The following is a 244,371-nucleotide window of genomic DNA, read 5'->3' on the forward strand; positions in this document are numbered from 1 at the left end:
TACCTAATATTGTCCTTAAGACATGCCAGCCTATTGCATACTGTGACAATTCAAAAACAAACACAAAGACAATGTGAAACTTAATTTAATGAACCAAATAACTTTCAGCAGTGTTTGATAAAATGGCAAGTGATTTTCTAGCACCAAATAAGCAATTTTGCAAGATTACTCAAGGATAAGGTGTTGGATTGATGGCTGCTGGAAATGGGGCCTGTCTAGATTTGATAAAAAATTACTTTTTCAAATAGTGATGATGCTGTTTTTTTTTTACATCAGTAATGTCCTGACTATACTTTATGATTAACTGAATGCCACTTTGGTGAATTAAAGTACCAATTTCCTTCTGAAACAGCAAAATCTGTACATTATTCCAAACTTTTGGCCACCAGCATATGTACATATATATACAGTATATATAGAGGCCTATATATAATAATAATTTTTTATACACAAAACACATTGAAGCACTAGTAGGTAAGAGTAATGCCTTTCTGTATGATTGGTTGATAAATATTTTTTCTACACGTTCTGGCAATTTAACGGTAATTATAATTTTGTGGATTAGTTTGAAGATGTTGCAATGCTTAACTGCTCATTGTGTTAAGAATACTTGTTTGTTTGATTGATGGATAAAGATTTTTTTCCTACATGTTCTGGCAGTTTAACAGCAATTATAATTTTGTGGATTAGTTTGAAGATGTTGCAATGCTTAACTGCTCATTGTGTTAAGAATACTTGTTTGATTGACGGATAAAGATTTTTTTCCTACATGTTCTGGCAGTTTAACGGCAATTATAATTTTGTGGCTAGGTTAGATGTTGCAATGCTTGACTACTCTTTGTGTTGTGTAAGGATTATTGTGCTTTATTGCATCTGGGTTATGAAATATCACATACTATAGCATTTACATACCTTTCACCAATACAGCTCAATGACTGGAGCTAACGGAACCTGTCCACAAATTATTACATTAAACAGACCCCTCAACACCCATTGGTGTTGCAATATCTGCTAACTGCAAGTTAAACTGTCCAAGACTGGTCTTTATAAAAATACAGTTTCTGAAAAGGCAATACGTTTTTCAAAACCCCATGTAGAGCGAAAGCTCCTGGGCGCCATAACAACTAATTTACCTGGAAAGTGTTGAGGAAATGTCCATTGTTTTGTGCCTAATATCTGTTCCGACACCTGCAAACCATTTCCATACAGTACTCGTTTAAACCTTAAACACATACCTTGGGTCTGTAGAGACCCAGGACCTCCTTCCACCCCCTGTATCTCATCCAGAGTTATGCCCAAAACTCTTTAGTATTCCTCTGTCTATCTCTTATAAATAGTGTGACACACAAAAAATGCCAAAATTGCAAAAAACTACAAAAATATTATAATGGTTTAAGTAGCAAAAGTGTATAGGGTCTCTGGACACCCAAGGTATGTAAGTGCATGTTTTTTTGTGTGCATGTGCGGTAGTGTGGTGGTTAGCGCGCTGTGCCACGAATCTGGCGACCTGAGTTCGATTCCCACTCATGGCCAACACCAGTGATGATTATCTGAACTGGTCCCGGGCCTCCCCTAGGTCGACTCAGCCTAAAATGAGTACCTGGTGCGGTGTGTAAAACATGGCCACTGGGGAGACATAGGCGGTCGGGCGTGGTGCTGGCCACCCACCCCCTCGTGTACCGTTCCGGCCTTCATAGGTGCTCGCTAACAGCACTTGCCCCTACAGTCTGTTAAGGCTAAATTGTGTGTGTGTGTGTGTGTGTGTGTGTGTGTGTGTGTGTGTGTGTGTGTGTGTGTGTGTGTGTGTGTGTGTGTGTGTGTGTGTTGCACTTCCATAAATTAATTTGTTTTTATAATAATTTCATATCTATTTAAGTTTACCATCAACATGATATCTATTTCTTTGTGTATTACAAGAGAAAGCAGTACTGTATTCATACAAAAAAAATGCTATATCACATTGGCTTTCTGTGTAACTATGAACTATCAACAATGGTGAATTGTCTGTATTTTATATGCATATACTCATACATATTATTTCTTACTCAAGGTGGCACTGATGTTTCAGTAATTGGCTTGATTTACATTGAACATTGGTATTTCACATAGAAACAACATTGAAGTAAACTTATAGCAAGAACAACACAAGCATGATATGATTACTGTAATTTGGGTGTACTACTGAAATAATATAAGCTGTGCATCTATTTAGACTCAACTAGTGCCTGAAAAAATACACTTAAGATAAACATAAGCTACTAGCATATACATGGTTGGGGAGTAACAGAATTCATGTAACGGGATTACATATTTAAAATAAAAAATATAAGTAACTCTATTCCACTACAGTTACAATATAAATCATTGGTATTTAGAATAGAGATCTTCAACTCACACCTCTGGCGGAGCTTTTCAGGCATCCCTGCGGAGGTTGGAGACATTGAACCAGAGTGGGCAATGTTCAAAGCTTCCATTTCCGAAGGTGGAGAGTTGCGGCCACAAGGTTTTAGGTGCCGCAAGGGGTGGTAACCCTCGAACACCGTGGTGGACACTGGTGGTCAGGGAAGCCGTCTGACTGAAGAAAGAGGCCTTCCGGGATTTGTTGTCCCGGAGGTCTCCGGAGGCAGTTGCAAGGTACCGACAGGCCCGAAGGGCTGCGGCCTCGGCCGTGAGGGAGGCAAAGCAGTGGGTGTGGGAAAAGTTCGGAGAAACCATGGAGAAGGACTTTCGGTCCGCACCAAAGTGCTTCTGGAAAACCGTCTGTATACAGCAAAGATGGGACGCTGTTGACCTCAACTGAGGAGGTTATTGGGCGGTGGAAGGAACACTTTGAAGAACTCCTAAATCCCAACATGCTAGAGGCAGAGCCGGAGGCTGATAGGGGATCAGATTCTATTTCCCTGGGGGAGGTCACTGAGGTAGTCAAACAACTCCGCAGTGGCAAAGCCCCAGGGATTGATGAGATCTGACCAGAAATGCTGATAGCTTTGGATGTGGAGGGGGTGTCATGGATGACATGCCTCTTCAACATTGCGTGGAAATCTGGGACAGTGCCTAAGGAGTGGCAGCACGGGGTGGTGGTTCCCCTCTTCAAAAAGGGGGATCAGAAAGTGTGTGCCAACTACAGGGGTATCACACTTCTCAGCCTCCCTGGTAAAGTTTACTCCAAGGTGCTGGAGAGGAGGGTTCGGCCGATTGTTGAACCTCGGATTGAAGAGGAACAATGTGGATTTCGTCCTGGCCGTGGAACGACGGACCAGATCTTTACTCTCGCAAGGATCCTGGAGGGGGCCTGGGAGTATGCCCATGTGTTTTGTGGATCTGGAGAAGGCATATGACCAGGTCCCCCGGGAGAGACTGTGGGAGGTGCTGCGGGAGTACGGGGTGGGGGGGGTCCCTTCTTAGGGCGATCCGATCCCTGTACGTCCAAAGCGAGAGCTGTGTCCGGGTCCTCGGCACGAAGTCGAGTTCATTCCATGTGGGGTTTTGTCTCCGCCAAGGCTGCGCTTTGTCACCAATCCTGTTTGTGATATTCATGGACAAGATATCGAGGCGTAGTCAGGGTGGGGAAGGTGTGCGGTTTGGTGGGCTGGGGATCTCATCGCTGCTTTTTGCAGATGATGTTGTCTTCATGTCATCATCGGTCCGTGACCTTCAGCTCTCACTGGATCGCTTGGCAGTCGAGTGTGAAGTGGCTGGGATGAGGATTAGCACCTCTAAATCTGAGGCCATGGTTCTCAGCAGGAAACCGATGGAGTGCGTACTCCAGGTAGGGAAGGAGGTATTGCCCCAAGTGAAGGAGTTCAAGTACCTCAGGGTCTTGTTCACGAGTGAGGGAACAATGGAGCGGGAGGTTGGCCGGAGAATTGGGGCAGTGGGGGCGGTATTGCACTCGCTCTATTGCACCGTTGTCTCTAAAGACCCAAATATGTAAGAGTGTTGGGGAAAATTACCATGCTTTTAAGAGTTAAAATTCCCAAGTTTTTTGGTAACATGAAATTACCTCATGACCCCAAATATCCTGCTCTATAGTAAGCAAACCACACCTGTATCACAGGTGCAGAGTAATCAGAGGCAAAAGTCTCAGCTCAAACTCTTGGGAAACCAATTCAGCTTTACTTAATAATGAGAAACATTAGTGCCTTCACTCCAAAGTTGCTTATAAGAAATAATCTCCTCTATAGATATTGATCAGAAAACCCACAATGGCCAATATTTCAGGAGGTCATCAAACGTGTCTGTTACTTTATCATCCATTTGTTTAAGCTTCAGTATGCACCTTTTTCTTTTCCTGTCTGATAAGTTTCCCTCAATTTGTAAAATAATATTAATGTCATAATCCTCCTGCTGTGTCTGGTTCTTGTCTTTCTCTTCCAGTGATAGTAGATGTTAGGGAAAGTTCAGCCAAAAAAATCATTTACCCAACCTCTTGTAGTTCCATACCCATTTGAAAAGGAAATGTTTGGCAGAACGACAGCCTCACCCTTGAAAAATTAAAACTCTTAATCTTTAAACTTGCTGCAAATTTGCCACTCGTTATTTTCACCTGCAAATGAGCTTTTGATTCACCGCAATTGTTTGCCAGACGTTTGCAGCTCGTCGCCGGTGGTGGTGAAACTCCGGCAAACCTTTTGCAACATTGGACAATCGATATCGATACTTCTGATACTGATGTGGTATCAAGAAAATCTAACTAGTGATCTTATTATTTAGATAACATGAATTTTAATGCATCTCATAATCGTCAAAGTGGAAAATAATAATAATATGAGCGAAATGCATGGCACCAGAACAATTTTTTCTTCCGCTCATCTTGACGTGCAGAAATACAGTTATCACCCTTTCAGTCATAGTGCTCGTTCAAAGATGGAGCAGTACTTTCAGAGTTATTCACGCCAAGTAATGACAAACCTATACATGACATGTATTATAATGAGCTTGTGTGACTGTGATTGTGTAAATATATATAAAAATGTAAGTAATAATTTAAGTTACTAATTTTATCCAAAGAATTCGTAAAAATGAAATGTATTAGAGGTATCAGTATCTTTATCGGCTGATATTGGCCTAAAAGTACTTGGTATTGGATCGAAAGAAAATAAGTGGTATCGGCCATCGTTTGGAACAACATAAGGGGGAGTAAATTCATTTTCATTGGTAAGCACTATCTCCAGTGGCCAAAGGGGTCAGTGGTTTTGGGCATATGGGCATGTGTGAGCTCCATTTTCCAAGTGAAATGGCCAAAGAGGGCAGCAAAATCGAGATGTGAAGCAGTTGTTTTCATCTCTACTGGATAAAACATTGCCAATAAATGCATATTTTGTAAACTGTACCCCCAAACCTAAACTGAACCATCAGTGGAATTAAAATGTAAAGTTAAGAGGAAAAATGCAACCTCCGAATCATGCTTGTCGGATTATGCGAACACAATTATAATGGTCACAATGGTCTCACACACTGCTCACACAACATGCTTTCGGTAATGCAACAAGGGAAGGTAAACACACTTGAGCTAATACAAAAATGCCTGATAAGAGATGTCTTTAGTCAGTGAGTTGGCATATAATGTGACAGATCCTATTGTACTGGAACTTTCAGAAACAACATGCCAACTTCCTGTTTGTTCATGTTGCCTCTAGTGAGACATACATTTCCAATAGAAAACCTAACAAAATATAAATAAACTTTTTTATTTTTTTTTAATTAGGCAAAGGAATGCCTTAGCAGTAATATAGTATTTATGTAGTAATAATGTAATAATGTAGTATAAAATGCAGTAGTAGTAATGGAATGCTTGCTCTTTTCAAGTTAGAGACTTACAGCATAAAATCATGCTCAGATGAGCTGCCTGTCATTACTGTCATTTGATGTGGATGAACTAAAGTTCAGTATTTCCCAAAATGTTTTGCTGTAAGTACCTCCACAGCACCATCAGTAAGGCTGAAGTACCCCTTCATTGACACAAAACCAAAGATATACCAAAGACTATAGAACATTACCATAAATATTGATTAATATGAATGATATTAATCAATTATGTTTCAGGTATATTTTAGTTATAATATCCATTTTTCTTGCTTCTGAAAGAAATGGTATTTTAGCTAATGCTGTTAATTATACAAACCTTCTAACTTGGTATTACAAAATATTAATTTTACAAATGTTATTATATCATTAGTTTTTCATAATTTTGCTCACATTTTATATTTAAAATTTTTTTTAAATTCCATGTATTCCATCAATAAATAGGATGTCTTGAAATTTCATTTATTATTGCATACATATGTTTTATTACATGTTTATAGTTTACATGCATAATTTGTACTCTTTATAAGTATTTTCATTAATATGTAGAACAAAAGCATATTAACGAGAGAGACTGTGTACAGTTTCTTTAGCACATGTCTGCTATGTTTGATTAGAATTTATATTCATGTTTTTTTGGTTGCCATAAAACTGTAAAGAACAGAAAGGTTATCAAAAGAGACATTATTATTAAATGACAAATGGATTGGTGGATCTCATCTATGTTTCGCTTTCCATTCAATGTTCGGGGCCTCACACAATTGCGTGGTGGTTAACACCTATAGCCTACTAGGCACAGCACACAAGGAAGTTAATTCCTCAGGGTCAAGCACTGGAATGCAGCCTGTGTCTGTGTTCCTGTTTCCTAGTGTAGTAAAGTCCAGTGAATAATGGTAGGAGCAATTGAGCATTTGTGTCCTGTTCAGTGATTTAATCCAAATACTTAGCCTAAGTTATTTCCTTTATCTTAATAATTACACAGTCTAAATTAAGATTTTGATTTCCCAATGATCCCTGTTCCAGCCTGTTAAGGGTGTTATATAAAAGGGACTAGACAACAGAAGTGGGCCTTGGGATATGAATGCCTTTTTGGTGTTTGTCCATTGCAGTGCTAGGCTGAGGTTTGTGTTTGTGTTTAAGGGAAGTTCAGCAAACTGCCTGCCATCTCCTTATCTTAACTGTTATCATCTGCAGTCATCTGCCAAGTTCCTGTTTTTTTTTTTTTTTTTTTTTTGCTGTTCATACAATGAGTAGGACTGATAAAATTATATAGATGTATTGCCATTTTTTTTTTCTCCTGCCAGCCCCAGCAATTCTGAGTTTTTTGGATAATAATAAAAGCTTGTGACACTTCTATAACTTTCTCAAAGGACATATTAGAGAAAAACATATGGGGGAATCCCCATAATTACACACCAATGGAATGCATAACTTTATAGCCTGTTCCAACAGCTGTGTCTTTTTTCCACTTTATTTTAAAGATAATGACAATTAGAGGATATACCTCATACTAAGTATGGGAATTTGTGCATGGTTTGGTTATATTTCTTAGCTTTCATAATTTGAATGTTTGGTCAATGTGTTGAACCAATGAGGTATGGATATTGTTTTTTGTTTTTCCAGTTAAGACATTTTTTTGCAATTGTTTTTTTTTTTTTTTTGCAGTTAAGATTTTTTTTGCAATTGTTAATAAGAAGTGACTGGCAATCTGTAACTCTGAAATGTCAACAAAGAGAAGAACAGAGGGGGCAACATTTGTACTGTATTTGCATCGTCACCTGTGTAAACATAATTTATGAGACTATTATGAACATGAATATTTAACATGTTAATGGCACTGTCTAATGATAACATAAAATGCAGTTGATATTTAAAAACGTGTCTGTCCTTTTGAATGTCGCTTTAAAATATTTAATCCGTCAGTAAAGCATTACTCTAGGATTGCACGAGACACTGATAAGATTTATTCTACCTCAGCGGAGGAGGAGGAGGCAACAATGTTATTCTGTTGTTTCGATTTTTCTATAATGGTTTCAAAACCATATCGTATTACGACAAAATAATGATTAATTTAACAAAAGCAACACTGTTATTTTTTTACGGGATGGCATATTGTCTGTTCTATAACACTATGTAACGCTTAAATACACAACCCCCTTCCTTAAAGAGATGGTATGAGCGGTTCCTATGCGCTCTTGTGTGTTGTTCTCTTCTACAATGAGTCGTTTGCTTGGAGACGAACAGCTATACAAATGTGACAGATCTCCAAACGCTCCTAAATACCAAATCATTTACATGGCTGCTTTGAGGAAAAAGGGAAGATCTCCTATAATGACCGCAGCCGTAAGGTAATCAATATTTTCCGTCGTGTTCCGGTTGTATTTTATTTTTAGTAAAAATGTCGGTTGCGGAGGCGCGCGGACCAACCGTCCGTTGGTCTTAATCTGATGATGTCGTGTTTCAGAAAGAGGCCTCGGTCTCGAAAGATGCTTCAGAATTGCTTGTTGTTGAATGCAAATGTAATTAGATATTAGATCATTGACGTTAAGTTTACTGTTTAACCCTCACGCCCACCCCTCAGTGTGAAGTCGTTATTCTCGGTTGATTTGTATTCCCCTGAGACACCGGTCCCGTTTCTAAGATGGTGACAGCTCCGAAAAGACTGTACACATTCGTTCGCCGTGGCTTTGGTTAAAACCGAACGATGTGGATATTGCTTTATTTGTATAGCTTTCATTTTATTGCTAATTTGGTCATTGCGTGGCCTTTTCATTCGTTGTGACCGTTGATATTTGAATTCAAATGTCGAGACACATCTTATTTTAATATGTGTGTGTCTGTTTGTAGACCATTGCTTGTCTCTAAATGTATATTTATTTACATAATTTTCATTATTGGCAAATACATATAAATCTGTTTTAATAGTGTTCTGATGAGAGGTAGACCGAACGGTTTAACCAGCGAACAAAACTGGTTTCTAGAGAGCTGGGTGCCCAAATAATGCCAAGAGGCCTACATAATTTAATCATGTAATGTTGGTTTTGGGTGAAAACAGACCAAATTATAACTTCTTTTTCACTGAACATCTTGCAATTGCAGTCTCTTAAGCACGATCGTGATTTCAAACTCGATTACACTTAATAGTGTTTTAACATGCTAGATGGCGCTATAGGAAGATATGAGTGTGATCAAGCTTGAAATCACCAAGGAGACTGCCGATGTCAACATGTACAGTGTAGCGATGGGAAGTCCAATTCTTTTCCGCAAACCGGTTCTTTTGGATGGTTCGTTTCAATGAAGTGGTTAAAAAAAATAAAATATTTACCAGTTAATTTACGTCATCACATAATGTCGTCACTGTAATTAATGCTAATACGCCGGCGTCATAGAATACACGCACAAACACATTCAATAAAGCCATATGTAAGGTCATATTGCTAATTATAACATTTTATTTAATTAAGTTATAATAATAAAGATGTTTATTTTCATCAGTGTTTCATTCAGTAATCTTACAATACATCCTACATTAAAGTTTTGCACCTAAAGCACCCAATACTGGCACTGATATTCAAATGTGGATGTTCTACACGTTTAAAGCATAAAAAGTGATTAAACTAGTCTTAATCAGCTAACCCATTTTTTACAGAAACCATGATCTAGCTCATCAGAACTTACATATAATACATATTATATAATCTACACAATAGTAAAAAAAAGTGTAATTTTACTTTTTAGCAGTTCTCATGTAATGCTGACGAAGAGCTACTGTCCTCGGATCAGTGTACTGTTGACTCGAGAACTGCTGTCCTTGGATCAGTGTACTGTTGACTCGAGAACTGCTGTCCTAGGATCAGTGTTCTGGTGACTCGCAAACTGCTGCGATCGACTCAATGTACTGTTGACTCAAGAGCTGCTGTCCTCGGATCAGTGTACTGTTGACTCGAGAGCTGTAGACTGGATCATCTTCATACATTGTTAAAGCAGTATTACAATCAAGTCATAAAAATATTTTCAGTATGTTTTATTTATTACACTCTGTTGTTCAGCAAAATACACCTGAAACATAAATTTCACCCCTTAATCACACACATGCACAATGTCAGCTCGACAAATCACATGCGCATTTTGTAGAGATCGAACCTTGATACAGATGGGCTACATCAGCAGAAGACCATGTCGGGCACTTACACTTAGGACTATAGTGTTACTAATAAATTACTCAGTGAGTGTATATGGCTTTTCTAGATTAAGTGAATTTAATGCAATGCTGTGTTTGCAGCTGCTCCCGCTTGAGAAAGGTCCAGGCACTGTTGAGGGATGATGTTAATACAGCTCCAGATGGCATCCTCTGTTCCCTGGGTGAGTTAATTAATCAATATCACCTGTTCCCTTTCAATCATATCATCTTTATTCCAAATGGACAGGTGGAGGTTGCCTATGCTATGTTGCTATGTTATTTGTGTTTGAAATTTCAGGTATTGACAGCCGCTACAATGATGGCTGCAGTGAGCTAGCCAACTACCTTTTCTGTGGCCTGTACAAACGGAACCATTTTGACATGGAGAAGGTCCCAGAGGACTTTCCAGAAGAGGATGTGCTAGATGGTACAACCCCCCAAAAGCTATTTCATTGCTATCTGTCATTCTTTGCATGAGTGAAAACATAAATATACATTGTACAAGTAGCCTGTATCTTGAATATGACAAATTTTATATTTGCTTATTCCTAGATGTGGTCTTCCTTATTAAGGCAGAGTGTGTGCATCTGTACTGCAACCCTGTGAATTATGGCTACCTGCTTCCATATGTATCTCACTGGAGGAATCTGCACCTCCACTGTCTGACTGAGACAGAGGTAATGATTAAATGATAACTGGTTTTCAGAATCCCTGCATCTCTTCTAATGGCACACACTCATATCCATCCACTTGCTGTTCCTTTATCCCAAATCTGTGGCATACAGTTATGTTCATTTAGATCAACTTATCTAAAAAGATAAATATACTTGAGAAGCAAAATTACATAGAAATTTTGTTTTGTTTCCAGGGAACTCAAACAAAATATAGCAATGTTTTTGCATGTAATACTTATACTAATAATTATATATATATATATATATATATATATATATATATATATATATTATTTTTTTTTTTTTTACCATAAACCCCACTAAAATTTGTTAGACTTCTCTTTAAACAAGCCCTAATAAATTATGTCATTCTACTTCTCAAGTATTTTTTTCTTGTTTTAAGAATGTTAAGATATTTTTCCAGAGAATAAGACTAAAATACTCAGTATGAAAAGGTCATGGGTTCAATTTCCAGGGAACACATGAACTGATCAAGTCACTTTGAAAGAGTCTGCCAAATGCTTAAATGTTAAATCTTTTGCCTGTTTTTTCTCCCTCTTTTCCACTTTCTCTCTTTTTCTCTCTCTCAGTATGAGGATGAAGAGGCAGCAGAGGAATTTAAGATCTCAAGCTTTGTGTCCATGGTTCAAGACTGCCGTTGTATTGGAATCCCCTACAGTTCCCATGGTAAGCGTCTGATACACTCATTGCCAAGTTAATTTATCGTAATTGTAATTTTGTCCATTTTGTTAATGTTTTATTCACATTGTCCATAGGCCATGTTCAGACCTTTGACATGTTTATGTTGGAGAAATGGCCTCTCATTCAGGCATTTGCACTAGAAGGAATAGGTGCTGGAGTGTTTTTCACCATGAAATACAAGGTCTTGTATTTATACTTTCTTCATGACTTATACGTAAAACGGGTTGTATATCAATCGTATGTTACATATTGTGCTTGTTACTTGATTAGATTGTCTCATCTCAATGTGCATAAACTAAAACAGCTGTTGTTAAAGTGTTTTCTTTGAACATAGTTTTGTTTCTTCTGTCTTATAGCTGAGAGATGTGAGTCAGAGACTCTGGCAAGTCTATAGCAAATTAGACCCAGTGTCCTTAGACAAGCTTCTCAATGAGGTAAAACACACATTAACCGAAGGATGTCTATTTAACATGTTCTTACACACATTCATTACTTATTATAGAAGAGTGGATGTGATATTCTTTTGTAGGACCTGCAGCTTTTTGAAAGACAGTGGAGCTGCCTTTTCTCCAGTATGGAAATAGAGAGTGCTCTGTCCATGCAGGAACTGTCAGAGGCCCAAGTTGCAGAGGTACAGATTAGGGCTGCAGATTTGGCAAATTCTTTTAACTAGGGATGTGCACGAGTAGTCGAATATTCATTCTGCAATAATTATTTGAATAGTAAAAATACTATTAGAATATCGCAAAGTTAAGGCCATATATACAGTGAGATGCGTGTTAAATCCAAACACACAAATTAAAACTGGCAGTTATAACATAATGCACTGGGTGGCGCTGTCGAGTGTGGTCACAAGTTGATCACATTTGTTGAGCAAACAGTTCTGTCACTCAGTACGTTTAGATGAACACCAGAAAAGCGGGTTATTGTGAGAATGTGGCTTAGTGTGAGAAAGCTGGGTTCCTGCTTATATGTACTGGATAAGCGCTGTACACTGTAACGGTGGTGGCCGCCCTAACATAAATAAATTATTTTAAAGAGCTCTTCGGGCCCCAGACAGGATTATTCCCATCAAAAATTTGATTAACCCAGGATAGCCAAAAAAAAAGAACCACCTGTTACACAATAAATCACAATAATAGTCTCAGAATATTTCAGTTCACAGGGGAAATTTATTCTATAATGTCCAAAACAATAGTAAAAATAACTAGGTCATCATCTAAGCAGAAAATGCGTCACGTTAATCCAAGCTTGCAGATTCGTGTCCACTTTCATTAATAAATTTGCTCAAAAACAAAAAAAGGGAAAAGAGAAACAAAATCAAACATTGGATGAACACTTCTTTGGGAAAAAATTGTAATAAGAAAAAACCATCCAACAACAATCTTAAAAAGCATCAAAAACCATGAAAATACACCAAGCGCACGGAATGTGCGAAAGTGGAAGTTAAGTGTGTGGGTGCGAGTGTAATGGCGGCGTAGAGGTACTGACCAATTTGCTGTCATGAAGGCAGCTAAAGAGAGTGTAGGGGGTCGTCATCAGACATCAAGATATGTGGATAAGCAGCCTTGACTTGTCTTGAGGACAGCTCTCCTAGAAAAACAGTCGATCTTGAAGTGCAATACTTGAGTCGAACCTGCACCAGACATCACACACGGGAAGCATCCGATTGACAAGCTGCCGTCTTTCCACAAACACCCAACCTCTCTCTACTGGCAAACCTTGCATCCAAATCAACCGATGACCCCCTCTTCCAGGTGCGTCACACTTCCTTATACATTTTCCCCTCCGCCGTTAATTGAATCACTCCACCCATTTCACGGCAAGTGAAAGTGAAACGGAACCGCTGTTTGTGGCACAGATTTTCTGTACTGCCACAACACTTTACTCTCGTATATGTGCAGCTCATCAAAAAGCAGTGTCCCCATAGCAACGTAAAAATATGGATGCCATATTTTGTAAATATGGCATCCGAGAAAGACTATGTATGGGGCATTCCATCATTTAAACTGGTGTGTATAAATTAGTATAATTTACTGAGGACATGGATGTGCTTGTTTTTCTTAACAAAAACATGACATGAGATACAGTATAAACATGATAACTATTACAGGTCCTTCTCAAAAAATTAGCATATTGTGATAAACGTCATTATTTTCCATAATGTAATGATACAAATTAAACTTTCATATATTTTAGATTCATTGCACACCAACTGAAATATTTCAGGTCTTTTATTGTTTTAATACTGATGATTTTGGCATACAGCTCATGAAAACCCAAAATTCTCAAAATCTATCTCAAAACATTAGCATATTTCATCCGACCAATAAAAGAAGTGTTTTTAATACAAAAAAGTCAACCTTCAAATAATTATGTTCAGTTATGCACTCAATACTTGGTCGGGAATCCTTTTGCAGAAATGACTGCTTCAATGCGGCGTGGCATGGAGGCAATCGGCCTGTGGCACTGCTGAGGTGTTATGGAGGCCCAGGATGCTTCGATAGCGGCCTTAAGCTCATCCAGAGTGTTGGGTCTTGCGTCTCTCAACTTTCTCTTCACAATATCCCACAGATTCTCTATGGGGTTCAGGTCAGGAGAGTTGGCAGGCCAATTGAGCACAGTAATACCATGGTCAGTAAACCATTTACCAGTGGTTTTGGCACTGTGAGCAGGTGCCAGGTCGTGCTGAAAAATGAAATCTTCATCTCCATAAAGCTTTTCAGCAGATGGAAGCATGAAGTGCTCCAAAATCTCCTGATAGCTAGCTGCATTGACCCTGCCCTTGATAAAACACAGTGGACCAACACCAGGTGCTGACATGGCACCCCAGACTATCACTGACTGTGGGTACTTGACACTGGACTTCAGGCATTTTGGCATTTCCTTCTCCCCAGTCTTCCTCCAGACTCTGGCACCTTGATTTCGAATGACATGCAAAATTTGCTTTCATCCGAAAAAGTACTTTGGACCACTGAGCAACAGTCCAGTGCTGCTTCTCTGTAGCCCAGGTCAGGCGCTTCTGCCGCTGTTTCTGGTGCCTGTGCACAGTGGCTCTGGATGTTTCTACTCCAGACTCAGTCCACTGCTTCCGCAGGTCCCCAAGGTCTGGAATCGGTCCTTCTCCACAATCTTCCTCAGGGTCCGGTCACCTCTTCTCGTTGTGCAGCGTTTTTTGCCACACTTTTTTCTTCCCACAGACTTCCCACTGAGGTGCCTTGATACAGCACTCTGGGAACAGCCTATTTGTTCAGAAATTTCTTTCTGTGTCTTACCCTCTTGCTTGAGGGTGTCAATGATGGCCTTCTGGACAGCAGTCAGGTCGGCAGTCTTACCCATGATTGCGGTTTTGAGTAATGAAACAGGCAGGGAGTTTTTAAAAGCCTCAGGAATCTTTTTGCAGGTGTTTAGAGTTAATTAGTTGATTCAGATGATTAGGTTAATAGCTCGTTTAGAGACCCTTTTCATGATATGCTAATTTTTTAGATAGGAATTTTGGGTTTTCATGAGCTGTATGCCAAAATCATCAGTATTAAAACAATAAAAGACCTGAAATATTTCAGTTGGTGTGCAATGAATCTAAAATATATGAAAGTTTAATTTTTATCATTACATTATGGAAAATAATGAACTTTATCACAATATGCTAATTTTTTGAGAAGGACCTGTATATGGCGCGTGTTTATACTCATCCTGTATGTTAACTGTGTCAGTATACTTCATTAGCGGATTATTCTATTCTTTATTTTGCTTTCACGCATTGCTTGTTTAAATATAAAATAAATGAACACAGGACATGGTATAAGCTTGTTTTGAATATAATTAGAAGCTTGTTTTTTTTTAATGGTGACACAACCTTTAAGACTAAAAAATTCTCATTAATTTCCTTCATTTAAATAATAGAATATTCAAATATAATTTTTTTATGATCTTAGATATTCGAATACCAAATTATTGATGAATGCCCATCCCTACTTTTAACCAAGTAAACACCAGCATTAACCAGTTACTAACTGATAATCCATGAATCAAACAATTGACCAAACAGGCATGACAAAGGTCTATACTTGCTAAAACAAAAGACAGATGTGCATATTTAGCAATAGTTATTACATCAACATGTGAATGATCAATGGTATATTTCCTTCTTATATTTCTTAGCAAACACATTTTAAATGGATTGACTGCATTCCCAATTAACCTACGTGGCGATAACTTTTGGCAGTTTAACAATGGAAGAATAAAAGCATAGCCTACCCACATATTGTGCTGCTGGCTGGGCAATCCTAATCATTTTTGATTAGAAAAATCAACATGTTTACATGGTTAGGGGTCATTATTGTACGCAACCAGATGACAGCAAGCCGGGAAACCCACTCCGAAGGCACTGGGGGACATTGCATCACCCCTCACAACTCCTGTGTAACATAAATGAAAAGCGGAGCTGTAAACATATGCTCTTTGATGTTGAGTCTGAGATTATGTTTTTTATAAGTTACTGCATTGTACTCATGCTACTACTAAACTTTAAAGTCCTATTTTACAATTTTCATTGGAACACATCGTCTTTACAGACAAAATGGTCCCCTGGGGCATGCTTCATTCCTAGGGTGCTTCTACTTTCTTAAATTGTGCATCCTTGTTTCCTCGATCCACCGTTCTTGCTTTCCCGTGGTGCATTTAGAGAAATTATATGTTTTTAATGATGATAATAATGATTTGATCAGTTTAAAGCAGAAGAATTTTTGGTCGAAGCAACTGATGCCTTCATTAATTCACCTCCCCTTTTACATGTGTTACAAAAGTTTCAATTTAAGTTTTACATTTTTAACTAAACCATAATTGTTACATACTTAAACAGTGCATCTTGAATTATTTGGATTTATTATGAATATATTAATAAATACATTTTCAATAACATAGCGGCAACCACAACAACGTACTGCAGCTGCGCAGAAAGGCACTTTGAAGTGACACAGGGAGCAGGACGTTATATTCGATTCCTCGTTTCCTTTTCTTCTATCCTTTCCTCATTTCCTATGAGGGTGGAGCTTGGAAACAAGGAAAGGAAATGAGGATGCACAATTTAAGAAATGAGAAGCACCACTTGTCATTCAGACTGAGAGGAAGACAGTGGTTTAAGGTAGGCGTACAGGATCTGATTTTCGGCTGTCGTGCGAGCTCCCGAACGATTCTTTCCAGGCGGGAGAGATCACGTGGAAATCGTGGCTCGCATCGTGTGAGAGGAATTACAAGCAGAGCCGAGCAGCTTGTTTAGAAAAATACGGGCCGATGTGGCAATCTACCTGAAGTTGACCAATCAAGAGAAGGGCTACAACTCCAACTCAGCAGTATTGCGGACTTAAGTAGTGCGTCTGGAAGGGGGGCACTGCAAGCTCTTTTAGGACCAGTTAGGTCCCAAGTTGGGACTGTAGCCGAGGTGGATTTAATTATCTTGTTTCTCTAAGGAACTTTATGATTAAATCATGCTTGCCTAGAGTGGCGCTGGCTTCAGGTGCGTTATCCCTCCTCAGCTGTATTTCCTATGTTGAGCTGTATAACATCTCTATCAGTTCCATTTTGGTGCAATTAACAGAACTATTTACACGTCCACTCGGCCTTTGCTGATGACAGAAAGGAGGCGCACTGGGGAAAAGTTTATACTTGTGTTTCAAGGGCCATAGGTTGGCCGCTACTTTTGTGTTGTCTGAATGAATCAGAATGTGGTGATTCACAATATCGTAATAAAAGCTCTCAAAGCTAGAATGACAGCCAGTAGTTCTATGTGGTTGACATGTCATGGTTTCCAGGTGTCGAAAGTCTGGCGTCTATTACACACCACACCCCAACCTGTGTTGGATGCATTTGCAGTCAGCACTTTGAAAACTTGACCCAGCATAACACCTTGTTGGTAGAAGGCTGGTGCTATCCATGGTGCTAGAGCAGCCAGTGGGGAGTTACCCCGATGAAAATGGGATGACTTCAGTGGTAATGTTTTTTCAGTTTGAACTGAAACAGACACGAAGAATGGTATGTATGTGCTCATTCATGGGAGTATGCACGCATTACTCCTAAAAAGGAGATTTACTGGCTGGGGAAATGTGTCTTTTTGCCAGTTGACATTAGACCAGATTTTGCATATAGCAAAGCAGCAAGTCTCTGTGTTTGCTCAGTAGTGCCTCTGATTGGCTAGTAATCACCAATCGCTCAGGTAATTCAAAAGCAAGCGCCGCATATATATATTTCGTAAACATTCAGGGAGCCAGAGACAGACTGAAATGATGGACTTTAAATTGATACACAGTTCCCTCGAACACAAATCTAAAAAGCTGCCTATAATACATGTCCTTCAGATCTATTGACGCAAATCAGTCCTGAGGACGGATCATGCAAGAAGATCTGTTTCTTAGTTTACATTTTGAATGGGCTTGTTGCAAGCACGCGATTCAAGCATCTCAGAAGTAGAATGGGCCGAAGCCCGCCGTCCTTCTACAGAACGAGCAATTAACTCTGTAAATCCTGCTGTGTGTGTCGCAGTCTGTGCTTTAAGTGCCAGAGCTCACCACGTGTCCGCGTAACAGGACAGAGGGCAATTTGGTATGTTTATAACATGATATAATGCGCCACTCACAATTGGGAAGCGGTGAGGCTTTGAATTGGGAAAGCCCGAGCACTGTAATCTTTTCACATTTTCCCATCAAGTTTCCCATTTGCGCAGTGCTTGCGCTGAGGCGGCTGCCATCATTTGTGCCAAGGCTTGCTTTACTGCTCTGTTTTGGCAAAAAGGCCGGCTGGAGACACTGGAGCATCCAAATAGAGTGGCTTTTCCAGAGTCACGCAATTCCGTGAGCGTCAGCCAGATGTGACGATCCAAAAACACCAGGTTCCTCATGGACTTGTTAATGTCCTGTGCAGTGACTTTCATAGCTCGCAGCATTAAGTCCATAGCGGTGCGGAGCTATTTGAATGTCTCTGGATCGTAGCCTTGCTCATCCCTTTGTTTTAGGAGCTTAGCTTGGAAAACTTGGAGCACCATCATCACGTGGAGTGCTGAGCCAGTTTGGCCTGCCATTGAGTATGCTCTTCCAGCCATTGTGGATGTTAGTCAACACGGCTTAGAAAGATGAACGGGCCGTGAGTTCCACACCCTGCTACTCGCCAGGCAGAAATGTGCCGCTACCGCCTCTTCAGGGGTGGTAATTGGGCACAACTGTTTTCGTCCTCTTGATCCACACTGGAGAGGATATAATCGCTGCATGGACGAGCTGAATAAGGCACGCCCAGGATTGTTCATTATGAACTTCAGGGAAAACCAAGGCTGATCTGTGAGACGCGGTCACTTGACGGCGTCCGGACTGCAGGAACCATTCATCAATCGATATCAAGCTCTTTGACCGCCGTTGACAGGACGCGAAGCATCTCCTTGTCAGTGGCACGTACACGCTCCTCTCCCTCACTGGGCATGAGATGACATCATCATCCCCAGCATCAGAACTGCCGAACGAGACGAGGCCATTCATAATTTATCACCATAGAGGTGTTGCATGGAGATTGAGGGTAGGGCTGAAATGATTAGTTGATGTTATCAACAACGTTGATAATAAAAAATAGTTTATTAATAAGAGAGAGTTTTTTTGGGGGGGGAGTTAAAGATGGATTGAAGTGAACAGAAAGGTGAGAGAAGGTAGTCTTCGCCCCATTATACACTGCAACAATAAACGTAAATTATTTGTTTTGGCTTGTTTTCCAATACAAATATCTAAAACTAATTTAAAACAATGTACATTTCTTTAGCAGAAGAAAAAATTGTTATCTGAGAATGTTGAATATAATATTAAAAATACAAATATTTAAAAATATCAAAAAATCCTTTAAAAAATATGCATTTACCTGAGAAGCAGCTTATAAGATATGTAGACATGCTTTAAGAGAATAGATATTGATTATAAGTATATTTTGTCTTTACTGCACTCGCAGAAGTATAATCAAGTGAAAATAATACATGTATATACAAAATATACTTATATTTAAGATACTGTAGCAAGGCGGAGGGCGGGTCCGGGTCGTGATTCCACACACCCTTATCAGGCTAATCAAGCCTCAGAGAGGGATAAAGGCTGACTGGAGACTGCAGTGGGACAGAAAGTGAGATTTACGGACAGCTGTCTGACCCCTCTGTCCCCCTGCAGATGGCCGCGGCTGCTCCGTTGGGATGGATGGTAGTGGCGAGGACCCTACTATGGCGCATCCCTCCTCCTTCCTGGAGTAAAGTAAGAGGCGAGAACCGGCTTTATAATATAAATAACATTTGAATGATAAACTTAACAAAAAGACAAACACACACACACACACACACACGTGTCGGACAGCTGTCCGTAAATCTCTTTCTCTGTCCCACTGCAGTCTCCAGTCGGCCTTTATCCCTCTTTGAGGCTTGATTAGGCTGATTAGGGGCCGGATGTGCGGAATCACAACCCGGCCCCGCCCTCTGCCCTGACACAGATACATTCTCTTAAAGCAAGTCTAAATATCTTATATGTTGCTTCTCAATTAAATTTATCTGGTTTTAAGAATCTTTTGACAATTTAAAATGGAAAACAAGACATGCAGTGAATTTCTTTACTGAATTAAACTTAATAAAAATAATTTTTTCCCTTTAATTCAGTTAATGTCATTTAGAGGTATTTTTAAAACATTATTTTGTCCTCTTTACTGTTAGTAAGCATGTTTAATACAACCTTTTAAGTCAGGGCACAAGCTGAATAATCGGTTAAGATCTAATGATTAATTGTTGCAATAATCGCAGAATAGTTGAATAATTCTTCTAATAATCATTAGATTAATCGATTATTAAAATAATAATTAGTTGCAGCCCTAATTGAGGGGCTCATGGGGCATGTGCCAGCACGAGGTCCACCCCAGATTCATCCTGCTCGAACTCGCGTCCCCGCCGTGCCTTCTCATGTGACCCCTTCTGTGGGTATGACAGAAGAGGCAGGAGGGCAATTCACGAGCACAACATCTTGAGACTCAGCATTCGCGAATCACCCTCGTTCTGAGGGATGTTTCCGCCTCACATGCCCTCGCCTCTTCTGTGATACTATGGGGTAAGGGCAGTTCGTTTCCATGAGAGCTGACTCTGTGTGGGCATGGCCCAGACAGAGAATACAGCTCTCATGTTGATCTGATGGCAGGACGTGCCTCTCTCACAAGGAACACTTATGGAACGACATCTTTAAAAAGACGCAAACACGTAAGCGATATATATTTATACACACAATATACATTATACAATTGCTTTATAAGGATACGCAACACCTGCCGAAGTGCTGCGTGGAATCAGGATGCTGAAGCGGCCCGTTCACCAGTGAAGCGTCAACAATGCAGGGGATCGGAGAGTCTTCTCATTGTCTTGAAGATTCTGCCAGCTGTCTTGTGTAGTTGACGGCGAAGCAGTTGAGGGCTTTTTGACAAGAAATGAATCGCTGTCTTGAAGGAAGAAAATTCTGAGGAATGGTGTTTGTGCACATGCTTTTACAGTGGCCTAAAAGGCAAACACCATAGCCAATATTAGAATACTGGCATTATTGAGAGGTTTCAACTAGGTTGTGTGGAAGGATAACTCCCCGTATGCGTTAGCACATAATGTCATGTGTACTGAGTCGTAAGGGAACATTTTTTATCTCTGTGATGGACAGAGTTTTCACATTTCTGTCTATCATATGTTGTACAGCATTTGTTTTTTATGGGTTTTTTTCTCCCCAATTTGGAATACCCAATTCCCAATGCGCTCTAAGTCCTCATGGTGGCATAGTGACCCTTCTCAATCCAGGTGGCAGAGGATGAATCTCAGTTGCCTCTGAGTCTGAGACCATTAATCCTTGCATCTTATCATGTGGCTTGTTGAGCACATTACCGCGGAGACATAGCGCTTGTGGAGGCTTCACTCCATCCACCACGGAATCCACGGCCAACTCACCACATGCCACATGAGACATAGCAACCACGAGGACTGAGGTTACCCCATGTGACTCTACCCTCCCTAGCAACCGGGCCAATTTGGTACCTTAGGAGACCTGGCTGGAGTCACTCAGACCCTGGGATTCAAACTTGTGAACTCCAGGGGTGGTAGTCAGCATCTTTACTCGCTGAGTTACCCAGGCACCTGTTGGACAGCATTTGTAATAAGTATCCTTTTTTTTATCGGCAGATGAGATTTCAACTAATCTAGCCCCTGTGCCAGTCTTCTTTTTTATTTCTAAATCGCAAGCTACGAGGAATCAAAGAAATGTCCTCATCTGGCTTAATGTCTTATAATGATAAATACCATGAAAACGTATGCAATATATATGGAATTCACCAGGTCATAAATTTGTGTTGTATACGATTGCACCTGTACGATTTTCAGATATACTGTAACGTGCAAGGGCTCACAACCTCCCAAGTGTCAGAACTCAACCGTGTACACACAGCCTTATGTGTTAACAGCTCCCTCATGTGCCCATAACATGCCCTACATGTTAAACCAGTCAAATTAGCTACCTGTTGTTGCTTTAATTGACCTCTTGGTTCATTTTTAACCGATAATATTAGTCAAACAAATTGTTAATGCTAGTTAACCGGTCAACCGTCTGCATCCCTAGTTCAGATCTGTCTGATTGTAATATACAACTTGCCCATTATTCAGTTCTAATTTAAGAGACATTTAAAAGGATGTTGTGTTGGAGAGCAGTTATAGCCATTTTCTTTGTCTTCCAGCCTTTCAGAACATATTATTCGCATGGTCTCATTTCCAGCAATATCACAGACACAAGGTACTTCGATAACTTACACTAGTTCTTATTTTTCAGACTTCCTTCAGGAATTGTATTTCTCTTTGTCAGGCAGATGATGAATTTTATATTGTTTTGCTGAATCCCAGTAAAAGTAGGCAGCCGTTTGTCTTGTTTGGGAGTCACTCAGCTAAGGAGGATCTGGAGAATTACTGTTTCACCTTCCCCTCTGAAGGCCACCAGGTCCGCAACACTGGGCACGGTGGGGGTGTCACCAAACACATGGTGAGAGTCGCCACACAGTGGCATTATGACAGTTTACAACACTCAATTACATTTTTTATTTATGTCTATATGTTTCCAAAGATTTTATCTACAATTGTCTATTTGTTATCTCTCTCACAGCTGCTACAGTGTGTGGCCCCTAAAGGGCCACTGGCCTGTGCTCGAACTTATTTCTTTGGAAGCTCTCACGTCCCATACCTGGGTAAGTGTACCTCTGGAAAATGTCTTAAAATGGAATCTTCCAGAATTTCCCTGTGTTTTATTGTAAATGTATTGGTTTATCTAATATGACAGGAAATGACAACACCCAGCAGAAGAGCACTGAGCTCCAGTAAGCACTCTAATAATCCTTGGAAGTGTGGTTTTGATGAGACTGTATTGATTGGTTTGATTTTAAAGTTAGATGTGGTGTGTTACAGGCTCCTTTCACAAATCTACTCAGCTGCAGTTCAGTCTGTACTGGCAGGAATCAAATGTTTTTCCATCAACTCCAGTGCTAATAAGGTAAATTTCTAGGCTAACAATTTAACATCAGAGAGCAATATTTAAATGTGGGTGAACAATTACCATTTAAGAAATACAGTACTTAAACTGGACCACAGTTAATGTGAATTGAGTAATTTCTGTAGCACCAGCAGCACCAAACAGAATCGACCCTTCACTACGCTCCGCCCGCCTTGGTTACCATTGCTTGCTCTGACAAGCTTTGCAGAACTTCCCATATGAAATTAATGGAAAATTGTAGTGAACAGCACAGTTTTGGGGAAAATGTTCTAATTAAATTTTTACAAAAAAATAGTTATATTACACTGTGGAGACTTTGAATTAGAATTGAGGCAAAGAAATATCAGTCACTTGAAAAGAGAAAATTGTCACTTAATAGTGATCACACACCTGATAACATTAGAACAGAACTACTCATAATGTCCCATAATACACTCACTATGATGCTATAAAATTATTATAATTGTTTTACTATTGCCTTTGTTGACATGAATCAATACATTAAAGAATTAACGTTAAGTTATTAGCTTCAATTTACCTTTGAGCAAATGTAGGTGTCCTTGCTGATGTTATACATGTTCATTTGGGAATGAGGGCTACAATGTATTTGAAAAAAGGGACAAAAAACACTGCATTTATCCTCTCTATGTACCTAATTTCAATATTACAAGTGACCCAGCAACAAGGTTTTTTTAATTTCTATAAAATCTCACTTGAAACTACTCAAACACACATTACTCCCATAGACACACATTGAAAAAAGCAAATGCTTGTCAGAGAAATGGCGGGATGGCAACAGTTGCAAAGATAGGATTGGTAAGAAACGCTTTTAAGTTGGCTCAAACAATGATGTGTTTGGGGTGAGACTGCCTGTTTGTATGAGCAATGGAAGATGGGGGAGTGTTTGAAACTAGTTTTAAAACAGTCATTATTTTTGCAATTTTGTTTGGCCCCATTGGTTTTGCAGGAATTACACACTTCTCATATTACATGACCTTTGAAAGAATATTGGACATGTTATCTGTTTTTGAAAATAATTTTCATATTTTTTTTTTAAGGCAAAGGATGTAGCAGAGCAAACATTTCAGCTGGCCTTGGACAAATTTGGGTTGATTCAGTACAGGGGAGCTCTCAGGTAGGCAACGCACAAGGAAATGACACTCAATGGCTTCAAGACATAATTTATTAAGTGAATATATGTAGGTCTCGCTTTTATAAATATTTTCATCTTGTGTTGCGAATCAAGTCTCTACATTCTTTTTAATTCAGGTCCAAAGCAGTGTTTAGCATACAGGCTGTGAACAATGTTGGAATGTGAGTTCCTATAAACATACAAACACAGCTATTACTTCACAGTTTACACTGTGTTATGCATTTTATTTGTTCTGCTCTTTTGATCGATTGATTAATTTATGACAATATTGTCCATAAATGATAAACAATATCCCTACACACAGAATTATTCCACTCAGTGATGAGGACAGTCGCTTTCTGGTTAAAACCGTGAGTATAGATGTTATTTTCCAGCCTAGCTGCAGGTTATGATTGTACTACAACTTGTATTAAACGATTGAATCCTTTTTCCTCCACAGGCTTCCATGGTGGTATATGATATCCCAGAACTTCAGTGTGGAAGAAACCTGGGATCAGTAGTTTTCTCTGAGTCCTTTCTAGACTCCAGTGTTTTCATTCAGCAGAGAGGTAAGAATTTAATTTGTGGGAGTATTCAATTGGATATTCAGTACTGTTAAATACTGGGCATGTAAGATTGATAGGCATCTCTTGTCCTGCAGATGGCGCTCTTTCCTCAGACAGCTGTTTTACTGTGCTCACCTCCTCAGTTCCTCGCCATGTCTGCTGGCTGGTATAGTGCTCTCGCTGTCTCTCTCTCTCTCTCTCTCTCTCTCTACAAGCACACACTTACTTTACATTTCTGGTCAGCTACATGGGAAATTGTACTTGTGGTGTCTGTGGACATTTCAGAAGATATGTTTGATTTAATACAGAATTTTGTGATTCATTGACTTCTGTATGTAACAGGTGGATGAGGCTGATGTGCGAATGTCTGAACAGGCTCAAACTATGCTGAAGGTTACTTTTTTTAAGTTTCATCACAATACAATTGCATGTGGACTAACTGTAAGGTACCTGGTATAATACCTGCAATAATGTGTGTGTGTGTGTGTGTGTGTGTGTGTGTGTGTGTGTGTGTGTGTGTGTGTGTGTGTGTGTGTGTGTGTGTGTGTAATTATAGGAAGTGAATGGTACATGTTTAGGCATTCCACTGACAGTGAGAGACTCTGCCTATATGTTCACCAACAGCCTGCTGTCTACACCTGAGGAAGGTCAGATTTTACCTCTACAGGAAGGTCAATTGTGTATAGGCATTGTTGTTTTTCTAATGTTTTGTTGTCCTGTAGGGAAGCTGGTATTTTTCTCTGAGGGTATTCTGTTTGTACATCCACATCATGGCTCCATCACACTCTCTATGAGTCATATCAACACCATTAAACTCCATGACGGGGTAAGCAATGCTCTCATTCACACACATATACAATATATACTGTGGCCCCAAAAGGTGTTTGGACACTTTAGCCAAAAGTTCTCAAAACCTGTTCACAAGTAACTTCACATTTCTGAGACATTTTTGCAAATTCTTTTTAAAGGGATAGTTTACCCCAAAATTAAAATTCTCTCATCATTTACTCACCCTCATGCCATTCCAGATGTGAATGAGTTTGTTTCTTCAGCAGAACACAAATAAAATATTTTTAGAGCAATATTTCAGCTCTGTAGGTCCATATTGTGCAAGTGAATGGTGGCCAGAGCTTTGAAGGTCCAAAATGCACATAAAGGCAGCAAAACAATTATCCACGAGACTCCAGTGTTTAAATCTACATCATCAGAAATGAAATGATAGGTGTGGCTGAGAAACTTTCTAAATGTAAGTCCTTTTGTTACTCTAACTCTAAACTTTTACATCTGAAAGTCACATGTGGTGCCTGTTTATTTTCACTTTCACATCTGAAAGTGAAAATGGAGATTTAGAGTTCAAAATTACTAAAATATTGTTCTGTTTCTCACCCACACCTATAAAATTGCTTCTGAAGATATGGTGTTAACCACTGAAGTCTTTTGGATTGCTCTTATGTTTCCTTTATGTGATTTTTGGAGCTTCAAATATCTGGTCATCATTTACTTGCATTGTATGGACCTACAGAGATGAAATAGTCTTCAAAAAAACTTAATTTGTGTTAAGCAGAAGAAAAAAGTCATACATATCTGGGATGGAATGAGAGTGAGTAAATTATGAAAGAATTTTCATTTTTGGGTGAACTATTCTTTTTAACCTTCTTGATCCAATTTTTATTGGATACTATGAAATCCATTCCTAAGTGCACACGGTTGTCCTAGCAGAGTGGCCACAGGGGTAGTTCATCACATTAACCATGGAAATTTTCCACAAAGTGTGACAACCTAAAAGCGTCTATATACTTGTCATAACTTTGAACAGTAGGCTTATATCTATTTTTTATATTATTATTGTAATTTATTGCATAACAAACTTATTTGTGTTAAGTTTTTGTCATCAGTGATGGGTTTTCATTAGCTAAATGAATGTAATTTTTTCACAGGGCTCTTTGTCCGATATGTCAATGCTGTTTATAGAGTATCAGACCTCTCTGCTACCACATCTTCCATTCCCTTTGCACAGCAATGAGCACTCTCTGGCTATTGCGCTACTGCCCAGAACCAAGAGCTACCAAAGCTTCTATTCACAAGTACCTCATACATACATACACATACAATTATAACATCTAGGTTTTTGTGGATAGTTGTTTTATTCTGTTTAGTGTTTATTTGCAACTGACTTGTGATGTGATTTGCAGGTCCTGCCAGCTTGGCGTAAGTCAGACTCTGGGCTGAGAGTGCAACATGTTCTACAAGATCAGCTGAGCCCTGAGCACAAGAGCATGTGAGTTAACACTTCATTCTGCATTAGCTCAGCCAGCAGCATGGGAACTGGTTAGTTGAGGTCTTGTTCTGTACTTGAGCCCAGAGGTACTTTGTAGAAATCATGATTTAGCACATGGTAGTACCTGATGATCCCTTTCCTCTCAGGTACTTCAGGATGTTGAAGCTTCACGAGACACATGCTTCAGCAACAATTAGCCACAGAGCTGTTCTGAAGACTGCTTATCCACAGCTACCAGAGCAGGAAAGGTAACAGACATGTACATTAGGGGTGCAATGATCCATCAATCTGGATCGATGCATCGATCAAAACACCAACGATACGATGTCTCGATTCAACGCGTAAACATCGATGTGTATTTTTTTTTTAAGATGCTCTTTATTTTGAAATTCTCATGCCAGCCAGGTCCGTTCTCATTTTCATCAGGTGATGCAACAACCTTATGATATTCATCTTGCTTTATAAGTGCTAAATATGCTTGTTATGTGGCCACACGGATTTGTACGGAAGTTGCGCTGTGCTCTCTCTGTGACTGCACGTCAACAGGGATGTGAGCTCCGGTGACAGAATATTGCAGAGCCGATAACATGTGCGATTGGATATAGCTTATGCAACATATTTGAATTCTACATGAGAATTTTCTATTTTAAAGTGCTATGGAGCAATTCAAACAGCCACGATATTCCTTATTTTGTTGTGGAAGTCCCAATGTGGAAACTGGATTTGCATGTTTCAGAGAGCTTAATAAAATGTAAAAATTATATTTTGGTTGCATTTGTGGGATACAATTTTTTTACTGATTGTGATTCAAATTTAATTAAAATCGTATCGTGGTAGACTTTGAGGAATTGGCAAACATCGGAAAGCTGGGTAAGAGAATCAATATAAGATTGTATCATGATTAAACTGGTGATTTACACCCCTAATGTACACACATGCATTGTCCAATGTGTTTGACCTAACCAGCCTTGACATGCAACAAGACATTTTGTCGATCGATTGACTTATATCTTGGTCCCATCTAGTTGTTAAATCTTATTGGTACAAAATCCCACTTCATATACATATAGCTGTATATTAAACATTAAAATAGGGTTGTCACAGTATCAAACTTTCAGTAGTCAATACTTTTTATTTAAATTCTCAGTACCACATCAAATACTAGTAGATATTGAACAAACTCTATTTCTAAAATTGAATATTAGAGGGTCATGAAACCACCTGTTTTAGCATAGCTCAACTTTCACCACTATTTTGAAAAATGCTGAATAATGTGGGCGTGTTATGCAGCATAGTGAGGGGAAGGGGGGAGAGGACACGTCAACTGTCGTATCTCTGACAGTGAGTTTTATTTAGCTTAAATTGAGTTAACAGTATCAAAGTTTTCCATGAATGCACAAGGTACTTCAAAACTACACACAACAACTTGCACATATATACATGTTGATGTCTTTAAATGGTGGTCCTATTTTCAGGTTCCAACTGCATTTTGCAATCAGCAGTAGTGTGGGTGAAGAGTCTATCTGTAGCGACCACCTGTCTACTGTCTTTTCAGATATAGTGTCTGACAGCACCAAACCTGAATCCAAAAAAAAGGTGAAGTGCATGTGTACACGTAGAACACAATCAAACTCTATATTGCCTACAGCTCATGCTGTAAGATAAACAAAGCATATAACTGTGTGTGTGTGTGTGTGTGTGTGTGTGTGTGTGTGTGTGTGTGTGTGTGTGTGTGTGTGTGTGTGTGTGTGTGTGTGTGTGTGTAGGTGGTCCTCACGATCATTGCAGGTTTGCCGGGCAGTCATAAGGAGAGTCTGTGTGATTTCTTAATGGAAGTGAATCAGAAAAGTGCCAGGTGAGAGAGTAATCAAGACTTCATGAACTTTCATAACTATAAGGCTTTCTAACATTTAAGGTCAGATGTGGGAGATTATTTTATATTACCTTCTGACCATAAAGTGTTTCATTATGATGCTCGGAAGATCAAATTACAGTTATTTTGCACGTGTACAAATATCAACAGAGAAAATCATTTGTACCAAGTTTTACACACCTGTCTCTGCAAATAACTATTTTTTATAACAGGTTATTTTACTGTGTACCACTCCCCCAGTGCCACTATTTTCATGTAGCATCATACAGCCATGTTTTGTCAAAGTTGGGGTTGTAGATTTCTGCTTGTGTTTACAAGTTGGAATTTCTTTTAGACTTTTCCAAACACAACAATAGGTTGGAAATTTTCAAGTTGAATGAATCTCAGCATGGATTATGGGTCTGTTCCAAAACCTAGTGAGCTTCCTCCAGAGGCAACATTTTGAGACATCATAGGTGTGCTCCTGACACGAAGGCTGTTTTATCGTAGGTATCTTAATTATGCTGCCTCATAGTATAATTCGTTTTAGAAAAATGTTAAGGTAGCATCATATGTATCCTTCCCCAGATCCAGTAGGTCTGCAACGATAAAACATTGTCGACCGAAATTGTAATTGTTGAATAGTCATTTGATCTCATTAAAAGTAACATGAGAAACTCTAATGATGCGGGAGAGCAGCACTGCAGTTCGTGCCTGACTGAGGTGAGGAAGAAAACACAGTTCACAGTCCAGATGCACTCTAAACATTCCAAACAGCTACAGGTGATGTAGATCAGAAAGTATGAGGGAATTATAATGCAAAAATATAAAATAAGTAGATATAGAAGCACTCTTGTTGTAGAATAAGTGGAGCTAAAGCTGCCGCTCCACTGAAGCAAAACTTGCATGTCAAGTGTCTTTAATGGAAACGTTACCGTTTAATGCGTTATAGCTTTATTAAAGTTCAAATAATATGGAAGCAGATCATGTAAATAAATACAAACTCCGAAACTGACATTTCTCTGTGCGATCAGTGCCTCTTGTATGAGTTGCTGGAAGTGTCACAATCTAAGGGGGAGAGATTGAAACTGCATCAGGCTGATGCACATTCTGGCACAGGGATGCTCATTCCTCGAGCATGCATGCTTAATGCAGCTAGATTATAATGTGATGGCTCGTGACGTATTGAATCATAATATATGTCACTGTGCATTTTTTATCGTGAAGAAAATTGCCAATTTGCAGCTTTATTAATAAGCAAGAGTTAGTTTTTTTGTGAGTTAAATATGGATTGAAGAGAACAGAAAGGTGAGAGAAGGTAGACTTCGCCCCATTATACACTGCAACAATATACATATATGATTTGTTTTGGCTTGTTTTACAATAAAAATATCTAAAACTAATTTAAAACAATGTATATTTCTTTAGCAGCTATACTGCAGAAGAAAAAATTGTTATCTGAGAATGTTGAATATAATATTAAAAATACAAATATTTAAAAATATCAAAAAATCCTTTAAAAAAGATGCATTTACCTGAGAAGCAGCTTATAAGATATTTAGACTTGCTTTTAGATAATAGATCTTGATAAGTATATTTTATCTTTACTGCACTCAGAAGTATAACCAAGTGAAAAGAATACACTTGTATTTAAGATACATCCTCTAAAAGCAAGTCTAAATATCTTATATGTTGCTTCTCAAATAAATGTATATTGTTTTAAGGATTTTAAATGTAAGGAACGTTAAATGGAATGTTCAGTGTCATTTAGAGGTATTTTTAAAAGATGATTTGTCCTCTTTATTGTTAGTAAGCACATATAATGCAACCCTTTAAGTCAGGACACAAGCTGAATAGTCGGTTAAGGGGTAATGATTAATCATTGCAATAATCGCCAAATAGTCAAATAATTGTTCTAATAATCATTAGATTAATCTATTATCAAAATTATCATTAGTTGCAGCCCTAGATCCCAGAATGCACTGTGATGAGCTCGGTGGAAAAATTAATCCAAGATGCCGGAAAGTGAAATTTGGATTATTAATATACTTCTTATACATGTTGTACTGAATATATTTTTTTGGTATCTTAGAAAACAGACTATTTTACCCAAAATGTGTGTGTATTATGTGTATTTATGCTCATTAGAGTATTGCGTAGTTTCTATCGAATCGCCTCTATTGAAATCAGTTGCGAATCGAGTCTCGCATGCGCTATGCGTGACGAGCGCTATTTGAATGACGTGCTGAGCTGCTACCTATTTAGAGCATTCCAAATCGCTCTCTTATTTATGGAGGACAAAACCTGCAAAAATAATAAATAAATACATAAATAAATAAATGTAATAATAAGAAAATAAATAAAGGAATAAATGTCTTGATAAAAAAAAATTTAATTCGTTTTTAATTAAAGTTATTCCTGAATTTATTTTTGTAGGCTTTTTTCCCTTTATTTATTATTTTCTCTTTTTATTTTTATTCTTTAAAACTTTTTTATTCTTTCATTTGTTTTTGTTTTTTATTATTATTTATTTATGCATTCATTTATTTTTATATTTATTTATTCCCACCTGTATTTATTTCAATATTTAAATATTCCCACATGTATTTATTTTTATATTTATTGTTACATTTCTGTCTCTTGTATGATAATTATGTGGGCTGGTCCTGCTTACCATTGGTTTATGGTAGATTGAAGCGTGTGCTCGATTACGCTTGACTTGTTTTGATGTGACGTTAGGTCATCGCCATATCGTGTAAACTTTAGCTATTTGTGGGGGTAAAAACATAAGAGCTTAAGCCAATCCAAGATTTATTGGTTATACTACAATCACAAAATAAATGGGGAGCTGTTTCTTCAACAAAACTACAAAATGAGCAAGTTTCATAAATTATATGATTTAACCTTATTCTTTTCTTTTTTTCCTGTGTATATATCTTCATATTTTGATGTCCGCAAATCCATAATATTGTTTTCTGTTGTTATGATACAACCATGCTTCATTTCACTGATCGTTTATGTATGTATATATAAGTTCCACTATAAATAAATAAATAAATCTATAGATGACGCTTCACATACATCTACAGAGTTGCGCAACTTAGCGAATTAAATCAATAACCATGCATCATATGACTGTTTCATTTAGAGTAGAGGTGCTTATTGATGGTTTAGGAGAGCTGTATGCCGGTATGAATGTCGATGCACATCCTGGATTGTTAGACTCTCTGCAAAACGTTTCCCTGCATATTCTAAATCTGCGAGTCAGAGCATGCTAAAGTGGGATGTCCATCTTATTTGCTTCCGATAAGTACTATTGAGCTCTCAACCAGTGATGCACTGGAGTTACGTAAGGACCGCCTCCCTCATTTCCATGTTGCACACAGAAAAGTACAAATAAATACATGTATAAATAAATAAATATATATTGGAATATATAAATATGGAAATAAATATATGTGGGAATAATTAAATATAAAAAATAAATTAACATAAAAAAAATGTAAAACAATGCAAAATAAATGAATAAATAAAATAAATGTTAAAAGTAAATATTGAAAATAATAAACGAATAAAGTCATACAATAATACATTCAGGAATAAATTTAATTAAAAACTAATTATATTTGTTTTATCAAGACATTTATTCCATTAGTTATTTTTTATTATTTTATTTATTTATTATTTTGCAGGTTTGGGCCTCCATACTAATAAGGTATAATTTCAGTAAAGATGCTGCCATAAAAGACAGCTGCCTATTTTGGCAGGAGACAGCAAGACAGCTCACTAAGTTTAGGAACAGACCCAATTTTTCATTATTCACTATTCTCATATACTTAAGCACGGTTTATAAATACTGAGAACTGTTTGATTGACAGATGGGAGGTGTTTTGCCCTACTTTGGAGTGCACAGAGGAGTTCAGTGCACCACATCTGCAGAGGTTCCTGAGCAGCCTTGTGGCCAAACAGAGAGAGTACTCCTCCAGAGTTCTGCTGCTTATACCAGGGTAAGACATACATGAACATTGTGGCTGTGTCTCAGAACCTAGTGAGCTCGGCAGCATTTTTTGGCATCATAATAGGTTTGCTGCATTTTGGGGCATGATGCTCAAAAATTCTGTCTAGGTAGGTTCTGAGAGCTTGTACACTAAATACATCAATCACTACTTTGACAAACGAATAAATGAAGTTTATTTCTATGACATGCATTGAGTTTGTGAATTTGTAGGTACACTGATGTGATGGATGTAATCCAAGCTATCACGGCTCATCCAGACCCCCTAGTTCACAGCCGAATAACCGTTGGTGCCATCTCAGCCTGTGTCAACCCACTCATGTCCTTCATTAAACACAGGCAAGAAAGTATTTCTACATGCCATTTTTCACACCTTTTTTCTAGAAGAACACTTGTAACTCAGATGGTAAATGCTGCAATTATAATTATATGTAATTATGTGGCTGCAATATAATTACATAGTTACTAAAGTCTGTTAACACCCTGTAATTTCCATCTGTTTTGATGTCACATCTGAACCTCTCTTAAACTGCTCTTCACAGGCTTCTCTTCCCAAAACTATTGGAGCAGTGCAGTCATGGTGAGTTTCTGCCAACATGGTGACTTGGCACATTGGTTCAAAATCTGGGCTGGTAACCAAAGGGTTATGGCTGCGAACCCCCGAACAGGGTGATACATAAGTGACAGTTAACCGTTGCTTACACTAGGGAAGTTGCCCATGTAATATGCTACCAGTCAAAAGTTTGGACACACATGACTGAATATATTTAACTAAAATTTAGTTTGAAATGGATATGTTGCACCAGATACTAAAGGAAAAGAATCCATCATGTGCCGAGCATACATAACACTGTCATTACAGTTTAAAAAGCATCTCAGGTGGCACCTAATGAGTTGGTTGAGAGAAAACCCAGTGTGCAGAGCTGTTATCTTAGCAAAGGGTGGCTACTTTGAAGAAGCTAAAATATAAGATTGGATTTGAAGTTAAGATTTGTTTATCATATTGTGTGGTAATTCCCATACTTTCCCCCAAACTTCACATTCTATTTTTGATGATCTTATTATTAGTTGAAAAAATGTAAAACAGTAATAATAATGAATTTGTAGTCCAAGAAGTAGTGTCCAAACATTTGACTGGTAGTATAGGTACACAGCTAGTGGCATTGGAGTAAAGCATCAGCTAAATAATAACTTGTTACTTGTTAAGTAATACCATGTTTCTCTTTTAGGAATTGTCAGCAATGTTGTCTTCACGGGTTTGGCTACCGAGCAGAAGCACCCACTTCTTAAACACATGCAGCAGCTGGTCCGGTCAGCCAATCCCAGCACAGCATTTATCTTAGCAGAGAAAGGGGCTGTCAGAAGGTTTGCACATTAATGGTTACTAAGAAATTGTACTACAATGTTCATGCACACTCATACACCCTCTTGCAGTGTTACTTAAAATTTCTTTGTATTAAAGGACTGAAGATATGAGGCTCATCCTGAATGACAGCAGTTTCTCACAGTCTCATATGATCAATGCACGATACCTACTGTATCCTGGCTGGTAATATTCTCTCTCTCTCTCTCTCTCTCTCTCTCTCTCCCTCTCTCTCTCTCCTTCTGCGAATATGTGCGTATAATTAGGACTTCATTGTGTACTTTCAGGTGGGAAGGCAGGTTTGTGTCTGGAAGTGGCTTTTTGTCTATGTCTCAGCACTGTATTGAGTTCAGTCGTCCTTTGGAAAGAACATTATTTCTGCAGAACTTTAAAGGTACATGTATGTGTAAATATCATAATTCATAATACATATTCAAGAGGGTTTAATTAGAAAAGAGAATGCTGGCAATGTGCTAAAAATGGACTGAAAAAACACTTCACTTTCTGTGCTCTTTCTGATTCCTTTCTCAGCTCTGAAATCCTCTCTCAGACCCAGCCCTTTCACAGGAAACATCTATCACATAAGTGGGAAAGTGCTGTTTTCTGGTAGGGCAATATGTCTCCACAATCTCATGCTAGATCTGCCTTCATATGTTCTTAAAACTTAGTGAGATGCCTACTGCCTACATTGGCAGCTGCCATGTAAGGCAGCATCCTAATCATCATGGAACCTCATAAGTAACAGATTTGGAGCACCCTACTTTGGCAGCAACTCTCACAAATAGTGCTGTACACAGGTTACTTGATTCAAAATTCATTCCAGTAGAGATAGATGTTAGCACACTACTCTAAACAAAAGACATTTGGTAAAATAAAGCATTTTTAAATAGAATAATCTATTTTTATCAATACCCTAATGGAATATGAATATGTTTATTTATAATCAACACCTTTTTTACTGATACATGCAATGTTGCCTTAGAATTTGACAGCATTATTAAGTTACCAATATTTTGGAATAGCCTTTGCGTCTGAAGCACACTTATGATGAATTAAAATGCTGCACTAGGTTTTGGAACAGAGAGATACAGTGACTTAAATAACCTTTAATTGTCCATGTATATGTGTGCTGTTTGATTCCAGGATGTCTCTTGCTCTGATTTTGTCTGTGTAGTAAATGTATGATTTTCCTATGAAAAGTAGTAGGCAGGGTGCCTGTGGGGTAACGCCACATGGTAGGTCTCTCAACTCTGAATCCTCAAAGTGATGTGGCCTGCACACATCTCTTCTTCTCACTCATTTTTTCTCAGTCGTTTCCTTCTGTGGTCACCTTTTTTGGAGGGTTTTTTTTTTTCACTGTCCTCTGTTTACTTTGAAACTGTGGTTTAGTTGCATGGTGAGAGTGGGCAGATTGAGAGAATGGATAGCTATGAGTGATTTAATAGTGCCTGAGTTACAGCACGCTAGGAAGTGTAGTTCATGTAGGACCCATACAGTCCAAACACCATCTGTGATGCCTAGTTGTAACCATTAAACATTTGTGTTTTGCTATCAAGATCTTTTGATTTTTGCAGGGTTCCCACAGCTATGAAAAACCTGAAAATATCAGAGAATTGTAAAATGGTGTTCTCCAGCCCTGGAAATGTCAAGGAAATTTCTATAGTGAATATAGATTTTTCTAGTTGTGTTCTGTTTTAAAATGTTTCATCAGCTATGCATTGCTCTTGGGTGCGGTAAAGCTTTCTCTCAAAACATAGTGAGCTAAATGTTTTTAGTTTTTTTTATAAGCTTTCTCTCAAACCATAGTGAGCTAAATGTTTTTTCTTTTTTTTTATGAGTCAGTTCTTTTTAATTAATCAGTTTATAAATTGGTCTGAATGATTCATTAGCAAACTGATGTGATTTTGAATATTTAAAAATCTTTATTCAGTACTCACCAACAGCTAGTAAAATCATGGAAATTAATTGGTCAAAAAGTGTGGGAACCCTGTTTTTGGTACCTACATTTCGATTTGGTGTGTTATTTGTTTTTAGATTCCTGTAAGATGCATTTTTGTAGCATTTCTGTCAAATTCAGTGCATTCTGTTGAGTTCTTTTAAAGTTGGACTCCTTGCTTGTGTGTAGAGTGCTGATGAGTGTTTGACGGGATGGATGGCTGTTGGCACGCTGTGCTAGACATAGTTCCCTGTCTGATGACATGATTGATAAATGAGTGTTCAGCATGTTGGACTCTGTGATCTGTGTGTGTGTGTGCACGCACGTGTGTGTGTCTTACTCTTACTGCAAGTGGTGTCTCTTTTCACTGTAGACAATGACAGACTGATGGTGGTTAACTGTAACTCTATCAGTGGGAATGTGACCATTGCTCCTGATCAAGGGACTCAACATGGCTCACGGACAACAGAGAACTGTTACCTAATGTTTCATGGAGTGGGGCTCACTCAGGAGGCCCTGAAAGACTGGCTCCGGCATTCTGCCAAACAGGTAAATGCAGCATATAGATAGGCCCAGATGGAATCTCCACACTTCACATAATTTTGGGAGGAAACTTGTTGAATTCTGTGGAATGAATTTAAACATGGTAAAATTTGTTAAATAGAGCTGAGAGTTCAGCACTCATATTGATAGCTGAAAGCATTATCAATTTAGCTAAAATAGTTAAAGCTTTAAAGTGTGCCGTTTCTGCGCAACCAAATGAAATTGAAAAATTATTTTCAATCATCTTTCCAAAATACTCGCCAGATAGTTTGAACAGATATTCCTGCCCAAACCCAGGCAACTGGTTGAGTCAATGTTGCCATGTCAGGTGTTTGGGATGCTCAAAAAAAACAGAGCTATTGAAAGTGCCACAACCTCAGTGTTTTAGTGTAAATCAACTTATGAATGGTCTGCTTCTAGTTGTCACTGCATAATACACTAGGATTGGGGGGGGGGTTGTATGTGTGAACCTGCATGTGAGTTTTGCATATGTGAGTCTGCATATAGACCTACGCGATTTTTGTGAAATTATGTGTTAATGACTGCGTTATGTTTAACAGAAAGTGCCAAAGAAGTTAAAGAAGAACCAGAGAATGCTGACCCCTCAGGAGATCAAATACATTCATGTGAGTGTATATAAACAGATGTATGCTCACATGGTCTACTCATCACTTTGGCATTCAACCAGATACTACTTTTTTTAGCTTAAATACTTTCTTTTTTTGTGTCTGTAGGTGAAAAGGCACCTGGATCCTCTCCCTCCTGGTTACTTCTACAACGGTCATCACTTTGTCAGTTTCTATGGAGAGAAACAGCATTTCCATCCTCGTATCTTTCAATTCCAATATAACTTGTTAAACACAATGTTGAACAGACAGTTGTGGAAAATTCTGGGTTACTATCAACCTAATGTCTGTTTACTGCATCTGTAGCACGTTGTTGAGTAAAATGGCTTTAATTTGTACTTGTAATTGTGTTTTAACAATCAGGAATGCTTTACAGTAAACGTACTTTGAATGGAAGCAGTCAAGTCACTCACACAAACAGAAAACACCATAACTGTAACACACATGATACTAAAAAAATGCAATACAAATTAACTAAACAACATAAAGTGTAACATAAAACACCCAAATGTACATACTGTAACTTGTATAAAGAAACAACCATTTCCATAAAATATAATGATATGTAGAAACATAATATACATTTTCACTGTTTTTAATTCAAAACCAAAAAATTATCTGTGGTAAACAACATCATTGAGAAAATATATATTTTTTTTAATATTGATGTGTATGTGATTGTGTGTTGTCTAATCTGTGTATTGTCTACCGCATGTGTTAATTCCTTACATGTGTGTGCCTTCAGTGATGGACCAGTTCATAGAGGAATATGTGCAGCAGGCCAATAATGAGATTGAGTGCTTCAACAAAGAGGTGGACCTTCAGCCACATGCTGACCTCTTTGACCCTTAATTCCCTCATCTGACAAATTCTCTTGCTGGGGGGAGAGAAGGGGGGTCACTACAATCACTTATGTCCACTTTCCAATTACCTACGCAAAACTATACATTTTCAGATCCGGGGATTCCCAATATGCCTTGACTGTAAATAGTACCAGTGAGAAAACTGAAATGTTATTCTGTAGCAAAAAACTGTAATGCAAGGCCTGTGCAAAGCTAAGAAAATGTAATCTAATGTCTCATCACAGATGGATCAGACATTCCACTAAAGATCAAATTAGTTTTCTGTTTTTATGACGAGGTCAGTGATCAAGGCCACACATTCCTTAGATACAATGGATCCCCCAGATTGGCAGTGTACATAATGGTGAAACTCCATTGTGATGAGTCCTCCCGGCAATGTTGCATATTGCCTTAAAATTAGTCTTGGTTGTCCCACTGTAATTCCAGTGCCTAGCAGACATATTGAGCTGAATTTTAATGAAGTTTGTCAGTGAGGCTGAATGTGATTAAACAGGCAGAGGGCTCATTTCCAGCCACGTGCATCTGGATAGGCAGGTGTACTGCACCTGCCCTCAGCTTCTTTAAATCTATCCACTCCCACTGGGAAGATCAAGGCTGAGGATCTCTCGTCTGCTGCAGATCTTACGTACACACTGTAGTTCTTTTTCCAGCCATTCTGAAATGATCAACTAACACTGCAATACTTAAAGCACACTACCCATTTTGGGAGAGAGGGGCAAGGGTATGGGTTTATCAGGGTATAATTCAAGAGTGTTGATGGAGGGTTATTAGGGGTACTAATTTGTTCTTAATCAGATAGAGTATTTGATGTTGGGTTGGTGTTTAGCACCAGAGATTGGTTTGGTGGGTTTGTGTTAAGCCAGTTGTTTGCCGAGTCGTCATTAAGGCATGGCTGTACTGAATCCTGTACTGGCACTTCTACAGAAGTAGAGTTTGTGTGTGTTTATCTCACCTCCATATAAGCTGATCTGTACCGTACTAGATCCGTACTGTTCAGTATTATAGTCATATTTTAGCTCTGTGCTGGGGTGTATGTCTTTCTATGCATGTTTACTAACTAATCATACACAGCAGGGGGGCAGCAGTGTCTGCACACACATATTTGACCTTTTGTCTTTTAAGACAAGCCTTAAAGAAGCTCAAAGATAAAAATGTTGCTTTTTAAACTATTATTATGCTACTAAAGTGTACTGAAGGTCATGAGGGATGCTTTTCCAAAGAACTTGGACACTGCTGGTCTCCTCTGTGCTGCAATATACAAGTGAATTTCTATACTAGTGTTAAAACACTACATGGTTTAGCAGTTCTCTCTCACCAAGCCATATTCACAAGTTTGTCTGAGATTTATGAGCTACATAGTGCTAATGTCACTATGGACACTTTTTTTTATTATTGTTTTACTTTTGCTGTGAAGATTTACAATATAGTAAACCTGTCTTTTTCTCTGACACTTCTGTATCTTATCAGTATGCAAGTACAGTTTTACTCAAGAATGCCCTGATATGAACAAACCGAAAGGATGTTGCTGAGAATGTAGATCTACTTAAACAAATAAGCAATGATAACTGCTCACTAACAGGTGATATTATTGAGTGCAGTTAGAGATTATATGGAAGTAGTCATTTTTCTCTAGCTTTCAGACTAAACGTGCTAAACAAAAACTTGATGCCGGGGCATTAAATTGAATAGAATGCAGGTGACTGTGTTTTTAAACATTGAAAACACTCAGACTCAAAACACATTTGGATTTAATTTTGTTTTCAGAGTTGGATTCTACACAGCAGCTGTCCTTAAAGGGTACAGGGCTACGTAACATTTACATAATATGTAGTTCAAAGTAGCAGCCATTTTTAGCACATACTATCTGCATGTGTTAAGATGTCTTGTCGAGTTCTATTTATGCTCACAGAAATGCCTTTCACCAAACTGGAACAACAAAGAAAGAAATCGCAAGAGTTAAATCTATTTTTCATATTGGAAAAAAACAATTTATCTTAAGAGAAGTGCAAATTTTATTTTTCTGATGCTATGACATCAATTCAATTTGAGACAGATGATAGTAATCCTGGGTGATGCTCTCCTGAGAGAGAGAGATTTTGGCTGCCGCTGCAGTCGTGGCTGAGAGCAGGGGCATCCCTACACAGAGCTAAGCGCCAGTGTTGGTGAAAGGTTATGAAGAGTTGTTAGTCTATGTAAGTGTAATGGACCAGTGGGATCTGCTGAGTAACTGAAAGGCACTGGAGGGCAACAGTAAAATTCAAAGACAAAGAAATAAATTCTTGTCTCAGACTTGGGTTGGTGGATTTAGAGGGTATGTTTGGGTGTTTGTTTATGAAGCTTTTTCTTCATAGTTGAATAGATGAACTCCATGAATCAGGCTGTTGATCCTTATTGTATAGGACTCTAGTGAGGCCCTCCAGAGGCAGTTCCTGGTATTACATGCTAAAACCCCCTCTGGTCCACACAGCTGTAACTGGAGCTGAAGTTAGAGGAATAAAACAGAGTTTGGTGGAAAGAATTCGACATTTATATGTCAAGAATCATAATAAATTAGAAGCTGCAAAGCTATTCAGATTAGAAGAATATGTTGTTGTTGTTGTTGAACAAAAACCAGCCTGTGCTCAAAAAGGTACAATTTTGAAATTGAGCACTTTGTTGAGACTGAAAACAGAATTCAGAGTCTCTTCCTTTATTTGGTGGCATGCTATTATTATTACATAAATGTCCTGATTTTCTGTGGTCATTGAAGTCTTGTTCCTGACCAAACCATTTTATCTTGTCCATTCTCCAGCCCCTAAAGCCTGCGGATCAGTCAATTTTTTTAACAACCATTTAGAGGCTGATTGTTCAGACAGTATGTGTCTTGTATTCTCAGGTAATTAGTAGAGTTGGCAACACCAGCATAGAACTTTTATTTCTAATGTCCATCACAACTGACCTAGATCGTGCATTGTGTTGTGGTTGTGACATGCAGTGTTTCTGGGGACTGCAGTAATATTAGGACAAGCTAAAGGGCTAAATGATTTAAAATGCAGCTGTCTGGCTGGGGACAATCCTGAAAATTCCTTGTAAAGCCTGAAAATTGAAATAGCTAAAAATATAGATGTTATTAGATATTTTTATTTGCACAAAGCTAAACATGTACACGAAAGTTCATGTATTGGCATTATGGCGAGCCATTGGACCTTATTTATTTTTATGTGGAATTCAAATGATAGATTCCTAAGACTTTACCTCAAAATCAGAATATCCAGTGCTAGGAATTCATGATGTCTTTGCTATCTTTATAACTGAAAAATACTTCAAATGGTTCTACTTGAAAAGTGCCAAAAGTTTTGAAATAACTTTTTTTTTTAAGGGATTCAACAAACATTTGTGAAATTCTAAATTTGAGCGTTGTTTGCACGGATCTACTGTAACTCCTGTTTTCTCCTGTGACTGATGCTTTTTTCTAATATATATGTTGTATTTATGACTAAACACATTAAAATATTTATAAGCTACCAACTACCATTGATGTTTTTGTAGTCTGTCCAGTAATTCACAGTGTTCTATGAACCATATTCAGAGCAGCACCATACTTAATTTTTGATGAGATTGAAAGCAAGAATGCGAGGGATAGAAGTATAGCCTCTTCAATGGGTTGTACTCCTGTTTATATTGGTATTCATCATTCAGTTGATGAAACATTGAAAAAAATCTTTCTTGCCATTCATTAGACTGAAAATGAATGGCAATGAATGACGTCTATCCATCACAGCCTCCTTTTCATTCATGTCAAAAGTTAAATATGGCAATACTCAGAATAAGGTAATTTTGGTGAAATATGATGCCAACACAGCTCTTAATACATAAACTGCATGGTAGTGAAGTGTGTTGGTGTACAAAATGTAAGTTTATCAACTCAGCAGTGGCCTTCTCACCTGGTGATAACATCTTTTAGGATGCCAAGCCCAGTTTTAACACTAATCTTATGGGCCTGCAACAACAGAAGCTATTTATAACTTTGTTACTCACGTAACCCTGGTTCTCTTATAACAGGAGTGAGGTATCTCACCATGGGAATTGCCTTGGCCGTGACAAATCCCAGAAGCACCAATAGCACCATGTCTGTCAGTTTACAGACCAATCACAGCAGTGGTAAGGGAGTCCCAACTCCCTCATGTAAGCGACTGCCATAGGTCCCTTCACTCTTCGCATATTTTTGCTCCATGCAACTGCAAGGAGGGAAGTGTTCTGAGATACCTCACTCCTGTATCAGAGAACCTGGGTTATGTGAGTAACATAAAGTTCTCTTTCTAACATTCGTTCAGTATCCCACTATGGGATATAGCCAATTCCCATATTGCATATATGCGTTTTGAAGCAGAGCTGTCAACTGACACATAGTGTCCAACATACCAGAAACCCAATAAAAAAATTTTAAAGAATAGATGGTGCGATGTCCAACTTGTTGCCACACAAATGTCTTCCTGGACTGAAACACTCATAAACAGCACCCCACGAGGTAGCCATGCTTCTGGTAGAATGGACTTTCAAGCTCTCCGGAGGTCGCAAGCTCAGTGTATTATAACTTAATTTTCTCCACAATGAGACAAGCGTTGTCATGATATGGGTCTGCCCTTACGAGAATCAGTTAATGAAAATAAAAGCTGATTACTTGTACTTAATGCCTTTGAGTATGAACTGAATAGATACAGTGAAGCTGTTCTCCAACGAGGCGGTAGGTGAAAAGTCAGCAACTGTGTTAAAAGTGCTTCAGGACAACGGACAGATCCCGTATGTGTTGATGCCCTAATGTTCTAAATTCTCAAGTTTAGCCTTTCACTGGCCAGGCTCAAAGAGCTACTTGGGGCAGGGTGAAATATTACCCCATGCTTGTGACAGAAGGTCTCTGCGTAGTGGGATGTGCCAGGGCTGGACGCACAAGAGTTGTATTATCTCCATCCATCAAGCACATTTTCCCCGGCCAGTTCGGGGCGATCAGTATGAAAGCATTCTCTTACTCTTAGAGTTGGAACAATTAGACTAGTCAGGGAAATGTACAAAGTAGCGTGTTTGGCAATGGTTATTCTCGTAAGTAGAGGCTCCATGAGCAGAATTGGTAGTATCAAATAAGGGAGACTTCCAAAATGTGCAGTGTTGGGGGTACTCTAGGACCAGGGTTGGGAACGCATCCACACCCGTAGGTGCACAGTCTCTCATCAGAGAGTAAACAGGGCAAAGAGTGTTTTCGTGCAATGCAAATAGATCTACTGAAGCCTGCCCGAATCTCTACCACAGCTGACTCACCATCTGAGGGTAATGTCCTTGCTGTTTATTTATGCCACTGTTGTCATGTTATGCAATCTGACTAGAACATGGTGGCCTTGAAATAACATTACAAAGTGCTTCAATGCCAGAAACACTGTCAGTAACTCCAGAAAGTTTATGTACACATTTTGTAGTGACGGTGGCCAAACCCCATTCACTAATATGCTTTCGCACAGCACGCCCCAGTCTGTGAGTGGCACGTCTGTCTTCACCATTTTCCACAGAGAGACTGCCCCAAAGGGATTCCCAGAGAAGGAAAGCAGAGATTCTCCAATGATAGAGAGCTCGCATCCCCAAGGAGACCTTTTTGATCTAGTATCGACCATTTTTCTCCTTAAGTTGTTTGCACATACGATTTAATAGCAACAAAATCAACAACACCAATGGATGGTGCCAGGATCAGAGCAACGCTTTTGTTAGGGCTGTTCTACTCAAAGTCTTCAGGTTTGTCTTTACACTGGGCATGTGAGCCACATGGTGCTGCGTCCCTGTTAAAAGAGAGATGAGGTGCTCAGCCTATTTTAGCTATGCAGCACATGCTGAACTCATGTTGAAAACATGTTTAAATTGCAATATAAACCTGTTTTTCAACACAATCTTTTACTATAAAGGCTCACCCATTGAATAAAAAAAAAGACATCTTGATCGAAGTTACCCACGCTGTAACAGACACACAACACTTTCCTCATGCTTTTTATTCTGCTTTTAAATTCAATTTCTTGATGGTTAGGTTTATGTAACACAGTTAAAGGATGGGCAAGGAGGAGGCGAGAACCGGCTTGTCAATATAAATAATATTTAATGAAACTCAAAACCAAAACACACAAACATAAACACTCACATGACGGACATGCCCGTAATTCTCTCTCTCTCTCGAACCATCGTCACTGGCCGCCTTTATCCCTCGCGCGCCTCATCAGGCCGATTGGGGACCGGCGCACGATATTCCGACCCGGCCCCGCCCCCCTCCGCTCCACACTTTATAATAGATTTCAATAACCCACTCTTGATAAACATCTTATTATTTATGTCCATTATCCCAGGAAAAATTTTATGTAATAATCCAGAAATCACATTATTTTCTGTATAGTCACACATGAAAATGTCTATGTTACTGTTGTAACCTCCGTTCCCTGATGGAGGGAATGAGACATTGCGTCTAATGAAGCGACACTAAGGGACTTTCTTGAAGGCCAGGGACAGGCCGAAGGGGAGGACTGATACGCCTGGCTGTCGAACGCGAACCGTAGGAAGGGTCAGTGTTGAGGCAAGATAGAAACGTGGAAGTACGCGTCCTTCAGGTACAAACATGGTGACCGGGGGTCGGCGGGGACTGTCCAAAGGAGACATGGGTCCGCCAGTAGGGGGACCTTACCACGGAAAATACACACAGGGGGATTAATCCACGAGGGGTCCACGTCCGGGTTGCCGGGACTGCCGGAACGTGGCACCGGGTTGCCGCGCGAACGGCATTTGCGGGCCAGAGAATGTAGGTACGGCAAAGGAAAAAAGGTTTATAAATAACGATTCTCCTCCCAGCCCTCCACCAGGGGACAGAGTGGTCTGTTTACCAGCTCTGGAGCAAACATCTCATTCCCTGGGTCGCCCGTCTCAGGAGCGCTTGGGAGCCTTCCGGGTCCTCGAAAACGTGAGAGAGACGGAGGGGCGTGCGCTTCCTGCGGGGCGCTCGACGCTGGTGCTGCGAGCTGGGCCTGAGAGCTGGGCCCAAATTGAGGCAGAGCTGCCTGGCGTTTGGAAGCTGCAGGGGGACACCCTCTGCGAGCAGACGGAGCACGGCCCACGCTGGAACGGCGGCGGGGCATGATGTGGGAAATGGCATCCGTCTGTTTCTTCACTGCCGAAAACTGCTGGGCCAAATCATCGACGAAGTCGCTGAATAGGCCGAGAAAGTCTTTGTCTACCTCATGCATCTCACCCAGATTCAGCCACAGATGATGTTCCTGGACCACGAGGGTGGCCATCGCAAGTGCCTTGGCCTGGTGAACTTGCAGGAGGGCCATGGCATGCAGGGTGGAGGCGGCCTGTCCGGTGGCGCTGTAGGCTTTGGCAGTCAGAGACGACATCATCCTACAGGCCTTGGAGGGGAGCACCAGGTGATCCGTTGAGGATAGTGAGAGCGGATGAGCAAGGACGTCAGTTGCGGGCAGTGAAAGGTGCCCTCCACGACTTCGTCAGCTCATCATGCACATCCGGGAAGAAAGGGACCGGGGGTTTGGGGGTGTAGCTGTGAGCGGCATCCGGACCCGAGGAACCAATCGTCTAGCCGTGAGGGCTGTGGATTTCCACAGTCCAACACCTTGCTCACAGTGGCCTGGGCAAGCATGTCGGCCATCTGGGCATCAGCCTCAGACTGGGTGTGCCGACCCGAAGGAAGGAAAGCCACGACCACAATGTTGCCATGGTTATGTTCTCGCAGTGAGAACAAGAACCATCCACATATGGCGCCTCAGTGTGATCGTGGCCCAGACATACGAGGTAGTGTCTATGACCGTCAGGAGTGGAGAGATATCGACCGCATCCAGGAACTACACAGGGGCGGAAGGGCATCTTTAAAAAGGCGCATCCTGAAAAGGACATTCATCGCCTGCTGGGTGTGATCTTTTAGATAAAATTAACTCTTTTAGAAAAATATTCTATTTTAGAAGCACTGTCGAAGTGCCCAGGGGCAAAGCTGCACTGGCGTGCAGAGAACGAGAAAGCCGCTGATACGTGCCATAGATCCAACAGCAATCGCTCTACAGAGGTGAGTGGAACATAAGTGATCTCAGCTTGTTTGATCGCACAACCGCTCCGCTCCGAAGAAAAAATCTGAATGAACAGTCAAGTCAAGTCAAGTCAATTTTATTTTTAATAGCGCCTTTCACAACACACATCATTTCAAAGCAGCTTTACAGAAGATCAGGCATTAACAGACGATAAAACTGTAATGTCTATAATGTTGATGAATCATCATTGTGTAATTAGACAAAATACGATTGTTAATCGTGTTTAAAAATAAGTAATTAAATAATAATTGTATTAATAATTCCAGTGAGCAAGCTGAAGGCAACTGTGGCAAGGAACACAAAACTCCATAAGATGTTTATTAATGAACAGATGCACGATTCCCATGTCCGGGGGAGGGACATGCAAATTCTGTTTGCCAAATTCTCATTGGCCTTTTCTCAAGTTCAGAGGTAACCGAGGCTTTCAAGAAAGTCCACTAGTGTCGCTTCATTCGACACAATGTCGAATTGTTTTATTTCTGTTAAAGGAATCGGGATCGCAATCGTCTGAGTAGCAAACTAGCATCAACAAGTTGCAGACTCTTTGCATTTCTTTGCGCATCAGACGTGTTTGACCAATCACAAGTTGCAGCACATCCTACCGTCTCTTTTTTCCAAAAAATACCTACCCCAGAGTAGGAGCTAAAAAAGTATTTCTAAACTTCTTAGAGGAACCTTAGTTCCTCATTTGTGAAAATTACAAAAAGTAGTAGTTTCAGGACTTCCGGCCATGTCGAGTACCTAAACAGACATGCATCTTGTGAGCGCCAACAATTTCCATTTTATTTTTACTTCGAATATAGCCATGAAACCACAAGACTCACTAGTAAACTCTTACATGATTAAGACCAGAAATGCCCACAACAAACAAGTGGCATGCAGAAACTCAGAAAGTAGCTTGAACCAGCTAGTCAGTGCATTGAGGAAAGATTTCTCATCACAATTTCGAGATGTTATCTTGTCGAATTAAGAAATAAAAGAGGCAATTGATTCAATCTCCGAAACACTAAGCACAGCCAAGTCCCGCATCAATACAGCCAAAGATCAAATCTCAATGCTAAACAGTAAGACATCGGAAATGCAAAAGAAACTAACTGGCCTTACCAAGTTAGTGGAAGATATTGAAAATCTCCAGCACAGATTAAACTGAGACTGCTGGTTTTGCCAGAAAATACTAAAAATGGAGACACAGTATTATTTCTTCAAAAGTGACTGCCTGAAGACCTTGGCCAAGAATATTTTCCAGACCCCATTGTCATTGATCAATCTTGTAGTCTTCCCCACGGTCATCCACAATGGCAGAACCAGTGTTCATCCCCACCGATACTTATTGTGAGATTTCTTAGACATCAGGATAGAGATTGGGTTGTGAAAGCAGCACGGCAAAGGACAAGTTACTGTCCCCGCTACTAGATATGTTTGAAGAATCCGTTGAAACTGGTCAACTACCTCCCTCACTGTGGGATGCTCTCATTATTCTGCTTTTAAAACCAGGGAAGCATCTACAAAGTGTGAATTATTCAGGCTGGTTTCCTTCATTCAGATGAAACAATTATTTACAAGAATGCCTGAAAAATATCTACCCTCTCTAGTTGCCTCTGATCAAACAGGCTTTGTGAAAGGATGCCAAGGTTTTCACAATATTCGTAGAGTCATGAATATCATTCATTTAAAAAAGTATTTACCTGATGCTGCAGTTATTTTCTCAATGCATAAAAATCTTTGATAGAATTGTTATCATTTTGAAGTCTTACAACGTTTCGGGTTTGGTAGCTATTTTTGTAATTGGATCAAAATATTATACAGAAATCCCATGGCTATGGTATTACTTAATATTTAGATCTCTCAACCTTTCAATCTCTCAAGAGGCACAAGACAAGTCTGCCCCTTGTCACTGTTACTGTTTGTTTTAGCTAGAGCATTTACAGACAGTGAAAGTAGCAGGCATTACTATCATTGACTTTGAGAATAAAATTTTATTTCATACTTTTTCTCTCCAAATTAAAAATCCCATTCCTAAATTAATGGACCTAATAAGAGCATACAGTACTTTTTCAGGCTATAAAATTAATGAGTCCAAATCTTTTACCCTCTTCCTTGAGCAGTCTGAAATGTTAAATCCACCTAGCATCATTAGGTTAAAAAAAGATTACTTTACATATCTTGGTATTACATTTACACCAGATATAGAAAACTTAGTTTTGTCATTTTATTTGGAATAATAGATGCTCAAGGCTTCGTTTAACCCTGCTATTTCTGCCCTATAGATATCTCCAATGGTATTATTGGGCAGCACAGCTCTGGACAGCCTGTTTTTAGTTCTCATCTGAACTGCCTTTCCCTTGGCTGAGAATTGAGAACTTTAAAAAAATCTCTATTACCATTGAAGTTATATTTATATTCCACAAAACATGACAGTCTTAAAAAATCCACAACTGATCCTTTTGTAAGACACACTCTGGTATTGTGGCATGAGGTACAAAAGATTCTACATGACTCTCCTAAATTATCCCAGTTTTCTCCCATATGGGGAAACTGCTTCTTTGGTCCAGGTGCTTAAGATAGGGGCTTTAAGAGCTGGGCTGATAAAGGGGTTAGCAAAATAGCAGATTTATATAGTAATGAGAACTTTTTGTCTTTTGAATACCTAAAGCAAAATTTGTATATACAATCAAAGCATTTCTTTAAATATTTACAGATTAGGAGCTTTATATTTAAAACACAAAAATCCATCCTCCAACCTGAACTTATCACTCTTGAAAAAACTGCTTTAAAATATAATAATGTAGGAGATCTGATTTCCCAATTATATCAAATTATTGTTGCAGGATCTCAGGAGACTTCACACGATAAAATACAAGATTGGTGTGAAGATATGAGGAAATCACAGAGGAATGGAAGATATTTGTCTAAAATCTCATATGCAAACAATTTAGATTACTCCAATATAAGTGGATAATGAGGATGTACATCACACCATCTTTATTACATAATTTCAATACCAATATACCTAATTTGTGTATTAAATGTGGGATACAGGAAGGCTCTCTTTTTCACTGTCTATGGGCTTGCCCTATTGTAAAAGATTTCTGGAGGGAAGTACTTGATGTTTTGTCCATTGCCTTCAATGTTAGGCTACAAATGTGTTCTAAGCTGTATATTGTGTAAACACGAAATCGAAATCGATCCAATTCGCATCTCTGACAGAAATGCACAATACGGAGTTGAACCTGAGACCCATGTATATTATTTTCCCTGAGGGCACCAGACAGCTATTCATCTCATCTAATTTGAAACCCAGGCTCTCTCAGTGCAACTCTAGTGCTCTTGTATCTATCTTCACTTGTTGCCGTGACAGAGCAGATCATCCAGATCCAGAGCCGGGTATAACATATCTGAATTAGATATTTTTTTTCATTCCGTTTTCATGTTTATTTTCACATATTGCATGCACTCAGACTACTGACTGGATGCACAAAGAAGAGCTTTATTTTTGTCACACATGTTTTTTTGTGCAAACCATCCTCTTTCTAGGAAGTCTGTCTTCACCTTCGTAGACAGGCCAGACAGACCCAGCCAAAGAACCCATTTCCCAACCACAGCGAGACCCATGCTGCGGCTGTAGCTCTAGACTGCCCCTCTCAAAGTGCACAGGTTGATATCCACAATGGTATAGGTCTCTTCCCATAATGCTGCATCTGTCACCACTGCATCAATTTGCCTCCCCATCTCCTTCATCAGGTCAGCTTGATATGCTGTGAGTGCCATTAAGTGGGGGGTTGAGGTTGGACATTGCCAGATCCTACATATTGTGCACATCCAGCCTGTAGAAACCGTTGCACTCTATGTGAAAATGGCTTGTCCCAGAAGCGGCATATCTCTACCATGCACGCTGGGACAACTGGAATGAGTTGCTTACTGTCATACAAATTTCTCTCTGTACCCTGGCCTGTCAGCTGTGACGGCCAGTCAAATGAGAGCTTGTCCATTGCCATTCTGCAAATTTCAAGAAGATCCAGTTCTCCCTGAATAGGAGAGGGGGATTCATCTAATGCGCTGTCTGGTCAGGAAGGAGGATTAGCTGGGAGAAGACGACCGTCGTCATCCTCCACCTCGTTTTCCCCAGCCGAAGGGGCTGATTCAAAGAGGACACGCAGATCACAAGAAACTTGATCAATCAGATCGCCCCAGCTGCGGCATTCCTGAGGTGGGGGAAAGGCGATACCGCTCGAAGAGCTCGCAGTTGCCATTTTATAGACTCCAGGCACGTGCTGTGGGGGATTTGAGACTGGGCAAGCATCAAATATATTTAATACACATTACTAAATGCTGTACCCAAAACACATTATATGGGTGAGTTAAATGTCGCGGATATGTTATAGACGTAAATTGTTGCCTTAGAACCCACCAGTCAATGGAAACAATTGTCACAGTGGCAAACATCATGAACAAATAGTTCCCCTTCTGTCGCTCTCTCCACGTTGTGTCGGAGAAGCGACACTAGGGTCTCTCTTGAGCACCGATATTCACCTCTGACCTATTGAAAAGGGCCAATGAGAGTTGGCAGTCAGTATTTGCATACCCGCCCCACGATACGGGTATTTAAGCGGGGCAAATACGGAAGTTTAGTCAGAAAATTTCTTCGGAGCCGATGGTCTGTTTGCAGTCTGCGGCAAGAATACACACCCTGAACATTCCTGTATCTCTGACAATCTGCTTGCTGTTGGATCTGACGGCGCACAACAGAGGCTTTCTCTGTACTTTGCACGGCGTGCATTGTTGCCCCTGAGCGCTTCGACAGCGCAGACACACACACACACACTGTGTATTAAAAGAGTGATTTCCTGTAAAACAGCAAATTTCTCTAAAAGAGCAAACACAGCGGCGTTGAACTTTTAAGGACGCGTCTTTTTCAAGATGCCTTTCCGCCCCTGTGTCGTTCCTGGATGCGGTAGAAGTCTCTCCGCTTCAGACGGCCACAGGCGCTGTCTCGTGTGTTTGGGCCGCGATCACAGCGAGGCGGCGTTTGTGGATGGTTCATGTTCTCACTGCAAGAACATGACCATGACCACATTGCGGTCGCGGCTTGCTTTCAATAGAAAGCAAGCCACCCCAGCCGCACCCCGCATTGCTCCTTCTTCCCAAGGGATTGAGGACAATGCGGTTGGCGCTGGGGGCGATTTGGGGGCGGCCCCCCGCGAACCTCCCGTTCCCCGACACGCTCGCTGGTCCCCGTCCAAGCTCGCGGCGATAGCGGCTCGCCTCATGGCCTGGCCATCTATCTTCCCGAGTCCGAAGCAGATGAGCTCGCCGCTGCATCGGAGAGTGTGGTGTCTGATGCCGAGGACTCCCCTGGACTGCCGCCTTCGGGCCAGCAGGCCCAGGCTGAGGCCGACGCTCAGATATCCGACATGCTTTCCCGGGCCGCCGTGAGCATGGGGTTGGATTGGAACCCTCCGTTCTCCCCACAGCCTTCACAGTTGGATGATTGGTTCCTGGGGGCAGCGCGCTGTTCGCGGCCTCGCATACCCCCGGCCCCGTTTTTCCCGGAGGTGCATGATGAGCTGACGTCTACGTGGAGAGCCCCGCTCTCCGCTCGTCTAGGTGCAACCCGCTCCACTCTCTCCACCCTCGACGGCGGAGAGCGCCACGGATACGAGGCGATTCCCCAGGTCGATAGGGCAGTTGCGCACCATCTATGCCCCGGTAGCCCTACCTCCTGGCGTGGTCGCCCCGTACTCCCATCCAAGCCCTGTAGGACAACATCCTCGCTCAACGCGAGAGCCTACAGTGCGGCTCAGCTCGACCTCGCCCAGAGAGCGACGAAGGCCACAGCGCAGGCACTCGGACAGACAATGGCCACCCTAGTGGTCCAGGAACGGCATCTTTGGCTCAATCTGGTCGAGATGCGTGAGGCCGACAAGAACCGCTTCCTGGAGGCACCTGTCTCCCAGATTGGCCTTTTCAGCGACACCGTCGAGGACTTCGCCCAACAGTTCTCCGCGGTGAAGAAGCAGACGGAGGCCATCTCCCATATCATGCCCCACTGCAGACCTGCCGCTACGGGCCCTGCCCCGTCTGCCCGCCGAGGGCGTCCCCCTGCGAGGAAACCAGCTCCTGCTCCGCCTCAACCCGGGCCCAGCTCTCAGCCCCAGCGTCGAGCAACCCGCAGGCGGCGCACGCCCCCTGTCTCACGAACCACCCCCTGACGGGTGTGGCAAATGAGTGTGCTAAGATAAGCCAGTCGTCGAGGTAGTTGAGAATGCGGATGCCGGCTACTCGTAGTGGGGCAAGAGCCGGCATCCGCATTCTCAACTACCTCGACGACTGGCTTATCTTAGCACACTCTCGAGAGTTACTATGCACACACAGAGACCAGGTGCTCCGGCACCTCAGCTGCTTGGGGCTTCAGGTCAACTGGGAAAAGAGCAAGCTCACTCCGGTTCAGAGCATCTCATTTCTCGGGCTGGAGTTAGACTCAGTCTCAATGACAGCACGTCTCACGAGCGAGCGTGCTCAGTCAGTGCTGGATTGCCTCGCTTCCTTCAAGCCAGGTACAGTGGTCCCTCTAAAACTTTTCCAGAGGCTCCTGTGGCATATGGCATCCTCCGCGGCGGTCGCGCCGCTGGGGTTGATGCATATGAGACCACTCCAGCACTGGCTCCAGACTCGAGTCCCGAGAAAAGCATGGCACCACGGCACACATCGGGTAAGGATCACCCCCACCTGCCTCAAAACACTCCGACCCTGGACAGACCTCTGCTTTTTATGGGCAGGAGTGCCCCTGCAGCAGGTGTCCCGACGCATTCTGGTCACAACCGACGCCTCCCGGTCCGGGTGGGGTGCCGTGTGCAGCGGGCACGCAGCAGCAGGCCGTTGGAAAGGGGCCCCGCTGCGTTGGCACATCAACTGCCTGGAGTTGCTGACCATCCTTCTTTCTCTCAGGAAGTTCCTCCCATTAGTTCGGGACAAACACGTCCTCGTGAGATCGGACAGCACCACGGTGGTGGCGTACATAAATCGCCAAGGCGGCGTACGCTCCCGCCACATGTCACAACTCGCCCGCCGTCTCCTCCTATGGAGCCAGCAGGCCATGCTTTCCTCCGCCATGTCGCTGAACCGAGCCACTGTTGTGGCCGGACCATTTCCGGCTCCTCAGAAAAATCCTGACTAAACTTCCGTATTTGCCCCGCTTAAATACCCGTATCGCGGGGCGGGTATGCAAATACTGACTGCCAACTCTCATTGGCCCTTTTCAATAGGTCAGAGGTGAATATCGGCACTCAAGAGAGACCCCTAGTGTCGCTTCTCCGACACAACGTGTCGTTCCCTCCCTCGGGGAACGGAGGTTACATACGTAACCAAACGTTTTAAATTAAGGACAGTAATATTGCTTATATCACACAAATTAAAGATTGTCACATCTTGAGCCGAGCATGTTATGTCCATTAAATCATATAATGAACCATAGTGCCAGAGGAGTTTGTTTTGACATACAGCAAAAATTAAAAGAAAAGATTACCAGTTACTAGTTTTCATAGGCCTCACACGTCACTCTTCTGACAGTTCTGAACCACTGGAATGGACAGCTGCAATTAACAAATCTGACCACCTAATACAACATTAACGTGAATGCACAAGGCAAATGTATCCTAGATGGCAGTCTACATTCGATAGAACTATAAAACAGATATAACACAACAAGGACATGATTGCCAGAGTACCAATTCATAGCCTCAGAATAACCAGAAACAATGACCTAGTATCTATAACCTAGAATCAGTAACACAGATTTGTATAAATCTATTAACTTACCTTAACTTGAACACAAAATTCATGTGTCTCTCCTTGCGAACGAACATCTCCGTCACTTTGTTGTAAAAGTCATCCGCTTGTTAAAGTTTTGATAGCCTCTTTTTTCAATTTTTAATTGAAATTAATTCAGCCAAATTCACATAGGTCTTCGATGCTTACACTGCAGATATCCATTTTGCCACTTAATAACGCATTAGTTATGAGAACTTGAACGTGTTGCCACAAAACTAAAATCACGCCTATCATGTGTGCTTCCATTTGAATGAACGTACTGTGTTGAATGAAAGGGCGGTAAACAATGCTTTGAATCAGAGAAAGCATAACATAAAGTGCTTATACCTGTGGGTGGCACCAATGCGAATAAATCAATAACTATCTGTGCTGCTAAACTGAGATGAAAAATTATGAATTTGAAAAAAAAAAAAGTAGTTTATATAAATTGTTTTTAAAATATTTCATAGTGTAATTTTTCTTTTCACCCTTCTGTTAGGTAAGCACGGCTTACTTTGCTTATATGGACGGCACGTCCCTGAGAGACTCGAATTTAATAAACTTATCAAGTTCACCATGTCGTGCCAATTGGTTAAGTGTTAATCTCCTAAAATGTGACTAGACAGGCCGATCCACAATGTGCTGGAGAGTATAAATCTATGATGGCTTTATGTAACAAAAGGAACAGCAGAAGGAATGTTCATATTTTTTTTATCAAGAAAATTCAAGTTGGATCATAATTTCTTTTTTCTAGTAAGTCTAGTAGTTTATTTGTTATCAGGTCAAAAATCATATTCTTGATAATATTTTTTGTTGTTTTCCTGTAAAAATATACAAAAGAATCTTTAAAACAATATACATTTGATTAATCTTGTTTTAGAAACAACACTTTCTAAGATATTTTGGTTTTTCAGAGAATGTATTTTTAACATGTGTATTTTGTCTTACTGTACTGGCAGAGTTTTTATAGTCAAAACAAGTCAAAAAATCTACCAGTGCTGAAGAAGTAATCCATAGTATTTAGAAAATGTTACTTACCTTGAATAATATAAAGTAATACATTACAAATTACATTTTACAGAATGAATTTTGTATCTGTAGTGGAATACATTTCAAAAGTAACCCTCCCAACCCTGGAAATTAATATTAGAAAAAGTATTTAGTATGCATTTCTCTAATATGTAATAAAATACTGTTTTGCATGTCAAATTCAGGCATACATATACTTCCTTTTCCTGGCCTTCACTTTAGGTCCCTGCCCAACCTACCTCAAAATTCATACCCACAATTCTCTAATATTGGCCACTAAGAGTCTATAAACTCACCACAGGCATCTTCTGTACACATGCATGCCAACACATCCTTGGCCATTAATACAACATGCATTTGGCTCCACCATGGGTCCAAAACACAATACAGATACAAATACAATACCCACATTTCTTTCAACTTACATAAGCTCACTTTATCTCTCCTTGGAGATGCTACCCACCCTTTGCACACATAGCAGCCACTGTTTCTCTCTGCCGAGTGGGACAAGTTTAAGGTTCCGTTTCTGATGCACTGGTTCTGACTGCATCATGTAAACATTACACAGGCCTGCTAGTCCCCCATGGCTCGCCATGGTAGAGATTTTAACACAGGTTGTGTGCAATTCCAGCCAATCCGTTGTTGAAATGTCAGCAGTATGTATATCAAACCGTCTCTCTAGGCTAGAGCGAAATCATTTGTCTTAAAAGCTATCATAGTATTTTGAAGTACTGTACATTTGTAGTACTGTACATGTGTAGTGCAACATTTTTGTATTTTAAAGTGGCAGTTGTTTTTTTTTCTCTCTGCCCGTTTGATCATGCAAGGGGACTGATTTATAAAATGAACAATAATTGCCCCTGCTGTCAGACACATACAGGTCAGAGTGCCCTTTAATCTGGTAGTCACTTTAATCATGTCTCTAACACTTTCAGTGTCTAAGAGCAGGCAATGATATAGGCTCTCTGTGCCACTACACAAATGTCAAATTCACACTTTACATACACTGAGATTAATGTAATTAAAAAATTTTCAAAAACATTTCAAAAACATGAGTCAACACTATTACATCTTGCTCTAGTTTACCCATTCTTTAGGTTACATTCATGGAGCAAGTTCCAAATTTCTACTCAAATAGATTTTATTTTCTGAGACTTTAAATGTAGATGAAAAGAGATACTGGATAATTAAATGGCTTGCAAACATTAAACACCCTTCTCTGGCATGTTCATTATATCATGTTTTGTTATTATATGAAACAAGACCTCAAGTCTTGATAATGGAGCACAACAGTCTGGTTCTGGATTAGAACTCTTTTATGAAGGATTTTACAAAATCCCTATGGAAACATTTATGGGGAAAAAAGAGGGCGGGCATAGTTGCACATTATAGAAAATATTTGCGACATAATGTACATCAATACATATTTGAAACAAACATAATATTGCCCCTATATACACAGCCTGGCCACAAAAAAAAAAAAATCACAGTTTGGATTTAAATAAACCTATAATTAAGAGCCTATGATTGGTTCATTATCACAGTGATTAATAGGTTTCAGCTGGCAAGACTTCTTTTAACCCTAAATGTTACAGCCTGTAGCTTCTCATTTCTTAAACAACCATGTCAGAAGACTTATTCCGTGGTCGTGGAAAACATGTTACTGTGTTTTAGAAGGGGCAATTATTGGCCTGCATCAATCAAAGAAAGCAACTAAGGAACTGGGTTAAGAACCGTCCATCACATTATTAAAACCTGGAAGGATAGTGGTGAACTGTCAGCTTCGCGAAAGAAATGTGGTCAGAAAAAAATCTTGAATGATCATGATAGGATATCACTAAAACGCTTGAAGTCACAACGTAAAAAATCAACAGCAGGAATCACGGCTATGCTTAATAGTGAAAGTAAGAGCATTTCAACATGCGCAATGTGACAATAACTTACAGGATTGGGACTAAACAGCTGTGTGGCCACAAGAAAGCCACTTGTTATTGAGGCTAATCGGAAAAAAATACTTCAATTTGCTAAGGGAAGCTTATGAATTGATGCACCCATCATGCATACTGTGCATTCTGGAGGCACTGTTATGATCTGGGGTTGCTTAAATAGGTCAGGTCTATGCTCAGCAACATTACACAACAATAAAATGAATTCAACTGACTACCTGAATGTACTGAATGACCAGGTTATCCCATCAAAGGATTTTTTCTTCCCTGACAATATGGGCATATTCCAGGATGACCAAGATTCATCTGGCTCAAATTGTGAAAGAGTGGTTTAGGGAGCATGAGGAATAATTTTCACACATGAACTGACCACCACAGAGTCCTGACCTTAAACCCATTGAAAGTCTTTGGGGTGTGCTGGAGAAGCCTTTACGGAGTGGTTTGACTCTCCCCTCATCAATACAAGATCTCTGGCAAAAATGAATGCAACTCTGGATGGAAAATAATGTTGTGGCGTAGCATAAGGTTTTTTAAACAATGCCACAACAAATGCATGTCATAGTCAAAGCTAAAAGCGGTCCAATTAAATATTAGAGTATGTGATGTTTTTTTTGTCCAGGCAGAGTAATACTAATGATACAGTTAGATTGTCAAAATAGTTGCATTAATTACAACCTGACTGCTCACACTGAATTCAAGTCAGATATGTATTTTACACATTTCCACTTACATTATGCAAGATCGAGATTGAAAAAATCAGATTAACTGTAATTTTTGAAGTTCACACTGCCATCCAAAAGATCTGTGTCACATGTCAACAAAAAAAAAGAAAAGAAAAAAGATTTGGGCAACATTCTGCAGTGTGAATGTAGACATTGTCCTCTTCACAGATGTCAATTCACAATTCACTCTTCAGGTTAAGGACATCAAATATCATGAGAACATGCATATCATTGGTTTCTTTGGTGACAGCAGCAAGCTTAAGTTGTGTGTCGTTTCCAGTGAGAGCTTCACCTTCCCAAACTCTGCTCTTATTCATTTTCAGATCCGTTCGTTTCTCCCCGACAACACACACTCTTTGGGCACCTGGTACCCGGACACGGAAACTCACCATGCTTTGCGGAGCCAGCACACCTGAACGTGGCTCTAACAACACACACCCTCTTCCCCATGCTGAATACACAAAAGGGAATGGATCTTCAGGCCTATCACACACATTCCTGATAATGTAATCACACAGCAGTCTATAGTCTTGTTGAGGTGATTTGCGTCCATAAAGACCAAGTCGATAGACTCCGCCACTAGGTGTGCACACACTCACGGTTACCTTAGTGTCTGTAAATGTCAGAAGTACATATCGGGATAGAGGAAAATGGCCTTTCCTGTGCTGCTCAGCACCTGGATTCTCTGCATAAAGAGCTGCATGTATTTGCAGGTCTGGTGAGTCACAGTGGAAGGTGATGTTGCAGCGACCCTGTGGTGCATTCACTATCGCCCCTGTATGGCTAAAGTGGGATAGTCCAGCTTCTTGAGTACGCATCCCAGGACCACACCACAGGCCAAGGTCAGCGGGATACAGTGCATTGGGATTTAACACTTGGGTCTGACAATGCAGCAAATAGTTCCCGACATTTTGAAAAGTTCCACCTTCACTGACGTAATCCCGAGCGAACATAGAAAGACGGTAAAATCCTTTGTATGGGCACATCACATTGCACACCAGCTGGTCTGCTGCTATTTGCAATGCAAGGCAGCGCCTGGCCACAGCAGTGCTAAGCTCATGATGAATGAGCTCACACACCATCATCAGAGGTTGTGATGTGTGTAGGATCACCTTGCACTCTCCACCATCACCCACTTCCAAAGCTTCTTCTCCTCGGACACTGCAGCTCTTGATGCCTAGTGCCGATGTCCCGGCTACTAAGCCCCAGCTAAGGTAGGGGTTATCAGGCAGGTGCTGCCTCTGCTGTATGCCCGTACACTCCAGCTCCAGTGAACAAACCCACCGCAGAGCACCAGGTTCACTCTCTTGCTGGGCAAATAGCTTAATCTCGTAGGCTCCAGGTTCCAGGGGGAGTAATCGCAGCTTCATCCCATGACGTGTCACTGACAGGACACCACAGGAGCTGTCGAGCTCCTCCTGCTTTGGAGCTCCTGTCTGAGGATCCCGCTGCCTCATTTCGTATGAAAAGGTCAATGGTCTGGAGGAGCTCATGGACACAAGTGCCTCCCCGTTATCTGCGAAGAACAAATTGTGATATATTTACAAAATGTTAGTGATATTGTACCATGCATACACATTGCAAAATTTTGGGAGTGACACACGCATTTAAAGATGCACTCAGTATTTTTTAATGCATGTCATCTTGGACTTACACTGACACCTTGTGGCATGGATGCAGAATCATTCAAACGCAATAGTTTGTGGTTACCGATACATTGTAGTTGTTTCATATTCCCAATGTAGGGTATCTAGGTTCAGGTTTGGGGAATGTACAATTAATTTTAATGATCGTAATCAATGATTAATCACACGGTTTGAACTAGATAACAATACATACCAAATTGCCCCAAAAAGGGCTTATATAGTCCGCTTCCAATATATATAGATAATTAAACACAACGAATTATAATCAATTAGGAAGATACATCATATGCAGACAGGCTTTATAAATTTTCAGAACACCTTAAGGGAATTGACCCGTATCGCAACTAACCAGTTCGTCCAGCGAACCGCTTTGCTAAATACTCTTGATCAATTCTCCAGAATGGTTTATTCTTAGTTATAAGCTTAATCATCAAAGCACGTTAACTTACTTTGATAATATCAGCTCGTAGCTTTAGATTGCACATTGAAGAGGCTTTGTTTTATGACCAACAAACACAGACAATCAAGCGTATAATTGGGTTTAATACAAGGAACTAGGATATATCACTACACTTAACAAACAAACATTTAACATAGAATAAACATAAAACAAAGTGAAAACAGTAAGGAAAAATAAAGAGATTACAGGGAGCAAACTTGTTACAACAGTTAAACCTTCAGAGCCATCAAGGAGTTACACACTTTAACGCATTGGACTTTAGATGAAATAATACTTGCACAATGGACCTTTGTGTCGCTGAACAAGACTGCGTGTTTATCGTGTCCTCGTGGCGTCCGTGAGATGGAGGATTTCTCTTGGTGTTTCCCCGAGCGTGGGTCGCTCGCAGGGAGTTCAAAGCATCTTAGGAGGAACGGTTGTTGTTGCTGAGAGAGAGTCCTTTCACCCGGAGGGTATCGGATTGCTCTAGAAACGTAAAGTGTTGAGCTTTGTCCGAAGACAAATAAAAGACTGAGATAAACGCCAAATAAAATAAAAGACATGTCTGACGAAAGTAACACAAAGAAAAAGCAAGAGAGCTTGGAGAGAGATCAGAGGACACAGGACAAGAGAGTAAGAGTGAGAGTAAGAGAGCGATTCAATGCCGGATGCTGACTTTTAAGGTAGGGAGGTCACACCTCCTTTGGGAGGAATGGCCCAATGGGACTCCTCCGTTTTGGGCGCGAGATGGTTCCCTTTGTCTTGTCACGGCTAGTCATTTGCATGATTTACGACCAGGTCAGGATTTTGGGTTGAATCACTCAAAAGATGGTAACACATAGCAGAATACAATTTTAATGTAACCTTATATTTATATTCAGCTAGGACAAGTCGTAAGGTTTAATTTGATACCAAGAAGCGTGTATTTGGTGCACTTAAAAGGTGAATATAGATACTTAGGCTCTTTATTTAAGCCATCAGAGTTTAACTAACACAACTTACAATTTTAACTAGTTTGATCTAACAACAAAAATACACAAGCATATGGGGATAAAACATATTTCCTTCAAAATAAGCCCTTCTGGGTTTTAAATGAAAGAAACGTGTGTGTCTCTCAACTTTTCACACTCCTTTATCATCTAAGGAGGGGGGTGTGGGGCGAGTCACATGAGTGGGGGTTTTATGACCCTTCGCAAGAATGTGTGCATTGCATTCAGAATCAATGAGTCCATGATTCTCCTTCATTCTCTACACCAATCAGCCATGATTAATTTCATACATGAGTGAAAAGAGGGCTGTTTATCTTACAATAAAATCGTAATACATTTGTCACAATTTAATATATATATATATATATATATATATATATATATATATATATATATATATATAATACATGACAGTATCATAATTTAATTGAGATTGAAACTGCGCCTAACGCATGAGAGAGAAACAGCATGTCCGTAAGAGAAAGCGTGATTAATGCAAGTTAAATTTCAGTCTCTCTGGTACTTTATAGAAGCATTTCTTACCGCACTGATAAATGCTGTTCCAGAGTTTGAATTTATTTAGATGACCTGCTTTGTGTATTATTGGACTGTTGGCATAATATGAATACAGAAATAGATTAATACAAATATTGATGAGGGATCTGAATTATCAATAAAATATTAAACATTGCAAGTATATACAGTATATACAGTATGATTATATCGTCACAGCCCTAAGTGAAAGTGTCCAATAACAGAGTAGTTACTGAGATTAAGCGACTGGTCATGTGGTTGGCTGGTCATGTGACACTAACATGGCAGCCCCCATGAGGGAACCCTTACCATGTAGAATACAGTAAAACAGCTTTTATAAAGTTACTATTATGACTGGAGTCTTCATCTCATGTGTTATGATCCCTGGTTGTCTGCCCCTTGTTTCTCGTGTCGCCGTCACGGACTCCAACTCCCATGATCCCCGGCTCTCATCACTGCCTGCCCCGTTTCATTGTGCTCACCTGATTGTCGTTTTGTCATCATCATGTCTGTGTATTTAAACCCCGCTGCTCCACCATTCCCTTGTCGATCGTTGTTTGCTCATGCTTGTTTGTAGATGTCTGCTAGTTGATGTTTTGCTTATGTTTGGAAGTAGTTGTCTTGCCAGCCTTGTCTTGTTCACCCAGCTCATGTACCCCTGATGTTTTCATGTTTTAGTTTCAGTTTTCCCATCGTGGATGTTTCCTTTGTTCCTGTTTGTCTTGTTTTCACTGTTGATTAATAAACCCGCGTTTAGATCCTCACTCCTCGTCTGCCTCCTCCTACTTGCGTTACAGAACGATCGACCAAGATATGGATCTAGCGGTGTCATGAGCCAACTGTCGTCTGCTCAGCTTAATGCAAGAGGACCGTCCTGTGGAGGACCACATCTGCGATTTCCTCGAGCTAGCGAGTGTCGTGGACTTCCCAGACTCCTCCCTGGTGGTTTTCTTCCGGGCCAACCTGAACAGTTCGCTCAAGGAGTGGTTGCCACCGGCGACGCGCAGCTGGACGCTCCGCGAATTTATGGAGGAGACTCTGCTGGCCTGCGACTCGCCGTTCACTGTGGGCATCGTCGAGGAGGACCCTGCCTCTCCTCCCACATTGGTGACCCTCCAGTCATCCATGGCTCGTCCCTTCACGCCTGCCCCGCCTGCCAGCGAGCCAACCCCCACGCCTGCCTTGATCAACGAGCCGGCGCTGCCAGCTTCGTCCGCCCGGAGGAGGAGGAGGAGAGGAAAAGCCTCCGCTCCCCAGTTCACGCCTGCGAACGTCAGTGGGCCAGTGCCTGTAGCCTCGAACGTCAGTAAGCCAGTGCCTGTAGCCTCGAACGTCAGTAAGCCAGTGCCTGTAGCCTTGAATGTCAGTGTGCCAGCGCCTGTAGCCTCGACCGTCCCAGAGCCAGCGCCTATAGCCTCGACCGTCCCAGAGCCAGCGCATCCCGAGCCTTCCAGGGCTCTGCCTTCCGAGCCTTCCAGGGCTCCGCCTCCCGAGCCTCCCAGGGCTCCGCCTCTCTAGCCTTCCTCGGCTCCGCCCCTTGAGCCTTCCACGACTTCGATCCCAGAGCCTTCCAGGGCTCCGCCTCCAGAGCCTTCCAGGGCTCTGCCTCCAGAGCCTCCCATGGCTCCGCCTCCTGAGCCTCCCTCAGCTCTGCCTCCTGAGCCTCCCACGGCTCCGCCTCCTGAGCCTCCCACGGCTCCGTCTCCAGAGCCCTCTACGGTTCCGCCTCCTGAGCCACCCATGGCTCCGCCACCACAAACCTCCATGGCTCCGCCTACCACGGCTCCGCCCTCGGAGTTCCCCATAGCTGTGGTCCTGAGGCCGACTCCCAGACCTCCCGAACCTGTCCTGTGGCCAGCCCCCAGGCCTCCTGAGCCTGTCCTTGCTCTGTTAGCCAGCTCCCAGGCCACCTGACACAGTCCCTGTCTTGTGGCTTCCTTGGAATGCCTGCCTGCCCTCTGTGCCTCCTTGGACTGCCTGTCTGCCCCTTGTGCCATCATGGACTACCTGTCTGCCCCTTGTGCCCCCGTGGACTGTCTGGTTGCCCCTCGTGCCCCCTTGGACTGTCTGGTTGCCCAGTGTGCTCTCCTTGGTCTGCCTGCCCCCCCTCACTCCTTGGACGATTGTGTTTTGTTCTTTGTTTTCACTGTTGATTAATAAACCCACGTTTAGATCCTCACTCCTCATCTGCCTCCTCCTACTTGCGTTACATCATGTGAGTGGTCATGATTTTATCCATGTGTTTCAAAATTATGATTAATTTCTTTAGGAGTAGAACTTTAAATATGGTAGTGAATCTCATAAATTATTGTGTCCGAGTCCCGAACAATGCTAGGAACACTATTGCAAAGTTTAGGTGTCAAATAGGAAAATAATCTTCTTCCTTTTGTGGATTTTCATATTCTATATACAGTTATATTAAAGTTCTCACAATATTAATGTTAATCTTTTCACAATATTCTCACAATATATTATATAATATACAGATTAAAGGAGTTTTTTCCAAGATTGCAATAGTTGACAGTTATAATCATGGCAACATTTTGGTGTCTTGGGGGTGTTAACAAGAAACATGGATGCTTAAACTGTGTGGTACTAGCTAGTTTTGATGAAAGAAAAGCTGTATTCGCATCCAGCAAGTTTCACTAAGCTGTTGACAGAGGTGCCGGTTTTGTTTATGCTTTTTTTTTGTTTGTTTATTGACCTGGTTTTTGGCCAAGCTTTGTTTAAGCTGCTACTTTTAAACCAGCTCTCCCTGGACCATAATATGGCCGCAGGGCTGGTGGGAGAAACTATGATGGAGAGACACATTATCAACAGTTGTGGATGAATCAAGACACATACCTCTTTTTCTGTGATTTGCTAGAGCTGTCAGTGTCCAAAAGTGGTGTCATTGTATTAACATAACTGTAATAACGTAACATAATATGAACTGTGTTCAGTTCAGTTCCGTAAGAACTATGCCGATTTACATAAATGTGATTGTTACTACCTGATTTTTCTGGAATTTGTGAATTCAGATGCAGTTGCTACTACTGTAAATTACCAAAATAACTCAATGTCTACAGAACATAATTAAGCACTCAAAAGACAAGTGCCATTTAGCTGCAGTGTTCACTTGGCCATTCACTACCTAAAGGGTACCAGCAGAAGCCATGTCAAGACATTTTCTTTCTTTCTGTTTTCACTTTATATGCGTGCTTGCATTTGCTGCAGTGCAGGCTATAGCGGTATTCAGGAAGTTTAAGTTACACTATGTCTCTCCTTTCTTCCCATGAGCCTGTCTAATCTCTGCAGCAAACTGTCTAATCTATATTTTCTCAGAGCTGCTCAACACGAGCTGATGCTAGCAGGCACATATTATCCCATTAAAGTGTGAAAAATATTGTGTGCACTTGCCTAATCTTCCATTTTGTGAAAGTGAATTTATTCTATTCTGTATGTCTGTAGTTCTGTTTATATCATATGCGATGTGTGTGAATATGTGTGTGCACCTGTGGTTGTATTGTACTGTGTGGGTTGTGTGAGGGTCAACCCAAACTGATAAAACGCTGAGGTCTTCAAGGGTCTCTTTTCAAATTCTTCCATGGAGATGGGTGTGGTAAGTAGTTGCCAGGTCTGATCATCCGGAAAATGTGAGTTTATAAACTCACTAGGCTCAGTCAGGAAATAAAAGTCATCATACCTGAAACAAACCGACATTTATAATAAATCTTTTTGTCTTTAGATTGAGATTCACTGTTGGGCTATTACACATTTAACTCTGGGTTAAGGCCACTTGTAACACTGGGTTAAGCAACGTTTCACACTTGTAATTTTAAAGCGAGTTAAGCAACATTTTACCCTGCATTTATAGCACTAGCCCTGAAATGCAGAGCCAAAGGAATATAGTGTGAAATAATGCAAGAATGCTACAACCAGTTGTTTAGCAACAGAAAATAAACCATAAACTAAACAGTGTTTGCATCATTAAATATTCATGGGCTTTTTATAGTCGATGAGTAATTCACACACTCTTTACTTTCAGAGTCTGAGGGACATATTTTATATTTAATATTATTATTATTTGTAGTATGTTTCAGAAGACTGAAGACAAAGTGGATTTACATTGAAACATTTACACAGATAGAAAAGTAGTTATTAAAACAGATACTGCGTTGTATTCATCAAATCAATCATCATAAATATATATTTTTTTAAATTTGAAATTTGAAAATGAAGTGTGAAATCTCAAAAACTGACGACTAGGATTCATTACAAGTAACAGCATGTACAAATACACAAATGTATGTAAATATTACTAACTGTGTATTTGTCTATGTATATAGTAGGTGTATTTGATACTGCGCAATAACTGACACTCTCAGAGGCCTGACCTCTTCATAAATGTTTGGGTTTCCATGTTGACAGTGCCAGCTCCCCAGCACGCATCAAGCAGCCACCACTGTCCCCCAATGAAGACGGCATTCCATGCATGATCGGAATGCTTCTTGGCTAAACTGAGCCCAGCCTGGTATCCAACACCTTTGCTGTACCCACTCACCTCCACACACTCAATGCCCACCTCCCTAGAGAAAGATAGAGTTCAGAGGTGCATACTACAGGCATGCTGTTTGTGTGTGTGTGTTATGTTTAAATTTGTGGCAACTTGTTACCTGCACATTTCCACACAGAGGCAAGAGTATGCACTACAAACACCCTTTCCCTTCCTGATAACCTCATCAGGAGAGCAAATCTTCTGAGAAAGACCAAGGTATCCCTCCAAATCATACTCTATATAGACACACACAAACACAAAGGCTATGTTCGAAATAGCATACTACATTTAATATTTTTGCAGTATATAGTATATATATATATTGTACAGAGTATCCATACATGATGAGGGCAAACGGGCTAATCAGCCGAGGAGAGGGATAAATGCAGTTATATTGTGTGTGTTTATGTTTGTGTCTTTTTGTTTGAATTCTAATTAAAATATTACTTTGAATGTTCAGCCAGTTCCCACATCCTTCTTTCCCATTTTAACCCTATTACGCCATACTGTATAGAATACTGTATATCACAATACAATGCGCTCCACTTGACCTTCTATTTCCAGTGTGATGAATGAACAGCAATGATTTTTAATGTCTGTAATTTGTGTCATTAATCAGACTGCCAAAAGTTAAAATATTTACACAAAATTTAAAATAAACTATCATTATTTTATCACACTGCCAATTTTTTATTCAAAATTTTATTAAAAATGTGAAATAAGTTGGAGAGCTGAAGCACCGAATGTCATCTGATGGCCTCAGAGAAATGACCCGATTGAAATACAGATATAATGCAATTTTGTCACAGAAGGTGCAGTTTTGGATATTCTGGGCAAGGCTTTTTTTAGTCGGGTGACAGGGAAGCTTTTGGCTAGATATATAAAGAGTCATTTTCTACCATTCTCTGAGTTAAATCTGCTGGTGGTGAAATTTTTGCCATTTGCCATTGATATTAATAATGCTTTTAAAGAATTCTATCTCGATCACTACAGTTTCATGTCTTAATCTACTGATGAAGATATTGGAAACTTTGTGGAACCATTCGATCTCCCTAAACTGATGACTAAGCAAAAAACATTTCTTGTTTCTGAGATAACCTTGGAGGACCTTGGTGAGGTAATTAAGGCCTTGCCTACAGGGAAGGCTCCGGGCCAGATGGCTTTGCCAGTTTTTTAGATCTTATGCTACTGAACTGACTCCACTTTTGCTAGAAGTTTATATGGAATCATTAAAGAATGGAAAGCTTCCACCAACCATGACACAAGCCCAGATCAGTCTGATTCTTAAAAAAGTTATCGTCCAATTTCCCTAATCCAGCTAGACATTAAAATATTTAAAGAAATGTGGGCTAACCAATTAAGTAAAGTTATGACATCTCATATACATACAGATCAGATGGTGTTTATTCGGGGCCGCAGCTCTTTTGATAACATTAGGTGTTTTATCAATATTATGTGGTCAGTGGCGAATGATCAGAATCCCATCTCACCTGACGCCAAAAAGGCATTTAATATGGTAGAATGGGATTATCTTTTTAAGATTTTGGAAATATATGGGTTCGGGAATACTTTATTGGATGGATTAAGTTACTTTATAGACACTCTGTAGCAATGGTACAAAACATTTTATTAATTTCAGGGTTGCCTTCTTTCCCCATTACTGTTTTGTCTTGCCCTGGAATCATTAGCAGCCATGATAAGAAGGGAAGATGATTTTTCAGGGGTGATGGCAGGAGGTGTGGTGCATAAGCTTTTGCTTTACGCTGATAATATTTTATTATTCGTCTCCGACCCTACTAGATCTCTGAATTGCCTCCATAGGATTATTAACTCCATTTCTAGGGTCAATTGGTCTAAATCCGAAGCTTTGGCTCTGACAGCGTACTGCCCAGTATCGGCTTTCCAGCCAGGCACCTTCCAGTGGCCCAAACAGGACATTAAGTATTTGGGCATTTTATTCCCAGCAAATATGCCTGATTTAGTTAGAGGTAATTTTGACCCCTTAATAAAAATGTTTTCGAGCGATGTGGGCAGGTTGGCTTCATTACATTTATCTTTGATTGGGAAGGTTAATGTTATTAAAATGAATTGTATTCCAAAATTCAACTACCTGCTACAATCTCTCCCTGTTGATGTCCGCCTCTATTTTGTTTTATTATTATGCTTTCAGTCTCATACATTTGGCTCATTGGTTGCTTCCTCCTGAAAGAGCCCCTCCCTGGTTTTGTATTGAACAGGTTCTTGCCCCTATTTTGTTGCAAAGCCTTTCTAATAAACTAATCGGAGAAGCTAAGTTACATCATGTTTTTCCACATTTGCACTCGATATTGACAAAAGTTTCCAGAGTGTTTAATTCAGACATTTATTTAAATTATATTATATTATTTAAGGGTAGGGTTAAATGTTAAATATTGATTTGATGTATATGTGTTGTGTTTTCAAACATGAAACTACATGGCACAAGCTGATCTTTCCCTTGAACATCTGTTAGTCTTTTAGCCAATCAGCTTGTGTTCTCTTTCTTTGTTTCACATTTAAATTGCCTCAGTTGTTTGCAAGTAAGACAGTTTCAATGCAGCGTCTTATGAGAGACTCTGTTCTCTCTGAAACTCTCTACTAGATCTGCTTCTCAAGAATTGTATGTAATCTATGTCTCATTGTGCAGCAGCAGCATGCCCTACATACTTGATGCCACATGTATTATGGATGTTTAATTGTGCAGCAACATGTCTTACATGATCAACTCATCATGTTGGTGTTCTAGCAGCAGCACGTTTTCGTATTTGCTCTACAGCAGCAGAGTAGCAGATCTACCAAACCTACCAACTCATCATATCCATTGAAACACCTTATTCCGAGAGTTTTCATTACTGAATTGTATTTATTTCTAAAATGATCACTTGATGGTACACACATGCAACATGATGAGGTCATGTGACAATGTAATATCCTGTTTGAAATGTTCATAGTTGCATGCTGTATACTGCCAATTTTTTGAAAAAAGTGAAAAAGTAATTTAATATCCCATTCCAAGCATAGCCACACAAGCATTGTATATGTTTTCTACCAGAGTGCATAATTAAAAGAACAAGTCATGCCACCAGCATATAAGCTATTCATAGTCACTCTTTTAGCAATGTGATTGTGAGTGAAGCTAGCCAAGTAACACCTCAGCAGTGATGATGTTAAGACAACTTATGTCAGGAGGTACAGTATATTCACAATTGTGATTTAAGTTCATGCATGAACGTCTAAATGTGCAAGTAAAATTACCAATATTATGGCATAGCCAGATCCATATGGCCCTGAGTTTCTCCAGATCATTTCTGGCCCCCTCAGTGACTGCACAAGCAATATTTTGAGCAGAGAATACTTCCAGTTCCCTCAACTGAAATACACATACTGTATTTATGCATAAATGTATGGTTAATAAGAAGAAAAAAAAAAGACATGTTTTTGTGTGGGTTTTGTGTTTTACCTCCTTTCCTTTCTTGATACAGTATTTGTCTACTTTGTTGAAAATCTCAGAGCTGGAGAACAGGAGTTTCCTGGGTTTCCTTTTAGAGGAGCAGACTCCAGGTAGATAAGGTCTCCCAGGCTGTGTGCCAGGGCTGGCAACTGAGCGGGGTTTCACCATCTCTTCTTGGCTCTTTATCACAGTACTCCTCTTCCTTACACTTACAGATTTTGCTGCACTCTCCACGGACAGTTGCCTCTTTGTGGTCGGCCGTTGCTCCTCGCAAAACTTCCCTTCATAATTCCCCAACAATAACTTATGTGAAACAACATCATCTTGTAATGGTACAGTGGTTAAGAGCTTTGTCTGATTTTGCTCCACTAACTGTGATCCTCCTTGGTCACTCTTGGCTGTGCTGGTGTTCTCAGCGCTCCCTCTGGTCTGCACTATTTGGCTTCCAGATGCATTTTGAATCTCGTATTTCTCCCCATTGTTTTTGACTTTGAAGTCAAAGTCGTGTTTCTTTGTGCCATTGTTTGAGTCTGTGGTTCCTGTGAGAATTGCAGATTCTTCTGCTTGGATGCCTTCGTTGTTGTTACCTGTTGTGATTGGTTGTTGATCAGTTTGAGGTTGATGCAAAGAAAACTTCTCAGCCACTATTTCCATCATCCCACTTGTTAAATTACTTTAAATCCAGAAACTAACATCTGATGAGATAGCAAACATCCTTGTGATACCTCTAACTGTCTCTTAAAGAACTTGCAGACTGCTTATCATTTTAGAACACACTAGAAACACTTACCTTTTTTTAATGTGAAATTCATACCTCTGGCCTGTATGTCACTGTCAGAAGGGTTTGTAGTGGAGATTCATCCAAGTTTTGTTTTCTGTTGTAGGGGTCTGTGCATATCTATTTTCGAACTCCCAGTGCCCACCCCTATGAAAGGATTTTGGGCTAAAAATACATTTGGACTTATTATGATGACCAATGGGCTCAAAGCTACAAGAGAGAGAGGTTGAGGGTGAGAGAGAAGGGCATCAGATGTAGGCATGGAGAATGTCAAGGGTTCTGGGTGGTACAGATAAAAGTATTAGGTAACAAACATGTGTATACAATGTCTATGTTGCCACCAAAAATGAAAATTCTGAAATAATTTACTCGCTATCAAGTCATTGCAAAACTCATTTGACTTTCTATAGTATAACTTTAGAAGACTTGAAGTATAGTGCATGAGTTGTATGGACTATTTTAAGGTACTTTTACTTTTAAGGTACTTCTATAGCATTACTTTTTACTTGTTTTTTGTCCTTGTTGGAGCTTGTCATCCCCTGGTCACGATTAATCATTGTTGTGGCAAGAGCTGCTTAATGTATATTCAAACATTTCTACTTTGCATTCCAAAGAAAAAGTAACAACATAATGGTTTGAGCAACATGAGGGTGAGTTAATAATGACAGAAATTTCATTTTGAGGTGACGTATCCCTTTCAAATCTTTATTAAAGCATTTGTATGTATGTTTAGTTTGCCAAAGGTAAAGAATAGAAGCAAATATACTGTAGCACAAAAGCACACACAATCATAAAAGTAATTCCTTCAGTGCCAGCCCTGGACTGGTTGAACCTTTTCTCCAGATGACTGTCCTTCTGTTAAAAAACTATAGATAAATCACTGATATGGAAATTGTAGCTGACCTTAATGGAGACTGTCACTATGTGCTGGGAAACAAAGCAGTTCTTATTGCCATACATAGAGACCCTTCCTCCCAAAACATCCTCATTGGCTCGGGCTCTGTGTCAGACAGCCTGTTGGGGCCCCTCAAGCGTTGTCTTACATACCCCCTCTAGCAGGCTGAATTACCCCTGACCAATTACCCATCGGCAGCCAGCCAGAGTAGCAACCGTTACAGTTGTGTATTTATTTAGTTCTCCTCTTCAGGTTCTGGAATAAAACTTATCTCTGCATAGCATTTTCCTGTTTCTGGCTGGTATTAAGTCTATGCTGCTTTAGTGATAGCTCCAAACACAAATGAAAAAAAAAAAAATGATGTGGACATGGTCTTTCTCTTGCTGGGGGGGGGGTACGCCCTCCCCTTCATACAAAAGTTTATGCTGCATGTGTTCTATCTTCTATATATTAACACCTGATTCATCAGTTAATTAGTGGAGAGCTCTATGAACTCAACTGGGTGTGTCACATAAAGGAGGCATCCTCAATGTCTGTGCTATGGTATGGACAAGGATTAAATAACCACTGCACATATCGACAATTCTATTCAAAATTTAGGCTAAACTACTCTAAACAAAACCTTAAAAATGTGCATCATGTGGTAACATGAAAAATATTATTTAACATCACTGAATCAACCAAAATAAACTAGGTTTTAGGGATTATAATTGTTAGAAATTGCTCCATTATTAACAACATTTTGCAAGCAACTACTTTTTACAGTGTTAAAGCACCATCCAACACATCAGATTCCTGAATAAAGAAATTCGTAAAGGAATCGTCTATGAATAAAAACTTAAAAGAGAGAGAAAATGTCTTGTAGCACATCTCTACCGCTGCTGTAGGGCAGTTGGGCACTTATGCTGCGTACCCCTCGCGCTCTCTAGTGGGGAAGTATTCCCGCGATTAGTTTTAACGGATGCTTGTCAGTTATCACTCCATTAATGTGATATATTCAAGAAGATAGTACCCAGGAAAAGCTATACTAATAATCAGTTTCCTTCCTATAATTTACTCAAGAATGTTACTGACTGACATCAATGTCCATACGCGTCGTCCAGTCTGTCGTTTCTGCAGCGTGATTGGTCCAGATTAGCGATTTTTTTTCTTTTCTTTCTTCCACGTGCGGCACTTTGAGCTCTCATGCTGTCATGCTCACCTGCTGAACACTCGCGCGCACCACTAAAATGCCTGTCTGTTTCACACTCCGGAGAAAAGATCAATTTGACTAGGTAGTTTGGATAGCAAGCTGAAGTAAATCTTTATATAAACCTTCCCCTGGATGTGATTTCTAACATTAAAGGTGTACCAAACGGCAGGACACAATGAAAACGGATGAAGACGGAAAAGACATGACGGGAGTGACTGTAAATCGATTTGCTGAAGGTAAGAACACTTCTTCATTAGGGAAAGAAGAAAATGTAATAATAATTAAAAAAAAAAACATCCGAGTATTTATGGAAATATACTTGGAAAATTGTTGTAGCGTTTATGATGTTGACGATATAAGATGAAATGTTTTTGTAAAAGCTAGTGAATGTATTCTCCGAAAGTCATACGTAAATATTACAATTAAATAAACAATTCTGTTTTCAAAAATGTTCAACGGTAACCATAATTTCCGAATAAATCCCATAGTTTAAATACTAAAGTTATTGCTACTGCTTTAAAACCATTATAAGGCTACTTTTAATTCTTGATTGATTTATTTATTAATTTATTTTTATGACAGTGATGGCTGTACAGTAAGTTACCATAGTGTTGTTGTAGTAAAAATTATTGTAGTAGCTACTGTATTGTATTACCATTAAGTCCATGGTTACTGTGGTAAATCAGTGTAAGGGCCTTGGCATTTTCCATTTAGCAATATCCCTTAACCTTTATTATCACTGTCTGTCATTGTCCCATTATCTAGAACATGTTATCCCAGACTAGCACAAGGCCAACTTTATAGTGTTTGAGTGATAACTACAGACAAACTTAGGCCTAATTTTTCATGATTTAGTTTTCTTTGTATATACACTGGTGGCCAAAGTTTGGAATAATGTACAGATTTTGCTGTTTCTGAAGGAAATTGGTACTTTAATTCACCAAAGTGGCATTCAGTTGATCATAAAGTATAGTCAGGATATTTCTGATGTAAAAAAAACAGCACCATCACTATTTGAAAAAAAGTCATTTTTGATCAGATCTAGACAGGCCCCATTTCCAGCAGTCATCACTCCAGCACCTTATTCAATTGCTTATCCAATTATATCAAACACAGTTGAAAGCTATTTGGTTCATTAAATTAAGGTTAATATTGTCTTTGTGTTTGTTTTTGAGTTGCCACAGTATGCAATAGACTGGCATGTCTTAAGGTCAATATTTGGTAAAAAATGGCAACATAGAAATAGCGTTCTCTAGAAACTCAGCAGTCAATCATTGTTTTGAGAAATGAAGGCTATACAATGCTTGAAATTGACAAAAAACTGAAGATTTCATACAAAGGTGTACACTACAGTCTTCAAAGACAACTGACTCTAACAAGGACAGAAAGAGATGTGGAAGGTCAGATGTTCATCTAAACAAGAGAGTAAGTACATCAGAGTCTCTAATTTAAGATGTCCTCAGCTGACAGCTTCATTGAATTCTACCTGCTCAACATCAGTTTCATGTACAACAGTAAAGAGAAGAATCAGGGGTGCAGGCCTTATGGGAAGAATTGCAAAGAAAAAGCCACATTTGAAACAGAAAATCAAAAAGAAAAGGTTAGAGTGGGCAAAGAAACACAGACATTGGACAACAGATTATTGGAAAAGAGTGTTATGGTTCTTAACCCCATTGAGCTTTTGTGGGATCAGCTAGACTGTAAGTTGAGTCAAGGAAGCATGGCGTGAAATGTCACCTGTGTATCTGGACAAACTGACAGCTATGGCAAGGATCTGCAAAGCTGTAAGTTCTGCACGTGGAGGATTTTTTGATGAGAACTCTTTGAAGTAGTTTAAGAAAACTACTTCAAAGAGTTTAAAAAAAGTTTTGAATTTAAAAAAAAAAATCGTAATACTAATTTTTACACGTTATTAATGTCCTGACTATATATTGTGATCAATTTAATGCCACTTTGGTGTAACTGATCACAAAAAGTACCAATTTTTTCCACAAGAGCAAAATCTGTACATTATTCCAAACTTTTGGCCACCAGTGTATATCCTGCTTTGATTTTGTGTTTTAGATTTGGACAAACACTGCAATAAGACTTTCCTAAAAAGTAATTTTGCAGTCAGAAACCTGTATCATGTCACCTGCTCATTTTTAGAACTTGACATTTAAAATTTGATGAACATTTAGTCATAAAAAGATCTCAATAGTCTAAATTAGCACATTTAAATGATAAAATAGGTCATATCAATGCTAATGAATGTCAGCATAATTACCTTCACCTGTGTTTCTCTAACGATTAAGCCATATTTTCTGTTCCCTATCAGGACTGACTAAACAAAGAATGGATAAGTGTCCCAATAGCTCACTATACAATAGATCTAAACATAAGCTGCCTGGGCTCATGCTCTTAGGGTAATGAGGAAAGGATGAACTGCTGGAGAAAGGCTTGTCTTTTTATTCTACTGTCTCTCAGCTGTTAGTCAAAAACGAAATGTCTGTCTGATTGATGAGGATATAATTTTTATACACAGCACATTTATTAAGCCTCTATTACCTCTTTTTAATGCATCATTGCACACTCAGAAAGAGCACCATTTACAATTCTCATCATCTTATAGAATGGAAAAGTCCCCTTAGTAAACGTGTAGACATAACAGAGTGTTGCTCTCTTCCACATAATCTCTTCTCTTAGCCTTGGAGCTCACACATTGAAAACCCTTATAAGTTGACGCTACTCATTTAATCGAGTAAACACGTTTCTTGAATTTAATTAAGTAATGGTGTCTCCAAATATGTAATTAAGTTAAACAACCTGGCAAGTTTGCTTAAACTCCGCCTTTGACATAGACCCTGCCTCACTCTCCAATTAGTCTTGTTTGGCCCATGGGCAATCGGTGGGCCAAAGGCCAGTGGCCCCGAGAAAGCCCTGAGGAGGCACGATAAAGCCCCGGAAGTGAAATTGGGAACGCAACTGACCCTGGCACGCACTAGCACACCCTCTGTTGGCCTGATAAACGCAGCTAATCAGAACTAAGATAAAGTCAACTAGGGGTGTAATGATCCATCGATCTGGATCAATGCATCGATCCAATGACCAACGATCCAATGTTATCGATACAACATGTAAATATCGATATAGACATTTTTTTTAAGATTTACCTTTATTTTAATACTCTCATGTCAGCCACGTCCATACGCATTTCCGAGCACCTTATTACATTCATTTGACTTTATGAGTGCTAAATATGCTTTTCATGTGGGCTTTGAAGCCAAATTGTGCTCTGCTATCCATGTGGCGTGCGCACGGGTCAACTGGGCTTCCCTCGAAATCCAAGCTCCAATGACAGGATCCATGTGAGCGTATCAACCGGGCACTCCTTAAAATGTGAACTTTCGGGCTTCCTTCAACATCATTGTGCATGCGACCCATTTGAATGATTTTTATATGAGAATTTTTCTGTTTTAAAGTACTATGGAGAAGTTCAAACATGTGAAACATCTTGACAATGCCAACATTCTGAACAGCACTAACAAGGGAAAGCGAAACTCCTGCTCAGCTCCAGCATCAGTTATAAGAATTTACTCATCTACACATCAACACCCTTACTGACATTTATCCCATTTATTTAAAAGCTCTATATATTCTTAATAACAACTATTTAAATGCCCCCATATCTTCCCTTTGAACAAGGAAACATAAATAATTTATGCGCAAGGCATTATGGGCATTCCCCATAGCTTCAAAGCACTCAAAAGTTATTAACACTTTTATTAACAATTCTCTACTTTTTTCCTGCCCTTTTCTCCTCAATTTGGAATGCTCAATTCCCAATGTGCTCTAAGTCCTCGTGGTGACGTAGTGATTCGCCTCAATCCGGGTGGCGGAGGACAAACCTCAGTTGCCTCTGCGTCTAAAACCATCAATCCGTACATCTTATCACATGGCTTGTTGAGCGCATTACCGTGGAGACATAGCGCGCGTGGAGGTTTCACGTTATTCTCCGCAGCATCCACGCACAACGCACCACGTGCCCCACAGAGAGCGAGAACCAGATTATAGTGACAACGAGGAGGTTACTCGAACTCACGACTCCAGGGGTGGTAGTCAGCATCTTTACTCAGAGCTACCCTGGCTCCTTTTAAGTCGATTTAGATAAAGATAAATACATTTTATGAACATAAATATTTGCATTATAAGCCCAAAACCGGACATTTCAATTAACACTTAAGACAGCTTCAAATTTCCAGTAAAGACAGCTTTCGGGTTTACAGTGTAAAAGCACTGCAAGTGTGATGTAACTCACAATTTTGTTTTACATTTTTGTATTGTAACATCTTAGGTTGTGAAATATTGAAATGATCTGAGGCGATTTAAGTGATTTGATAGAACTTAAATGATTTCATCATCCCACATCTCACTGTTAGTACATATGCACATGCACGCTCCCTCGCAAACATGTGCACGTGCACTCACTCGTATACTCTCAATTATATATTACTTGTAGGTGAGAGTCCCGAGGAAGGAAACTCCACCCTATGTTGTTTGCTGAGTTTGACTGTTGGCTCTTCCTCGAGAGACAGTATAACTCTGTGTGTGTGTGTGTGTGTGTGTGTGTGTGTGTGTGTGTGTGTGTGTGTGTCTATGTGACACAAACACAAACATACTTGGTGTTTGGGATCACTCATGAGTTATGCAAAAAGATGTTAAGCAACATTTTGGGGTCAGCTCATAACTTGCACTTCATGGTTTAAAGTGCTACTGTCAGCAGTCATTTCCCATTAATACCCAATATCCATTGTTTGTCCAGAAAGACTCCAAAACATTTCCTGTGAAGCTTATGATCTGACTATCACTATCTAACACAAACAGGAAGTGAGGTCCGGGGCACACAAGTAACATGTATTCATCAAAATGTATCCGTTTATGTGTGTGTGTGTGTGTGTGTGTGTTTACGAGACAGCTCCAAAGAGTCGTTGTGTAAGGTAGAAATTTGAAATCACAGACATTTGAAAAGTACATAGGGCACTAGGGGGCAGTGTGTCTCCCAGAACACTCTTTGCTTAGCTATAGGGATCTCTCTCAGTCGACCAATGCACATTGTGTCCCTAATCTAGCCCAAATGTTTTGTTGTGCAGTATGTGTGTTTGTCTGGCACCTCCGGACAACTCTGCTGAACTCAAGGACAATAGCAAGGTCAGAGATTAACCTCACTCTGTGTAGGGCACCCTGTGTACACATCAGGTTTTAACCCTTTACACTCCACATACTTTTAAAGAGAGGGCGAATCAAACATAGACTATTATATATAGGTGTTTTTTTCAACTTCGGACAATTTCATGTCCCATGGGTTGATTTTTGTTAAAATTAACATATTTAAACTTTTTCTTTTTTGCTATAACCAGATCACCTTAAAAAGGACTTTTAAGTTGTAACCCTTAAATGAATGATAATTTTCCCAAACACATTTACATTTACATTTATTTAAACACTCAACAAACAAAACATATTTGGGTCTTTAGAGACCCTGCACTTATATCTATCAAAAACGGATGTACAAAATGCCCAGATAGTGTCACATTTTCAAAATATTTTCAAGCTAATTTAAAAATAATTTAAGAAATTTGTCTCAGCCCTCTCAGGACAGCCCTCAGATGTTGCATATGCCGCCGCCAGTCATTACTGTAAATTATGAAGTCATCTAGATATGCAGCGGCATACGCTAGCAGTCTCGCAAAATCTGTCAGCTGCGACAGTGAGAGGTGGTCTTCGCAAGAGACCGGGGTGAATGAACTTGATTTGGGAGATACCTCCGGCCCGAGCTCCACCCTCTCCGGAACGGCTGTCGTCAAGGCTACAGGTACCGCCTCCCTCCATGGTTTGAGGAGGTTGAGGTGGTAGGTTTGACGTGACACTCTCCTATCCGTTTCGCTTAACCTCATAATCGAGATCTCCAACTCGTTGTGTGACCTCAAAGGGTCCTTACCACTTGGCAAGTAATTTGGAGCTCGAGGTGGGCAGCAATACAAGCACTTTATCTCCCTGTGCAAATTCCCGTAGTGCCCCTGTCATACAGTCGGCGTTGGCGTGTGTTGTGCTTGGAGCAAATTCTCCTGTGTTACCCGTCTCAAAGTGTGGAGTTTTGCTCGAAGGTCAAGAACGTATTGAATTCGATTTTTACTATCCGAAGGTCCTTCCTCCCAACCTTCCCGTATGACGTCAAGCACGCCCCGTGGCCGGCGCCCATACAGTAGCTCAAGCAGGGAAAAGCCGGTGGAGGCTTGCGGGACCTCTCGTACTGCAGACAGCAGGGGTTCGAGCCACTTATCCTAGTTTTTAGCATCTTCATGTATGAACTTACGAATCATGTTTTTTAATGTCTTATTAAATCGTTCGACCAGTCCGTCAGTTTGCGGGTGATAAACGCTGGTGTGAATGGACTTAATGCCTAATAATTTTGAAGAGTGCCTCCGCAACACTGCGTGCTGAGATGTTACGTAGAGGCACCGCTTCCGGATATCGTGTTGCATAGTCCACCAGAACTAACACAAAGCGATGCCTTCTAACATAAAGCAGTCTTCTCTAATGGCCCGATGAGATCCAATTCTGTCAAAGGGGATCTCGATCAACAGCAGGGTGCGCAATGGTGCTTTTGGGGTGGCCAGTGGGCTCACCAACTGACATTCCCGGCACGCCTTACATCACTTGCGAACGTCCCCGTGAATGCCCGGCCAAAAGAAATGGGCCATTATACATTTCAAAGACTTTTCGTGACCTAAGTGGCCAGCCATTGGATTATAGTGAGCCGCCTGGAAGAGTGTTTTCTGACGGCTCTTCGGTACTAACTGCTGAGTTGCAATCTCTTTGGTTTGAGTGTCCTGCATCACTCGATACAACCACTCTTTGATAATAGAAAAGTATGGGTATGTGAGCGGAACACCGGGTTGGAGCTGTTGACCATCAATTACTTTCACTTGGTCGAAGGCGTGCTTGAGGGTCTAGTCACGTGACTTCTCCAGAGGGAAGGCCCCCTCAGGAAAGCCCCTGAGAACGGTAATTCCCTCGTCTGCGTCATCCTGATGCGGAGCCGATGTTGACGGCCCTGGCACCTTCTCCCCAACCATAGTATTGCACGTCACACCCCGCACCACTACTTTGCAGGACCCATCCACACACATTACCCTCAGTAGATTTTTAAAACCGGGCCAATTGGTTCCCAGAATTAGTGGATGGGTGAGGTTAACCATGGCCTCGACTCTATGCCTTTTTCCCCTGAATCGTATCTCAATGGTAACCACTGGATACTTGTGATTGTAACCATGCACACACCTCACCCTCACCAGTTTATTTTTATCCAATGCCCAGCCTTGCACCAGGCATTAGTGGATCAAGGTTTGAGAACAACCTGTATCCACCAAAGCTTGATGTGTATACCCCTTAACCCTTACCGGTATACAATACATCCCTTCCTTAAGACACAGGGGGTGGAGAGAGAAGATACTGCTTTGCCACCTCCTGGGAACGCCGTCATGTAGTCCTCTGCCAGCTGGATGGCTCCATCCAACGACCCACTCGGACATGCCTCGGGGAAGTTGGGAGACGAACTGTTCCAGTACCACCATGTTGACCATTTCCACGACACCGTAGGTTCCCCCCACCAACAGCTATTTCCAGCAGGCGTCACAAAGCTGCTGCGCAAAAGCGAACGGGTGGCCGTCCTTTGGAATAGCTGCCGACTTTGCTCCGGGGTCCGACCGACCCGTTGCTGGATGGCGTTTTTTAGGTGGTTGTAATGCAGGAGGCTGGCAGTGGGGAGTTGTTGTGCCGCCAGCTGTGCCATCTCGGAAAGCAGGGGCAATAGACGGGCTCCGAGGAGGTCGCAGTACCAGCCCCCTCCCTGGTGATCAGCAAGCAAGGTCATGGTGTTGTGCCTGCTGGATGCTGGTGAGGGTATTGAAGACTTTGGCCAGCGGTGAAGACTCCATAGCAGCGTTCTCCTCCAAAGCCGGGTTCTCGGCACCAGTGTAAAAAGCTCTTTGTTTCGGGGCAATGGAGGAGTCAGGAGACAGCGAAGCACATTCAAGGTCAGTCTTTAATTTCTCCAGCCTAACACACAATCACACTCAACGGTCACCGTCAGAATCAAAACAAAGGAAAGCACTATCGGCTTCCAGGTCACGCTCTCTCCCCTCTTTGGACACTCGGCGTGCCTTTTATGTCTCCCTCCGCATCACTATAACAAGAGAAAGGTTTTAGGGTTAATTATGAACCAGGTGACAAGCCTTACCTCTCTCTCTCTCTCTCCCGCAGACCGACACATGACCACGTCCCCACGCCACAAACACATACTCTACACATAATATACACATTAGCTACACATATGTATTTTCTCAGGCACTTATTGAGTCTAAATAGATAAACAACTTACATTAATTCAGTAGTAACTCCAAATGACAATAGTCATATCATACTGTTCATGTGTTACACTTCCTATAGTTTACTTTAATGTTGTATCTGCGTCAGCTAGCAAATGTCAAATGTAAATCAAATTAATAACTGAAACATCAGTGCCACCTTGAGTAAGAAATAACAAGTATAATATGGTTGTGTACATGCATATGGAATACTGATAAATCACCAATGTTGATAATTCATTGTTGCACAGTAGCATGAATATAGTACTAATTTTTCTTGTAATAAACAAAGAAATAGATATCCTGTGATAATAAATTTAAATAGATATTTATGAAATTATTATAAAAAATATAATTTATGGAAGTGTGGGAACAAAAGACACTCTTACATACCTTGGGTCTCTAAAGATCCTACACTTTTGGTACTTTAATACTTTAACCATTATAAAAAAAAATAGTTACAATATTCCACCCCCTGCACCTCATCCATTTTTTGAGTTTTTAGTATTCCTCAATCTATCGCTTATACATAGTGTAACACAGAGAATTTCAATATTAAACAATAAAACAAAATCCATTATAAAAATACAAACTATTACATGTTTAAAACAATGATAACCTGAATAAATAATGAAACTAATGTAAACCATTTCAAAAATGTATTGTGTCACTTGTGAGCTGAATAGTTTTATTGGCCATCACTTCCAATCAAGCTTAAATTTTTCCCAATTATGCAAAAAATAAATACATAAATAATAAATCAAATATTTATACCTTAAAAATATTATTAATTATGTTTTATGATGTTAACTATTCAGTTAGCCTTAGCAAGACAAAGAGTCATTTCAAAAACTTTAAAAATGTAATTTCCATTTCATTTCCACCATGGAATTACAAAATTTAAGATGTGCTCCGAAATGACAATGTGGTGGGAATTTCCATGACTTTCAGAAAATTGACATAAATCTCCTATGGACATTGTTGGATATTGACATACACCACTGGACACTGTTGTTAGACAAATTAGATATACTATTGAAAGTGTGGATAATGTTTTAATGAGATTTTACATTCTAGAAATTCACAGGAATAAAAGTGCCCAAAGTTGGACGAACACCCATATATGTATAGACAAAAAGACAGGCAGATGTGTGTCGACTTTGTGTTGATTTTTTTAATGCTTTGGCATGTAGGTGGGTGAAACACAAGCTTTGCATGTGATACTGTGGATGGGACCATTGCGTTCCCAACTCATTCATGCTAGAGTAATAACCAAATACAGTCATCAAAATACAGTTTAAGGTTTACACAAGAGCCATGTTCCACATGCCTCTGTGAACATTCCAGACCTGCACACACACACACACACACACACATACAGTATTTACACACATGCATGCCTCTAAAAAATCTTTTACATGCTGCCAGCAGGTGTGTTTTGTGGAAAGAGCCTTTGAAGGCATCAAAATGGAGGGATTGGAGAGGGGATCTACACTTTTTATAAGACTTATTGTGAGGGCCAAAATAAAAAACAGATCTCCCATACCCCCACTCCACTCTACAGAGAAATAAAACAAACTGCCCTGGAATGATGAGTCATTACAGTGCTTACAAAGTGAACACTGTTTTGGAATTCCTCAAACATTCTATTCTTCTATTCGTCTCTTTGTTCTTCTTCTTCCTCTTCTTCTTTTTCTTCTTCTCTACTACTTCTGCAATTAATTTAGCCTGAACTGCCTAATGAAAGACTCTTTTCAAACGTATTTTTATAGATAATTTAGCCTAAGATGTGCTATCTGTTGTGCGGTTTTGTGAACTTTATAGATTTTAATACATGGAAGATTAAAGTTTGAAAATATTCTATTTATTTGCATTTATAAAATGTTTGCCATCCAAATTGTAACCTATAGCAATAACTCCATCATGATATTTGCATACTGAATTGTGATTGTCTCTATTTAAAGAGATGCTCACCCCAAAATTAAAATTCTGTCATAATTTACTCACCCTCATGTTGTTCCAAACCCATGTGCCTTTCATACATAGATAGAACAATAGCCCTCAGGGTGGGGGAGATGCTGACTACCACACCTGGGGTTGTGTTCGAATCCAGGGTGTGCTGAGTGACTCCAGCCAGGTCTCCAAATTGGCCCAGTTGCTAGAGAAGATAGAGTCACATTGGTAACAACTAGTGGTTCTCGCTCTGAATTGGGCACGTGAAAGGTTGTGCATGGATCGCTGCGAGTAGCATGAGCCTCCACATGCTGTGTCATGCACATCGAGCCATGTGATAAGATGCGTGGATTGATTTTCTCAGAAGCGGAGGCAACTGAGAATTTTCCTCCGCCACCCGGATTGAGGTGAGTAACCACGCCACCATGAGGACCTACTAAGTAGTGAGAATTGGGCATTCCAAATTGGGGAGAAAAGGGGATAAAATAAAAAAAACATTCAAAACTGGGTGTGTATCTTCAGAATAATTCATGAAACTAATGCTACAATGAGATTATTATTATTATCCCTGATTTTAGTGTGAATAAAATAAAGAACATTACAGTGATCTCTACAGAAACCTACTCTTTTTGAAGCACACCAAATGTCGCATCATTTTTACACATCTGTCAGAATATGGTGAGTCATTTTATTGGCCACTGTTATCACACACAAACATGCGCAATAGTAATGTGAAATGCCAGGAAGTGTTTGAAATTTGTCATGACTATTTATGACTGCAAGCATCAAGTGTGCAAAGTGAGACGGAGAAACGCAGGAAACCCAGGCTTTAGGACCCAGAATCTCAGCTCGGTGGAGGCAGGGGAAGGCTGACTCACTAAATATGTCTGAGGAATGAGAGAGAGAGAAAGAAAGATAGGTAGAGAGAGACAGAGAGAGAGAGAGGTAGAAGTGGAGAAAGGAGGGGAGAGGAGATTGGAGCAGAGGTGATCTTGCCCTCATTAGTGTCAGGACTACAGGATGACTATGGGTTGAGAAGGGGATGATGGAAGCAAACAAAGTTCTTCATTTCGTGCCATCCGGTAAGAACCACATGCACTCTCAAACATACACTTGCATACACATGCACACACATACACACATATGCACATGCTCCTGTCACGACTGAGTATCTGAGGGTTCCCTGAAATTTGAGACTGTGTGTGCTAAACATGCAGCAGATAGGATGTATGTGTGTTTGAGTGTTTTTGTAAGTTTTTTTTCTGTTCCATGTCTGTAGAATTTTTTTTCTCGCAAGCCACTGCTGCTGCTGTTTTTTGGGGTGCGTTTTGCTGGAATGCAGATGGCTTTTTAGAGCTGGTTTTCTGGAATGTGTTTTAAACATGTTTTATTTTGTTAATCTTTGTCGAATAAAAAGGAAAAAAAAAATAATTATATCACGCGTTCAGATAGCATGCACTCATGTAAATATGCGTGCACACACACATAAATACAGATAGGTGAGAGGATGACAGGAAAAAATACTGATGCAAAACAGATAAAAATCAAGTTCCTGTAGGGCAGCACTTGGAAGCAAACCCTAAATTCATGATCAGGCAATACCGAAGTGTGCATGTGTTAGAGAGACTGAGTATGTGTAGTAGGTAGTCTTCTGGGAGAATGGATCTTATTTGTATGCAATGCTGCTGTTCAATTTGTTCCATTGTGAGAAGTCAGTCTAATATTGTATGCAACACACATGCGCTGTCGTACAGCACAAGTGCATCTCTCACACTCTCCTTTTCATTTGCTGAGAGCTTGTGTATAAACACACTTGGTAACAGATGTGTAAAGGCACTCAATCTTTTGCTTGGTCTTCTCTCCGAAACACACACACACACTGTAATGAGATTGTGATTTGCATAGATCCGCCTGAGGGTTGAACTTCAAATCACTTGATGTCTCTATTTTCTCTCCATGCATGTGTGTTGTGACATAAAAGTGTGCATTTTTGTAATTAATTTTTTTAATAATATAACTTATCAAATGGTTTGTCTATTTAACTCTACTATAAATCTATTTTACATTTTTACAGAATATATTTGGCACCAAAAAAAAAATGACAATCTCAGTTATGGTGACATTACACAAATAGGGTGGCAACATAAAATTGACCATAGAAAAATCATTCTAAATAATATTAGCAAAATTGAACAAATTAAATTACACTTAATACAACTAATAAAACACTTTACTATTAACTAAGTTGGAAACACAGCAACAGCTGCAATTCCATAAATATTCAGCATCAAAAAAGACTCCAATGCATGGGCTCAAGTGAATCATTTATTGAGCTGATTCATTTACGTGAACATGACCAAACTGATTCACTTCCCAAAATTACATATAAGGGAGTTGGTGAATCATCTGTTGTAGGGCTGACAAAAATATATTGAAATAAAATTTTAATTGCGATATGATCTTGTGAGATTATTAAACCATAGAGGGCTGATTTAATTAAATAAATAGTCTGCTCACACTGCTCGCTTCAAAGTTTATGCCCACTGCTCTGTACTGTCTGTATTGTGTTAGTGTATTTTTAAAGTGTATTTAATGTTTCCAAACCGATTCTGTGCTCTACAACTTATAATGCTCAGAGTAACCGATTCAGTTCAGTTCCAGTTGCTTGCGTGCACTGAGCATGTCATATTTAAAGCCTTCAGATTAACTTAATGTCAGAAATTCCACTTTTGTCAATGACAAAAATATGTTTGGCCTCTACAAGTTAATAAACAAATAGTACACCCCATGGCATCGGTTATTTGTGGACAGAAGAGGATATATTAAAATGAGGAGCATGCAACCAGGTGACCCTAAGCAGCTGTTGTGAATGTGAACTCAGCTATACACAAACTCTTAATGCAGAGGTCACCAAAATAAAAGCTCTATGGTTTAGAACTCATTGGTTTAAGTGAACCACATAGCAATAACCTGGTCAAGTTAATCAATATAATATTATAATTTTATAATTGTATAATATTTAAGTTGACTGGGTTCCAAAAATAATGATAATGAATAGTAGGCTGAGACTCAAAGTGGACAGGAGTAATGTGAATATAAAGAATTTAATGTTTACCCCCCCTCTTTGTTTCACAGAGTGACTGAAGTGTAAGAACATGGGCAAAACATAAAAAAATTTGGTCAAAAAGAATCTCTTACTAGTTTTTTGTTTATCTTATTGCAGTATTTTTCAATATAATCACAATATGACTTTTTGTCTAAATCAAGCATCCCTAATCTGTTTTAAACTGTTCGCTTATATGAACCATCCAAACAAACTGATTTACTTAAAGAAAAAAATTACGGACGTGTAAACGACAAGCTCTGCGCACTTTGCTAGTTTTTAATTATTATAATCCGGTGAAATTTGATACACCCTGTTACATATTTGTTCTCTGAAGTCAATATGGCCCAATCCTTGGGCTCTGGAGATATTAAAAGACACGTGCTCGAGCTGAAACCTCTGCTGGGCCTGCGGACCAGGGACTCCTGTGGCAGAAGAAATCCAGTGTCAACTAGGGAGCATGTCTGTGATGCTGACTGTGGTATGTCGGAGGGTGGGGCCGGGTCGTGATTCCACACACTCGGCCCCTAATCAGGCTAATTAGCCATCAAGAGGGATAAGGGCTGACCGAAGACGGCAGTGCGAGAGAGATTTACGGACAGCTGTCCGACACATTTGTGTGTTTGTCTTTTTGGTTGCGTTTTATATTAAACTATTATTTATATTGTCAAGTTGGTTCTCGCCTCCTCCTTTCCCTTTAACCCCCTTTACACTGGTGCCGAAACTCGGGAAGGAGGAGGGATACGCCATAGTGGAGTTCTCGCTACTACCATCCACCCCAAAGGAGCAGCTGCAGCCATCCGCCGGAGGATGGAGGAGCCTGGCCGCCTGTAAGCGGAGGAACGGCCGCTGACCGCGAGGGGAGGAGGGGCTTCCAACCAAATTCCTGGAGTGGCTACCACCCTATCGTCCACCAAAAACGCGCCGGGGCGTTCTGTCTGCCAGGGGCAGGAGGACTGCCTCCGATCCATCTGGGGAGGCGCAGCTGTTGTCCATTACAGGGTGGAGGAGTGGCCGAGCACCAAGCTACGGCATATCGGAGAACCGGCGAGTAAGTGTTTTTTTTCTCTCTATCACTCCTCTCTCTCTCCCACTGCTGCTCCATGTTGGCCTTCCCTCTCTTTTTCAAAATATTTTGTTAATTTTTCAGGAACACCATAAATGTGTAGGTGCCACATTTTATTTTTTCCCCTCCCCTTGTCCCCTCCCTCCTACAGATTGATGGGAATGACCTGTAAGTCATGCCTGAGAGAACGAGTGGCAGTGGCGAGGACTCTACTACGGCACATCCCTCCTCCTTCCTGGGTTTCGGCACCAGTGTAAAGGGTTTAATGGAAAGGAGGAGTTGAGAACTGGCTTGACAATATAAATAATAGTTTAATATAAAACTCAACCTAAAAATCAAACACATACAAAACAGGTGTCGGACAGCTGTCCGTAAATTTCTCTCTCTCTCTCTCTCTCTGTCTCTCGCACTGCTGCCCTCGGTCGGCCCTTATCCCTTTTGAGGGCTAATTAGCCTGATTAGGGGCCGGGTGTGCAGAATCACGACCCGGCCCTGCCCTCCGCCTGCCCAGACTTGGAGGATTTTGCTGTAATATGTCGATCGATTACGGCGACGGAAACAAAATTCTCTTATTTTGGTTACAAGAGTGTAGGATGTCGAGAGACAGATCGATTATCTTGATTCATCGGAAAGGTAATTATCCGCTAATCCGCTAGTGACTATGATAAACTTGGAAACCATTTGGGAAAAGTTGGAAGATCTTGAGAATAGGAGCAGGCCGATAAACATCTGAATTGTTGAATTCCTGAGCATGAGGAGGGCAGAGATATGGTGAAATTCCTAGACGAGCTCTTTCCGAGTCTGTTGGACATAACAGGCGACAAGCTGGAAATCTAGCGAGCTGATAGAGTCCCGGGTCGTAGATCCACTGAGTGAGACAGACCCTGATAAATTCTGGCCAAATTCCTGAGATCATCTGATAAAGATCTTGTGTTGCACAAGGCCAGAAGTAAATAATTTTTTTGGAAGAATAACAGCATTTTCTTGTTCCCAGACCTTACGAATTCGACAAGAGAGAAACGTGATCGATTCAAGGAATGCTAGAAACTCTTACATCAACGAAAATTTGCTTTTGCACTGATGTTTCTAGCCAAACTGAGAATAGATACTAAGGATGGCCGCAAAGTATTTACATGCCCCAAGCAAGTATTGTCTTAAATAAAATCATTGGAATGAGTAAGCAATTTGGTATTTCTCATATGAGTGGTTTTTGTTTCTTTTTGTGTTGGTTCCACCTAGTGGCTGGAGTATGTTTTGGAGAATAATACTCCTTCAAGAAACTTTTGCATTGACGGAAGATCGCTTTTACACTGAAGTTCCCGGCCAGATTGAGAAAGGATACTTAGGATGGCCGCAAAATATATACATGCCCACAACAAGTGATGTCTTTTATAAAGTTGATGGACTGAGGAAATTATGGTGTGTTTCTTATGTGGCCTCTGAGTGAACTTGTTTCACTCAATACACTCTTGTCCAACCCAGGAACCAGGACGCCTGTTTTGTTTCTTTTTAAATTGGTTCCGCCTAGCGGCTGGAAAAACACTCCTTCGGGACAGTTCTGTGGATAAATCTGCTCATACTTTTCGCTGATGCCTCCTATTGGCTGGAGTTTGTTTTATGGAGTATTTTTGCAGAACATTGGGAGTATTAAGTCAGCTGCTGCATTTATGAAACAGCTGGCTCACTGATCAGTCCTTTGTCTGTCCGAGGAAACTGAACGGCTTTATATATATAATTTTTTAAAATATCTATTTTTATTTTTTTTATTATAATTATTATAATAAAAAAAATGATGTGCTAGTTCCGCTAGCGGCTGGAGTTTGTTTTGTGGAGGAACACACCTTTGGGACAGTTCTGTGAATGAATCTACACATTCTTTGTGTTTATTCTGCCTACTGGCTGGAGTTTGTTTTACAAAGTATTTTCTGTTATGTCATTTTGCCTGATAAATTTTGTTTAGAAGCAACGGTCTTGAGCAATCCGATGGCAAAGTTGTCTTAGTGGCTCTCGTAGGCGTAGATGGACTTTTTGAGTTTAGAGGAATGGACTCCAGTTGGCGCTGTCATGCATGGGGTTAATGTGCATGTTTTTCTTTTTTCCTGTTTGTTTTGTTCTTGGGAAAGTTTGGGATTTGATTGTTGCACTAGTGTTGGACCGTGGTCTTAATAATCTTATTTTTGACACACAATTTATTTTTTCTATTATATCAAAATGTCAAATGTTAAAATGAGTGGATTATCTCTCCACATGGAATGTTGGGGCACCCCATAAAAAGAAGGAAGGTTATTTCTTTTCAGAAATGTAATAAATATGATATAGTGTTTCTTCAAGAAACGCATCTTTCCCCGCAGGTATCTGAAACATTTGGGAAGGTATGGGGTGACACATTTTCTTTAGTGCAGGCTCAAGTAAGAGCAGGGGAGTCATTACATTGATATGTAAACATCTACAATTCAATGCCTCAAACAGCTAAAAGATCAATAATGAAGAGTCATTATTGTTTTAGTAGAAATTCAGGGGCAAAGATCTTTTTTATAGATCTTGAAGTGATGTTGCAAACCTTTGGCACCCCTCATGATATAATATTGGTTATTGGATAATACAAGGACTCAGTCCTTGATCATATTGAAGCAAAAGTGTCCAAGCCCCCAAGAGCAACATTGATGCTTCACAGGATGTGTAAAAATCTTGGTCTTACAGATATTTGGAGACTTTTGGACCCATCTGGTAGGGACTATAAATTTTTTTCACCATTCCTTAAGATTTATTCTAGAATAGATTTTCTTAAAATATAAGTCCCTCATTTTATCTGTTGTTGGTTGCTCAATTGGAAACATCTTAGTCTCAGATCACACCCTGGTGTGTTTCGAGGTGTTGACACATACAGAGAAAAGAAAATAATATAGTAGGTGCTTTAATGTATCACTTTTGCAAAATCCTGGTTTTCAACAAATGTTAAAGGCTGAAATCAATGTTTATATGGAGACCAGCTGTTCCTCAGTGTCCTCTGTGTGCATCAGAGTATTTGAGTTGAGTGGATCGGCAACAATTTCCCCTCCGCGCTCAAAGCATTCTTTAATTGATTAAAGTCAAACTAAGTCTTTAATCAATTAAAGTCAGACTATGCAATATTAACAGGTATGGACGTAATAGCCTACAGTTAAGATTGAGATGCATTAGATTAGAATGTTGATATGATTATTTAAAATATTAATAGATTTTCTCTCCAGATGTGAAAGGATTATCATCATGTTTTTTGGACATGCCTTTTAGGATTTCACAACAAACATTTGATCGTGGCAATCACCTCCCCACTCGTGTTCTCCTTCGCTACTCCATCATTAATTTTCACGATATGCCAGTTGACATAAGAATAAAGAGACTAGACATGTAGTCAAGTCAAGCTTTACCGCAAGCTTAACTCAATAATAGGGAGCGTGAAAACAGAAAGAGAAAGTAACCTTTGCGCTGGAGGTCGAACATAAGAGTATTTCTTTCTGTTATATCAAAAATTCCATCTTTCCTTCAAGCCAGTAGTGTTTATCACTGCTTAACATGTGGTGAATTATTGCATTAAGGTCTGTTAACAGGTGTTTTGCCCTAGATAGAGCATTTAATGAAGTGCTCATGGAGCGAGAGAAAACAATGACGTTCCGATTTTTTTAAAACCCGCTCCTCACTCCAGGCAAAATCATGTCGCTCCACTCCTCGCTCCTTTCCCACTCGGCTCCACTCACATACTCTGGTGGGCGTGGCTTGGGAGACACTTAAGGCGGTTCTTAGGGGTCGGCTCATACTGTATGTCTCATTCATCAAAAAAATCCAAAGCACGGGAACTCGTGGATTTGGAAGGAAATATTAAAAGTGCAGAGGCAGAGCTGAAGCACCGAATGTCTTCTGATGGCTTCAGAGAATTGACCCGATTGAAATACAGATATAATACTATTTTTGGCTGAGTTTTGGCTATTCGGGGCAAGACAGTCATACGTTGAGTCGGGGGATAAAGCAGGAAAACTTTTGGCTAGATATATAAAGCAGAGAGAGACTTTTTCTACCATTCCCTTATCCATTGATATTAATAATGCTTTCAAAGAGTTCTATCTTGCTCTTTATAGTTCCATGTCTTCGTCTACTGATGAGGATATTATAAACTTTTTGGAACCATTACAACTCCCACAATTGACGACTGAACTATAAAATTATCTTGATTCCGAGATAACCTTGGAGTTGCTTGGCAAGGTAATTATGGCATTGCCTAGAAGCAAGTCTCCTGGGCCAGATGGCTTTTCTGCTGAATTTATTTTGGATCTTATGCTACAGAACTGGCTTCACTTTTGTTAGAATTTATATGGACTCATTAAAGAATGGAAAGCTTCCGCCAACCATGACACAATCCCGGATCAGTCTGATTCTTAAAAAAAACAAAGATCCAAGCGAGTGTCCAATTACCCTGATCCAGCTAGACATTAAAATATTTTAAAAAATTCTGGGTAACCGATTAAGTAAAGTTATGACATCTCTTATACATATAGATCAGGTGGGTTTTATTTGGGGTTGTAGCTCTTCTGATAACATTAGGCGTTTCATCAATATCATGTGGTCAGGTGAATGAGCAAGCTCTGGTCGCTGCCATTTCAGGTGATGCCGAGAAGGCATTTGATACGGTGGAATGGGATTATCTTTTTAAGATTTTAGAAATATATGGTTTCGGGAATACTTTTATTGGATGGATTAAGTTACTTTATAGACACCTGGTAGTGGCATTACAAACTAATTGAATAATTTCAGATTATTTTACTCTGGACAGTGGCACCTGGCAGGGTTGTCCTCTTTCCCTATTATTGTTCTGTCTTGCCCTGGAACCATTAGCAACCGCAGTAAGAACGGAAGCTGATTTTCCAGGGGTGATGTCGGGAGGTCTGGCACATAAGCTTTTGCTTTATGCAGATTATATTTTATTATTTGTCTCCGACCCCACTAGAGCTATGCCTTGCCTCCACAAAATTGTCAGTTTATTTTTTTAATTCTCGGGATACAGAGTTAATTGGTCTAAATCCAAAGCTTTGGCTCTGACAGCATACTGACCCTGTAATGGCTTTTCAGCTGGGTGCCTTTCAGTGGCCCAAACAGGGCATTAAGTATTTGGGTATTTTATTCCCAGCAAATTTATGTGATTTAGTCAGAGTTAATTTTGACCCTTTAATACAAATATTCGAGTGATGTGGACAGGTGGGCTTCATTCCATTTATTTATGATTGGGAAGGTTAATGTTATAAAAATTAATTGTATTCCAAAATTTAACTACCTGTCTCTCCCCATTGAAGTTCCCCTCTTTTATTTAAAACAATTTGATAGTATAGCTAAATCCTTTATCTGGAATCGTGAACGTCCTTGAATGCGTTCTAAGATATTTTAGGTCTCCCAAGGCTTTTGTTTTACTATTATGCTTTTGGTCTCAGACACAGTACCGCCGCTCCCTATAAGTAGTGCATAGTCTACTTATATATAGTCTGCGTAGGGTACCAACTCCCTAGGGGATCGCTTCCACCTGAAAGAGCTCCTCCCTGGCTCTTTATTGAACAGGAGGTCCTTGCCCCTATCGTGCCATTGCAATGTCTCTCTACTAAGCTGCCCGGACAGGTAAATACACCTACTGTTATCTCACACATGCATTTAGTGTGGACAAAGGTTTCCTGTATGCTCAATTCGGACATTTACCTGAACATTGCCGCAAGTATTTAGTTAAACCCTAAATTGTGGATTAATAAGTCCCCTTTTTGCTGGACAGAATGGATTGAGAAGGGAGTTGCTATGCTGGGTGACCTGTATGAAAATGGAGCATTGAGATCCTTTGAAAATATTATACAGCGTTTTGGGATTCCCAGATCTCAATTCTTCAGGTACTTACAGCTACGCCTGCAGACAAAGCTGCAGACACTCTTGAGATGGTACTTGCTGCTTTTGGAAGGGGTCACAAGGCTTCAGCGTACTATTCCTGGCAAATTCAGTGTCTAGGGGTTGGGGTTTTGACTTCTCTTAAGAAGTTATGGGAGAGAGACTTGAATTTAGTACTGGAGGATTCAATTTAAGATTCTGCATAGTTTTTATTGAACTCCCTCTAGATTGCATAGGCTTGGTCTTAAAGACACACCCACCTGCTGGCGATGCCAATCAGAGGATGGGGAAATAGCCCATGGTACTGTTCTAAGATTCAAGAATTTTGGTCGAAGTTTCAGAGTTATGTCTTAGATCCTGAGCACTCAGATTTCACTCTGTATTTTGGGTGATGGGGTGGGTGTTAACGTAGGGAATAAACAAATAAAAAACTCGGTCCTTACCAGTGTGATTATCAGTAGGAAAGTGATCCTTGGGGGATGGAAGTCGGCTGGTATGCCCTCATTTCATGAGTGGTGCACGGAATTGGGAAGAGTTGCAGCCTTTGAAAAGATGACATATAGATGGCTGGGCAGCTTGGGTGCCTTTGACAAGAAGTGGGGCACTTATTTGGCCTTCTTATAGGGTTGCCAGGGAGTAACAGTGTAGAGGGACAGTTTAAATGGTGTATGTAATTGATTGATATGTAAAACCCTTTTTCTTTTTTGTAGGGCAATTTCTTTGTGTTTTTTTATGTCATTGAGTGCCTCTTCTATGAGTTGCGCGAAGTGTCACAATCTAATGGGGGAAGAGATTGAAACTGCATCCGGCTGATGCTTGTATCGCGAGTGCATGCACTTTCTGCAGCTCACGACTTATTTTATCATAATACAATATATGTGTCACTGTGCATTTCTTAACATAAAGACAATGTGTTTTTTTTTTTTTTTACTTCTGTTTGAAGTGAACAGAAAGATGAGAGAAGGTAGTCTTCACCCCATTATACACTGCAATAAAATACGTTTTTGTATTATATATTTGTTTTTGTTTTGGCTTGTTTTCCTATATAAATATCTAAAACTAATGTACATTTACTTTATCAGCTATACTGCTGAACATTTTTTTTATCTGAGAATGTTGAATATAATATTAAAAATACAAATATTTAAAAATGTCTAAAAATCCTTTTAAAAAGATGCATTCACCTGAGAAGCAGCATATAAGATATTTAGACTTGCTTTTAGAGAATAAATCTTGAATATAAGTATATTTAGTCTTTACTGCACTCGCAGAAGTGTAACCAAGTTAAAAAAATTCACATATACAAAATACACTTATATTTGTCTCTTAAAACAAGTCTAAATATCTTATATGCTGCTTCTCAAGTAAATGTATTTCTAGATAATTTTAAATGGAAAACAAGACAAAAATAATTATTAACAATATGATTTTTTGCTCTGAAGGTTTTACTGAATTAAACTTATTAAAATTATTTTATTCCTTTAATTGAGCGAATGTCATTTAGAGGTATTTTTTAAAGTTGATTTTAATATGTTTCATACAACTTTTTATGTCAGAGCACAAGCTGAATAGTTGGTTAAGAGCTAATGAGTAATCTTTGCAATAATCGCCCTAATAGTCGAATAATCATTATAATAATAGTTAGATTAGTCGATTATTAAAATAATCGTTAGTTGCAGCCCTAATCATCAGCCAAATTTCATAATCGTGACAGCCCTAGATAGATGGATGGATGGATTTTTGTTCCAGAGAGAAAGGATGAGATGAGGCTAATGTAATAAGCAATGTCCTCTGTCTTTTTACAGATGCCTCTCTCTCAATCGAGCAATGTGATTGCTTGTCCACCTTTCATTATACACACATAAAAGGTGGACATTTTGTCCATAGATTCCTTTATTTACGCCCCCCCAATATACTTATGTTGAGAACATCCCATTTGTGCTAACAGATGGTGGGATAGGAATAGATGTAATTTTCTAGAGGGCCGATTTACTTTGTGTGTCTTAGTGTCCCTTATTTGTCTGTGTTTGTGAGAGCACGTATGTGTGTGTGTTTGTAATCATCCTCTGGGTCCCAGCAAGGTTGATAATGCATTTAGGCATCTATGACTTTTCTATTCCCCGTTCCATCCACCCTCTGTACATTACAGTCTGGAATAGAAATACGAATCACACATTCCTCTGTTTATCTCCTCTGTTTACGGTACGCTGTAAATCGGCCATATGGGCATCTTTTCTCATACAAAGAGCAACCGTCTGTGAGCGCAGAAGGAGCAGCAGTCAAAGACATTCAGATGATGTAGAGCTTGATCTTCCCTACCCTCTTCTGATTTACAGACATGGTTGTGAGATGTGTGTGTGGAGGAGATTTTTTAGATAGAAAGGGGTTAATGGCTCAATAATTTTAACAACGAAAAGAAGAGAATATTATTGTTAAAATTATTGAGCCATTAACCCCTTTCTATCTAAAAAATCCCCTCCACACACACATCTCACAACCGTTGTCTTTGTTTTGTATTGTCTTCTATTCTATTCTATTCTATTCTATTCTATTCTATTCTGATGTTGGACATTAGAATGAATAAAGTGCTGTTTGTTGTTTGTAAGAGTGTAATTAATGGGGGTGGGAGGGATGTACTGGAATGTAGGGCTGAAATGATTAGTCGACGTTATCGACTATGTTGACCAAAAATATTTAGACAAAAATTTTCATTGTCGAATAGTTGTTTGTTGTCATTTAACGTAACATAAGATCAGACAAAGCTCTAACGATGATGTGTGTGAGAGCAGCACTGCAGCTCACGCCTGACTGAGGAGTGCAAGAAGACAGCTCACAGTCCAGACGCACTCTAAACTTTCCAAAGAGCTTCATGTGATGTAAATCACAAAGTACAGGGGAATTATACAAAAATACCAAATAATTAAATACAAAAGCACTCTCATTGTGCAGTAAGTTGAGCTGGATCTGCTTCTCCACTGAAGCAAAATTTGTATGTCAAGTGTCTTTAAAGGAAACACCCCAGCGTTACATCTTTAATGCAGTTATATTTCATGCATTATAGCTTTAATAAAGTTCAAATAATACAGAAGCAGATCATGTAAGTAAATACAAACTCTGAAACTGGCATTTCTATGTGCGGTCAGCACCTCTTCTATGAGTTGCGAGAAGTGTCATAATCTAAGGGGGAGAGATTGAAACTGCACCAGGCTGATGCACACTCTGGCGCGGGGATGCTCATTCCTTGAGTACACGCACTTGTGACTCGCCTCAATCCGGGTGGCGGAGGACGAATCTCAGTTGCCTCCACGTCTGTGACCGTCAATCCACGCATCTTATCACGTGGCTTGTTGAGCACGTTACTGCAGAGATGTAGCGTGTGTGAAGGCCCACGCTATTCTCCATGGCATCCACGCACAACTCACCACACACCCCACTGAGAGCAAGAACCACACATTATAGTGACCACGAGGAGGTTACCCCGCGCAGGAGACCTGGAATATACAGCTTTATTAATAAGAGAATATTCCATAGCATAGCTCCATAGCAGCTATACTGCAGAATATTTGTTGTTTTTTTTTATCCGAGAATGTTAAATATAATATTAAAAAATATATATTTTTTAAATATCTAAAAATATTTTAATAAAAAGATGCATTCAGCTGAGAAGCATCTTATAAGATATTTAGACTTGCTTTTAGAGAATAAATCTTGAATATAAGTATATTTTGTCTTTACTGCACTCGCAGAAATATAACCAAGTAACAAATGTCACATATACAAAATACACTTATATTTGTCTCTTAAAGCAATTCTAAATATCTTATATGCTGCCTCTCATGTAAATGTAGACAAAACAAGACAAAAACACTTGAATTGTGAATTGTTTACTGAATTGAACTTAATAAAAAGTTATTTTTATTAACCTCTTTATTGTTAGTAAGCACATTTAACTCAACCTTTTAAGTCAGAGCACAAGCTGAATAATCGGTTAAGAGCTAATGATTAATTGTTGCAATAATCGCCAGAATAGTCGAATAATTGTTCTAATATTCGCTAGATTAGTCGATTATCAAAATAATTGTTAGTTGCAGCCCTACTGGAATGTATGGGCACATATCAGATTGTGGATAGACATGCCTCTGCTTCTCCTATGGATTAAATATAGCTTGTGGGAAAATTAGCCCTCTGAAAGTTACAAACGTTCCATCCTCACTTTCTGTTACTGAATGCCAGGAACCCCCTCTCTCATTCACACACACAAACAAACATTCAGGCAAACATACGTACCCCCTGCCCACCCCTGGAGTAAACCGTAGATTGCTTCAAGATGTCAGAGGATGCCTGTTGATGAATTCCGACCTTTGATTGCCAGGCTTCCCATGTGCCTCGGGAGAAACCTCACATCGGGAATACACACACAAATACAAACACATGCCACCTTTCACTGGAACATTCATATGCCAAACAAACACATGCACATGCCACCATTCTGATACACAAGCATACACATATGCATGCAATTAAACGCATGTTGTGCCAGGCTGGATGACAAACCCAATCATGCAGATCAAAAGGCGAATTCACTAAACAGTTGTTTGTGGTATTTGAGTGCATAACAAAGCCAAGTCTAGTTTAAGTAGACGCAATAAGCACTGAAATAGCTTTCCATGTTTATTACTTAAATTAAGTCATTGTCATTCCTTTCCGCACAAACATGCCACATTTCTGTGCAAATTAGGCTCATTAAAGATTGCTCTTCATTCACAAAACTCTGCTATTTTTCTGGCACAATAAACATTGCACAATTACTGCCCTGTAACTGCCCTAGGAAAGAAGGCGGTAAACTGAATTTTATTAAAAAGAGGTGCTTGTGTACATATTCTATCGATCTTGGCAGCAGTAATTCTTTAAATAATGATCAATTGATGAGGAAGAGCATAATCTGTCATTCAGGTGTCTGGATCTCAGTAGTGGAGTGATGCTGTACAGTCCCAGCAGAGTGTGTCAGATCTTGGCAGTCTTCTGAATTCTCCACAATTTAGCGCTTCCCATATCTTGTTTGAACATTAAGTACTTGGCTGTCTCCTTTTTCATTCTCTCTCTCTCTCTCTCTCTCTCTCTCTCTCTCTCTCTCTCTCTTTCTTGCATGTGTTCTGTCTCTGGTTATTTCTTCTCCTGTGCTAGTACTGTACTGAAGATTGTAAGGGGATTGGTGGCCTGGCTTTAATAGAGGAAGAAGGGAATGTGCAAGCAATTAGCAGGAATCCCCCAGCAGAGCACTCATGAAAACAGAGCAGCCAACACCAGCTGAGAAATAGAGTAGTTAGAGATGAGGGAAGGAGAATCTGTATTCCCCTGGTGTACATGAAAATAGTGTCCTTACAAACACATTTAAGTTCTGAGTTCCACTGGTGCCGTATGATTAGACAACTGTCACTGTATCCTGACATCTACCTTTTGCTTTGTATCTCCCTGTCTGTCTGTCTGTCTGTCTGTCTGTCTGTCTGTCTGTCTGTCTAATTGTCTGTCTATCTCATTCTCCTATGCTCAAGAGGATGTTTTAGATCTGAAATAGAATTAATGGGCTGAAGAGAGCAAGATCTGATGTGACCTTGAAAATATTATTTAGAGATGCTGTTTTTTCTGTTACTATTTGGTGTGGTTGGCTTTTGCATGGCCGCTGCTCTGCGTATTTTCTTATAGAGAGAAAGAGAGGGGATACTGGCTCACGTCTGTCTGGATAACATCATACGATGTGTAGAGTATGCATAGATCACTATCAGGGTCACCCAGTGATTGCTCCCATCACACAGAGAGAATGATGTGAGACGGACATCTCAGCTGAGCTATGCGCTGCAGAAACATCCATGCCATATGAAATTCATCTAAAATCACCGGCACGAATGGCTGCAGCTTCAGGATTTCCCTACAAATTACCATGAAATGTTATTTAATCTAAACATGTAAATAACATTATACACTGATTTACACCTTGTACTGATTTCTGGATGTAATACACCTACTATATATTTAGAGCATTTTAACAAGTACATTTCTGATTGTTACAGTCTTCTGTTACAATCAGCCATGTCTCGTGGCCATGGACTGCACAATCTGTTCACTGACTGTCTGGATTGGATTTAACCATTTGTATTCTGATTCCTCTTAACGATTCCTGTTCCTTAATGATTCGATTAATAATTATTTTAGTACTTTTGAAGAGGAAACATTTTTAATGCAATTTTTATTGTATTTACAACCCTCAGCAGCTAATTAATAATATAATAAAGTGTATTTTTTAAAGTGCATGTCATATTAATTTGATAATAATAATAGCCTAATAATAATAATAATTATTATTATTATTTTATATATTAATGGTAAAACAAACCAAATATTGTCTTGACATCATAAAAGGCATCAGCTATTCCATCGTCAATCCCCGAGATCATTATCTGTTGGCACAACCCTAATGTGCATTTCTCTCTATAAATGAACTGTCACTGCGGCTCGCTTCATGCATGCGCTTGTAAAATGTATATTTTAAAGGCTTGTTATTTCGGTTTAGTATGTCTCTGTAATGTAGAACAGTGTCAGCAATGTTACTTATAACATTCTTTCTCAGCCCTGAAACTCAAACCATTTTCTGATGCCACCCCAAAAATAGAGATTTAAGTAATTAAATTAATATCATAAATGTGTGACAACAAGTGGACTAATGGCTTAAACTAACAACTACTAACTGACTAGCAAAATCTTTGGTCAGGGGGAGCCCTAGTTCATACAGACCTGTCCATGTGTGCGATTCTTAGCCAGATAAGCTGCACACTTAACCAGACTGTCTGAAATTCAAAAGTCTGCCTATGCTACACAATCAGAGAGGTCTCCAGCAGAGGAGAATTTCGGGTGCTGAGAATTCACTTACCTTCTCATTTGCATGCAAAATCTGTCCTTTTGCTCATTCAACAAAAATATTTTGTTTTCCCCTCTAATAATTCCACTACAACATGCATATTAATATTTCTTTGCATGGTTCATCTCTGAAGAGAATACATTGCCAACTGTTTGGATTCTCTCCAAGAATCCTCCGAGCATCCTCTATGTATACAGACACAACTCCGTCTCTCTATATACCGTTTTCTCCCTTCCTCATCACACTCTCACCTTTTTCCCAAAAGAATCTGCGATTGTGTCTGTGTGTATGTATGTGTGTCATTAGTGATCGTCAGAAGGAATTCCCTCTCTAAGCAGTTGGAAACTCAAGTGCCAAAAAGCCTGTTGGCATATTAAGTCTCTCTCTCTCTGGCTCTCTCGTAGATCAGGGCTCTAAGCAGAGGTGGGTAGAGTAGCCAAAAACGTTACTCAAGTAAAAGTACAATTACTTAATAAAAATATTTACTCAAGTAGAATTAAAAGTAATAATGTTAAGTAGTGAGTAACTAGTTACTTTAACATATAGCGTAATAGATGTTAACTTTCCTATATTCCAGAACATGAAACATTTTTCACATGCATTACAGAATGATTATTAATAACGTCTAGGTTACGTATGTAACCTCCATTCCCCGATGGAGGGAACGAGACGTTGTGTCAGAGAAGCGACACTAGGGGTCTCTCTTGAGCGCCGATATTCACCTCTGAACTATGAAAAAAGGCCAATGAGAGTTGGCAACCAGTATTTGCATGTCCCGCCCCCGGACATACAGGTATTTAAGCGGCGCAAATACGGGAGTTCATTCAGGATTTTTCTGAGGAGCCGGAAATGGTCCGGCCACAACAGTGGCTCAGCTCAGTGACGTGGCAGGGGAGACACAAAGTCTCGTTCCCTCCATTGGGGAACAGAGGTTACATATGTAACCTAGACGTTCCCCTTCTGTCGCTCTCTCCACGTTGTGTCAGAGAAGCGACACTAGGGGTCCACATATAAAAGTGCCATGCGCTGAGCCGTGTATGTGAACTGCTGATACAGGAGCGAGCAGGTATTCTTACGTGCAGGACGACCAGCTGTATCAGCTGCATGTACCCTTCCCCAATGCCCCATTTAAGCCATCAGGATTCCTTATCGTTACCCTGGGGGGGAACAAGGTGCTGGCCGCCAACCTGGGAACGGGCCAAGCCTGGCCGGGCCTCTTTTCTCTCTATGTTTCTCGCATAGAGCAACTAAGGCCGGGGCCCTTACACGCATTGAGGGCAGGGGGTCTTAGCCCTTATTCAGGGCGGAGAAGACCCTGCGGAGACCACGCCTACCCGAGAGGGGAGGCAAGTTTAAGTGACAAAACCATCAGAGGCCTGACTTAGGGTCTATGTGGAAAAGTTGGTGCGGTGGTGGATCCAGCCTCATAGAGGGGGGAACATACAGCACGGCAACCGAGGCAGCCGTGACTGCCTAAGGGAAACACGGGAGTCCGCTCGCCAGAGGGGACAGAACCGTGGTGTTACACACAGGGGGAGTCCGAAGGAGGCCTTACCTGTGGAGCACCTATACCAGTACAGGGTAGCTTGCGGTACCCGCAGTGGCTTGGGTCGGCGAGTTCCTCCGCTGAACTGCGACCCACGAGTGCTAGGGAGGCCACCTGTGCCACCTGATCCCTGAAGGGCGTGGTAGGAACCTTGGGCACATAGCCCGGTCGCGGTCTTAGGATCACGAAAGTATCTGCCGGACCGAACTCCAGGCAAGCGTCGCTAACAGAGAACGCATGCAGGTCCCCGACCCTCTTGATGGAAGCGAGCGCGATCAGCAGGGCAGTCTCGAGAGAGAGGGCCCTGAGTCCAACTGAGTCAAGCGGCTCGAAGGGGGGTCTCTGGAGTTCCGTAAGGATGACCAAGAGATCCCAGGAGGGGAACAGGTTAGGCCGGGAGGGAGTTATCCTCCGGGCACCTTTTAGGAACCTGACGATTAAGTCGTGCTTACCAAGAGACTTGCCATCTACCGTGTTGTGGTGGGCCGCGATAGCGGCGACATACACCTTAAGGGTTGAGGGGGACAGCCTCCTCTCCAGCCTCTCCTGAAGAAACACGAGCACTGACCTAACTGCGCACTTCTGCGGGTCTTCGGCTCGGGAAGAACACCAGTCCATGAACAGACCCCCCCTTTAGAGCGTAGAGATGCCTGGTAGAGGGGGCTCTGGCTTGATTGATTGTATCTATGACGGTCGGTGGTAGACTGGCTAGATCTTCCGCATCCCGTCCAAGGGCCAGACGTGGAGGTTCCAGAGGTCTGGGTGCGGGTGCCAGAGCGTGCCCCGTCCCTGAGAAAGAAGGTCCTTTCTCAGGGGAATTCGCCAGGGAGGGGCTGTCGTGAGGAGCGTGAGGTCCGAAAACCAAGTCCGGGTGGGCCAGTAAGGGGCTACCAGAATGACTTGCTCCTTGTCATCCCTGACCTTGCATAGCACCTGTGCAAGAAGGCTCACTGGGGGAAATGTGTACTTGCGCAGCCCCGCCGGCCAGCTGTGTGCCAACGCGTCTGCCCTGAGGGGAGCCTCTGTCCGGGCATACCAGAGCGGGCAGTGGGAGGTTTCTTGGGAGGCAAACAGGTCTACCTGAGCCTTGCCGAACCAGTCCCAAATCAGCTGGACCGACTGGGGGTGGAGCCTCCACTCTCCGCCAGGCAAGCTTTGTCTTGACAGCGCGTCCGCTATCACATTGAGCGAGTCTTGTCGGCTTCACGCATCTCGACCATGTTCAGCCACAGTAGGACATTCCTGAACCACTAGCGTGGCCACCGCCTGCCCGAGCGCTTGCGCTGTGACCTTCGTCACTCTCAGGGCAAGGTCGGTCGCTGAGCACAGTTCCTGCAGCATGTCCGGATCAGGGCCACCCCGTGCATGTCGCGTAGTGCCTTGGCATGATGGACCTGCAGGAGAGCCATGGCATGCAGGGTGGATGTGGCGCGTCCGGTGGCGCTGTAGGCCTTCGCTGTCAGCGAGGAGGTTGCTCTACAGGTCCGGGAAGGGAGTACGGGGCGATCTCGCCAGGTGGTAGGGGTTCCGGGCATAGATGGATCGCAACCGCCCTATCCACCTGGGGAATCGCCTCATACCCATGGCGCGCTCCGCCGTCGAGGGTGGCGAGGGCGGACGAGCCTGTGGCGGTGTGACGAGTGGAGAGGGGTGCTCTCCACGAAGACGTCAGTTCGTCATGCACTTCCGGGAAAAACGGAACCGGGGCGAGGCTGTGAGCGGCGCCCAGACCCCAGGAACCAGTCGTCCAGCCGTGATGGCTGTGGGGAGGATGGAGGGTTCCAATCCAAGCCCACGCTGTTGGCTGCCCGGGAAAGCATGTCGGTCATCTGTGCGTCGGCCTCAGCCTGGGCGTGCAGGCCCGAAAGCGGCAGCCCAGGGGAGTCGTCAGCATCAGATACCACGCCCTCCGATGCCGCGGCGAGCTCATCTGCTTCCATCGCAAGAGGGTCGGCAGACTGGCTGTGAGGCGAGTCGCCGCCGCCTCGAGCACGGATGGGAATCAACGAGCGTGCTGGGGTGCGGGTGGTCCGAGGTGGCGTACCCGGCGGAGCTGCACCCGCTGCTATCCCCAAATTGCCTCCATCGCCAGCCGCATCGTCCTCAATCCCGTGGGAAGAAGGAGCAACACGGGGGCGGCTGGAGTGGCTTGCTCACGGTTGTAAGCAAGCCGCGACCGCAATGTTGTCATGGTCATGTTCTCGCAGTGAGAACATGAACATCCACAAACGCAGCCTCGGTGTGATCGTTACCCAGACACACGAGACAACGCCTGTGGCCGTCGGAAGCGGAGAGCACTCTACCGCATCCAGAAACAACACGGGGGCGGAAAGGCATCTTTATAAAGACGCGTCCTTAAAAGGACGTTCAACAACGCTGTGTTTTGCTCTTTTAGAGGAAATTACTCTTTTAAATAAAATCACTCTTTTAGGAAAAAAACTTGTGAGAGTTTTTTAATCTGCGCTGTCGAAGCGCCCAGGGGCAGGAAGTGCACAGCCGTGCAACAGGAGAAAGCCGCTGTTGTGCGCCGTAGAATCCAACAGCATGCAGCAGAGGGATAGCAGAAACTTGGTGTGTATACGCAGCAGTTGAATACACGGCCATCGGCTCCGAAGAAATTTTCTGAATGAACTCCCATATTTGCGCCGCTTAAATACCCGTATGTCCGGGGGCGGGACATGCAAATACTGGTTGCCAACTCTCATTGGCCTTTTTTCATAGTTCAGAGGTGAATATCGGCGCTCAAGAGAGACCCCTAGTGTCGCTTCTCTGACACAACGTGGAGAGAGCGACAGAAGGGGAACAATAATATTATTACTAATATTATTTTTTTTTTTTTTGTTTTGTTTTTTTATTGCAAGTTAACAAAACATTGTAGTTTATACAAGAAAAAAAAAACAGTGAATTATATACACATACAAAAGAAAGAAAGACGTACATGGAGCACACACAAAGTAAACAAAACAAAAACCAGCAAAAAAAAAAAAAAACACGACAGAAAAAAAAAAGCTAAATATAAATATATCGATCTAGTGATGTATGCAGGTACATTTTTAAGTTTAAGCAATGGGATATTTTAGAGATTTAGATAGAAGCAATATTGAGATATTCATAGTAATTGTAATAGAATTGTAGTAGAAGTAGAGGCAGTATTCATACTAATAATAATAATTATAACAAAGATAAAAATAGTAGCGATAGTAACGGTAGCAGTGGCAACAAACAGCATTCATGATAATAACAGGTGTAGTAGGAGTAGTGGTAGCACTGTATTTATAATAATAATAATAGTAATTATAATAATACATATAGATCAGTAAATAAAATTATTGTGAATATACACTATTCTCTAGGGCTGGGAGCCATTCTACTGCTGCCGGTGAGCACAACCAACAGACCTCCCCGACATAGACCCCCCACCGTCAGCGACACCCAACCCCAACAGTTACGCCTCTATGTTTCAGCTGAGTCTTCCTCCACGAGAGTAAGATGGGGCACCATAACAGGCACCTCCAGACCAAGCTCACCTAGTCTGGTTGTGACCTGACAGGACATAAGTCAAGTTTGGTTGCCCCCCTTTTTCTTTCCCTTGTTTTTTCTGTTCTTTGTTTTTTTCTTTGGTAATCTGTGGCTTAGACCCTGGTGTGCACTGGTTAGCTCCCTAGCCAGATACACCACATCCAGCCCAGATATCTGTCCACCACATTTATTTTGCATGACGGAAGGGATTGGGGGCATGGGCATGTTACTAGTGTTACTAATGACCATGTCGACAAGATGTGCCAGTCGGACCCACCAACAGCACCTAGAACAGCTGCCTGGCCCAGGTCCTTTATATTTACTGGGAATAGAAATGGTTTTATAATATCAATACCACCATCCCTACTACCACAATCTCCAAAAAAAAAAAAAAAAAAACAATAATAATAATAATAATAATATTAATATGCGGTTTTTACATGAAAAATGAAGAGTATAACTTATCATAATATATACACACACATATATACACACATGAATGATGTATTTAATAACACTCTTATTTAGATTAATTACTTAACTTATTTATTATAGGGATAGTTTGTATTTATGCATACTGAATATCCTTATTATTAATTCATTCTATATACCAAAGACTGTAGATTTTAGTTGAGGCATCAACTCCCTAGCTAGTTTTAATCAATATTTAAGGATGAGAGCAATGGACTGAAAATATTATTAAATTTGTATAGTTGGTTTTTAATTGCTAACGTTTGTTTCTCTTTAATAATATGATCCCTTAGTAGATGTAGCCATTGTGTAATTGATATTTGGTATTTATTTAAAAAAAAAAAAAAAAAAAAAACTAATATTATTGTTAATAATGAAAATGGTCATCATTCACCACCATGTTGTTCCAAACCCATATGACTTTTGTGTGTGGGTGAGAAACAGATAAATCGATAGATCTAACAGATATAACAGATAAACAGAATAAACAGATATATCTGTTTCTCACCCGCACTTTTGAATACTAGCTGATTTTAATTTCTTTAATGCTTGACTTTAATTCTTCAGAATGGTTCACATTCTATGAACCAACAGAGCTGAGATATTCTTCTAAAAATCTTTGTTTTCAGTAGAAGAATAAAAAATCCATACACATCTGGGATGGTATGAGGGTCAGTAAATGATGTGAGAAAATTGGGGAAATTATTCTTATAAGGAGATGTTAGAGAGAAAGCTATCCTTAATCATCATTTAAAATTCTAACATCTTTTGGGTTCCACAGATTGCAGAAAGTTTCCCAGGGTTGGAAGAACATGAGGGTGGGGAAATTATGATATAATATTAAATAAAGGCTGAACTATCACTTTAAGGATGCTTCGTAAATTTAGACAAACCTGTGAATTAGAAGAGAAGTTTGAAAAACGTGAACAATGTCACACAGTCCCAAATTAAATATAATGTTTAATTATACACTGAAGCAAGATCATGCTTTGTTCATTCATTCTGTCGTTATTTCAAAGCTTTTTATGTCCTGTGTGCAGTACTGTTGCTTCCCATATAGGAAGCGACAATACTGCACACAGGACATAAAAAGCTTTGAAATGTGGCCATCATTTATTTGTCTCATACTCCCTAGGTGGGCACAATCTTACCTTAGGAGGGCACCAGAAACTCCTCTGCCTGCCCTTACTCACATGTTATATGTTATTCAAGGTCCCGGTAGCAGTCATGGAACACATTTGATCGCCTCGCGCTTGCACTTTCTCACCGTGCCTCATGCCAACCTTACACATGCAGAAGGCACTTAATGCAGACGTTTACAAGGATTTATGCAGTAGGCACTGATATGCTGCAGTGGTGAAATAAAAATGTAAACTTAGAAACTGAGTTCATAAGAGCCCACAATTACAGATTCACCATGAAAATAAATTAGTTTCACCATGACACAGACAAGCCCACATTATCACCATCTCTAAAATTTACCTCACTGTGTTTTCTTAAGTTGGAGCTGCAATTTTAATCTTGAAATATATGCTTGAAATGTTACTCAAGTAAATGTAGCGCATTACTACCCACCTCTGGCTCTAAGGGACATTAAAAGTAGCAGAGAGCACCATTTATTTGTCTCATATATCTGTCTCTCTGGCTGTCTGTGTATTAGAAGTGTCTCTGTGTGCTAAAGAACCATCACTACACACTGCTAGACAAGAGAAATACCAGAACAGCCTTTCATTCTCTCACATCTTCTCTCTCACATAGCCAAAGTCATATCTGAGTCAAAATGTGGCCTACCCTTACAGGTACGGATTAATTTCAAAAGCCTAAGGTCTTTGAAAGAACAGTGAATACATTCCCACATAGCTCTCTGTAGGGTGCACTGGTTGTTTAGATCAGTTTCACTATCAGATATAACTAATAATTAATGTTTATTTAAAACAAATGTCTCTGATTAATAATCAAAATAATCAAAAAGAGAAGCTAGTCAAATTATTGCCATACGAATCCAACAGTAATCTGGTTACAGTTGGCTTCTAACAACAACAATTTAACAATACTGAAGTAATAGGGGAGTTCTTGACATGGCAGAGGCTGGCTTCAACACAATATTCACACAAACAACCAGGAGTACTTATTATAATATAACAAGATTTATTGTAATCAAACCAAATACTATATGAATATAACACAAAAACATAAAATGGAAATCCTAACTAAATAGTGGAACTATATGCTAGTGTATGGATGTATGTGTGTGGATGTGTGTCTAGGTTCGGTAACAAAGGAAACAAAATGGCGGATTGAACTCCACATGGGGAACTGGTTTCAAAATGGAGGATCGGTTTCAACATTGAGAACTAGGTTCAAAATGGCGAACTGAATTCAAAATAGCAACTTATTTCAAAATGGAGGATTCGATTGTAAAGGGCGGAGCCAACGATTATTTGAATGTGGAGGGAAAGAAAGATGGCTGGATCAGATCCAGAGCAACGGAGCTAATATCACGTGCGGGTGGTCATGAGCAGACACACAAAGGAACTGAACGAAACAGGCAGGAGAATTTGAAAACACCAGCCTGAGTCGGACATAAACCGCAGTGCTACTCCCCAGATAGCAATAAGTCGGCGGTCCGCTGGCGGTGCGCTGGCGGCAGTAGAAGCGGCAGAATGGCGATATCGCAAACATGTTTGACGGCGGTCCGCCGGCGGCAGCCGCTTTTTAAAAGCGGCAGCCGCCTTCCTACCGCCTTCGATACGCGGACGGCCCGCTGGCCAGCCGCCGCTCCGCCGCCGTTATATCGAAGGCGGACCGTCGCAGGCAAACGCTTTTTTCGAGCGATCTGCCGCCGCTTATTGTGTATATATATATATATATATATATATATATATATATATATTTATAGCATGCAGTTTATCAAGAATAATGATTGATCAAACTAGACAAATTTCCATTTGGCGTTTTAATTCCACATTTCAAAGTACAGTAACTGTCATTGAAACAAGATGTCAGATCACTGAAATATAAATAACAGAAAAATACAAACATTATATATACACACACACACACTAAAGAACATGCAGGTTTCCAATTTCTTTTTTTTTTTTTTAAAAACACTATTGTAACACTTACAATAATTGTGAATAATATAAAGGGGTCAGCTCTGGGATGAAAAGAATTACCAGTAAACACAAGCAATGAGGATATTTGGTACCAAAGAAAGTGCAGGATAGCAAATAAATTGAGGTATAACATCATATTTACAAGTCATTTCTAACAATAGGTTAAGTGGTAATAATTTAGAGTAAAGCTCTGGAGTAGAATATACCATTATAACTGCAATGCTGACCTGTGGCACAAGGATTTACAAGCTATATGTAACAATAGAATAACAGTTAAGCACTGTGATGGAATGAAAGTATAATTTTTGGTACTAGTTAATGTGCAATATCAAGTATCAGAGGTATGAAATAGGATTTACAAACTATAATAGAATTGTTAAGCACTGACGGAATGAAATAAGCCAATACTAAAGTCACGGTAAGTAGAATATTTGATACCAGATAATGTGCAAATATCAAGTATTAGATGTATAATCTAGGATTTACAAGCTATATTTAAAAATAGAATAGTTAAGCACTGTAACAATGAAATAAGCAGCAAATTGTATATGAAATAATTGAGATCTTTGGTATCAAGGAATGTGCAGGATAACAGGTATAATATACATTTTAACATTCAACTTACACATGACAACAAGTGGGAATAAATATAATTAACAGCAGAAAATCTGGCTGTAGAGAACACAGCCAATCAGAATGTCTGGAGAGGTTGGGGACTGCTTGGCGTAGTGGGCTAAGAATCACCGGTTTTCCCGACCTCCAGAATGAGGCAGTGCAAATTAGCATATCTTCAGTGATTCCTCGTGCGCCTGTATAAAAGGACAAACCATCCCATATTCATCCAAGGAGCTGCCCTCAAAGCAGGGTCACGAGAAAAAAAAAAAAAAAAAAAGAGCAATTTCCACTGTGAACAGTGTGGATTGGGTGAGTGTAGTCTGACACTTTTAGCAGGCTTTTTAGGGGTCTTGATGTTACTGACTGCAGGATAAAGAAAGGGTTCCAGTTGTCAGTGATGCTGGGGTGTCAGTAGTCAGCCTAGGTTTAAGGGGTCGGCTGTGGGTCCCTCTCAGCTGTCGCGGTGCCTTTTTCCACCTTCATGTTCAGATGCTCCTTTCAGGTAACGTTAACCTGGATCGCCTCATCAGTGGCATCCTGTGTTGCCGGGTTCTTCCGGATGGCTCCTGTAGAAAATAAAGATCTGTCATTCCATTTGAATGGCATAAGGTCATACACATCTACTTAAATATAAAAAAAATATCCAACTTACTTTGAACAATGGTTTTCAGGAACATGTCTCTAAAACATGCTTTATCCCCTACACCAGTCCAGGTTGTATTGATGGAAAGGTGATTAGAGAAGATACTCTGAAGCATTCGCCACACGGTTGTCTTTAGGTCCCTCCCACATTTGATTGCCAAAAACCGAAGCTGAAAATACAAAAAAAAAAACATGTTACAAATTACATTTCTCTGAAGCTTCTCATAAATTTAAAATGTGGCAGGCTGTGGATTCAGACTGTAGAATATGCAGTGTATGATCTTAATTGTACTTTTTAGATTACCCTATACCGTTATAAATGAAATCGGCACACTTACAAATCATTGCTGGAGCTCTTTATCCTGCCTCAAACTGTTGTCAAGCGACGCCAAATCTTCCTGGGTGTCTAGGGGGGAGTAACAGATCCCCTGGCAAGGATAACTCTCCAACAGACACATTGGCACTGAAACGTTGCAGCATAGCATTTTGTCGTCCATGCTACGCACAACATCGCCAAATTCCAAGACGTCGCAGCATTAGGGTTTGATCTGCACCTACAGGGGTTCCCAGAATAAAAGAATAAAGTAGTCAGTCCTGGTCCTTCAACTACTAAACTATGACATTTATATCTAGGTCTACTACATGTACAGGTGGCCCCAGTGGGAATTAAACCAACAACCACAGGTGTTGTTTGCAAGTTGTACCCGATTGCCCAGTGCGAGCAAATGTCTTCAACATTGTCCCAACTTGCTTCACCTGCTCTTGAAGCGAGCCGCTGTCATCTGGGAAGTAACAATATATTGATTAACAATACACTAAATATAATAGTAATATAATATAACCACAATTATCATACCAGTAACTTTCCCTGTAATTTCTATCCACAGTATGTTATGCATGGCATACAAGTTCATAATGAAGAACCCTTATGATAACATCAATTTCATTTTTTTTTTTTTGAAGCAGAATATTTGTTTGTAAAAGGGGAGGAAAAAGAAAATGAAATATTGGTATACAGATTTTGGTTGATATATCATACTGTACAGTGAAATTTGCTATTGTTGTATCCCTACTCACCTGAAGGACGGATAGATCAGGCAAATCTCCAGTCAGGCCTTTGTAGAGTGTGTGCTCCTGCATATCCACAGGTATTTTAATTCAAACATGCAACATATTGTAATAAATCTACAATATTCAGCCTTTACCTTACACCCTCGGTTGTTGCTCTACACTTTTATTATATTAAATACTTATTTATATAGCTTGCTCACTGTATAATCATGATAGCCTAATACTTATAACACAAGATTGCATCTTAAACGAATGACTGAGTTGAAAACTTGAATAAGAACGCATTTTACACAGAGGGGACCAGCTAGGGAAACTTACCTGCCTACAATAACTGTTTTCATTTGATTTGAGTTACATTAAACATGAATAACCTTAGCCGAGTCCCCAGGAACGTCGGGCTATTAAAGTAACAAGCCTATAACTGCGGTCTTATTAATTCTAGCTTCACCATACACTCAAACTGTGAGGTTTATCTGCTTTTACTTACATTGCTCTGTACATAATATACTGTTTTTTGTTCTTTATATACAGATTGTATTAGATTTGCACTACGTGTGTGTATGTGGGTATGTATGAAGGTGAGTGTATGTACGTATATGTATAATTATTTATTTTGTGTTCTTTTTTGTTTTTAATTACCTATGTCTTGCTGCTGTTTTTTGGTATTGTTTGTATTGTTGTTGACTGGTAGCTCCTGTCACCTAGACAAATTCCTTGTATGTGTAAGCATACTTGGCAATAAAGCTGATTCTGATTCTGATTTTCTCATGGACCTGTAGCACAATGCCCTGACAGTGACTTCACCGGTGTCCTGATCTTTATTAGAAACTGAGAGGAGACCAAGTTAATATAATTGATATCACAATTATCACAAAAATTAACAAACAGTCTGCTTTAAAACTAAGAAAAAACAAGCTTCTATACTAACGTTACTTTAAAAATGAACACGTGGCGAACTAACTTAGCCGCTATCTGCCGGCACACCACATTAGATTAAAATACTTACCCTTGTAGTTGTGCAGATAACTCGATATGTAGAGTTTAAAGTCCTTGTCCCGCTTGCTTGTCGGAGCAGGGGACCAGGCATCAACAAGGCGATGAACATCGCTGACGCGTATTTTCAGAAGATTCTGGAGACATCGAGTAAAAAGACATTTTGGGCGACGCGCAAGTAAACCGGAAACAGATATGGCGACAGCGGAACTTCACAGTTCAGTCTTTGTCATGTGTTTTAGCAATACATTTTTAACATTTATAATGCGTTTAGATTTTTTTTTATTGCCTTTACAGGGACTTTAACACTTTCTTAAACATTTGTACAGGTCATAATTGCAAAACCTGTAAAAGGTAAAATAACAAAAAAAATCGAGGTTGGAAAAAATGTAGACATAAACGAAATTTCTGCGCAACTGTGAAACCAGAGGATAATTTCGCTTTTTCATTGAGTTTATCCTTCACATCAAAACAGGGATTTTCATGTTTATGATAGATATCACCATGGTTGCAAATTAATAAAAAATAATTAAAGTATACCCGATATTTTGGCCATGTTGCAGATGTCTTTCACTGTTCACTGATAGTCAGGCATTGGTGAAAAGTCTAACTTCATCAATTTATTCTGCTAAATTATTCATACCCTGTATTAAATATCTATTTTAAAACCTAATCAGAATCAGAAAGATATTTATTGCCAAGTAAGTTTTACAAAAGGAATTCTTTTTGGTTTATTGCATGTCTCAATGTGCATCAATCAAAGAAATGTAAACAATTTTCACCTGTGCATAAATAATTCAATATATTTTACATATATTACTGTATAATCGCTTCAGAGTTTCAAAGTAATTTAAATGTCATTTCCTAAACCTTACCTTATCATGGAATCAAGAGTCAAGAATCTGTTATAAACCCTAATGGCTTTGGAGCAAAAAATAATAATAGCCAACATGGCTGGTCGATTTTGAGAGTCTAAGCTGTCCTTTTAGGCTATTTCAAAGCGGCTTGCCGCCGGCCGGCCACGGTCGATTGCCGCGAGGCAACCGCCAGAGAAAATGAAGCGGGCGGCCCGCCGTCTGACCGCCGGCGGCATCTCGCAAGAAATGGGAGTGACGAATTCAGCGGCAAACGCTTCATCCCCGCCAGTGGGACGCACCTATAGCCGACAGCTTGGGGACGGCGACAAAAAGAAGCCGTGCGGACATTTTTTGCTATCTGGGTCGCTCTGTGAATTTCAGTGTGTGTGTGAGAGAGCGAACAAACAGGTGTGCATGCAATTTAACGGAGGATACATGCTGGGAACAGCGTGACTGAATCGTTAGTTCAGATCACTCAATAAAATAAAAATATCTCACAAATCAAAACAGCAATCAGCGATCGTATTTAAACATACAATTGTAATCAAAACATCAAACATTCAGCATCAAATATATGATTTAGTTTATAAGAAAAATCACAGTTTCGAACCTAAATCTGCCCAGATATCAAGCCTTACTTGGGAAATCCTGTGTGATTTCAGCAGGGTTGTCCGTTTCAAATTCCTGTTGCGTTGAGTGGTCAGGAGAAATGATCTGGATTGGGTCCTTTGTTTTACGCTCATCAGCGAAAAGACGCTGGATTATTTCTCGGGTCCGGTGACTCTGCGTTATTTCTCGGGTCCGGTGATGGAGAGAAATGCAGGAGGTAGTCAATGTTGATAGAAAACAATTGAGAAGGGTCGCCTTTTCCGTTTTCTAAATAAATTTACTGTTGATTGGTTCAGATCTTATCTAGATGGCCTAGTTCTTTTGTCACCATTGGTAATAATGAATCGGATAGGGTGGCTATGACATGTGGAGTTCCACAGGGATCAGTTCTCGGACCGCTTCTGTCAATCTCTATATGCTACCTCTAGGCCAAATTCTACAGAACACCAACATTAACTGCCACAGCTATGCCGATAATACTCAAATATATATGGCTCTCGAACCGTATGACAACAGCTCAATAGACTCTCTCAATAGACTGTATTTACATTTACACATTTGGCAGATGCTTTTAGCCAAAGCGACTTACAGAGCCCTTATTACAGGGACAATCCCCCCACAGCAACCTGGAGTTAAGTGCCTTGCTCAAGGGCACAATTGTGGTGGCTGTGGGGATTGAACCAGTGACCTTCTGATTACCAGATTACCAGTTATGTGCTTTAGACCACTACACCACCACCACCACTCCATATAGCCACCACTCAAAAATAAAAGAACAAGTATTAGTAAAGAGCTGGATTCGCAGGCCCTTAAAACCAGGGATCAAGTACGTAATCTTGGTGTTCTGATATACTCAGACCTCACATTTAACAGTCATATCAAATCGGTCACCAAAACAGCATTCTATCATCTAAAAAATATAGCCAGAATCAAAGGCCTGGTGTCCCAAAAAGACTAAGAGAAGCTCGTCCATGCTTTTATTTCTAGTAGGGTTGACTACTGTAATGGCCTCAACTGGACTCCCTAAAAAGACTATAAAACAGCTGCAGCTCATACAGAATGCAGCTGCTAGAATGTTAACCAGGACCAAGAGAACAGAGCACATCACTCCGGTTCTAAAATCTTTGCATTGGCTTCCAGTCATTTATAGAATAGATTTTAAAGTGGTGCTTTTTGTTTATAAATCTCTGAATTGTTTAGGACCTGAATATATTTATGATATATTTGAAGAATATAAGACGAGCAGGGCTCTTAGATCCATGAACACAGGTTAGCTATTAGAGCCCAGAGTCCAAACTAAACATGGAGAAGCTGCGTTTAGCAGTTATGCTGTACATTACTGGAATAAATTGCCAGAAGATCTTAGATGTGCACCAAACGTATACATTTTTAAATCCAGGTTAAAAACACTTCTGTTTTCACATGACTTAGCTCTTAAACTCACTTAAACTTAATCGCACTTTTTAATCTTACAGCTTTTAGAGCTTCCTATGTTTTTATCACATTTTATTTTATTTCGTTTTATTCTATTTCCATTTTCTTATTCTATATTTTATTATTATGCTGTATTTTATATTTATTTTCTTGATTTATTTGTTATTAAATTTATATTTTGCTATCTTTTACTAATCATAATGCAAGTTCTGGTTCTATCAGAAGAATAACCTCTATGTAAATGTAACAATTTGCAGATAATGGATTATGCAAGTTCTTGTGCTGCTTTTTAGACATTAATGTAGGGTATTTTCTCACAAAAGGACTGACGAGTTTATCCAAGTTGTATCCACGGTATAGCACAATGAATTGCTTCTATGTATGAATTGTGCTATATAAATAAACTTGCTTGCTTGCTTGCTTGTTGTCTCGCAGTGAAAATGAAATGAACCGGTTGTAATAAGTATACTACACGACTCGAACAAAGCTAAGTTAATCTTACTCTACCGTGGCTAAATGTTGAGGTTAGAAAAACATGGTCTCTTTGTCCAGAAGGAGAGAAATTCCTTTGTATGTGTAGATACGCGTCTCTTTAAAACGCAGACTTGCGCAGCTGTATGCAGAGAGAGCGAACTCACTGCTGTTTGCCGGTTTTGTTGACGAAATGATGTCATCGGTCATAGGCCGCTTTTGACCAATGACGTTTGAGGCTGGGTCCATGGGTGGGACTTCACATCCAGCTGTGGAACTGTGAATGTCTCTGGGAAACTGAGTACTCTGTCTAACCTTTGATCATAGAACAAAGGGCCATGCTGTCTCCGCTGCCATTTTGAGTGGGGCAAGGCCCTACATCTCTAAACCTGACCACATGCTTTCTGTATTCATGCATTCTCTTGTGAAATTACAGCAACACATTTTTTATGTAAAAGATATATTCACATGTTTGATGTGCTGTTATATTACAGGACATTTGCCCCATTTCTTACCACCAGCATTATAATGCACATTGTCCATTTGTCAGGGCAGGGATTAATGTTTTTGGGCCGCCAGAATGTGGTGCCATATGGCTAGACTAAACATAACAGCATAAAGAATTGAATTCACTAGATTTATTTTGTGACGTTATGCAAACATGTTGAGATGTGCCATGAGAATGTCATGACAAACTAATTCATCTCTTGATGAAGCAGTTAAGAATGTACAAAATTAAACAATAAGTTATGAGAGGCCGAGCAATTTTGCAGCAGTATTTTGGTTAAAAAATACTCACTGATCACTTTATTGTACACACAATTATTCATGCGATTGCAGCAGTGCAATGCATAAAATCATGTAGATATGGGTCAGGAGCTTCAGTTATTGTTCACATCAACCATCAGAATGGAGAAAATATGTGATCTCAGTGATTTTGACCATGACAAGATTGTTTGGGCTGGTATGAATATTTCTGTAAGTGAGCATCAGGTCTGTGGACGGAAACGCTTTGCTTTTTCAGATTAACAATTTTTATTGATTCACACACTTGAACAGAAAAGAAAAACATATTAATAGAATCAACTATAACCCCCATTCCCCTTCTGTCACTCACTTGACGTTGTGTCGAATTAAGTGACACAAGGGGTCTTCCTTGGGAGCCTCACGTACCTCTGAACTTGAGAAAAGGCCAATGAGATATTGGCAGACAGAATTCAGACAGAATGCCATACATACGGGTATAAAGGGAAGCGGGCATGCGTCTGTCATTTAGATTTTTTCTTCGGAGCCGAGCAGTTGTGCAACAGCAAGCTGAGTTCACCTCTGTTCTGTTCACACCTCTACTGGCAAGAAGCACTGCGTTTGGATCTTTCAACGCATTTTCAGCTGCCGTTATCTCTCTCTGCACGCTGTGCAGTCCACGCCCCTGGGTGCTTCGACACCGTCGACGACTTCACCTAGCAGTTTTTGGCGGTGAAAATGCAGACGGAGACAATCTCCGACAACATGCCGCGGCATCGCCAAACCAGCATGCCCCGTGCCCTGCCAAGGAGGTCTCTCTGCGGCTAAATAAAATAAATAAAATAAAAAAGGTGAGCTTTCAGCAGTCAAAATGCACTTTAAATAGGCCTATATTAGAATATCGGCATATTATAATGTTTCTGAAGGATCATGTGACACTGAAGACTGCAGTAATGATGCTGAGAATTTAGCTTTGATCACAAATTGCATTTTACAATATATTCAAATACAAAACTGTTCTTTTAAATTGTAAAAGAGTTCACAATATCAATGTTTTTACTGCATTTTGGATCAGATAACTTAAAAGATTACTTAGATTTAACTTAAAACTTGATTTTGATCATTAAGTCTCCTCACATTCATTCTCTTTCTGTCACATTCCTCATTGATAGGCCCAGGGGAGGGGTCTTTGTCTCAGGTGTGAATTACAATCAATATTAATGATAGTTCACGCCTCCTCGCATATGACCTTTCTAACACTGTCTTACAAAAGTTCAATTACTATATTGTTTTGTATGAATGAATGATCAGGATGGTTTTCACATCATTTTATAGCAAAAACTCTAGGCTACAAGATCCAGTTCTCAAAAGGCTTGTGGACAAATGCTAAGTATGTGTTATATGGCCTTATTTCAATGACTTAACATTTTTTATTTTTTTTTCAAAAACCATGCATAAATGTTATTTTCTCAAAAATACAAACATGTACACACACGTTGCTCACATATTATTGTAGCCCAGTTTGTGCTAAATACAGTTTTATCAGACTTTAGCCATTCATGTGTTTTTAAGCAACTGAAAAAAGCACAAATGTCAAGACATGTCAAAACTTCTCCAGGGCCCAAAACACCCTCAGACCCCAGAGGGTAAATGTCTCCAGAGCCCGAGGATTTTGAATTCTTTGACATATTGTCTTCCTAGAACAGCTATGGAACAGAGGGTATCGAATCTCACCGGTTTATGTCATTAAAAGTGTTAAAACTAGCAAAGTGCGCAGAGGTCGCCGTTAACACGTCCGATCCACGCATGGTGCATGACGTGACTCGGAAAGGCCTTGTTGAGGAGAGAGGTCAACGGAGAATGGTCAGTGGTTTGAGCTGACAGAAAGGCTACAGTAACTCAGAGAACCACTCTGTACAATTGTAGTGAGCAGAATAGCATCACAGAATGCACAACATGTTGAACCTTGAGGGGGATGGGCTACAACAGCAGAAGACCACTTTGGGCACTTTATTAGGACCATAGTGTTCCTAATAAAATTCTCAGTGAGTGTTAAATGGTTAAAGAGTGTTTTTAGGCATGCATGATGAGCAGTGGAGTGCCAGCAGCTTCTTAAGACATCTCTATTTTTTCAATATAGCACATCACCAAGTGCTTTACTGCTTTATTTATGTAACTACATAATAAAACTACTAAGTAGATACAGTTTCTTTAAAACATTATTAGGGATATGAATCCTTGGGTTGATAGTGAATCGATTTGATTCATGATTTACTGTTTTTTTAATCATTTTTTAAAGTGATTTTTGTAGATTCAGAGTGTTTCAGTTCGATTTGATACACTATTCAATTCAATTTTAATTCAGATTTTTTTTATACAAAGTTTTAGTTTTTAGTTTTTAAATTCTTCCCCTAATATAGCTTAGGCAGTAAAAAGAAGAAAAGCTACTTCAGAAAGTTTATTGCACCAAATGTAACTTGAATGAAAACACAATACCTGTGAACTACCATGAAACATTAACTTTGAATACAACAAATAGTGCAATAGATTACTTACAATGTGAGATGGTAGGGTTAGAAAAAAAAAAGAATGCATTAAAGTAACATAAACTCACTACTTTTTGTTACTTTTGTAGAACCTCAAGGTCACATATGCAAATAAAGAGAAGAGAAAATAAATATGAATAGCCACTTTCACAATATCCAAATTGTTGGATTGCAATTAATGGGTAAATTGACCACATCTGCTATTCACACATGCTAGGGTTGTGCCGACAAACGATTATCTTGGAGATCGACGATCAGTCTGATCACCAATAGCTGATGCCTTTGACGATGTCAATAAAATATTTGGCTCGTTTTCCCATTAATGCATTCAATTATTATTATTATTAGGCTATTATTATTATCAAATTAATATTACAAATAATTTGCCACATGGTGTATAGACACGCACTTGAAGAAACACACTTTATTATATTATTAAGAGCATATGACAGAACGTTATCTATGTCTATGTACGAACACCCATGTAAAAGGTTCTTACTCTTCTGAATTTTTTTTTTGCTGCAAGAACAGTATCGCATATGAGTCTTTGGTGGAAAGATGGAGACTGTGACTTGAGTTGAAGAGGCGTGGCATTAAAAGTTTAGCTTAACTTTGAGCACTGATTCTGCATCTCCATTATCTCCACTACGAGATTTCCTCTTTATTTGGCTCTAAAATATTAAATAATTTTTATATCCTGTCCAATTTAATTAAAAACATTTTTGCTCCAGAGTAACTGAATCATCTCTGTCTTATATCAGTTGGTCCTGACCTCATGCATGCTCAAACCTTTAATCTTATGACTCTTTTCACACATAGCATCTGGACATAGCAAATCTGGATTTTACAGGTAATGTTACAACTGCTGGCTATTTCAGGGAAATAGACAGAACTTAATTTAACCATATTTTCGAAGGAGTCGTGTTTACACATGACCTATTAACTGAAAATTTCAGTTAATTTTCTGGAAAATGCTGTATGTGTGAAAGCGACTAATGATGACTAGGTTGAAAAATAGTTCACCAAATAATGAAATTTCTGACATCATTTACTCACACTCATGTTGTTTCAAATCCATAGGACTTACTTTTTGGTGTCTTAATCACTTCACTTTCATTGTATGGAACAAAGATGCAATGAAATTAAATGGTGACCAAGACTAACTTATTAACATATTGCTTAACATCTCCTGTGAAAGAAAGTCATATGGTTTTGGAACAACATAAGGGTCATTTTGGTAACAGAAGTTTCATTTTGGGTGAACTATATTCTTTTAAACTGCTAATATCTATAACTGTAGTAATCTGTACTTCGTAATCTTTGCCAGAGCATGCAGTAATAATAATGCTAGGCTGGAAAATCATTCTTGGTAATGCGCTTATTAATGTATGAATAATCGTACGTGTCAGACATATTATGTGAACAGTTGTTTTGCATCATAGCTGTTACCATTGTGTATTTCTGCAAGGTTGGAACACTGTATTGACCAATCATCATACAGAAACTGTGTACATGTTGAAATGCTTTGCATAAAATGTAGTATTCAGTCATAAAGATCTGTTTGCACCATTGTTGCAAAACTGGTTGCAGAACTTAACATATCGTATTAAGGCTTGGTGTCGTGAAAGAAGCTGTGAGATCGAGTGCCTGTCTTGTGTGACCTAGCACCTCTGCGATGAGCTCATTTAACTGTGTTAGAGAGTGTACAGCTTTACTATACACTTTTACACCAGGCAAAACTACTTAAGATACATCAGCTGCACACAACAATACACTCACACTTGCTCTGTTGTTTCTTCTCCTAACTCTTTTATCTGCATATTTACATAACTTACCAGAGAGTTCAACCATCCCGTCTGTAATATTCTAGCATTTTCAGTCTTGTCTAAAAACAAAACGAATGAGAAAGACAGATACAAATAAAGGGAAAAGAGGGAGAGACAGACACTGATATATTTGATGTGTTATGCTCTTCATATTTAGTATGGAGCCGAATAGATGCAGAGGCTGCTTGTGGTTTTGCTGCACACTAACCACATACATGAGTATTTCTTAACAACCAGACCACCAGGCTCTAAAGAGACAACCCTCTCACTGCTCACTGGTGCAGAGAGCCTGAAATTGCCTCCGTGTGTGTATATGTGTGTGTGTGTGTGTGTGTGTGTGTGTGTGTGTGTGTGTGTGTGGTAAAGGGATGGACTCACTGGATACTAAGCCTCTGTATGTGACTCACACATTAGCTTATCTCTGTAGTTGAGCAGAATCTAGATATGCTATTAAATGCACATGCAAAACCTGATCCGAACACACACACATACAGACGTTTGTATGTATGGTTTATGATGACTCCACAGATCTAATGGTTTTTATACTGTACAAACTATATCCTTTTCCCTACCCCTAAACCTAACCATCACAGAAACCTTGAGGTATTTTTAAATAATAAAAAAAGAAATTTAGTTTAGGATGTTTTTTAAGCCATTTGAATTACGAAGACACTTGAGGTGTCCTCATAAACCATGTTTATAACATAATAATTAACAGCGTGTAACCTTAAAAAGTGTCCTCGTAAACCATATATACAAAAACAAACACACACACACAGAGTAAAGCAGTTATTCCAACAGGATTCTCCTCCCATACATACAAAATTAGATACAAAATTTATATTAATAATAATAATTGTTAAAATTGTTTTTGTTATTATTATAAATATTAGAACACAAAAGTGATATATTTCTGTGAAATCTTAGAAAAGTAATAAAATCCTAGAAAAGTCAAGGAAGTTTCTGGAGTTGACATCAGCTTTTTAATGTGCTCCTCTTCTCCTCTTTCCACAATTCGACACTAGGGGACTTCTTGAAGGCCTCGGTTACCTCTCAAAGGACAATGAGAAATTGGCTGACAGAATTTGCGTGTCCCTCCCCCGGACATACGGGTATAAAAGTAGTTAATCATGCATCTGTCCATTCAGGTTTTGCACTGAGGAGACAAGAATAAGGTTTGGCCAATGTAGTGGCTCGGTTCAGCATTGTGGCCAGGGGGACACAACGTCTCATTCCCTCCATCAGGGAACGGAGGTTACAACAGTAACCAAGACGTTCCCCGTCTGTCGCTCACTTCGACAATGTGTCAAGTGAAGCGACAGTAGGTCGGTCACAGAGCACAGTTCCTGCAACATGTCGGGTCAGGACTACCTTGCATAACTTTAAAAGCGCATCATGTGCGCAATAAGTAAATGTCATATTCACTATACACTCTATGTACAATTAGTTTGAAAATGTGATTGCTAATGTGGACATACTGTCCGTGGTTGTTGGACTACTGTGTGCACTGTTGTTATTTTCTATTTCCTTGTGCATTACTATGTCATATGTGCAAAAATTACTAAAATGGGAGACTAAACAGTAACCTGGAGAAACTGCTACCTACCATCTAAAACACACAAAATCAAATTCTGTTTACAAAGTTAAAGTATTTGTGAAAGTTTGAGTAAATATAATGCTATATTACAGGTTTATTTCCATTAATTTTGTAGCCAATTTATGTATATGTAATTTTCTATTATATTAAATTGTGTGATATATTGGCATTAAATCGGCATATCAGCCACACTGCTCTCTGGATATTGGCATCAGCCTTTAAAAAATCCATATTGGTCGACCTCTATTTAACCCATACAGGACATCCATCCATCCATCGTCAACCGCTTATCCTGTGTACAGGGTCGCAGGGGGCTGGAGCCTATCCCAGCTAACATTGGGCGAAAGGCGGGGGACACCCTGGACAGGTCGCCAGTCCATCGCAGGGCCCATACAGGACAACATAAGAGAAAGTTGTGTGCTTTATTTATTATCTCCCGGCTCACAGTTTTTTTCTAAAGTTGGATAGCAAGTGCACATCAGAAATTATATTTGCAGTGCCACTGCTTAACAGCCATGCAGGAAATACGCAGTAAAGACCTTTTCTGCCAGCTTTTGCTTCCTGTTTGCCAAGACAACACTTCCTGTGTTAGCAATGACGATTAGATATTAGAGAGTAGTGCCACAGCTCCCTAGCTGGTGCCAGGTATAATCTGTTTGCTCCAGATTTAGCTTATCACCACTGTGTTGTTCATGTTTCCTTGCATTAATTTGATTACCAGGAAAGGGTCAATCTTTTTCAACATCTATTCACCACTGAAGAAAATTGCTTTTGTTTAGTCTCTGTACTCCCTCTTATCTCTCTTTATCTCTCCAGTCTGGCTATGATCATGAATTGTCTCTAATGTCTCTAAGTAAAGAGTGTTACTTTTTTTTCCCCATGCAGAATGTTTGATTAAAGACAAGACAGAAAGGAAAAATCCAGAACAGAAATTAAGCTAAAACCTTTCTATTTGAGTCTGACTATGTTTTTAAAACATAAAAGAATAAAATAGCAATAGTGAATTAATTATGATATGTCTTCACCAACATGATCACACAGGAAGCCTAAAAAATAACTTTGAATGTACCCTGAAATCGTCCCCATATGGCCTAATTACTGACAAGCGGCATCCCCATCAATCAAGCGTTTTTCAAAAATCATTTTTTCATCAATTTGAACATGTTCATCTGTATCTCAACTGATAGCACATTGTGTGAACAATCTCTGAGACACAGGTTCTGATCCCTTGGAAACCAGGAAGTAATTGCATTCACAATAGTGAGTGCAGTCTGGAGGTTGCATTTTCCATTTATGATTATATTTTTAATTCACTGATGGGTAGGTTTGGGGAGTAGGTTAAAAATTATTCAGTCCTGTTGACTGTATAATGCTATTTACTAATAAAAATACAAATCGCTTTTTGCACCAGCCTGTGGACATTTCATCTCTGACCATCTTCAGCAGCAGAACTTTCGACCTTCTGTCACCGAATTCACTGTAGTTGGGTTTCAATCCAAGATTCAAATAAAATATCTAAAACTTATATGCTTGCTTGAGGTGAATAAATATTTTATTTGATAAGAAGACTTAAGACAAATAGAAAAATAGAAACACATTTAATGTATTTTTCTATATTACTGTAGTGCATTTACTGAATAATTACTATATATTCTTATAGATTTTATATAAGAATGAATATATAAATCTCAAATGTTGCAGACTTAGATTGCATTGGGAATTGGCCATTCCAAATTGGGGACAAAAAGGGGAGAATAAATAAATAAAAATAATAAAAGAGCCACAGTGGCTTCAAATTCCCAAATCTTCAGATTTTGCACATCAATTAATTTGGAACTTGGATCATGTTGTTTTTGTAAGTCGGGCTGTATTGCTTGTATTTGCTTTTAACACGTCATGTCTGGGTGAGGATTTAAATGTACCTTGCCTTTGTTTGATCTGTTGTGTAACAACAGCAGGTCTGTTCTGCAGGAAACCTTTACTACAGTAACCCCTAAAGAGGAAGTATAATGGCTGAAGTCATACCTGTCCCTAGCCCTGAGTGATTTAAGGCTGAAAGAACCACATCGCTACTTCCTCTATCCATTCTTCTCACTTCCTGTGCACATCTACAGTCAGCATGTGTGCTGCATCTGAGGTGAAAATAAGCATGCAGTAACATTGCATTAGAGAAATATCTTCAGATCAGACTTTATGCCAGGGGTTGTTAAAGGTTGGTAAAACCGACCCTTAGATGGAGGCAGCAGAACTGAAGTACCAAGTGAAATGTCAGAGCTGGGGTAAATAGCACGTAAAATAGGTACCCTCTGGAGAGCCTGATGGCATGGCTGGACTAAAGGTGTTTTGTGTCTGGGGATGGTCCTGACGAGAACACACATAGACTACCAAACAACAACTGTGTCATCACCGACTTCGAATGGCAGGGAGGGAGAGAGTTGTTTTTGTGCCTACCTCACCATCCTATGCTTCTTTCAGATTTTGCTAGGACAGCTATGGCAGGAACTACCTGTTTGTTGGATTAAAAAATTTCTACAATTGCTGGTTTGTGAAGATAAAAAGGTTGGGTTGTAAGCATCATATGAAATCATGCTTTAACTTGTCACTACACACAGGTTTCCTGTATGAGAATTCTCATTCTCCTGTGGGAGAGGGACATTATACTGTGACCTTGGAGCTTTTATTTTCATCACAGACACCATTTTATTTGTTTTCAATTGAAAACAAGACTCATATTTTGTGTGACTGTCATATTTTTGTGTACCTGTTGTGTGCCACTGAAAAATATAGAATACTTCTTTCCACAAATTTCCAGTGGACAAAAATTTGAAGTGATAACGACTGCACATATATTGCTTGCAGCCATGTTTTCGCCTCCTTTAAGAAGTAAGCCATAGAGGTTTAAAACAACATGAGGATGAGTAAATGTTGACAGAATTTTCCTTTTGGGTGAACTACCCCTTTAAGTGATCTGCCAAAAAACGTGATTAAAAATGGTGAAACATTTTTTACAGTACTATTTTTCTGTCTTGCAAATTATGTAAAAACAAACCTTGTTTGACTTACCATTCTCAGCTGATTGGAGTGTCATATTAGCTTTATATTCAGAGACAGACTGTTTCCTGCTCTGACGCATTTTGCTTTTATACATTTTACAGAATATTATACCACAGCAGCATGTGTTTTTGTACTGTCACTGAAGAGAAATTCAAGGCAAGCTTTCATGTCAGTACGTATGGCTGATGTAGCCTTTTCAGAATGACAGAACGAAGATATGTGCAAGTTGTGCATGTCTTTTCAGAAAATGTTATTGTGTGTTTATTATTTTCATGCCCTGAAATGAGTGCAGAGGTATACTTATGGATGCTCACTGTAGGAATAGTGTTTCTCATTTGAGGGGGTAAGTGAGTAAAGAGAAACCTCAGTCACGGCTGACTTCACCTCATAAATATCCCCTTAAATGGCACCAAATGAATTTAGGCTACAGGTGTGGGAGTGTGTGTGTGCTGGCTCCATGTGCATGTGTGTTTATATCTCTATGTTCTGGCTGTGCTAGAAATTAGTGCCCAGCTTAAGGGCATGACTTGTGTTTAAGGCAAATATGCAAATATGCATCATATTCACATTTGGATATGTAAATAAAAACCTGTTAGGTCATTTACGTCCCATTCTGTAATAATCAGAAACACATACTCATCGTGTGTTATTTAACAAGCACATGCACATTACTCACACACACTTTTTTTTATATCTCTTGTTAATTGTGGGTTAAATTTCTCTTCCAGAGGCTCTCTCCTCGGGGATGGCTAAGAATGGATACTTTTATCAAGAGATGGGTAAGTACATTTTTGTAGGAGTTGGTTTGTGTGTGTTTGTTTGTTTAGCACATAGCCAGGAGGAAAGGTGTGAAGGTCAAGCTGGGAGTTAAACAGAGGAAGTAGGAAACTCCTTCCTGTAATATTTAAAGCATGTCTTCATCGCAGACTTGCATGACAATTCAGATTGTATTATTGCTTAGGGCTGGGGAAAAATATAGATTTTCTGATTAATCACAGTCCTGATATAAATTCTTAAAATCACTAGATTGATCTTTTACTGTGCTCATTATGTCAACATCCAGTCTGACAACCACTGGTTGATCTCATTGACAGGCGAAAAGGAAAAGTAAGTAGATAGAAATACATTACAATAATGAGAATCTTAAAGACCACTTTTTATTTCCTCAATTCTGTACCTGCACGCTTTCTGAGTGATTGAGAAATGGTGTGGTAAAACGGTAAAAATACAAATAAACATTCTGTGAAAATTTCTGTTTTGGTGAGGTATTCATGTAAACACAGTCAGTCATGTTTTAAGATTTGTGTCTATAGTTTTGCATCAGTCTTGAAGGGTAAATGCAGCATAATAGACCCGCTGCTGTCTAGTATGTTGTTTTATATTAATCAAACAAGAAAGGAAAAAAAACCAAGAAAGAGAGAAAACCACTCACTGCTTTTGGATGCATAACATTAGTAGCATTAAAAAGTATTTATGTATTATAATTATTCAGTGAAGAGCAGTAATGTCAGTAGTTGTATGTTACTTTCCATGACTATTTTCAATTACTTAAAGCTTAATTAAATACTTGAAACTGCTGTAAAAAAAAAAAAAATCAAAACAACTTATTATTGTGTTCTTAATTTGTATCATTAGGGGCCAAGCACTGAACTTGTCGTAGCACCTACTGGATCTGTTTTTAGACAAAAAAAAAACTCTAGACAACAGGAGTTGTGGAAAATTACATGTGATCTAGGATAATTTGAATAGCTTAATACAGTGGATGTCATTGAAGAGATGGCAGTCTATCCCTCGCAGCCTTTTTTTTTATTCCTGTCTATAATTCAAAGAAGGTGCTACTGTTAATAAGGTCTATTTTTTTCTTCACAAACTCTATAGCGCCACCACCAGTTAAAAAATTATTTTCTTTTGCACATATCATTTGAACTGTTTGTCTTAGAGAATTTTTGTAATTACTCTACTCCTGATAAATCTAATAATGCCCCTTACATGAAAACTCTGCCCAAACAATGTTCAAAAATAGTCTCCAGGCCGAGCCGCAAAAAAACTTAGAATTATTATTGTTCTTCTTCCCCATTCTCCCCAATGGGAGTTTAAGGCACCGCTATTAACCATACATAGGGAAATTATGAAATTAGGCACACTGATACAGGAGGATATGAATAGCCCCCAGAGCAGGTTTGGGGTCTCCAGGCCAAACTTTATAGCTCCACCACCAGCTCAAAAATCACATTTCTAATTGTTTGGTCTAGAAACCAAATCCTTACTTTTTTTATTCTCTACATGGTGATTTTAATATACCACTTAAATTGGAACTCCACCTATTACAGTGGCAACCATGTTGGATTGTGAAATTGTTTTGCTATTCCTCTTGAAAAAAAAAGTCTCATATGATCTTCTGCCACACACAAATTCTGAACTGAATTAAAATTATTAAATTAATACAATTTTATTTTGACCTTTGTTAAAAATGTTACGCCAATGAAAAGCTGACTGGCAACCGCTCTGTATGGTTGTGTTGATTCTCTGCTTGCTATGTTTATTTGGCGTGGTGCAGTGACTTGTGGGCTGAACTGTGGAATGGAAAGGTATAAGTTCGATCCTGTCCTGGGGTGACATAAGTTGTGTGGGTTTGCTTTGTACATAATTTCCACTCTATCCTTTGTTTCATGCTTACAACGGTGCAGTTGGTGCCATTTCTTCTGCGCTTGAAGCAAAATGTTTTTGGTGGTTTTTGTTTGTTCTGTTGCTTGCAAATTGTTTCTCTGTTCTTACTTTATTAATGACTGTTTACATTTCTTGAATAATTACTTGAGAACATATAACAATGTTTAATCAAATTAATTATTTTTTAGTTGTGTTATAAAGAGAGATGTCATTTCTGCTTTTAATTTATCTGCACTAGGCTTCAATGCAGCAGAATTTGAGGTAAAAAATGTGTCTCACCTGTGCCTGTAAACAGTCTATAAAATAAAATTATTTGCCAGTGAAAGTAAAACTTGTGGCATGCAGAGAATTCTCAAGTGTTCTCTATCATGTCATCATGAAAATCACTGTTTATGCCATCTATGTTTCCTGGTTAATTTAAAGGGCCTTCTGTTTAAACATTCATAATTATAACAAAGAATGGGGGATTAGTTAATTTGTTAATTTGTTAATTAGTTAATTTGTTCATGAAAAGGCTCATAGAGAATCAAGCACTTATGAATATGATCAACTACGGTGCTTTGAGCTTGAAAGAGCGAGTGAGTAAAGGAAAAAAGGGGAGTATCATCGTCGGGAAGAAGAATATATTCTCACCTGCTCACCGTGGGTCCAGGGCTGGTGGAGTCAATGAGCACACACATGGATTAACAGCCCTCTCTCCTCTCCAGCTTTACATAGAGAATAATAGAGGAAAGGATTAGTGAATAACTGAATATATGAGGAGAAAGATATGGAACCGATAGCCACTCACTTGCCACATTCAGCTTGGGAATGGAGAACAATAATGAGTTGGCATGTGTGAATAAATTCAGCTACTCTGGCTACACAATCACATATATGGAGTATTAAGCCATTAGAACATTTCTTATTTAATAGATAAATTAATGAAGCCTTGTTGGATTTAAATTGAGTAAACTATATTTATGTGAAAAAAGCAAAAAACTGTTAATTTAAATGAATGGATTAGATGTTTATTAAATGTGTAAATTAGGCTTATTCTGGGTAGAGTAGACGACAGTGGTAGTTATGTAAGAGGGCATAAACAAATAGGCCTAAATATACAATACTGAACATACAAAATGTGACATTTTAAAATTTATATTTTTGTATCAGTGAAGGTGTATATTTTGTATATTCTAAATGCTGTGACTGGTTAGCAGCATTTTTAATCAACTATGGCTTTGTTTAGTTTGCTTAATATGTCTTGTGGTGTCATGTCGAGTTTTTATCCTGCATTTTAAATGGGACTGTGGCAAGGAAAATAATTGAGAACATAAAGTTGCAATATGTAAAAATATTCATTTAATTGAATATTGGCAATTTTGCCTTGTAATGCAACTTCCTAGGTTTAAAACCTGTAGGCTGATTTTCATGCGAAGGGAGCAGTTTGCTTTTGCCTGGAAAATTCAAAGGATGTGGAGTTTATGCGTGCTCCCTAGAGCCTTGCCTCATTGCTTCCACTATTCAACAGCGACGACAAACCATAACACTAGGTAGCGTTATCTTAGAGATGGAATCCAGCAAATGTCACAACGACTGGGGGGCAGCGTGTACTGCCCAAGGGAGACGCGGGTCCGCCAGTAGGGGGACTGTACCACAGAAAATACACACAGGGGGATTCATCCATGAAGGCTCATTCTGTGGAGCACCTATTCCAGTACAGGGTAATTAGTACTCGTAATGGGTCTAGTCGGGGAATTCCTCTGCAGATCTTTAAGTGCCTTGGCCTGGTGAACTTGCAGGAGGGCCATGGCATGTAGGGTGGAGGTGGCCTGTTCGGTGGCACTGTATGCTTTGGCGGTCAGTGATGACGTCATCCTACAGGCTTTGGAGGGGAGCATTGGGCGATCCAGCATTTTCCAGACATAGGTGGATTGCAACCGCTCTGTCCACCTGGTGGACCTCAGAGTACCCGTGGGCCACCCCACCATCGAGGGTAGTGAGAGCAGATGAGCGAGGATGTTGGTTGCGAGCAGTGAAAGGTGCCCTCAGTGACCTTGTCAGGTCATCATGCACCTCTGGGAAGAAAGGGAACGGGGGAGGGGGGGGCGTGGCTGTGTAAGGAACCAATCATTTAGCAATGAGGGCTGCGGGGAGGACGAAGGGTTCCAGTACAACCCCACACTCGCGGCTGCCCGGGCAAGCATGTTGGCCATCTGGCCATCAGCCTCAGACTGGGCGTGCCAACCCGAAGTCTGCTGTCCAGTCGAGTCTTCCGTGTCAGACGCTGGGAGGCAAGCCGCTCTCACCTCGAGCCTGGACGGAAGTCAACGAGTGTCCCAGGGACTGCAACGTTGCAATGGTTAACCCTCTGGGGTCTGAGGGTGTTTTGACATGCCTTTTTTCAGTTGCTTAAAAACATATGAATGGCTAAAATCTGATAACACTGTATTCAGCACAAACTGAGCTACAATAATATGTGAGCAACATGTGTGTACATGTTTGTATTTTTGAGAAAATAAAATTTATGCATGGTTTTTCAAAAAATACAAATTTTAAGTCATTTAAATAAGGCCATATAACACATACTAAACATTTGTCCACTAGCCGTTTGAGAACTGGATCTCGTAGCCTAGAGTTTTTGCTACAAAATGATGTGAAAACCATCCTGATCACTTATTCATACAAAACTATTTAGTCATTTAACCTTTGTAAGACACTTTTAGTGTTAGAAAGGTCATATGCGAGGAGAGGTGAACTATCATGAATATTGAGTGAATAATTCACACCTGAGACAAAGACCCCTCGCCTGGGCCTATCAATGAGGAATGTGACAGAAAGAGAATTAATGTAAGGAGACTTAATGATCAAAATCAAGTTTTAAGTTAAAAGAAGTAATCTGACTATACAGTTTCTTTACATAAAGACTTAATTTTAGACCTACACTACCATTTAAAGGGGTCATATAATGCCATTTTTGTACAAGTTAATATGAATCATTAGGGTCTAAATGAAAACTTTGTAATATACTTTTATTAAAAATTCTCATTAGTATTTTAAGAAAACACTAATTTTACCTGCTCAAAAACAGCTCTGTTTTCAGCATGCCGTTTCAGTGCATATGACTTTAAATGATAATGAGCTTTGGTCACCCCGCCCCTCCGTTAGGGTTAGCGATTTGCAAAGATTAATATAAAGGTTAATAAAACGTTACACTTACTTCTGGAGGTGCAGAGGGAATATAAATAGTTGGTACCGAATCTTTTTTCAGCAGCAGCTTCTTGCAAAACCAGCTTTATACTGACCCTCGTTTATAAAGCAGTCTGGTGAAAAATGATTCGCGCAAACATGAACGCATTGACGTTGCTCGTGGGGAATATTCCCATCGTAAACAAAACTAGGCCACTGCGTCTTCAGCGGTTCAGATTTAGGAACATCAAAATGACTGCTGTGTTCGTTATTACACCGAAGAACAGAAAACCACAATCACTTAGGCGCCATTCTGCTCCAGTGTATCAACAATGACGACGGACTATGATTGACAGCTCGCTCACGAGCGAGGGCGGGTCTGTGTTGAAACACTGCTGTCAATCAACAATCCTGGGAGGGGCGTCAGACCGTGTGACGTCACACGGTCGAACGGCTCGATTTGAGGCAGGGGAAAATATATAAGGAGATTAAAACAAAAACACTGGATGGATTTTTATCATAATAGGATGGTTGTGTACAGGCACAGCCAACACACATTTCAGTACAATCAACTTGAAAAAGTGCATGTACCATTATATGACCCCTTTAAAAGAAGTCTCTTCTGCTCACCAAGGCTGCATTTATTTGATCCAAAATATAGTAAAAACAGTGATATTGGGAACTCTTTTTACAATTTAAATGAACAATTTTCTATTTGAATGTATTGTAAAATGCAATTTGTGATCAAAGCAAAATTTTCAGCACCATTACTGCAGACTTCAATGTCACATGATCCTTTAGAAATCATTATAATATGCTGATTTTCTAATATGGGCATATTTACATCACATTTGACACATTTACACCTGAACACATATTTGCAAGCACAAGCTTTGTTGATGATAATCAGGCAGCATAAACATTAGTTAAAATAGAATCTAAACATTCATATTATTTTTATAACATATTACATATCATAGTTATACCATACAGCATACAATTTAAATGCCGGCTTTAGCTGAAACAACATTTACATGTAAATAAATCTTGCCTATTAGGACAATACTCATTTCAAAACTCTGAATCCTGGTTGGCAAGTCTGGAAACAGTCCCAGTTGTAAAATATGTACATGTTTATATAAAATAGCATATCAACTAATATCTAAGTAACACGAAATTGTATCCTCGGCTGGATCAAGTCACTCTTCATAATACAAACGTTCATCGTCCCGCACTTCGTCACTATTCAGGAGCTTCCTCACACTGTGTATCGTGCCATCTTCCAAACACGCAGAAAAGTGAATGAACTTGATGCTTTTTAAGGCACAGTCTGTGGCGTTTACCATTTGTACTGATCGCCTCAGCACATTACCGTATGTATTGTGTCTTCTGCCCGTGGGTGTGATCACATTAGGGATAATTAGCTGAGCCAGGAGAATTTGTACACAGCTTTGTTTCATACAGATTACATTGCAGGAGAATATTTGTTTTAAATTTGAATTGTTTTATTTAAAAGTAGTCATAGTTTCATGTTTGTGTGATAAGTATTCGCGGAGTTTCAGTTTCATTTTTGTGACTTGTTTCAGAAATATGCTTGCGAACACAGAGATAGCTGAAAGCGCACCCTTTTTATTTTCTTTATTTTACAAAAGCACAATGTGTAAGACATCTAATGATGTCTTACACTTATCTGTATGCCCCAAAATGATGGAGTATTTTATGTTGTTTCCGCTGCAATGACGGAAAAATCCAGCAGGACGCGCCGGCGCGTCCATTGACCCCAGAGTGTTAAGTTCTCCCTGTGAAAATATAAACCATTCATAAAGACGCCTCAGTGTGATCAGTGTGAGCCACACGAGGCAGCGTCTATGACCATCAGGAGCTATATATGAGAGATATCGACCGCATCCAGTAACTACACAGGGGCGGAAGGGCATCTTTAAAAAGAGGCGTCCTGAAAAGGACATTCATCGCCTGTTTGTGTGCTCTTTTAGAGAAAATAATCTCGACACAACGTCGAGTGAGCGACAGACGGTGAACATGGCGGTCCCATGGACATTCTATGGACTGTTACGCTCTCTTTCCTATGATAAAGCCGCAGAAGTTGTTATCTCAGTAAATAAAATAATCTCTTACAGTACTTCTCTGTCAGTTTTGACCTGTTGTCAAAAATTAAAAAAAAACAAGACAATGTAAGGTGCATTTTAATTACCACAGAAGCAAACCAAATCTTACCTATCACCAAAACATGGAATGAGAGTTTTTGTCTGCAAGCGCTCAAAGCGGTCCTCTACGCTGGTGTTGACGTTCTTATGCAAATCATGATTCACAAATCAACTTTTTAGTGCATGTCTATCTTTATAATGTGGAAGGCTTTTTTTTTAAAATGTTAATAAAATGTTTGAATAATTATGCGATTTATTGCAAGTACAATCTATTGCAATAAGTTTTAATCGACTGACAGAACAAATAATAGTTATATAACAGTTAGAAACATGTTTTAAATTAAGTGTAGCATGTCACACTGCAGAACACTTATGTCAATGACATATATTTGTTTATATTGAAAAGTATGTGTAGATTGAGACTGTTTGTGTGTTTGTGTCTCCTCTTAGAGCAGAGGGAGCAAGAGGAACAGGAGGAGGGGAGCGAGGAACGAGAGGAGGGACAGGACTCTCCCATCCCATTAGGAGATGACATTCATCTCTACGGCAACCAGACACACCAAGGAGGAACAGGTCAGTAAAAATGTGTGTTGTGTGAGCGAGTTCAGGGTGGGATGGCAGTTTGAGCCAGAGCTGTTGATTAGCTCTGGAGATGCTCAGGTTAGCAGGTCAGTTGTTGCCAAGGCAACAGTCTCAGGTATGCTGTGATTATGTCGTTACCCCCCCCCCACCAAACCCACACATGGTGACAGGTCACCTGTTGTCACTCAAAAACCCACAAATTCCTCCTCTTTGTGTCTTCAGTCTGTGCAAGAAAATGTAATCCAAGGTGACAATTGGAAAAAAGTGAAAACCTTCAACATCTCCATTTTAATTTACAAAATGCATTCAAAAGGGCAAATAAGCCTGAGTCGCTTTTGAAACCACTGAGAAACATTCTCTAAAGTCTTTATGGAGGTTAAGGTAGTGGTGTTAATGTCCTTTGATTGAGGCTAAATATCATGGAAAACTAGTTTTTCCTTGCTCATTTAAAGGTGCACTCAGTAACTTTTGCCTTTGTGTTGTCTTGGACTAACAATGACACCTAGCTGCTTGGATTCAGCATCATTTAAAATCAATACTTCGGGTTGGCATTGTAGAAATGCAATATTCACAATCAGCTATGAATATTGAATCAATGAGTGAAAGTGTCAAATAACAGGAAGGTTACTAAGATTAAGCAAGTAATATTCAGCTGGTCATATGATTCTAGCATGGCAGTCCCCATGAGGAGACCCTCACCAAGTAGAATAAGACAGCTTTTTAAGGTTACTGATATGACTGGAGTCTTCATTTTAATGGGAGTGGCCATGATTTCCTAAATGTATTGCAAAATTACAATTCACGTCTTTAGGACTTACTAAAATACTGAGTGCACATTTACAGTAGAGTTGTATGTATTAAGTTAAAAATATTTGTCACTACAGCTGCAAAAACTAGTCATTCACACATCTTTGTGGTTATGTGGCCACTACCATTAATAAGGAATTCAGTTAACAGTGATTCTGTTTAATTCTGGTTCTGCTAATGATTCTTATAATAATTTTGAGGAAGAATGAATAGACAATGTTTTTGCATGTAAATCAATTTTTCTGCATTCATTACCATTTTTAAGGAATGATGTTTTTTTAGATTTCAACAGAACACAGTAACAGTTTAGATAAAAGTGAGTACACCCCTCACATTTTTGTAAATATTTGATTATATCTTTTCATGTGACAACACTGAAGAAATGACACTTTGCTACAATGTAAAGTAGTGAGTGTACAGCTTGTATAACTGTAATGTAGGATGTGGGAAGCAGGAGAAGGCAGATGGGTGGTTAGGATCCAAAAGCGGCTTTATTATGAATAACAAACAATAAACACAAAGAAAAGTCCACGATGGGAAAAAACTAACTCTAACACAAAAAAGAACACACAGCTGAAGAACATAAACGAAGGGGCAGGAAACAAGGGCATAGGAACGACATGTAACCATACAATGAACGACATAGGAAAAGTAAAACAACAGGGTTTAAATACACAGACACAATGAAGACTAAACGAGACACAAGTGAGAACAATGATGAGTGCAGGCAGTGAGGGAGGCCGGGAATTGTGGGAATTGTAGTTCTTCAGACAAAGACAAGTGAAACACGGAGCGGACAACAAGGAAAACGTGACATGGAACGGGATAAGTGACATGTGAAACAGAAAACACGGGGCAGATAACACGGGAACGTAACAATAACAGTGTACATTTGCTGTCCCCTCAAAATAACTCAACACACAGCCATTAATGACTAAACCGCTGGCAACAAATTGGGCCCAATTAGTGTCATGTGACTCGATAGTGTTACAAGTTCTCAGGTGTGAATGTGGAGCAGGTGTGTTAAATTTGGTGTCATCACTCTCACACTTCCTCATACTGGTCACTGGAAGTTCAACATTGCACCTCATGGCAAAGAACTCTCTGAGGATCTGAAAAAATAATTGTTGCTCTACATAAAGATGGCCTAGGCTATAAGAAGATTGCCAAGACCCTGACACTGAGCTGCAGCATGGTGCCCAAGACCATACAGCAGTTTAACAGGACAGGTTCCACTCAGCACAGGCCTCGCCATGGTCGACCAAAGAAGTTGAGTGCACATGCTCAGCGTCATATCCAGAGGTTGTCTTTGTAAAATTTTGCCTAGGCTATAGGCTGACATTTATTAAATTATCAAATGCTTAGTAACCCTGCTCATCTGAAATTATTTTATTGTATTTTTGTGTTTTAGTGTATAAAATCTTGCTGTTTATTTTGTAAAGGTATACAACGACTGTTAGATAATCAAGTCTATCAGACCCGTGTTATCATTTGTAATCAGTCAAATATTTCTCAGTTAGCACAAATGCCATAACATTTTTTTTCAGTTCTAATTACCTTTATTTACTTTAATCAAGTCATCAAACATGCCTTTACAAGTGATAAAACATATGTGCGGTGGCATAGAAACTTGCATACGTGCATTTATGCTTTTCAGTTTCAACTGGATCTGAGTGACACTACCGACCCAGAAAAACACAATCTTTTCAACTTTAAAGTTTATTCAAGTAATTTATGGCAATAATGAAAACATGGAATGGTATCAGGAAATACAGGTAAAAGTTAAATTCATAATTGTTCTCCAGTTGTCGCCATGGAATGATTATTACTGTAGATTTCTTATATTAATAGGTTACTGATTTAATGCTATCAGACTTTAGGTCCGTAAATGAAAATGAGCAATATCTCATCCTGATTTTGTTTTAAGTTTTAAAGGGAGTATTAAGTTATCCAGAAAAGGGCATTGAATGTTTTTCTCTTTTTCAGTATTGTTGCTTGATTAATATTCCCTACAATTTTATATGTATGAATTTTATGCGATCTAAAGGACTATGGTTAATTATATAATAATTATTTTATTAGTAAATACCATGTGTCCCCTTTGTTTTTACTTGATATTTTTAAAGCAGCATAAAGTGAATCTGGACTTTATATGCATCAAAAGATCATGTGTGTCACGAACACCGGTGAAGGCGCCTCCTCCTCGAGCCTCCGGAGATCGCATTCACCCGAGTACTGATCTCGTAGACTACATTCCCCACTAGCCCACACACCTAGGTCTGATTACTTGCCCAGCTGTTTCTCGTTACCTCACCCTATTTAACCGTGTCTGTTTGTTCCTTCTTTGCAAAGTCTTGTTTAGCCCCGGCGACATTTCCAAGCAAGTTTTGAAACCACTCTAGTTTATCCGTGTACCGACCTAGCATTTCCCTGATAACGTTTGTTAGCTTCCTACCCAGTTACTCTAGCCTGATAATCTACCTCGACTGTTTGCTGCCTGCCCCGATCTCTAGCCTGTTCTCGTTTCGCCCCTGTCTCTCTACTACACTCTGTTTGTCTGCCCACGACCTTGCCTGTACGACCTGAGTTTTGCTGTTTCAATAAAGCCGCATATGGATCCCAACCAACCTGAGTCTTCATTACAATGTGTTGTGCATGCGCTATTTATGAGTACAGCAGGGTTAAAACGTGGATTTAACAAATAATAAATATTCATCTTGCATAAAGTGAGATTTTGTCCATTTATGCAATGTACATTTCACTTATCATTAAGGTGTGGATTTGCCTGTGGGAAACTGACCATCAGTTATGTGCACTTTATGTGGTCGATTAAGTGAGATAATTTTTCTATGAAATTCTCTATGCAAGACCGGAAATCTTTACCAATCAAATGCTCAATTTTACAAGCTAAGCTTCGCATTGGACCAATGGACTCTCTATCCTGAGAAATTAGAAAAGGAATTAATAATTCTATGGAGTCAAGGCATAGATCTAATGGGGTCAGAGACGAATAATAAAATATAATCTGTGTAAAGCAAAAGCATATGTGCCACACCTCCCACCACCACTCCTGGAAAATCATCTTCCCTACTTATCGCGGCTGCTAATGGTTCCAGGGCAAGACAGGACAGGGCCCTCCTGGGTGCCCCTATCAGAGAAAAATAATATTAAATTAATTAATTTGTTTGTACCGCTGCTACTGTGTGTCTATAAAGTAATTTCATCCATCCAATAAAAGTATTCCCGAACCCGTATATTTCCAAAATCTTTAAAAGATAATCCCATTCTACGATATCAAAAACCTTTTCGACCGGAGTCTGATCATTTGCCACTGACCACATAATATTGAAGAAATGCATAATGTTATCAGAACATTGTATCAAACAGTTCTGTAGCATAAGATCTAAAAAAATCTGGCCTTGGAGCCTTGCTTGTAAGCAAGGTATTATTTACCTTGCCAAGCTCCTCCAAGGTCATCAGTTTAGGGAGTTCTAATGGCTTCATCAGTAGATGAAGATGTGGAACTATAGAGATCAAGATAGAATTCTTTAAAAGCATTGTTAATATCAGTGGCTGAGGTAAATATTTCATCACCAGCAGATTTCACTGAGGGAATGGTAGAAAAGACTCTCTCTACTTTATATATCTAGCCAAAAGCTTCCCTGCTTTGACCCCTTCCCAAATTTTTCAGCTTCCTGCTGGGAAAGATGTGTTTCTTGAAAAAACACTATATCATATTTCTTAAGTTTCTGAAAAGAAATAACCTTTCTTCTTTTTATGGGGTGCCCCAACCCATCCACATTCCACGTGGAGAGAGACAATCCACTCATATTAACATTTGTCATTTTGACATATTAGAAAAAAATAGATTGTGTGTCAAAAATAACATTATAATGACCACATTCCAACATTAGTGCAACAATCAAACCCCAAACAAAAACACAGAAAAAAGAAAAACGTGTGCATTAACCCCGCGCATGACAGCGCCAACTGGCATCCATCCCTCTTTACTCAAACAGTCCATGTATGCCTACAAAGGCCCCTGCGACAACGTTGCCCTTGGATTGCTCAAGTATGGTGCTTCTATACACATTTTTTAAGAAAATAATTTATAAAACAATCTCTAGCTAATAAGAGGCATAAGCACATATAGCATGTAGATTCATCCACATAACTGTTCCAAAGGTGTGTTCCTCGACAAAACAAACTCCAGGCGCTAGGTGGAACCAGCACAAAAAGAAACAAAAAGGTGCTTAGTTTTCTCAGACAGTCAAGTGAATGTTCAGTGAGTCAGGTCCACTTGTCTGTTACATGAGTGCAACAGATTGATCGGGGCCTGACTCGCTCCACGGATCTCTGAGCCAGAATTCATTTCCAGCTTATGGCCTGTTATGTTGAGCAGACTCGGGAAGAGCCCGCTCAGGAATTTCACCATATCTCGGCCTTCTTTGTCCTCTGGAATTCCAACAATTCAGAAGTTGTTTTGCCGGTTACGATCCTCAAGGTCTCCCAACTTTTCCTAGACATGCTCCAATTCTATCTTGGTTGCTAGCAGATTAGCAGCTAATTCCCTCTCCAATGACTCCAGATATTCAATCTGTTTCTCAACATCTTATAACCATCTCAGTGAATTTCATCTCCATGGTGGTGATCGATCGACGTATTACAGCAAGATCCTCCAAGTAAGCAACGACCTTCACCAGCATTGATGACATGTCCAAAAGTTGACGCTCAATCTCTTTCACCGCACTGTCCAAATTGAGTCCATGCTTTCTGCTGTTGCTTGAGCACATAAGTGTTGTTTAATGTCTCCAGAGCCCAAGGATTTTTTATTATTTTATATATTGTCATCCTAGAACAGTCAGGAATCAGAGTGTATCGAATCTGACCGGTTTATGACAGAAAAAGTATTAAAACTAGCAAAGTGTGTAGAGCTCGCCGTTCACACATCGGGCCCTCGCATGGCGCCACACGACTCGATTTCCTCATTCTTAACTTTGATTTATACTTTGCATTTATTTAGGCAGAGAGAGAGTATGCAAGTTGATATGCTACCAGATTGCACGTCAAAGGACCTATGAGTTTACATCAAGTGGACAGATTGGCTTGACATATCACATGTGAGCTAGCTGACTGGCTAACAAATTCAAAGAACCTATCAGCTTGTACCATTCAGAGTTTCATGCCTGCCTTAGTAATTTCAGTAATGACAACACTCATTTTTATTTAGCATGTTAATGTGAGAATGACATATTAATAGGATATTGGTCTTTGTGGACTAGATCTGCTATGCTGCTGCTATAGAGCAAGTACAGAAGCTTGCTACTGCTAGAACATACACTGATATATTAAGTTAAGCATGTAGACATGCTGCTGCACAATTAGAAAAAACACAAGACATACTGCACAATAAACATAAAAACAATCCCCCAACCAAGCAAATCTACTGCATGTGCACCGAGTGTATGCTTTTTATGTGTTCTTTGGCCTGCTTGTCCGAATGGTATAACCATAAAAAACATAAATCTCTATGTGTGTCTTGGCCTGTTTGGCCAAAAGGCTTAAACGGCTAGTCACCTGACTCATAATGTGAATCTGGACCAGGAAAGCCCAGAGTTTAATTAAATCTTGATTTAACCTAGCTATGTGTGGATTTATTTAAACTACGATAGCAATGTGTGCCAGTGCCTGATTTGGCTATGGCATACCTTGATAAAGATGCAGTTCTATGTGTCATGGCAAAAAGCAGACCTTACTGTGCAAATTGATAGAAGAAAAGCTCCAGCAACCACATGAGCAAATTGTATTTTCAGAGAAAACTCTCGCAGTGTGCTACAGTGAAACTGGCTTACTTGAAAACTGAGCAAATTTAAATGTTAGGCAAAGAGAGAAAAACAGGTGATGTGACGGATCTGCTGTGAAAACAGCTTCAGTAATACCAGTTGACAGGTGGCCCACAAGCAGAAAAGGAAAGGTTCTCTTTCTGTTATTCACATACAGATAGTTCTCTTTTAAAATTCACTTTTCTGCACGAGTGACTCCTGCTGTGCATTTGGTGGGCTCATATTAGTATTAGTGGGGTTTGTTCACACGTTGTCTCATCCAGTCTGATGTTCTGTCATCCTCAGTGCACAAGCCGTCAGCACTTGTCTAGATTAAAACCAAATTCTACTCTTCTGACATACTGCTGGGAATCTGAACAGTGTTGGATATGTGTGTGTGTGTGAGTTTGTGAATATGTATAAACCAAAGCCTACAAACATTTCGTTTCATGTAATAATTCCCTTGATTTCTGCAGTTTGCCTGACCAAATACCCAGCCACATCATTTAGGAGGAGCATTTAAAGGAGTTGCAAACAAAGATTCTGGAGTAGCCTCCTAATTTGCTAAATTAAGCCAGAATATGTAAGCACAGTGTACTTCTGTGCCAGTGCTCTTTGCTTCTGGATTTTCTCTGTATGTTTTACCTTTACCCTGATATCAGTTCTGCTTCATTCAGTAGGATTAGATGAGAAGGTGAACTTGTGAAGTGCTGATTGATTGCTGGAGGTGAGACTGGGATGTGTTTTCTTCAAGAGGCAAGGGAGGCAGTATCTCTTCAAAACATTTATGATGAGAAAATAATCAACACTACATATAAAAAAACAAAGCAATTATGGGTAAAACAAACAAAAAAAAAAATTCTAAAGTAACACTGTCCAACAGTGACACCAGCAACTTTTTTGAATCCTCTGATGTTGTTGTGCTCGCATAGCAGGCCAACACCAGTGTTGGGTGTAACGCGTTACATTGTAATACTGTAATATCATTACATTTTGTGGTAAAGCAGTAATGTAAAATTTTAATTTTACAATTTGAGTAATCATGAATAAAATGACATTACTTGGATTACACATTTATTGCTAAGACAATAATATGAAGTAGAATGCATTTTAAAATGTATGACATTCCTATGTTGGTAATTTTATGTGTGTTGCTGTGTCAGCTAATGAACACGCAATCGAACAAACCACCATGGCATATAAGAGGGCACGTATGGCAGTGACGGCAGATGAGTTAATGCAGACGCAGCGGAGTGTAGTTGTTTATTTAAATTGAAAACAAAAGCGAAGTTTTCATGTGCTCATAATCAATCCCAGCGAGTGGTGTGTCAGTGTGCTCATAGCCCTGGCTGGAGGAGAGAAGCATGCAAGGATGGGCTGCTGACAAATCCTCCTCAAATCTCTATGCTCTACCCCATCCTCGCATTTCTCCCTCGGGTGTCGCTCCTCAGCAGCTGCCACAAGAGGAGAAGGGATCGGCTTCGGGCATATATGGAAAACAGTGCCCATTCCTGTCTGACAGAGGGATATATTGCTCAGAAGGTGGAAACATTTCCGGAACGGTGTTTTGAAAAAGACGTCTCTAAGCAAACGGCTCTTTTATGTTCTTTATGTATTGTACACAATAAAACACAAACACAGTGCTATAGCATTACAGATGTGCAAGTGATAAAGGATATTAAATTTGTCCGAGCAGGGAGGCAGAAATAATCCACTTGCTGTAAAGTTGTGTAAACACACACATGCTGCACATGTACCAGAGTATGTGAGTGGAGTGTAGCTGCAACAATTTCCCCTCCGCGCTCTAAGCATTCTTTAATCACTCTGCTCCAGCTCCACTCCATGTTGTCCATTTCCTGCTCCTCGCTCGCTCCGTGCTCCTGGATTAGAGAAACCCCGTTCCATGTTCTCTACATGGCAATATTAGCACCTAACTACCTCTCCACTGTATAGTTATTTCAGTATGATTTTAAATATCACAACCTTCCATGCAGATGGAAGTATGTATTACTGACATTTAGATTTTCTCTCCTTATGTGAACAAATTATCATCATGTATTCTGGACACGTCTTTAGGATTTCACAACAAATCTTTGATCGTGGAAATCTCCTCCCTACTTATGTTCTCCTTCGCCGTGCCATCATACATTTTTTTATATACGGCAGTTCATTTAGGAATAAAGAGATGAGACACAAGCATGTAGTGAAGTCAAGCTTTAACGCAAGCTTAACTCAATAACAGGGAGCGTGACCACAGAAAGCCAAAGTAACCTTCGTGCTGGAGGTTGAACGTAACCAAGTGCCGGTAGCTTTTACATTTTATTTATTTTTTATACCATTCTTTCTGGTTATAGCAGACATTCCATCTTTCCTTTATGCCAATAGTGTTTAACACTGCTTAACACATGGTGAATTACTGCATTAAGCACCGTTAACTGGTGCTGTGCCCGTGATGGAGCATTAGTGAGTTCTGTTGGAGCAGGAGTATACAATGACGCTCTGAGTTTTTAAAAACCCACTCCTTGCTCCAGGCAAAATCATGCCACTTCCACTCCGCTCACATACTCTGACATGTACACACACAAACAGACAGACATGCATGATGCAAGACACAGGCAAACCTGTATATTAACACTGAAAAGTAACAGCAAGCAATGGTTTTACTATCAAAGCTGTTTGCAGATGTGTTTTCAGAAATGTTTCTAGTGCATTAGCATTCTTTTTCTGTCTTCTACACCAACACAAACACAGGAAAACAAGCATACACATACATGCCACACACAGCTTAGAAGTTGTAGATAGCGGTCACAACTTTCACACCAACACAAACACAGGAAAACAAGCACACACACACACACACACATACCTGAAGATACTAAAGTAACTTCAAAGTAAATTCAGACAGAAGTAATTAGTAATTATTAGTGAATTACGTTTTGAAAGTAACTCACCCAACAATGGCCTACATATACCTAAAAGTGTAACTTTTAAACGTGCACCCTGTTGGACTGAATGTTCTATTGGATGTTGTTCTCTGAAGGACAACTCATGCTTATTTATAACGGTTTACTTTTCATATTTTACGCTTTTTTATATGTTGACATAAATTCAGAAATTATTCAGGCAGTAACATTTCTATTGTGTATATTGGCTAAATATAAAAGCAGAAGTATTAGACCTTTCTTATGATGTATATAGATTGTCACAATTAAATAAGAATTGTAAGATCGCTGGCGATCCCTGCCAGCAAAGGAGATAAATCAATTTTAGGTTCAGTGTGAATTTGTTTAGGTTGTATACACATGCATAGGCTATAAAGTGAACCTGCAGAGTTGCGTCCACAAAGCATGTTAAGTGCAAACTGCTACGTGGAAATAAAGTGAACTAAACTTCAAGCACTTGAAGTAATAGCAGCATTCTTAGACAACACTATTATTGCAAACAGTTTTCAGATGACTGAAACTGAAAAGAAAGGAGTGAGAACTATGGATGACTTTTGTTTTGTCCTTTCTTCAAGCGTGTCTAACAGCATTTCTTATCATGCGTCACTCTGAGATGACTTACAGTTAGCCCGCCACAGTGCTGGGTAGATGAGCAAAATTACCCACCATGCACAAGATATAGATATGTCTCGTCACTGTCATGACTGCTATGTTGCTCGGAACTGAACACAAGACTTTCACATACTGTTGCACTTGTGTACATGGTAATGTGACAATAAAGTGATTTGATTCGATTTTGATTTCATATAGGCTACCTGCATTTGGCGGATACAAATTTCATACCCGGTGCTACTATTTGTGAGGGAGGAGGCTCAGGCAAAGGGTTAGGGTCCATGAGCAGAGTTTTAATGAGGGGATAATCCAAACACAAGGTAAGTTGAACAGGCAGGGTCAAAACCGTGGAGGCAACAATGCAGTCAAACAAATCCAGTAAGCATGCGAGTAATCCTGAGAAACAGGCAAAAAGACAAACGAACCAGAGAGACTAGAAGATAGAGTACTCAGAATTGCAATACAGAGATTAACAAGACTTCACAAGCAGCACTTAGCATATTTGCTGAATATATACACAGCACAAATTAATTACAAATGGACTAATTCAGTCCATTTCACAATTCAGGTGATGGAGGCTGCTGTTGAGTGGTGGAATTGTTAGGGGAAGATGTGATCTGAGTGGTCATGACACTATTTCATATATTTGGTGACTTACCAACTCAAAACTTACAAAACTCAACTTTTGTAATTTCCCAATATTGTTGACCATCGTCTGTCAATGAGTGTCGCAATCGGCATCTGCATGAGTCCGATATCGGCAATATCTGATTACATCATCCTATCACCCAAACTTAACTTACATTGGCTATAAGTATTTAGGAGTTTTCTTAATTCATACTATTATTTCTGAATATTTGAGATATTTCAAATAAATTTAATTAAATTAATTGTACATTTACACTATGTTGACAACTTCTTGTGTGGTGCACTTAAATTTTTTTGTGTGCATTTTTCTTTCACACCTATGTTTTTTATAATGAATAGAACTTTGATTTCTATAACCAATTTGCCTTGCATTCTATTTGAATCACGTTGAAGTTACTTATTAGATGGGTACATTTAAAAGGTTTAATTTTTTTTGTCATATCGGCCTGAATGGCTCGAACTAGGATTGCTCCAATACCAACATTTTGGCTTTGGTATGATACCAGCCCTGGTACCTCTGTATTGATACTAAATTGTTACTATAATCAACAAATAAAAAGCCTCAGATTATTTATGAAATTACACGTAAAATTACTTAATAAAAAGAACTGCATAAAGTCTGGATTCCATGTTAAATGTTTTAATTAAATGTTATGATCAAATGGTGTTCAATGAAGTTGATAAACACAGTTTTAATCAAATATAAATATAATATTCTTTTTTTTTTTTTTTTTTGCTATTTTATTTTTGGTAAAATAAAATGCTGCACAACAGAGCTTCACAGTATTAACGATAAAATCTGATTACCTGTGGCACAAAGCTGCTTGCATTTGTGAAATTGCTTACAGATTATAATACTAATAATACAACCATTTAATACTACATAATTGTTATTATTTGAATATTGCATTAAATATTTTTCCGACTTCAATATTACGCATCCATTTGAATAGAGCTTTCATGTTAGTGGGACTTCTATTTTGACATATCTTTGAGTTCTTCCTGTTTTTACGGGTATATCATGCTTCCCATTAATGCTGGGATACTCCCGTCATGGCTCTCAAGCTGAAATCTCCGAGCTGCACCCGAGGATTTAATTTAAGTATTAACAGCTGTTTATACTCTAAACACACTGCAAAAAAAAATAAGCACCATCAGTGTGTGTTGAGTATGTGTGAGTGTGTGCGTGAGACTCATATGACAGAGTAGAGACAGATATGGATAGGCTAATTACAGATTAAAAAACTCGCCCACTTGGAGAAAAAAAATAATCCCAGATCGCAGGACTGATGGTCGTATAGTGTGCCCTCCTGCTATAATGGATATCAAACCTGTTTGAAATCTGGCCAATGAGTCATCTGGTGTGTGTACTGTCCTGACGAGTGAGAGACAGGCAATGAACAACAGGCAATTAAATATAGAGAGAGCGCACAAAGGAGAGCATTGAGAATCAAGAGGCAAAAAAATATTTCAAAAATAAAATATAACTTCACCCACATCTTCCGAACCAATGTGTCATCATCATTTTCAGCTGTTTTTTCTGTTCTGTGCAAATCAGTACATAATTGGTGCAAGCCCTTCTTTTATGTTGTTAGTTTGCATGTTATCACAAATTAACCATCCTGATGCTGTGTGTGTGAGTTTGTGAATACATTTAGGAACGGAGGTTACGTCAGTAACTGAGACGTTTTTTATTGCGTTTTGGATTACAATTCAGGGATTTCCCAAGGACCCCCTGGCTATTTGAAAAGGACCCCCGGGGGTCTATGGACCCCAGTTTGAGAAACGCTGTTGTAGATGGTATACCCAGTCTGTGATCAGTTGTGTAGTGTGCGCACCAACACGACAGACAACAAAAGACTGCAAATTGTTTGCGCTTGGCTTGAGAGGGGCACCTCCATGCCTGCCTCGTTCATTATACCTGTGCTAGGTGTGGGCAGTATATAAACAAATGTTGCTGGATATTTCACGATATACACATTTTAATGAAACGTGATTCTGATTCAAGCTGATAGAAGAGCAACTTTGCCTGAAATACCCACTCGTTACAACCGAGGTATGCAGCAAAGCATTTGTGAAGCCACAACACGCACAACCTTGAGGCGGATGGGCTACAACAGCAGAAGACCCCACCGGGTACCACTCATCTCCACTACAAATAGGAAAAAGAGGCTACAATTTGCAAGAGCTCACCAAAATTGGACAGTTGAAGACTGGAAAAATGTTGCCTGGTCTGATGAGTCTTGATTTCTGTTGAGACATTCAGATGGTAGAGTCAGAATTTGGCGTAAACAGAATGAGAACGTGGATCCATCATGCCTTGTTACCACTGTGCAGGCTGGTGGTGGTGGTGTAATGGTGTGGGGGATGTTTTCTTGGCACACTTTAGGCCCCTTAGTGCCAATTGGGCATCGTTTAAATGCCACGGCCTACCTGAGCATTGTTTCTGACCATGTCCATCCCTTTATGGCCACCATGTACCATCCTCTGAAGGCTACTTCCAGCAGGATAATGCACCATGTCACAAAGCTCGAATCATTTCAAATTGGTTTCTTGAACATGACCATGAGTTCACTGTACTAAAATGGCCCCCACAGTCACCAGATCTCAACCCAATAGAGCATCTTTGGGATGTGGTGGAACGGGAGCTTCGTGCCCTGGATGTGCATCCCACAAATCTCCATCAACTGCAAGATGCTATCCTATCAATATGAAAGAATAAAGAATGCTTTCAGCACCTTGTTGAATCAATGCCACGTAGAATTAAGGCAGTTCTGAAGGCAAAAGGGGGTCAAACACAGTATTAGTATGGTGTTCCTAATAATCCTTTAGGTGAGTGTAGATAGAAGAACTGTTGCAAATTCTCCAAGAAGCTTGGAACATCCTATCTGTCAACAACCAAGAAAAACGTCTTGGTTACTGTTGTAACCTCTGTTCGTTGATGGAGGGAACGAGACATTGTGTCGATGTAGTGATACTAGGAGCCCCAAACACTATATTTGAGAAAAGGCCAATGAGAATTGGTGATTGGAATTTGCATGCCACTCCCCTGGACATACGGGTGTAATTCAGTGTTGTGGCAGGAGGGACACAACATCTCCTTCCCTCCATCAGGGAACGGAGGTTACAACAGTAATCAAGACATTCCCTATCTGTCACTCACTCGACATTGTGTCGATGTAGTGACACTAGGGGTCCCTATACAAAACGGCACAATGATCCCTAAAAGGGGTAGTGGGAACCTTGGGCACATAGCCCGGCCGTGGTCCCACGATCGCGTGAGAGTATTCCGGACCGAACTCTAGGCATGTATCGCTAACAGAGAATACCTGCAGGTCCTCAACCCTCTTGATGGAAGTGAGCGCAGTCAGGATGGCCATCTTCAATGAGAGGGCCTTAAGCTTGACTGACTCCAGGGGCTGAAACAGGGTTTTCTGTAGAACCAGCACAAGATCCCACAAGGGAACAAGACGTAGCCTAGGAGGATTCAACCTCCTGGCACCTCTAGGAACCTGACGATCAGGTTGTGCTTCCCCAAGTACTTACCGTCCACCACATTGAGGTGTGCTGTTATAGCAGCTACATACACCTTTAAGGAGGATGGGGACAGTCAGCCCACCAACCTCTCCTGCAGGAAGGAAAGCACAGACCCGACTGCGCATCTCTGTGGGTCCTCACCTTGGGAAGAACATAAATTCATGAACAGATGCCACTTCAAGGCATACAGCTGCCTCGTAGAGGGAGCCCTGGCCTTAGTGATAGTGTCTACCACCGCCGGTGGTAGCCCAGTTAGGTCTTCCGCATCCCGTCAAGACGTAGAGGTTTCAGAGGTCCCGCCGCGGGTGCCAAATCGTGCCCTGTTCCTGAGAAAGGAGGTCCTTCCTCAGAGGAATTCACCAGGGAGGGGCTTTCGCGAGGAGTGTGAGCTCTGAAAACAGAGTCTGGGTGGGCCAGTACGGCGCTACCAACATGACCTGTTCTTCATCCTCCCTGACCTTACACTAATTCTGTGCAAGCAAGCTCACTGGGGGATGGAGTGGTCTTTGCACCACCTCCAGACTTACAGCGGGTCTCTTCACACCTGTGTCGCGCATTTCAGGGATACTTTGAAGCTGGGGTTCTGGGACCAGGGCCGAGTGGTTGGCTCCGTCTGAGGCGGAGCCGGTGTTGCTTCCACAGGAGGATGCCCTCGGCGATGAGCAGATGGGGTGCGGGATCTTGCCGGCTCATAGGAGGAATCACGCTGTGGCAAGATGTGCTGGATGGACTCTGTCTGCTTCTTCACCATCGAGAACTGCTGTGCAAAGTCCTCGACAGGGTCGCGAACAGGCCACCCTGGAAGATGGGGACGTTAAGAAAGCGAAACTTGTCAGCGTCCCTCATCTCCACAAGGTTAAGCCACAGGTGGCACTCCTGGACCACTATGGTGGACATTGCCAACCCGAGAGCCCATACTGTGACCTTCGTCGCCTGTTGGGCGAGGTCGGTTACCAAGCGCAGCTCCTGCTGTTTCGTGCCGACAGAAATACAGCTCTCTGCGGTAAGACTCGCGGTGGTGGCTTGTGTGTTTACATCAACACGGAATGGTGCAAGAACTCTATGCTAGTCTCTAGTTACTGTTCATCGCTGTTGGAGCTTGTGACTGTTAGATGCAGACCTTTTTATCTACCACGGGAATTCACCACTGTTTGCATAACCGAGTTTACATTCCCCAGCGTAACGCTAAGGAAGCGCTCTGTGAACTGTATAGGGCTATGAGCTGAACTGCAGAACGCTCACCCCAACGGACTGTTTATTGTCGCCGGAGATTTCAACCATGCAAATCTCAAGACAGTGCTCCCTAAATTCCATCAGTATGTGGACTTTGCAACGAGAGGGCTGAACGCGCTTGATCTTGTTTACACAAACATCCCAGGCGTGCACGGGCGGAGCCCCGCCCCCACCTCGCTACTCAGACCACATCTCTGTTATGTTAATTCCAGCATACAGACCGGCTCATCAGACGCACAAAACCGCTTCAGAAGCAGGTGAAAACCTGGCCAGCAGGAGCCATCTCTGCTCTTCAGGACTGTTTTGAGTGTACTGACTGGCACATGTTCAGGGAGGCTGCAACCTATGGCGATTCTACCAACTTGGAGGAATACACAGCATCAGTGACCAGCTACATCAGCAAGTGCATTGATGATGTCACTTTCTCCAAGACCATCACCACACGCCCAACCAGAAGCCGTGGATGACTGCGGAGGTGCGCACGCTGCTGAGGTCCCGAGACTCCGCCTTCAGAGCAGGCGATAAGGCAGCCCTAAGAACAGCTAGGGCCAAACTGTCACGGGCAATCAGAGAGGCAAAGCGTGCACACGCCCAGAGAATCCACAGTCACTTCCAGGACAGCGGTGACACGCGGCGCATGTGGCAGGGCATCCAGGCCATCACCAACTACAGGACAACATCAGTTGCCTGTGACAAAGATGCCTCCCTTCCAGATGCGCTGAACGACTTCTACGCCGGTTTGAAGTGCAGAACGACGTGATGGCGAGGAAGTCCACCCCTCCTCCCAACGACCAGGTGCTCTGTCTTAGCACGGCAGATGTGAGGAAAACTCTATGTAGAGTCAACCCACGGAAGGCTGCTGGACCAGACAACATTCCTGGCAGAGTGCTCAGAGGATGTGCAGACCAGCTAGCAGATGTTCTTACTGACATCTTCAACATCTCTCTGAGCAGCCCGTTGTTCCAACGTGCTTCAAGGCCACCACCATCATCCCCATGCCAAAGAAGTCTTCAGTGTCCTGCCTCAACGACTACCGTCCCGTCGCACTTACACCCATCATCATGAAGTGCTTCGAGAGGCTCGTCATGAGGCAGATTAAGACCCAGCTGCCCCCCTCACTAGACCCACTGCAGTTTGCGTATCGTTCAAACGTTCAACGGACGATGCCATCACCACAACCCTCCATCTGGCCCTCACCCACCTAGACAATAAGGACTCATACGTTCGAATGCTGTTCATAGATTTCAGCTCAGCATTCAACACAATCATTCCCCAGCACCTGATTGGAAAGCTGAACCTGCTGGGCCTGGACGCCTCCCTCTGCAACTGGATCCTGGACTTCCTGACTGGGAGACCTCAGTCAGTCTGGATCGGGAACAGCATCTCCACCACCACCACACTGAGCACTGGGGCCCCCAGGGCTGTGTGCTCAGTCCACTGCTGTTCACTCTGCTGACTCACGACTGTGCAGCAATGCACAGCTCGAATCACATCATCAAGTTCGCCGATGACACGACCGTGGTGGGTCTCATCAGCAAGAACAACGAGTCAGCATACAGAGAGGAGGTGCAGCGGCTGACGAACTGGTGTAGAGCCAACAACCTGTCCCTGAATGTCGACAAAACAAAAGAGATGGTTGTTGACTTTAGGAGAGCACAAGGTGAACACACTCCGCTGAACATCGACGGCTCCTCTGTGGAGATCGTCAAAAGCACCAAATTCCTTGGTGTTCACTTGGCGGAGAACCTCACCTGGTCCCTCAACACCAGCTCTATCACCAAGAAAGCCCAGCAGCGTCTCTACTTTCTTCGAAGGCTGAGGAAAGCACATCTCCCAACCCCCATCCTCACTACATTCTATAGAGGGACTATTGAGAGCATCCTGAGCAGCTGCATCACTGCCTGGTTTGGGACTTGCACCGTTTCGGACCACAAAGCCCTGCAGAGGATAGTGAGGACAGCTGAGAAGATCATTGGGGTCTCTCTTCCCTCCATCAAAGACATTTACAAAAAACACTGTATCCATAAAGCAACCAGCATTGTGGACTGACCCCACACACCCCTCACACAAACTCTTTACCCTCCTCCCATCTGGCAAGAGGTACCGAAGCATTCAGGCCCTCACGGCCAGACTGTGTAACAGCTTCTTCCCCAAGCCATCAGACTCCTCAATACTCAGAGACTGGTTTGACACACACATGTCCTGAGTTGCACTTTAATTACTGTCACTTTATAACTGTCTGCTACCTCAATAACTGCTATGTGCATAGAACACTATCTCATAGTATGTTATGTTTACATTTTAGAAACTGTCATCTTTTTGCACTACTGAGTACTGGTCGGCGCTGCACTGTCTATTGTCCTGTTCATTGTCAGTAATTTGTTGTACTGTCCTGTACTTTTTGCACATGTTTGCACGTGCACTTTATATAGGTATATATAGGTAGTTTATATAGGTATTTTATTTCGTTGTGTAGTCTCATGTGGTCCTATGTTGGTCCTTTGTTGTTTTTATGTAGCACCATGGTCCTGGAGGAACGTTGTCTCGTTTTGCTGTGTACTGTACTAACTGTATATGGTTGAAACGACAATAAAAACCACTTGACTTGACTTGACTTGCATCACTCCTAGTTCAAGACTACCCTCGTGCAGCTCTTTCAGTGCCTTAGACTGGTGGACTTGCAGGAGGGCCATGGCATGCAGGCCTGTCCAGCGGCACTGTAAGCCTTGGCCATCAGGGATGATGTGGACATACAAGCCTTGGATGGGAGCCTAGGAGTTTTGTGGGCACATGTGCACCGCAATCGCCTGCTCCATCTGAGAATCCTCCGTGTACCCCCTGGCAGCCGCACCATCGAGTGGAGTGCGAGTAGTGGAAATTGGAAGTTGGGTTTGTGCAGTAAAAGGTGCCAACCACGAATTTGTGAGTTCCTCATGCACCTCCGGGAAGAACGGAACTGTGGCATAGCATGGCTCTGAGCAGCTCTGAGCAGCTCTGAGCCCAGGAACCAGTCATCCATCCGTGAGGGCTCAGGGAAGGGTGGAGGTTTCCACTCAAGCCAGACGCTCGCGGCAGCCTGGGCAAGCATGGCCGCAAGCTCATGTGTCGTGGCTTTGTGCCCGAAGTGCGGGGAGCGGCTAGAGTGGCTTTTCCTCTAAAGAAAGCTGCAACCACAACGTTTGCCATGATCATGCTCTCGCAATGAGAACCTTAACCATTCACAAATGCTGTCTCAGCATGCCTACAGCCCATGCACGTGAGACAGAGATCGTGGCTGTCAGAGGCGGAGAGATACCGACCACATCCAGGAATTGAACACAAATGGAAAGGCATCTTTAAAAGACACTCTCCGTCAGTGCTACTCTTTTAGGGAAAACATACTCTCATAGTATTGCTCAAGTGTGGCTGCTGAATTGCCCAGGGGCGTTCTCTGCACTTACCTGTGCAAGAGGGGGAGAACCCGCTGCAATGCGCCATATATCCAACAGCCGTCTTAACACTCTCGCTTAACTCTCGTCAGAGGTGAATGGAATGGCAGTGGATTTCATCAACACCACTCAACTATCAGAGGTGTTTAGGGCTCCCCAGCACGACCCCTAGTGTCACTACATTGACACAACTTTGAGTGAGTGACAGATAGGGAACTGTGTCCAGGTGTACCTAGGAGAATTTGTGTTGTTTTGAAGGCAAAGTTGGTCACACCAAATATTATTTTAGCTTTTTTATGTTTACTGGACTTTGTATGACATTACAGAACCTTAATGCACAGTTAACAAAGTTATTATTTAATAATTCCTGAATTAATTTACTCTAAAAGTTGTAATATAATGATAACCTCTGATTGGAATGCACATTCCCTTCGTCGTGGTGGCATTTTGCATAACTATGATAGAAATGATACTCAAAAAATTATTCTGGTTGATGTATTTTTACTGGTAATTCGATTTAACCAGTATATAATGTCCACACTTAACCTGTTGTGTTTTCTAGGAATTTTTAACTATTGGTCCAAAAAGAAGGTGACTAATAATGATAATAGCCAAACAACAGCTAGTATTAAAAAAACAACAAAAGTCAAGTCAAGTCAAGTCAATTTTATTTGTATAGCGCCTTTCACAACACACATCGTTTCAAAGCAGCTTTACAGAATATCAGCATTAACAGACGATAAAACTGTAATGTCTATATGCATGCAGCCATCATGTGAGGGGTTAAAAAAAAACATATAAGACTAGATTCACAAAATATTTTTGTTATTGTATATCGTAGTTATTATTTTAAAAGCAATACTTAACGTGACTTGGTTTTAATAAATAGTATGGTAGGATAAACATATAAAAATGTATTTTTTACAAGTTGCTAGTTGATAATTCCAAGTGTAAGATGATTTGTTAAACTGTGTAAACATCAAATGAAACATTAATTTACATTATACTGATAACCCAGATACAGAGGAGGGGGTTTGCATCTTCATTTCAGAAGTCGACCACACACTGGGGTGAGAAAATGTCAGAGTATTACTAGCCTCTGGCAAATCGTTGATGCTCGTTTGATTGGATGTGGTTTTGATAACTGGCTAATTGATGAATTCCTTTTGGATTAGGGTTCGTGTTAGTGTAGTTAGAGTTCAATTAATGCTTTCTTTTACAATATCTTATGTTAATAAAGTGTTTTTGAGTTTCATACCAAGCAACACACAGAGCTTAAATTAGATGGTTAAATGTTTTCAACAACATTTGACCTCTCATAAAATATATTGTGTGTTAAAATAAATTGTAAACATTTGCAAATGTAAATAACAAAGGGAGATGTTATGTGACAGAAAGACTAAATAAAAGCATCAGTTTCAAATGGGGACTAAGCCATTAAAAGGTTTGAGAGGTTATGTAAACTTATTAATTGAACACATAGACTTACCTCTCATTAAAACCCAAAGTTGTGCTTTTAAAGTGCAGCTTTTATTCTCAGTTTTCCTCATTTAATCCCAAACGCATCCAAGGGGCTGTTTAATCTTGGAGCTAAGGCAGTGGAGGAGTCAGCCGCGGGTTGTGGTAATCCTGCCTGAATATCTCTTTCCAGGAGCAGGACTTCTTGCAGGGCACGTGCACAGGACTGAGGGATCTCTATTTGATAATGGCTGTCTGCTTTAGATAATCTCTATATGGATGAGGATTTAGCATGCAGCCATCATGTGAAGGGTTCAACCTGAGGACAATGCTAAACATAAATTACACAAATAAAGGACAAACAGCGACACAGCAACATATGTGCACACGGTCTGAGTTTGGACGCTGCTTGCGATCCATGAAGCATGTTGTGCTGTATTTGGTTAGTCATAAACACTTGTGTTGTGGGGTTGATACTTTGTTTTGTTTTCCGGGACTAAACTAATTTCATTGTAGATATTTAAGAGAACTTGTTATGTTGCTTAGAAGGTGACCGTAGGGGCTCTCTGATGTAGGTGGCTTTGATGTTCGTTGTTAAAGTCTTTTTTTTTTTTTTTCAAACACTTTGACAAAATCAGAGCTTTCTCACAGAAACTATGTGTTCTCTTCTTAAAAACTTTAAAAGCTGGTTTATGATGCTTTTAGTTTTGGCACACAGTTGTATTCACTCCCTCAGGCATTTCTCTGTCTCTCTCTTTCCTACAGAATCCGATGTCCATGGCTCTGTTCTGCTTAACACGTCTCGAAGGGTGAGACTTTTTATTACATCCACATGCCAAACAGTTATTGTAAAACCAGATATTAGAAAATGTATAGTTCTCTACAATCTGATTACATGAGCCAAGTAGGGAAATAGCCAACAAATGTACACCTGTGACTGCACCGCCGTTGAATTCTGTGTTGATTCATCAAGTCCTCATTTTTACAATATCACATAGACTACTAGTCAAAGGTTTGGACACACTTGAATGAATTTATGTTTGACATGACTTTAAAAGCCTTTTTATCTTAAAATGTATGTATAAATGATTAGGCCTAATTTGCCATTGTAATTCATTTTTTATATATATTTTTTAAATGGATGAGTTAGATCATATATTGAATGAAAAGTAGGCAAAACATTTCCAGCATACATGGGAACTTGTTCAATATTGATTAAAATGCATCCCGGGTAGCACCTCATGAAGTTTGTTGAGAGCCATTTTAAATAGTATTTATTCATTCATTTATATTTAGTTTTTTGCCACTACATAATTCCCATACCTTCATTTGTGTTATTTCACAGTTTTGAAAATTGTTTTATTATTTTAAAAGTATAAAATAGTAATAATAAAGAATTCATAGGTGTCCAAACTTTGACTAGTTGTGTACAGTAGCTGGGTTTCCATCCAACAATTTTTATGCGCATTTTCAAATTGTGCATAAGTAATCCTGAATGGAACCGCTTGATATGCGAGTAAACTCTCAACATTTGCATATAATTTAATGCGCTAGGTGATGCGCTCTGCTACCGAGAGCGAGAACCACCTTATAGCGACCATGAGGAAGGTAACCCACGTGGCCCTACCCACCCTAGGAACCGGGCCAATTGGTTGCTTTGGAAGCCTGGCTGGAGTCACTCAGCATACCTGGGTTGGAACTCGTGATTCCAGGGGTGGTAGTCAGCGTCTTTGCTTGCTGAGCTACCCAGGCCCCCCTAGTGTGCGAAAGCTTGATGTGAACAAAAGGTCCACAATTCTTTGTGCATAGCCCTTGGCATTCAGAAGTGTTTAACCCACAGCTGTTCTTTAAAGTGGGTCCTCACGTTCTGCAAGAACAGTTTTGAGCGCGGGCGCTCAGATGTATGCGGAGACTGCCGGTGTATAGGCATCGAATCCATTTCAGCCTTCATTATATCAGATATTACACTTATTCTGTGGCGTATCCTGGCAGCATTTAATAAAACAAGGTTCAATTGCTTGCAGGAGCAAATAAAATCTCTCCATGAAACAAGGAGGTCATTCATCTGTTCCATCAAGACAAGGCAGGCTCCTTCAAATTTTTGTGCATGACGTAGTGGATGGAAACGTGCAACGATTCGTAATTTCTTTAGTCACATTTTTAGAAATGTGCTTAAAATGCGAAGTATTTAAATGTAAACTCACCTAATAAGTCTTTACATAGAGCCTTAAAGGGATAGTTCACCCAAAAATGAAAATGATCTCATCGTTTACTCACCCTACTTTCTTTCTTCTGCTAAACACAATTTAAGATTTTTAGGTAAATGTCTCAGCTCTGTTGGCCATTTCAATGCAAGTGAATGGCGGCAAGAAATCAGAAGGCCCAAAAAGCATATAAAAGCAGCAGAAAAGTAATGCATTCGACTCCAGTGGTTTAATCCATGTCTTCAGAAGATATATGATAAGTGTGGGTGAGAAAATGAACAATATTTAAGTCCTTTTTTACTATAAATCTCCACTTTTACTTCTAAAAGTCACATGTGGTGCCTGTTTAGTTTCACTTTCACATCTGAAAGTGAAAGTGGAGATTTATACTAAAAAGGACTTATATTGATCAGTTTCTTAACCACACATATATCGCTTTAGAAGATATGGATTTAACCAATGGATTTGTATGAATTACTTTTGTGCTGCTTTTATCTACTCTTTGGACCTTCAGATTTCTGGCCACAGAGCTGAGATATTCTTATAGAAATCTTAATTTGTGTTCAACAAAAGAAAGAAAGTCATACACATGATGGCATAAGGGTGAGTAAATTATGAGATAATTTTCATTTTTGGCTGAACTAAAGGGATATTTTGCCAAAAAAAAATAAGCATTCTGGCATCAAGATATAAAGTCATACTGGTTTGGACAAACCTACGGTTGAGTAAATGAGAACAGAATTTTCATTTTTGGTGAACAATTTTTTTAATCTCTGTAAAATCACTGTAATGCTTATGTACCTGTGTTTTTTCTCTCAGTATGTGAAGCTGATGAACTTCGAGGAAGAGGTGCGAGCTCACAGGGATCTGGATGGGTTTCTGGAGAGGGCCAGTATTCTGCTACACGAGGACGAGGCATCACTGGACGATGTGTTGAAGACAATGCTCCGCCATGTCTCTCAGGACCCACACACCGCCGAGCCCGCCTGCAACTTTGAGGAAATCATGAGCTCGTTATTCACAGACGCCGGGTCACAAGAGGTCAATGGTGAGTGTGCATGTTACTCTTTGTGTGTCCATGGGGTTTTTCTTTAAGAATGCCTATGAAAGGTTGCTCAATACCTCAGAGAAATTGAGTGACTGACACATCAAAGGATTTGAGCCCAGTTTGATGCAAGTCTAATGTTATTTTAATTTATTACGCTTTAGAAATTATAATGCAAATTTTACATTAAAAAGGTAAGAAGTATGAATAGCAGAGGGAACTGGGTAGAGATGGAGAGAGAGAGAGAGAGAGAGAGAGAGAGAGAGAGAGAGAGAGAGAGAATTTGTATATAAAACGATTTAAGCAAAATAAAAGTTTTAGAGTCACTGGAATGGTTGGACTTTCCCAGTCTCATTTACTCATTTAATTTTCTAAATCTTAGTATTTACTGTCAATATTTAAATTTAGCACCTCATTTAACTATTCTACCAACTGAAAGCGACGGATCAGTTGAATATATATACTGGCCATATGTATTTCTCACCGTACATGAAACTGTATTGTGTATGATTTCTAAAAATATTTATTCACCTCTGATATTTCTCACCACTCTACACATAATTAATTTATGTCCTGATGATTCAATTTCCACTTGTTGCTCACACATTCCTGTGATACATAGTCCTTTTTAAGTATTGCATGCATTACAATTCATTCTAATAAATAACATTTTCATGAACACACAATGTATAAAATCACATAGCATGTAAATCAGGCTACATTAATGTCATGCAATGTCATTTCGCTTTGACCTTTTCACAAGCCGGGCAGCACAAGCCTTTTCTGGATCGTATTGATCGTTTCCAGCGCACCAGTAATCTTTATAGTTCTTACCATTGTTGCCAAATTTAAGCTTGAAACATCATTAGCTGGTATGCTTAGCATTAATTAAGCCTAGACTGGACTGAACTGTACCTTCAGTCTTTTTGGGCACCAGATCTGTGCCTGAATGTCTAGTTTTGTGAATTGATTATCGTTAGTTGATCACAAAGTGATTTGGGGTTTTTAAAGTCTGGGGATGAAACATCCTACCTCATCCCTGTTGCTAGGATACATAGCTCACATGTGAGAAAGAATCATATTAATGATATGAGCCTGGGAACATTCATTGGGTTATGAAATGTGAATGTCATGAATATGAATTTGTGAGACGTTTACACATACAGTACACACGACACACACACACACACACACACACACACACACATACGTACACACTTACAACCCAAAGTCCTATCAGTCTGAAGATCAAATTAGAATGAATTGGGAATGAAGATCTCGTTCTGCTAATATGCAGGCACAATGAAAGATGGAGAAAAATCATATTTCATCTGAGTAGAGACCTGAGCATCTGCCTGACAACCCAGCCCCAATTAGTGAGAGAGGGAGGTTTCGTGTGTCTGTGTGGGTGGGTGGGTTATCTGAATTTGTGTCTGAGAGAGATGTTTCACTGCCTGCCTTGCATTTGGGGTTCACAACATGGGTTTCTAGTCTCAGCCTAACTTTTAACTCTTTCCTTTCCAAGCTGAACTCAGTTTAAGTGTGTGTGTGTGTGTGTGTGTGTGTGTGTGTGTGTGTGTGTGTGTGTGTGTGTGTGTGTGTGTGTGTGTGTGTGTGTGTGTGTGTGTGTGTGTGTGTGTGTGTGTGTGTGTGTGTGTGTGTGTGTGCCTGTGTATGCGTCCGTGTGTCTTCAATTCTCTCACACAGACAGGTCGGCAAATTTCATTTTCTATGACAACGGTAAGGATGATATGATCAGATCTGGGATATTACCCACACTTCATCTGTGTTTCTCCCTGAGTGCCGCTGTTTCCACTGGATGTGATTGACATGTACCATTAGTCTAAAAGACACATGCATCTCTGTTTTTGTATTCAGATCCATAAATTTACTGCATTCTCCACTTGATGCAGTGACACAATCCAATTTTATATCAGTATCCACACATATGGAATGACAAAATTTGGGGTTGTTTTGAAAGAGTCAGTCTTGAATACTGAGCGATTCCATTCCTTGTTGTGTTGCGTTGGATTGGGCTGTATCATCTCCTCTCTCATTCCTGTCTCATTGCCATTTGGTGGATTGGCTATGCATGTGTTTTGCTGTTGTGATTGAAAAAGGCCTCTGTCATTTGGATGTCTTTTTCTAGTTAATACATTTATGCAGCACACACACATACAGTGCACTCACAAGGAGTGAGCAGACTTTTAATATCTTGAGGAAACGTCTTTAGTGTGTGTGTGTGAATAAAAGCATCTCATTCCATCCAGATGTCCAGGCCTCTGGCTGTTATCAGAGGAGGTGAGGTGGGGTTGGCCTAGTTGATTACCTGAATGTAAATGCGTGTGTATTGGGCTGGGCGATATTTCTAAATAACATTATACACTGATATTTTTCAGCATTTAGAGAATATTTTATACACATCTTGATATTTATGTATTTGTTCTGAAAGCTAATTTTTGTTGTGGTTGCAGCGTAGATTTAGAATGTTTAGCAAGCTGTAAAATACAGTACAAATCAAGTAAAAAGTCCAAATCAAGGCATAGTTTTCTCACTGTTACTCACTAAATTAACTCAAGAGAGAATGACATCATTTGAAAAATAATTTAATTATTTTTGTTTCTATATGAACCTATAAAGCAATACTTTGTAATAAGCAGTAATATTAACCTACAAAATCTATGTACCGGTATATATATCAGTATTTCCTGCTCCACCGCTACTGAATCTCCAGCACCACAGCAAAAGTATGATGTGATGAGATAGTAAAGAGCATGTGCCATGAAATAATGCAAAAACAACACATCTTTTTATTGCATTGTTTAGGGCTTAACGATTCAAATGATCAATATATGAACTTTTGTGAATATTAAACCACAAAGGGCTGTCAAACCTTCTGCATGCACTGCTCGTGCGCAGCTCTGTTCTGAGCACACATGTTGTGGTTCTTTGCTCACTCCACAAATTTCATCTAGTGCACAAAATAATAGATGTGTTGCATTTAATACGGTTTGCTATGGTGCGCTGAGTGTGTTAAATGTGCCCTTGAAGTGGAGTTGGAAATATTGTAATTACGAGTTCCGAGCACATGAATGACCAAGCCAAGTAGTATTAGTAGTTGGTTGGAAGGGGCATGGTGACATGAAAAGACAATGAAGAAATGATTTTGCAAAGTGATTTCAATTTCTGTGCTTTTTTCAATAATATTAATAAATATGACAGTGAACTAATGACTCACCCTTCACAGTTTGTTTTAAGCAAATTAATTAATGTTTTTTGTTAGATACCATGCAATAACAAGTCATATACTTCAGTTATGCTTATAGAAAATAGCTTTTGCCATCATTCATTGTGTATTTGTTTAAGTTTGGCTTCTTCCGTATTTTGTTTCCTACTTGAATGCTTGACATGTTGTAGTAATGAATGCCTGACTCAAAGGTAGGAGCTTCCCAGGTCCACATTAGTTAGCAAAATTTACAATGCTCCAAATTAACTTTAATTGGCCACCACAATTTACTATACAAAAAAAAAAAAACAATGTCATCAGGTGGACAGAAGAGGAGATCCCATAGCAATGCCACGTACAAGTTAAAAAAATATTACTTGTATAATAATAACAATACCTATTGTTATTATTATTATTATTCAGTATTAACTTACAATGATGATATAATATTCGAGTTAACTGGGTTCCAAAAAATTATGAGAGAAAAGTGGGCCCCATCACAAATGTCTTATAAATCCTTGACTGAATAAACTCATTAAGTCAGTGTTGATCAATGTTCATATAGTATGACAACATGCAGCTAGATACAGAAAACTTTTGCAATACATTTTTTGTTATTAAATAAATTTAAACATGAAAATGTGACTTGTATATAATATAAATATAATAAATAATAAACTAAATGAATGATATAAAATAGTTACCAATTTTCTATTAAAAAAATATATAATTATTAGTGTGTGTGGACCATAGACTGTAAAAAAAGATGGACGAAGCCCCTTCGCTCTTTTCCATTGGTTAGAACTGAAGCCGCCAGTGTCCCGATATGGTGCAGACATCTTGGGACTTGAGTCTGCGCGGTTGCGATTTCGGGACCAGACCTGCGCAGTAGTGAGCAGGAAGTAAAGCCGCGAAATCAAGGCCCCGCCCTCAGTCTCGCTGAATCAAACGCAAAAAATAATTGAAATAATTAATTATAGAAATTTAGATATTAAATTTAAAGCTCCAATCTCCTCAGTCCTCCGAAGATCCCGAAATAAAGTCAGTTGGTGCTTCAGTGACTACTTCGCTCAGAGAACCTGTCAATCACAGCTGTCAATCATGATGTCACAGCACCGTTTTTATAGCATCAAATAACTAACTAAAAACAAACTTATTTTGAAAACAAACACTTGAAATTACATCAACGTGATATAAACTACAGTAAATGACAGAAACTATCTTTGGAAAAAAGATATGTGAAGTGTAATTTAATTGTTTAGTTGGTCTCACGCCCCGTTGAATAACATGGGGAGGCGGGGTTTATGACCTATACTAGGACCAGTCACCGGGGGGCGATCGAGACGTTTTGGCTTCACTTTTGAGGGCTTGTGCGGCACACTTGGTGTGGACGTGGCCTTAGTGTGTATGTGAATGTGTGTCTTTATTCCCAAGTGAACATGCACATATGGCTTCAGACATATTGTGGGAAATGATGTTTGGTTATACACTGCTGTTTATCCACCTGCCATTTCAACATGATCTTTATGTTGCCATATATTGCTCCATTGATACATTCCCTCTCTTTTGCCCTCCTTCTCATTCTTTCTCTCTTCCTGTCCAAATCTCGATGGTACTGAGTGTGTTGTCATGGTGATACCCATCTGTTCAAAGTGTGAGTGTGTGATGTCTTATTGATGAGACAGTGTGACTGTGTGCCAGAGACATCCATCCTGCCTGCTAAACAACTCACACACACACACACACACACACCCAAACTTGTTATTATATAATTGTGGGGACTCTCCATATACATCCATGCATTTTATGGATTTTATACTGAATTAACGATAATTTCTATCCCCTAACCTTCCCCGAAACCTAACCCTCACAGAAACCTTTTTGCATGTTTACATTTTCAAAAAAACATTGTTTAGTATGTTTAATAAGACATTTCCCTTGTGTGGACCACTGGCTGGTCTCTGATTTTACTATCCTTGTGTGGACATTTGGTCGCCACAATGTACTATAAACATGTACACATACGAACGCACGCACACACACACACACACACGCTCACATACGCACACACACACACACACACACACGCACACACACACACACACACACACAATGATAATGTTTTTGCTGTTCATACTGAACAACTCTCACCTGTCACCTCTGCAGGACAGAGGACACACACACACACACACACACACACAAATGCCAACACACTGCTTGTTGTTAATATGCTAGACAGCTCACAACTACACAAGACAGAGTGCAGGGCACACTCGCACACATACACAAACAGACTGATTAATTTGAATTAAACATTTGGTGGTGTTCTTGTAAAGGTCTTTATTGTCACTCACGCTGGCTGCAGTGATGTGTATTGTCCTCTGCTGAGCTGCTGCTTCTGTTCTACCTTGATATGCATTAGCCTTTTCATAGAGATGAGATAACTTTGATTTAATTACCAGCCCCTTCATTTCACATCCTTTTTTTTGTCATGTTCAATGAAAGTCAGTTGACTTAATCTCGGTGTCAAACTCTTGAGCAGTCCCACTATTCTTATGTTCCGTTCACTCTTGATTTGTAGTTCTTTCAGAGTGACACCTAGATTGTTGTTAACTTAGATTGATTTTTCAATTCTTTCTTCATGCATGGTCACCCATTGTCCTTAGTGCACAGCCACTCATGATTAACCCCTGCCTTCTTTCCTCACAGTGCATCTATTGTCAGAGACACTGCAGTGTGTGACAGCCACAGCCACAGGTATACAGTACCAGCAGTCCTGGCTTTGCATACTGTGAGTACCTGGACTTATTTTACACCTGTAATACAGACCCTAGGATTGTTCTAGAGCAGGGGTGTCAACAATATGGTTCAGCCCATGGAGGTATATTAAGATACGGTTCAAAAGTTTAGAATTTTATTTCTTATGTTTTTGAAAGACTAGGTTAAAAAACCAAGGTTGGATTAAACTGCTAAAAAATTACAGTAAAACCATTTATGATGTTACAGTCCAAAATGAAAAGTGTGAAATTCAAGCCATTGTTCAGTAACATTTTGAAGAAGAGTGTACAAATTATAGTCTGTTATTGTTATTTTATCTGACGAAATAATCAGAGCTAATTAAATCAATGAGATCCAAATAATCTACTATGAAAAGCCACTGAAACAAAATATACATTTATTTGTATTTTATTTTTAGAGGTTTCATTAAGAGACTGTGAACTGTACGGTATTGTAAGGAATACAATGTACTGTATGTAACAGTACAGTTCACAAATTCACTAGTATTCAAGGGAAAAACAGCAAAAGTGCCCTGTTTCATGCCCTGTAAAAATATTTAAATCCAGTCTATTTTCTCAATTTTCCCATCATTGTTAGGTGTGCAATCCTCAAAGTATCCTCCAGACAAAGTCATGGCACCTTTGCAGATCTTAGGCATTCTAGCTTTTAGTTTAAGATGTGCAGGTGAAGTTTCATCTCTATAGCACTTCACATAGCAAGTGATAAAATGCAAGTGTAATAATTCAGAAAATACAAAATAGTGTTGTTTTGCCATTTCCACAAAGCATTGTGTTGCACAAATTATTTCTTGGGTTTCGGCACCAGTGTAAAGGGATCAATGGAAAGGAGGAGGCGAGAACCGGCTTATAATATTTTAATAATAAACTGAAGCACACAAACATAAACACACACATGTCCGTAAACTATCTCTCTCTCCCGCACTATCCTCTGCAGTCGACCTTTATCCCTCACGGAGGCTTGATTAGCCTAATACGGGACCGGGTGTTTAGGATCACGACCCGGCCCCGCCCTCCGCCCTGACACATTCCTCCATCATTCTCTCAGGCAGGGGAGCCCCCGGCATGACGTACACCCCCCCTCCCCCCCTCTTTCCCTGGGGAGGTGCGTGTCTCTTGCCCCGTCTGCCGGCAGGTAATCCCTGTCTACCTGGACGCGGGAGGGGACAAGGGGAGGGAAACTGATATAATTAAATGGGGGGTACTTCCTGTAACAGTGTAGTACCCCCCCCAAAAAACTGGAAAATTTAAATGAGAGGTTTTGATTACCATCCAAAAACGAGAGAGACTGTACAATTAAAAACTAGGACTAGGTTTTCAGTGCAATATTAAAATAGGTAGTCATTAAGGAATAATGTAAAGTTAATGTAAAATAGACATTGTTTTATTTTACAATAATGACCAGCTGACAGAACATCATCTCACTTATTACATGGTTGCATACCAAATAATTCTACTGTTTAGACATGAAATACTGATTTAAATTTAAACGATTTAATGTGATAAGAGATAGTGTAGTGATAGCACAGTTACAGTATGTAGGAAATAATTTGCCTAGGACAACTGTTGATCAATCAGAATATCCTGACTTCAGAACAATAAAAATGCAGCAGTAAAGGAAGGTCAATCAAGGGTTAACCGGCTCCAAATATGCATTTTGTAAAGCCAATATTACTTTGTCTCTGAATACTGTGCCAAGAAGGAATAGAATCCTTGAATAAGGAACTGCCAATTAAAAGATAAATTGAAGACATTTATCGCCTTCTGTAGTGTTGATGCATCTTTGTGCTGTTGATGCACTGTCAACTGTCAATGAGGAGTTTCTTGAGCAGACAATAATCACAACGTGTTCTCTAGCCTTGTCTTTAACCAACCCAAGAAGGCCCACCCCTCTAAGTCTCACTCTACTGGGCTGATATACATGGCTTACCCTGGCTGTTGGGCTGTAGCCCCAATTTTTTTTCCAAAGCCCCAGATCTTATTTTCTTCTTTTTTATCTTCTTTTTTAATATATTTTTTTAATCTTTTTATTTTATCCCCTTTCCTCCCAATTTTATATGCCCAATTCCCACTAATTAGTAGGTCTTCGTGGTGGCTGGTTACTCACCTCAATCTGGGTGGCGGAGGACAAGTCTCAGTTACCTCCGCTTCTAAGACAGTCAATCTGCACATCTGATCATGTGGCATGCTGTGCATGACACCGCGGAGACCCACAGCATGTGGAGACTCATGCTACACTCTGCAATCTATGCACAATTTACCATGCACCCCATTGAGAGGGAGAACCCCTAATCGTGACCACGAGGAGGTTACCCCATGTGACTCTACCCTTCCTAGCAACTGGGCCAATTTGTTTGCTTAGGAGACCTGGCTGGAGTAATTCAACATGCCTTGGATTCAAACTTGTGACTCCAGGGATGGTAGTCAGCGTCAATACTCACTGAGCTACCCAGGTCCCCATTTTTATTTTGTATTTTTTTTGCACTCCGGCATTTTAACCCTCTGGGGTCGACGGACGCGCTGGCGCGTCCTGCTGGATTTTTTCGGCATTACAGCGGAAAGAAAATGTACAGTCAGATTACATCTTTTAACTTAAAACTTGATTTTGATCATTAAGTCTCCTTACATTAATTCTCTTTCTGTCACATTCCTCATTGATAGGCCCAGGGGAGGGGTTTTTGTCTCCTCAGGTGTGAATTACAATTTTCATGATAATTCACGCCTCCTCGCATATGACCTTTCTAACAGTAAAAGTGTCTTACAAAAGTTAAATGACTATATTGTTTTGTATGAATGAGTGATCAGGATGGTTTTCACATCATTTTGTAGCAAAAACCCTAGGCTACAAGATCCAGTTCTCAAATGTGGACAAATGTTTAGTATGTGTTATATGGCCTTATTTCAATGACTTAAATATGTTTTTTCAAAAACCAAGCATAAACATTGAATGTACACACAGCCATTAATATGTTCTTAACCAACTGAAAAAAGCACAAATGTCAAGGCATGTCAAAACTTTTCCAGTGCCCAAAACACCCTCAGATCCCAGAGGGTTAAAATAAAGAAAATGAAATTAATGAGACTGTTAAATTTGTGTGTTATAATTACAATCACTTTAACTGCAGGAATGCAGTAGAATTTGCCTTGGTTGTAATCATAAGACAACACAACAGCAATACAGCAACCTACAAATAGCAACTGGGGCCCTAGTGATCAGCTTGCACAATATTCGCAGAGAGCTTGTGGCCAGCTCACATTGTGGCCAGCTCACATTGTATGCACCGAGAGCCCTCCTGGTGTTCAGCGTCTTGTGGCAGTCTTGGCCCATGTCGCCTGAGGCTTTGGAGGCCTAGAGCACTAGCCCCACCACCGGCCCTGTCCATAATCCAGCCCTGAGGATAGTAAAAGCAGCTCTCCCAGGCTATGGCTTACATGTTGTTTAAGATGAATGAGTCAGCTAACGATCAAGGCAGTTAAATAAAACAAAAAAGAAGAAATGGATATGTACTGTTCTATATGTTTCTATGTTAACAAGCATGCTGGTCTTTGTTGGTCTTTGCTGGTTATTGCTGGCTTGGTGCTGGTCTAGCTGGTGGACCAGCATAGCCATGCTTTTCACCAGCAAAACCTAGCTGGTGAAGCTGGTTGACAAGCATTGTCTTTCTAATGAAGCTAGTTAAAATAGATTAAAAGCCTGGTGGAGGTACCAGCACAACAGCATCCCATGCTGGGGGACCAGCACCTAAATCAACACAAGCTTGTGACCAGCATTGCTGGTCTTTTCAGCAGGGTGCTCAGTTCAGTTTTTTAGAGAGTCTAGAGAGCTCTGTGCAGCTCACAGAAGATGAGATTCAGCATGTTAGAAAAAAATAAAGACAACATCAGACATTTATTAATGGAGTCTAGCTTGAAGTAGTTGTGGCTGTAATGGCTGTATTTAATGCCCCATCTACACCCCAAATGACAGCTTCGTTGATTATAATGGGAAACTAAAAACTTTCTTTTTCCCAATGATATAAAATAAAAAAAAATCCCCCCATTTATTTATTTGGGAAACATTGGAAAATATTTTTTTCTTCTTCTTGTTTTAAGCATAAACCTACCTATATTTTAGTTAGATTTCTCTGAAATGATGACATCTTATGTAATTTTGCCTTTTTACTTATGTCAAGTATGTGTATCTAGTTTTACATATGTTTTTTTACTGAAAAACAAAAATTATTCTGATTAAGACTTAGCTTTAGTCAAGTTTTATCACAAAACACCTCAATGGACACCTCTGTTTTCTTTTATCACTCTCAAGGATTATATGAACAAAAATAATTGAAGACCCTGAGACCCCCTCTGACCTAAACTGACAGTAAATATCATTTTTTACAATGAAGTTCAACCATTTGCAATGTCCTACATAGTGAACAGAGAAACCTGTTATTGAATGTTTCTTTGAATTGTGTCAGTTTTATAAAGGACAGATGAGACTTGGATGACCCAAAATGGCTCCATGGTATTACATTTATAGCAAATATAACAGAGGACAAAAATGTTCTTACGACAAGGACACAAGGCTACCAAAGTAATTTCAGACTTTGGAAATATCTGAATAAATTTTGATTCAATTGCTTCTAAACAAATATTTGTGCCTGATATTGAGGATACGTGTGGTGTGAGAAAACAGTAAATAAAATAAGGTATTTTCTTTCATTCAGGTCCCTTTAATATTAGATGTTTTATAAATGAACCTACATTGCCTACGTTTTATGGCTGCAAGCAGGTGTGTTATGATTATTAGCTGGACTAATAAGATAGAGTCATTGCCTCTGTAGGCAGAGTTTGAGGAAAGAGCCTGTTATTAATGTGTATTTTAAGAAGATTAGATGTGAAACAGTGTACAGTTAAGTTTTTTGTTCCTTGGCCTACCTTTGTTTACTTATTGTTCAACTTCAGATGGTTTATTAATGCTTGTTATATATAAAATTAGTGCAATTAGTGTTATCCTCTTCCTTTTCAGTATAGTTAGGTATTTAGATATATAGATTTTGTTGATATAAACTGCATAATAGGTCATTGTAGGCCTTAAAAAGGTGGACTAAAAAGCCTGAAAGAGTAAAGAGAACCTTTTTTTACAATCGACCATATATTACTTTGACACCCCTGTTTAAGAGCTTTCTGTAATCCCATTAGACCTCAACCAATGGATTTGTTAATGTTTTTGCTTTACTCTTGTTACATATTAAAATAATCTGATATTGTGCCAGGTACATTAAGGCACTGTGTAAATCTTTAAGAGGATTTATGAAGATTTATAAACTCTTTGCGACAGCTGTAATGTGAAGAACCTGCAGAGGCGGCACGTGTGTATCTCTCGCCTGGATCGTCCACAGAACTGGGGGGAAAATTGTGCAGAAGTCCGCTATGTTATCCTTATTCTGGCACCTTCTAAAATGGTAATATAATCACACATAAATACATACACAGACATCCATGTGCTTCATGTGGTAACATCTAAACTTACTAGTCAAAAATATTATAACATTTACACCACCAAAACTACTTTTAAGGGTTAGATCAGGTAGAAAAAACTTCTTAAGGTAAAAATTGCAGGTTTTGGGGTTATCTGGGTTGCTGTTAGAAAACGGTGCAATTTGTGCCTGAAAATTTCAGGATTTATAAATTAAATATTTAAGTGTAAATCTAAAATCTGACAGATTTTTACCAATAACAGGGTTTAAATATTAAGCTTTATGAGGCCAATATAAGTGTAAACAAAGTGAAAATCCTTCTAAAGACTGTAAGAGAAACTTCCGTTTATCTATATGCTCAAAAATGTTTTATGATGTCATTCCCCAATTCCTGATGGATCAAGTCTTGACCTGCCTATTTTCTAGCTGAATATCCATATCACTTCCAATTAAAAGGGCTGTGAATGCCGTTACATCCATCCATCTATCTTCTAAAGCCGCTTATCCTATGTAGGGTTGCAGGTAATGCTGGAACCTATCCCAGCTTTCTCGGGCCGAAGGCAGGGAAACCCCCTGGAAAGATGGCCAGTCCATCACAGGACTAACACACACAGACATGCACACTCTTACTCTCACCTAGGGGCAATTTAGTGCATGAAAACAGAGCACCCGAAGGAAACCTTCGTGAACATGGGGTGAACATGCAAACTCCATGCATAAAGGATCAGAGTGAGCTGGAACTCAAACCAGGGAACTTCTTGCTGTGAGGCTCCCCACTGAGCCACCATGCCGTTACATGTTGACTTTAAAAATTATGTGAGAAAGATTATGAAAACTACAATGAATGCATTATATTTAGATTAGGTATGGGCATGAGCACTCAGGTACTCGGACGTGGCAGCAATAATTGATCATGACAACGATGATAGATAGTGATCATGCATGATGTGAATTTCACTTAATTCGAAATCCAGTGACAATTACCTGACAACTAAACACATACGTGTCAAAGTCTGAGTACTCGAGTAGACAAAAGGACCAAAATGCCCATCCCTAATTTAGATTAAAACAAATTGTTGGTGGAATTTGCTGTAATTTTATATAACCCTTTAAAATGTAATGGTGATGAATGGGGACATGCAAACTGGCTGATATTCTGAAAAAAGTGAACTTTTAAATATTTATTTTGTACTATACATTAAAAAGTCAAATCTATTAAAAATATGATTAAGTTCAGTATCCTGTTAATTCTATCAGTATTAAGTCATTGGGACATAAATTGAACACAAAACATTTACACGACACACAAGTCCTAAGTCTAAAAGACTTTGTGTTTCCCTCGAAGTCTCTCTTCAGGGGCTTTGGGGCCTCTCGCTCCCATAAAGACTCAACTTCTTTTTGTGTCTGCATCATTCATCTGTGTTTTGTTTATATATGTTTACATCTGTTACCATAATTACTCTCTGTCTTTCTCTCTCTTTGTTCCTGATTATGCATGCACCCATCTCTTTCTCTTCTGTGTATTTCACCAGGCGATAGAGCAAACTTTTTTGTTTCATAATCCTGTGCTTCTCTCACAAGCATTAAAAACATGTGCACACACAAACACACATCTTTTCATTACTTTAAAAGCAGGATTGTCATGCTGGCACGTGTAGAATACATCCATTTTCCATGTTGTGTGTTAAAACAATGGAGCAAAAAATGTTATGTAACTTAAATACCAAATGGTCTCAATCCATGAGATGATAAAGCAAGAATTATGTGTATAATGTGCACGGATGTCTGTATTACCATCGTAAGAGCATTTTGCTAAAATGTTAAAGTGTCACAAAATCTGATTTAGCCTTAACCACCAGATGTAAAGTACACATATTTGATTTCTGTATTTGCCATGTCCTGTCCTGACCTCTCACAGAAAAGCACTAAGACGGCAATGGAGCTGGGCAGGACGTTTGCCAGCATGTTCTCGGACATCTCCTTTAGACAGAAGCTGCTAGAGAGTAAGACTCAGGAGGAGTTTAAAGAGGCACTGGTCATCCAGAGGTACCACCTGACTGCTGCCAAACGTAAAACCACAGCAGTGGAGGGGGAAGAGACTGACCCACACAGCCAAAAACCACTGAAGGTGTGTGCCTCTGTATGTGTGCATTAATGTTTAAGGTTCAAAATTAAATTTACAACTTTAAAGGGATAGTTCACCCAGAGATGAAAATTCTGCCATCATTTACTCATCCTCATGTTGTTCCAAACCCATCTGACTTTCTTTCATCTATAGAAAAAAAACACAAAAGGAGATGTTAGGCAGAATGTTAGTCACCATTCACTTTCATTGTAAGGAAAAATCTCTCCTTTTCTATTTCAGGAGAGATTTTATGAGAGAATGTCATACAGGTTTAGAACAACATGAGGCTGACTAAATGATGACAGAAGTTTTATTTTTGGGTGAAATATCCCTTTAGTGCAGTTGTCTTTATCTGTTTTCTCTGCAGCTCACTCCTCTGTCTGTATCTTTATTTGTCTCTCTCTCTTCCGCCTTCTGCTGTTTGACTTACACTCCAGTGATTGAGTTCTACAGAGCATGTTGCAGCTAATGAGAATTTATCTTGTTTGTTACTCTGGTTTGAAGCACACACATGCTTACACACACACACATACACACAAACTCACATGTGCGCATTAGACCACCCTGTCTGAGGTTACCGACTGTAAAAATCCTCTTTTTTCTTCTCCGTAAAGACACCACTGGAGGCCCAAATAGTTGTTTTTGTTTTCTTAGTTTTTCACTCCATCACACATTTGAGGAATGGTAACCAGGTGGAGAGAATCATTACTTTGCATGTGTGTGCACGCGTATGCACACTAAAAACTATTCATCATTGGCAAATGACCAGGAAAGGTCTCTCTGTCGCACTCTAAACTCTCTATCTGTATTTCAATCTACTACAGACACACACACTGTCATGAGGAATGACTGTAGCTCAGTAATGAACAGTTAAACTGTACTGTTTGGCTTATTTAAACATATCCTGAGACAGGTTCCCTCTAACTGACAGGAAAGTAGTTCATCTGCGAAAAGAGGCTAATATACTGTATGTCATTTATATGAGGCAGTGAAACTGTTACGCTGCAAAATCCTGACCTGTAACGCCTTTAAAATTAGATTAATTCATCATCACTTTCTGTGTTTGCCATCTGGGCACACACATAAGTATACGCATCATAGTTTCCTACAAAATTATTTTTTGCAGCCCTCCAATTCCTCAATTGGTCCTAATTACATAATAAAAAAAACATATCTTTTGTGAATAAATGGGTGTTTCTACAACTTTAGGCACTTATAACTCTCTGGACTTCTATAAAGTATAGTCTTGTTAAAACCTTTTTTTATACTTTCACTAGTTTATTTAATTTGTCTACTAACAATAAACATCGGTGGATGTAAACAGGAGATTTGTATAATTGTAGTCTTTTTAAAAATATTCTGCTCACAATTGGTATTTACCTTGAATTTCTTTGTTTTCCTGGGCAATAATGGGTTATTATGGGCAAAATTTGGGGTGTGGTTGAAATGACACCACAACTGTGGGCCAGTCATCATTTTTGATTTCATTTAATTTTCGTATTTTGCTAATGAATTTTCATAGTTTAATATTGTAAGTCTGGACAAGGCTAGAAAAAATCTCTACACAGAAGACATTTGAAAAGTACCAAAAATAAAGGATGAAAGCCTGGTAAAAAGGTTTCTAAATTAGTTTCAAAATCAATCCCTGGGACATAAAACTCCCATATATATTTAACTATATATATGGGTGTTATTTGTATTTTTTTTTTAGAAATGTTTTATATTTTCTGCATTGTTTTAATCGTGGTATTTCTAAGCAGAAAGGAAAATAAACATCCAGTAAATGAGTCAAATGTTAAATCAATAATCATTTCGATGGATTTAGTTAGTAATCTGTTAGACCAATTCAAACTGGTAAGTTGTAAGGTTGTGAGTCTTTTTGACCAATTTAATAAAATAACTGGCTCTTAAGAATCATTTGTTCATGAACTGGACTACTTTGGTTGCATGGTATGTTAGTTTTTGCTTGCAGCCAGTAAAGATAATGAAAATAGATGTGTTTTCTTTTTATTACTTTACAGCACCCCAGTCTCTCTATCTTATCACATTACACTCAGACTGCAAACTGACAACTCTGACAGAATATAATTTTTTTGCCATGGCACTGAAGATTTGTTGTAGTGATGGAAAAACTGAAACACAAACTCATAAATTCACAATTACACAAAGTGTACACCTTCATGTCAGATATTTTACATTTTTACTGATGCTACTGTAATCAATATTTACAGTATTGAAAGGTGTCTTTACTATGCTTTGCGGATGTAGTTGTAAAGCTTTTGCATTTAGTAATGCTGTTCTAACACTGGGCTGTCTCTCTCTCTAGTCTACAGAATCTGTGTTCTCTCATCTTGTGTCTCTCTCTCTGCTGTGCAGGGGGCCCTGTGTGAGTGCGATTACACTAAGCTTCTCTCTCGTGTGTGTGTGTGTGTGTGTGTGTGTTTGTCTGCTTTAACACTCTTTCCTTGCAGTGTATTACATCGTGTGTATTTTCTTTTGTGTGTGTATTTACTGTGAGTCTGAAGGATTTGGTGTTTGTGTGTAATATGTTTGATTTATGTAAGTGTGTGTGTTTTAATCCTGTGCTTCTCCTTCTGCAGTATTTCAATAAATGTATTTCAGTGTTTTCACTTTTATATATGTAGATGTCAGTTCTTGTGAGTGAGTAATCATCAAACTTTCTCTCTGTATCTGTGTAGTGTAGAGATTTTTTCAGAGTGGGCAGAGGAATATATGAGGATCTGTGTCGTCGTCTGCCTCTCTACCCATCTGACTTCACTGATGGTGTGTGTCTCACATGTTTACAATCAAAAATGTATTAAAACTTCTACTTAAATTGCCATTGTTTTGCAAATTAAAGATTAAATTTTTTTTCAAAGTGAATATATGACCCTCCATTGGTCTTCTCATTAATGTTTGTAGCATCCAGTGTTGGGGAGTAACTAAAGTAGTGATGCTACTATTTTAAATAGTTTTTAACAAGTTTTTTTGTTTGAAAACACATTAAAGCTGCACTCAGTAATATTTTAAATACAGTATGTCATCTAGACTTACACTGACACCTACAGTAGGGGATTCACTGTGAAAAGTGAATTTTTACAACTGCAACAGTAACTATAAAAAATTATGTTTGAATAATGTTTGAATTTTTTATAGTTACTGTTGCAGTTGTAAAAATTCACTATTCACAGTCAGCCAGGAATCATTTAATTCCTGAGTGAAAGTGTCCAATTACAGGGTGGTTACTGAAATTAGTCAAGTACTATTTGACTGGTCATGTGATTGTAACATGGTAGCCCCCATGAGTGGACCCTCACCATGTAGATTAAAAGACAGAAAAATTATGACATAAGGAAACTGAATTAGTGAGGATGTGGCCTGAAACAATGATTCTCAACCTTTTTGATTATAAGACATCCCTGTTGTTCAAGACAATATCCAAATATATATATATATATATATTTAAGCAATATCACATGAGCAAGAGTGCGATATTGCCCTACATCAGCACTGCTGAGAGGCTGCAGGCCGAAGGTAATTACAGTAGTGCTGATTTAGGGCCATATAGCATCATTGCGAGTGTGATATTGCTTATATACAATAGTTCAATGAACAAGTACATTTAAAAATATTAGGAAAAACTGAGTACAGTCATAAAAATGCATTTGTGCATGGAACTACTTTCTTACGAGATGGATCAGAATCTGCCATTGCTGGTTCAAACCAAATGATGCGTCCAAGCCTTCTTTAGTCATTCAAAAATGTCACTTCAGAAATAGTATCACAGCTTGTGCTGTTTCTACCAAGTTATTGAATAAACAAGGATGGATGTGAATGTGTGTGTGTGTGTGTGTGTGTGTGTGTGTGTGTGTGTGTGTGTGTGTGTGTGTGTGTGTGTGTGTGTGTGTGTGTGTGAATGAATGAATGAATGAATGAATGAATGAATGAATGAATGAATAATTGAGTGTGAGAGAGAGAGAGAGAGTGAGAGACACGGAGCATGTGTGATCACCTGTTGCCACATCCAAGCAGAGATGCTGTCAGCTTTCTGGAGATCAGCTTTCTCAGAAATTGGTACTTTCATTCACCAAAGTGGCATTCAATTGATTGAATGTATAGTCAGGACACAGACTGTCTTGACGGGCACTTCTCACACATCTTACAGTCTAGCTGATCCCACAAAAGCTCAATGGCGTTAAAATCCATAACACTCTTTTCCAATTATTTGTTGTCCAATGTCTGTTTCTTCGCCCACTCTAACCTTTTCTTTTTTTCTGTTTCAAAAGCGGCTTTTGTTTTTGCGATTCTTCCCATAAGCCCTGTTCCAGTCTTCTCTTTACTGTTGTACATGAAACTGGTGTTCAGCGGGTAGAATTCAATGAAGCTGTCAGCTGAGAAATGTGACGTCTATTTCTCAAACTAGTGACTCTGATGTAATTATCCTCTTGTTTAGATGTACATCTGGCCTTACTCATCTCTTTCTGTCCTTGTTAGTGCCAGTTGTCTTTTGTCTTTGAAGACTTTAGTGTACACCTTTGTATGAAATCTTTTTGGCAATTTCAAGCCTTGTATAGCCTTCATTCCTCAAAACAATGATTGAATGACAGAAAGATGTTTCTTTTTTGCCATTTCTGAACTAATATTGACTTTAAGACATGCCAGTCTATTGTTTACTGTGGCAACTCAAAAACAAAGACAATGTTAAGGTTCATTTAATGAACCAAATAGCTTTCAACTGTGTTTGATATAATGACAAGTGATTTTCTAGTACCAAATTATCAATTTAGCATGATTACTCAAGGATAAGATGTTGGATTGATGGCTGCTGGAAATGGGGCCTGTCTAGATTTGATCAAACATTTTTTTTTTTCAAATAGTGATTGTACTGTTTTTTATATCAGTAATGTCCTGACTATATTTTGTGATCTGTTGAATGCAACTTTGGTGAAATAAAGTACCAATTTCCTTCCGAAATAGCAAAATATGTACATTATTCCAAACTTTTGGTCACCAATGTATATGTAAACACCTATGGTGATGATATTATTCCAAGCACTCTGTAGTAATCAGACAGACTAGAAAAATATATAAAATAAATAAAAATATATTTGTAATAACAGCGTATTAAGCAACGTAGCATAATTTAACATGTTAATTAACTTTGGCAGCCCTAATATTTATATAAATATACTTGTGTTGGAATAAATGTGTGTTTCAGGATTAGTGGGCAATAACAAAGCCCTGGTGAAGTTCATGACGACGTCCATCTTCCTCTACATTGCTGTGCTACTTCCTGCCATCGCTTTTGGCTCACTCAATGATGAGAGCACTCGGGGAGAGATTGGTGATCACTCACAAACAAACACACACTCTTCACAGAGTTACACAACGTTTAAGCACACACAGAGACACACACACACACACACACACACACACACTTACTGAGCTCTCCTCTGTCTCTTGATTAGATGTTCAGAAGACGATCATTGGGCAGAGTATTGGTGGAATCATATACTCGTTATGTGCTGGATCACCTCTGGTCATTCCATTGACCACAGCACCCATCGCTATTTTCATTAGTGGTATGTACAAGTACATCCAAATGCCTTCTTAAACATGCAGTAATTGCTCATAGATGCACATTCACATACACAATTGCCTTTTCTTTAATCCCCCTCATATGGGGTCTGGTCCTGAAGTATGTCTAGATGAGCATTCGTTGTTTGTTGAATACTGTGACTGGGTAATGATGTTAAGTGTTTAGAGAACTTGGCTAACCACTATAAGAGATGGAACCAGACTGTTAATCTCACAAAATGCAGGATGGGAGTCAGACAAGGCCACAATTTATTTGGGTGAAGTTGGGTGGTTTGTGACAAAATTTTTCCCTAAAACTCATTCCTCATCATCTGCAATCGCACACTGTCAACAGGGCAGAAGTTACCCTGAATAATGGTTTTGCTGCAGTTAAACTAAATTCTGTTTGGATAACATTCGCTGATCAAGACAGAACCACCATCAGAATGTAAATCCATCCGTAATAATGGTCCTTCCCAATCAAAGATCCTGCCTTGTGGTCACTTATGATCAAATCATGGGAATAACTGCAGTAATTCTTTACCTGTTTTTTTTTTTTTTTATGTTTGGGAGCAGTTCTTTAAAGATCAAATGAGCAAAATGTACTGTTTGTTTTAATCATATATAATTATGTGATTTAAGGGGATTCTGTTCTTTTGTATATTTGTGTTTCTGTTCATTTAGAGGACCGCTAATGACCTCAATCTTGTGTTTTTGCTTCTGTGTGTTTTGTCTATTTGTGGGAACAGTGATTAGGGGAGTCTGTGATGATTATGAGCTGGACTTTGCAGCATTTTATGCATGTATCGGTCTGTGGAACAGTCTCTTCCTCATCATGGGTGGAGTTTTCAACCTCAGCCTGCTTGTTAAGCTCTTCAAGAGGTCAGAAACACACGCACACTTCCAAATATACATACTCATGCAGACTCCACTGCTGGAAGACTGATATGTTTTTTTGTTGATAATGTTTTTGACCCACAGGTCGATTGAGGAGGTGATAGCTTTGTTCATATCCATTGCTTTTGTAGCAGACGCAGTAAAAGGCACTGTCAAAAGTGAGTGTAGATACACACATATATGCACAGTTGAACTGGATACAAAGTAAGGAACTAATAAACATTTTCAAAGCTATTGCCCAGGAAAAATAATACAGTTTATTTAACACAGATTGAACTTTTGTGACAACATGTTTACATGTTGTATACATGCATCCACTGTATGTATACCTTTTGTCACACTATATGTTATATAAGTTGTTACAATGGGGATATGCTGTTTATTGATACTGATTTGGAAAAAAATATACTTTTTAAAAAGTAAAAATTCATGCACAACATTTGTGTATTTAAAATGTGCTATAGGCTATTTAATGCCTTTTCAACATTATTTTAATAGTAAAATAATTATGAAACACAAAATAACAATCAAAATCATGAAAATGTAAAAGGACAAAAAATAAATAAATATTTGTATAAAATTGTATAAAAACACATGTGATAACTTGCCCTTACAGTATATAAATGTGACAACCTGCTCTGACCTGACATTTATGAAAAAATACCCCTGTCCTAGGAACACAGTTCAACCTTTTGGTGAAAATCTGTGTTTATTTTATAGTTTACCCTTGTCTTAATTTATTGCTGTGTGGTTTTATTGTGTTCACTTGCTTACCTGGAGCTATTACAAAAATATGATGATGTTCAAATTTTAGCTTGAAGGCAGCCCATTCACGATAATAAAATACTGATCATGGTTAATTGATCTAACCACGGTTATTTGAGATAACGATTATTGTGCTTTTCAAATTTCAATCACATTTGAATGTCCAAATAAGGGAATTTTAAGCAACTATCTACATTAAATGCAATTAATGGTGCATTTGGGTGTTTTATTGTTTTTTTTTAACTCCAAGCATCACTGAGTCAAACTGTGGACGTGAACCAGATCAGCTCCTGTCTGGAAAAGCACGTGAAGTGCTTCTCAAACGCGCAAAGTGCTTCTCGTGCGTGTGCCCTCAACAGCGGTTTCAAAATTCACGTTCCAAATTATTTTTCGGGTTTTTTGGACTACAAGCTGAACAACTCTATAAATAAACTAATATAAACTTTGTTATTGAACAAAAATAGCTCTGTTTTTTTAAGTTCCACAAACAACAGCGTAAATGAAAAAATTACCAAAACTAGTTGACCAAAAAGAGAGACTAATTTTTAGTAGTGAGTATTGAGTACTGAGTTGCGAAAGCAATGCCCCTTTAAAATAAAAAATGAATGCTACAATTTAAAAAAATTTAACACATACCATAATTTGCATTCCCTTATATAGGTATATTATAGGTCTTTGTGATTGACAACTTTTAAAATACATCACATATCTATGATATTGTAAACACTACAATAATCTGATTTTTAAAAATAAATAAAAGGGCGACATAAATACAGAAATGGAAAGATGAAAAGTTATTTTCAATATCATAATGTATGAATTACATTAAAATCAGTTTATGTGTAGAGTCTAAATTTCCCTTAATGCCGACTGAGAGAGTTACTTTTGGTCATAAAATATGTTCAAAACAATGACAGAAATGCAAAAAAAAGAATTTAAACCCACTAATTTAAACTCACTTGGTGTGTTATGTACCGCACAATAGAGGGGATAGAGCAGTGGTTTGGTACAGGGGCCACATCGGGCTTTAAAGGAATATTTCAAACAAAAATGAAAATTCTCTCATTATTTAGTCACCCTTATGCCATCCCAGATGTATTTTCTCTACATCAGGGGTTAGTATTATTAAAAAAACCAACAATATTATTAAAAAATATCACTGTTTTATTCTATTACATTAATGCTTTTAAAGCTACTCAAGTTATTCAGCCAAAAGCAGACATTGTTTTTCTCGTTTCCTTGTTGTTTGAATAATAGCTTTTATATGACATGGCCTACTAGACAGTGCTCAATTCGGTTACATGTACACTTCAAGTCCACCATTTTGATGCAAATATGCTTTTTGTTCTACTGTTTATGCTCACTTTAGACCAAACCAACTGCGTTTACTTTAATGCCTCATCAAAATTGTCAGGGTAGAGACCAGGAGATCGGAGGTAAGTGATTCAAATATAGTTTTATTCAAGTATAGAAGGTGAAAGGTAAGTATCAGGTGACTTTTCAGGTGCTGGTTTAGTGAAGATAGTTCGTTGCATGGAGAACAACTGGAAATCCAAATGACTTGGATCGTAGAACATTCACTCTGTATCAGTTCGTTAACTCCTCTTTTCTAGGAGCAATCGGGCCGGTTTGATCAGATCTCAGACAAGGGTTCAGGAATCGGATAAGTGATCTGGAGATGGCAGAACAACAGTGCATAGGGTTAGTATGAATCAGGTAAGAAAACGGAATACTCAGGTTTTCAGGATCGACGGAGATATCAGGACTCAGGGAGAAATGGTCTGTTCCTGTTGGAGGCTTGACAAAGACTGGATACAAGGTGAGTGTTTTTATGAGTTGGCTGATGAGGTGATAAGTGATGACCAGGTGTTTGTGATTTAGAATTCTGGGGAGAGTGATCTTTGAGTGGTGGACTGCAATGAACTTGACTGATCTCTGACATTACCCCCTCCAGAGTCCACGCCAGCTGACCTAGTACCTTGACGTCGTGGGGGTCTACCTCGGGGTCGTGGAGCAGGCCTTTCAGGATGAAGTTCGGTGGAATTCTGTGAGTAACATGGGGTCGAGGATGTCCCTTCGAGGTACCCAACACCTCTCTTCTGGGCCATAGTCTTCCCAGTCTACCAGATATTCAAGTAGACCCCTACGACGTCGGGAGTCCAGGATTTCTCTAACAGTATAGATGGGGTCGGCTTCAATGGGAGGTACTGGGGGGTTGCCATCGTGCACTAGGTCTGTGGAGGGAACAGGAACAAGTGGATGATGGGGTTTCAAGAGTGAGACGTGGAATGAGGGGTGGATGCGATATTGGGCTGGTAAACGGAGCTGGTAGGTGACTGGGTTAAGTTGTCTTACAACGGGAATGGACCAATGTATCTCGGACTTAGTTTACGACAAGGGAGTCTTAGACGGATGTCTCTGGTCGAAAGCCAGACCAGTTGCCCAGGCTGATATTCGGAGTGTTACTGCGGTGAATGTCTGCGAAGTGTTGTTGACGGTTCAAGGCTTGTTGGAGATGATGATGAGTTTGGTTCCATACCCTCTCACTGTTTTGGAACCAAGTGTTAACTGCGGGGACTTCAGATGACTCACCGGACCATGGAAACAATGGTGGTTGATAACCCAGTACACATTGAAATGGTGTTAGATTCGTGGAGGTTTGTCGAAGGGAGTTTTGAGCATACTCTGCCCATACGAGATATCGGCTCCAGAGATGTTGATTCGAATGGCAGAAAGTACTGAAGGAAACGACTGACATCTTGTATTTTTCGCTCCGCTTGACCATTTGCTTGTGGGTGGTACCCTGATGTTAAACTCACTGTAACATTCATTAGTGCAAAGAAGGCTCGCCACACCTTGGAGATAAATTGTGGCCCTCTGTCTGACACAATATCCTCCGGGATGCCAAAATTCGGAAGACGTGTTCCATCAATAGCTCTGCAGTCCTGAAGGCTGTGGGTAAGTTCTTGAGGGAATTAATTTGCAGGCTTTGGAAAAACGATCAATAGTTACCAGGATACATGTATTCTCGTCTGAGGGAGGAAGGTCAGTGACGAAGTCGACTCCAATGTGCTGACCAAGGTCGTTGTGGGACTGGCAGAGGCATGAGTTTTCCAGTGGGTAAGTGACGAGGGTTCTTGTTCATGGCACAGAGAATGCATCCTTGGATGAAAGTCTTGATATCCTGTAACATGTTGGACCACCAGTATCGAGTTTGAAGAGTGGAATAGGTCTTATTAACGCCAGGATGACCTGTGCCGACAGACGAGTGTGCGGAGGAGATTAGAGAGGTACGAAATTCTTCGGGTACGTATATCTTTCCGATAGGACATTCTGGAGGACTGGGTTGGTGTTGAGACATTTCAAGCAGTTGTTCATTTAGGTCCCACTGAATGGGATTGACAAACATTTTTTCGGGAAGTATACTCTCAGGTTCTTCGTGGGAAATTTCAGGGGCATGGAGACGGGACAAGGCGTCTGCTCGGACGTTCTTCGAACCCGGACGATAGGAGATCTGGAAATGGAAGCGAGTAAAGAAGAGTGCCCATCTGGCCTGGCGTGGGTTAAGTCTCCTTGCCTCTTTCAAGTACTGCAGATTCTTGTGGTCTGTGAGAACTAGGAATGGATGTTTGGCTCCTTCTAGCCAGTGTCTCCACTCTTCTAGCGCAAGTTTAACGGCCAGGAGTTCTCGATTACCAATATCATAGTTCACTTCTGCAGGAGATAGCTTGTGGGAGAAGAATGCACAGGGCATGGGTTTAGGTGAGGAAGCAGAGTCTTGTGACAACACCGCTCCTACTCCTGTTGTAGAAGCATCTACTTCCACAATGAACATCTTTTCAGGGTTCGGGTGTTGGAGTAAGGGGGCTGTGGTGAATGCGGTTTTGAGAGATTGAAAGGCATGTTCAGCCTCAGTAGTCCAGAGCAGTGTTTTCGGTTTTCCTTTGAGTAGAGAGGTCAGAGGAGCTGTAAGCAGGCTGTATTGATAAATAAATCTTCGATAGAAATTTGCAAATCCAAGAAATCGTTGTAACTCTTTGACAGACTGTGGAGTGGTCCAGGAAGTAATGGCTTTGGTTTTACGATCATCCATCTCTACTCCTCTTTCACTGAGGTGGTAACCAAGAAATTCGACTGAGGTTTGATGGAAGGAGCACTTCTCTGCTTTCAGGAACAGGGAGAATTCACGTAGCTGTTGGAGTACCTGAGAGACATGTTGCTGATGCTCCACCAAGTTTCTGGAGTAGATTAGGATATCGTCTATGTAGATAATGACAAATTGATTCAGGTAGTCTCGGAAAACTTCATCCATGAAACTTTGGAAAACTGAAGGGCGTTGACCAGACCATACGGCATGACGAGATATTCAGTAGTGTCCTGCTGGAGTGATGAATGCAGTCTTCCACTCGTCAGCCCTTTCGGATTCGAATGAGATTGTATGCACTTCTCAAATCCAGCTTGGTGAATATCTTGGCTTCTCGAAGTTGTTCAAGTGAAGAGGGAACCAATGGGAGTGGGTAACTGAACTTGACGGTTATCTTGTTTAAAGCTCTATAATCTATACACGGACGTAAACCTCCATCTTTCTTAGGGACAAAGAAGAAACTGGCGGCAGCAGGTGAAGTAGAGGCCCGAATATAGCCTTGTTTTAATGCTTCTTCAATATACTGTTTCATGGCTTCTTGCTCAGGAATAGCCAGAGAGTAGATTCGCCCCTTGGGGATGGATTCTCCGGGAATCAGATCGATGGCACAGTCCCATGCTCGATGGGGTGGTAACTTGGCAGCCTTGACGGGGTTGAATACATCTGAATATTGAGAGTAGCATGAAGGAATGGATACCGACAAGTTGTCTATGGGGCTTTCAATGGAGGTTGAATTCATCGGGATGGTGCCGGGCAAGTTGGCGATGGGCGATACGGGGTGTTCAAAACTCATGGACGAGCACAGGCAACCCCATTTCAAAATCTTACCCGATTTCCAGTCAATGTTAGGTTGATGTCGTATAAGCCATGGACGGCCAAGGATAATATCAGTCTGGCTATTCTCAAGTACAAAAGGTTCAAACAGTTCATGGTGGGTGTCTTCAATACAGAGTAGAATAGGTTTAATTCGAGACGTGACATACCCCTGATTAATGGTTTCACCCGTCACTGCATGGATGGCGTATGGCTTGGAGGTGCCGGATTGTTGAAGTTGGAGTTTCTGACAGAGCTGCCCGGAGATGAAGTCTCCTGCTGACCCGGAATCCACAATGGCTGTAGCAGAGACATGGAAACGTGTAGATTTCAGAATCACAGATATCGTTAACGGAGCTGATACAGAGGCGGACGTGCAGACAGAACTCACAAGCATTCTAGGAGGTCGTGTAGGGCATGAACGAAGAAAATGTCCTCCCATACCACAATATAGACACAGTTTTAACTCTCGACGGCGAGAACGTTCAGCTTGGGACAGTCGATAGTTATCCACCTGCATCTTCTCGACAGTGACCTTGGAGGGTCGTTTATCGGGGTACTGAGGTGGTGAAAAGGTGGGTTGCTGGGCTTCGCGATAGCAGCCTTGAGATCTTTGGTGCACATGGAGAGCTTGCTGTATGAATTTCTCGACCCCCAGGCTATCATCATAAATCGCAAGTTGAAGGCGGAGTGCAGGATTCAAACCACGTCGGTAGATGGAAATGAGCGCTTTTTCGTTCCACCCACTGGCGGCGGCTAGAGTGCGGAATTCCAGTGAATATTCAGCAACTGACTTCTTGCCTTGGTGTAATTGCAATAGCTTGTCACTGATGGATGAATCATCTACTGGACGCCCGAAAACTTCTTTGAAATGGTTTATAAATTCTTGTACAGAGGAAGTAACGGTAGATTCCTGCAGCCACAAAGTTTCAGCCCATCTTAATGCAGCTCCTGATAACTGTTGAATAATAAAAGCAACCCTCGAATTTTCAGTGGGGTATAACTGGATTTGTTGTTCTAGAGCGAGCGAACACTGTAACAGGAAACCGTTGCAATCCTCCGCCCGGCCGGAGAATGGCGCTGGACGGGAAGTTGGATTGGTGAAGCAAACCAGAGAAGGAGCGGGGTTTACGGAAGTGCTGGAAGCTGGCTGACTGGGATTAACAGCGGCGGCTGTCGGTTGTGCAGGGTTATCAATATTACAAACAGATTCTATCGCGCTGTTCTTCTTCCCCTTTTTTCGGCCAAGCCTTCTGTCAGGGTAGAGACCAGGAGATCGGAGGCAAGTGATTCAAATAGTTTTATTCAAGTATAGAAGGTGAAAGGTAAGTATCAGGTGACTTTTCAGGTGCTGGTTTAGTGAAGATAGTTCGTTGCACGGAGAACAACTGGAAATCCAAATGACTTGGATCGTAGAACATTCACTCTGTATCAGTTTGTTAACTCCTTCTCTTTTCTAGGAGCAATCGGGCCGGTTTGATCAGATCTCAGACAAGGGTTCAGGAATCGGATAAGTGATCTGGAGATGGCAGAACAACAGTGCATAGGGTTAGTATGAATCAGGTAAGAAAACGGAATACTCAGGTTTTCAGGATCGACGGAGATATCAGGACTCAGGGAGAAATGGTCTGTTCCTGTTGGAGGCTTGACAAAGACTGGATACAAGGTGAGTGTTTTTATGAGTTGGCTGATGAGGTGATAAGTGATGACCAGGTGTTTGTGATTTAGAATTCTGGGGAGAGTGATCTTTGAGTGGTGGACTGCAATGAACTTGACTGATCTCTGACAAAAATGGTCATTGGTAGAATTATAAAGTGTATTTGATTATTTAGACATGAACCCGAATAGCGCACAAACATTAGCCGCCTGTCAATCAAACAGCATGCAGCTACAGATGTCAGGAAATAAAAAGTCAATCTTTTATATTTTATCTAGATCAACCAACCAATGGCTGTCTTGCTATTGTGATCGATGTAACGAACACCACTGTTATAGATGTAAAACATAGGCAAAATATAGATAATTACTCAAAAGTTTATCATCGATATCGAGGACATCTCTTTTTTTTTTCAGAAAAAACATCAATATTGTTTTATCACCCAGCCCTATTGATAACATTGCCTTAATCTCTCTCATCAAACCCAATAATCTCACTGATAGATAGCTAATTTACAGGCTATATTATAGACACACAGAATCTAGTAAGCAGCAATATGAAATATACCTCGATATGTTTCTTCAAATTAGAGGCAGGATTAATGCTGATATCTGGCTTGTGCAAGTTAAACTCACATGACACATTCAAGCAAGTTTTTCCCTGCAAAAAGCCCTTTAAGGTGTTGAACTGTGCTTGAGGCATCCTCCACAGTTAGCCAATCATATTGATGGATAAAAATAAAATCAGGACAGGGAAGTACCGAACACAGACAGTGGGAAAATAGCGCAGTAAAAGTAAAGTTACAGCACTTAAAATATTCTCAAGTAAAAGTAAAAGTATACCATTTTTAAACTACTTAAAAAATGTACAATTCCTGGGGAAAACTACTTAATACAGTAATGTGAGTATTTGTAATTCATCACTTTACACCCCTGATTGTTACTGAGATATAGCCCATGTGTCAATTTCCTAGTGTGACAACTAGCCCAGATCATAAATGCTTCCTATTTATTAAGTCCTATTTAGAAATTCACACAAACTCACCCATGCAAACCATTTTACAATGCCATATCTTTATTGAACAAATGTGTTAATTAAGATAATAAGTAGCTGTTAAAAACCCAGCTGTGGGTTTGACCTGCTGTATAGAAAAACAGCATGGTTACATGTTCTTAACAAAACAATTCTGTTCAAGTGTAATCTAACCTGATCAAAAGTGACTTCAGAAAAACTTAGAGCTCATAAAAAATGTTTACAAGGGATTGTAAAAAGATTTGGTCCTGCCAAGCAGCACCATAAGTTCAGCACCATTGTTGCTCTTCCTAGATAAAGCCAGTCAGATTAGTTGGTGAAACAGCTTCAACAAATGGAAAACAAATATCAATTGTCTAGAAAATAATTCAATCCATAAGAGTTGCCATCCAGCAAAGATCAGTGGCAAGGTGACAGGATGGATTCTTCAAAGAAAAGACACAGAACCCAAAGATGGCCTAAGTGTTCATTAGTCTACCATAAGAAAAACACTGTCTAAAAGTGCCTTTGATTTGAGGAAATCATCATCGCTCATCAATAAGCAGTGCTGCAATAGACCATCTGGATGTTTCAAATCTTGTGGACAGGACAACATTCTGTGTATAGATAAGACAAAAGTTGATTTTTTGAGCAAGAACACGAAATTCTGCATAACACTGCCAAAACCTCATTGCGCTTGTGAAGGATTGTGGGGGGGAAGTATAATGATATGGGTTTTGCTGCCTCAGGGTCTGGACGGCTTGGAGTCATTTAAGGACCAACAAATTCCAAGTTATATCAGGAGCAGAATGTCAGGCTGTCTGTTTGTGATCTGGAACTCCAAAGAAGTTGGGTCATGAAACATGACAATGATCTAAAACACAGGAGAAAATCAACAACAGAGTGCTTCGAACAAAATAAATGCTGTATTTTTAAATGGCCAAACTATAGTTCTGACCCCACTTCCTTTGAAATATTCTGGCATGATGTGAAACAGGCTGTTGAAGAAAGACATTCCAAAAATGGCCATGAACCGAAACAATGTGCATGTGTTATCAGCAGAAGGCATTAGTTGATGTTATTGGCAATAAACGAGATTCCACTAAAATAAGTGCTCACATGCTTTTTCCATTAATAAACTTGATAGTTTAAACCAATTATTGAATAAAGATGTGGCACAGAAAAAAATGCTACGCTTTGGGAGCCATTTGTGGTAACAATTCCAAGACACAATGCACACAACAAAAAATTTAAATGTACATACATTTTGACCAGGCTCAGATGGAATCTGCAGGCTTTTATCACATTTTCTGCATTGTAATAGAGTGTAACATTCTGATTCCCGAAGTACAAATTCCATTTCATAGGTAAATGTTCAATGATGACTTAAAAAAACGCTGTTCATTATCGATGGTATATGCTTCTGGTAAGCCACCAGTCTACATTATTTCCACTTCATTTAAAAAAAACAATTGTGATTAATAGTGCAAATCTTAGTCAACAACTACACCATCCGTTACTGAAGAGCAAGAATTTACCAATCAGAGAATTGTGTCAAACAAACACAGCAAAAATGCAGTGTGAATGACACAATCTCCCTACACTCTCGAACTACTTATATATTTGTATATATATGAATATTTTAAAATAAAATATAAATATTTTTTCCTATACTTAATCTAGAGCAGTTCATTACCTCATGAAAACATCAAGTACAGTCTATTACCTTTTGTTTTTTTTTTTCCAGTTTTCAATTACTTCTCTACTTCAAATCAAAGTTTTTTATGTTACAATTCACTGTCGCACTTTATTGGTGGATAAATCTGCAGAATTCTACTGAATGGATTTAAACGGGGTCAAATGCATTTACGCGGCCAATGGTGAGAGTTTCGGGTGGGACCATGTGGTTATACAACCAATGAAAAAAGGGGGTAGTTTTCTAGAATCACTTTAAAAACATAAAAATAACATTCTTTAGCTTTAATAAACAAGTATGCAAGGGGCAGAGGATGTGTAGAATATTGTGAATGACTAGCATTTGCTCTCTGTGGAGTTATGTGTACATAGATTCCATGTGAGCCTGATTATTGCCTGTCCTTATATAAAAATTATGATTTAATGATAGCAGCACTTTTCAGTGCCTGTCCTGGTATCTCTTTTACAGTCTTTCATGAGTACTACCATGCTCCCACCCTGGCCAATGGGAGTGCAGCAGAGTTGAGTCGTATCAGCGGAAGTGTACATTTAGGAGAACTTAACCTGACAGAAACGGTGCCCGTTTCCATCCCAGAATCCTTCATTCTGTGCACACGGGAGCGTCCACTTCTCTTTCTCCTCCTCATGCTGGGTACTCTCTGGGTGGGATACACACTCTACCAGTTCAGGAGAAGGTGAGGATATCTCCCTGCCACACACAGGCACACACCTGCACACACTGCTGGATATTTTGAAAGTGATAGAAGACTATTTTGACCCCAATTTTTCCATTTTTCATGACAGTCCGTTTCTGCATGTGAAGATGAGAGAGATTCTGTCCGACTGTGCTCTGCCTATCTCAGTGCTTGTCTTCTCTTATGTGGGATCATACGTCTTCAACGACATTGCCTGTGAGTCATGTGACAGTATGTTTATGTTGCACACACATTGATATACAGTATATACATTTCGTTGGCAAACATTAAAGCTCCTCAATAAATTTTCACATCACACATTTCTAAACTGTGTTTTCTACTATATACTGTAGGTTAGTTTGCTAATATATATCCACAGCTTTTGATCAATACACTATATACCGATGAGGTTTGATGTTATCGACATTGCTGCCATATTGGATTATTTGCACCGCTCATATTTACTTTAGGAAATGTAAAAGTTGTTTTACACTTATCTTCACTTTTGAGCTCTTGTCGTGCCTTGGTATTTGCAAGCAGAAATTCTGTTTTTGCAATTGCTTGTCTGAAAATTTGCAGTGAAACTATATTTCTGTATTTGTGTCTTAATCTTGATGAAGACACAAATGTTAAAAGTTAAAAAGACATTAACAAAAGCTCATTTATGGTGTAATCTAAGCAAAGAAAATCTGAAAAATTCATAATTAAATAAATGATTTGTGTTCATTTTTATCAAATTGATGGATTAGCTTTAACATGGCAAATGTGACACAGAGCTAAAAGTTTAAAATGACACACACATGCAAATAGCTAGGAATATTCAATACTGAGAATCTGTTAAAATTTGGCTTAGTTTGTGTCCAGGAAAGAATGCCAAAACTTACGCCCTACCAACACTTTCAGATACATACACACACTGCCAGCATATTACAGCAAAGCCACTCACACCAGCATAACACTGCAGTATACCACCAACTCCGTCATCATTTTGGTGTGGGAGTATAACTTTGTTATCAGAGTAAACTGTACTTCTCATCTCAGGCTTTTTGAATGTTCACTCAGCACTTCAATGCTGCAGTGAGGAGGCTGATATTCAAAATAAGATAAAATCCCAATCTCTCAAAAGATTGATCTGGTTTTGCAGGGAAAGGGCAGAGACTATTATTGAGTGGTTGGATTAGCCTTGACTTTTGCTGAATCACACTTTTCTGGAGGATCTGTGCTCTATTGTGGTTTAAGAGCTGAGGCTGAACGTGTAATGTGCTCTTTTTCAGTGCCGGTGTTTAACTTCCATCAAGGTCCAGTGTTTCAAGTTGCTCCATTGGATAAGCTGTCTGGAGCGAGTGTTCTGAGCGCAATGGGTCTGGGCTTCCTCCTGTTTCTCCTCATCTTTATCGACCAGAACATTGTGGTGTCACTTACAAATGCACCTGAGAACAGGTTTATGTCATATGAAATCTGCATACAATGGCAATTGCATATTACATTGGCAGGACATCTGAGAAACTGTCAATTTCATCCCACAATTCCATATAATATTTATTTATTTCATCTGGACTTATGAAGTTTAAAGATATCTCACTACTCATACAAGTGGCTTCAGCTTGATATTATAAATATATAACTGAATATTTTCACGATGCATACACCTTCTAACCTTAGACCTCCTTGTGTCCTAAAATGGCATAATGAGAAAAAGCGACAAACATTCTCTGCTCAATCACGCTAACAGCAATGTGCAGCGACAAAGCGACCTGAAGCCATTCATTTTCAATGAGAGTTGGCGATTTTTGGCAACATAAAGAACAGCAGCCATTAAGACTATTGTCACATTTACCATTGCACACCAAAATACTATGGATAAAATACAGTCATCTCAATGGGCAACTGCACAATCAGGGATTTAGAGTGGTGAATAAATTTCCCCATGCAAATTTCATGTGGGGTTTAAGTTTGTGAACTTTGACATGCAAATTTGAAGTGCCGACCAATAGGAAGTTCCTTGGTTTGGCATTGACTGCTGTGTGGGTGGTGCTTCATACACTGCTAAACTGAATATTCACAAAGAACTAGGAAATCATTTTAGCTGTGAGTTTTTTATAACTTCACTCTCTTAATGTTATTGACATCAAATTTGTGAAGAATTTGCAAAACAAACTACCGATGGAAGGGCTATTCACACATGGAAGGTTCACAGATGGAAGCGTTACGCAGTAATGTATTGCATGAAAAGAGTGTTTTTGTGCCATATATTTAAAAGCTCATTCGTAACAAATATTTGCACCGGAAATGGCAAGTCGGCGGGTTTTACACTCACTGCACATCCGCCCACGGCATGCAAAGTTAAATTTAACCAAGCATTTAGCAATACTGTAAATTGAGCTTAGTTCAATGTTATGCAAATGAGCTGCACCACTATGTAGTGACTACCAATGGGAGCATGGACAGTGGTCCGTCGTCTGATACAGTAGGATACTGAAGTCGAATAGGAACCCCTACTAGCAGCCAACATCGAATAGTTTATTCGCTATCATTGTGAATCCCTCTTTAATCTGAGTTTTTGTCCCAACTTGCCATGACAAGTGACAAGACATTTTATTGGTCATTTGGTTGCTGTCTCTGTCGTGCCGGGTAGCCCCACCCACAGTTAAAACTCATTGTTCCCTGTCTACCTAGAAATTGATTGTCAAATATGTTCTGATTTGCTTTGCGCAGAATTTCACATTTAGCATGGATTGAAAAATTGCTTTTTGCTGTAAACCTGTCACTTCGCATCTGGAAAGGAGACTAGGTTAGATTGTGTGCAATGGTCTTGAAATGGGGCAACACAGTAAGTGATTCTTAGTCGTGGCTTTGTGTTTTTGTGCCATAGGTTACAGAAGGGCACAGCATATCACTGGGACCTGACTCTGTCTGGCTTGATTAATATTTTGATGTCTGTGCTGGGCATGCCGTGGATGCATGCTGCATTCCCTCACTCCACTCTGCACGTCAGACAGCTGGCCATCGTGGAAGAGCGGGTGGAGGGAGGACACCTTTATGAAACGTGAGAACACACCATATCACACATAAACAACCCAGATGCTCACAAACAATTACAATCACAATGAATCTGTGAAGTACAGATGTCCTTATAGAAGATATTGGCACAGTGCGTTTGGCTTTAAATTATGTCGCTGTGTGTGTGTCTTTGTAGTATAGTGAGTGTGAAGGAGACGCGGGTGACCTCGCTCGTGGCTAACATCCTCATAGGTGTGAGTGTGTTTCTGCTGCCAGTACCGCTGCAGTGGATTCCTAAGCCTGTGCTCTATGGGCTCTTCCTCTACATCGCTCTCACCTCCATTGACGGCAATCAAATGTGCGACCGCATGGCTCTGCTACTCAAAGAACAAGTGAGTGTGTGTGTGTGTGTGTGTGTGTGTGTGTGTGTGTGTGTGTGTGTGTGTGTGTGTGTGTGTGTGTGTGTGTGTGCTTTTAAACAAAGCAAAGGCAAATAAAAGTCATAGGTGTTTTACAAATGAAGATACAAAGGAGAGATCAGTGCACTGACTGCACAAACAATGCAACAGAGCACACTCTTCTGGTCATGGACAGAAATGTCTTAAAGTCCAGTGGTGCATTTTGGCTGGTACAAGGTTAATTTATAAGGGAGTTTTAAAATTGTGATTGGAAATTAATGAAATTTTAAAAAGCCATGGAAATTTTGATAGTGAGTATAATTTTTTTTAGCTATGCTCAGCTGTAAAATATTTAATCAGCTTGAAATTGCACTGTGTGAGTGCAATATTAACAGATCATATTCACATTTCTTGGTTTGGAATGTGAAAGTAAAATATATCAGGGTAAAATTCTGTAGCAGTGAATGCGAGACCATAGCAAATACTGTATTATTATTGTGTTCTCATTTGCTCCAACAGCAAAAGGAAGAAAAAACAAAAGTCTACTACATTTTCGTGACCTTCTAAAAGAACAAACAATTGAGAGAGGTGTATTACGGCAGTTGGAAAAAGAAAGATGGCAAATTTACTCCCTCAGCAGCTGTATTAGAAACCCCAGAGCAGAAGTGTTGATTGTTTTTTTTTTTATTAATTCTGGGGTAATATATCACAAAGAATAATTTTATACATTTATAATTAATAATTTAAAATATTGAGAAAAAAGAAAAACAACAACAACAAAAAACTTTTACTAGATCATAATCACAGTCATTGGCATGGGCCATTCATTTTTTATTTTTTTTAAATCCTTATCCAGTAATCACCAGAAAAGTAAAGAAAATGTAATTCATGGAAATGCATTGGTCAGAAGATGTGGGAATCCTGCTTGCAACTACATGTGCTCAGCTGCACTAACTTATACAGTTTTGTTTGTCTGCGTTATGATGGAAGTTCTGAAATTGAAAATCCCAAAAACAAAATTGCTTATTTTTAAGGCTACTTTTGATTTGCCACTCTTTTTGCTAAATCTCCCTCTCACTCTTTGTCAGACGTCCTACCCTCCCGCTCACTACATCCGTAAGGTACCGCAGAGAAAGATCCATTACTTCACTTTCCTTCAGATGGTGCAGCTGCTTTTCCTGTGCACGTTTGGGATGTACCCTCTCCCATATATGAAGATGATCTTTCCTCTGCTTATGTTTATACTCATACCCATCAGGTAAGTACTGAAATGCATCCAAAGTCATGAAGTACTTGGCGGTCATGTTATGTGCCCTGTATATTGCTGCACATGTGCATGTAATTAGCAATTTGAACAAACCCCCTAACCCTAAGTATCAAATTCTAGGGTGCAACTCATCCTGCACCTTTTTTGCTATGGACATCATGAGGCTTGTTGAGGAGAGCTGTGCTATTATTGTTTTAACCAATTGGTTGATTCTTGCCTGGTGGGTAATAATATGGCTGAAAAAATCCCATAGACTTATATTGGAGAAGGGAGAGCTTTCTGTACTTTAAACATTTTTCTACCATTCACATATCAACACTAAAAAGCTAATTTACCTTTAAAATGTCAAGCTGTTAAGCTGATAACCTCGCTTTTGGTCCGGTGTATAACTTGTTCCTGAAGGAGGCTAGTTATTTTATTATAAGTAACTAATTCACTTACTGTTCCTGTAAGCTGTCGACAAATTTCTTAATCTGCATAGATAAAAGAAGCGCTTTAGTTTCACTACCTGTCCAATTTGGCAACATTTTTTGACTCCAGAGTAACAGGCGTTAAACGGCATGGAGTAGTTGCATCATCTCCGTCGAGACTTTGTGATTGGCCCAAAGCAGACTTCTTACATCTGCGCATCCTGACCTTGGATGAACTCAAACCATTAATTTTACAGCTTTGTTCACACATGTCTTTAAAACAGAATGTTAAAACTTCTCATTCCAGGAAATCGCCAAAGCTGATTTACTGGTATTTCCCAATGTGTCCTGTTCACACATGACCTCTTAAAGGTAAAATGGTGTTAACTTTCTGGAAAAGACTTTGTGAAATTAACTTATGATTGAGACTTGGGGCTGGCCCACTTAGCAACCACCTAGCAACCACCCAGACCACCAAAGCAACTACCTAGGAAGGCCCTAGCAACCACCCAGAACACCTTAAAGCCTGTTTATACTCAACGCATCCTTTTTGCAAGGGTTAGCGTGCACAAAGTGACATCATAGTGGCTGTCGCCTAGGCTTTGTGAGGCTCCATTTGGGGCAGTCATGAACGTGCTGATTTTTTAACCTTTTGCGCACGCAGTGGGCCTGTGCTTTTGATGAAGAGTAAATCTAGTGAACATCATTTTAAAATGATACAAAAGTTTTCAGAGTGATTACCTGTTGCGGCTCCTCAGTTCTTGTTTAGACAGACACATAAACTTATTTATCCACTACTATTCTAAACTGAATTAGAAGTTCTAAACAATACACTAGAGTTTGATATTATTAATATATAATTGGACGGCTCTTGTTACTTTAGACTTTGTAAAATAAAAGCATTTTTATTAACGTGTTAAATGTAATTCGAGTTAATACAGTTATTTTACATTTAGAATTTATTATCTGGTTATGAAAAATTAATCACTAGTATCTTAACTGTCTCAACTGCACGACAGTCTGCGATGCCAGGTGAAACTATAAACAAAGCTTTAGCAACCCCACTGCAATGTCATGACCACTTCCCTCAACGTAAGCTTTGTCTTGTCAAGTTTTGCATGAGCAAGCACCTTACATTTTTTATCAGAAGATGTATATTTTTGTTTAATTTATCAATGCACAAGATTTCACTGTTTAATTATATAATTTTGATTGTGTCTTTTTCTCAGGAACTGTGTACTGCCCAGGATCATTGAGGCAAAGTACCTGGACATTATGGATGCACAGCGCATGTAACTGCATGCACATTGAGCCTCTGAGCAAAGGACTCTGGGAATTGTATTTCTGAAATGCAAAACTCTGGGAGGAAAAAAAAAAACTGATTCTAGTGTTTAACAGCAGGCATTCTGGTGAAGCACTGAACAAGTGAGAGAGAGAGAGAGAGAGAGAGAGAGAGAGAGAGAGAGAGAGAGAGAGAGAGAGATATTAGAAAAGAGGTATATTTTATAAAAAGAGCAAGAGAGAGAGAGAGAGATAAAGAGGGAAGAAAAAAAGTGATTCATGTTTACTGAGTAGAAAGACAGACTGCTGTGTAACTGTTGACGTTGGTCAGTCACTGCTTCTCTCATGATCCGAATCCTACACCAAAGCCCCCCCCTCTCTCTCTCTCTCTCTAGTCTATTCTGATGTATCCATTCACCGCAATATGGATAACACTTGATTTATGAGATGTAGGAAACCATCACATGCACTCTCAGAAATTGTGCCATTACAAAAGTATATCTTTGATCATAGTGTTCCTGACACAAATACTGCTATTTTTTGAAGACACAGTGAAGTGTACCTTTAGAGAATGAATCTATCTGTAGCAATACCTCTTAATGCTGAATATTAACACACATTCAGTGTGTCTCACAGTCAGAGCCTCTCATACATAGAGTATAAAAGCTGTTTATCATAGATTTTTTCCAGTGCGTTTTGGTACATATCAGTGACAATTATTAATAATGAAGTGAGCATGAACCAAAAGTACACACTCACCTTATTAAGATAACTGTCTCATAGCAATACAGCAGATTGATTATTAGAGGATATCAATATTTTAGAGTTTTCTAAAGAGAGTTTTCTTTTGAGCTAATAGACTTCTAGTTTGGATACCCACTGATGTGTTGAGAATGTAACATATAAGCGCTGGTGATTCAGGGATAAAGGAGAAATAGAAGCAGCATTTTTGTGGACATTGCTCACTGCTGAATGGATTCTGACATTGAAGCTTTGCACATCACAGGACAACACAACTGCATACTTCCCAATTGACGCACACATACACAGAGGCATGGCTATAAACAACGCACATGTGTTATCATGTCTGTCCATTATACAATATATTTAAAACAGAGAAAGCATGCCTTTTATAAGACATCTTTTTGATTTGCATAACTATTATGCCATTTGTTGTGTTTTTAAAAGCAACTAGACCATATCCCAACATCAGAGTTCAATCTCGTGGAATAAAACTCTCCCAGCAAACATGTTTAGCACTGAGATACCCCAAAATACTGGAATCTGAGATGATTCTGACCCATCAACTAAGTTACATTCCCAGAGAGAGTGTGAAAAGAGAGGAGTAAATGATGAATAGAGATTAATTTAGGTGCACAAATAAGAGAGAGACGTGGTTTGATTAATCGTGGGCAAAACGTTTGAGCACCTGTGCACTTAATCATAGGCAAAATGAGATTAGAGAAAGCTAAAATAAGGCTAGATTGATATTTGTCATGTAAGCTATAAGCTTGAGAGCGAGAGACTGTGATTTCATTTTCTCTTGAACATCTTGAACCACTTGCATAATCATCATTCCCCATTTCTCTCTCTGTATTCCCTGTAACAGTATCAAAGTTATTCTCCTTGAATCCTGACCTCTTGTGTAAAAACAACCTAACTTAAGTAACCCTGTTTGTCATTGGACATCTCTCAGTATTTACTGTAATATTGAAATATTCTACTTTTAATTTGTGATTGCTCACATCTGGGTGGGACATGTTGAAGTTATGTTCTGTGCTGTTTAAATATTGTTTTTGATTTATTTTTTATCATGAATGTATAATGTGTAAATTTTTATATAACACATAAAAGATTAATTGTCAAGTTGATTTTGTCAAACAGATAAGCTAAATTTGTAAACTGCAATATGTAAAAACTAAAGTAAATAAGAGACATGTTTATTAGAAGGATGGTGTTGGTTTAATAGGGGTATGATATACACTGAAATCTAGGTCATTTCAAGCTGATTGCCAAATAAAGAGGTACATTGATGCCCATCTGTTTCATAGATCTGTTTTCTATTTCTATGAAAAATGTAAGGCATACAAAGTGAAGTGAGAATCTACTTAATTTCTAATATAAATATGATAGTTATACATTGGTCAATGTCAAACAAGGTTGTCTGAGATATCAAAACTGAGAAATCTTTTAAAAATCCAGTTTAAAACACTTTTAAGTTTGTAGAAATGTTATCTTTGTATCCAAGTTGGTTTCATAATTTTTTTTAAAACATTTATAGCATTTTGTTTTTTTACATAAAAAGACTGATGTGGAGTAACTATCAAGTAAAAGGTATAAAAAATATTTTCTAACACCTTGAATACACATGAGAAACACACACACACACAAACAAACACATACATACATACATACATACATATATATATATATATATATATATATATATATATATATATTATTGTTTTGGTCACATCAAAATGGCTACCTGCATGTTTGTTACACCACCTGATTTGGTGGACAAAGGTTTTTTTTTTTTTATATATATATATTTTTAATAATAATAATAACGGATTATTCCAAACTACTTAAAGGATTTCAGCTTTTAATTAGACTTTTTTTTTTTTTTAAATATCAAAATAAATTTGAACTCAGAATTAAAAAAAAATCATCATAGTAGAAGTGTATTAAATTGTTTTTGTGTTGCATTGATCTAACCATGGTAATTATGGTCAACCATGGTTTTACCAGTGATTACAATGTTCTTACTACAGTGATTCAAGAACTACGGTACATTTTAAAAAAGTTAACATTTTATTTGGCATTTACTGCACTCTAGTGGTTATGCTGAGTATAATCCCGGAACTCCACGCATAGCTTTTCCACAACACAAGCCTGTTATGAATACACTTGTACTTTGCTGACAAATACTATTTTAAGCACACCTTAATATTTCGCTTATTATCCGGGTTGTTTTGTGATCTACAATGTAAATCTGCACATGCGGTTAAAAGTTCGCATTTGTCCTCCTGATCGTCAGCCTGTTGTCGGGTGATGATTCCGCAGAGGTGGGTTGAGTTTGCAGCCTTCACCAGCAGATCTCTCCTCTTCTCTCTGCAGTGGAAACACGCTCATTTGCTCCAGGGGAGACACATGTGTGACAGCAGAAGACAGTACAACGGCACTCTCATGGCTGAAGAGGCAAAGAAACTCGCAGCCTATGCTGCGGTTGACAACCACATACAGGTAAGATTGTGTTTCGTTTATGTAACTGGGTCTTATTGTAAACATCCCCTCTAGTTACATCAGTTTAATTGAGAAAGAGACGTGTCACTTGCTTAATATCGTTCGGACCTGCAGCCCTGGTGCCGTAATTATTTTTTCCCTGACTAACTACTTTGATAGTTAAACAGTACAGTGAATATCTGCTGTGGCACTTTAGCTTTATGATGCTAGCTATATATCAAGATAAAGTTGCTACACCATAAATTGAACAAAATTAGCCCATCTGGCGCCAACAATCATCCATGCAATTATCTAATCAGCCAATCGTGTGGCAGCAGTGCAGTGCACAAGATCTAGCAGACACAGGTCAGACCAGTTTTCACTGGTATTGGTACATAAACATTAAATATAATTGTATACATTATATACACTCTATTACATACACTAATCAGCCAATCGTGTGGTAGAAGTGTAATGTATAAAATCAAGCAGATACGGATCAGGAGTTTCAGTTAATGTTCACATCAACCAGCAGAATGGGGAAAAATGTGATCTCAGTGATTTCGACCATGGCAAGATTGTTGATGCCAGATTGGCTGATTTGAGTATTTCTGTAACGGCTGATCTCCTGGGATTGTCATGCACAACAGTCTCTAGAATTTACTCAGAATGGTGCCAAAAACAAAAATATCCAGTGAGCGGCAGTTCTGCGGATGGAGATGCCTTGTTGATGAGAGAGGTCAGCAGAGAATGGCCAGACCTGTTCGAACTGACAGAAAGGCTACACTGGTGCTAGGGATGCTCCGATTTCTGGATCAGTATCGACTCCGATACTGAAGGTTTTTGATGGATCGGTCATCAGACAGACAAGCCCGATCCAAATCCAATACTGTGTGATAGTCATGTTCGTTACTGTCAAGCTCCAAACATGTAATAAAAGAAACATTAATCTCAATGAATGTAGTTCATATGACTCAAACATTTTATTCAAAGCCTCTTGAAGATGTGCAATAGATCTGTGAATCACAAAAGGCTGTGTTTAGTAAGTAAATATATAAAATGCATGCGTAGCTCCAGCACGTTATTGAATGCCGTTGCTCTTTACACACACACCCGTGGCTATTTTTAGCCTTCACAGCAGTGCGCAATATTTGAGCGCTACTCACGAACATCTCAGATATAGATGCTCAATAATTTGGTTCACTTATAATATGCATTTAGAACAGCACTGGAGGTGCTTTTGACCAGAATTTGAATAAGTAAATTAAACTACTGTGAACTTGCCTACAAACAGACACATACAACACTTCCTGGAGAGTTCAGAATGTCAAAATAAAAGTGTGAGGGTTTAGAAAGTGCACAGCTTAAAAAAATATTACTGTCAAAAGTCAATCATATGAATAACTATTTATTATTATTATTATAGTTATCATTAGTATTTGTTTACAATTTATAACAATATTTATGTTGAATGGGTTCTAAAAAATAACTGTGAGAATGAAAAGTGAGCTGATGTCTTACAACTAATTTGAACAAAAAAGAGATCTGAATCCTTTAAAGTCCAGATGCAAGTTGAAACATAAAAAATAAAAAAAAAGATTTAAAAAAAAGGCAAAAATAAAACACTGGTTTCTTTTCTACTGATGACTTATACTGGAATTACTGTTAATTTTGCTGCTACATTATCCAGTATACTAGTTTACAATAAAGTTTTTCTTAATAAGCTATACATTTATATTGAAATAACGTGTAGTTAGAGGTTTGTGTTTCTTTACATATTAAAGAATACTCCCAATTAGTTCCACACAATAATGTAAAGATATTCTAAACTGACTATGCAAAAAATCAATACTCTGATTGGGATCGGTATCGGCCAATACTGAGATTTCCGGTATCGGAATTGGAAGTGAAAAGTGGTTTCGGTGCATTGCTATAAACTACACTAACTGAGCACTTTATTAGGAATACTATGGTCCTAATAAAATGTCCGATGTGGTCTTCTGCTGTTGTAGCCCATCCGCCTCAAGGTTTGATATGTGATGCATTCTGAGATGCTATTCTGCTCACTACAATTGTACAGAGTGGTTATCTGATTTACTGTAGCCTTTCTGTCAGTTCAAACCACTCTGACCATTCTCCGTTGACCTCTCTCCTCAAGGCATTTCCATCCACAGAACTGCCAATCTCTGGATGTTTTTTGTTTTTGGCACCACTCAAACTAAATTCTAGAGACATGTGTGTTAAAATTCCAGGAGATCAGCACCTACAGAAATACTCAAACCAGCCCGTCTGGCACCAACAATCATGTCACGGTCCAAATCACTGAGATCACATTATTTCCCCATTCCTATGGTTGATGTGAACATTATCTGAAACTCCTGACCCGTATCTGCGTGATTTTATGCATTGCACTGCTGCCACTGACTGATTAGATATCACATGGATAAGCAGGTGCAGGTGTTCCTCATAAAGTGCTCAGTGAGTGTAACAAAAGCAAGAATGCTGTTTTATTGAATAAAAGTTTGTTAAAACAAATGCAATGAAATGTTGAAAAATAATTGTTATTTTTTTCACTTATAAAAGTTTTTAAGGCACCATTTTGATGATAAAATTTAACTTAAAAAAAAAACAATTCTGGAATAATTAATAATAATAAAAAAGGATTTGGTGAAAAATAAAACTGATTTCAGTAGGGCCTTACTTAAAAAAAAAAAATCTTGAGCAGTGCAAACTTATTGTTTGAAGGGTTCTGCAAAACCTCACCTGAGGCTTTCTATTTGCCTTCTTTTCTTTCTCACTCATCATATACAGAACAATCAGGTAGTTGGGGTGGGCAGTGGCTCAACTATCGTCTATGCTGTAGACAGGCTGGGTAAGACATATAATGATTTAATATTATGCACTAATGCACTAATGCTCTTGCCTTAATAATTACTGAATGACGACTTTTCTCTTCTAGCTGAGAGGGTCAGACAGGAGAAGCTGAACATTGTGTGTGTTCCCACCTCCTTCCAGGTCAGTTTAAACCTTATATAGCTATAAAACAGTAAAACATAATAAAAAACATTACATTCTCATTCAAATGTAATGTGTATTGGAAAATTTATAAAGCACAATTCTGCTAGAAGATATAGTCACTAACATGTAAACAATAACTGAATGTTATTCTATGGGTGCTGCACAGAAATATAAACAAGCTGAGTAAACAGGTATTTGGTGAAAGATGTTACCATAATGTGTATTTTATCATGCTGTAGTGACCAATCAGTATCAAGGATCTGTTTCATAGTAGTGCATATTTGAACTTTGACTAACTTATTTCAATTGTGTTTAGGCTCGTCAGCTGATTCTGCAGCATGGTCTCACTTTGTCCGATTTAGACAGACATCCTGAGGTGGGTTAGGGAAATGATATGAACGGTCAACCCAATGCAGCCAATAAAATATTAATTGCTGATAAATCAGTACATATTTTGTATTGTATTATTTGTCATTTTGTGTGTGTGTGTGTGTGTGTGTGTGTGTATTTTTTTTTATGCTTCAAAGCTGGATGTAGCAATTGATGGAGCTGATGAGGTTGATGCTGCTCTGACTCTAATAAAGGGAGGAGGGTGAGTTTGGAAAACCCATTTACTACAATTCTCTCATCTACATTTGTGTGACACCCCTGAGGTGTCATGTCAATTCTTATTTTTAATAAAGGACATTTTCTGTTTGAAATGTAATTTGCCTTTTCTCATCTTTTCTTTCCCTTCTTCAGGGGATGCTTGACCCAGGAGAAGATTGTGGCTGATTGTGCCAAACACTTCATTGTCATTGCAGACTATAGGTGTGTGAATGGTCGTTTGGTCTATTGGTTATAGATGGTAACCAATAAGTTGTTTCTTTGAACGTTGCTAAATAATTACTTGCTTACTCTGTTGTCAGATACTGCATTTTGATGCTAGTTATTCTAAATATTAGTATGCATTTAAAATGAATAATCAAATTAACTCTCTGCGCAAGCAATTGCCAAAGTAGATATTAGTTCCCCCATTGGCCCTTCTCAACCATGGCCTCCTAATAATCCCCATCCATTTATTGGCTCTATAACTGTACTCTCTCCACCAATAGCTGGTGGGTGCTCTGGTGCACTGGTGCACTATGGCTGCCATCGCATCATCCAGGTGGATGCTGCACACTGGTGGTGGTTGAGGAGATTCCCCCTATACTATGTAAAACGCTTTGAGTGCCTAGAAATGCGATATAAATAAATGTAAGGAATTATTATAGTTGCAGTCCTACTGTACAGTATATAGGTTGCTTCCCATGTTAGGATTTCCATTAAACTCTTCACTATTTATAGTTCTTCCTCAAAACAAATCTAGGGGTCATCTTTCAAAATAACTCGGGCTGTGATTACTTTAATTACATCAGCGAGTCTTCCACTAGATGAACACATTTTAGCCTGTAGTCATGTTTTATCATGTCACTTGTTCTGTGGGCAGAAAGGACTCAAAAGCCTTGGGGCAGCAGTGGAAGAAAGGTGTGCCAGTGGAGGTCATCCCCATGGCATATGTGCCTGTGTCCAGAGCCATTGCTCGGCGGTTCGGAGGAGAGGCCGTGCTAAGGATGGCAGTCAATAAAGCAGTATGAGTCTTTCATTTACAATTCTGTTCTAGGATGTTGGTGGTTTCATCTGTTCTCTGTGTGTCATGTTATTATGTCTTAGTGCAGCCTCAAACTATGTGAAACAGTCTGATTTGCAAAGGTTTTGCCACTGGCCTTGAGTTGATTTGCAAATATTTAAAATTCTCCCTGTCTAGAATTTTCTTTTTTAAGCCTTATCTTGTCCTTTGCTGAAATGAGCAGTGTGTTCCTGTATACACTGTATGTAGCACTCACTATGCTTGGAAAAAGTAGGTGGTCCAGTCAGCAGCAATAAAGACCATCTTCCTCTACAATATCTAATTGTAGGGTCCAGTGGTTACTGATAACAGTAACTTTATCCTGGATTGGAAGTTTGAGCATGCCCAGAACTGGAAAGAGGTCAGCACAGTCATCAAGATGATCCCAGGTCAGTTCAGATGAACAGAACTGCATTCTATGTTTACAGTCAGCCCAAAAAATATTTAGACATCTAGGCACACTTAAAGGAATGGTTCACCCAAAGATTATTCCATCATTTCCTCACCATCATGCTTTCCCAGAAGTGTATGAATTACTTTCCTCTGCAGAACACAAACAAAGATTTTTATAACAACATCTCAGCTTTCTAGGTCCATAAAATGGTGGCCAAAACTTTGAAGCTCCAAAAAGCACATATAGGAAGCATAAAAGTCATCCATATGACTCCAGTAGTTTAATTCATGTCTTCTGAAGCAATCCAGTTGGTTTTGGGTGTGAAGCACCTAAAACCAATCGTATAGCTTCTGAAGACATGGATTAAACCACTGGAGTCATGTGGATGACTTTAATGCTGCCTTCATGTGCTTTTTGGAGATTTTAAAGTTCTGGCCACCATTCGCTTGCATTATATGGACCTACAGAGCTGAAATATTCTTCTAAATATTTTAATTTGTGTTTAGCAGAAGAAAGTCATACGCATCTGGGATGGCATGAGGGTGAGTAAATGATGAGAGAATTTTCATATTTGGGTGACCTATTTCTTTAAAAATGTATCAAAGCCTATGTATTATATAACAAGTTATCAAACAAAGTGGCATTTATTTACTTAGAAAGATTGAATGCAATGAAAGTGTGGCTTTTTTGGGCCACTGCATAATCCTCACCAAATGTTGAATAAACATCTCTTTCTTTGTAGGTGTGGTTGAGACGGGCTTGTTTGTGGAGATGGCTGAGAGGGTATACTTTGGAATGAAGGATGGAAGTGTTAAGACTAGAGACCCTCCTGTCAACTAAGAAGAAACTTTTCTCACACGTACAGTAACAGACCAGCCTGCACACCTCAAGTGCAATTATAATACACTGATTCTGGCAGCTTATTCCCTGCAGGTTCTCAGCTTTTTGGTTCAGGAACCACCAGTTTCCTGATAGGAAGCATGTGATATGGACATTTCCCGGAATCCTGTGGTGGTGTGTACATGAAATTTGAAATTTTACACACCAATGCAACATAAGGCGATACACCTGTTTTCCTCTTTTACCTTCCGGCTGGAAAATTCTGCATATGCTAAGCTATGTTCCACACATCTACAATGTATGTTTGCCTTCTGTGCTGCTTTAAATGGCCATGCTCCACCGCGAACCTTGTTATGCATGGATAGGCTAAACTGAAATCCAGCAGGACTTATTTCTGTACTTTATTATTCTTTCTGTTGACTCTCTTACCAGCGAAAGTTTTGCTGCCCGAGGTTTACTGTGATACTATGTGAAGTTTTCAAGTGTTGTTCTATGAAAATCAATATTAAAATTGGACCAAACAATAAGAAACATCTTTTCGTTCTTTAGGCTCTAACTTTTTACTTAATTAGTATAGATAAATGGTGGTCACGTGGGTTAACTAACTAGTTTGACGATCCACAAGAGGGCGCCATATGCATTGCACATTCCTTCAACCATAAGTGCTACTGTAAAGTAATGTTGTCAGTTGTTGCGGTTAAGTTTATTGAACTGACAGTACTTTTAAATTTACTGCGATTATTATAATTTAATTACAATCTGATTAGTGTAGTACAAACAGAAATTGTACTCTGTAGCCACGTTTAAAGAATGTTTTGCAAAGTATGAGAATTGACCTCGGTTCGCTTCTTAGTACACAAGCCCGGAAATGGAAATATCGCCGTGAGAGGCTGTTCACGTTTGTTCCTCGAACAAACGGCCACGTCGTTATTTTCATGCTTGTACTTTTTACCCTATCAGATTCACGAAGAGGCGTTATATGCCCCTTTTGGAAATCACAATAAGAGATCTTGAGTGACAGAATGCCAGACCAGTGGGTAAACCAATCCTTTTTTGCGGTTTCCGTAAACATACCAATGAAACAACTTGAAGTTAATACTACTATTTGATTGGTTAAGTTCTACACTGTAGCCAATAATATTCTTTAGAAGGCGGGACGTATCCGCCTGGCTTCTGCTTGAGCTTGACTTTGTTCCGCCTCTTTCTCTGAGTGACAAGGAAAGCGTTCAATGGTATGAAGCGTGTAGAGGACTGACCACGTCAACAGACTGCACTGTCATAGACCAATCAAAATCTGCTTAGTAGACGGGCTGTGAAGAATGACAAGAGTTGGGACCTATCAGCACACAACACTGAGATTTACACGCGAGGTCTGGTCATGTGCAGCCAATAGGCGTATGGAAACGGGGCGGGGCTTAAGGTTACCACGACACAGTCAACGTCAAGTATAAAGGGAATAACATGGTGCAGCTGAGTGCATGTTTACGTTAGAACAACAGAAATATATTAAAAAGCCTTCGAGTTTACTTGTACGGCGCCTTTTAATAGACTAGTTTTTAAAATTCACCCTGCCATTTGGTATGTGATTGCCTAACTCCTCATGTGCCACTTGTCCCAATGGAAAGGGGCTTTCAGTTCGGAAACGTGTGCATATCTCTGGTGCTGCTGCTTGTTCTGAGAACGTTAACGGGCACTTTGCAGAGTCAGTCTCTCTCGGAGAATCTCGAAGCGGTGCCGAAGCCAAAAACTGAGGCGGCAGAAGATGCTACCGTCATGGAGCGGGCACACAACGTTGGAGGAGCCCCCGGCATTGGAGAAGTGACCGTGGAGGACGACGATTACGACTCGACCGGAGAAAGCGAAGAACCGTCTGGAGACAGCGAAGCAAACTTTCATCAGCGCAGAAGGTAGGCTCGAAATAAACCGCGGCAGAAGTTTCCTTTTTCTGGGTGTGACGCGTCCGTTGGGTTGTTACGGTACTTTCAGATGGATTGTCGAACTTCAGAGAAGTTTGTGTGCTGCTGAGCTGGAGTTCGTTACGGACGGAAGTTTTCCTTTCTGGGCCACAAAATAGAGGTTAAATATGTGCGAAACATTTACGAAATCAAGGTAAATCGTTGTGTCGGATGAAGTCCAATACTGATCACCTCATTGACTCAACGAGAGTAACACATGACAGTTCATGTCCGCTGAGAGACTTATTAACAAGAAGGTCAAAACAGACATAACCCCGTTTCTCTTGACTTTAAAACTTGTTTTACTGATATTGCAGCCCAGGGGGCCTATACTGTTTGTGTGCAAACTGCCGCAGTGTTTTGAATGTGGGCGTGGGATGCGAAACAGTCTCTGAGAATGACACTGATATTATTAGTAAACAAACTTTTTAGTAATAAGTTGCTGTCTTGCAAGCTAACACTAAAAGAGAACTGCTAAAATGTCATCGCTTTTATTAAGTGTAATTTTATCGGTCTATAGACGTATTCTTTTTTTTTTCAGACTAACTGTCTGTTTACACTGTTGTTATTACAAATAAAGCCGGTGTGTATGTCTGTACGCACTTCGCAAAGGACAAGCGCTGATTAGAGACGCGCATCAACTTTCCTGTTGTTTTGTTTGTAGCGGAAATGAGTCGTTCTGCTCCGTTGACTGATGTTCTTAACGCATCCGAACACTCTGACCCGCCTTAAAAAGTATCAGTGCCGAGCAGGAGGATGGGGAGGTCGGTTCAGTGATTCATTCCTTAAGACAGCAGAGGTCTTTAAGCAAAAATCAGAAAAGAAACGTTTTATAGTTCATTTTTCTTTATTTATTTTTAAAACAGCATACTATTATTATTTATATTTTATTATGTTTATCATTTTATATTATTATAGTATATTTTTATTTATTTATTTGTGACACAATATTCTGACACTTCCCCTTGGTTAATTGTCCTTTTTTTTATTATTATTATTTTTTTTTTTACCTCATCTATAGATTATGAATTTATTTTTTCATGTAGAACTTGGATTTATATATATGCCAATGGACCTGATAAGTTCATGGCAAACACATGTTCTGGTCCACTGCAGTAAAATCTGTCACACGTTGTAGTCTTTGCCATCATAATGCTGGATAACCCACATTGGCGGGTAACACCCATTTTTGGTTCAGTCATTGAGGATTTTCCTTAAAGAGCACAAATTGGGATTCCATAATCTTTCTTAATTATAGACTTGTCAATTAGCCGATATTTTGAGTGTATCGGCATTCCCAAAATGGATAATGCACATGTTCTGTTTTGTTATTTTGGGGGTGAATTGTAAGTGTAAAATGTCTTTATTTTATTTCTTATATATATTTTTTATTATTAATTTCAGCCATTTTTTTTTTTATTGATGATCTCATATTCTTTATATAATATCATATACATATATTGGTCATCAGCCACTCCGCATTGACTATCTACTTATACCTGTTGACCACTAATTTAGCAATTTACAGGCTTTAGAAAAGCTCAATTTAAAATAGTGAATCAACAATATAAGTACCAAGAACAGACTTCAACCTGCACATGAAGGCTCAGCAGCAGCAAAGAATTGTGTGTAGACAGCTCTCTAGGACTCTGATCAGATTGCTTCTAAAACAGTCTGAGGAAAATCATGCTGTCAAATCTGAAACCCCCCGCCCCAAAATGCACTATTTGGATTTGGTTCATTTAGGGGTATCACTTTCTAGAAGTGAAGCAAATGGCTTAAAAGAGCTTCTTTTTTGTGGTCATTTAATTGGTTAAATGTGTGTGTGTGTGTGTATATATATATATATATATATATATATATATATATATATATATATATATATATATATATATATATATATATATATATATATATAATTTTTTTTTAATCAGAAGCTAAACCTGCAATTCCTGTGCAAAATATGAATAAGTGAGAGCATCCAGTGTTGGGGAGTAACTAAAGTAGTGATGCTACTATTTTAAATAGTTTTTTTGTTTGAAAACACACTAAACCTGCAATTCCTGTGCAAAATATGAATAAGTGAGTGCCCTTTTTTATGTTTATTATACAACCAACTGGAACTTTAGACTGACCACCTCATCATAGTTCAGTGGTTATGTTAAATGGAATGTCTGTGCTGTAAAGTACAGCCACCTTATTACAGGTTTATTGCTTAAAAGGGGGTGGCCACACTAGGCTTTGAGCACGCACATTTCTTTTGGGAAACGGACCAGGATATGATATCATGCGGGAGAACTTCTGGTTTTAGTAAATAGGCCTAGCACTTCACAAATAACAAAAAAAATATATAATTAAAATGTTAAAATATACTGCATTCACTTTCCAGCAACAAAAAAAATACAAAATTTGAAATATCCTTTTAATTGAGCGAAATGTGCTGTTTCAATCTGCTATTGGTCACACTTTCTCTCATCATGCAGCTTCACAGTTCAGAGTTCACCAAACTTCAACTTCGGTATGCAGCATTGTGCAAAATATTTTCGCATGGGCTTGTGTTTCTGGTCTCCTGCATTCAGATACATTTCAATGGGAGTGAATGGAATGCAAAGTGTAGTGTGACCGTCCCTTTAAGGAATAGTTCACCCCAAAAATAAAAATGTATTCTTCATTTACTCACCCTCATGCTATCCCAGATGAGTACGAGTTTCTTTATTTTTCAGAAGACAAATTAATATTTTAATAATAATTTCTCAGCTCTGTAGGTCCTCACAATGCAAGTGAATGGATGCCAAAATTTTGAGACTTCAAAAAGCACGTAAAGGCAGCATAAAGTAATCCATATGACTCCAGTGGTTTAATCCATGACTTAAAGTGATATGAAAGGTGTAACAGATCAATATTTAATTTCATTTTTGCTAGAAATTCTTCTTCATGCCCAGTAGGGGGTGTATGCACGAAGAATGTGAATCACCAAAGCATGAAGAAGAATGACTGAGCAGGGATGAGAATTTATAGTGAATTGGACTTTAATATTGATCTGTTTCTCACCCACACCCACATCTTATCGCTTCTGAAGACATTGATTTAACCACTGGATGGATTACTTTTATGCTGATTTATATGATTTTCAGAGCCTCAGAATGTTGACACCCATTCACTTGAATTGAATGGACCAAAAGAGCTGATATATTCGTCTAAAAATGTTTATCTGTCTACTGCTAAAAAAAGAAAGTCATACACATGGCACAAGGGTGAGTAAATATTGAGAGAATTTTCGTTTTTGGGTGAACAATTCCTTTAATAAGGAGAAACTTTATATAATTTGGAGGAAATAACTTAAAAAAAGATTTTTGCAACTTCTTTTTTTTTAAACCACAAAAGCTAGTTGGGTTGAAATTAATAGTCTTCCTGCCCTGCACTGCATGATTACAATTGTCAATGCAGTGATGCTTTGAATTTGCCGGATATAAATCGGCTGTGACTAGCCTGCTGGAAATCCACCTGGAAACACCAGCCACACTACTTAAGCAATGGTGTTTCTATGTGAAGTTGTTGGGACTTCGTTTTGACAGTAGTCATATATCACTAGAAGGAGGGTCTGGTCTTTGTTTCTGGTGGCATAGTTATATGTGTCATGCACACACAAGGGAATAGTGTGTAGTGTGTTTAACACTGCATTGGTTCGGTATCTCTACTGGGTGGAGAGTAGCAGCTGCCTTCACACCTGCTGCCAAGATAAAACACACACTCACACCTCAGTGTTCCCCATGATCCTCCATATAAAACATCCTCATGCATTTATGTACAGTGTTTAATCAACCGTTAAGAGTATTTACATTCCCCCTATAAATTGTTTACACCAAACATGCAGCTTATATTGTTAATGCATGAATGCAATTTAAACATCCACTTTTCTCTCCAAACTTTGCACCTATATTCCACTCACAGTGCACTGGAACAAGATCTTTGTGCTCACTTCTCAGTAACACAGTGATGCTAATCAACACCCTCAGGCCTTCTCTGTGACATGAAACAGCTTTACTGGGGATGGTGTTCTCCTGGGACAGTTTTATGTGTTGCACTGCATGGTCGACTGGCAAATGGGAGCTTAACCCAGGAGAGATCTGCTCACAACAAAAGCAGCGATTGTGGAGAGAACACTTTCTGATCAAAAACTCACTCTATATTGTTCAGTCCATAAAGTTTATTGACTGAGAAGTTGATTGCTTGATGTTTAAGAAGACAACAAAAAATACAAGCCAAAACAAAGATTTTGCAGACAAAACCAACCAAGTACCAGTACACTGGTGCTGGACTGCTGTTCAAATGTTAAAATACGCACTGTTTCAAAACTATAGCCACAAGACATTAACATGAAGTGTGATCAAATTGCTTACTAACCTTTTCTATGTAAAGTTGTATCCGAATGTATAACTTTGTTGTCATGACAACATAATGCCGTAAATTCTAAACCTTAAAAATTCAAATTTAACAACTTTACAGCTCAAATAATACAAAGCATACAGTGCTTTAACAAAATTAAAAGCTTCACATTTCTGCCTTTTTTAAACCTTAAAAAAATTGTCCCCATTCACTTCCATTGCAAGTGCATCACTGTAACTCTTAAGAAAATGTGCTCTCTTATTTTCAGCTTCTCTTATCTCTTATATTTGTCAACATTATGCCAAAAATGCTGCCAATTGACCTTAACTTGTGTTGAACTCAGAACATTCCTTTAAAGGAATAGAAATATCACAGGTACAGTAAAACACTTACTATGGAAGTGAATGGGCCCAGTCCATTTAAAAGTTAAATTGCATAGTTTCAAAAGTATAGCCACAAGATGTAAACAATATATGTGTTGACATGATTTTAGGCCATGTCCACATTTGTTTTTTTGCGTATCTTGTTCTCTATGGTTTGGCCTTCCATCCGTGTAGCTTTTTGAAAACGCTCTACGAAGTGGATACATTTGAAAAAGTGTCTTTGCATTGTAGTCTGGACAGGATAAATGGAGATATCTGAATACGATTACGTATTTGTTGTCATATGATGCAGTCATGTTATCCATTCGACCCAAATCAATCAAGATGGTGGCCCATGTTCGGTGTTGTTGTACCCGTCATTTAAATAAATGTTACTTTGTACAGCCTTCACATTGCATTCTTCAAAGGTAATGGGAAGTTTTTTTTGCTGTCCTGTATTGAACACAAGGACAATTTTTTCAGACCGTATGGAACATGCGCTGAAAATGCAGAATTTTCTGCAACTTTTGGAAAACGCTTGAAAATGGCAGTATGGACCTTTTGTATTTATTTACATGACCTGCTTCTGTATTATTTGAACTTTAATAAAGCTATAACACATGAAATATAACTGCATTAAAGATGTAACGCCGGGGTGTTTCATTTAAATACGCTCGACATGCAGGTTTTGATTCAGCGGAGCGGCAGCTCTGGCTCCTATTAACGAGTGCTTTTGTATTTACTTTTGCATTATAATTCCCTCATACTTTGAAATCTACATCACCTGAAGCTGATTGGAAAGTTGAGTGTGCATCTGGACTGTAAGCTGTTTTCTTCTTCTCTTCAGTCAGGCGCGAGCAGTAGTGCTGCTCTCATGCATGCATCGTTAGAGTTTAATGTGATCTCGTGTTACATTAAATGACATCAAATGACTATTTGACAACGAACATTTAAAAAAAAAATATATTTTTTTTTATTGTCGACGTATTGTCAGAAAGAATATGATGTTTATTTTTGCAATGCTCTCCAGTGGCGCTAGTGCCACAGAAATAACACACTTCAGCTTTAAAATGTATTATGTTTGGGCTTAATCTTTTAAGACTTTAATTTTGAAACTTTATTTTGAAGTGCCTTACTGTAACCACTTTTAAAAAAAAATCAAAATCAAAAGGTCAAAAATGTTTTTGTATTAATCGACATTATGCCACAAAGGCTGTCGGTTGAGAGAATTTAGCATTTTTTGTTATTTTGTGATGCTAATTTGTTTGCCATGTGAAGTAGTTGTAGGTATGAATCAGTTTGATGTTCACTGTGCCTAACATTGTCCAGATATGGCTAATAGACCAATGTAGCTCAGCTTTACCTACTTGTGTGTATTTTTGGACTGGTGGTGATTCCTGAGGGACATTTTGGAAGTAACACTTCACTTGAGGTGCCTTCACTATTACACACACTCGCACATACACACAGAGACACACCACTCGCGGTAATGCTGCTCTCTACTGCCTGGTGCAGACTCTGCCAGACTCTAGCTCCTACTGCCTACTGCTTAGCAACAGCCAATCAGAAGAGCTGAGCTGGGAAACTTGTTGGCCAATTAGAGGAGCAGATAGAAAAAGTGCTCAGAATTTGAGTTAGGTGCAGAGAGAGAGAGAGAGAGAGAGAGAGAGAGAGGGAACAGGAGGGAAGGAAAGAGTATAGTTCATGTTCTTGTGTTTTTTTTTTTTTTTTTTTGGTCTACTTGATGGTTAGATAACTAGGCAGAATTTGTCTGTTTCATTTTACATGATCTCAAATAAAGTCCATCACACTGAGTTGAAAGTTAGCAGCTCACAATCCCCTGTTATCATGCATATTTCTGTCAAACTTGAATGTTTTACTGGAGACGGTTGTGCTTAAAAAGTCTGTTTCTAGACTGACATTGATGAGATAAGTATCTGTTTGGCAATAATTTGGTTATTAAAGTTTCAAAACTATAAATAGAGGAGACTATTCACAGCTCATTGTTTTAATAGATGTTCAATCACAGTTGTTATTCTAAGCCTTGAATAAGAACAGCTGATTGATTTTTGCTCTGTTTACGGTTTCATTCTTTTTGGCCTTTACTTCATTCATTGCAGAGGACACACCTTACTGCACTGCAGCAATGGGTGGGAAGAAAACAGAGGTGTGGCAGAGAGGAAAAGAGGGGGAGATTGGGGAGACGAGAAGGAGAAAGTAAGGGGGAGCATCAAGACAGATAACTGATGGCTCTAGGACCCAGTAACTTGAACACTAGCTTTCCTGTAGTTTGGTTCCTCACTGCTTAGCAACAACAAATCAGCCACCTAGATCAAGGCCAGGGCTCGTCCAATCGGAAGAGCACAGCTCCATGTGACAGAGTTTTGATTTCTCCACACCACGCATGTTAGAGAGCGAGAAACCGGAGTAAGCTGATTGGGAGTGAAATGACAATGACATGTTAATGATGACATTTGAAATTTAGTTCTAATGATAGTGTAAGTTTGAATATGATTAATGTTTAAGTGTGTTGTATTTATATTTTCCATGTGAGTAGTGCAGCTTGTTTCAAATCATACAGGTGTGCATCAGTGTTTTTAGGTTTTTTTACCTTCAAAAGAATGCAAGGTCAATTGAAAGGAATGGGAGCTTATAGTTCTGCATGGTGATAGTAGCTTGGGCATGTCAGGATGTGACATGGAGTCAGAGGACAGATTAAGCATTCACAAAGACACTGGGCAAATGCTATAATCAATATTTGGAGACTACATGATGGAGACTGCCTTCAGCCCAAACAACATTAAAAAGTATGCAACTTTTATTATTGGGCTACATTACACTTAGAGATAGTCCACCCCAAAATGAAAATGTTGTAATTATTTACTCAGTCTCTTGTTCTATGACTTTATTTTCTATAATGGGACAATAAGGAGATGTTAGAAAGTAAATGGGGACTGAGACTACAATTCTGCCTATCTCCTTTTTCAATGAATAAAAAAAGTTATGTGGGTTTGGATCAATGCTAGATTGAGTAAATAATGACAATTTTAATTTGACTGATCTATCCCTTTAAAAGTTGGTATCTGTACATTGTTTAAGTTTTGAATATAGTATTCTGTTTCTCTTTTGCATAAGCATATAGGTACATTTAGACTCATTGCCATGCAGTAAATTAAAATTTTGTGCTCCACCCCATTTGTACAACAAGTAATCACACTTATTTCTTTCCCACTTAAAGTGTGTGTGTGTGTGTGTGTGTGTGTGTGTGTGTGTGTGTGTGTGTGCACGTATGTATATATTGAATGTGCGAGTGCATCTGTTTCTCCCCTCTGTCATTGAGAAATACAGTTATGGACATTCTGTGGATTGTGGCTGTTGCCTGGGGAAGATGTTTCTTTGAAATGCATTGCAGAGTGCTCTTGATTAACAGTCCATACCAAGCTACTGCAGTGCTATATTTTATTGTTGCTCACTTAAGCAGAAAATCCTTTGCACTTTGCAAATTGAGCGGATTCTGTCTTTGTCATTCTTTTTTAAGAAATCATCCTGACATCTTCCTAGGTGTTTTTGTACAATTCTCTTCAACAGTACCTGCACGTAAGCAGTTGGTGGAATATCATCCAGTTGCCTTTTACATTAAAGGAATTGTCTGAAATTAACACAATGTCCCCATTTAGTTTTATTGTTTGTAAAAGAGCAGTGTGAACATTCTTCAAAACAACTCCTTTTTTGTTCCACAGAAGAAATTAAGTCTTGTGAGTTTGGAACAACATCAAGGAGAATACATAATGATAGAATTTCTGAATTTAGCAAAGAATGTGAATGCTTAAAAAAATGTTTACTTCTGTGAACAGTTGGACCAAATGTGTAAGGGGTGTATTAAAAAAACATTGTTGTGGCTATGGGACACTGTAACTTTGGGACACTCATTTCAACACTATGATTTGGGACACCCTAATTCTAATTTAGGAAAGTATTTAGGAAGGATGGCTGCGTATTGGGACGTTTTTGTTTTCAAATGGGAGCACTTGTGCTCCCTATGCCCCTATATGTTCTCTCTCTCTCTCTGTGTGTGTTTGGAGTTTTATTTAGGTTACAAACTGGTAATTACATGGGTATTGTGCTGTAAATGTGGTTAATGAGGACATTTCTTGTGCCCCCATAATTCAAATCGCTTAAACATACTAAACAATGTTTTTTTTTTTTGAAAATTAAAAAATTCAGAAAGTTTTTTTGTTAGGGTTAGTGGATATTTTGTACAGTATAAAAATCAGTATGTCTATGGAAAGTCCACATAAGGATAGTCGCACCAACATGTGTGTCTGTCTCTCTGTGTGTGTACTTTGAAGTTGTATTTCCAAACTCGCACTTGGCTGATAAAAGCTGCTTGCTATGTTGCATGGTTACAGTGGGCTTTTTATGTCCATTGGCTGGTGTTTTTTTTTGAAGGAGTGGTTTCTGATTGAACGTGCAGCATCACATCCAAGCTCTGATAGGCTGAAGGAAGAGGAAAGCCTCCTGTGATTGGACCAAACTCCTCAGATACCCTAGTTTTGCTTTTTTTTTTTTTTTTTTTTTAACCCCTCTCATGCAGTCTGTTTACATGAGGTCTTGAGTTGAGATCCTCTTGACTTCCTCTTGAGAGAGAGAGAGAGTGTAAGTGAGAGGTGTGTGTTAGAGATTAAAGCATTTGTTTGTGTGGAAAGTGCATAGTATGCTGAACAGCATGACTGGAATAATACAGAGAGAAGCAAAAGGGTTTGTGTTCAGGCACACTTTTAAAGGCTGTAAAGTTTTCAGAAATGCTCAGTGTGAAGTTCAACCAACTTTTGCTTTTTAAATTTAATCATAATACTTTTATATTTGAAAATATTGTTTATTTAAATGTACACATCAGTGTAATGTGTAACTCTTTTTTGTTTTCTTTGTCTGTCTTTCTTTCTTGTTATATGAAATAAATAATTACAAAATTAAAGTTCCTATTGAATAGAAATGGACAATATAGAAAAAAAAGTTATGTAAATAAAAAGTTGTTAATAAAATTAAGGGGAAAATGCAAAAGTTACTTTACAATAACTAGAGGACTACATTATTTTTTGTCTCCATCACAGAAACTTCCTTGTCTTGCACTTCTTGCAATTTATGTTGCAATACAGATAATTCAAAGCTTTTTCTCATAAACTGTTAAGTGTCATGTTGCAGTGTTTAAGTGGATGGATATCAGAATTTCATAGTTTTGCATTTTTTTCTCGATCAGTTTTCCTTCTGTCTCTGTTTTAGTCTTTGATTTGATTTTGTGTCTTGTTTTAGTCACTTGGTCTTTTATCTCTTCTAGAAAATGGGATTTGTTATTCGCCCTTTATTCTCACACTTGTCACTCTTTCTCTTGGCTGTTTTCCTCAATCACTCTTTTGGTTGGGTGGGACCAGTGTTGTGTCCTCATTCATTCTCAGAATACCCACTGCTTAGCAACAACCAATCAGACCTCATATTTTTGGAGGGGCCCTCCAGCCAATCAGGAGTGCTGAGCTATAACATTTTATGCTCTTCAGTCCTATTGGACAATGAAGAACAAACAGTGTTGGCCCAGAGCATTGGGATGAGCAGAGCTCATGAGGTGCCCTTAAATTCTGACCTCATTAGTGTTGATGTCTGGAGGGATGTTTTAACTCTCTTAGTCTTGATCAAAGAAACACAATCTTTCTTAGTCCTGCTCACTACCCTGCAGGTAATGTTGGTCCTCTCCATAAAAAGTCCTCTGCCAATTTAGCCAAGAATTGCCCTGCATAGACAACATTTAAAGGCTCTGTTCCAAACACTAGTGAGCTGTGTAATGCCTACTTTGGCAGCTGCCTTTATAAAGTAGCATCCTAACTGAAATGGAACCTCATAAGTGACTGATTTAGGATGCTGTACATGGGCATCAACTCTCAGATTAATCTTAAAAATATTCTTCTTGGGAAGCTCAAGCTAGTGCCAAAACAAAGCTAACACTTTAAACTCCTAATAAGCATAAACACACATATTGGATAAAATAATAAAACAAAATTATTATATGAAACCATTTTAAACAATGAATTATATGAAGTGTATTTTAATTGACATTTCTCTCACTTTGTCTGCCTGGATGGATTGTTTAAAGAATTTGTGTCACAATGCATTATGGGATCGCTTTCCCCGCAAGGGTATAATGATGGTCGTCCCTGTCTGCCACTATATATGTATATACATGTGTGTCTTTTTGTGATTTTTTTTTTTTACAGGGCTTTGGTGATCATCAGTACTTTAGATGGGAGAATCGCAGCTCTGGATCCTCTAAACCAGGGACGCAAGCAGTGGGACCTGGATGTTGGATCAGGCTGTCTAGTGTCCTCTAGCCTCAGCAAACCAGAGGTAAATCACACAGTCTCTTACATACTTTACAATAGTACATACTTACTACTAGGGTTGTCATAATGCCAAAATTCCAGAAGTCTGTACAGATATCAGTAAAATGTATCGGTACTAGTTTTGATACCACAGCAAGAATAGGTAATGTACTATAGAACACACTCCATAAGCCTATTTAAAAATTTAGCCTAAATATCACTGTTCAGATACACAATTCTCTGTTTTAAAATTTAATTACATTTTATCATCAAAATGTTGTGTAATCAAATTAAGTCATAAAACTTAAATGTAACAAAAATAGAAGTTATTTTTCAACATACCATTGGATGTTTTGTTTTTTTGTCAAATGAAGTGGTTCAGATAAGATCCTCACAGCGTAATTTAAAACACAACATTGGTTTTATTTTTTGTCAAATAAAGTGCTGCACAATATCACAGTACAAATAAACTTTTATTCAGTACAGAACAGAACTCTTGCCTTTTGGAATATTGCTTGAATATTATAATAATGAATATTATAATGATTACAGTGAATATTTAATTTTACAATACCATAATTCTATATTTCTGTCACAATTTCTTCAATTTCACACGACTCGCTTAATCAAGCTTTTATTTCGATGTGAAGACTTTCACACCTCCAGATGGTCCAGTGTGATTAATAAAGTGCAAATTCTTTTGATGTAGATATATATATATATATATATATATATGGTATATATAAGAATTAGGCGCTGCACATTTTTCATCTACTACACATGTAATGCATACTGTGCCATTTTCATTGTATGCCTGGCTTACCACATTCATTTTGAAGTGTGCAGCACATGCAGACTGTTATTTTAATTAAATTGCATCCTTTTTGTGTTTAATAATCACTCTTGGACATATCACGGTTTTAATTTGAGTAATCATACATTTTGGTTTTAAAGGAGTAACGGAGCACAGGTTCATAAGCGTGTGCATTTGAAAGCAGCCGCGTGTCAGTCAGATCCGAATTGAGTGGTACTCTGTATTACCAGTACTGCAGAAACACTGGTATCATTAAACCTTTATTTAAGAATCGACTTGGTACTGAAGTATTGGTTCTTTTGACTTCCCTACAGATGACATGCTTATATACAGACAACCTATTTTTTAACGTTTTTTTGTGTGGGTTGGCTGTATGACTAGTCGACTAATCGGCCTTAGAGTCCCTGTATAATTAAGCTGGTTTCGGGTCCACCTGACCCAGATTGGGCACATTTGCACATTGGGAACATTTTCATAAGATACTTTCTCGTGTTCAAAAACAGCTAGATGGAGCGCAACAGAATGGAGTGCAGATGTCTCTAGATGCGTTTTTAGAGTTGGACTATTTTTAATTTGATACTCGCGAGATGCTCAAAAACAGCGCTAGAAATGATCCAATGGCCAAAGATGTCTGTCTGAATGTGTATGGCTAGCAACAGTGCTTTAAAGGGTATCAATTTAAAGATGCAACACTTTCGAAAAGGTTTTAATGACATACCACTGTTATCATGTTAATTAAAGCACTGCCTCTTAATAAAAAATAAATAAATACAAATCTAGATAAACTAATCAACCTCATTTTTGTTGGTGAGTGACTTTTTGACCATCATACCCATACCCTAAATCAAACAAGCTAATATTACAAAACACCTGTTTACATGATGGTTTATCTCAACATTTTGCACTTTGCTAGCTGTAGTAACTGGTTATTTATAATATTTCGCTTTGTGATGCAACAAGAAGGTTTTCTGAAGGTTGTTGTTTTTAAGAGTTTGAGCTTGTGTGTATGCGTGGGAAGGGGCAATGTGTTTGTTTGAACCACTTTACCCCAGAAGAGACTTAGACATGGCCCAAAGGAAATTGGGTCTGAAACAAGTAACACACACACATGAACACACAGATCATGGTCTTGTACTCACTGGAGACTGAAGACTAGCCTGGAGGAAGAGTGTTTGGCAGCTCTTATGTGCCTGTGCGCATGCACACACTTACACAAACACCATGAGAACAAACATTAGTGCTGCAGTAACAATTGGCTTCTTTACACAATATTTATGGTTTTGTTTTTATTGGATGTGCATTCTAGAGTTTTTATTTCACCAATGCTTGTAATCTTAGTTTTTATTTTCTATAATAATTATGTTGTGATAATTTGATTTAGTTTACCAATTGTGTTTTGTAGCTGTAGCATTTTTGTGTGTGTGTGCTCACTCATGTTAATATGAAACAATACATTTCACAATTCCTTTATTTATACCACGCTTCCCCCTTGTCTTACCATGTGTGTATGTATATATAAAATGTATGTGTGTGTATATATGTAAATATACACCATATGGGTGATTGTTTTGACCCCCGTCTGGTTTGGCGCTAACCTGAAATGCCTGGCTGCTGTGCATGCAGCCTCCCCATTGGCTAGAATCTTACAATTCCCTCCCATTTTACCTCTGGATGCCTAGCAACCAGCTAGTCTGATTGGCTCAGGCTGTACCTTGCAAGGCATTCTGCTTGGTGATTAGAACAGTCTACCCATATCTGATTGGCCCTCACCATGGTGCCAGTCGAGAGCAGTCAACTATAGCATGCCACAGCACTAGAAGAGAGGCCAGGAGCAAACAGCATTGTCTGCAGATACATGCTGTCACAACACGAGGGGGAGGAAAGCAAGAATGAAAGAGAGATGAGAGGAATGAGGAAGAGAGGGAAAGGAAGAAGGAAAGATGGGGGTGGGGGTGGAGAGGGATGCCACTGACAGTGTGGTGAGTCATGCTGAGAGGATTGAAGAATGAGGTAATGCCTTATGTGTGGGATGATGTCATCTATAAGAATGCCCCCCACAAACACACACACACATCTGTTAATCTTTTGAGTGAACAGTTTTAATTATTAAGCGCTTTTCTCCAATGAGCTGAAAAGCCGGTGTTTCTGGATACCATCTAATGCATGAGGCTTGTTTCTGCCTCTTGTTTTTCTTGATTGCAGCACCAAAGAGAATATTTTAGTGTGATGTGCACAATACCAGTGTTGACAACCTATCAGGCTTGTGTTTTAGAGAAACCGACAACTTGTTCCCTGAAAGGAGGGAACGAGTTGCTGTGTCAGTAGCTGATGCTATGGGAAACTCCTCAAAGTTGTGACGATCTCACCCTTTAAAATCATGCCAATTTATTTGCAGATGCTGCTCCGTCCCTGATGCACGTGTCATCATGGGCATATAAACTGGAGCACAGCACCATTGAAGAGAAATGAAGAGAACGCATCTCTCAGTCCCTTATTATTGAGAAATCTGTAGTGCAGTGAGTGTACACAGCGTCTTGGAATTACAGTTGTAGCCAGTACGTTCCCTTTCAAGTCCATCACTTTGATTGTGCCATGCTACTGATTTACCTACACAAGGGCAGGCCTACTAGAGGTTAGAGTATTTGAAAGACATTGGCATAATCTCATCTTCGTATATTTTTTCATGGTTAGAAAATATAACAATGACACTAGCCATACTCTGTAGTGAAACCAGGGAATGGAATCAGAGTGGTCATAGATGAACAAAATAAAGTAATGACAATAGCCAAAAGAGTAGTAGAACATTAAAACATTGCTCTTCACTCTGAGAAGGGACAAGGAATGGCATGGACATAAAGTTTATCTTAGCTGCTCATTTCCATTCTTTTCAGGAGTATGTAATTGATGTCAACATCTTAAGAGAGATGTTGCTCCATTTAAGTCTTGAACAGGCAAAAGAGGCGAAATAACACAGAAGCAGGATCAGAGGTTTCAGTATCGCAACAAGCAAAATGGATTAGGTTGTTGTTTTTAACTTGATAACAGGACGTCTATTGACCTTAAGTGTGTTTACTTGATATGTTAAACTAAATATGATCACTAAAGTGATTCATTTTTGTGCTGAGAGGAATATGAAATGTTGATATGTTGTGTGTGTGTGTTTGAGAAAGACTACAACCAAATAGAGAAGAGAGGGGATTGCACCAAGCTTGATGTATTGGTATGTGTCATACGCAGTGGAGCAATATCATCTGTAGTAGGTCATTGAGTGCAGAGGGGTATCCTGCCTGCACACACACACTTAAGCGTTCCATACCTTCAAACCTCTCTTGATCCCTTAAGACAAGAGACACACTGTCCTTGTCTAAACCTCTCAAATTGAATGTGTCAAACAAGATTCCAGAAGTCATTGCCCACAGCTCAACAGAGATTCATGTATGGGTGGGGGGGGTTTCAGTTTGGTATCAGGACAGAAGAGGTGACCAGATGTTTGCTGTAAAAATGAAGGGAAATTAAGCCAGTGGTTAATGCTCAGAGTGTGCCATTAAATCTGTTTGTAGTGATTGCACATACTGAACTGCTGCTAAATTTACTGTAATTTGGACTTGCAAGTGAGCAACAGTCAGATAACTGATAGAGAAATGGATCATGGAACAGTACTATTTATTATAAAAAAATACATTAAGTCATAATTAAGTCTTGGGAGCAGTTTCCAAATGCCTGAAGGTACCACGTTGATCTGTACAAACGATAGTACGCAAATCTAAACACCATGGGACTACGCAGCCATCATACCGCTCAGGAAGGAGAGACATTCTGTCTCCTAGAGATGAATGTAGTTTGGTGCAAAAAGTGCTAATCAATTCCCATAGGACCTTGTGAAGATGCTGGAGGAAATGGGTAGATAAGTATGTCCACAGTAAAACAAGTCCTATATCAACATATCCTGTAAGGCTGCTCAGCAAGAAAGAACAAGCTGCTGGATGACAATCAGTCAGGCTTCAAAAGTGGACACTCCACCAAGACTGCCCTGCTGTCATTCATGGAGTCGCTGAGACAGGCAAAAGCTGAATCCAGATCATCCAGATCATCCGTCCTGATTCTGCTGGACCTATCTGCAACCTTTGACACAGTCAACCATCAGATCTTACACTCCACCCTCTCTTCATTGGGCATCACAGGAACTGTGCTTGACTAGTTTAATTCCTATCTCTCAGGTAGGTCCTTCATGGTAGCCTGGAGAGTTGAGGTGTCCAAGCCACATAAGCTACTTACTGGGGTACCTCATGGTTCAGTGCTTGGACCACTTCTTTTCTCTATACACACATCACTGGGACCCATCATTCAGGCACATGGTTTCTCTTACCACTGCCACACTGATGACATGCAACTATACATGTCTTTCCAGCCCAACGACTCCACAGTGACTGCTCGAATCTCTGCCTGCCTGGCAGACATCTCAGCCTGGATGAAGAAATAACACCTGCAACTTAACCCAGCCAAGACCGAACTCCTTGTCTTTCCAGCCAATCCTGCTGTTGAGCACAACATCACCGTGCAGCTGGGTGCAACTACAGTAACACCTTTTCCACATGGGGACAAAGATATTACTTTTTGGAGAAATGTCCTCTGGTCTGATGAAACAAATATTTAACTGTTTGGCCATAATGACCATCTTTATGTTTGAAGGAAAAAGGATGAGGCTTTCAAGCCAAAGAACAAACATCCCAACCGTGAAGCATGGGGGTGGCAGCATCATTTTGTGGGGGGTGATTTGCTGCAGGAGGAAATGTTGCACTTCACAAAATAAATGACATCATGAGGAAGGAAAATTATGTGGATGTATTGAAGCAACATCATAAGACATCAGCCAGAAAGTTCAAGCTCGGTCGCAAATGGGTCTTCCAAATGGGCAATGACCCCAAGAATACCTCCAAAGTTGTGGCAAAATGGTTTAAGGACAACAAAGTCAAGGTATTGTAGTGGCCATCACAAAGTCCTGATCTCAGTCCGATTTGCAGAACTGAAAGCGTGTGAGCAAGGCGGCCTACAAACCTGACTCAGTTACACCAGTTCTGTCTGGAGGAATGGGCCACAATTCCAGCAACGTATTGTGAGAAGCTTTTCCCAAAACATTTGACCCCAGCTAAACAATTTAAAGGTAATGCTACCAAATACTAACAAAGTGTACGTAAACTTCTGACCCACACGTATGCAGTGATAATATGCTTACGTACAGTAAACAAATGCAAAATTGAAAAAACATGCTTGTATAGCTTGTAGCCCAGCTAATACATTTTTTATTATACGCTTTGGTGTGAAAATTTGGCAATACTACTTTTGAAACGTGATGGCACCCCCTTGAATGTGAAGACATGACAGGTTTGACGTCAGGGACCTCAGAAGGCATCAGTTTTCGTGTCTCATGACCAATCATTATTTATGTCAGACCTGACGTGATGCATCATCTAAATGTACAAAAAAAAGTTAAAGGGATTTGAGAGCTATAGCGAAGAGTAATGTTTTCAGTGACTGACAAAATTTTAGGTGAACAGGAGTAATAATAGTTGTTAATTGATAGAAAATTCATAATTTACTTGGAAGAATTTTTTTTATTGTTTTTTTTTTTGCAGTTCTGATTGATAAAATATTTGTATTTATTTTGTAATTACAACAGAAGTATAACTTTCAATAGACTTGCCCATCAAATCACAGAGCATGTATTTTCAATGGACTTTATGAGAAATCATCACCATTTGATGTACTTTAATACTAGGCTGCCTGCCAGGTCCTTTCCCCCTCCCTGCCATCCACTGCATGATATTTATGCCATGGGTCCAAAAAAAGTGACTTTTTTTACCATGGCTTCCCATATGTTTAAATACCAAAGCAGACTGACTAGAGATAAAGGTGAAATGATGCTCTTGTAAAAAAAAACAACCTGCCTTTTACATTTTTACAACTTGAAATGACATTTAAAGGGGTCATGACATGAGAAACCAAATTTGCCTTGATCTTTTGGTATATAAGAGGTCTTTGTATCATTAAAACGTCCTGCAAGTTTAATATTTTAAGACGTCCTCCCCATTCTAAACGAATCATTTATTTAATCAAGCTCAAAATACAGCTCGTTCTGGATTCATGGTTAGAAGTGACGTGTCGGTTAGAAGTGACGTAACAGCGTTTGCATTTGACCGCCTCCAGCACAAGATAACTATGGCAAGCCCTTTTAACATTTAAAAGCTAGATTGGATAGGTGTTGCAGATATCTGTAATTCAGTTTTGCCTAGTCAAAAAGAACATTTCAGATATCCGAAACTACATTCTTCCTATCCATAATTGTCATTTCAGATATCCACAAAGACATTCTTCCTAGGACAAATGACGTCACTTTTGCCATTCATTTGTATGGGGTTTATCATTACAGATATCTACAATTCAGTTGCAGATATCCACTATGTGAATTATGGATATCTGCAACTGAGTTGTAGATATCTGTAATTCCAGTTTGTGATATCTACAATTTGATTCTGACTAGTCATAAACTCCAGTTCAAGATATCTTTAATTCACCTCAATTCCAGATATCTACATGTTCCTTTTCAGATATCTTAAATTAAGTTTTGACTAGGCTGAAATTATGTTGTAGATATCTGTAACTGGAATTATGACTAGTCAAAATAACGTTGTAGATATCTCAAACTGGAGTTAGGGATAGTCATAATTTAATTGTAGATATCTATTATCAATTTATAGATATCTTGAAATGAATTTTGATTAGAGATATCTAAAATTTGAGATATCTGTAACTTTCATTCTGCCTAGTCAAAATGTAATTACAGATATCTCTATCTGTAGATTCGACTGGTCACAGTTACGTTACAGATATCTTGAATGACAATTCCAACTATCCAAAATGTAATTACGACTAGTCAGAAAGACGTTGTTGATATCTACAATGTTAATTCCGGATAGTCAAACTTTGCTTTTAAATGATAAAAGGGCTTGCCATAGATAACTACGATTTAAGCGCAAGACAACTACGCTCATTTCGTATCGCCGTGCGCCTCACAAGTGTTCAGTCGATGGACAGCGAGCTCTGACAGAGACTACTTGTGCACAGGAAAATTACGATGCCACACAGATGTGCTGTTCCTGGCTGTGGTCAAACAAAACCTCTGAATAAGCTGCCGAAAGATCCAGACGTCAGGGAAAAATGGATGCAGTTTATTTTTTGCGGACGTTCCAGTCACGGCAGTGTTAACTTAAGCGTTTGTTCTGTACATTTTAAGGATGACTGTTTTGAGAACAAATCTCAATATGATGCTGGCTTTGCCAGAAAACTGTTGCTCAAAGATAAGTCCGTGCCGACTATTCTGGGAACAACGACGACGCAAACTGTAAGTAATCTATTTTAAACTTTAAACTACTTTTTAAAGCGCAATTTCATTCATTATGAATAATCACAGTGTTTTTACTTAGTTTACTTGCATATTGTTCTGGCTGGGAGCGTCAATAATTGATACATAGGCACTGACGTTAGCCAATCATAACAGTGGGCGTTAACACTGAAGTCTTAAATGGAAACGCCCCCAAAACAGACTGTTTGAATCAGAGGATGAGAAACAGGGTGGGAAAAGGTCATAAATCACTAGATTTTAAAAGTTTTTCTTAAAAAAAAATATATTAATACTATAATTGCACCTAAGGGAACATAATAATACAATAAAAAAAACCATGTCATGACCCCTTTAAAAGCCGGACCTCCTTTCAGACAAAGTCGTAAAACTTTCTTGTTGGGTAATAAAAAGCCCTGTTCTGAAGATACATTTAATTAATGATTTTAGAGAGTTTTCATATTTTGAGTTCTTTGACACTGAATTCTGAAAATATTAGTTTTTGTATATATTGAAACCATTTTTATTTTATTTTATTAGACACCATAATCCATCTAAATGTGAAAATATATGCAAACTGATACAAAATAATTAACAATAATGAACCATTTTAAAATACTTTTTTTTTTTTTTTTACATGTATATACATTTGTATGAATAAATGTATACAATTTTGTACAACAAATACATAATTTATTTTAATGTATAATTAAGCTTTATTTTTTTATTAGACTTCATGATCCATTTAACTTGGGTATGAAAATGGATGCATTCAATAGTTTTTAAGCAGACAAACAACATTTTACAGACACTTTGTGTTGCTGACAATGTAGATTTTCAGAAGTGCTCTGTTATAACTAATGGCATTTATGAAGGACTGGAAATCTGCTGCAGAAGAATGTGTGCAGTTCTAATTGATTGGCCCTAATTGTCCATTGATTTAGGTTGTAGTGGGACTGATGATGATTGAAGTTTCACCCAACAGCAGCAGATCCTAGAGAGCCGGAGATCAGACAAATAGATCACATGATGGATTAACGCAATGTAGCACAGTGATGAGTCATCAATGCAGTACACACACATAGACACTTTAAACCTCTTACCCCCAGTACCACTGCTTAAACACTGCAAGCTCTTTGAAATCCCGACCCACCCATATGTGATGACCTAATCCCTTCATTTTCAGCCAATCACATTGGTTGTTTTCTTTCTCCAGGTGCTTTCTTTCTCATAGTGATTCTCATGTTCTTATTGGTTCTTACAGAGTGTCAAGGTTAGATTAAAACAGCAGGAAGTTAGTGATCTCATTCCCCATTCTGTATACTTAGGTGTGAGTGTTTGAGCTGAGATCATTTCTTGGATTAGGATCATTATGCTTATGTAATGGCCTTTATTTCTCTAATATTGTGTGCGTGTGTTAAAGGGGGGGTCTGTGTGCTTGTGACCATTTGTATGTGTATAGGGTTGTGAAACTCTTCAGACAACAGTAGACAGAGTAAATTCCACAGTGTGATAATGTCTAAACCAATAAAGACCACACACACTTGAAGTGGAAAGTTTCAGTGTATTTTGTCCCCTTGTCTCTATCCATCATGGTCTGTTCATTGTATGCACTGATGATCTAAAAACAAAATATGTCTAGATTGCATTGTCTCATGTTTCATCTCATTTACTACAACAGTCAGATCAAAAATAATAAGAGCATTTGGGTTTGATCATGTTTGCATCAGGCACCATACACCATGACGTACTCAAGATTTCTCTTTGCTCTTCAGATTTTTGGGAATAAGATGTTTATTCCGTCTCTGGATGGAGCTCTGTTCCAGTGGAACAGAGACCGGGAGAGTATGGAGGCTGTCCCCTTCAGTGTTGAGTCCCTGTTGGACTCCTCGTACCGCATCGGAGAGGATACTGTGCTGGTAGGGGGCAAGTCCCTCACCTCGTACGGCCTGGGCGCATACAGCGGCAAGGTAACTCACACTCTAATGCTTCTATTATAATGACACTGTTCTGTCTTAATTTTCATAAAAATAAATTATTTATCTACTTTTGTGGCCTTCTTCAAACATATCATGGCAATCTTCGTTGAGCCACTACTAAATCTACAGCGACAAAAAAATTTTTTTTTGCTGGTGTTCTGAATTGAATATGATGATTAAGAGATATTGTTTCAAATCAGCAAAATCAACAACAAATTACTCACTGAGTCCGTCAGAGCAGTAACCGAATTAACATCTTACTGGATGACTGGTGTTTATGACAACGTGTAGTTAAAGATTTACATTTTCAAAGAATTTTGTGATAAATGTATTTAACATTTTTGTTTAGGAAACACCGTAACATTGCGGTGGTTGCTGGCTTTAACTTCTCTTTCTCTCTGTAGCTGAAGTATATCTGTTCGGCAGTGGGCTGCAGTCGGTGGGGGGATGAGGAAGGAGAGCCAGAGGACATACTGTTACTCCAGAGAACACAGAAAACAGTCAGAGCAGTGAGACCTCGCAACGGCTTTGAGAAGTAAGAAAGACCCTCAGGCTTTACTCTTATTGAACTCTTCATGTGACGTTGAAATTAATCTTTAAGTCAACATGAAATGGTATTCATAACCCATTTTACTTCTGTAGCCTGCCTTATTTGCAAGTGAAACAGGATATTTCAATGAAATCAAATGTAGGGAAGGACTAGATTATCCATCAGAAATTGGTTAGATTATTTAAAGTTGGCATTCTATATCAGACTGGAGCCAAGTGTTTGGAGGGGAGGGGTTAAAAAATTTAAGAGGGTTTGTTGACATCAGCCAAACAGGAATGTAATTTCAGAGGCACAGCAAAAAAAAAAAATAAATGTGTGTGTGTGTGTGTGTGTGTATATAACATGTATTTAGAAAGTACTGTAAATTGGGACATTTTAATTTCCTGATGACTAAAAATTAAACTGAGTCCGAGAAATGCAAGGTTATGTCCATATCTCACAATGGTAGAGTAGAAGTAAAGCTTGTAATATATTCTCTCTTTCTCTTTTTGTTAGATGGAACTTCAGTGTGGGAAACTTTGAGCTGAAATTTGTCCCTGGGATCCAGTCCAACCTCAACTTCCTGGAGGGGGAGGCGTCTAATGGGGAGACCTGGCGTGAGGTCCGACGTGAAGCACAGCGTGTAATCCAGGGGGAGACTGATGCACAAACCAAAAATCATGCTAATACACATCCAAACCCACATACTCGGGTAGAGGGCTTAGACCTGGTCATCAAAGTTTCTGTGCCGGACTGGAAAGTTATGGCCTTCAGCACCAAAACAGAAGGACGACTAATCTGGGAGCATCAGGTAACACAAAGATATGTGTTATGTTATGCTAATTAGAGTTCTAGTTCAAACTTGTCAGAAACTACTCCATAATGTATACTGATTTGGCCATTATGTCTTTGATTCTCTTTTCTGAGAAGTTTTGCATACCCATTGCCTCTGCATGGTTGGTGGGAGGGGGCAAGGTGACACCTATCAGCCTGTTTGATGACACCTCCTACACACCCCACTCTGAGACCGAGACTCAAGAGGATGATGACATCATAGACGGGGCCCGAGAGGCCACAGAGTCTAGCGTTTATTTGGGTAATGCACATTTGAAGTTTGTTTTGTATGCATTAGGGGCCATTCACACAGGGCGTGTTCTTGTGTCTCTGTTTTTTATTTTTTATTTTACTTTTTTAACGTAAACTTGCAGACGTTTCGGATAATGTTTTTTTTTTTGCAGCATCTTACACCATGATGGTTCTGTTTTAACCCTTTAAGCTCTGCCGGCAGGCCCACAAGAAAAAAATGATTTATTAAAATATTAGTAACTACAGTCTTGACCAACACAAAATAGGTGTCATTTGAAAACTTTGAAGCTCTAATTTACAATGCACGTAGGCATTATTACCAAAACTGACCAAGAACGTTGAAATTTGCAGACATATCATGAGTGTTCCGTTTTGATAATTTATCAAATAAATCGCACTGTACATATTATTGTAATCAGTAAATACATAAAAATCATCAAATAGTCTTATGTTGGTGTAAAGCTCTCACTGAGTAGAATACAACCAGATTATTTTTCTGAGACAAAAATGAAGCAAATAGCTTTGTCTTTGACTTATGTTTCATTTGAATTGCTCTTGAGTTGAGTTGCTCATATGTCTTATTTTTGCATATTAAAAATAAACAGAACTTTAAATGTCAAATTGTAATGTGATTATCTTTCAAACAAGCCCACACACAAGGTAATCGGATGCATAGATAATTAGAAAATTGACAAAAAGCACATCTGGCTCTCTTTCATCTTCAATCTGGCTGAAAGCACATTAGCTTTCCTGGATCAGATGATGTCATGGGAAATTATGTAGCATCATGGAATACTAAACCAATCAGATTGGGTTCAGATCAGTGCAGAAATCATCCATATTTGGGCAGAGATTCATATGATGGGTGACTGTTACATACGGCCACCAGAAGATGGCCCCAAATACATGACACAGAATCAATGATGACACAAATGCCACAGAATGAAACTCAATCTGTGAAATCGCATTACTTAAATCATGTCTCCATGATATGCAAACCTTTAGTCATTGTTTTGTTTGCATATATAATTAGTTCTTATGTACAAATATTATGTTTATTTGTTTGGAGAAACTTTTGGACACTTTGAGATGTTTTTGGACACTATGATAAATTATATTTGTAATGTTATATCTTTTGATTGCTTAGTCATATCAACACATAATTTTACTCCGTTACAGTTCACATGATTCGAAACAAAAGCAGTTTTTCTGAGCCACCTTATTTACACCGTGAGGAATACAATGTCAAATTAGAAGAAAAGTACATGTTTGTCTCATGCTTTTTTCAGCAGTTTCTTATGCAGAGATTATCATAATTTATCATAATCCATATAATAAAAAAAAAAAAAAGAATTCTTTACAATAATACCAAACACTTGATCCTCCTTGTTTTTGTGGAGTTGTAAGCCTTTCATTTTGAGTATGCCACTGAAACCTCAGAGCTTAAAGGGTTAAAATACATTTTCCGTTTAAAGACACTTTTTGTGAGAACTATAAAATATTTAAAAAAAATGCATCTTGAGACACATGTGGTTTATTCCATACAGTTGCACTCTTTCCAACTGTTTTTGAACATTGTTTGTGTAAACAGCTGAATATGTGACACATAGACAAACCGATAATACTTGAGTCACTGCTCTAAAATGTATTTATCTTTTAAAGGTATGTTTCAGGGTCAGTTATACCTTCAGTCCTCAGTGACAATCTCAGAGAAGTTTCCATCGAAGCCCAAAGCTCTAAATGGTCAGGGCACCAGTGCAAACTTGATACCACCTCCTACCGTCAAATGGAAACCCCTCATTCGTGAGTATATTACACCCTAAGACATGCAAAATATATATTCAAGCCTATGTAATGGTATATTAAATGCTTGACCTTTTCCTCCTAGACTCCCCCTCCCGTACTCCAGTCCTGGTGGGCTCTGAGGAGTTTGATAAATGTCTAAACAATGATAAATTCTCTCATGAGGAGTACAGCAATGGAGCTCTGTCAATATTGCAGTATCCGTATGGTAAGAAGAACAGTGCTCATAGGTATTGTGTGCAAATACATGGTTAAATCGGTCATAAGCAGTGAAATTGATATCTAAGCATGTGGTTTGAGAGATAATTCTCTGTTTTCCTTTGTAGATAATGGATACTACTTTCCATATAGTCCTCGTTACCGCAGTCGCCGTGATGAGACAGCGGTGAGTGTTTTGCTGAAGAAGGATGGAGTGGGGTCACAGCTGAGAAGAAAAGATCCTGTGCTGCTGCTGCCATGGTGGAAAGAGATTCTGGGTACCATCATCTTCTGCATTGCTGCCACCACCTACATCGTCCGCAAGTTCTTCCACCCACCCACAACATACGTGCGGGTAAACAAGCCCTTATTCTCAAATGAACTGATAAACTCTTGATACAATCTCACTTAAAAGTCATTTAAGTTGCAGTAAGATTTCTCACTGTTCTTTATTTCTCTGTGTAGCAAAGGAAGGAGTCTGAGACACAGTGTCAAACGGACAGCAAGTTTGAACTGGACTTTACAGAGCCCAAGGAAGTTGTTATCACAGAGGCTCGCCCTAATGAATATGTGTCAAGGTAAGTGAGCGGAAACTACGGGGTAAAATTAGGAAATTCACCATGTAATAATTTGGGGACTGTTGTAACACTGCTTAAAAGACCAGCTTAATGCTGGTTTGGAGCTGGTCTAGCTGGTGTATCAGCATATTGTTCACCATCAAAACATAGCTGGTGAAGCTGGTCAACTAGTATGGTTTTCCTGGCAATGTTGGTTAACCAAGGAAGACTCACTGGTTAAGCTAGTTAAAAAGCCTTTTTCGAACACCAGCACGTCAGCATTCTATGTGATGGATCAGCAATCAAAACAAAACATATGCTGGTGATCAGCTGTTTTGAAAAAGCATAGTTTTTTTAGGGATTAGTTGATATCACTCATAACAGAGATTTTTGTTTGCGTGTATTTGTCAGATACCTGACAGACTTTGAGCCTGTGCAGTGTTTGGGACGTGGTGGATTTGGTGTTGTGTTTGAGGCACGCAACAAAGTGGACGATTGCAACTACGCCATCAAGAGGATCCGTCTACCCAACAGGTAACTGTCCACACGAAAACAGTAACGCTCCATCAAAACTCCCTCACCAGAACCAATTGGACCAAATGTCTATTTGCCAGAGCCCATCAATCCAGATACAGGTGTCAGTATGTGTGCATTTAATGCTGTGTTTGTGATTGTAGGGAGTTGGCCCGTGAGAAGGTCATGCGAGAGGTGAAGGCTCTAGCTAAACTGGAACACCCAGGCATCATCCGTTACTTTAACGCATGGCAGGAGAGTCCGCCACAGGGCTGGCAGGAGGACATGGATAAACGCTGGCTCAAAGACGCCAGGTGCGAAAACATTTTTGAACGTGAACTTTGCGACTTGAAATAAATGCAGTGTTACCACAGTCATTGAAAACCTGGGAATTGTACGACTGCGTTTTCCACATCTTTTACACTTTTAGAATTGTCTTGGGAGTGTCATGGAAATTAAGAATTTTAAATATATTCAGTCTCTAAAATATTTAATTGGCTAAAAATATCTCTTTCTGACTGCAACCTTTATGAATCCTTTATCCAATAATCACAAACTACTGGATAAAAATCATGGAACTTAATTGGTCCAAAGCTTTGGGAACCCTGTTAATATAAAATGTTTTGTATTGAAATTAAAATAAAGTTAGAATTGTGGCCCATTAGATAACATATACAATCCAACACATTCAGGCTTGTTCTTATGAGGGTGACACAAGTTTGAATCTGGCTTGCAACATCTCAACCTCTTCTAAACCAAGTTATTCTATTCTACACTAAATTATAATATGCTATACTATTCTACATTATATTATACTGTGTTATGCTATATTATGCTACAATGTTATTTTATATTATACTATATTATTATATACTTATATTATACAATGCTCTACTATTCTATACTACATTATGCTACACTCTGCTATAACAATATCACATGCTATGCTTTGTTATACTTAATTAAAAAGAGAAAAAATGCCAAAAAAAAAAAGGAATTAAATTAATTGTAAAACTTAGATCTGGTATTTTAGTAATACATTGACACTACCTTAAAAGAAAGGGTCTTTTTTTTATGCAGTACTGCTGACTGGCTGCTGAGCTCTCCTGACCACATGGAAGCATTCTCAGTCAAGGTTCCTGTGGCCTCTCCCTCTCCGGTGGACTCCTCGTGCATGTGCGCTGGTGGTGGGGATACAAGTGTGTGCGCTGGTGATCAGGTGTGTGTGGAGGGTCTGGGGCCTGACAGTATGATGTCAGAGAGAGACAGTCAGGCTGACCTAGATGCTGTCCTGGAAGTCTCTGATTCTCCCCACTCTTTTGTCCTCTGCCCTCCCCGCACGGTTGCTCCTGGTGACTGCACTTCCTCCTCCTTTGATATTGTCTTTGAGGACTCAGGCTGTGAACACCAGGACAATGAAAGTGATCTCAGCGGAAGCACACCTGTGCCACCTGTGTGCCCTTCGCGGTCTGGATCCAAACCCCAGTGTAGTACATCAACAAGGCCACCCTCTTCCACACCTCCACGGCCCACCTCTCTGAGTCTGGTCTCCAGCACCCCTTGCCCTCCTGTGCGGCCCCTGCTCACACCTAAAGTCTACCTATACATTCAGATGCAGCTGTGCAGGAAGGAGAACCTGAAGGACTGGATGGCCCAGAGATGTTTGCCTGAGCTCAGGGAGAATGCAGAGTGTCTGGACATCTTCCTGCAGATTGCAGAGGCTGTGGTTTTCTTACATAGCAAAGGACTTATGCACAGAGATCTTAAGGTAGGACAACACATAATAAACACTCATTCACTTGAAAGCAAGCAAATTTATAGTTCTACCACTTTTGTGTGCTGTGTTTTGTAGGGCTTTGATAACACTATCATATCGATATATCGCAATAATTTTTTCGCGATATTGTTTTGTTACTTTAGATACCTGTATCATAATTTTATTAACTTATTTGTGTATTCATATCAGGGTCAGAAATAAAAGGGACAGTTCACTCAAAAATAAAAATTCTCATCATTACTCACCCTCATGCCATCTGAGATGTATATGACTGACTTCTGCAGAACACAAAGATGCTTAGAAGAATATCTCAGCTCTGTAGGTCCATAAAATGCAAGTGAAAAGTTACCAGAATTTGAAGCTCCAAAAAGGAGATAAAGTCAGCATAAAAGTAATCCATGTAACTCCAGTGGTTTAATCCATGTCGTCTGAAGTAGTAATCCAGTTGGTTTTGGTTGAAACCAGACTAAAATATATCTTCTTGTTCTCTGAACATCTTGTCATTGCAGTCTCTTAGCACAATAATGATTTCAAGCTCGATTACACTTCCTAGTGCTTGATGCATGCATTAGATGGCACTATAGGAAGCATAATCAAGCTTGAAATCATGATCAAGTAGACTGCTGTCAAGATATACATTGAAAAAGGAGTTACATTTTGGTCTTTTCTCTCTTCTGAAGTGTATCACTTCAGAAGACACCATTAAACCACTGGAGTGTGATGGATTACGTTTATGCTGACTTTTTTGAGATTCAGTGGTTTACAGAGCAGAGATATTCTTCTAAAAATATAACTTTATGTTCTGCAGAAGAAAGTGCACATTACACATCTGTAATTGCATGAGGGTAAGTAAAAGATGAGACAATTCAAATTTTTGGGTGAACTAATCCTTTAAGCGTGGCTTGAGGGGAAATATGCCACCGAAAGTGACAAACATGCCCCAGAAGTTAAAAATGTTGATGCAAAATAAGTTTTTATTTGTAAGATCTGATCTAGTTCTTATAGTTCTATTCTAGGAATAGTTACAGTTAATATTAACACATAAATATAAGAAAATAAATAAAATATGAATAGGCATTAATAATTATATATTTAATATTATGCAGAAGTCAGAAGTTTACATACCGTTATGTTGAAATTATTCAAACTAATTATTTAACCACTCCACTAATTTAATATTAGCAAACTATAGTTTTGGCATGCCGTTTAGGACATCTACTTTGTGCATGACACGAGTAATTTTTCCAACAATTGTTTACAGACAGATTGTCTCACTTTTAATTGACTATATCACAATTCCAGTGGGTCAGAAATGTACATTTTAAGCAGCTTAAAGAGCAACATGCAGGTTGGACACCCCTATATAGCATAGTGTATGTTGATGATAAAACAACTAGATTTTCTGAACTGGAGTAATATATATTTAGCCATTAACGATATTTTGAGATAAATTGTGATAAAATAACTTCCGCGTCTATAAAGCACTAACCGGAAGTGACGATGGGCGAGGGAGTCTGGTCAAGTTCAAGCTCAGGTTCCAATGGATGCGAATGAAGAAACCGAGTTCTCCGGTGTGGGCGAACATGCCTATGATGGCCCACAGGCCTATAATTATGAGCAAATTAAGAGTTAAAATAATTAAAAGTAAGACTTACTCTGCTAAGTCGATCGTTTTCGTTGCACAGAAAGTCTGCTAACGTTAGCACTTTGTCCTCCAGTCCAGCCCGCGCCAAAATCCGGTGTACACTTTGACGGTGGACTTGATTCCATCGAGTGCACCGAGGGAACAGCATCAGTAATCAGCCTCACGTGGTCCTTACTCCGAAATCCCATCCGAGACTCCAACAAATCTCCAGGTCGATAATTCTCGGAGTGAAATGTGCGCCACAAGCGAATGAGTGTGTGGTAACAGACGCGGCAGTGAAGTCTGCTCTCTTCACCTGCACAAAACGCACTCAAGACCGAAAAGCCTTGTTTTTGTAGAAGGAAAATGATGGACACGATGTCCTGACAGGCTGGAATTCGTGCAACCAGCACAAACACAATAATTTACCATTATGGCTTCTCTAAAACTTTCTGTACTGCTCTAACTACATCAACACCCACAATGAGAGCTGACCGCGAGCTCTTTTGTTTGCCTCGCCCTACGTCATATGACGCATTGATAGCGGGAAAGGCGTATTCCAGAGCCTAGCATATTTTCATCAAAATCTCTACATCAAATGAGATTTCATTAGTAATTTCTACATATGTGTTTTTAAAAGACCTCTGCAGACAATATAAAGTATTAATTCAGTTATAAATTCAACCTGCATGTTGCTCTTTAAGCAGTAAATTCCAGAAAATGATGTCAAGACAATTAGACAATTAGCCTCTGATAGGAGGTGTACTGAATTGGAGGTGTACCAGTGGATGTATTTTAAGGTCTATCTTCAAACTCGGTGCCTCTTTGCTTGACATCATGGGAAAATCAAAAGAAATCAGCAAAAAAATGGTTCATCCTTGGGAGCAATTTCCAAATGCCTGAAGGTACCACGTTCATCTGAACAATCAATAGTACGCAAGTATAAAAACTATGGGACCACACAGCCATCATACTACTCAGAAAGAAGAGGCATTGCGTCTCCTAGAGATGAACGTAGTTTGGTGTGAATAGTGCAAATCAATCCCAGAACAACAGCAAAGTACATTGTGTAGATGCTGGAGGAAACGGGTAGATAAGTATCTATATCCACAGTAAACGAGTCCTATATCAAGATAACCTGAAAGGCTGCTCAGCAAGGAAGAAGCCAATGCTCCAAAACCACTATTAAAAAAGCCAGACTGCTGTTTGCAAGTGCACATGGGCACAGAGATCACACTTTTTGGAGAAATGTCCTCTGGTCTGATGAAACAAATATTTTACTGTTTGGCCATAATGACCATCTTTATGTTTGAAGGAAAAAGGATGAGGCTTTCAAGCCAAAGAACAAACATCCCAACCGTGAAGCATGGGGGCGGCAGCATCATTTTGTGGGGGGTGATTTGCTGTAGGAGGAAATGTTGCACTTCACAAAATAGATGGCATCATGAGGAAGGAAAATGATGTGGATATATTGAAGCAACATCATAAGACATCAGCCAGAAAGTTAATCTTGGTCACAAATGGGTCTTCCAAATGGGCAATGACCCCAAGAATACCTCCAAACTTGTGGCATAAGGACAACAAAGTCAAGGTATTGGAGTGGCCATCACAAAGCCCTGACCTCATTTGGATAGAACATTTGTGGGCAGAACTGAAAAAGCATGTCCGTACAAGGCGGCCTACAAACCTGACTCCGTTACACCAGTACTGTCTGGAGGAATGGGCCAGAATTCCAGCAAATTATTGTGAGAAGCTTGTGGAAGGCTACCCAACATGTTTGACCCAAGTTAAACAATTTAAAGGCAATGCTACCAAATACTAACAAAGTGTACGTAAACTTCTGACCCACTGGGAATGTGATGAAAGAAATAAAAGTTGAAATAAATAATTCTCTACTATTATTCTGACATTTCACATTCTTACAATAAAGTAGTGATCCTAACTGAATCCTATGTCATAGAAATTGTGGAAAACTGAGTTTAAATATATTTTGCTAAGGTGTATTTAAACTTCTGACTTCAACTGAAATATAATTATATTTAATTGTAATGATTTGATTACAGTAAAGTTTTTGACAAAGGATGGCACACTGTATACTGTTTTTTTTTTTTAAATTTATTTAAAAATAAATCTAATTTAGGGGACAAATGTTGCCCCTCAATGGAAAAGTCAATTTCTGACTCTGATTCATATCAGTTCAATAATGATGAAGCAGGTCATCTAAATAATCGCAAACTCATAGACTTATGAGACTGTTATATATTGAAACGTGTATCGTAATGATATTGTGAGGTGGCTGGCGATACCCAGCTCATTTGTTTGGTGCAAATACACTCCATCTTATTCTATAAGACCTGCGATCCAGTTTAACCGGAATCTGATTGGCATAATTCCTTTAGTGAATCGGTGTGAAATCACAGACAGTGTTGCAAAGATATGGTGCTGTCAGTATGCACAATTCATTCTAAGTGATTTCCCCCTCAAAATGAAATTAACTCTGATTGCAGCTGGGGGTTTTTCCCAAAGCAAACTGCTCATTCACTTTTCTTCTCCCTCTTTGTCTTTCTCACTCAGCCTTCTAATATTTTCTTCACAATGGATGACGTGGTAAAAGTCGGAGACTTTGGACTGGTAACTGCCATGGATCAGGAGGAAGATGATGAGGAACTGAGTGCCCTCACCCCAATGCCAGTCTATGCCCGTCACACCGGCCAAGTGGGCACCAAACTCTACATGAGCCCTGAGCAGGTCAGCTCCATTCACTCTCTGAACACACTGTAAACAATTTAGTGTGAAAATGGTGCTGATTAGTCCGTATAAACCCAAGCAAGCCTGCTTTATTGACCAAATAAATTAATGATTTTTGCTAAGGAAAGCATCACTATTACTATTTCCCATGGTTGGGAATATGGATTTGAACAAAGCCCTAACCCCAAGGATTACATTTTCGCATGTACTACTGATGAGATCATCAAATGTGCCTTTTCTAAGGTCTCTGTCGTTTCTTTTCTTCTGTAGCTGTCTGGGAATTCTTATTCCCATAAGGTTGACATTTATTCCCTCGGATTGATTCTTTTTGAGCTGCTCTATCCGTTCCGCACACAGATGGAAAGAGTCAGGGTATGACCAGATACACACACAAACACTCATGTGCATGCAAGCAGAAAAATATTTGCCTAGTGTCTTATTAAATATTTATATAAAATATAGATATGTACCGATTTTAATAATGTCTGAATGTTTTTCTCACAGACACTCACAGAGGTCAGAGCCCTGCAGTTTCCTGCTGCTTTCTATAAGGCCAATGTCCAGGAAGTAAGTAAGTTTGTTTGTGTTTGTGTGCTTATACTATTGGGTATTGTACAATAAATGGGGTAGTGGGAGTGACGGTGCAATTGGGAAATCCAAAAGTAGAGCGACGCCTCTAGTGCCCTCCATAGGTGCAATGTTAGAATTACAACCTAAACATGCATTTGAAATAACATTTCCCCCCATTTACTTTTTACTGCATGTTCTGAAACTTTAATATTATTGAAAACATGTTTTTTTAATATTTAAACAGAATGTTATAGCATTATCTTCCCCAACTTTTTTCCCCCGCTGATGTCACTTAGAATCAGAAATAGTGATAGAAATAGAATCAGAAAGAATATTCCACGTTCAATACAAGTTAAGCTCAACTGGCAGCATTTGTGGCATAATGTTGATTACCAAAAGAATTTGTTTTACTCATTCCTCCTTTTCTTAAGAAAAAACTTAAGTGTTTAACTTATTTACAGTGAGGCATTTACAAAGGAAGTGAATGGGGAAAATACTCAAGTGTTTCAAAAGTATAGCCACAAAATGTAAACATTATGCATGTTAATTTAGTGTGATTAGAAACACTTGCTAACCTTTTCTGTGTAAAGTTGAATCAAATGACTGTGTAACGCTGTAAACACTTAAACCCTAAAACGACTGTACAATCTACATTGTAAACAACGTTACAGCTCAAATATTACACAAGTGTTAACAGAAGAATTAATGCAAGTGCTTTTATAAAATGATATGCTTGACATTTCTGTTTTGGCCCCATTAACTTCCATTCTAAGTGCCTCACTGTAACATCGATCTTTGCTTGATTTTTATTTTTATTTTTTAAAGAAAAGGATAAACAAATAAAAATAGTTTTTGGTAAACATTATGCCAAAAATGCTGTCGATTTAAGCTTAACTTGTACTGAACCCGCAATATTCCTTTAACTACTAGTCAAATAGCTATTTATGGCTTTATTCTGGTATGCTTACTTTTCACCAGCATATCAATACCAGGTACATACAATTATGTCATGCCTTTTTGTTTTCCTATTTCACTCTGTGATAAGTCACGTTGCGGCTGTAAAATGTGCATTGGCTCGTGTTTCCAGCCTAATATTTGTTTGTCTGAGCCTGTTCTTTTAGTCCCTTTTGCCTTTTCTTGACAAGTTTCATTGAAATAATTTTGTTCATCAGTCACTTTATAATTGAGATATTTTTGTGTTATTTCAGACACTGATATCATTGTCCTTGTTTATGTTTCAGGCTCAAATGGTACGTTGCATGCTGTCTCGAGTGTCTGCAGAGCGGCCAGAGGCATCAGAAATCACAGAGGCCCCCCTGTTCCAGGAGCTGGAGGTGCCCTGCAGAATCAGACAACGCACTCGGACATACAGCGCATCATCTGCAGGACGACCATCACGACAGATATCCACATCAAACTAGAATTCCCACTCAAAGACATGCATATACTGTGCCTCATCTACTGGACGACAAATGCAACCAGTCACCCCCTCTTGGCACACACAAAATTCCGACCTTCCAGAAACTTCCATTTTAAGCAACAGATCATTCCACAGACCTCTAAAACTGGAATTACACACCGCAAGCATGCACACTTCATCCATTCTTAACTGACCAATTAAGGCCTTTTTGCCATGGTTGCTCAACTTCCACCTTTAGAGTCTTGAGTTAAGGCCCCTTTTGCTCTAATTTTAACTCATTGTTGACCAATCACATGATTCCCAGCTCGATTTCCAGATGTACCGTTGTTACACACCCACACACAGTTGTAGGAGGAGAGTTGTTGTTTATGCAGTACTAATGAATGATGATGAATGACCTGCCTTTGGATGCCGTTCACTCTGCATGTCTTAAACAGGAAGTTGATACATGCTTTCCTGTCCGAACAGAAATTGTACTTGGTATTTAAGCTCCTGGTCATTTAAATGACAGGAGAGAAATAACAAGTAAGCAAGAGAGGCTTTGTGTGCTTTAAAGGTGCTCGTTCGAGTCTGAACGCACAAGTTATATAGCATTATAGCCACTCGCTGTTACGGATAAACAGTGTTAGTGGCTTAGGTGTTCATTACTTGATAAAACTGAAACTGCATATTGCTGAGTGCAATTGGGGATTTTTAAACTGCCTTTTAAAGCTGGACTTTACCAAGATGTTTGAGGCTGTTGTGCTGTCAGAATAAGTGGCTTAGAATTGAATCAAGAGTGGTTTGAAATGCAGACTGTAAAAACCATTCTGTAAAATACTTCATCTCATTAGCACCTAAAAATATAGTTTTCTGTATCTCTAATCATTTTGGGCCAGACATAATGATTTTTCGGGATAAGTCTGAATAAGAAGTGTTTTGACTAATCACATACACAATATGAGATACAGCCAGAGGAATCACTTCAACCAAATATTGAGCACACACCCTTAATTGTAACATATCAGGTAATAACTGATTGTATCATTGTTCTTATCAGTTTTGAATTGATAAGGGATTGGGGAAATTGAATTTTCCCTTAGAACCAATGTAATTTTCTTTTGTATATGGAATTTTCTGTATAGTATCTGCTTTTTACACAACTTTTTTCAACATCGATGGACCTGTTTATCCTAAGAATTGTTCTCAAATGTGTTGAGTTTGAGAGAGAATGGAGACAGATATCTGTGGTGATGGATTGGACCTCTGTGGTCTCTTCTGTTTAAAAGATACACTGGGTGCCTCTGCGTGCGAATACTGGCATGTTTCCTGAAAGGGCCATTATGCTGCAGATTGGACATGAGATTACGACCTCTGACCCTTAATCACAATCACATGATGCTTTGTCCTGTAATCTACGTCAGGGACCACTTTATGAATCTTTCACCTTTTAACCTGTTGCTGTGAACACAATCCAGTAAAGGCAATTAAGAGTGCTAATCCCGTTTGTTCAGATCACTGTGGCTACTGGGCAAGCCCTTCCCTGTCTAATGATCACAAATTACGTCTCTCTGTTTGGATTAATTTTATTGATGGCTGTTTTGATCATAGCCAGCCCTATTCATTATTGTTAATGTAGTGTTTGGTTTTGACACAATTCAGTTTCAGTCATGTTCATCAGCTGTTTTCTGTTTTGTTTTTCTTGTGTCTGTTGAAATCCCAGTTTCACTTTCCTTTAGCCCAGCTATCTGTCCAGTCGTGTATGTAAATATTTTATTTGTTTTTATTTATGTTGACTGTAAAAATCAATCCGTTGGATTGGTTGAGCTATAAATAAGGTATATGAATGCACTTCATCCAGAGGAGTGCGTTGAAATATTGCGACTTCTTACAAGTCAGATTTAATAAACGTTCTATGATGTTTGTAAGGGTGCTTTTGTGTTTTTTTTTTATTATTATTATTAGACAAAGCATATCTTGCATAAATATCAAATATGTTTAAACCGTGACTAAAAACTGTTCAACAAACAAAAAATTATGAAAGTCTTCACAGGGAAAAATTACATATTTTTACTTATTTTGGTGAGGCAAATGGCTTATTTTGCTTATTTTGGCCTTGTTTTTCCTAAACATGTTGCTTGTTTCTCATGTGAGATCTGGCAACACTACAATTTTTATTTCATCCACCCTTTTGTGCAGAGTACTGTCATTTTTAAAAGAATGTTTGTTTATTTTGTTTAACTGGTTACCATTTGAAAGGGAGGCTGCAGAACTTCTGAACCAGAATGAAAAAATACAGTTTTTACTCTGAATGTACCAAAATTAAAAAAAATTATTTTAGTATACTGTATATAATGTAACCTCAAAAGCAGGGTGTAAGAGTCTGGATGAATGGTTGTGTAATGTTATGACAAGGAAACTAAATATGGTTCAAAAGTTACATTTGCCAAGATTCTTTAAAAAGTGAGGATAAATACTTTTGTGTCAGCTTGGTGTGATTTTAAGATTTTATTATCACAATACATAAATATTCCCATGGCATAATTCATCTAAATCAATTGTATTTATTATTCTAATATTAGTTGAGATTACATTAAATATTTGTACTTAAAAAAAATAAAATAAAAAAAAATCAACTGGAACAAGTAATGGGATAGTTAAGAAAAGTGAAAGTGAAGATGTATAGTAAAAAATGACTTCAATATTGATCTATTTTTTCCCACACACAATCATATCGCTTCAGAAGACAGATTTAACCACTGGAGTTGTATGGATGACTTTTGTTTCTTTTTTTTTTTTAGCTTCAAATTTCTGGCCACCAATCGCTTGCATTGTATGGACCTACAGAGCTGAAATATTCTTCTAAAAATCTTAATTTGTGTTCAGCAGAAGACAAAAAAGTCATACATCACTCTAGGATGGTATGAAAGAGTAAAGGATGAGAGGATTTTCATTTTTGGGTGAATTTACCCATTAAAAACTGGAAATAAAAAAAATACATTGTGGCCAGTAAGAGTTGAGTTTTAAAAAAAGGTTTATGAACATGCAAACTGCCTATTTATGTATCAAGAGACGTAATATTTCTCATCATATTCCAAATAAGTGATGGTCTAATACCACAAAATGCCACAAGAGTACGCTGTTGAGCTATAGTAAGACTGAACAAACCTGTGATACAGCAGAAAGAGGTAAAAGGGGATAGGAGTGTTCCAACCATGTACCTGTCCCAGCATTTCTAATGTTCTATAGCCAGGTGTCTATTATCATATGAATTTATTTTCATGAAACATTTTCATTTTTCACTATTAATGTGTCTAATATTGGTCTGGAGCCTTTAGTCACAAACAGCTGATTGAATTCGCGCGCTCCATATCACCAAAGTCTCTCTAGCAAGTCAGTCCACTGGCGGCCATTTTCGGAATGCTCTCGGGTGGCTATTTCTAGTCATGACAGTGCAGCTCTTATCTACTTGAATGGAGAAAGACCAAAATCTCAATAACTTTTTGTCATGATTACGATCAAATAACATATTTCAAATAGCAATAAAATCTGACAAAACTGGTGTATTAAATTGTGATTATTTACCTCGTATTATGCTTAAAAAAACGCAATTTCCCCGATTTGTATATCTAATCCGCATGCGCGCTCTAGAGTTGATTGACAGGGGATGTCTGTATCTAAAAGGTGATTGGCTCTTTTAACCGTAAGGCAGGACTTCCTTTCTACATCCGTAGGGCGCTCAAAGCTGCTTGATTGAGCGTTCCAATGTCTCCCATTCATTTTAATAGATATGGAGGACAAAACCTGCAAAAATAATAAATAAATACACACATAAAGACATTTAATAAGAACAAAATAAATAAAGGAATAAATGTCTTGATAAAAACAAACTTTTTAATGAAAGTTATTCCTGAATTTATATTTGTAGAATTTTTTCCTTTATTGATTATTTTCTCTTTTGTATTTTTATTTGTTAAAACTTTTTTTATTCTTTCATTTTTTTATTATTATTATTTACTTATGCATTCATTTATTTTTATATGTATTTATTCCCACCTGTATTTATTTCCATATTTAAATATTCCCACATTTATTTATTTTTGTATTTATTCTTACATTTCTGTCTCTTGTATGATAATTATGTGGGCTGGTCCTGCTTACCATTGGTTTATGGTAGATTGAAGCGTGTGCTCGATTACGCTTGACTTGTTTTGATGTGACGTTAGGTCATCGCCATATCGTGTAAACTTTAGCTATTTGTGGGGGTAAAAACATAAGAGCTTAAGGCAATCCAAGATTTATTGGTTATACTACAATCACAAAATAAATGAGGAGCTGTTTCTTCAACAAAACCACAAAATGATCAAGTTTCATAAATTATATGATTTAATCTTATTCTTTTTTTTTCTGTGTATATAACTTCATATTTTGATGTCCGCAAATCCATAATATTGTTTTCTGTTGTTATGATTGTTCATTGTAAAAGGTACAGCCATGCTTAATTTCCCTGATCAATTATGTATGTATGTATGTATGTATATATAAGTTCTGCAAAAAAAAAAAAAAAATCTATAGCTGACACTTCACATTTATCTAGAGAGTTGCGCAACTTTGCGAATGAAGTCAATAACCATGCATCAAATTAATATGTTTCATTTAGAGTAGAGGTGCTTACTGATGGTTTAGGAGAGCTGTATGCTGGTATGAATGTCGATGCACATCCTGGATTGTTAGACTCTCTGCAAAACATTTCCCTGCATATTCTAAATCTGTGGGAGTCAGAGAGTGCTAAGGTGGGACGTCCATCTTATTTGCTTCTATTGAGCTCTCAACCAATGATGCACTGGAGCTACGCAAAGACCGCCTCCCTCATTTCCTTGTTGCACACAGAAAAGTACAAATAAATACATGTATAAATAAATAAATATATATGGGAATAAATATATATATAAAAATAAATGAACACATCAATAAAAAAATTAAAAACAATGCAAAATAAATGAATAAATAAAAAAAAGTTAAAAAT

The 244,371-nt window shown here is 39.4% G+C and overlaps 5 protein-coding genes and 1 long non-coding RNA gene across 12 annotated transcripts; 4 read left to right on the forward strand and 2 right to left on the reverse strand.

Annotated features, from left to right (window-relative positions):
- Positions 1-8,030: 8,030 nt before the first annotated feature.
- Positions 8,031-38,190, forward strand: LOC127660890 (dynein axonemal assembly factor 9-like). Of its 2 annotated transcripts, XM_052151357.1 has the most exons (37): positions 8,031-8,153; positions 10,088-10,167; positions 10,284-10,412; positions 10,538-10,662; positions 11,250-11,346; positions 11,436-11,542; positions 11,718-11,795; positions 11,891-11,992; positions 22,120-22,175; positions 22,283-22,418; positions 22,539-22,620; positions 22,713-22,749; positions 22,838-22,922; positions 23,981-24,057; positions 24,192-24,236; positions 24,380-24,425; positions 24,515-24,623; positions 24,716-24,786; positions 24,963-25,013; positions 25,177-25,267; positions 25,343-25,446; positions 26,558-26,704; positions 26,813-26,898; positions 27,045-27,146; positions 28,374-28,494; positions 28,665-28,753; positions 32,629-32,757; positions 32,979-33,104; positions 33,308-33,345; positions 33,995-34,130; positions 34,228-34,314; positions 34,416-34,522; positions 34,660-34,734; positions 36,438-36,613; positions 37,168-37,233; positions 37,342-37,435; positions 37,979-38,190. In XM_052151357.1, the coding sequence occupies exons 1-37, from the start codon at positions 8,101-8,103 to the stop codon at positions 38,083-38,085; spliced, it is 3,447 nt and encodes a 1,148-aa protein (XP_052007317.1). In that variant the 5' UTR covers positions 8,031-8,100; the 3' UTR covers positions 38,086-38,190. The 2 variants fall into 2 exon arrangements, with proteins under 2 accessions (XP_052007317.1, XP_052007316.1); XM_052151356.1 differs by having other exon boundaries at positions 25,177-25,446.
- Positions 38,191-54,900: 16,710 nt separating this feature from the next.
- Positions 54,901-70,209, reverse strand: ky (kyphoscoliosis peptidase). Its single transcript, XM_052151773.1, has 7 exons — positions 70,103-70,209; positions 69,322-69,899; positions 69,117-69,231; positions 65,962-66,079; positions 65,683-65,874; positions 64,801-64,991; positions 54,901-59,214 (listed from the first exon to the last, which is right to left on the reverse strand). Exons 1-7 carry the CDS (start codon positions 70,122-70,124, stop codon positions 57,875-57,877), a joined length of 2,556 nt encoding a protein of 851 aa, XP_052007733.1. The 5' UTR covers positions 70,125-70,209; the 3' UTR covers positions 54,901-57,874.
- A 1,999-nt stretch (positions 70,210-72,208) lies between these two features.
- LOC127661143 (solute carrier family 4 member 11-like) lies at positions 72,209-196,172 on the forward strand. Of its 5 annotated transcripts, none has more exons than XM_052151728.1 (22): positions 72,209-72,413; positions 125,352-125,402; positions 133,074-133,196; positions 154,458-154,501; positions 156,716-156,944; positions 158,649-158,681; positions 162,877-162,958; positions 168,283-168,406; positions 170,340-170,549; positions 172,873-172,932; positions 173,246-173,330; positions 175,765-175,890; positions 176,015-176,128; positions 176,873-177,005; positions 177,105-177,178; positions 187,575-187,800; positions 187,910-188,016; positions 189,075-189,240; positions 190,673-190,846; positions 190,997-191,192; positions 192,287-192,456; positions 194,105-196,172. In XM_052151728.1, exons 1-22 carry the CDS (start codon positions 72,353-72,355, stop codon positions 194,169-194,171), a joined length of 2,655 nt encoding a protein of 884 aa, XP_052007688.1. In that variant the 5' UTR covers positions 72,209-72,352; the 3' UTR covers positions 194,172-196,172. The 5 variants fall into 5 exon arrangements, with proteins under 5 accessions (XP_052007688.1, XP_052007691.1, XP_052007690.1 ...); XM_052151729.1 differs by lacking the exon at positions 72,209-72,413 and adding an exon at positions 83,430-83,617; XM_052151731.1 differs by lacking the exon at positions 172,873-172,932.
- Positions 109,446-111,208, reverse strand: LOC127661145 (uncharacterized). Its single transcript, XR_007972734.1, has 4 exons — positions 110,499-111,208; positions 110,126-110,203; positions 109,760-109,975; positions 109,446-109,591 (listed from the first exon to the last, which is right to left on the reverse strand). It is a non-coding gene; the product is annotated as an uncharacterized LOC127661145 (long non-coding RNA).
- Positions 196,173-197,016: 844 nt separating the features above from the next.
- On the forward strand, positions 197,017-203,797 carry LOC127660952 (ribose-5-phosphate isomerase-like). Its single transcript, XM_052151453.1, has 9 exons — positions 197,017-197,402; positions 200,193-200,253; positions 200,341-200,396; positions 200,716-200,775; positions 200,927-200,991; positions 201,141-201,209; positions 201,868-202,009; positions 202,337-202,436; positions 203,184-203,797. The coding sequence occupies exons 1-9, from the start codon at positions 197,211-197,213 to the stop codon at positions 203,279-203,281; spliced, it is 843 nt and encodes a 280-aa protein (XP_052007413.1). The 5' UTR covers positions 197,017-197,210; the 3' UTR covers positions 203,282-203,797.
- A 926-nt stretch (positions 203,798-204,723) lies between these two features.
- Positions 204,724-241,287, forward strand: eif2ak3 (eukaryotic translation initiation factor 2-alpha kinase 3). Of its 2 annotated transcripts, none has more exons than XM_052151622.1 (17): positions 204,724-205,188; positions 216,248-216,377; positions 226,338-226,532; positions 226,946-227,076; positions 227,587-227,881; positions 228,001-228,166; positions 229,819-229,959; positions 230,045-230,167; positions 230,286-230,512; positions 230,623-230,735; positions 231,126-231,248; positions 231,392-231,541; positions 232,308-232,995; positions 237,203-237,376; positions 237,647-237,748; positions 237,881-237,947; positions 239,188-241,287. In XM_052151622.1, the coding sequence occupies exons 1-17, from the start codon at positions 204,899-204,901 to the stop codon at positions 239,553-239,555; spliced, it is 3,483 nt and encodes a 1,160-aa protein (XP_052007582.1). In that variant the 5' UTR covers positions 204,724-204,898; the 3' UTR covers positions 239,556-241,287. The 2 variants fall into 2 exon arrangements, with proteins under 2 accessions (XP_052007582.1, XP_052007583.1); XM_052151623.1 differs by having other exon boundaries at positions 237,881-237,943; positions 239,188-239,513.
- Positions 241,288-244,371: the final 3,084 nt, after the last annotated feature.

The sequence above is a fragment of the Xyrauchen texanus genome, chromosome 20, assembly GCF_025860055.1.
Source record: "Xyrauchen texanus isolate HMW12.3.18 chromosome 20, RBS_HiC_50CHRs, whole genome shotgun sequence".
NCBI classification, from domain to species: domain Eukaryota; kingdom Metazoa; phylum Chordata; class Actinopteri; order Cypriniformes; family Catostomidae; genus Xyrauchen; species Xyrauchen texanus.

Coding starts and splice junctions, on each gene's coding strand:
- LOC127660890 (XM_052151356.1), top strand. CDS start 8,101: ATGGCTGCTTTGAGGAAAAAGGGAAGATCTCCTATAATGACCGCAGCC. Junction 11,993..22,119: donor CAGAGGCCCAAGTTGCAGAG/GTACAGATTAGG, acceptor TTTGTCTTCCAG/CCTTTCAGAACATATTATTC. Junction 26,899..27,044: donor AGCCCTGAGCACAAGAGCAT/GTGAGTTAACAC, acceptor CTTTCCTCTCAG/GTACTTCAGGATGTTGAAGC.
- ky (XM_052151773.1), bottom strand. CDS start 70,124: ATGAATTTCACATTAAAAAAAG. Junction 69,900..70,102: donor GAATTTCACATTAAAAAAAG/GTAAGTGTTTCT, acceptor CAATCACAACAG/GTAACAACAACGAAGGCATC. Junction 59,215..64,800: donor ACAGTACAATACAACCACAG/GTGCACACACAT, acceptor TGTTCTTCGCAG/ATAACGGGGAGGCACTTGTG.
- LOC127661143 (XM_052151728.1), top strand. CDS start 72,353: ATGAAAACGGATGAAGACGGAAAAGACATGACGGGAGTGACTGTAAAT. Junction 158,682..162,876: donor TTTCATTTTCTATGACAACG/GTAAGGATGATA, acceptor CTTTCCTCACAG/TGCATCTATTGTCAGAGACA. Junction 191,193..192,286: donor CTCTGCTACTCAAAGAACAA/GTGAGTGTGTGT, acceptor ACTCTTTGTCAG/ACGTCCTACCCTCCCGCTCA.
- LOC127660952 (XM_052151453.1), top strand. CDS start 197,211: ATGATTCCGCAGAGGTGGGTTGAGTTTGCAGCCTTCACCAGCAGATCT. Junction 201,210..201,867: donor ATTGTCATTGCAGACTATAG/GTGTGTGAATGG, acceptor TTCTGTGGGCAG/AAAGGACTCAAAAGCCTTGG. Junction 202,437..203,183: donor AGTCATCAAGATGATCCCAG/GTCAGTTCAGAT, acceptor CTTTCTTTGTAG/GTGTGGTTGAGACGGGCTTG.
- eif2ak3 (XM_052151622.1), top strand. CDS start 204,899: ATGGAAAGGGGCTTTCAGTTCGGAAACGTGTGCATATCTCTGGTGCTG. Junction 216,378..226,337: donor CTAGCCTCAGCAAACCAGAG/GTAAATCACACA, acceptor TTTGCTCTTCAG/ATTTTTGGGAATAAGATGTT. Junction 229,960..230,044: donor CAAATGGAAACCCCTCATTC/GTGAGTATATTA, acceptor TTTTCCTCCTAG/ACTCCCCCTCCCGTACTCCA.